Raw genomic sequence first — 288,358 nt, 5'->3', positions numbered from 1 at the left:
CACAGCCAAAATGTAATAGTTGTATACTGGATAGCTTCATTCTTCCTAAAGAAACCCATTACGCATGATGCTCATGATTATCGAAAGGTGCTAAGAAACTGCTGCTGTTATTGATTTTTGTTATTGAGTTGGAGGTGCGCAATAATTCTGAAAACTAGACCCTGGCTCTAGGGTGTGCATTACCCAAAACTGAAATACAGACACTTCTGAATACAGCTCCCTTCAAAAAAAAAAAAAAAAACCATCCTACCTCACCCTGTCAAATTACATGTTTTGCAGAAATGTTTTGGTTTCCCTGAAAGTGTCATCAGGAAGTGTTCTCAGGTGCACAACAGAATTTCAGATGAAACAAGATGATCAACTAATAGGTTGGTATTTAGGACACTTGCCTGACAAGCAGGATACTCAGGTCCGAGTTGCTGCTCCAAATCTGGATTTGCCTATGGGTCTTCCTTATTCCAGGTAAGTGTCCAAACAATCTGCTAGAGGTCAGGTTGCATGGTATCTCCCTTTTCATCATCCTATCACCTGAGAACTTTGGAAAAGTCTCATTTTTGTTCCACGTTGGAAAAAATTTCAAAACTGTGAAGTTGTTGTGAAACAGAACAGTGGATTCCTAGCCAGAAGTAATTCAGAAGCTGCTGTGCCAGCTGTTCAATGGCCTACAGCAAAAATATTTTCTACCAGTGGTTGAGAAGTGGAAGTGAAAACGAATACTGCATCCAGTTATTCATTATGTAACGGCAAAAACTGTGAGGTCACATTACCACTCCCTTGACACACCAGTTATTTAGGGATCAAAAGGCATCCGCATTATAACTGGCCCAAATTCTGATCCCTTTGAAGTCAACAAGAGGTCTGGCACGGACTTCAAGTGGGCTCAGGATTTAGCTTGGATTATGCAACTCAGTGTAAGCACACCACAGACTGATTTGAGTTTTCACCCTTATTTATGAGTGCCTGCAATACTGCCTCAATATGATGCATGTGAAAACCTGGGCAATTAATTCATACTTACATTACATCTACATCTGTAGCAAGGACTTTGAGAAAGCTGTGCTAAACAATGAAAATATGAGCAAAGATGAGGTATGTGGCAACATACTTGTATTTAAAATCACTGATGCACTGTTCCTATTTCTTTTCCTGTAATCCCTCAGGACTGTCAGGTATTCAAGCTGCAGTTAAATCATCAAAAAACTACTCAGCCACATTAAAAACAAAACTGTGTGAACATGGAAAAGTTTGGGCTCACTTTAGGTTCCAGTTCAGTGCCTTGGAGTTTGGCTCCAACTACAACCATGACTACAAATCTTTTTTCACCAGCTTCAGCACTGACACCTTTGCTTTATTACAGTGCTGGCAAAAGTGTAGCTCAATCATCCTCCTACAGCATTTTCACTATGCAATGAAGTTATAGTCATAAAGGGATGGGTCACATGGTAGATATGATGTCATTATCTGGCACCTCTGTGAATGATCATAAAACACCAAAAACACTGCATTTCAATCCCAAGCTTCCTGTCCTCTTCCCTCCGGGAAGGGAGAATGCTGGTTTGTTCATAATGTTTTGTCACGGATGTCCTGTGGCTAGTTAGGTAAATGGCCAAGATAGTTTTTAATGGACTGTGGAAAGATCCATATATGAAGTGGTTCCTCAAAGAGATACAAACACAAATGAAGGCCAGTAAGAGGGTTGTTGCTATAATTTATTGCTCCACTTTGAAAAACTGTACAGGAAACTGGACAACATTGTAATCTGTAAACCAAATTATTCATTTTCTGCACAAACATATTAAACCCAACTGCCCAGTTGGAGCACCCAAATATGTGAAGCAGACATTTAGTTCTTCCATTTTTTATCATTATCGAAGCCAAGACCTGTAAAATTTTGAGTCTACACTGAAGAAAAAGTTTTGAATAATTCAAATTATTTCTGTTAAGAATGTATAATTGCTCTTTATGCAAGCATAAAATATTTTTGATCTTAAAACAGTAATGCTTTAGTTCTACGTTGGTGTTCATTTTGTAAAAGATATAGTCAATGCTGATATTACGATTCTTTATCAAATGGGCACTTCAAACACAAAAGACAAGCAGGTAAAAGTGGCTTTAATTCAGGTCAGAATTTGTTCCCTTGTTGTTTTAGTCAGAGCAAGTTCTGGCCTGATGCAGGAGAAATGGTCAGATTCAAAAATTCATGCCACTAAAAATCTGCTATGCCAATGGCTGATGCTAAACTAAGATATAAAGAATCCTAGCTTTCATTTTTCCATGATGTTAGAACCTGAATTACACTAATTTAAACCAGAGAAAGCCATGCTAGTCTATATACTATAGAAACAAAAAAGCAGTAATGTAGCACTTTAAAGACGAACAAAATAATTTATTAGGTGATGAGCTTTCATGGGACAGACTACTTCTTGAGACCATTGCCGTACCAGAACAGACTCAATATTTAAGACATAGGGAACCAAAAATAGTAATCGAGGTTGACAAATCAGAAAAGAAATTATCAAGGTGAGCAAATCAGAGAGTAGTGGGGTGGGGGTCAAGAATTAGATTAAGCCAATTATGCAAAAGAGCCCCTATAATGACCCAGAAAATTCACATCCTGGTTCAAACCACATGTTAATGTGTCAAATTGGAACAGAAAAGAGAGTTCAGCAGCCTCTCTTTCCAAAGTAGTGTGAAAATTCCTCTTCAGTAAGATGCAAACTCTTACGTCATTAACAGGATGGCCCACTCCATTAAAATGTTGGCTGACCAGTTTGTGGATCAGGAGTGTTTTTATGTCTGTTTTGTGCCCATTAACTCTTTGTCTAAGAGAGTTTGAAGTCTGTCCAATATACAAAGCATCTGGGCATTGTTGGCAGATGGTGGTATATATGATGTTAGTTGAGGAACATGAGAATGTGCCCTTGATTCTGTGACTAACCTGGTTAGGTCCAGTGATGGCATTTCCAGAGAAGATATGTGGACAAAGCTGGCAGCGGGCTTTGTTGCAAGGAAAAGTCCCAGGACTGGTGTTTCTGTGGTGTAGACTGTGGCTGTTGGTGAGAATCCTCATAAGGTTGGGAGCTTGTCTGTAGGAGAGAGCAGGCCTGTCACCTAGGGCCTTCTGGAGTGTGGCATCCTGATTAAGGATAGGTTGTAAGTCTTTAATAATGTGTTGCAGTGGTTTGAGTTGGGGGCTGTAGGTAATGACCAGTGGTGTTCTGTTCTTGGCTTTTTGAGTAGCTGGTCTCTGGGTATTCGTCTGGCCCTGTCAATTTTTTTTTTTTTATTTCTCCTGATGGGTAATTCAGGTTTATGAATATTTGGTAAAGATCTTGTAGGTTTTGGTCTCTGTCAGTAGGATCAGAGCAAATGAGATTGTACCTAAGGGCTTGACTGTAAACAATGGATCTAGTTATGTGTGCAGGATGGAAGCTAGAAGCGTGTAGGTAAGTATAGTGAACAGTGGGTTTCCAGTGGAGTGTGGTACCAATCAGGCCATCCTTGATTTGTACTGTAGTGTCCAGGAAATGTATCTCTTCTACTGAGTAATCGAGGCATAAGTTGATGGTGGGGTGCAGATTGTTAAAGTCTCTGTGGAATTTCTTCTAGAGTCTCTATAGCATTGGTCCAAATCATAAAGATGTCATCAATGTATCTTAAGTAGAGGAGGGGTAATAGGGGACGAGAGCTGAGGAATCGTTGTTCCAGGTCAGCCATAGATATATTAGCATATTGTGGGGCCATGCGGGTGCCCATAGCAGTTCCACTAATCTGGAGGTATAAATTGTCCCCAAATCGGAAATAATTGTGGGTGAGAACAAAGTTACAGAGGTCAGAGACCAGATTGGCAGTGGTGACATCAGGAATGGTATTCCTGATCGCTTGTAATCCGTCTTCGTGTGGAATATTAGTGTACAGAGCCTCTACATCCATGGTGGCAAAGATGATGTTGTCAGGAACTTTTCCAATGTTTTGTAATTTCCTCAGGAAGTCAGCGGTATCTCAGAGATAGCTGGGAGTGTTGGTGGCATAGGGTTTGAGGAGAGTCCACATAACTGGATAGTCCAGTGGTAGGGGTGCCAATACCCGTAATGATAGGTTGTCCAGGGTTCCCAGGTTTGTGGATTTTGGAAAGTAAATAGAATAATCCAGGATGGGGCTCAGATAGTGTGTCTAAGTGAATAAGGTCCCAAGTACCAGAAGGGAGTTCCTTAAGTCGTTGTAATTTCTTTTGGAATTCCAAAGTGGGATCAGAGGAGAGAGATCTGTAAAATGTGGTGTTGGAGAGTTGTCTGGCTGCCTCCTGTTCATAGTCTGACTTATTCATGATGACAACAGCACCCCCTTTGTTAGCTGGTTTGATTATAATGTCTGGGTTATTTTTGAGACCCTAGACAGCATAGTGTTCAGCATAGTTGAGATTGTGTCTCATTTGGCATTGTTTGCATATAATGTCAGCCTGAACATGGTTGCAGAAGCATTGTACGTAGAAATCCAGACTTTCACTACGACTGTCAGGGGGAGTCCACATAGAATTCTTCTTCTTTTGGTGTAGGTGGGGGCGGGGATTTGAGAGAGTCAGACTGTTGTTCATAGTTGTGTTGGAAGAATTCCTTTAGATGGAGGTAGCCTGGAGTGGGCCATTCTGTTAAAGACTTAAGAGTTTGCATCTTACTGAAGAGGAATTTTCACACTGGTATGGCTATGGTCTGAAGAAGTGGGTCTGTCCCACAAAAGCTCATCACCTAATAAATTACTTTGTTCATCTTTAAAGTGCTACTTTACTGCTTTTTTGTTTCAATTTAACCCAGTAATTTGATGGAGGGCTTTTGTATCTTTCTCTTGTGAAGATAACCCAGAATTTGTACAACTACTAACAGGCAAGTAAAGTTGAAAGTTTGTTGTTGTTTTTTTTAACCTAAAGAGCGTCTTTTTTATCTCTTCAGAACATATTGCATTAATAAGATCTAAAAAATGGAGTTTCTTAACAGGGCAGAACAATCTGAATTAACCACTGCACACTACCTAAGACAGTTTATTTGGACAGTTCCTCATCCACAACTCTTCTGTGTATTAAACTGGTTGGTTGGGAAGCTCCTTGAATTCTGATAATTTTCTTCACAAAATTTTTTTTCTGCACAGAAGAGGTCACTGCTAAACCTCAATGGGCGTGTGGAGCTGGGTATAGCAAGGAGCTAGGAATGTGAGAGCTTTCTCTAATTTATGTTTGAGGTATTACTCCAGGCCGTGGTGTCCAGCCAGTTCTGAAGCAGTAGCCATTATGGCAAACTAGCCACTTTATTCTGAAAATATATTTATTGTTCAAGCCAACTAGCCACACTCAACCAGCCAAACAGCTAGTGGCTAGCATGTTGGACACAAGGGCAGTGCCTCCCATTATGGTAGTCAGCTTACAAACCCATGAAAAGAAGTGGTCTCTGCACTGAAGAGCTAACACATTTAAGATCTAATACTAGCAGCTAGTGAGCTGATTGAAACTTAACTGGAAAAGGAACTTAAATGTGACCACATGATGTAATGAGCTGTTGTTAGTTTCTTAAGCTACCAACAGACTGACTGTAGCACCATAAGGCTACGTCTACGCAATAGTCTAAACTTGAAATAAGCTTATTGCAAGTGTACACAAATCCCTCACTCTACAAGCACAGTTGGTTCCCAACTTTGTGCTCGTAGGCGAAAACTTGTAAGAGGGACACTAAATTCTCATTAAAATACACGCAAAAGTCTCTGATTGGTTCCTAGAGCTGGACGAAGGAGAGGCAGCAGGTGGTGCTGCTTTTGAAAGGTAAGTGAACCTTGGGTTTGGGGGTTGGAAAAGGTTAAAAGCTGGGGGCAGTTTATTGCCATGAGTGGAAGGGACAGTTAAAACCTGGTAGCTGGTTGGGTCCTTGAGGTGGATGGGGGGTTCAGGTTGCTGAAGGTTGTGTGTGTGGTCCAGCAGGGGCATAGGGTCAGGCTGTGGAAGGTTAGGTCTTCCGGGCTGGTGGGGAGGGGAGGCGGGGGGGTCAGGCTGCCATGGGGCCGGTCTGCGTGGCCGGTGGGGGGGTTAAGGCTGCCTTGGGTTGGAGCCAAGAGGCCAGCACAGGAGTCAGGGTGCTGCAGGGCCAATCTGCAGGACCGGAGGAGGGTGAGGCTGCCACGGGGCTGGCGGAGGTTGGGGCGGACAGGCTGCCGCAGGGCTGGTGGAGGGGCAGGGTGGGGTCAAGCTGCCACAGGGCTGGGGCGGGGAGGTTAAGGCTGCCACAGGGCCAGTCTGCGGGCTGCCATGGGGGTTAAGGCTGTCACAGGTTCGGGCTGTGGGGTGGGAGTAAAGCTTGTATTAGCAGGGGGAGTTCACTCATAGAGTGAACACAGGTAAGTAAACATGTCCCTTGTTTAAGCGAGTACTTGCTAGTAAAGTACTTGTTTAACAAGGGATGTGTGTAGTTTGAAATCAACTATTTTGGCAATTGGGGCTATCTATACAGCACCAACTATCAAAATAAAGCGCTATTTCAAGGCATCCCTTACTCCTCCTGCAACAATGACTACAGAGATGCCAAAATAGCATGCCCATTATTTCGGAAAAATATTTTGAAATTAAGGAGCATAAGCTTTCATGGGCAAAGACCCGCTTCATCAGATGCATGAAGCGGGTCTTTGCCCACAAAAGCTTATGCTCCAAAATATCTGTTAGTCTGTAAGGTGCCACAGGACTTCTTGTTGTTTTTGAAGATACAGACTAACACAGCTACCTCTCTGATACTTGAAATTATGGGTGTATTCCAAAGGCACAAAGTAGCTATTTCAGGCTAGTCACCCATGTAGACATGGCCTAAATGTAGAATGTCCCCTGTGTTAACTTGCACAAGGTGAGGATCAGGGTAACACAAAATTGAGCTTAGTTTCCAAAATATTCAGACAAGACTCCAGAACAAAGCTGAATGGGTGGCTAGGCCAACAAAAGAGTTCTCAGAACACAGAGGTGTACACTATTCAAGCAGAGAAAGGTGTTGCAAAGAGAAATGAGAGAAGAAAAGAAACAAAACTTCAGGGCAACAGACAGGAGACAGGGAAGATATTTAATATGTTGGATAGAGATCAAAGAAAAAGATTAATAGTATTCATGGGTTTTCTGGCCAAACAGCATTTTCTGATAATCCAAACATCTCAACAGAACAAAATTAATATAGTGAATATTTTCAAAGAAAAATGAAAACTTGTCCTTTTGCTAAGGTCAAAGTGCTTCATTTCAATGAACTCATAGCATGACAGATTAACTTAATATAATATAATATAATATAATATAATATAATATAAATTCAAAACAAAATTTAAGTTCTTGTTTTTATTTTCCACCTACCCCAGTTTTCTACTTTGCCTGAAGCAAAAAAATAAAAGGGAGAAAACATGAAAAAGCCTTCAAAACTGTACAATTTAGAAAAACAAACAAAATTTAAAGTTTAAAGTTAAATAAAATTAAACAATCCCTTCCTATTTATTTTGGTTAAATTTGTGGACAAAAAGAAAATGGAAAAAAAATGGGTATACTCTTTGTTGTTTCATTTAAAATCTTTCATGAAATAGCCTTTCCATTATCCAGCCAGTCCTCTTACAGACCTAAGCAATCTAGGACACAAGAAGAACAAAATTGCCTCGTCTTCTGTTCAGAGACATCACATTTTCTTTAAAATCTATTGTTTAAAGCTGCAGTGTAAGGATGTCTAATTCTTAACAATCATTATGTGCAGGGGCCACATTGAAACATAACTGTAGCTCCCATTCTTTTATCATCTCCACCCCAAACCCTCATATCTTGGAATCTTTGTCATGAATGTCAACATACTACTCATACTTAGGCTAGGCTCTTGCTCAAATACCTAGCTGAATCAAGTGTTCTTGTCATAACACTGGATGGGACAGTGATAGTTTTGGGGCGTTGGCTGGCATTCCTTCCCTATTCTTGCTGGTCTTTGGACAGCTTAGAAGATGGCATGGTGGGAAGTCTTCATTCTCCTGTTCCAACCAAAACCAAACCAAGCCAAAAAACATCCACCACAAGTTCAAATCCTTTCTATAAATAAGATTTGTCATTGTATTTGTCTTTTGGCATGAGAGACAGAATCTCTGCTGCAGGACCCGTGGCTAGAGCAGAAATTTTAATATTTTAAATGTCCTATAATGATAGCTCACTGTAATTCTTCTAAGTACAAGAAATGTGTATTGGATTACATTATGCAGAAACCTTAATAGGAAATAGGAGATTTCCATGCTTGGGAAGTGACAAACATATTTTTAGCAACACAAAACTTACAAACCTTTTCCTTATAAAATAATAGTCCGAGTGTGTAAAATATACTGCGGTGGGAGAGAGAGGGTGTGGCAACAAAGATAAAAATCATACCAAAAGTAAAACATACTCAGCAGGATTTAGGAATTTTTCACGATCTATGATACTCACCCAAGGTGGTCTAAATCTCCATGTCATTTCATTACATGTACAGACACTCCTACTCGCCTTGATCCAAAACCCATTGAAATGAAAGGGAATCTACCCGTTGCCTTTCATGGGCTTCTGGTCAGGCACAATAAGTCAAAAGCAGATTTTCATGTTTTCTTCTCTCTCTTCTCTTGTGATGCTGCTGTCTCTGCTCATTTTCTAAACATTTTCAGTCACCATGGTTAGCATTCTGCTCACTCAGGAACTCAAGAGTATGAGTACAGGTTGAACCTCTGTAATTCAGCAATCTCTTGCCCAGCAACATCCATAATCTGGCATGAGTTTAGTTAGCTGGATGAACACTTGGGTGTGGCCAAGTTTCCCGTGATCCCATAATGTTTGTTTACAGCCACCAGTCCTGGTTCTCAGTGTTCTGTGCTGTTGTTTAGCTCTAGTTTACCCCTAAATGTCTTTGGAGAGCCCACTAAGCCATGAAAGTGTTAGTAATTCTGCTAGACAATATTGACCTTCTGTGGTTCAGCAAATTCTCCTGTTTAGCACCAGTCAGGTCCCAAGGGTGCTGAACTAGAGAGATTCAACCTGTATTCATGAATTTAAAAAAAGAAGCTCAATTCTACTCTGTCTGCCTGCTTTTGCCAGGTTAACGTTCCTCATCCTTTCCCCAATCAGACTTCACATTTACCTACCCAGTGTCAAGTTTGTAAATGTTTCTTAACTAACAAGACCTGAAAGTATGACTGTAATCACAATCCAGACAGCTGCATGTTTTCTTTTACCCAATAAACATATAAACATTGCAACTCTCAAAATGTCATTCCCTGTGTCTCGTTATCTAAGGATATTCTCATTGTGAGGGCTAAGAGGTCATCCAAAACTAAGACCAAATCTCCATATCAAAATACTACAAGAACCAAAAGCAGACAAAGTACAACAATATTTTAAATTTGCGCATTAGTAAAGTGCTGAGAATCACAAGTCCTATTCCTCTGTTCCAGGATTCCTATTTAAAATCCTCTTTTGTTGGATGGCTGTCAACAAGTATCCTGAACCTGAAATTCATCTTTAAAGGACAACTCAGTAACTTCATTTAACCCATTGACAGGATATTATTTGGTCAGTTATGCTAATCTCCTTGCAGTTCTAAAATTACAGCATTGATTCACAGAAACCTGGTAAACGTAACGGAAAGAAAGTGTGATGAATTCACACCTGTATAGCAGATGACTAAGTTATAAAGCGATTAAGCAGAAACAAGCATTTATTCCATCTTGTTTTGCTTTTGCATCATACTCCTTTATACATCTGCTAGAAAATCTTTAGGGCCAGAATCTCACTAATCATGCTGATTTACAGCAGGGTAACTAGTTTAAAATATAGCAGTGATGATTATTAACTTCAAATAACACCTTTAAACTCCAGGCTATTCTATCATAAAACTTTCCCCTTGTATTTGTTTCAAATGAGTTCTACTATGAAAATCACTGTAGTAGCTGATATTTAAACTACAGCCCAATGCAAATTGTGCTTGGGAGTGTAAGTATTAAGATGAATTCTATATTGTTTAATTGAGACTGAATCAGGTTTACAGCCTTGAGGCAGGTTGTGAATCCCATAAAGCATTGTTTAAGGGACCTGGTTAGTGTTCTGTACACCTGCTTAATGTTTCTTTCCTCCATGGTCACAAATGTCAAACTGGTCAGTAACGCACTGGGGTTTGAATGACAGCCATGCACTAGTGTGGCAGTTATGTTTTTTCACTACCAAATTGGACCATAAATGATGAAAAAGAGGTCAGAAAGGAAGTATGGAAGCATACAAATTTGAAAGGAAAAACTGCTAATAGCCATAAACCCAGCACAATCAAAGGACTGGCAAGTCACTGTGAATTACCTGCTCCATGAATTATTGATCTAACTGCATTATGATATGGAATTTTCTAACTCCTTTCATCTGTGGTACCATGTTTTTAACAAGTGCCAGATCAAAAGCAAGGCTTTGCCAACCAATTTTTTTAATAAAAAAAAAAATCCATTGAGTTACGTTAAAATCCCTTATTGTTAATTCTTTTACATGCAGAATTCCTTGTTTATTGATAAGCACCATAGTTAACAATCTATGCAAAGTTGAGCAAAATCAAATGGGTTGCTTTTGCACCCCAGATAAAGAATACACACATGTAAATGCTGATGGCTTGAGATATTTGCAGAAACAGTAAGATACAAAATAAACATTGGATTGATGTAACTTCTCTTCCATTCTAAGTCACCAAAAGTATTTGTTCAGAGAGTATATACTGGTGGAGCTAGTCATTGTGCAAAGGAATATAGGACAGTATATATTTAACAACAGGTGCAAGATTAAAGGTTATTGATTGCTATGAGTATTCTGTGTGTGCAGAATTTGGCCCATAACTTCAATATCATAACAAATATTGCTGTTAAACTAAAAGCAGAAAATATTATCTAAAGCACTCAATATTAGAAGAAATTCTCATCACCAACCAAACTCTTGAATAATCTGGTTTTGTAGATTTGCGAAAAACATGCAAGCTTTGTTATTGCATCAATACTTTTGCAAAAATTCAATGAAGGTTTTTGCAGCCACATCACCATTTTCCTTTTAAAAAGCAAGTTAATTTCTATTTGGGACAAGTTTGTGATTGTGCTCAGAGATGAAATTGTAAGCTCATTTTGATGTAGTGACAGAAGAAACATCTGTAGTGACAGTGAACATCTCTATCATAGAAAAAAGTAGCTTGAAATAAATACATAGTTTGAAATGTAGTTGTTAAAATCATGCTTCTGAAAGTTTGTAAATGCTCTAAACAACCCCAAAGCAAAGATCATGTGAAATTAACAGCTAGAATACTATTAATTTTACCTGAACATCCAACAGAAAGACAAATTTAACTTTCCATCTGAAAGATAGTGATCCAAGTTCCTCCCTGGCTTATTGTCTATATAACAAAACTGGGCTTGGAATGAGATGTTTGAGACACTTAGGCTACGTCTACACTACAGGGGGTTTTTGTTGTCAAAACTCATGGAGCATCTACACACAAAGGCCACATCTACATGGAGCTGTACTCCAGGCAGCTCCATGCTAGTGAACGCTCTCACAATTGAAAACGGCTGCTCATTAGCATACTCATATAGCTAATTAGAATAGCCATATGTGATTTCACTCTCAGCAGTAAAGAGGCCATGTGGATGTATATCTGCTGGCTAACACACACACACACCCCCGGTCACCAGTCCCGTATCCATGAAGTTTTCTTATTGGCATGGAGCTGCTGGGAGTAGAGCTCCATGTGGCTGTGGCCAAATTGTGTTTTGCTGACCATCTGTCAACAAAACTCGGCACTTCTGCCAATAGCATTCTGCCTCTCCAGGATGAGGAATAACACCTTTGTGAACAGTTTCTGTTGACTCAAAAGCTATGTAGACCTTCCACTGGCAGCCCTTTGTGCTGAGCTTCAGGTTGGCCTTTCTGTCGAGATACCGGCTGGCCAGTCTGGCCTGTCTTTTGACAGAGTAAATTGCTCTTCCATTCTGCTTTCATGCATGGATGTGATCTTTTGACAGAAGTTTTGTCAGAAGATCTCTTCCAACAGTAACTTCTGCTGACAGATCATTGTAGTGTAGACGTAGCCTGAAAGTAGCTGGGTTCTCTGGAAAACAGCCTGTGTTTCTGCCAAGTTGGAGGAACAGCTACCACTCTAAAGTTCAGTTTCTCATGAACCACCAGGGTAGAAATGAATGCTAGGGACCATTGAAAAGTGAGGAATTCATGGATTACTGGTTCTGGTGGTTCCTGAGATAGCAAACCGTGAAAACCAAATCATGCATCACTTCACCTTGTTCATTCCCACTTCAAATCCAATCTGATTTTACCAGCCATTTTCTGGGGAACTATTAAAGCTAAAAAAAGTGATGAACACTGTTTCAAAGCACGTACTTGCAGTTTTCAAACAGAATGAAGAATTAACCTTTGCGTTCGAAAGATAAATATTGGCTATCAGAACTGAGAGAGGAGAGAAAGATTTTAATTGGAAAAATGAACTTTTAAAATATGAACATGATGGAATTTGTTATGTATGATTCAATGGTGTGCTAACATGATAAGATGTTTACACTTTAATTTTCCAGAGAAGCCACAACCATGCAATGAAGTCAGAAAATGATTTTACTTACAAAAAAAGGAAGTGAACTCCTCTTAAGTTCATTGCAAAATCATAAAGTTTTAGAAAAAGTTCAGAAAAGAGCTACAGAACAACCTAAGTTTTAAAAAATATATCACATAGTGAGAAACTTAAGAAGCTTGATGTAGTTAGCATATTTAAGAGAAGGCTGAGATCACTGCCTACAATACTCACATGGAGAAGCAATTTCTAGAAAACAGCTCTTTCATCTAACAAAAAAAAAAAGCCTAATAGAACACAAAACTTAGAAACTACAGCTTGACAAACTCAGCTAAAAAATAAGACATATTTTTCATCAAGGGTAATTATCCCCTACAACAATTTACCAAGGAGCATAGTAGATTCTACATCATTTGAATGCTACAAACAGTATTCCTTTCTAAAAGGAAACTATTGCTCAGCCAGGTGCTGTAAACCTGATACACTGCAGAAGTTGCTAGGCAAGTTCTTGATGGCCTCATTGTGCAAGTCAGACGAGGTCATGATGCTCCCCTCTACCCTTAGAATCTATTAATCTATAAGTACCGCAACTATCAGGGTAGCAACCATCTGGGGTTGGTGTAATACTGAAGAGTGCTTATCATTTGGTTTTGGCACTGATTGGGTTTTAAACCTAGGGGCTGTGTCTACACTGAGCCCTAGTGCCCCCAGTTTGATGCAAATAAGTAGTCTTGAAAAATGCAAAATGACGGTCATTTGCATGTTTGTGCAGATAATGTACATAATCATAGATCTAATTTGCATATCATGGCAGAAATCTTGCTGGGGGTGTGGGCGGGGAGGAGAGGGTGTCTGCTGGCAAAAAAAAAAACCTTTGTTGGCAACCCTTATATCTGAAAAAAATCAGGTACAAACAGCTGCTGACGGGGGGGGGGGGGGGGGGGTTTGCCAGCAGAATCCCTGTCTACTCCTCTTGATTTGTGCCATGATATGCAAATTAGTTGCATAAATATGTATATTAGCTGCATGTATATTCAAATAAGCTGCCTTTTTGCATTTTTCAAGACTGCTTATTGGCATCAAACTGTTGGCACTGGGGCTCAGTGTAGACACAGCCAACGTGTCTAACTTTTTGTAAATGTATTGTGATTTTGCATAACAAACATTCAGTTACAAATAGCTTTCTTTCCATGCACGTTCGGTTGCAGAGAGTAAGATGTTTTCAGTGTGACTGGTCAAAGAGTGCACTAATCAACATGGGAAAGGACACCAACATTGGGACCTACATTATTCTTTCTGTATTTGTTTATATTGCATGTTAATTCTGCAAAAGCATAATGCTTTGATGTCCAAAAATACTTCCTGGCTTTGTGAACTTATTCCTAAGTATAGATCCTAAATACAGTGCTTATGAACCAGCATCCATCTACATCCACACAGACTGGAGGTACAATCATCCCAGCGGCCACAGGCCCTGCCGCTACCACCCCTCTGCAGTCAGTACCACCAACTACTGCCAGTCAATGAAAAGCAGGAAGATTTTTGACCAATGGCCACAGCATATTGCATAGCTTCATGGCCATCTTGTGAGTGGCTAGTTGGGACGAGAGGATGGAGGCAGGAAGGAAAAACAGAAAGAAGGATGAAAGCAGAGACTTGTAAAAAGAAGAGAGGGGAAGGAGGTCATAAAAAATGTGGACGGGAAGGGGACAGATAAACATAAGGGCCATATCTACACTAGCCAAAAACTCTGAAATGGCCATGCAAATGCAAATGGCCATTTCGAAGTTTACTAATGAAGCGCTGAAATACATATTCAGTGCCTCATTACCATGCAGGCAGCTGCGGCACTTCGAAATTGATGCGGCTCATCCAGATGTGGCTCCTTTTCAAAAGGATCCCGGCTACTTCGAAGTCCCCTTATTCCCATCTGCTCGTAGATGGATCTATGTGTAGACATAGATGGATCTATGTGTAGATCTATGTGTAGACATAGCCAAGGTGAAATAGAAAACCCCAGTGTAGAAGGAGGGGGGAAAAAAAACCAGACAGAACACCGCAAAGTGCCCTTTGCACTATAGCTGTGTCTATACTAGAAAGTTTTGTTTACAGAAGAGGCCTTCTGTCAACAAAGCTAGGGAGTGTCCACACTACAAATGCATCTGTCCAGAACCTGTTGACAGAACACATTTTTCCCAGCAGAGTTCTTTCTTTAAAGTTTGAGGCACAGAACCTCTGTACACAGGTTCTGTAGAAAGAAAAATAGTGTAGATACTCCGGGGGTGGTGGGGGCAGCTCTGTCGACGGAGAGGGCTTTTAGTTCACCTGGCAGCGCTGTTTGCAGAGCTTCCAGTTGGCTGTTCTGTTGACAAAAGCCTGGGCAGTCTAGCCACTCTCTGTCAACAAAGGGCGTAAACAAGGGGCGCCCCTATTAGGTGTGGACATGTTCTGTAGACAGAAGTTCTGTTGGCAAAACTCTGTTGAAAGTGACTTCTGTAGACATCTTCCTGGCGCCCTGCTATTTGTGAGTCCATTGATGGCTGACCTGCCCAAGTCTGGAGCTGCAGGTATTTATCACAGAATGGGCAGGTGTTGGTAGCTGTTAAAAGGGGCAGGGCAGTTTTTGCCGCTCTTTTCTGCTTCTTCACCAATCTTTGTCTGTGCTGCAGTGGAACCTATCAAATTGTGTCAATCCCTTATGAATTACCTCTCTCCACTGAGGATGGTCCTGGGCAAGTTTCTCCCAAGTGTTGACACTAATGGTGCACTTTTTTATGTGTGTCTTTGCCATGTCGCTAAATTGCTTCCTCTGGCCCCCAGTGTTCCTCCATACTGTCAAGTTTCCCCTTACGACTCAGCTGGCCCTGGGTAGCCAACTTGCCCGGAAAGCTACCTGGGCAGGTTAAGACCTCCTGCGTATCGGGTCCCAGAGAACCTATAACGAGACTTTGGCAAGCCCCACCCCGTCCCCCAAGGTGAGGGAAAGTTCAGGCTTTGCACGTGGGTTCCACCCAATTCCCCTGGAAGGCAGAAGCCAGCACGGAAGTTAAAGTGAAGCAAATCAACAATTTATTAAAGGTCATCAATTGAAACAATAAAATTACAGCCTAAACTATACACAACTATATCTAGACTTATGTTAAGCACTATGACTAAACACTTACAAATATTAACAAATCCATGGAGCTGTCCTGTATTGATATCTTTATTTATCCGGAAGGCAAAGTAGTAAGTTAATAAGAGAAGATAATAGTTTTCCTTTTTTCAAAGGTGGGACGAGGCTGCTAATCCTCGTCCACAACCTGGGGCCAGGTCGCTACACTGGCCCAATTTATTAGGAAAAGGAAAGAGGTTAAAGGTATTTCAAATCCCTATCGGCTTCCTTAAAGGTGGGGCACGGTCGCTACTTCTTGCTCACAACAGCTGCGTCTACACGTGCACGCTACTTCGAAGTAGCGGCACCAACTTCGAAATAGCGCCCGTCACGGCTACACGCGTCGGGCGCTATTTCGAAGTTAACTTCGACGTTAGGCGGCGAGACGTCGAAGTCGCTAACCTCATGAGGGGATCGGAATAGCGCCCTACTTCGACGTTCAACGTCGAAGTAGGGACCGTGTAGACGATCCGCATCCCGCAACGTCGAAATTGCCGGGTCCTCCATGGCGGCCATCAGCTGGGGGGTTGAGAGATGCTCTCTCTCCAGCCCCTGCGGGGCTCTATGGTCACCGTGGGCAGCAGCCCTTAGCCCAGGGCTTCTGGCTGCTGCTGCGGCAGCTGGGGATCCATGCTGCAGGCACAGGGTCTGCAACCAGTTGTCGGCTCTGTGTGTCTTGTGTTGTTTAGTGCAACTGTGTCTGGGAGGGGCCCTTTAAGGGAGTGGCTTGCTGTTGAGTCCGCCCTGTGACCCTGTCTGCAGCTGTGCCTGGCACCCTTATTTTGATGTGTGCTACTTTGGCGTGTAGACGTACCCTCGCAGCGCCTATTTCGATGTGGTGCCGCACAACATCGAAGTTCAACGTCGACGTTGCCAGCCCTGGAGGACGTGTAGACGTTATTCATCAAAATAGCCTATTTCGATGTTGCTACATCAAAATAAGCTATTTCGATGTTGGCTTCACGTGTAGACGTAGCCAACCTGGAGCTGGGTCGCTACGCCAACCCAAAATGGAAGGTACCTTGGAGGCCACTGGGGTCACTCCTAAGGTCCAACCTATAGCCTGGGAGGATATTGCCCTCTCTTCAGGCTGTGCTGGAAGCAGGGAGGCCAATAAATGGCTAATGCCAGACAAGTCTGGTCACAAAGAAAAGGTACAGGTAGGTATGGGTAAAGGAGAAAATGCCTTCACTGTAATAATATAATCATTGTATAGCAATGAGTTAAAAATACAGGTTTGAACTTTGAATACTTAACTTCTCAAAACTACTGATACTAATTATTTGAGGTAACTAATTTGAACTAATAACTACAGGTTATTAATTAAGTGTACAAATTGGATTGTTTGTATATGGGTATTCAGGCCCGGCCCTGGGAGTTGGGCCCCCGGGCACTGCCCTCCCCTTGGCCCAGAAGAGATCATGGCAGGGGAATGACCCCTGCCTCCCTGTAAGGGGTCCCGGTACCCAAATGGTGTATGTCCCTTTAAGGCTATGTCTACACGTGAAGCCTACATCGAAGTAGCCTATTTCGATGTGGCGACATCGAAATAGGCTATTTCAATGAATAACATCTACACGTCCTCCAGGGCTGGCAACGTCGATGTTCAACATCGACATTGCGCAGCACCACATCGAAATAGGCGCAGCGAGGGAACGTCTACACGCCACAGTAGCACACATCGAAATAAGGGTGCCAGGCACAGCTGCAGACAGGGTCACACGGCGGACTCAACAGCCAGCTGCTCCCTTAAAGGGCCCCTCCCAGACACACTTGCACTAAACACCACAAGATCCACAGAGCCGACAACGAGTTGCAGACCCTGTGCATGCAGCATGAATCCCCCGCTGCAGCAGCAGCAGCCAGAAGCCCTGGGCTAAAGGCTGCTGCACACGGTGACCATAGAGCCCCGCACGGGCTGGAGAGACAGCGTCTCTCAACCCCCCAGCTGATGGCTGCCATGGAGGACCCCACAATTTCGACGTTGCGGGACGCGGATCGTCTACACGTTCCCTACTTTGACGTTGAACGTCGAAGTAGGGCGCTATTCCGATCCCCTCATGAGGTTAGCGACTTCGACGTCTCACCGCCTAACGTCGAAGTTAACTTCGAAATAGCGCCCGACGCGTGTAGCCGCGACGGGCGCTATTTCGAAGTTAGTGCCGCTACTTCGAAGTAGCATGCACATGTAGACACAGCTTAAATGTGTGGAAAATGCCAATATTAGTGATGCGGCTCCGGGCTACACCATGGGCCTAGTGGGAATTTTATATGTTTTTGTAGTTGAATCTGGTGCTTGTCAAATCCAGTAGTGAAGTCTTGTCAAAAGTGAGTTGTTGTCTGCAAAGGCAGCACGGGCGATGGTGTGGCAGGAACACTGATGACGATGGCAGACCCCAGGTTATGCCGCCAGGTACGCAGTACCCCCCACCAAAGTGGAGGGCCAGTTTGCCACCTGGCAGTTTGGCCGAAGGGTCTGCTTGTCACTCCTAGATGCAAACGCGCTGCTTGTGGGCACTGAGGCGCTGATGCTGGAGAGCGCCACTTCTGGGCCGCTGGGGCCGTGCAGTTAGGTCAGATGCTGCAGTGATTTTAGTCAGCTCTGTCCAGCACTGCCAGGTGCAGAAAGTGCTGCTATGGTTTCCGCTCTTTCTTCTGCTTAAGCCTGACCTCAGGGTTCAGCGGACGCAACAGAGCTGCCATGCTCCCCTGTGCCGGGTCACAGAGTCCTTGTCTGTGTCCCCAAGGGCCACAGGACTGCTGGCAAGCCCTGCTTTTATCCTCTGTCCTCATACATAATTCATAAGGTCATTATCATACAAAGATTCTATGTACTTGCTTTCAACCAGGTCCTCTGTGTCGCCGAAGGTGCTGGAAAAACTTACCTTGGGCCAATCAGAGGCTTGAAATTTAAACCTGAGATCATGAATAATTCATGAGTTCAGGTTACCAGGGAAACCAACTGACTCAGAGTGACCACTGGGGGGGGCTGCTAAATGGCAGCCTATGAGACTTTGGAGTTTTCATGTGCCTGCATTGATGTTTTACAGCCAAAGGCTTGTTTCTCCCTGGCCCACGGGGACGGTAATGCCCAAGGGATGAAAAAATCCCTGACACATACTTCCTTCAACTCTAAAAACAGAATCTGTTTTGGGAGGCACTGATCAGACATCCAAACCATATGACCAGTCCAACAATGTTGTTGGTAAATAATGGCTGCAATGCTGGTCATGTTTGAGTCTTCCGGGACACATGCACCTATCCTCTCAAGAGACATTTAGGATTGTCCTGTGGCAGTGTTGATGGTATTGTTCAAGTGCATTCAAACGATGTTTGTATGTTGTCTAGGTTTCACATGTGTACAGTAGCATCGGAACAACCACTGCACAATATACAAGGAGCTTTGTCTTGGCACAGATGTCCCAGTTCTCAAAGACCTTTGTCTCAGGAGGGTAAAAGCAGAACTTACACAGCTCAGATGACGATGGATGTCCATGTCAAGGTACTCTCCTAAAGTGTAGCTCAATGGTGACTGGTGAATGGTGATGGGAGCAGGATTGTGAAATCTGGAAGTTTTTAGTCATGGGCCAGCACATAGGCAGTGATGTATGTATCAGTTGTTCTGTTTCAATGCCCGAGTGGTAGAATGGTCCAGCTGCTGCATCCATGACTGAGCAGCCCTATTTAGGATCCACTCTGCTCTCCCCACATGTGCGGGGACTAGGAAAGGTTCCCTAAATATAATCCACCTCAACCCCTCCTGACTGGAAAACTGCATCCAGTAGATTTGCCTCTATGTGGTAAAAAATCAAATGATAAACTTTGGAACATGGAATTATTCAAACTCTAATGGACACCCCAGACAGTTTGTGACCTGAATAACACACGTCAATTATCACCCACAAGCTGACACAATTCAACTTCAATATAGCTGCCCTGGCAGAACTGCATAGACCAGAAGAAAGACAGCTAATTGGAGAAGATGGGGGATACACCTTTTTTCTGGAAAGGAATCCCAAACAAAGAAAAACAAATTTATGGAGTAGGATTTGCCATCAAGAACAAACTGACAAAGATCCTTTCTGAAGTCTATGTCAACATCAGTAAGTGCTTCACGACTCCCTGCTTGAAGCTTGCCATAAGCCAACAGGCAGTCTTCCTGAATGCATATGTACCAACTCTAGATTTGGAAGATGATGGGAAGGAGAAGTTTGACACCCAGTTGGACACAGTCTTGAAAGACGTTCCCAAAGTATCCAAGATTATTCTCTTGGAGGGTTTCAATGCCAGGGTCAGAACAGACATGGGCCATTGGGAAACAAGGAACTCCAGTGGAATGCTCTTCCTTATGAAATGTGCGAAATATGAGCTTGTCATCACAAACATTCTCTTGCACCAGAAAAACAAATTTAAAACCTCATGGCAACGTCCTTGATCGAAGCACCGGCACTTCATAGACTACATGACCGTCCGCACTCAGAACTGGCATGATGTCCTTCTCACATGTGCAAAGAACTCTACAAGGAATAAAACCAAAGCATCCTATTGCCTCCATGATTACAGACTCTAGAGTTTATCCAGAAACAACTCCCACATTCTCAGTGCCCATTTTTTGGGGAGGTTGGATCTGGATCTAAGCTTTGGATCTGGTCCTGTTCTAATTGCCTCAGCCAAGACCACGGATGTAAATACAACCCCAACAGGCCTCCGTTGTCTGCAGGTGAAGCTAAATTTGGGACATCTGCAGCTTATGACTTGAGACTCTACCATACAAACTAAAAAACAGCTAGCTACCAGCTAAGGCTGTAGAGCAGACTCATTCTCTCTATTCTCGTGGTGCCACTAACTGGAAAAGTACACCACCCCCTGAAGGCATGAGGGTTACATAAACATCCTCACAACTGCCTATGACAGGAACCCTGGATGCCCTACTTACTTCTGGTTCACCAACAGGGCCTCTCTGTGTCACTCAGCCAATCTTATCTCATATATCACATATCACATGTGTAATTGATACATCCACCATACCATGTCAAACATTCTGAACTGTGCATGTTTTTGTAACAATTTATCAACATGAATTTCATCAAATGGTTTTAAAAATGTAACAACCTTTCCTAGTTTTTTGCTTTGCTCTTTATCTTTGCTTGCCATTCTATGTCCTTTTTTTGTCTGTTGAGCCATTCCTGTCTGCCTTTTGCATGATCTCTTTCCCCATGGTTAATTTTTCTTTTCCATGCCTCTCTTTCCTGTAAATCTCAGGAACATACTTTGTCAGACAAAATATTTTAGTTCAGATTTCACAATAAATCCCAGGTAGCCTCACCTTTCTATCAGAAAACTTGGATGGGGGGTGGCAGTGGTAAATATTTTTAAAATAGTCTAAAATTCAGGAAACAATCCATTTTTAAACTATTTTAAAGTTTCCCAAGGGAAATCCCACAACCAAATTCACAAATGATAGTGATACATGCACACATATGTCACTGTCTATTTTGGCTCGGATAGCTCTGTGCCTGAACTTGTAACATGTGTGACTCTTCTTAGAAAGAAGTATAAATTCTCACATACAAATGATTTTGCTAGAATTGCTTGCACAGTCAGGAATCAGAAGTAACTTCTTATGAGACTTATCAGACCAACTGAAAATAAAAGCTCCCTCATTTCCTTTGTTTTATTAATTTTATTTTTTAGTCTCTCCCCCATCTTCATTTTTATTTCCAAGGTCTTTCACCTAGTTCAGCATTGCTCAGTGAGGAGTCACAGGGTACCTCTATAAAAGGGAAGTTTCATTTCTGTCTTGGGTAGTTGTAGTCATGCAAAGTTAGATTAAGTAAAAATATAGAGTAGCCATGGTGGCACAAGTTAGCTGACTGAAAATGCACCTAGTATCCTGGGCAGGATCATATTCCATGGCTAGCATAGGCTACAACTACACTTCAGGTTTTTTCATATCTAGCTATGGCCATAAAGTTAGTGCACAAAGGTCTATGCAAACCAGATTTTACATCTCCAGATCAAATGTAGCCATAAACTCTGCCTCTATGGGTAAGGTTAATAGACAGCAGGTTTAAAAAGGAAGTTTTTCTTCACACGGGACATAATCAACTTTTGGAACTCCTTGCCAGAGGATGTTGGGAAGACCAGGATTTTATCAGGGTCCAAAAAAGAACTAGATACATTTGTGGAGGTTAGGTCTATCAATACTTATTATCTAGGATGGGTAGCAATGGTGTCCTTAGCCTCTGTTGGAGGAAATGGATGACAGGAGAGGGATCACTCAATGATTACCTGTTCTGTTCACTCCCTCTGGGGCATAAGTTGTGGGCCACTCTCAGAAGACAGGATTCTGAGCTAGATGGACCTTTGGTCTGACCCAATACAGCTATTCTAATGTTCTTCTTATGTAAGATCAGAAGACCACACTGGGTCTGCATATCCTGCATATCAGGCCACTAAATCCCATCCAGGTAACTCTGTATTGAGCTCAAATAACCTGAATTAGACTGGACTGCAGCCCTTGGGACACTAAATGGGCATGTGGCACAGGCGGAGCATGGGCCAGCATTTTCTGCGCTCAATTTAACTATAATATTTATGTTATAACATTGAAACTCTGGGCCAAACTCTGTGCTCAAGTTCACGTGCTGGATACACTCAGAAATCAATAGTGTTTAATCTTGCACCTGTTGTTAACACATTGTTAAGTATTGATTGTCTTCGCAGCCTTACACAATGGCTAGTACTACCAGCATATATTTATTTATAAAGCTCTTTGGGTGACTTGGAGTCCCGGTCACACTATGCTGTCATTTTGTGAATCAAAATGGTAGGTTCCTGGTGTTTTTGTGGTGTAGGCTGTGTGGACATGGCACTTGGGACAGCAATATGGCCATTTGCACAATCCAGCTGTGCAAGCATCCATCTAAAGGGCTTTTATAAAGAAGACCATTATCCATGGGCATCAGCCTCATCAATACAGCATCCTCTTTGGTCAAGCTGCTGGGAGACTGCAGTGGCTTGCAAGTCCCTTAGGACAGGGCCCATAGTTTTTTTTTACAGTAACAGAGAGATAGTCAAGGCAGTCCAGGAGCACTTTAAAGACTCACAATAATTTATTAGGTGGTGAGCTTTCATGGGACAGACCCACTTGAAGTGGGTCTGTCCCATGAAAGCTCACCAGTTTCAGTTAGGTCATCCTAAGTACCCTGCTGGCATTTAAAGATAAAGAATCTTTGTTCACTATCATTTCTGTGCTGGGTCTTCCTAAGGCCTGGCCTCATTTGCTTAACAGTGAACACTTCTAATTTATGGGGAGAGGCACAATGGACTAATTTTTACACAGACTGCCTGCTTCAGTCTCCAACACTGAGTCTAGTGTTGAAGTTACATGCAAAGATACATGCACCCAAGAAATGTGCTTGCAATATGACAGGACTTTCTGTGATTATGGCTTCACCAGGGCTTTGGTCCAAAATGGAGAAAGCAGCATTTTGGCCTATATAACTTGCTGCTAGTTAGCAAAAGCTTAATAAAATTAAATGAGCCTTGGAAATGCTTCACAAGGAATACACAACAGAACCAGCACCAGAAAGGAGAACTTTAGCAATTCAAGAGAACTGAGTTCATCTCGGACTAAGCTCGAAAGGCATCATTTGCATTCCATCAGCTGCCGCACTGTATGAGTCTTCTTGGCCTGTGCAATTGGAGAGACTTGGATCAGCTGCGATCGATATGGTGAACATAATTGTTGGGGACACTAAGGGCTTGTGTACACTACCTCCCTACTTCAAAGGGAGGATGGTAAGTAGGGTGTTAGGAGTTTATTAATGAAGTGCTGTTGTGAATAGGCAGCACTTCATTAAGCAAATTTCCCCCTGCGGCAACTTCAAAGCTTGCGTCTAGCTGCAGAGCACCTGCCGGTACTTCGAATTTTGAGGAGTAAAGGGACTTGGAAGTTGCCCCTGCACTTTGAAGTACCGGCGGGTGCGCTGCAGCTAGACACAAGCCAGCACTTCAAAGTTTAAAACTTCAAAGTTGCCATGGGGGGAAATGTGTTTAATGAAGTGCTGCCTATGCACAGCAGCACTTCGTTAATAAACTTCCAACACCCTACTTACCATCCTCCCTTCAAAGTAGGGAGGTAGTGTAGACACAGCCTAAGTCAAACAAGCTCAAACACTTCTCTACAGCAATACAATGAAGTGACCGATTGAACCCATAGCAGCAGATCAAACATATTCGTAGGAGGAGCATCTAAAAACATGGATGCTTTTGCTTTTTGAGTTGATGTGAGCACTCAGAATCATGATGTGCTTTTCTTGGCATTGTTCAATACACAAGGGAGGAAACAATTCTTCTGAAACATGAGACAGAATTAGGAATGTTCCCTGTGCTACATACAAAAGCAAAACATGAAGTGTGATTGCATGGTGGGCTTCTACATACATGCAGCTCCATCGACTGATGGCCATAAAGCAGATCTAAGTGCCTTGAAGTTGCTTCATCAATTTTGTGCATACACTGCATGATCCACAGAGAGGAACTGGCATCTTTAGCTCATTGAGGTTTGCAGGCAGTCTCATCTATGTGAACTATATAAAACCTCGGCTGCTTCATACAATCATGACATTGCCTTTCCACCCTGAAACTCAAGAGGAAAAGTTCTGGGATGAGCTGCTGAACTGAGAGATGAGCTCATGCCTATGCAGTGAACAGCAAAGAATGCAAATTCATTGATTTCCTATGGGACTACCAGCATATAAGCCACCTTGCATAGGTGCCCACTCTGGGGATGTTCTGGGGTGCTTGGCACCCACCAGTCACAGCTGTTCAGCGGTACTCTGCCCAAATAGCTGGTTGGTGGGGCCATTGATCAATTGTTTGGCAGCTGGGGGAGGGCAGAGAGCAGTGAGGTGAGGTCTTTGACGAAGAGGCAGAGTGGGGGTGGTGCCTCTGGGGGAGAGGTGGAACATCCCCAGGGAAAAATACAAGTTATCACCTATGCCTTCTTCCCTATGTCAGACATATTCAGGCAACTGAATTAATTAATTACAAGTCTGCAAGGAAAGACGAGCCACATCCTTTAGCAGACTGATCAAATAACAGCCTTCATGCAGCAAACTGTTTTTCTGGAAGAATAGTCTATTGAAGACAATCTCTAAAACCTTCCCACAGCCTTGCAAATTCCTGGCTGACAAAGAGGTTAGTCAGCCTCCCACACAGGTGATCTCAGCCAGCTGGAGGAACAGTTTTCAGCCTCCTTTCTCCACAACTTGGATATGATAAAGTATGATTGGGTGCAAAATCCCTTTAAATACCATGGATTGGCCAGCATCTGAGATCAAGCAGCTCATCAAAATTTCCTGCCATCAATTCTCACAAGAAATATCCTCTCCCTGAGAGTTCAGATTCGCAATAAAGAATGAGTAACCTTCAGCCTTGAAACTGATGGAACCCGCACTTGTGGGAAACTGGACCCAACATGCTTTGCCCACCAAGTCTTAGTATCAATCTACTGTTGATGTCACTTAAGAGATTAGATGTGCACTGGACTTCTGAGAAGCTGTGTTGCAACACACAAGCCCAAGGTCACATTGGAGGGTGTTTAACAACATAATGAGTAAATTCCTTTGTCACTATGTTGCTTTGTTGCTAACTCTCAGTCATAGGAAACAGTATATCTCAAAATGGGGTCACACAGGCTGAAAGTTTGGGATCTCCTGAATTAGATCTGACCAAGATCCACCAACTGATCACCTGAGAATATGGAGATGTTATTTCTCAATTGCCACGCAAAGATGATTGAGATTCTAAGCTGCTGGAATTCTGGTTATGTACAAAGACCAAGGAAATTGTTACATCTTTGTACAAATCCACTTCTAACCCCTCGTCTTATTATAAACTCTTTTCTTCTATACTAATTGTAAAGAAGATACAGAGAAGAACTCTCAACGTGAAAATCCCTGGTATTCCTTTATTCACATAGATGCTTAACAGGAAAATATGGACACTCCTAGAATAAAAATATGCAATTGGCTAGACTCAAAAAATAAATCCACCTGTCAAAAGATGATTCCAGCTAGAACTGCTCAGGAGAATTAATTTACCACCCATACTGCAGAATACCGAAGAATCTAAGATGAACCATCCAAAGTGCCCTAGCCATGACCTTCTAGTCCTAGCACTCCCTTTGGCAGACTCCCTCTTCACCCTGCTCAGCTACCATTTGATAGCTCCCATGAACTCAGTCCTCCCCAAGAGGTCACATGACTATGGCCTCTTCAGTTCAATTCCACATACGCAAGCACAATTTAAAATATAACATCAGGAAGTTTTGATCAGCCAGAAGAGTTAGACATCTGCTGGATGGTTTAACATTTCTTTTGCTGAAGACATAGATGTCAAACAGTAGACATAAGGCAAAATTCTGACCTCTGCCGTGTAGTAAGTCTAGAGTAACTTAATTTACCGTAACAGAGTTAATCTATATTTACTAGTCCAACTGAGGTCAGAATTTGGTCCACATCATGCAGTGTACCAGACAGCACACTCTAATTAAGAGCACCCTGAGCAGATAACCAAAAGAAATTTAGCATGGCCCTTTAATCACTATCAACAGAAAATCCAAGTGTCTTCTCCATGTGTTTCTGGAAATTGGCGTGCATTTGCAAATTCATTTTGCTGTGTGGTGATGGACCAAATTGTATACAGCTCTGTACTCTGCAGACACACACAGGAAAAAAATAAAAACAGTGAAATTAATATGCCTTGCATTGAAACTTACAAAGTGTTTTTATATTGCCAGTGTCACATATTTGATTTGTGGAAACGAATATATTATCCATGTTTTTCTAGCACAAAACATTATATTCCTCCTGAGACCAGACTTAAAAGTGCTTTTAAAAAGGAGATGCAATAATCAGTCTTGAAACTTTCACTTTAAATTTGAAACAGAACCTGGAATAAGTCTTCTGGGATATTCCTACATACTAAAGAATGTGCACCTGCTGTTACCTAAACCAACCAATGAATGGCACCATTGCCTCATAGAAATGCAATAGAAGTACCTTAATTTTTTCTTAGCTATAGAAAACTAATAGAAGTCTAATATTGCACCAGATTTCAAATCAAAACCACACACATTCTTCCATTTCTTTCCTGAAGAAAATTCATGGATGACAGTAATGACAACTCTCAGCTATCTCACTTTCCTAGGGATGTCAGACATTTTAGTTTCAAAGTTCTGCACGTATCTGATGTCCCCTTGTGCTTCTTGTGTAAACAGTTTAGAACTACAAGCACAGAATCATGCAGCAGGGATTACAGAAAGTGTCACACAAAAGGAAGATTTCTTAAAAGGATGGATTTATCAACATTTTAAATTTCCTGTATGATTTTCTCATATCTCTCATTTTTGTCCTTTTTCACACATTGGGCCTTAGCAGAATGAAGCTGCGTCTACACGTGCACGCTACTTCGAAGTAGCGGCAGTAACTTCGAAATAGCGCCCGTCACGTCTACACGTGTTGGGCGCTATTTCGAAGTTGAAATCGACGTTAGGCGGCGAGACGTCGAAGTCGCTAACCCCATGAGGGGATGGGAATAGCGCCCTACTTCGACGTTCAACATCGAAGTAGGGACGTGTAGACGATCCGCGTCCCGCAACATCGAAATAGCGGGGTCCTCCATGGCGGCCATCAGCTGGGGGGTTGAGAGATACTCTCTCTCCAGCCCTTGCGGGGCTCTGTGGTCACCGTGGGCAGCAGCCCTTAGCCCAGGGCTTCTGGCTGCTGCTGCTGCAGCTGGGGGTCCGTGCTGCATATACAGGGTCTGCAACTAGTTGTTGGCTCTGTGTATCTTGCACTGTTTAATGAAAGTGTGTCTGGGAGGGGCCCTTTAAGGGAGCGACTTGCTGTTGAGTCCGCCCCGTGACCCTGTCTGCAGCTGTGCCTGGCTCCCTTATTTCGATGTGTGCTACTTTGGCGTGTAGACGTTCCCTCGCTGTGCCTATTTCGATGTTGGGCTGAGCAACGTCGAAGTTGAACATCGACGTTGCCAGCCCTGGAGGACGTGTAGACGTTATTCATCGAAATAGCCTATTTCGATGTCGCAACATCGAAATAAGCTATTTCGAAGTTGGGTGCACGTGTAGACGTAGCCTGAGAGAGACAGTGATGGCTGAGTACAATGAAGAAAGAAGAGTTACTCAGCAGTACTACAGGTTCTTCGTTTTCCCATTGTATGTTGCCACTTACATTCGTATCTCATACCTCCCCAACCCTGGAGACCTTTTAGAACCTTCTAGCAAAGCAATCTCCACTGGGGCCAAATAAGTAACTATTCACAGCACTGGACCTTTAGAACATTCACATCATGGTTTCTTAAAGTTTTTGAGACCATGGAACAGCAAACAATAATATTTTTATGTGGAACAGCTATGAAAACATTCTTTAAAAAATGCTGGCAGACCCCCAAAACACCCCAAAACAGCAATATATACAGCAAAAAACAAAATTAAGTATTTGAATCAGGTAGCTTAACAATGAAGAAGTTACACTGTATCCAATTCTAACAACAGAAGATACAGTCAGTGTAAGATATCAGTAAAGTATCAGATGCTCACGGCACACCTCCAAGTTGTTCATGGAACACCAATGATTCGTGGAACATAGGTTAAGAAACCTGGTCTACAATATCTGATGGTCCTAAAGAGAGTTCAACTCTGGGAAGAGAAAAAACAGACAGGTAGTGTGAAAATGCAGAGTGAGAACTCCCAAACAAGCACCACAACAAGAACACAAAACATTCACCTGGGTCCTTGAGCTCATCAGAACCAGATGAAGGGGAGGGAAGAAGAGGGGGAGGACATGCACCCAGAGCTCCTTCACCACACTTACCTACCAAAGAGTGACTGCTTTTAGAAGCTTGTCTCATACAAGCCTTCCTCTGCAGAACGACAGTGTTTCTGCAATGTGTCACAGCAAGGGCTCAGATAACAGAAACCCAAACCTGCGTGCACCCTCTTACTCCAGTGATCTCATTATGACACAAATTTGCTCATCGGTTTGGACAATCAGGCCCTAAGGGAGGCTGACTAGTTTCAGTGACATATGCATCATCACCGTTAAACAAGCAACCATCATAATTCTATGGTATTTAATTTCAGTGCAGTGTTTCCTATAGAAGTAGCAGAGGTAGGAATGGCCAGCGTGTGGTCAGTTTTCCTTGTAGGCTCTGAGCCAGCAAAGGATGCAATTGGGTATTTAACTTTAAGCATGTTTTTAACCCCAGTTTGGTAAAACATGCTTCAAAGTTTGTCCACACCCAATGACAAGTGCCAGTAAAGTAGGGTTAAAATGATAGAAGAGTGACAACAGAAATGTCTAGCTTCATTTTGATCTGCAATCTCTCGTCCTAATTAATGATCTTGCTAAAGGAATAGTGTTGCCCCAGACTTCTATTAGCTCAAGCTCTATATAAGATAGATGAACTCACTTTTGGTTATGCTTAATTTAGAGGCACAATAAAGTGATTAAGAGCTCAATGGGCTTGATTCTGTTATCGTTTGAAGTGGTGCACACCTAAACCAACTCCCTTAGCCACACCAGATTTGCACCGTCTTGGATGAGAATTAGAATTTAGTCCCAGATTTACAAATTCAGTTTTCATATATCTGTTCTGCTATAGCTGAACTCAAATTATGTTTACAAGTATCATTATTGCATTCATATAACAAAATTCTGGATCATCTGTTGGTTTTAATTGTTTATCTTAACTATTATGATATTTCTTTCCTTAATCAAAATCCCAATAGACTATTTTTGCAGTCACCTTCATAAATAATTTGAATGTGCAAATCAAGAGATTGTGCAGATTAAAAAGTAAAGCAAATTCCCACTACACAGATATGTGTGTCTCACAAACATCACAAAGCTGAGAGATTTGGTTTAGAGAAGTAAGTTTATTGCATAGTATATTATCAAAACGTTCCACCTTTGGTGTCTTTGTGTAGATATAGATTATAGGTGAATCTGGCAGTAATGCTTATTATTGGCCCCATATTTTCCACTATCAAACTGTGTTTTCAGTTGCTTGTAGCTCAACTGTTTGGGCTGAAATTTTGGGAGTTATCTTCCAGCTGAATGTTTTGGGAAAATTTCAGTCAGAACAGTGTAGCTGTTTCTAAGACTGCATCTACACAGAGCTATGCTGCCAGCAGCATGATCCAGTGGAGCGATCTTGAAAATGCAAATAGTTGTTGATTTGCATATTCAAATGAATGATTTGCATAGTCACGTGAGATAGCCCTGTTGGCAGAAAACAAGCTGTGTAGACCTGGTTCTGTGACGAAACCCCCCTTTGTTGGCAGTCCCTTATGCCCGATTTTTTTCCGGCTCCATCTAGACACAGCCTAAGAGTAATGCAAGAAAAAGATCCATTATTCTGCCCATGTTAAAAAGAAATCATGTGACCTTTCTTTGAAAAGTTTCTTTCTAGAATTCATGTGCTTTGAAGCAGGAGCTTGACATTTTGCAAGTGGCTGGACTTTGGTCAGGGATCTGCCTATTGCTGCCCTCATGAAAATCTGCCTAGATTATGAGCCCTTTGTGGTGGGGGGAGGGTTGGAAATCAACTTGCACATGCCGAGCAGACCCTTAGGTTCTAAGCAGCTAAATTTCCTGGATATTTCATCCCCACCAGACATGCTTCATGCTGAAATGCAGCACCTAAGCTGGAAGCAAGGACAATATGTCTTATCATCATCGTCATCAACAACTTTGGGCTCAGTGCCCATTGGTGCCCAATGCCTCCCTCACTATTTCCATCCATCTTTCCCTCTTCAGCGCAGAGTGGCTTAGTTTCTTAACACTAGCTCTGCACCAATCTATTATATCATCTACCCATTCTCTGTGGGATCTGCCTCTTCTAGTTTAACTGTCCATTATGCCGAATACCAGGGTTTTGATTTTTCATTCATCATTCCTTCTGTAGATATGCCTGAATAGCTGTAACTTCTGTTGTATAACCTTCTGCAGTAGGTTCTCTTTCAGCTGTATCTTCCTATATAATTCCCTGTTGGTGACCTTCTGCATCCATCCTATTCACAGGATCCTTCTATAACAACTCCTCTTGAACACCAATATCCTTCTCTTCAAATCTTTCATTATCACCCATGACTCACATCCATATAACATGCTGCTGAATTCACACATTTTCAAGATGCTCAGCATCACCCCTAAGCTAATCGCTTTGCTTTTCCAGATTTTATCTATTGCCTTCAAACTCTCTCTTGCTTTTGCTATTCCAGTCACTATTTCCTTCTTACAGTCTAGATCATAAGTTATATTGCTCCCCAGATATGTGAACTTCTCTACATTCTCTAGTTCGGTCCCATCTACACTGATTTTCCTTCCTATTTCTTTATCTCCAAATACCATTGTTTTTGTTTTATCAATGTTCATAGTCAGTCCATCCCACTTCTCTTCCTTGTTTAGCACCTGCACCGTTCTCTCTAGCTCCTTTTCATCTTCTTCAGCTACAACTATATTATCCGCAAACCTCAAGTTACTGATTCTCATCCCGTGCACAGCTATCCCTTCTACATCTTCCTCGATCTTGTCCACCACTCTCTGTAGATGTGTGATGAAGATACTTGGTATACTTGGTGATATTGGATCTCCTTGTCTCGTACCTCTATTCGTTCTAAACCAACTTCCCAACTCTCAGCACATTCTCATTGCTGCTTCCACATTGTCATCAATACCCTTGAGTAACTGTATCAGTCTGCAATCCACTCAGTACAACCCCAACACCACCCGAGTCACTTTCTGATCCATACTGTCAAATGTCTTCCGAAAATTGACAAAGCAATTGTAGATATTCTTTCATTGAGCTTTCTCCGCTATCAGTCTTAATGCCAATATCTGTGGCATGGTATTTCTATCTTTCCTGAAGCCTTCTTGCATGTCCACTACATGCTCTTCTATCTATGATCTCAGTCTCTCCATCAGTATCATCATCAGCACCTTGCCTGGGTGACTTATTAGGGCAATCATTCTGTAGTTCTTGCACTGCAATGCACTTCCTATGCCTTGTGCTCTCAGTGAGCACATGCTTACTTACTGGATTCAGGCAGCATGGATTCAGCCGATCAGGAGACAAAAGCCAGAGTCAGAGGACAACAAGGACAGGGAGAGGTCAAGATGCAGGAGCATTGGAAATGAGACTGGGATTGGCTGGTGAAAAAAGACTAGGTCTGGAACTGAGGGAAATGAGGACTGACAGGAAAGGAAAGTAGGGCTATCATTTGGTGGGGGATGACTCCTGCAGGATGGGCAAGGAGTCAGAGTGAAAGGCCAAAAGCGACCTTTAAATTGCCTAGTCCTACCTGCTGTATATCACAGGCCATTGCCCCCTCCCAGCTTCTGCACACAAAACACAGTGACCAAAATAAGACTGGGAAAAGGAGCCCCAACAAGGGAAGAGATAGGAAAGAGGCAAGGACAGGTTGGAGAGGGTGAGGCAGAAGGATCACTCTCAGTGGAAAGAGTAGAATAATCATCCAAGTACTCTGCCCTCTTCAGGGAACCTAAACTACCTGAGTCTCTCCATTCTTCTGTTCTGAGCACATATCTGAAATCCACTGACTAAAAGCCTCCCATCTCTTTCTCATGCTGGTCCATCAGAGGATGACAACCTACTATGGGTGTAAGATACTCTTATCAGTTCAAGTGGCAGAGATCTGGGCTGTGGATGTAAAGATTCTGATCCTGCTAAAGATCCATGTGAACTCCAATGTAATGTCACATGAGGAATTTGTAGGGGGGTTTCAGTGTGCTTTTTTTGAAAGATCTATGAAATTATGCACCAAAAAGCCTACTAAAAAGACCACGGCTAAGGTCACAAAGTCAAGTACTAAAAACTAAATAGCACCAGAACTAAAGTACATTGTCCAGTACAATCAGTCCTATGCTTTATATGAGGATTAAATTCATTAACAAAAATATTCAAGACACTAGAAAAAGCCATGTCACCAGAATCACTAAGGATCATTTCATAAACCTGGATAATAATATATGAGATGCAGGCAGCATGAGATGCTCCTAGAAAAAGACAGAAGTAATGCAGGAGATGAGCAGTATTTCTCTTTTCCATTATCTGCACATCCCTTAAAAGAAAATGAACGCACTTTGGTGCATTTATATTCCTATGAAGCAAATTGTGTCTCCTACCATAAGAATGTTTAACATTTTACATTGTGGAAGAGAAGCATTCACTTTCCTACCCTTCACTATTCATAACATTTTGACTGTCTAGACACTTGCAGCACTTTTGCTAACCAACAAGTAAAGACTAATATGAAGCTGCGCTTGTGAAGTTGGTGCTTCCATTTTATTGTTTCTGAAGGCAGAGAGGCACGGAACTGTACAAATTCGAATTTTGAGGCCATATGGTTTTATTGGTTTATGTGCTTTATCCAATCATAGAATCATAGAATCATAGAACACTAGGACTGGAAGGGGCCTTGAGAGGCCATCGAGTCTAGTCCCCTGCCCCGACGGCAGGACCGACCACTATCTACACCATCCCTGATAGACATCTATCTAATCTGTTCTTAAATATCTCCAGCGAGGGAGATTCCACAAACTCCCTTGGCAACCTATTCCAGTACTTGACCACCCTGACAGTTAGGAACTTTTTCCTAATGTCCAACCTAAACTTCCCTTGCTGCAGCTTAAGTCCATTGCCTCTTGTTCTCTCCTCAGAGGCCAAGAAGAACAAGTTTTCTCCCTCCTCCTTATGACACCCTTTAAGATATCTGAAAACCGCTATCATGTCCCCCCTCAATCTTCTTTTTTCCAAGCTAAACAAGTCCAGTTCTTTCAGCCTTTCTTCATAAGTCATGTTCTCCAGACCTTTTATCATTCTAGTTGCTCTTCTCTGGACCTTCTCTAATTTCTCCACATCTTTCTTGAATTGGGGTGCCCAGAACTGGACACAATATTCCAGCTGAGGCCTAACCAGCGCAGAGTAGAGCGGTAGAATGATTTTTCGTGTCTTGTTCACAACACACCTGCTAGTGCATCCCAGAATCACGTTTGCTTTTTTTGCAACAGCATCACACTGTTGACTCAGATTTAACTTGTGATCTACTAGAACCCCTAGATCCCTTTCTGCTGTACTCCTTCCTAGACAGTCTTTTCCCATTCTGTATGTGTGAAACAGATTATTCCTTCCTAAATGCAGCACCTTACATTTATCTTTATTAAACTTCATCCTGTTTACTTCAGACCATTTCTCCAATTTATCTAGATCATTCTGAATTATGACCTTATCCTCCAAGGTAGTTGCAACCCCTCCCAGCTTGGTATCATCTGCAAACTTAATAAGCGTACTTTCTATGCCAATATCCAAATCATTAATGAAGATATTGAACAGAACTGGTCCCAAAACAGACCCCTGCGGAACCCCACTTGTTATGCTTTTCCAGCTGGATTGAGCACCATTAACAACTACTCTCTGGGTGCGATTAGCCAGCCAGTTATGCACCCACCTTATTGCAGCCCCATTTAAGTTGGACTTGCCTAGTTTGTCGATAAGAATATTATGCGAGACCGTATCAAATGCTTTACTAAAGTCTAGGTATACCACATCCACTGCTTCTCCCTTATCTGCGAGTCTCGTTATCGTGTCAAAAAAAGCTATCAGGTTGGTTTGACATGATTTGTTTTTTACAAAACCATGCTGGCTGTTCCCTATCACTTTACTACCTTCCATGTGCTTGCAGATGATCCAAGTGTTTGCAGATGAACAAGCAAGGAACAAAACAAAGACTGTCCCTCGATAGAAACTACTCCCCCAAATTGAGATAAAACGCAACCAGCAAACATAAAGGCAGAAAGGCGAGGCAACAATAATTCACTCTTCTTTAGGAAGTCTGGCACTTTAGCGTTGAATGAGCGCAGAATGAGCTGCAGGGGAAAACAAAACTGGAGACTATGGAAAGTGGGAGATGAGATCATCCTTCAACAACAGTGCTTCAGATTCATAGACATTTGTAGATTCATGAGGTGAGAATGAACAGCACGGAGGACTGTAAAATCCATTTGTAGCTTTTCAATTTGTTAACATATACTCACACTCTGTCTACCTCTTAGAAGGGAGTCTAAGAGTTGCCCTGGTGAAAAGGGACCTGAGCAAAGTAACAGCTCTTAAAACATTTCTTCAAAAGAGTGTGACAATAGTTTGCATCCAGACAGTTTCTTTCATAGCAAGCTACACCAGGGTAGATAAAAGTTACATCCACTTTTTAAGTTGCCACCAGTGTATTATTTGTACAGCCAGATCCTGCAATGGTCCCATGAGTATCGATATTTACATGTAACGCCTATCAAAGAGAATGGAATTAAGTGGATGAGTAACTATTTGGAGGACTAAGATACCTTCTTCCCCCAGATAGCTTCTGCACATGAGAAGGGTGTTGTACATTTGTGACTGTTTCACTTACATATAGGTAAACGTTTTTTTTTCACACAAACAAAATAAACAAAGGCCTGTGTCAAGATATCGGTACAGAACATTAAACTTTGAAGGCGCTTGAGAGCCAAACTTGGTCACAGATCCAACTTTTACAAATGCACTCCAAGTTTGTGATAGGCTGAACCTAATCCCCCATCCAGAAATCCCCAAGTGTTTAAAATATGGCAGTGAATTTTGCTGTTTGAACCATCCCCAAATAAAAGCAGTACAGGATAGTTTATTACTAGACTGTGCAGCACTCACCTCATAAAAAATCCATGCTCACACAAATGAACACAAAGAATTTTAATAATGACAAATGATTTTGGATGCTTTAGTTTCTGAAAGCCCAATTTGCAACACCTTCATAGAATGAATTCTGTATGTTTTGTGAAAATCACGCGCCTTCATAATGTCTTGGGCATCATCCAGGCCCAGTGTCTTTTCTAACCACAAGCTACTTGGAGATCTTCTCCTGGTCAAACACCTCAGCTACATCTACACTACAGCAACCTTTAAGAGAAGTTCTTCCAGAAGATCTCTTCGGAAAAAAACTTTCTTTTGAAAGAGCACATTCACACACAAAAAGAGGAGATAAAATAAAATAGTCCACACAGCCCCCATTCTTTCGAAAGAGCTGGCCAGGGATCGAAAAATCTAGTGCCATGAGGAGTGCTCGTTAGAAAAAAGGGCCCCTGGGGTGTCTATACACATTTTTTTCTGTAAGAAGAGAGCTGCCAGTAAAAAGCGCTGCATTCTTTTGATTTCAGCTGAAAAGAGCATATTTCGTGTGTAGACGCTCCATGAGTTCTTTTGAAAAAGGCATGTTTTTTTTGAAAGAACTCACTAGTGTGGATGCAGTCCTCATGATTTATTTCACCTTGTTCTCCCCCTCATCCTGGCAGACTTGTGCAGCTCTGTTTACAATTGCATACGCCCCTACTTCATCCAGCAAAGGATGGCAGAGAGAGAGGCACAGGCACCAAGTCTTTTCTTACTCATGCTTTCCCTCCCTTACTGGAGTAGCTTCTATCTCCAGGTGACAATGTTGGCCCTCCTTATATAGTTCACCAATTCTCCACCTGCACAAATCATACTTAGTGAGTGGAGATTGTCCCCACAATTCTGTTTTGGAATAAAGGTCCTCACGCTATGGGTACCTGACACCGGTGGTCTCTCCCCAGGCTCCTGCTGACTTTGAGTTCCTAATTCCCTAGCCCTATGAACTGTGCCTGAGTTTTTTCCCCTTTGTGCACCATCCTTATTTTCCTTCACCTCCCTCTCAGCCTTTTAGGATTATTTCCTTACAACTTGGTTTGGATTTGCTTGTTCAATCGTATCCAAACCTTCTACTTTGCTTTCCTTACTCTCCCACTCAGTACCTTGGGGAATTATCTTTTCTTATTTCTCATTTTGGCTGGTGTTCAATTGTCTCGAGGCATCTACCTCAGGTTTCTCCCTTCCTTTCCCCTTTTTCCTCACAGGAACCCCAGCCCAAAAAAAAGCCTAGTTTTCTGAATGGGAAGGGTCACTTGTTGGTGCCCAATCCAACAGGGTAGGCTAGCCTATCCATTCTCTTTACCTGAGGGATTCTAAGTGAACCTCCTTTTGGCTTCCAGTGCTTTTATCCCCATAGACATACTCTGATTTCAAAACTGCTCCTGGAATCATCCAGTGGGGATTTATCAACCCGCACTCTGCTAGACAATAACCTGAGACTATGTCTACCAAGCCCCTTTGACTCTTTCTCTCTACTGTCCACAAGTCCTGGCCCAACAACAGAATTCAGCAAAACTCAACTCCATATAAAGACAGTTTGTTTTTTCTGTGACCCTGCCACCCACACTGGTAACAGGTAAGGGTAAAAGTTCTATGTTGGAGCTCTGCTTCCCTCTTCTTTTCTGTGCCCTGCTACAATCCCCAGTCTTCTTCCCCAGTCAGCTGTCCTGAATGGTCAACCCTATTTCCGGGGAAGGCACACTTTCATGAATTCCTCTGTCAGCTTAACAGCTCCATCTCAATTACTTGGCTGACTTCACCTACCTATATGTTACATGCACTTGGAGAGAAACTGCTGCAGAGTCAAAGTGTTCATAATCTTCCCCAGTTGGGGTGTCCAGGCTCAACCACTGGGTGCCCAAATCTGTTGAATTTGGGGCAAACATCCAGGGCTGCAAACTCCTATGACGTCTCATGGCTCAGAACTTCTGTCCATACTTTTCAGTGGACTGAATCATCTGATCCAGGATAGCCACCTCAGTCTTGTGTCTATCCATTATTCAGAGTCAAAAGGGCCACTTTGGCTTAGCCAGTCAAATGGCCACAGTGCCAAGGTTCCTCTGTCCCAGGCTGCCGTTTTAGCCACCTTGTCAAAGGTAGCCAGGAATGCATCAGGGTCCTGGGTCCAATTACCCTTCTCCGCCACAAGACTTATCCTGCTTTGTGGTAGCTGCTCCTGAATAGCTGTCTGTGCTCACATGAATCTCTTCAGTCCCTTTTTCTGAGCTGCTTGCTGGTCCAGGTGGTACGGCTGCTGGAAATTTTGCAGTCTTCTTGCTGTCTCACCAAGAATTGCAGGATCTACTTCACAGTCAAGGTCCCCCAAACTCTTGCATCAGCTGTGATCCCACAGAAGCCCACATGTGCAGCTTGCTTACATTTGTTCTTCCAGTCACCCTTCTGATCCATACCCTATAATTATTTACAGTTTCTGTTTCTCCTCAGTCTTACGAAGAGAAAACATTTGTTTCCTCCACCCATACATTTGGTGGGAGACCAATACAACAGCACACAGACAATCCAGGAAGTTTTTGGAGAATGTTGGGGATAACTTCCTGGTACAAGTGCTGAAGGAACCAAACAGGGGCTGTGCACAGCTTCACATGCTGCTTACAAACTGGGAAGAAATAGTAGGGGAAATAAAAGTGGGTGGCAACCTGGACTGCAGCGATCATGAGATGGTAGATTTCAGGATTCTGACAAAAGGATGAAAGGTGAGCAGTAAAATACAGACCCTCAAGTTCAGAAGAGCAGACTTTGCCTCCCTTAAAGAACTGATGGGCAGGATCCACTGGGAAGCTAATATGAAGGGGAAAGAAGTTCAGGAGAACTGGCAGTATTTTAAAAACGTCTTATTGAAGGCACAGGAACAAACCATCCTGATACACGGTAAGAAAAGCAAATATAGTAGGCTACCAGCTTGGCTTACAAGGGAAATCTTTGGTGAGCTTAAACTCTAAAAGGATGCATATAAGAAGTGGAAACTTGGACAGATGACTAAGGAGGAGCATAAATATATAGCTGGAGAATGCCGAGGGATAATCTGGAAAGTGAAAGCACAACTGGAATTGCAACTAGCAAGGAATGTGAAGGGCAACAAGAAGGATTTCTACAGGCATGTTAACAATAAGAGGGTTATCAGTGAGGGGTGTGGGGCCATTACTGTATGAGGGAGATAATCTCATGACAGATGATGTGGGAAAGGCTGAACTACTAAAAGCTTTTTTTGCCTCAGTCTTCACAGACTAGTTCAGCTCCCTGACTACAGCACTAGGCAATGCAGTACAGGAAGGAGGTGGGCAGCCCTTGGTGGAGAAAGAATGTATTAAGAGCTATTTAGAAAAGCTAGATGCACACAAATCCATGGGTCCAGATTTAATGAATCCAAGGATATTGAGGGAATTAGCAGATGTCATTGCAGAGCCTTTGGCTGTTATCTTTGAAAACTCATGGAGATCGGGAGAGGTCCCAGATGACTGGAAAAAGGCAAATGTAGTGTACATGTTTAAAAAAGAAAAAGACATTCCAGGGAACGATAAACTGGTCAGTCTTACCTCAGTCCCTAGAAAAATCATGGAGGGGATCCTCAAGGAATCCATTTTGGAGCACTTGGAAGAGGGGAAAGTGATCGAGAGTAGTCAACATGGATTCGCCAAGGGCAAGTCATGCCTTACCAATCTGATTAGCTTTTAAAGTGAGGTAACTGGATCTGTGAACATGGGGAAGTCAATGGATGTGATATAACTCGACTTTAGCAAAGCTTTTGATATAGTCTCCCACAACATTCTTGCCCATAAATTAAGGAAGTATGGATTGGATTCATGGACTGTAAGATGGATACAAAGCTGTCTTGATGGACGGGCCCAACAGGTGGTGGTCAATGGTTCAATGTCTGGCTGGTGATCAGTTTCAAGGAACCAAAATGATCGGTTTTAGGGCAAATACTATTTAATATCTTTATTAATGACCTGGATGAGGGGATGCATTGCACCCTCAGCAAATTTGCAGATGACACTTAAGTAGGGAGTCAGGCAGATACACTGGAGGGTAAGGATAGGGTCCAAAATGACCTAGACAATTTGAAGGATTGGGCCAAAGGAAATCTGATGAGGCTCAACAAGGAAAAGTGGAGAGTGCTGCTCTTGGGATTGAAGAATTGTTACAGGCTGGAGACCAACCGTCTAAATAGCAGTGCAGCAGAAAAGGACCTGGAGATTATAGTGGATGAGAGGCTGGATATGAGTCAACAGTGTGCCCTTGTAGCCAAGAAGGCTAATGGCATATTGAGGTACATTAGGAGAAGCATTTCCAGCAGATCTAGAGAAGTTATTATTCCACTCTACTCAGCAATGGTAAGGCCAGATCTGGAGTTTTGCATTCATTTCTGGGCCCCTTCCAGTATAGAAAGTATGTGGACACATTGCACAGGGTTCAGCAGAGGGCAATGAAAATGATTAAGGGTCTGGAGCAAATGACTTATGAGGAAAGGCTGAGAGGTTTGGGCCTATTTATTTTACGGAAGAGAAAACTGAGGGGCGATTTGATAGCAGTCTTTAGCTTCCTGAAAGGGGGCTCTAAAGAGGATGGAGAGAGACTGTTCTCTGTAGTGACAGATGGCAGAACAAGGAACAATGGTCTGAAGTTACAGAGGGAGAAGTGTAGATTGAACATTAGGAAACACTATTTCACCAGCAGGGTGGTGAAGCACTGGAATATATTATTGAGAAAGGTGGTGAAATTTCCCTCCCTAGAGGTGTTTAAGTTCTAGCTTGACATAGTCATGGCAGGGATGATTTAGTTGGGGTTGATCCTGTGTTAGGCAGGGGGCTGGACCAGATGACCTAGAATTCTATGATCCTATGAAAGAGAAGAGATCACTGTACCCAGAGATTGTTACTGGTTCAGGCTCCAACTCTACTATTGCCTGCATTTCTTTCCTTTTACTTTCTGGGCTAGTGGATTGATTAGCCTTGTAATGTCTGCCAACTGATTCCCTATCTCTCCATTTGGCACAGCCTTGTCCCTGTGGTTACTCTAGGGTGATTTAATTGGTGATCCAGTAATCAGGGAGCTGTTGCTGGCCAGCTCTCTGTCACAGGGAAATATCCAAAAAACAAAATATCCAGAATCACTAGTTGCTTTTGAAAATCTTCATCTAAGACAATATTTAGATACAATCAAAGCTAACGGGCCAGAACTCAGCTGTTCTTACATGAAGAAAAACGCAAAGTAGAGATGGAGGAAATCCAAAAGCAGATTTTATTCTTCTTTCTCAGACAGTAACTCTTTCCCTTCATTTTTTTAAAGTGGCTAATATGTCTCTCCCCATGTTTTAAGATATTGGGCTAATTTTGGAGGCAGTGTTAATTAAAACTGAGCTAGAATTTGGGTCAATATTCCAAAAAAGTATTTTAGGCTCTCCAGAAATAATGTAATACCATAGTCATCGTCTTTCCTTTCAACAAATAAATTGATTAAATACTGCCTCCAGAAATACAGGTCTTTTTCAGTGACTATTTTGTAACTCATTGTCTCTGTGATACATCTGTGTAAGATGGAATGTCAGGGCTTTTCTTTGCCTGCAGGAGTCATGCTCTACCAAGGAAGATTATTTGCAGAACCATGAACTTATCTTCATAGCAACTGCAGAAACCTGATGTTTGTACTGAGAAGTCATGTATTGGGATAAGGGTTAGTTTGTTTCTAATTTGAAAGGGACCCTAAATATACTTTTATAAAGCACAATTTGCTTTTACCTCTTGGCATTATGCCTACAACTGTTTTTAAAATCATGCAAGGAAGCAATTTCTCTTAACCAACATAGTTCAGACATGTTTTCTATGTTAATTATACTGTAGGGTCTGACATTTCAATGACAGTCCTTCATTTTAATCAGCTGAGAGATGGGTCTTTAACTTGCTCAAAGCAGGTACACCCTTCCCTCCCCTGCCCCCACACACAAAGTTAATGTAATAAACCCGGAAATTATAAATATAGCCATCAGTCACTTCCCCAGAGATTTTGGATGCTGACTTTCACAATGAGCTCTCGCTTATAGTAATGAAATGCTGGCATTCTACACAGCAATTATCACTAAATTATAATTACAATAATGGATGTGCTAGTCACTCTAACAAGACCACTATCCTGAAAACAATCACCTAAAAGGACACAAGGTAATTTTTGCTTTGACACACTGAAAATGCTCAGTGAAAAATATGCCTGCCACTAATATATATTTTGGGGGAATTACCAGAAGAGTGCTTGTTAACCCAATAACCACCAAATGCTTGTTGTGCCATGAATACTTCTGCTGCCTGAGCCTGTAGCTAGCTGCCTGGTGCTCAGTTGCATAAAGACTTTTCAATAATATTTTTGGAAGTAAATTTCCACACATGAAGAAAGCTGTCATAAAATGTATCCTGACAAAACTATCCATACGCAGTGCATTTTAATAAATATTCCAGTCAGTGCAGGAAGGACCAGAGTAATCAGTTTTAGTCTAGCCCATTTCACTTTGCAACATATAACCTTTATATTTAGGATGCCTATGTCTCACAGAGCTGGCCATTTAAATGTAGCCATTCTTCTACAAAAGAATTTTACCACAGGATTACAGAGGGTGACATCGGAATTGGAATTCATTTGCAAATTTGACACATTTAAATTAGACCTTAGCAGAGATCTTAACTATTTTATGCATTACAAGGGCAATTTTCCCACCTTTGATGTTCTCAGGAATGGGACACAACCTCCTCAATTTTAATTTGCTTTATTTGCTTCAGCTGCTGGTCCTACTAGTGATGGGTAACCCCTGCCCCTTTCTCCCCCTCCTTCCTTTACTTTCTCTCCATCCCTGCTATATAAACCCTGGATTCTAAGTATCTGCTCCAGTCATCTGAGGATGTGGGTCTTAACCCTGAAAGCTCATACATTTGTTAGTCTTTAAGACACTACAGCACTGCTTTGTATTAGAATGTTCAGGTGTAATTCCATTTTCCCTACTCTTACACACATTCTAATTTTGTTGACATTTATGTACTAGGGGCTCAGTTCAAAATGAAGAGACTATTCCAGACTCCTTGGCTATGCTATGGCAGATTCAATGGTGGATTTAAGTACTTAACTACATCCCAATTTGCCTGTGGCCCCCTGTGCGCATTATTAAACAGTGTGCCAGGCTATGCCACATGTACCTTCCACCTACAAGGCTTCTCATCCAGCAGTTACTGAGAAATTAAACTAGAGAATTACATCATGTTCAGAGGCTGTCCTGAATTTTTGCTCCATGGTGCAAGCCAAGATGACAGCCAGCTGTGAGGGAGAAAAAGAGATATCACAAGTATATTTAAATTAGACCAGAGAAAGGACAAGGCAATAGGGCTATTCTCAAACCATTCCAGGCATAAATAGCCTTCTTCTAGATCTTCGCATCTATTGACAGTATTTCTCTTTTCTGTTAGACCAGTTTTAAGCGGGTGTAACTCCTTTGACTTCAAATGTATTACATCTGTTTTATACCAGTATGAGGCTAGATGAGACTCAGAGAGTCTGAAGATTGTAACATAAGGCAAACAACCCTTCAACAGATGGGGAAATGACCCCTTGTCAAGAAGCAACATTTGGTACTAAAAAAAATATTTTGTATTTGGGACACTAAACCTAGACCTTGTTCTGTGGCTGCCCAGAGGAATTCCCGGAGTTTAAAAAGTGGATGCACTGCTCTGGATCATCCATTAAACTGTCTGTTAAATCAGGTATAATGCTAAACAGACTAAGGGGATCTTATCATTCAGATTAATGCAACCCAGACTCATGATCCTCCAAAAGTGTCTTCTGTAGGCTGGCCAATCTGGATGATAAATAAATGTATTTGCTATAAGCCAAATTCGAGAGCAGTTGACACACACAGGCTGTGTCTCGACTAGCCCTGAACTTCGAAGGGGGCATGGTAATTAGGGTGTTGGGAGATTACTAATGATGTGCTGCAGTGCATATGCAGGACTTCATTCGTCAAAACCTCCCCCGCAGCAACTTCAAAGTGCAAAATTTCGAAGTGCCGGCTTGCGTGTAGCCGCAGGTCAGCCGCAGGTACTTCGAAGTGCCCACACTACATCGAAGTCACTTTGCTCCCCAAAATCCCTCACACTTTGAAGCTGCCATGGGGGAGATTTTGACTAACGAAGTGCTGCATATGCACCACAGCACTTCATTAGTAACCTCCCGACACCCTAATTACCATGTCCCCTTCGGAGTTCAGGGCTAGTCTGGACACAGCCAGACAGAAGTTCATGGCTCTTTCTGCTGGATTGAGCTACATTGGAAGTATGTAATCAAATGGATGCCAACAATAAAAAACCAAGGAAAACTGCATGAATTTATACCTCCCAAATAATATCTTAGCAACATGATAAAAAGCTCTTGAGAGGTTGACCACTGTTTGGTGACCATTTTTAGAAATAGGTGTGGCTGCTAAGTAATCACCATCTATGCCTGTCAATGAACATCTCAGCAACTAATTCTGTGATTGCCTGAAAATAAAATCACAACTTCTGTTTGCTACCTGAATCAATTAACGGAGTCAGAGTTTAAGGCCAGGAGTGGCCACCAGATCAACTACTCTGTCCTCCTGTATATCACAGACCACCAACATCACCCAAAACCCAGCACCCAAATCCAACTACTGAGGGTGGCTCAAAATATTTTAGCTCTTGGGAGACTAGCCAACAACATCACTTTTATTGGCACTAAGTTAACACATGTAACACTGACAGATCTGGGTTGCTAGCCCCAGGAATAGAACCTGCAAGCATAGGGTTGAAAGCCCTGCACTCTACCACTTGAGCTAAAGGCTAGCTGCCACTCAGCTGAGGCTGTAGAGCAGACACTTCACTCATCCCAGATGAGGTCTCAGTGCATCTGGGTACTACACAAATGTTTAGCAAACCTATAAGTATATTTTAAACGTTGGGATGAATGACGCTTTGCACAAAAAGTCTGGAAAATCTTCTCTTAGCTGCAAGATATTGCAGACTTAGGGCAATGCCTACACTGCACTCAGATCTGCGGCTACATAAGTAAATATGTCTGAGCTAGTGTTGACCTAATTAGCTCAAATAACTGTAGCTGTGAAGCCAAGGCAGCATAGACAGAAGGCTGGGCTCAGGCCTGCTGATGAGGGAGGAGGAAGGTAAAAGGAAAAAATTGCTTTGGGGCCCAGAGATTCAAAAGGACCTGGGTCTCCCAGACACTGTTGCTACTGTGGTAGAAGCAACCCTTACTGGGAGCACTGGGCCCTTTAAATAGCCAGTAGAACACCATGCCACGTGCTCCTAGTAGCTGTGACGGCTATCTGTAGAGACAGGGTGTGGCTTGGTCCACTCCAGGTGGTACTGAGGGCTGGCTGCCCCAAGTCCTGCCCCTTCTGCCTGAGGCCAGGCCTCTTCTGGAAGCATGGAGCTGGGACCCTCCTCACCTTGTCCTGGAATCTGGCAATTCTGCCATCCCCCAGCATGTGTTAGCTGTTTAAATAGCCAGTCATCTTATACAGCCCAAGCCATGGCCAGAGGTGTCATGGTTTAATGCTTTTGTTATCCAAGGCAAATCAGTACTGATGAGGGTATGTCTCCATGTGCTGCACACACACCTGTGACTGTCATGTGGAGATAACTTAACAGAGTATGACCTCTGGCACATCTAGGCCAATTGATATTTTAGACAAAAGAAAGAGACAAATAAATTAACTGATGTACATGCCACAATGTGGATACCTTCCCCTCCAAAGCAGCCAACAACCTTACAATTGAAATAAAAAAAAAACTTTTTAAATTTTAAGTTTTGCTCTATCTTCATCTTTACGGGCTCCATAGTTGCATAGTAGATAAAAACCTGAAATATCTATCTGGAACGCATTACTACAAGTAAGGGTTGGTGTTACTCCATTACAAAGGTCATTCAAGAATAGAAAAAATGACAGTTTTAGTTATTTATTTTAGTTTGTAAATAAACTGATTTACTTGTAACATCTCAGAAAATTCATTCTGGACTCTAGAAACACATCTACACTAGAGGTTTTTGTAGATTTGTTGACAAAACTCACAGAGCATCTTACCTATAAAACGAGTATTATTGACAGAAAATGTTAACAAAAAAGCCATGTAGATGCTCTGGGGGAGGGGAGACCTTTTGTCAATGGAGCAGATTGAAAGATTGATACACTTTTATGTGTAGACGTGATCTGTCAACAGAAGTGTGTCAGAACATCTCTTCCAACAGTAACTTCTGTCCTGACTCTCCTAGTGAACATGTAGCCCAGTAGTATGTACCATAATCTTGGGGAGGAAACTCTGTATGCTTCATATTTAATGACAGGCTGAATAACTGCTTTGTGTACCAAACTGATCTCAGCCCTAACTCTTCAACCAGCATTCATATAGCCCTGATGCATCATTCAGGGCTTCTATTAGACTTACCTGCTCAACCCTTCAGTGACCTGTGCATAAGCCTGATAAGCTTAATGTAACATGGGAACACATTTCACAGTGTTTGGCTCAACTGCATGTGGTAGGTTACCATACTAACATTTTCATCAGGCTTATTTTATGTTTTCTGTGAAGAATAGAGTGGGGTGAAAGATTGCACCCAATGTTAATTGCTTCTCTTCCTTCCCAGTGTTTTAGAAAGATGTCCAGGTGTGGAAAGGTAGTGTAGCTTATAGTAAGTGAGAATTTATGCCTTTGAAATTTATATAGTTTCTGTGGTACTCTATATCTCACTGTCAAAGTGATCCCCTAGAAATTGGAAGTGACAGAAAATGCTGCAAGTATTGAGACAGAAAGAAAAATTTTACCCCCTTTTATAGCTAACAAAAAAACAAAAAACAAACAAGAAAGTCCAATCCAAACTAAACATGACCATAAGCAGCAACTACCCCCCTGTGGATATTCACTGCTAAGGACATCCATCAAACAAGCAACAGTGAAGTATGAGAACAGACTGTTTTTATGACACGTCCTTTCCTGGCACCAAAAGTAAGAAGTCTTCATCAGATTGGGAAACTATTTGTTTTACACTGCAGCTAAAATAGTTAAATGGAGTTTAAAGTGATAGGTCAAGAAGGAAAAGAAGAAAAGGCCCCTGTGTGTGTGATTTGTGGGCTTAGCATAGTGAGGGGTAAACATAAAGGCCATTTGTCAACCAGCATGTGGAATCACTTACATGAGATCCAGTCATGTATTTGAAATGGGAAGCACTATCCTCACACTTTCTGAATTACACTCAAATAGCAAAAGCATGCACAGGGAGGATATAAACAGACAGCAGCACAAACTCAACCTGCTCCTCTTTCATCAACTCCTATACTTACACCTACATCCCCAGCAGAATGCAATGGTTCCAGAGTTACACAGCTACACCAGAGAGTCAGGAGTCAGACGAAGAAACACCTATCCCTGTACTACTGTTGTTTCAGAGTCAGGAAGCAGCAAGTTCCATTTTCCCAGTTGCTAAAAAACAGACTGACCTCTCATGATGATGGAAGTGACAGCCAAAAATTCACAAACTATTTTCCTTTGGCTGACAATTTTGTTTCCAGACATCTTCTGCAGTGATGGACCAGACAGTATTTCTGGTCTGAACTCATTTCAGCAGCAGTAAGTTCCCACTCATGTAGGAGAGGTTAGAAAAATTAAATGCAGTCTTTCACCAGTAGTTGAAAGGTGATTTGTTGCTGACAACAAGAGAATTAATATAGATACTTCATAGCTGCCCTTAAATAGGATACTCTCAGAAACAGATATCCAAGGTTCTCACAGAAGGAGGATTCAGTTTCAAACAGGAAAAACATGATACAAGAATATGTCTAAGAAGAAAACAAAAAGAAAGGTGAATTCTCTCTGTTACTTATTTAATGTAGACCCAGCCATATAGTGGCAAACATATAATTTTTGTTTTTTAATAATGCTCTCTCTTTAGACTCTTTGGCTGTGTCTACACTTGCATTCTTCTTTTGAAAGAGGCACGCAAATGAGGGAAATAAAAAATGCAAATGAGGTTCAGATTTACGTATCCAGTGCCTCATCTGCATATGATTTCAAAATAGCTTCTTTCAAAAGAAGAAAAGCAGTGTAGACGCGGCCCTTTTTTTATGGGAAGAAGGGTTCTTTCAAAGATGGGGATTACTTTCAAAAAAGCTGCATCTACAGTGCTTTTGTTCTTTCGAAAGACACTCTTTCAAAAGAGGAATAGGCAAACAGGGAGCCAGATTCATATATCTGCACCTCATTTGAATTTTCAATTTCCCTCATTTGCATGCCTCTTTTGAAAGATGAATGCAAGTGTAGACACAGCCTTCCTCTTACAGACTTAGGGATTGTTAGCTAACTGTGCCCCATTATAATCATTGGCTTCAGCGTGTATTCTGTCCTCCCATCTAATAAAGTACCTACAGTTTCTACTGGATAACTAAATTGTTTCTTCAGCTCAAATATTAGAGGATGTTCTTTTTTAGTGGTCAGAGTCCAGGACTCAATCTCCACTGATGACCATGACGGGGACCACTGTGGATCATCTATACAGTGTGTACCGTTTATAAGCATAGTGTTCTGTAAGGCATGCATGCTCTCTGGATGGCTAAAAGTGTAATTTTTCACTAACCGTCTCATGGTTGAAACTCACAATGTATCATAGGTGGTGAAACTAGTGGTGCTGCTGCACCCCCTGGCTTGAAGTGGTTTCCATCATGCTCAGGGTTTATCATTTGATTCAATGACTGTCAGCACCTCCATCTATACTGATTGTTCCAGCACCCCTCCAACATATTCTAATACCCTACAAGTACAGCAAGCCTCATTTGTCCACATTATAATCTAGGTACTCAGTCAACTCAATCAGAAACAAAGAAGATGCAGACTTCCTACAAAACCCCTGAAAGAGGATGCCATGTCCTACGAATTAGGATATTTCATTTAAAGCACATGCTATGACAAATATATACCATCACATAAGATCTATTAAACATGACACCCCCAGTTTTGGGATGCCAATGATGCAATGCAAGGAAAAGAAATTAAATGGGTTGCTTGTTTCTTGAGAGTTGTAGATGAGTCTACAAGAGAGCCCCAGGCATTATTAATTTATACCAAGAGCCTGCAGCTTTACCACAGTGGAACTATTCTAAAGCAAAGTTACAAGCCAAGAAACAGTGTCTATAAAACCCATGGTGTTTCTAGCAGAAATACACCTGTCATTTGGATGTATGTTTGAAGCCCGAGTGCTACTTTACTACCATACTACCACACTGCCTGACCCTATTATTTACAATCTTTGCCTTGACTGATGGATTTTGTTTTAATCTCTCATATGAGGTCAGGAAATGTTGTGCTAATAAATCAGGGAACTAAACAAAAGCAGCTAGAAGTGTTTGGTTTTTTGAGAAGTACACTGCAGCCAATTCGTGTTTGCATCAGAACAACTCAATTAAAATCTATGGCCACCATTTCAAATGGTTCAATACACTCTGTGAACAGTTTTGTTGAATTAGCACATAGCTACTCTCTTCTTAGACTTCCATTGCATTGCTTTGCTGGCATTACCCCACCACGGTACAATTAAGTTGTGGGGGGTGACACTTTTCTTGTGATTTTAAGTGGCCAGCACAATTTTGGCTGCTGCAAAATGAAAAACTGTGGGTGTTTATGTTATTCAGCTCCTCCAGTGATTAATTTTTTTTTCTTGTATGGTAAGATGTTATTGTCCTTGTTTTCTCTGTGCTCAGCCTCTCTTCTCACACTGCACATCAATGCTAACACTGATGGTAATTTTTGTGATGTGGGTTAGGAACTAGACAGCTTCCACACAGCACACAGGCCTCTGACCAAGACTCAGTTAGTAATGACTTTTGGCTGCTGTTCATCTCCACGGGTGATGTAGAGATGAAATAGCCCTTGAATCATCAAATCCCCCTTCATTAAAAGATTTTAATCTAATTTTCAAAAACCATGTGTATCTTTCCCAATACAAATTCAGAGTTAGACACTCCTAGCTCTAAGGACAGGCTCCTGCAATCTCACTAGCAATGCAATAAACAAAAAGTCAGCCCTTTGTAGGAACCTCGAGTCCTGTTTAAATATTAATATCAAGTACTCTTTTGTTACCTATCCAAATACCAGTAAAAAAAAGGGAGATCAACAAAAATTTAAAACAATAAGCAAATTAAAAACACAATTACACCACTCATTTGTATAAAAAGCACTTGCTTTAATTTATCCAAATAATAGCAGTGAGGTAGTCTTAATTGCTGAATGGTTTTTAAACAGTGTCCGTTAATTGTCTTGATTCCAGGTACGCATACATGAGGGCAAATTCCTCTCTAGTGCTATTTCACTCATACTGATGGGATTCCATCAGGGATGTATTTGTCCCTTGCTGTTCTCTTTTGGATCAGTTTTACAGCTGGACAGAGGAGGTCATAAAATGATATATGGTTCATCGCTGTGTATCTTCAAAGTGCTCTGCAAATGTTAGTCTTCTCAGCCTCAGTGTATGGCGGGTATATACTATAGTACTAACACTATGTTACAGCTGAGGCTGGGAGATTAAGTGAATTACTCAAGGTCACAGGGGAAAGTCAGTTTTAAGTTAGCTGTGTGCATATATAGCTCACTGCTTCTAACCCTATTGTGACAGGGCATGTGCCACTCCTACTTTTTAGCATTATGGAAGGTTGTTCAGCCGCAATCGGTTGGCTGAACACATGCTGCACTTTGTTTTTTTAGTCACCCTTTGCCCGCACCTTTACCTGTCTATGCAGCAAAGCTATGCACCCCATCATTTGTACCCTTCTGCCAGGACCATTAAGGAGAAGAGGGCTCCCTTCCTGAAAATTGCTCTTCCTCTGAACTCAGCTAGCACTGTTCCTCTCCCTTGTGCTATCCCAGACTGTTATCCTGCTATCCTGTTCAGCAAATTACGTTTCATTCCCGAGTGGGGGAAGCTAATTAGCATCTGAGTGATCAGATGGCAGGTGCATCCTGTTAACTTCTGCACTCCATCATACCCATTCATTAAAAATGGATTTGTAATCCTCACATCCCCTTAGTGAAGCAGGATGCCCATTTTATGGACGGGTAGTGGAGACAAGGGGTAAACTATGCGGAACTAAATCATACAGAGTCATATTGAACCTATTGAACCTAGGTCTCCTTTGGCCAACTTCAGTACCATCCTGCTGGCTCCAAGTAGAGCTAAAAAGGCACTGACTAAAAGTCCCTTGCTTGTTTCTTACATCTGGCCCTCTAGCTGGTAGTCTCCAGAGAGTTGGCAGGTAGCAGGGCGCTGACTCTGCTACTTGCTTCCAACTACAGAAAAAAAGCTAAAAATAGTCATTTCAGGCAGGATTTTTTTCATAGAAGCAATTGTTGGTGCTTCCATTGCAGATGGGAGAAGTAGATTGTGTAGTTATGAATAGGGGGGAGACAGCTAACAAGACAAGCTCTCTATCAGTTTGTGCTCCATACTGTGATGCAGTTTAAGAACCTACAGCTTTTTCACAGGATGTTCCTAGTCATGGACTTTGTTACATTCATGACATACAAAAAAACAAGATGAATAAGATCATGAAACACTTCTCCCAGCCACCTGCAGGGTAACACCACTTTGTTTCTTAGATTCCAGAAGCTCAACGTACAAGAACCACAAAGCAGTCTCAACCTTGACCTTGCTCTAGACATCTCTCTGCAGAAAGGCTGCTGAAGAAACAGATTGTATCTGCTTACTTCCCTGCTGAGCTGCCTAGCCAGCAAGCAGAATCAAGAAACTCCTTACACCTAAAGCAATAGCTTGTTATTTCAACAGTTCTAAACACACCATCGTTTTCAGTATTAGTCCTTATAGGACCTAGGCTGTTGTACAACTTCAGAAATATAGCCACAATGATTAATCCTTCTTACCTGTTGAAGAGAATAAGGAGGGGCAAGAACGCATTTCCCTGCTCGGAGACCATCTGCTATTGTCCAGTGCTTCTGGAATCTTATTTTAACTGGTACTGGAGTGTTTCTAGACAGATCAAAAGGTTAAGGTGATAGAACTGGATGGTGACCTGAAACCAGTTCTTTTAAAGAGACTATAAATGTCATTCCTCAGAAATCTCATACAACATAACTCATAACACACAGCTATCATCCAGATGTTGATGTCAGGGGACAATTGGTGGATTAGATCATTTTATTAAGTGGATAATACCAATCTCTACTCAAACTGTGTTTTGTTGACAACACGTTGCAATAGGCTTGAGTAACCAAAAAATTTTGAGTAACCAGAAATTCTGAGCACCAACACAAATTGCTTCATAGCCTCTACTGGTTTCCTCAACATGATTCCCACCAAATTTACTATAAAGGGAAATATTTACAAGCTGGGAGGTGGGAGACACCTGGGTGGAATTAAATTTATAACAGGAATAAGATCCTAGGCTAAAGTGAAAATCTTTTATCCAGAAAGTCCAAACGATAAGACATTAAAAGAAACTGTACTCAGGAGATTTCTCTCATGAGTATTATAGTAAAGCAAGGAAACAGCATCAATAATGCCAACTGGCAATAAAACAGAAAGACAACGAATGGTAGAGTATTAGAGATTGATTTCTAAAAAAAAATCATTTACAAGCAGCAATGTTAGGTGAGAGTCTCACACCTGCTCTATCCCCTCTATACGTGTATAAAGACCAGAACAGTTGAAAAGAGGCTCTAAAAGTTCCAGACCTGACTAGGAGAGGCATGACAGAGGGAGCTCCAGACTGTCCTTCCAAGAACCCTCTTAGAAACCCAACATCAGGTATATAGCAGGGGTAGAACTGCAGTACCTAGCTCTGTGAAAATTCTGTGTAATGCAGTGGCCCAGAGAGCAGGCAACAATGAGACATGTTTCCAGAGCTGTATAAATTAATCTGGGTGCTGCTTCAGCCCATGGAGCATGTCCAAATTAGGATGGTGCAAAAGTGGATTAAAACAGCATTACTTTGTTGAGTGCATTTCACCAAATCAAGACTTTGGCAAGGTTACTTTGCTTGCTACTGTTAGCAAAACCAAATTTGAATAAAGAGCTGGGAAAATCTTTGGCTGTATATTGTAGATAGCTGGATACATTGATAATATGAAGGGACTGTAGAAAGAAGCTTGTGTGGAAAATAAAAATATTTAAAGGTCATTTTACAAGCACTCTAGTGATGTAAACAAGTAGTGGGACTATATGATGTGAAAAGAGAATGTTTAAAATATCACTTTAAAAGCTGTGAGTACTTTTTTTTCCCAAGGCAAGTATTGTTGCCCTGTGTTGGAACAATGATTTTCCTGGAAAAATGGAAGTACAGTATGGCTTAGATTGTTACAGTGGTAGCAGCCCCTCTTTTAGCGCATTTGTAGAAAGATGCAGAATTAGGTTGAGCTGCTTAATCATATTTCAGCATCACAGGTAGATCTTTGAGACAACCTCGATGTGTCAAAGTTATTTGAAATAACAGCTGTTATGTCAAAATAACTTTGCAAGCATCTACACTACATGCACAATAGCAAACACATTATTTCAAATTTCGTAAACCTCATTGCAGGAGGCATAATGCCTATTTCAAAATAGCATTTTAAGAGTGGTAATTATAGATGAACGTGAGGTAAACAAAAGATCCAGGTCAGTGGTTGGAGGCTGGAAATCGCTCAATAGGCTGATAAAGGAGTTGTTTTTAAGACATAAAGAAGTCAATAGAAGCTTTTCCACTGACTTCAGCGGGCTTTGGATCAGACCCTAAAATAGTAGCCTATGATATTTATGGAAACAATGGGAGATAGGGTTGTTATCTGTTTATTAATAATGAGCCCAGAAGCTACAATTAGGATCAAGACCCTGTTGCGCTACCTACTATATAAATACATATAAAGACATGCTTCACACACTGAAGAACACAATTTAAAAAAGAAAAGTAAGAACAGCTTTAGCTTTGATTGGTGGTGACAAATAGGCTTTACCCTTTACTGTCAGCCCCTTTTAATCAAATGCCTTCTTAAACTCCCCCTTTTAACTAGATACATTACACAGTGTTGGCATTACTGTTTCAGATAAGCCAGAGAAGCCTATCATACTGAAGACCAGAGGCAGGCAAGTAACATGTGCTGACAGGTTACCAAAAGAAAATAATTATCACATGCACAATATTGTTCAGCTAGTGAAAGTAACCCAGTGTTATCAAGGACAGTTTGTGCAGTGTTAGTATGACATATAATCCCAGAGAACAATACCATATTATACACTTCATGTACACAGCATGAGGAAAACTTCTTTATAACCATCTGATCCAAGTTTACTATTAGAGTGGCAATCCTTTTCTCCAGAGTTATATTATCGTGTAAATATTATGTAGCCACAGTTAGGTATGATGTGTTCTGGCACTTAGCTGCTCCGGAATTTTTCTATTCATTTTGTAGGACAGGGTTTTGCATGTATTTAACAATAACATCACCTTTTTGATTTCTGTAGCAGCTGAGATAGTATCTCAGGCAAAGACCTATAGGATTAAAATAAAAATAGCAAAGGGTTCAAATGACATCATGTTTTATGCACTCAAGACGTGACCACAAATAACCTACAATAACCTTTAAAATTAGTTTTTTCCTGACTTCATAAAACAATATTTTATTTGGCAGGCCCTTGCTGGCAAGCACTTTGAACAGTTCTATTTGTTTTCTGTAACCAGGAAGACACAAGTAGTGTTTTCACATAAGCTTCCTTCTATACTGTGGTTTTGCCATTTTCTGCCTCTTTATTACTGCCTGCTGCTGTTAAATATTTTTCTTTGGGATGTTTATTAAGAACAAGGCTCTGAATAAAAACACCCATCCATATAACAGTATCAGTGGGTTACTCCCACTGTAATACTGTGGTTCTGAAAAGACACAAAAGAGATACTATGCTCTACAGTGATTAACTTGCTTTATTCTGAAGGCATGTAACAACATACAGAAACATACAACATACATGTATATTATGAGAATCTGGAGGAAATAGGGACAAATGCTCTTTGATGCATTAACCCAAACCAATTCTTTGAATCATAGACTCCTAGGTCTGGAAGAGACCTCAGGAGGCCATCTAGTCCAGCCCCCTGCCTAAAGCAGGATCAACCCCATCTAAATCATCCCAGCTAGAACTTTGTCAAGCTGGGACTTAAAAACCTCTAGGGAGGGAGATTCCACAACCGCTCTAGGTAACCTATTCCAGTGCTTCACTATCCTCCTGGTGAAATCTTTTTTCCTAATGTCCAACCTAGTCCTCCCCCTCTGTAACTTGAGATCATTGCTCCTTGTTCTGCCATCCATCATAATCCAGCATAATTTACAATACTATATACATTGGAGAAAAAGTCACTGTACCGAAACACAAAATAAATAGGAGGAGATGATTTAAAGAAAATTAGGATTGTCACAAATAACAAGCCCCATAATTAATTTCTGGTACATTTCAATATATAATTTGTGGTTGTTCTTATAATGAGAACCAGCAATGGACAGCTGTGTGCTTGACAGCCCCTCCTGTTCAGCAATGTGTGTGCATGCCTCTGCACAAGGATGCTGAGTTTTGTTATTGTGAACGCCACTATGCTGAGACTGAGGGGAAAATTACAATTAGCTCAGGGGATGTCTCACTGTCACAAGTGCTCTGGCTATTTTATTCTTTAAATTTCAGACACCATATTTTTATTCACTACATATTGAGATATCAAATAATTAACATTTTCCAATACAAACACCATAATACAATAGACCGTCGCTTTGTGTGAACTCAACATATATATTAATGCAAGTTGAGTCTGGAGGACCATACTGTCTTTTACTCTGCGTCGCCATTTACCCCTGCACTGCCAGCTGGCTAAGGGGCTCCTTAGGAGGCAGCTTCTTCCTTGTGGCTGCCTGGCACTGCAACACCGGGAGCGGAGAGGGGCAAGCATGGCTGGAGATGCCCAGGACCCAGCCACACCATGGATGGAGATACCCAGGGCTCCAGTGCTGCGGCTGGAGCTGTCACCGCCTGAGCAGCCCCGGGGCCACAAGGGGGAAGCAGGGGCGCCATGGCTGCTCCACAAGGCTGGAGACTGGAGCAGGAGACAACCTGCCCCACCCTACCCCTAATCCGGCCACCCCCTGCCTGCAGGGGGAGCTGTACCTGCCGGCTGGAGAAGAGGCTCCAGCTGCCCACTTCCCCCAGCTAGGGAAGTTCCAGGGGTCTCCTCAACCCCTACCCCACCCCAATTTAAGTGAAATTTCATTTACATGGAGGTTGTCCAGGACGCAACCTCCATGTAAAGTGGGGGTTTACTGTACAGAAAACATTTCCTCCAGATCATTATAGTTATGAAAAAGGGGGCTATATTTAACAAGGAGTATCAAATCCATCCATTTAATAAGGATGAAAATCTCAGCTACTGTACACAGGTCTGACTTCCTTGTAATTTCTCTTTCTTATGTACAGTATTCAGCTTGAGTGAAAAAAGAAAATTCTAATAATTAAACTTGCTCTGTTGACCTTACCAAAATTAACTGGTTATGTAACAAAGTAGCTGTCCATGTAAAAACAGGAAGTCAGCTTTCCCCAAGTAACTCTTATTCACCATGAGAAAAACAGCTGGTGCTCTCCATTAACATGCAAGTCTGTGGGGCATGGATAAAAGGATGTATATTTCTGATATCCTTTCTTTTAAATGGATGGTTTTTTCCAGTGGAAGTCTTCCAGCCCTCCATTCCTGAGAGGGTAGGGCCCCAAGATCCTTTGGTCAAATTGGTTGGAATTATATTAATGTGAGGAGAAGGCTGTGAGAATGAATAAAGAAGCCACACCGGTGTAACATGAATAACACCCCCACCCAAAAAAAAAGAAAAATAAAAAAGGAAGCATATGCTTTTTCCAACTAAGAAGGATTAATAAGAAAAATATTCCCTTACAAACAACAATATCCACCATTTCAGAATCGGAGCTTTTGTTTCACAGTTTTTCAGTAGTTATGCTACATTTCCCGTGGTCCACTGCTGGGATTTTTTTCTTTTTTCTTTTGCTACGCATGCTCGCACATCTGCTCCACATGTGTGATCAGCAACTGGATTTTCTGAGCTGAACGTCCTGTTAAATGGACAGAGTGGGCAGACAGGTCCTTTGAGAGTAGAGAATCTGCCTCTGGTGGGTTGCCGGCAAATGCAACGGTGTAATAAAGAAAAGAAATCTGCTTATTCAAACTGCTCTGAAATGAACTGTGTCCTCTTCTAAAATACCATATGGTTATGATCCCTGGAGGCATAGTCCATAACACCTAGGTCTGGCAGACTATGTTTGATGGCTGTAAATGTCTCTGCAGTCAGACTGTGGAGAAGGCAAGATAATTAAGGAGAATGAGACGTGAAACAATTGCTTCCTCATACCCTTTAACCAAGTAAAATCCCTTTTTTACAGATGGGAAGAGAGATCATTTTGTTGTAATTGACAAACACTCCTTCTGCTATTATATAAAACACTATCTCAGATATGAAGTACAAAATAATAACTTGGGGCCCAGTCCTCAGTGGGTGTAAATTGGCCTAGTAATACCAAACTCGGTGGAGTGGCCAAAGAGCTGGCTTTGTGCTTTAGTTTAAGCAGCTGGTGGAGAGGCACTGTAGTAAATTGTGTAGAGAAGACTGAAGTGTACAGTAAACCCTCAGGTTAATGTGACTCCCACCCCTAACCCAGCCCCCGCCATGGCTGCTGCTTGGTTTCTATGTCCCAGCTGCTTGTGGGACCCAGGAGACTGACCATCACTGGCTGGTCACTCCACTCACTCCACTTCCACTCCTGCAAGCCCAGGGCAGTGGAGAAACAGGAGGTAGCCTGGTTCCCATCTCCCTTCGACTTGCGCAAAAATTTGAGTCATGCAGGAGTTGCAGGAATGCAACCCCTGTGCAACTCGAGGGTTTACTGTACTGTATAGTACATATACCAGGCAAAAGACAGGTTCCTTAATCAAACTGCACCAATGACTGCTGGCAGATATACAAAAGAACAAGAGAAATTAATAGATGCTTCTCAATTTTAGCCATTATGACCTATAAGTAGCATAACCTCATGTGATCCATTAGCTATGCTAAAGAGTCTGTGCAGAAGAATAAAATTATTTTATGGTGTTGAATTGAAAATATAAAATTATGTAAAGCAGCCTACATTTGTGAACTGGCCTGCTGCCACTATGGCACAGAAGTGGAAGGTGAACAGCTAGTTTTATGAACAAAAACCGGAGCAGTCATATCAGCAGTTTAATTTAATTCATCTCAGTAGCTGTTCATTGCAGCTATAAATACAGTAGTTAGCTCTAGAGAAATACAGCCCTTTAATTTTCTTTTTAAACTTTCAAAAATATTTTTAATTGAGGACAGTTAGTTTGGACAAGTACAAATCATACCGTTTTCTGAGACAGAACTTTGTGGGACCCCCACTTTTGGAAAGTGCCTAGTATTTTTCAGTGCCACTAAAATAAATATTAATGACTGTGGTGATGATGATCAGGGCCTGATGAAATGCATCCTAGAATCCTCAAGGAGCTGATAGAAGAGGTAGCTGAGCCGTTAGCTCTCATTTTTGGAAAGTCATGGGAGACAGGGGAGATTCCAGAAGACTGGAAGAAGGCAAATATAGTGCCCATCTACAAAAAGGGGAATAAGAACAACCCAGGAAATTACAGGCCAGTCAGCTTAACTTCTGTGCCAGGAAAGGTAATGGAGCAGGTAGTTAAGGAAGTCATCTGCAAGCACTTGGAAGGTAGTAAAGTGATAGGGAACAGCCAGCATGGTTTTGTAAAAAACAAATCATGTCAAACCAACCTGATAGCTTTTTTTGACACGATAACGAGACTTGTAGATAAGGGAGAAGGAGTGGATGTGGTATACCTAGACTTTAGTAAAGCATTTGATACGGTCTCGCATAATATTCTTATCGACAAACTAGGCAAGTCCAACTTAAATGGGGCTGCAATAAGGTGGGTGCATAACTGGCTGGCTAATCGTACCCAGAGAGTAGTTGTTAATGGTGCTCAATCCTGCTGGAAAAGCATAACAAGTGGGGTTCCGCAGGGGTCTGTTTTGGGACCAGTTCTGTTCAATATCTTCATTAATGATTTGGATATTGGCATAGAAAGTACGCTTATTAAGTTTGCAGATGATACCAAGCTAGGAGGGGTTGCAACTACCTTGGAGGATAGGGTCAAAATTCAGAATGATCTAGATAAATTGGAGAAATGGTCTGAAGTAAAGAGGATGAAATTTAATAAAGATAAATGTAAGGTGCTGCACTTAGGAAGGAATAATCTGTTTCACACATACAGAATGGGAAAAGACTGTCTAGGAAGGAGTACAGCAGAAAGGGATCTAGGGGTTCTAGTAGATCACAAGTTAAATCTGAGTCAACAGTGTGATGCTGTTGCAAAAAAGGCAAACATGATTCTGGGATGCAATAGCAGGTGTGTTGTGAACAAGACACGAAAAATCATTCTACCGCTCTACTCTGCACTGGTTAGGCCTCAGCTGGAATATTGTGTCCAGTTCTGGGCACCCCAATTCAAGAAAGATGTGGAGAAATTAGAGAAGGTCCAGAGAAGACCAACTAGAATGATAACAGTTCTGGAGAACATGACTTATGAAGAAAGGCTGAAAGAATTGGACTTGTTTAGCTTGGAAAAAAGAAGATTGAGGGGGGACATGATAGCGGTTTTCAGATATCTTAAAGGGTGTCATAAGGAGGAGGGAGAAAACTTGTTCTTCTTGGCCTCTGAGGAGAGAACAAGAGGCAATGGACTTAAGCTGCAGCAAGGGAAATTTAGGTTGGACATTAGGAAAAAGTTCCTAACTGTCAGGGTGGTCAAGTACTGGAATAAGTTGCCAAGGGAGGTTGTAGAATCTCCCTCGCTGGAGATATTTAAGAACAGATTAGATAGATGTCTATCAGGGATGGTGTAGATAGTGGTCGGTCCTGCCGTCGGGGCAGGGGACTGGACTCGATGGCCTCTCGAGGCCCCTTCCAGTCCTAGTGTTCTATGATTCTATGATGGGGATAACCAAGCACTTCAGTCCACTTGCATTCTGCATATAAACATGGTTCCATTAAACTTTGAAACCGACCTGCAATTTTACAAATCCAAAATTACCATAAAAGTTATTCTCACAATAGTAACAACACACTGAGTGATGTACCTGTATACAAAGCACTTTGCAGAGATCACCTGGTTGAGACTGATAACAGCCCTGTGTGGAAGCTATTTATGTAAGTAATAATTGCAGCTGTCTAGACGATGATGGCAACTGTCAAGGCTCTGAAATTTGTTTTCATTCATTCCACTATTTTCACAAAATGGTAATGTGCCAACATGTACTTTCTGGATCAAAAATTGAAGCTTTCTGACTCTCTGACTTATCCCACACCAAAAAATCTTTGGTGATGAACTTCCCAGAGACAAATTAGGAATCAATATTAAAGCTGAGATAAGAACGCAGGAACGTGCAGATCATAGTTCTACACTCAGGGCATTTGATTTTGATTTTCAAAGTAATTTGAATTCCTCAGAACTTTCCATAAAGCTTTTCAGTACTGGGACTTTTTGATGCATTCTTAGCATAAGGCACTGATAAGGTTCTTGATCCAAAAAACAATGAAGTCAGTTGGTGTGTTCCCACTGTTTTCAGTGGACTTAAATCAGGCCCAAGATGAGGCTGGATCGAACTGCAGATTCATACCAGTGGAATAATGGTCACCTGCATTAGCTGAGAATGATGTGTCTGCCTTGAGAGTCCATTCAGTAGATAAATTGGGTGCAATAAATAGCTAGCTAATGTGAGAGACAGAGGGAATGTGAGACACTCTGGACAGAAAGTTTTCAATCTTGGCTGAGTCAGTGTTCTGTAAGTAACAATGTAATAACCAGGGATGAGCTAAGCAGTTCAGACCTGACTCAACTCACATCTTGAACCTAACCTGCCTCAGTGGAGGGTTTTCATTATTTTACAGTTCTCATGCTTGCATTTCTACCTCTGCTCAGCCCTCTCACCAGGTGGGGTTGCTCATTATATTTCTGATACTGCAGGAATACTTGTTCTCTTATTCCTAAGCACCAGCGTTAATCATGCGGCTATACCGAAAGAAGAACAGGAGATGCCTGATAGGGATTTAATCAGGCCACAACTTTATTATCAGATGTCCGGGACTACCCAGCAGATAACAGTGTACAGTACAGGTAACCCCTTGTTTATTACATAACTACTGAAGGGGCTTCCACCAGCTGCCCTTCTTTTCTACCGGGGCCCCTCCAGCGAATCACGGCTGGGATCTTACTATGCACCCCTGTGCCCCCCCCCCCCCACATTAGGAGGGATGAGAAGAGTTAAGAAAGGGAGGTTGGCCCACTGCCATTACAACTATAGGAACCCCACACCCCATATTATTCCATTCCTTTAACTGGCACCTCCTCTAAAGTCCTTTACCAGGCCATTTATTTGATCGTTGGATGCCTTCTCTAGAGAGTACCTGCACTGGATATCTGCCCCACGCTTTCAAAATGAGTTGTGACATATGGCCTACGACCCCTTTTTGTGCTCACCATAATGGGCCATCCCACACACCCTCTGGTGTGAAGACAAGCCCCCCCCACCAACTGCACTAAAGTCAGTATGGTCCTGAGGGGGGAAAAATCCTTCCCTGCCCCCCCTAAAAAGGAGCAACTAGCACAATGCCCACTGATAATCCTCTTCAAGGGGAGGGAAAGTGAAATTCTCCTGCTTGCTGCATGGAGAAAGAGGTTTCCCACACTGAGGTTGCACTTATAAAGCCTCCTGCCCTTACATTCCCAGGGGGTGAGTCAATGCTCCAAAGACGACCATCACCCACCTCTTTGCAGCAATTTCTGACCTCGCTCTCCTCCCTACTACCACCATCACACGCACAAAACACCAGTGCCTTCTTCCTGCAAGCCTGGACAATGACATCCTGGCTTTCAGTGCAGGGAGGTCAGTGGCATGCACTGGATGCCTGCTGCTATGGAGACACTGCAGGTCCAAACACTCAACGTCCACAATAGTGTCTGTTCAGAGCTTCCTCCTCCGAGTCCTGTCATAGCCTAAGAAAGGGTAAAGGAGGATTTGAGAAGGAAAAAGAGGGTGTTAGAGCATGTTGTTAATTAGGATAGAAATGTTATTTGGATTCCCTGATTTAGCAAACCATACCTGGGTCTAGGCAGATGATTATATCAGCCCACAAGACCATGATATATCCCTTCATGATACTGTTTTTTATCAAGATTGGAAAAAAAACACAGACCCAATGAAAATCAAGTAATCCCTTCCACAGCATGATTCGGGTCAGCTGCTTAAGGCTAAATATTTTCACTCCTAAAAATCAGCTTCATCTCTTCCATCCATGAGTCGGGTGACTTAATGCCCATTAAAAGTGATGGACATCCTTCCACTGGGCTAATGGAAACTTCAGCATGATAATTTTATGTGTAATTGAATTACTTGAATTTTTTATCTCTTTTCAAATGCATTTAATAACCCCTTTCATCTTTAACGTAGCACACCTTAGCAAACTTGTTAATAAAATGTTACCCTCATTTCAGAAATGAGAAAACAGACTGAGAAGTTAAACTGACAGGGCAAGGTAATGGCAGAGCCAGGAACAAAATCCACGTCTCTTGTCTCTTAGTCTGCACACTGCAGGATCACGTGTGACAGACCACAGACCACAGCAGGTTCTTGTAGCCTCAGGGAGGGCATGAACATGGGCAGTTGGGTCTATGCTTTTATGTTCCTCAGGGACTAAAGCCCAGCAAGGATGTGCCTGCAGCACCAGGTCAATCCAACACCTGGGGCTAATTAAGCACCTGCAGCCAATCAAGGCCTGTGGAGCCCTTTACAAGGCTTCCCCTCAGGTAAGAAGGGGGAAGGAGAAATGGGGTGGACCAGGAAGGAGGAAAGTTCTGCGAAGGAGAGCCCTGCAAGACAGAAGGAACTGGGGAAAGAGTCTGGGGAAGTGGCTCTGGGAGGAAGCTGTTGCCCTTTTGGTTGAGGGAGACGGCCCCTCCAGCTGCTGCTGCCCAGGGTCCCTGGGCCAGAACCTGGTTCAAGTAGGGGGGGACCAGTTCTCTCCCCCCCCAGTCCCCACTGCCCCACACTCCACAGAACTGCTCAGAAGGAGCAGGGGGAGCCTCAACATCCCTGTCGGGATTCCCCACACTTATGACTGTGCCTGTGATGACTACGGCTCAGTAGGCTGTGCCTCGCCCTGAGGCAAAGCAAACAGGGGCACAGTGAGCCTCTGAGGCATTACTTGAACTGCCCCAAAGTGCAGGACTCATGAGGAATTGGTCAGGACTTTGTCACACATGCTTGTAGAGGCAGGACCTGGCTACAAACAGCTTTAGAAAGGGAAATGGGAAGGGGCAAGAGACAAGCCTGACTAAGTTTCTTAAATAGAGCCCTGTGCGGACAGAAAATTTATATCAGCATAAGCATCTGCGTCTGTGAAGATGAGCCACGGATATCCCCTTTTACACCCACGAATGCAGATACCCAGAGATATAAAGCCGATACCACAAATTTGCAGGGTACCAGTTACAAAATTTATATCTGTATCCATATCTGCAAAAATGATCTGCAGCGATCCACGGATGATGCAGAAAGCTACAAGTACAAAGCAGATGTACGCTGCGTTTCAGGGCTCTACTCTTAACTGCTCAGCAAATTAGGTACAAGATAATACCTTGACAGGCCTGGGTAGTGAAGGCTTCTGTTTATCCCGCCCATAGAAAACATCCAGCAAAGGAACAAACAGAGTAAGATTTTCCACACTGCTCAGTCAATGTGACTCAGCCTTAACCTGAGGGACTTCTACTTTAAGAAAGTTCAATCTCTGTGACCTTCCAGATCCTGGCCTCTGCACATTTGTTCTTGTCTCTGTGGAACCCCCTCCCCCACGTCCCTTTTGTGATTCAACATCTGGCTTTATGTGACTTAGGCTATTGTTATTGTTTTGAACAGGTCTGGGGAAGCTGCATGTTTTATTGCTCACCTGAAACCTGGTTTTAACAGTTAACATTTTAAAGAATAAGTTAACACATTTGTTTTTTCAAACTATATATAGCAAGAGAGACAGAGAGAATAGAAACATATAAATACAATATATGTATTTAACAGATATCAGGCTGAAGATCCAATATTCCTCTGGTTTTACAAGCCAGCTTTTACTAATTTATAATGTAGGCTGTAGGGCAGACTGTTTCTCAGGGAATGCAGAAGGACTTTTGCTTTCTCGGATATTAGTAGAAGCAGTCAGAGCTTTAGCGACAGTTTGCTTTTCCTGTAAGCAGTAAGTACATTCATGCTTTGCTCTTTTACACCAGTTAAATCTGGAGAAATTACACGGTCTTCAACACAGTCAAGTCTAATTATTCCCTGGAGCAGCTGAGATTAAAACCTGACCTTACTTTTTTTTTTTAATGTTGCCATTTCTGTTTAAGAAGTTAAAGCAATCCAGTTATAACAGCTCAAAACTAGAATGAGATCTTTACACGGTATCATGGAAGAAGCTGATAAAGAAGCTGATTTAAAAAAGCTGCCTGGTGCTCCTGTACCAGGCTACATATAGCTGTGGATAAAAGGATGTTAAAGAATGTTGGCTTTTGGGGTTTTCATTTGTCAGTCTGAAAAATGGGGATAACTGTGCTACATTATTTCTTCGGGTTGTTGTCACCATTGATAAAAATTTGCAAAGTATTTTGAGATTACCAGATGAAAATGGTCACAATTGCAATTGACAATTAAATGTTTTATTATGTGTTTCTTTGAAACAATGCTAACAGTTTGCAATGGAAATTTTCAATCTCTGAGTCTCAGAAAAGTCAGAATAACTAGAAACCAGAGAACTATCTGGCTAAAATATATGAAATTTGAGAAAATTGTCTGAACAGTGTTCGGTGTCTTGAGAAATGGCTGGAGAACAAGAACCTTACTTTCTATCAACATTTTTTATTTCAGAGCGAAAGCCGTGCTAGTCTATATACTATTGAAACAAAAAAGCAGTCAAGTATCACTTTAAAGCCAAACAAAATAATTTATTAGGTGATGAGCTTTCGTGGGACAGACTCACTTCTTCAGACCATAGCCAGACCAGAACAGACTCAATATTTAAGGCACAAAGAACCAAAAACAGTAATCAAGGTGGACAAATTAGAACTCCCCTTCTGCCCCTCTACTCTCTGATTTGCTCACCTTGATCATTTTTTTTCTGATTTGTCCACCTTGATTACTGTGTTTGGTTCTCTGTGCCTTAAATATTGAATCTGTTCTGGTATGGCTATGGTCTGAAGAAGTGGGTCTGTCCCACAAAAGCTCACCTAATAAATTATTTGGTTTGTCTTTAAAGGGCTACTTGACTGCTTTTTTGTTTTGATTTTTATTTCAATTTCTCTATAATCTGAGGCAACAACCACACTACAGCAGTCCTTCGAAAGAAGTTCTTCCAGAAGATCTCTTCTGAAAAAAACTTCTTTCAAAAGAGCATGTCCACACGTGGAAAAGTGGATCGAAAAAATTGATCTGCTCTTTTGACACAGAGCATCTACACAGCCCCCACTCTTTCAAAAGAACGGGCCACGTGTTGAAAAATCCAGCACCCGGAGGACTGCTCGTTCAAAAAAGGGCTTCCGTGGAGACTACACATTTTTTTTTCCTTTTTTTTCAGAAAAAGGCACTTTTCCTTATCTGGGAGAGGAAGAGGGCCACTGGACAAACTGCTGCATTCTTCTGATTTAATATCGAAATGATGCATTTTGTGTGAAACTGCTCCATGGAATTTTTCGAAAGAACCCTGGCTTTTTGGAAGAAAACTCACTAGTGTAGATGTAGCCTGATATAAAAAGAGCATTTTCAGCATTACATGCCTAAAAGTAGGTAATGTTTATAGCCTTGGACATCATGAAGACATTTAGGTATCCAAAATTAGGAATTTTATATATATTTAAGGATAAATTTATTAAAATTGGGTTCCCTCTGAATTTGAAGAAGGAATGATTTATTATTTATTGTTTTTTTTTAAAATACGAATAACAGTCCACTTAAGACAAGGTACTACAATGGGTGTAATGAACAATAGAGGGCAAGAGCTTGAGGAATAAGGGCAACAATGACCATTTCATGGTTCAAAGACATTACTTCTAAACTCTATATATGCATGCGTGCGCACACACACTTGTAACTATGCTGTGTGTGTGATTGGAATGGCAGAGTGAAAAGGGGCATTGCAGGCCTCTGTTACAGTTCCATAATTCTCTCGCTGGCCCTGTCAGTGTTTGGAAGCTGGTAACAGTTACCAAAGGACCAGTTACCAGCTGCAGATGTGTGGGACTGGGTGCCAGAGGCCTATCTTGGCTCTACACTGCTAGGCACTCACCTATGCCAGGTGAGTCCCCAGCAGGGAAGATGCGGCACATTTCTGTTTCCTTTTATGCAGCTTGAGTGGCAAAAAGAGAAAGCTGAGGTAAAGAGAAAAGGCCCAGAAACTATGAAATAAATCTATATCAACAATCCCTGCTGGCGTTCTAGTTAGTCACTGACCTCTGACACTCCTTGTTTACATAGTATTACCATGAACTACATTTCAAAAAACCCATCTGCTTAAAAATTGGCTGAACAGCAAATAAACAGCCTCTTTCTTACAGACTTTGAATTGCATGCAGCTACCGTATCAAACCCGGAATCTGCTGCCAGCTAAAACCTTTAGATAAGAATGCTGTTGTTAAAACAACATAATTGGCCCAATTTTTAGAGGTAAGTACCTACACTGGTGGTCCAGATTCTTCACTTGATTAGGCACGACCATGCTTAATTTTCGCCGCTATACAGTTTTATTATGCCATAACGTGTTCAATACCATATGTTCCTTGCTCTCAGGTTTGATCTCATTAACAAATTTATAGATTGTATAAGTCTATCATGTTGCTAAATTATTTGACAGTTAGAAAATGTACATTAGAAATATAAGTGGTGAAGAAAAGACTTGCACTGTAAAACGTCCCTGGAGTGCAGGGCTTGTCAATGACTAGATTCTTATTGCAAAGCCCCATTTCAAGATACATCATTTATAATGTTATACTCCCTCTGCTGGACAAGCTAGAAACTAAAGCAGGCTTGGAAATGGAAACAGTTGTTGTAGGGCTTGTGTACACAAGCTGCCTACTTTGAAGGTAGGATGGTAATTAGGGTGTTGGGAGTTTATTAATGAAGTGCTGCGGTGCATAGGCAGCACTTCATTAAGCAAACTCCCCCCGCGGCAACTTCGAAGTGTTAAACTTCGAAGTACCGGCTCATGTCTTGCCGCGGCTCACCCGCTGGTACTTCAAAGTGCTTGGGGTAATTTTGAGGAATAAAGGGACTTTAAAGTACCCTGGGCACTTGGAAGTACCAGTGGGTTAGCTGCGGCTTGACGCGAGCCGGCACTTTGAAGTTTAACGCTTTGAAGTTGCTGTGGGGGGCAGGAGGAATTTGCTTAATGAAGTGCTGCATATGCAGTGCAGCACTTCATTAATAAACTCCCAACACCCTAATTACCATCCTTCCTTCGAAGTAGGGCGCTGGTACAGACAAGCCTGCAGAGATTCCTCATCCTTAGCTTTTATTTTCTTTTTAAACTGAGCAAGGTTGTGCACTAATATTTTTTTTAAAAATTATAAAAAAAGTATACACTGGAATCTTAAATATATATATATATATATATATATATATATATATATATATATATATATTTGTTACTGGAATCTTATATATATCTTTCAACCAAGAAGTCTACATTATAATCTCTCTCTCACTTTCTCTCATTTTTCTCTTCTTCATAGTACCAAATGTTCCCTCTTTTCAGACAGCTTCCTGCTTCAGTGATCCAGCCAGACCATTCCTGGAAGCAGAGTCCTTCATGTTCTGGGTGCCTATTTTCTGAGATGCCCTTTCCTCCAGGCACTTCATGATCATTTCTGGAATCTCCTGATTTCCTCCTCCTTCACTCCCCTAAAAGCCAAATTCACAAAGGGACTTAGGAGCCTAACTGTCACTTTAGGCACCTAAGTCCAACATTTAGGCAGCCCTGGGACTCATAACCCCTTCTTGCCACTCCACTTTATCTGCTGCCTAACTCAAAACACAGACACCTGAATTTTCTAGGTACTGTTTCCACTACCAAAGCTCCCTAGATGGTTACATTTCTGCTATGGGCATGTACACTGCCACCTATATCCTCATAGCACAGAGCAGCTCAGTGCTATCGCCTGATTACACTGAGGCAGGATTCACAGACTAAGCATCCCTCACCTATTTTACTGGCTGGGTCCAATCTGATAGGCCTGTTCTGGGCATGCCTAATCCACTGAACACCCAGCAGATGAGCAGCCCTGTGATTAGAACACTCACCCAGCCAGTGGGAGGACCAGGTTCAAATCCCATGCCCACCCCCAAATTGGAGCAGGGATTTGAATCTGGGTCTCTCAGCACTGGGCCCAACAGTCTCTCTGGTCTAATGATTATTTATACACTGGGGTTCCAGCAGAAGAGAAGTGACACCGTCCAATCCCAGAATAAAGTAGAAGAGGTCAAATCCTTGCTCCAAATCAGGCAAAGTGATTTGAACTTGTCACCCACATCCCATGTGAGGGCTCCGATTGGCAGGTACTGTAAGGCGGAGGGGTTCTTTCTCAGTTTAATGAAAGGCGGCTGACTTACTTTAAATGCCTATCTATTTTTGAGGGATGGGGCTTTGGACACACTGCTTCCTTGGAATTTCCTAACAGCTAATTAAGAAGTCTCCTCACTCTGCTTGCTGCCTTCTTCGAAACTTCAGTCTCCTAACTCTCCTGATGCACTGCGTGGGGAGGCTGGCTGCCTAACCAGACTGTGGACTTTATCAGGTAACAGGGTGCCAAGCAGTTGGATGTCGCACCACCTAAGCTATCCTTATGAATCTAGCCTTAACTTTCTACCCCATCCCAGTGAAGGGCAGAGAACTAGAGAGTAAGTCACAGCCTGAGCATCTACTGCCTGAGCTAACACACTCAGCTCTTCTAACTCAGCCACTATCAGACACAACCACCTCAATCTGTAATCCTATGGCTAATCTACACAGGCAGCCTCTGTTGACAAAACTGGGCTTTTTTAACAAAACTCACTGAGCATCTACACAGTTCAAGAGCTCTGTTGAGACTGGGGACAAAACTCAGCTGTTCAGCTGACAGTGTTATACCTCTCCATGATCAGGTGTAGACCCTCTGTCAACAGAGAGGGCTTCTGGTTCCCTGGGAAGCCCTGTTTGCAGAGCTTCCAGTCAGCTCTTCTGTCTGTTCTCCATTGACAGAGAGGCCTGGTCTTTCGAGCTGATTTTATGTGTAGACGCGATCTGTCAGCGGAGGTACCGCTGAGGTTTCTTTGTTGACAGTGACCTCTGTTGGCAGAGGCTGTCCTGGCCCAAGTGGGTTACACACAAAGTGGCAGGGATTGTTCCAGTCTAGAGTTGGTGAGGTGGAGCAGCAGAGGGCGGGGTGTGGAGCAGCGTGTGTGTGTGTGTGTGTGTGTGTGTGTGTGTGTGTGTGTGTGTGTGTGTGTGTGTGTGTGTGTGTGTGTGTGTGTGTGCGCGCGCAGTTAATCAGCATTTGCTGACTACTGAAACTTTATCCCTTAAATTATGGTATGTTTCTAATCCAGTGAGTTTTCTTGACTACTGGTTTCTTTTTGACACATCTCAGAGTGGAAAAGAACATTCATACATATTACTTTGAACAAAATGTTCTCAGTTTTACATACACATTGTACCTGCTCTTTGCCTTTGTCTTCAAAGGCTATCACAATTTAGCCCCTGCTCACTTTTCTTCTCTAACCTTTTATGCTTCCCCATATGTTCTGCCCAAGCCATCCAATTGTCAGACATACTTGTACAGTACAAACTGGAAGTCTCTTTTTCCTTGAAGAATGTTATCAAGAAAATATACCTGCCAACAGCAATGGAGATAGTATGAATATTGACTGTAGGCCTGTCCAAGAGTTATGCTTTCAGTTCACTACATGTTCTTAGTGCAGAACACAATTCTGAGCATGCCTCCATTAACCTACTACACTGTAGTCAGGTAAAAGACACCAATGGATAATTTACTGCACAAAAGCAAAATCCATACTGGAAAATATTCAGCTAAGACTTCAAGGAGTTTCTGAAATACACAATTGCACTTAACATACTGGTGTGCTATAGCACAGAGGTGTGTAAGACAAAATGAACCTATTAAGTGTTGATGTAGTTCCATTTGAAATAGTTAACATGCCCAAGGACCCTTTTAGAGTGTGGCAGCAGGGTCTACACAGGGCAGTTTGAGCTCTTTACTACTTACAGCACCCTGGTGCACACTGTGGCATAGATAAACCCTACCCATAGAAATGACCTTCAGCAGAGCTAAAATGAAAGTCCAGGATGTCTGGTGTACCATGCTTCTATACCTCATCAGTGGAAAAACTGCACCTGATTGGCTCCTGCAGACAACCCAAACCAATATTTATGTAGAGGGAGAGTATAGGAATATAGCTATGGTGCTGGCCAAGGAATTGGGACACCTTAGTTCTGGTCACAGTGCAGTCACTGACTTGCTGTGTGATTCTGGTGAAGTCACTGCCTTTTCTTACAGGTCTGCTTCCACCTCCACCCTGTGCCTCTCATGTCTATTTAAACTATCAGCTCTTTTGGGCAAAGACAACCTCTTACTCTGGCAGAGTGGGCCAGATCTTGGTTAGCACTGCCACAATACAAAAAAGATTAATAATTATAAATAATTTTATTTATCTTAAAATTATTTGTAATAAATAGTGCCTAGAATCCCCAACAGCCTATCTTGTCAAGGGAACACAGAAAATCTCTATCTGAGTGAGTTTCAAATGCTAGTCTCTGGAGTTACAATCCAGTACCTTTCACTAAAACCCTGTTTCTTCCATGTTGCCTCACCTGCATGGAATTCCTTTTCCAACCCGATCTGCATGTCTCTACCATCTCTGGCATGGTACAAACAACCTGAAAAATCTATGATCAAGATTTTACAGTCTCAGGTCTTAATCCAGCAAAGCAAACAGTCAACAGAGACTACTCACATGTTTAAATTTTTGCTGGATCAGGTCTTGATATAATTTTCATAGTCCCATTCATTATTGTCATCTATTATTCTACTGCCAAGGAACCATTTTGATTTTTAATCCATGCCTTGCTTAGCTGCGTGAATGAATGACTGAAGAACTTTCTCTTAATTCAGTGGTTTTCAAACGTTAGTAAACCATTTTGATTAATTTTTTTCACAGATCCCCAATTTTCCCCAGGGGTGCTCAACCACTGCTCAGCCCAGGGTCCTGCCCCCACTCCAACCTTTCCTCTAAGGCCCCCACTTCATCCCTTTCTCTCCCTTAAGTGTTCCCCATCCCCACTCCTCCCTGTCCTTCCCAGTGCTTCTTGCTTGCCACTCAGCAGATGGACCACAGAATGAAGAAGCAAAACAGAGAAGTTGACGAGCAGGGCTAGCAGCCCTGGAAATTACTCATGGACTCCCTGATGTAAATTTGCAGACCCCCCCCATATAAGAATAGATGTCTAAATTCACACACAAGCAATTTAGATTATACTAATTTAATTATTAACTTAATGACACTTTTCATTTGTGTAAATCTGAGCAATAATGATTGAATCTCACACACATTTCTAAAGCTGATTATTAGTAAAATGTAATTTATAATAGCAGGTCTACCAGAGACCTGCTTATTTTAAACAGTCTGGACAGTCACCTAAATTGAAGATCTCCAATTTCACTCATTCAGCTTTGAATACTGAATGCATATGTTAACTAGTGCACAGATAATTCCATGAAAAAAGTTGGCTATGCCATCAGTCTATGCAATAATGTGTGCTTGTATTTCAGTGCTCTGGACTACTCCTATGAAAAGTGCTACATGACTGCTTTTGTTTTTGTTTCTATGAATTAGATTACATATGATACAACCTTATTGGCTGGGTCTACACAGACCTGTAGCGCCAGCAGCTTCATGGAAATAAGCAGTCTTGCAATTGCAAATGGATGCTTATTAACACAGTCGTGTGGCTCATTAGCATAGCCATGTGAGATCTCCCTGCTGGCACAGGCTGTTGCTGGCAGCAAACAGGCTATGCAGATGTGCCTCTGCTAGCAAAACCCCTCTCTGTTGCTAGTCTCTTATGCCTGAATTTGTCTCATGTGCTGGCCAGTTTCCCGGGTCCCACAAGTGGCAGGGAGAGGGGAACCAGGATGCCCACTGGTTCCCGGCTCCTCACCACTCTGGGAGCCAGGAAACTGACCAGCCCTAGCTGCAGCCTGGTTCCCATCTCCCCCGACAACTTGATGGAAAATTTGAGTTACACAGGGGTTGCAGGAATGCAACTCTTGCATAACTCAAGGGTTTACTGTACTCCCCTTATGGACTGGTATTTACCCTAGGTAAAATGTATTAGTGGGAAAAATTGCAGATCTTAATTTGCTTGCAGTCATAAAAATAGAGTTAACTGCAGAGGGCATGAAAGAGCTACTGAGCTACAGAGCTACTGAGTTACTCTAAAATATTTTTTCAAAGTGTAGCAGCTTCTACGATAAAATTTAAATAAGCCTGATTTCTTCTGAACTGTTTGCCTAACATTCTACATTTGCAAGTGCACTTCTAAGGAACAATATCCAATCTGCTTTTCGGTGTTTTGTTGGGGAAACTCTCTCCCTCTCTCTACATGTGACTTCAAAGAACAAGATATATCAGATTTCCCAGACATTAGGGTAAATTCTTAATGATAATCCTTTTAGACAATTCAAATTTATTTTGTTGCATAAAGCTGAGCCTAATAAATATTTCCCTTTGTGGAAAATCTTTCTTTGTGATGTACAGTTGTGCTATTTTGATATCAACTGACATTAACTGATTTCTCATTTAATGTCAATTTGAAAATCACCAGTTTCTTGTGTTACATAGCATGGACTGCACTCAACTGCATGCAGCACTGGGCATTGCAAACTGAGATTTGAAAGGCTCTCTGCTGTTCAGAAACCTTTCAGTGAACTCAGGCTCAGCTTCAAGAAAATCCGGGCAGATTTTTCCATGAAATGAGACTTACTTAAGGTGCGGGCTGTAAACCAAGCAGAACTCTACAGTTTCAACCTACAATCAGGCTGAACTTTGGCCAAGCTTTTGGATTTGTTCAAACCTGAAAAAAAAAAAAAAAAAGAAACTCGAGGTTTGTACTGACAGAAATTGAAAAAAAAGTGTGAATGAACCCTGGGAACTGCAGCGGAACTGGCTCAAAGACTATACATGTCAGCCAAGATAATCCATTATATCCTAGCCAATAGATATTGCATTTACATTGCCCACCCACATGGACTATTTGATTAACATGCCTGACAGCTTGTTACTACCCAATGGGCTAATAATATCCCTGACTATACTTTTCAGCACTCTCTGTAATCTATAGTTTACAGTAATGATCGTACTTTTCCTTTTTATATTGAGTTCCTGTGAATGAAGCTGGATTGACAACTCCAGATGAATGCCTTCTGTATTTTTCAGTTTTGCCACACTGTTCAAACTTTTCTCACCAGTCACCACAGTCAGAGAGTTGTGCCATGAGGAAAAAAGACTGGGAACCAGTGACACTTGGGATCAAAGTGATGATTTAAAATATTTGCCAAAGAGGGCTGCCCTAGAGATGCTCATCAGAGCTACTGACCTTTTGAATATTTTAGCAAAAAAAATTACTAGAAATTCATAAGACACCACCACCAGGTGGGGCTTTGCCGCCACTGTATTTTTTCTTCCTTGGAGCAGAAAGCGCTGCAGTATTGTGAAGTTTTGACCAAACCCTGCACCTTGAGTTTCTGTGTGATTGCCTGCACAAAGACACACATGACAGATGTGGAATTAAACAAGGAATGCTGAGGTTTTTTTAAACAATAAGAGACTGGCTTTTCTGTTGTGTACTGAGGACATTTTGATCCTTTTGTTTAAATATCCATCATCAGTGTTCTTTTTTTTTTTTTTTTTTGTTTAAAAAGAAAAAAAGAGGAGCCGGCACACAACACCCCGACCCCCACTCCTTGCCGGCCAATCCAGCAGCTGGGGCTGCCAAGGTGCCAGTACTTAGTACTGGCACAAAAAAAGCACTGCCCATCATAATAAGACTTCTTTGATCTGGTATTAAACAACCACTCCCAAAACGGTTTACAGGCATTTTCCTTCCTCCCCTTCCCCCTTGCCATATTAGAATACAGTTCAGTCTTTGAGCCTTTCTAGACAGACCATTTTCATAAAAGACTTGTACATGGAATGGATGATTTCATTGCCTATGCTAGAAATGCTGCACATGTAGCCAAGGGCCTGGAGCTCAGTGAATGTACATGAATTAGCTGCTTCTTTACTTATGCACAGAAGCCACTCTGAAGGTCTGCATCAGAACAATATTAACTGTCCTCCCCAACAAATGGTGAAGTACGTGGGTACTGCATAAACATATACCTTAAAATGTTGCATAAGTGAAAACAGCCTAAATGAAGCAGGGTGGTTTCATGTAATGTTAACAGAACATGACAGAAGGGAGCACATGCTATACATACTGGACACAGACTGTCTTTTCATTGATTTCAGTGGGTCTTCAATCAGGCCCTAGATGGAGTTTTGCTGTGAAAAGGTGTTCCCAGTTTATTGCCTCCAAAGGTCTGGGAGGAGGGACAGCTCAGTGAGCAAGGCATTGGCCTCGTAAACCCAGGGTCATCAGTTTAATCTTTGAGGTGGGCCTTCTAAGGGGCTGGGAAGATTAGATTTGAAGGCGGGGAAGAAGTCAGGGATGGGAATAGGTCCTGCTATGAACACAGGAGACTGGATTCAATGACCTCTCTAGGTCCCTTCCAGCTCTACAAGATGTGTACATCTTTAGGACTGTGTCTACACTACCAATGAATTTCAATGGTAGGGGCTATTATGCAGAGTATCTACACACATTTTGCATAACTTTGAAGTCCTTATTCCATTCCCAGCAATGGAGCAATGCCCTATGTGAAAGTTTAACTTGGAAATAGGATGTGCGTAGATGCAGATCTACACACCAATAGCCCCTATTTCGAAATAAGAGACCAGGAAACAATGCAGACAGGGATCGTATGGCCGACAAGCCCTACTTCGAAATAATGGCTCCATCATGGCAGCAGCCGTTCAGGAGCCCAGAGATGCTCTGCCCAGCTCAGGTGGGGCTCTATGGTCATGCCAGCTGCATGTCAGGAAACAGCTCGCCAGCATCCCCCCAGGCAGGAAGCTGAGAACATGGCAGAAGCAGGGAGACCATGAGCTCCCTGCTGCATGACTCCTTCTCAATACTGGAACTGTGCCACACACTCCCAGCTGGCAATGGCTTCCAGCCAGGAGCCCTGTGACCCCCCCAGAGCCCACCAGCGAATCTACTGAGGATTCGCAGCAGCTGGGCAAGTGGCAGCAAAGGAGGGGCCCCTCCTGGACAGAGTCCAAACTGCAGACCTGCCTGCTTTGAACTGGCCTGATGGCTCATAGCCAGTGCGAACTCCAGCTCTGCAAACCCAGAGAGTGCAATGTCCAGGTCCCTGACGTTGATGACCTGCATGGGGAAGAAAGACACGGCCATGAATGCCAAGCTGGGTGATCTCTTTTCCCCCACCCTGGCAGGGCCCCCTTCCCCATCCCCCCCTTGCCCAGTAGCTCCCTCCCCAAGGGGGGTCTGTGGTCTGAGCTCGGCTTACCTCAAGCAGGACTGCCCTGATGGTAGTCTTGTCCACCCCAAACTGATGGCTGATGGACTGGTGGCTGTCTGGGGTGACCAGCTTCCAGAGTGCTATTGCCACCCTCTTCTGCACAGGAAGCACAGGCTGCAGTCTCATGTCATGGTGCTGGAGGACTGGGGTGAGCCAGTGGCAGAGCTCCTTTAACGTCTACCTGGTCATGCGAAAGTTTCTCAGCCACTGCTCCTTGTCCCAGTACCCCAGCACGAGCTGCTCCCACCATTCCATGCTGGTAGAGAAGGCCCATTGGTGCCAGATCACTGGGGGCCAGAGGCAATGCAACAGAGCCCAGCCCAGAGCCTGCAAGATGGAGCCAGTGTAACCAGCCCTGCCATGCTGCTGGAACACAGCAGCAAGCACCATGGCCAGCAGGCTGGCCACAGTGGAGAGAAGATCCCCCTGGGGAGCAGCTGGTGAGGAATCTTGTCCCTGGCTAGCTCTGTTCCCTACCACATAGTCTGCCCTGCTGTGTGCAGCCTGGCAGCCCTGAGCACATTCAGGGTGGGGGGTGTTGGGAGGGGTCCTTTAAGGGAGCAGCTGGCTGTGAGCCCAGAAGGGCTTGTCGGCCATACGATCCCTGTCTGCATTGTTTCCTGGCCTCTTATTTCGAAATAGGGGCTATTGGTGTGTAGATGCTTCCTTTCGAAGTACCAGGACAATATTTTGAAATAAAGTTGATGCTTTGTGTGTGTGGACACACAACTTCGAAGTCTGTTATTTTGAAGTTGGACTTTGAAATACGCAACTTTGAAGTTACTGTGCAGTGTAGACATGCCCCATGTCCACACAACAGCCCTATTTCAAAATAAGATCTTATTTGAAACTAACACAATCACATGCAAAATGCAGTTTGAAATAGCATCCAGCTCTTTCTGAAGAGCATTTCCAGGTCCATAGTGCTATTTCAAAATAGTGCCATTGGAGCCCATATGGCATTATTCTTCAGTGAATTAGGTTAGCCACAATCAAAATAATGTACCCAGTATTTTGAATTTATTTCAAAATAGCACGTGTGGCATTTAGACAATGCCAAAGTTATTTCAAAATAACTGTTATTTCGAGATAACATGGCCGTGTAGACATAGCCCAAGTGACTCCAATCAAACCTGATGTTTATATATGAAGGTTTTTCCAGATACCAGACTCCTGGAAGTTCTCCCTGATGTCTGAAATTCAAGATGGGTTTGTTACCCACACAAATTTCTTTATCCCTCCCACACTTCAGGCACACACACACCTTTACCCAATCCATAGGGCTCAAGGCATGACCCTGTTAATTTAATCTCCTACCCTTACCAAATTCCTAGGCCTCAGGGTGTAATTCCCTGAGGGTATGTAATTCCCTGAGGGATCTGTGCCATTGAGAAAGCCTTACACAGTAATATTCTTATTCTCTATTTATTTACAATTACCAAGAAAGCAGAATACATGTTAACCACACAGTGTCATGCTCACCAATCCTAATATGGCAGGCAGACTTCCCCTGTTGCGACAAAGTCACTCTCTGAATGCTGGTTGCTGCACCTCATGGTCTGGCAGTGCTGGACTTGGGGAGTGAGTCCTCCCAGGTTCTTCCCTTAAGGTGTTCCTTCCTCCATCCTTTTCTATCCTTCTTCCTCCTGCTTTCTTTCCCCGCTGTTTTCCTTCTTGTACCCCATTTTAAGTAGTGAAACTTGTCATGCTTAGCTATACATTAACCAATTTCAGTATAACCAATCATAACCAACTGTAACAGAATTACCTAGCCAATCAAATCACACCACCTAATTGATTTACACCTAGCAAAATTAATTATACAGAAGTTGGAAACAATTACAAACCAGAAGTCAGAGAGAAAACAGCAGAAAAGTGAAGACAGTCATCACAGAATGGTGATTCCACATCCTCAGCTATTGATAACTCATTGCTTGCTAGACAAAATATTGTTAACTAAGTTTTCTTTACCCATCTTGAGATCTGCTTTCTTTATCTGGAGACAATGGGTGCATTAGGATGTGGTCTCCCTCTTAATAACCCGATGTAACACTATTGTAACGAGATTTTAGATGAAATGTGATTATGTGACTTGTAGCTCTACAATTAATGGCTGTTGCTCCTCATTCTGGCTGTAGAGGAAGGCCATTTCAATATGGCTATAGAAAAAAAATATATTGGTTATACTGTTACAGGTTTCTGTGAGCTGGCTGGTTATTTGCCTAACTTTATTAACCCAATTGTGCTTATTTTGGCCTATTGGTCTTCCAGTGCCATGGAAGAGGAAGAGATGAAGTGGTGCAAAGAAGGGTCAAGTACCAGAGAAATAAAATTAACTACTAGGAAAGGGGAAACATGCCAGCTGCAGTCCGTGGCTCTACTGACCTGGATGTAGGTAATTACATATAATCTTCTGCATAGTTAGCTACAATTTATACTGTAAAAACCAGACACAATTTTGCATTTAAAGACGTTCCCCCTTCAACTCCTGCCACTGGGAGGAACTTTCCTGTATCTCTATCTCATTGCTTCTCATGCATAGCCATACGCACCTAATCCTTTTCATGCTTTTTTCCATCTTCTTTTATTTCTCCCTCTAACACTGGTATTTAACTCTGTGAAGCACTTTGATACCAAGAGTCTCTGACAGATGATATATACACACATCTCAAAAAACTGGAAGATATCTCAAGAGGTCATTGAGTTCAGTCTCCTGACCTGTTGGCAGGACCAAGCACCATCCTTTTTTTTTTTAAATCTCTTGGCCCCAGATCCCTAAATGACCCCCTCAAGGATTGAACTCACAACCCCAGTATATAACATAAACTTGTGTTGTACGATTTATCGTGACCCTGAGAAGCAGAAAGTACAGCTAGAAGGCTAACAGGCCAGACTGTCAACATGGCGGGGGGGACCCTCAGAAATCACCCCAGCTGGCAATGATCAATATGATGCACACACACAATCACCCAGAAGGGGACGTGCCCCGCCCGCACAAAAGAATGTCCTGTACTCCTAAATTGTTTATCTCTTGTCTTACAAGTGCAAACTAAGTAGAAATGCCCTTGTAACAAACTGGCGTCACAAAGACAGACCAGTATGATCTGGCACCATAGATAAGAAAGAGAATACATAACCCAAAAGGGGTATAAAAGATGGGTCCAGCAGAACTCTAACTTTGAGTGCATTTCCACCAACTACCTGCCGGTCAGGTCAGGTGATTGCCTCCCGAGGTCCACAACTGGGGACGCCCAACCTCGTATTCTTCTTTCCGCGGAATTGAGTGACCGATCCGGCTTGGCTACGCTGGTATCGAGAGACGCAGAGAGGGTAAGATACACCCATGCTAGGTCTCTGACTTTTTTTGTGCACAGCTAAAGAATTAGAGCTCTGTAACTAGATGTCATTGTGCCAAGATATCATTGTGTTAGATGGTAACAGATATCTTTGTATTGGATTGTAACGTAACTTGTTAACACCTGTACTTTGCTAGCATATAAGAAGTAAACAATAGCCTTTTGTAACCTCACGCTTATAACTGTAGCTTAATAAACTTGTAACTAGTTAAGCTCTGAGCCTGACCCTGCTGTTAACCCTTTTGTCACTGCAACACAGCCAGCACAACAAAAGAACTTTAACCGTTTGGTTACTACAGCCTGGCCGTGGGTGAGAGTGCTAGGAGCTGCCTGCTCTAACAGTAAAAAACTGGGTTGCTTAGGACCCAGGGGAGTACCTCACCACACATTACCTGGCCACCGGCTAACAATTGTCCACACAAATACCCATGCACAAGGACTGTACTGACTGCAACTTGAAATCAGGTATAGTCAGGGATCATTTCTATAGTTGATATCAGATAGTTACACATCAAATTGGCTGCAGTTGCAGGAACAAATCACTTAAAAAATAGAGCTACAATAAGTGATTATTTGGACTTAACACAAATTGCAAAAACAAATGAACACACAAACAAAAACAATCCGAGAGATCAAATAAATGTGCTTGCAGTGAAGTTTTCTTGTGAGGTATCTCATTCTTGCTATATTTAGTTTCACTGCACCAAAACTGATATCTAAGTAACAGATTGACAGTGGAGACTTTTGCATCATAGCAAATACTAACTTCTTAGCATTTCATTACTAACACTAACAGGGGCACTTAAATATTTTATTCTGTTTATAAATTTCACCATCTCTCCAAGTTTAAGTGAATAGTCAGAGTTAATTGTGACTGCTATAAGTGATTCTTGAAAAAAATTAGAGGAAATGCATTTGAATAGCTTCCTTTCACTACCAAGGCTGTGTCTACACTACCACCCTCTTTCGAAGGGAGGATGGCAATTAGGGTGTTGGGAGTTTATTAATGAAGTGCTGCGGTGCATACGCAGCACTTCATTAAGCAAATTCCCCCCTGCGGCAACTTTGAAGTTTTACTATACTCCTCAAAGTAAAGGGACTTTGAAGTTGCCCGGCACTTAGAAGTACCAGCGGGTGAGTTTAAAACTTCAAAGTTGCCGTGGGGGGGAATTTGCTTAATGAAGTGCTGCATGTGCACCGCACCACTTCATTAATAAACTCCCAACACTCTAATTACCATCCTCCCTTCGAAGGAGGGTGGTAGTGTAGACAAGCCCCAAGTGAGACAGAAAATCTTCTATTTAATGAACCATATATTCAAATTCCTAAATACTAAAGATCCCAATAAGGCATTATAAAAAAATCAGAGTCAAGTACGGGGAGTGCTTTCCTTGTAAAAAGGAGCATAGCACAATCAGGTAGGTGTCTTTAAAAGAGTGAGCCAACAAAATCACTCTAAACTCCTATATGAATTGCCGCAACAAAATTTATTTTACATCTGTTTATCCCTTCATTGAGCCAAATGCTAGTTCTACTGAATTTAGTGGAAGTTTTATTAATCAGCTGAATTCATCTGTATGCACTTTAGATATGTGTTCAAGCCATCTAGATTCAGAACTTTCTACTTCTAATTGAAACAGATATGGTATCCTTTATCACAGATAAAATACGACGATGTGACTTATTCAAATTACTTGTTTAAAAATGTTTTTCATTAAGAGGTGACGTATGGTAGGAGACCACAAAATAACAGCAGGGAACCTCCAGTGATTTTTGAAACTTCTGTTTGCATAACCACATAAAAAAGTCTATTGTCATGTGACTGTTAGTATGTCCAATGCTGAATATGCCCACAATTTACAGGTTTCTGGATGCAGAGTTTTGTTGTTCAGCCTATTTTATGGAGAGGGGTAAGAAAGCAAACAGCAGAATGGGAGTTTTTGCCATTGATTTCATTAGGGCTAGCATTTCACCCAATATCTGGATGTTCCTTTATTATATCATCTTCTGTGCTTTTCATTTGTGTAATTTTTTTCAGGGAAACAACCATGTGTAATTTTCAAGCCAGGTTGTCTGGAAATATAATGAAGATCAGGGTAGACATATTTTTATCAAATAACCTAGCAGGCATCAAGTTTTTAGTTTATTTTCAGTTGTTGTGACAATCAGGTTTATTATATGATTATTCCATCAACTTTGTGATCATTGAAATAATTACTAGGGTCAGATTCTGAAACCTTTATTCACATTAAATAGTGTTTTACCCAAGAAATATCATTGATGATTACTTGAGGGGTATGATGAGTGGAAGAGGCAGAATCTGAGCCTTTATTATTGTATTGTCTGTGTGTAGATATTCAAACCCATATGGGTTGTGACTGATTCACTAGTTCAAAGTCAGAATATGTGTGTACATATGCCAATTTTTTTTTCATTTGTGTGACTAGTTATGGGCTGCTATGTGTAGATAAAAAACAAATAAACCAGTTTCTTAATTTCACCTTACCTATTTATTTATACTTCAGAAATTAATATTCATGAAAAAGGCACCACTGAGATTAGGTTTGGACACTCAATAGCATTAATTCTATTCCGTTTCATTAATTTCTATAGAAGCTTACTGTATTTCCATCTATCTCAATAGCTTTTGTAAATTTTACCTTCTCCATGTTATTTCATGGACTGCCTATGGATTGTTTATAAAGAAACAATAGCGATAATATTAATAGCACATCAGGGAAACTTGTTATTTTATCCTGGATTTCAGTCTAAATAAACATTAAATATATATTGAGAACTTGAAATGTAATCTACATTTCTTTTTTAAAGTACTGCTCCCAAATAGCCTACAGAAAATCATTTTTCATGAAAGGAGTTAATTGCATGAGAAATTTTCAATTGTATCAAAACCTGCCTAAAATAAATAATTAGGTAAAATTGCAACCAAATAAAAGTGAAATTGAGACAACTGACAATTTTTATAAGCCAGTTTGCTTACTCCAGTAATTGAATTTAAACATAATGGCTAAAATTATTGCAAATGTAGAATATAAATGATTTTTTTTCTTTGCTTGCTTATTAGCCCTGGAGAAATATCTAGTATATTTTGTGAAACAGCCTTTCTATATCTTCAAGTAAAGAAGCAGAAAAATAAGAACGAAGACCCTAAGAATCTATGGCTATGTCTACATGACAAGTATCTGTCATCAGAAATCACTGTCAGAAGGGATTTTCTGGCAAAACTGTCAACAGTTCACATTTACATATAAAAGCAAATTGAAAGAGTGAAACACTGTGTCAACAGAGAGCAGCCAGACTGCCCAGCTTTCTCATGACAGAACAGCTGACCAGAAGCTCTGCAAACAAGGCTGCCCAATGAACTGGAAGCCCTGCCTGTCGAGAAAAGGGCCCTGTGTCTACACGGCTGTTTTGTTGGCAGAACACCGTCAAGAGAGGCGATATACCTGAATCGGGAGAGGCATAATGGTGCCGGCGGATGTGCCAGCTTTGACAACCAACTGTTGATACAGCACATTTTGTGTGTAGATGCTCTGCGTTTTTTTCCCGATAAAACCCAAGTTTTGCTAGGAAAAGCCTCTCGTGTAGATGTAGCCTATGTGTTTGCAATCTAACTAATAACTTACCTCTCACCTTTTGAAAGCCTGAGAGGTGGATTACTTCATCAAACTCAATCTACTGGTGTCGGACAAGAGAGAATTCAAAAAGTTTAATACAATATAGTAAATAATAATTATAAGCTCTTGAGTTTTTTTCAATTGTCTGACTAGACTATATAGAAATTCTCTAGCTATACATGGATACTAACAAAATTGTATTTGTTGTACAGTGTCAAAGAAGGACAAAATGGTTCATATGCGAGACACATGTACTGTAGTTCATCCAATGTCTCGGAATACCCATTAACAGAATGAACTCAAAGCAGATTCATACTAAGACCTTGTCTAATGCACCAGATTACTGGAGCACCTAAGCCTCAGAAGACGGTGCTTAGGAATACATACACGGCTAAGCTTCTCTTGCACCAGATTTACTGCAAGGGCAGTTGGCAGTGGTTATATTTTGATTTTATTTTGCCCTTGCAGGGAGGGAGTCATTCGGGTGGCAAAGGGAGCCACTGCCCCTTTACCTAGTAATACAAAAGGGCCAGACCTCCAGGCTGCCATTGCTGCTACTGCATCAGCAGCAGTGCCCAGAGCCCAAAGCCCTTTAGACAGCTGCTGGAGCACCAAGCAATGCCCTCTGAGAGGCTCTTACAATGCCTGGGAAGGCAGGAGCATTGCGTGTTGCATGCTGGATGGCAATGAGGGCTGGGAGTGAGGGCGGGGGTGCACTATGGACTGGGCAGTTCTGAGGGCTAGCTGCTCCCAGCCAAGCCTGTCCCCTTCAGCCTGAGTCCCTGCCCCTTCTGGTGTGTGGAGCAGGCACCCTGCCTCTCCTTGTCCAGTGATCTGGTGAGGCTGTTGGCCTCTCTGTATGTTGCCAGGGGCACTAAAGAAAGGTACATTTTAAACTAGTGGAACTCTTGAAAACATTCAGCACAGATAACTGAACTTCTTAATTTTTCTTAATTAATTCTTAGTCCTTTCCAAGCCATCTTCTTTTAAATGTCAAAACACCCTTCTTTGCCCTACTAGTTCTAGTACTGTGTTCCAGGTGATGGTGTAACAAACACACATATCAAACAGAAAATCAGAGAGACACCAAAACTGCTCAAATTCTTATGCAGATAGTCTTTCTTCAGTCTTATTACTCAAACACCATGGGTGTGTCTACACGGGCACAAATCTTCGAAACAGCCATATTTCGAAGATTACTAATGAGTCATTAGCATTAGGATGCTTCCAGCCGCGACGCTTCGAAAGCACGCGGCTTGGTGCAGCTATACGGGGGTCCTTTTCCAAAGGACCGCCCACTTTTCGAAATCCCCTTATCCCACCCACTGATCAGAATAAGGAGATTTTGAAAGGTGTGGGGTCCTTTCGAAAAGGACCCTCCTGTAGCTGCACCGAGCCGCACGCTTTCAAAAGCAGCACTTTTGAAGCACCGCAGCCGCAAGTCAATTCAGTGCCTCATTAGTAATCTTCGAAATATGGCTATTTCGAAGATTTTTGCCCATGTAGACACAACCCATCAGAATCAATAATCTTTCAAGCTTTAAAAATAGTTAGTTGCACCACCTTGAATTCCTAATTCTGCATTTCCACGACAGGCTATTATATCTGATTTAGTGTGCACAAACATGTTTTTAAAAAGTATCCTTCAATCTCTGGACAATGAGCACCAGATCCTAAAAACACTATTAGGGAACTTTCATTAAAGTCAAATTGACTATGCCAGGGTTGTCAAACATGTGGCCCATGGGCCAGAATTTGGCCCATGGAGCCTTTTCATCCAGCCCACAGAGCTGCCTCACCTGTGGCAGCCGGCTTTGCAAATGCAGGCGTGAAGGAGACTCTGTGTTAACCATGCCAGAAAAAGCCAGGGAAAAAGCAGCAGCAGCCACTGGGATCATGACTGCTCTACAGCAGCCCCAACCTCTGCAGTACAGCACGAAACTGCAGCTGGTGAGCAAGGAGCAGTTGTATGGAGGGGCTGCAGCTCGCCAGCCCCTGCCAGCACACGCTCCAGCTGGTGCTACAGCTGGGCGAGGAGGCTACGCAGGTGGGTGAGTGGGCGGGGCACTGTCATGGCAGAACAGGGGTGCATTGCTCCTGACAGGGGCAACTCAGGGAAGAGCTCATCCTCCCCATCCCCCCAAGGTGTGCATGTGCGGTGAAGCCTGGCTGGGTTTGCGCAGCTGCTGCATGTAGCTCGTGTCACGCTGCAGTGTTCCCAGCCTGCCAGGATGTCTCTCTTGCTCAGGGGAGCCAACCCTGGGGCAGTCAGGCCTAGCCCCTTGCTCCCCTCACAGGTCTCCTGCCTGGAGGACCGCCCAATTTGCAGACGGGACAAGGGGGGTGTGGCAATTCTGCCCCCACCTCCCCCTGGATGTCACGCTCCGGGCCAGGGCAGAAGTTTCTTCCTGTCTCGTCAGTTGTGTTGCCTGCTGTGCACCCAGCGCCTTTGCTACCCAGGGGCTGTACAGGGACCCCAGGGAAGAGAGTTGGGCTTAGCAGCTATCAAGATGCAGAACATGGTCAGCTTTGGAAGCTGTACCTTGTCATTGGGGTCTTTTGTTGTGCCTGCAGTGCAAGTAGTTCATAACAGTGCTATTTGGGGGCGAGTGAAGAAGCAATGTTTGCTAGACAGGCTGTAGCTGGACAGGAGCTAGACTTCTACTTTTTGCAGAGCACCAAACCTGTGGAAGGAAGGAGGTAAAAGTGATGTGAAGAAGTGGGTCTGTCCCACAAAAGCTCATCAACAAATAAATCATTTTGTTAGTCTTTAAAGTGCTACATTTCTGCTGCTTTGTTTTGCTGGAGTACAGACTAACATGCCTACCTCTCTGTTAGTATTCTAGGACAGTGTTTCTGAAACTTTTGAAGACAGTGGAACACCAAACAAGAATGCTTTTATGCACAACACCAATAAAAATTTTCTTAAAAAACTTTTTGTCAGAAAGCAATGAAGCTGCAATATTGTATCTGCTGAGGATGTTGAATGGATGTCATTACCTTAGAATAATAAAATATCAATTTATGCTGCATTTTTCTGTTTTGAATGAGTATGCTATTTTGTGTTTGGCCCCCCGGAACATGTAAAAAATTGCTATGTGGCCCCCAATGCAAAAAGGCTGAACACCCCTGGACTATGCCTTGTATTAGACTCTAAACACAATAGAAAGAGCAGGATCAATCCCCCATTATTGTGTAAAGAGCACCAGTTATGCTTTAGATCATATATCTTATCTAGTTGAAGAGAAATTTGTGCATATCAAGTACTTTGTATGCGAAAGGACTGAATAGCACCACCTGGTTGTAGTTATAACACTTCAAGGTATAATGCCTGGCGCACTTCACAATACCTGTTTAATTTAGACATGCAGCTCAACTTGCGGTCAGACTTACATTTTATGTTGGCAAAAGATCCTTATAGCAAACTTTGTAAGTCCAGTGATTTTGTCAAAGAGTAAAATGTTACAAGAACCTTGGTAAACACATAATGAAAAAGAAATATCTCTGATAGCCACAGATAATTTTGATATTCATGCTGCCAACACTTGACCAATCAGCTCAGGATTTCTGTCCTTTATTAATGTGGAGATAATGGCAGCAGCAGAATTTATTGTGTCTTGAATCTTTGGATCATCCTGGAAGACAAAGGAACATTCTGTGAGCAATTATTGAAAAAGGTAATCGCACTTAACGTGCTTTTTAAAATATGCACAATCACCTTCTGACTTCTGAGAAAACTTCAAAATGCATTGTATTTACCAATACAAAAACCTTCCAAAAATGTTGATTGTTTGTGAAAGAAAATGCCATACTAATGTCAGTTGTCCAATCTATACCACAAAAAATGTAGACAGAAAAAGAACATAAACAAATGGAAATGGATGTATTTACATTGTTTCAGGTTAATGATGAAAAATTTGCATTTGAAGATTTGTAAATCTGTATTTATTTATTCCACATATGCCACGTAAATAACCAAAAACGTGTTTACTTTCAGCTTATAGAAATGTTTAAATTTTAAGCATAACTAACATGTTCCAACATTAAGAAATAAATTGTGCATCAGCACTGGATGGACTTAATTACTTATGGAGAGCAAAAGTCTACGTACATTCCGCAGTCTTAGGCGACATCCACACTACAAGATAAATTCAGATTTAAGGCAGCTGGCTTGATTATACCAAATTATTGTCTTCACTGTAAATATCAACAGCCCGATTTAGGGAACACTAATATTGATATCATTATACTGTTGGAACCTAGTGGGTGTAGCATCAAGTCCGAATTTAATAGCTTGAATGAAGGCTAGTGTGGAAATGCCACGTCTTTGAATTGAATTCATTAGCCTCCAAAGGCTGACTGGGCTGCTGCACCTGGCTCCCAGCTCCCTACTACTCATGGGAGCCAGGTGCAGCAGTGCTGGTCAAGCTGTGGGGAGCCAGGAACCAGGCAACAGGGTGAGTACTGCCAGTGGTGGGGATGCAGCAGGGCCCGGGGGGAGGGAGCAGAACACAGGGCTGAGGGAACTGTAGGATAGGTTCCCACAATGCACTGCTGCAATAGTTGATGTTGGGTCACTCTAGGGTGGCAGCACTAACTCGACTTTTTGCGAACTTTGTGGGAAGTGAGGATATTCAAAATGGAATTTACTTATCCCAGCGTCATAAAACTGAATTTAATGAAACTGAATTTATCTGGTAGCGTAGACATAGCCTTCGTGTCAAACATTACATGTAAGGATGGCAAAAGAAATAACAGTAATTCTTTTACATTTGCTGTGTTAATAGAGGCTTGATAGATATCTCAGTTGTCTCATTAAATGAGTCCTTTATTAGTTGCTGCTTTCGCTCTTCAAGTCTTAAAACACAAGTACATTTTCACAATTACACAACAAAATTAGGTTCACAATATCACAGCAGGGCTCTCACTTCATTTGAGTTCGTTGTTACACCTCTCTGACTGACTGATGACACCCCACCCCTTATATGCCCAAAAAAGCATGACTGACTACATTCTAGAATTCTGGAGGAAAATGCAGTTCTCTGAAAGTCTGGAAAGTTCCATGAGATTCTGCAAACATGCAGAATATTCTAATAGGTTAGTGAAAAATAAATCCACACATGGAATATCTGAAATGTGTTACTTCAAAAATTCTGTTTTCCCCTTTGGCGCTAACAACAAAAACAGCACCTTGAGCTTGGCGCCCCTCAAGCCCAGCATCAGAGGTGGTCAGCTAGGTCTCTTATCCCATGTCCACCTTGCTGGTAGCAGTGGAACAAAAACTAGCTTTCCAAAGAGGAATCAGAAAAGAAGACACTGAGCCAATGATTACAGATGGTATGTTTAAGAAACCTGGGTTAATCGATATAGGGACATTAAATGAAGGTAAAAAGAGAATCAAGTGCTGGTTTTTTAAAGAGAGAAGCTACTACATGCGGGTGGGGAGGCAGAATGGGTATACAATCCGAGAGTTAGAAGTTAAGAGTAAGAGGCCTCAAGAGTCTAACTGGGAGTGAACTGAAAATGGATGTTGGGCAGTGGAGAAGTGCACCATCTTCTGTTCATTTGTAAGAAAATTATGAAAACCAGGCCAGAGGGGGAAGTTGGAAGAACTGGAAGAAAGGGCAGAGAAGGAATGCTGGGGACTGTAGTTTTAAGACATTAAGGGGATCAAGCTGACCTGGTGCACACTGGCTCTTCACTGACGTGAATATTTTAGTGGTGACAAAGTCATGATCATTTGCACTGTGGGTTACATACTTTGACATTTGAGAGAATGCGGTAAGGTCTGCAGAAATCCTTACTTGAATAACAGGGGTATCTGAAAAAGCTACAGAACCACAGCATATTCCAGATAATAACAGAGATAGCCATGTTAGTCTGTATTCTATCAAAACAAAAAAGCAGTCATGTAGCACTTTAAAGACTAACAAAATAATTTATTAGGTGATGAGACTCCGAAGTGGGTCTGTCCCACAAAAGCTCATCACCTAATAAATTATTTTGTTAGTCTTTAAAATGCTACATGATTCCTTTTTTGTTTTGATATCCCAGATAAGTCAATTTATCTGCTGCTTATCTGAGATGTGCAATTCACAGTTCATACGCAAGCCTTTAGTAATTAGTTTGGAAATATGAATGACTGGGTAAGACTAGAATTTTGTCCCAAAGACCTACTTTTGAAAACAGTTGTGTATACAAGTAAACAGTAGATATAGTAAATATTTTATGTATTTTTGATATTTAGGAGGATTAGTCAATGTCACTTACTAGTAGCCTGCAAAATTCTCAGTGGAAAAATAATCACAGTCATTTAGAACATGCATGTTTAATGTTCACTTACAGTTAAATCCTACGTTGCTTACTCAGACAAACCCCCAGTTACACAGGGAATTTCTGGATAAACAAAGAGTGCGGAACTGAAACCTTGGACCTCAATTCTCTGTTGTCGTTTATCTTGTGTGGACACATGCATACCTGTGGAAAGTGGTGTCAGATGATCCCACTCTGTTTGTTGTTCACTTTGCATAGGTGTAAATGATTGCCTCAGGTGAAAGGATTAAGACCCATAGGGCCAAATGCTATGTCTACACTAGAGGGTTTTGTTGACATATCTGAAGTTGGCCAAAGTGGTATACTTTTTTTTTCTTTTTTTGAAAAAGAAGAAAAAATTACACCTGACCATGACTGCACTTAATGTTTCAGCTCATAAATCTTCCACATCCTCTGTTAGTTACTGGATTCCATACACATTCCTTTGTTGTAATAAATTATTTTAATTTTTAAACATGAAAGGAAGTGAGAGAAGGAAATTTATCTTTCACTATTTTAAAGCCAGGACTTAAAGTGACATTGGAAGGTTCAATTTGACTGAAAAAATAGTTTTAATAGAGTATTTTATCAAACTTAAAGCCAAGTGAAAGGCTTTAATGATTATTTTCATATTTCAAGGGAAAGATTTGGTAAAGACGACCCTTTGGGGTATCTGCAACCCACACACTGTTGCAATGTGCTGAGTAGAGGAAACTGAAATGAGAACTTGATTAGAAATTGAGTAGTCTATTTTTCTGTGTTCAGGAAGAAAGAAATCTAAAATCTAAACAGCATAAATAACTAAAAGTAATATTTTGAGAGGAGCTAGTAAGTGAACATATGAAATCCCATAGGTATAACTTGAAAACTCCTGTTTCTGACATTCTTGGAACTGGTGCTGAATAAAATGGGTAGTGCATCCAGGCAGGACTCAGTAAGGAAACCAGGATGAATCTCATCCACCACATCTAATCCTATTGTACACACAGTGCCCCAAACATCCCTTGTCTTCAGTGGTACAGTACAGAATATTTCAAAAATCTTATCACTGATTGCTGAAGGCCAAATGATCAAGTAGAGCTAAGTCTTCTCAAGTCTAGTTGCTTGAGATGTTTAGACACAACGTAAACTGTGATGCAGAATAGGATGTAAGGAGCAGAATGCTCAATAGAAATCTTTTATGCAGCACTCAGTAGTTATTTCACATTACTGCCCACAAACTGTTGAGTTCAGCACATTTAGAGAAGATGTACTGCAGTATCCCACTCACTTGAGGCTTATACATTAAGCAAGACCAGTTCTTTTATTTAACAGAAACCTCCAATGTCTGATTCACAGGCAGAAATATCATTATGGATTAATATAATTGTCTTTCCCCAGGCTCAGCTGGCATGACCCAAAAACCTTTTCTTAGCCACTCTCTACTCATTTTATCCATTTGAGCTAAGTGAGTCTCTTGTAAAAACCCTCTCTTGAACATTAATAAAAGGATTTCCTATTGCTGAAGTGGGTGATTATACCCATGCATTTATACCAAGAACAAAACTTGTACCACTTCAAGTACATTGAAAAAGAAAGTGCTTAGGACCAACACCAACTTTATAAATCATAAACCCATATAACAAAAATTTGATTCCAAAATAAAATTCCCACTTTCTGTCCATTATTAAATAAAAAACAAGTAAAAAATGCTGAATGCAGCAGTATTATATAATGATTGTCATTTGCATTTGTAATATACAGGATGCAGGGCTATTAGATTTAAGAGGTTTTCCAATCTACAGAAGGAGGCTGGGGAGGGATACAGGAGCAGATTTAAAGCAGTATTTGGAATATTCAATAAGTTATTTTACCTCTCCACATTTATTTAAATAAACTGGCAGAGTATTAGAAAATGTATCCACATTCTCTCCACCATTCACTCCCTTCCTTTACAATACTTAGGAATTTTTTTCAACTAGAACCACTCCCTGGTCTGCAAACATTTCAAATGAATATTAATTAACTTAATTTCAACCATTGCTTATGGAATTTATTTCACACCGATAAGACTGAGGACTAAGCCTACTATCTCCCCTGGACAATATCTGAGCAGGTACCCTCCCTGTCTCTTAAATCCACAGACCTATAATGATGACACAATAAATTTGCTGTGCACCATTTATTTGGCACCATATTTAAATGAAACATATTGTGAATTTACTTTCTCATTAATATATTTTTTCAGCATATACACAGAACTCTGGTACTATCATTAGTTATTAGTTTGATAGGTAACTTAAAGACATAACCTTCTGTCCCAGAGATGAGGATGTTCTAATGGACGTGAGTTTCAGTATTAGTATGTATCCATGCGATGCCCTCCTCTAGAAACAGTGACTTTTGGAGGGTAAGTTTTCAATGGAAATTTTGGCAGGGAGTGTATTTATGTCATGTATCGCGTGGAGTAAGGGCATCAGCATGAGCCCAGCATGGCCAACAGCTGCTGCAGGCACTAGGTGACAATGGGGAAGGCCTTGGCTCATTGCCCCGGTACGGGCAGAGTCAAGGGTGGAAGGGGTGAGACCTAAGACAGTCAGACTCAGTTGCCGCCTGGACTGCCCAGTCTCTCACAGCTGAGCACAGCCATGGAACAGTGTTGCCATGGCACTTCAAATGCTCCAGCTGCTGCCGCCATCAAAACTGCAGCAGTACTGGCCAGACCTATGGGCCTCTTTGAAATGCCAGGCCCTGGGGTAACTGCTCCCTTATCTCTCCCTCCCATGTCAGTGAGCCTGGGCTTCTGATACACAACAAGCCCATAGGTGTAATTGTGCCATAAATAAATACATAAATAAATAATGGAAGCAGAGTGAATGCATAAAAATATATTTGTGTTTTTGCCTGAGGAATAAGTGCCAGGAACAATGAGGCTATGTCTACGCTACCAGATGAATTTGTTTTTTATTATATTTGATTATATAATGCTGGGTTTTATAAATTCAGTTTTGAGTATCCTCACTCCCACGAAGTCCACACAAAGTCGAGTTAGTGCTGCCACGCCAGAATGGCCAAACATCGACTGTTGCATCAGTGTATTGTGGGAACTTATCCCACAGTTCCCTCAGCCCTGCATTCTGTGACCTCCCCCAGGCCTGCTGCACCCCTACTGCTGGCACCACTCACCCTGCTGCCTGGTTCTTGGGTCCTTGCAGCTTGGGGGAGCCAGGAAACTGACCAGTGCTGCTGCACCTGGCTCGGCAGGAGCCAGAAGCCAGGCACAGGAGGGAGCCAAGTGCTGCGCTGGTCAGTTTCCTGGCTCCCACAAGTGGCAGGCAACCAGTAGCCAGGTGCAGCAGCACCCACAGTTTCTCAGCTTCCCACCACCTGCAGGAGCCAGGAAACTGACCAGGGCTGCTGTGCTGGTCAGTTTCCCAGCTCCCATGAATGGCAGACAGCCAGGAGCCAGGTGCAACACCACCAATCAGTCTCTGGAAGCTAATGAATTTGATTCAAAGACATGCACTTCCATAGTAGCCTTTATTCGAACTGTTAAATTTAAACTTGATGCTACACCCACCCGGTTCTGACCATATTATGATATCAATATTAGTTTTCTCTAAGCTGAGCTAATGGTATTTACATCAAAGACAGTAACTTGGTACAATTGAGCAAACCGCCTTAAATTAGAACTTATCTAGTAGTTTAGATGTAGCCTGAGAGAGCAATCGTGTTAACACTCTTTTTAAAGATAAATTTGTTCATGGAAAACCTGTTATTCAAAGCACCGTAGCATAATGGAGACAGCATGTGCCACCTAGATGCAAGGTAGTCCTAGGTTGTATATGGCATTCCTGCAATCTTAAGGACAAAGGGACAAATTCTGACCTCACTGTTTTAGTAATAAATGATGTAAAGGAGATGGAGGAGGGCCTGTATGTATTCCCACAGCACATGAGCAGCACATGGAGCGTCCCTTATGCTGCATCCCCAGTAGTCCTCATTGTAAGGGCTCATAGAGGCCTGTCAGAGGCAGGAAGAGGGAGTGGTTAAAAGATGCTGCATTTTGGCAATTATGGGCTGCAACAACAAGGTGCGAACTCATAAGGCTGTTTTAACTTGTGCTAGAGGCCACACCAGGTCCCAGAATAGCCCAGAATTTGGGTGCCTTTAAACCACCTCTGAGGCCACACTCCCATGGGCAGCAACTGCTGGGCAGCCCCAACTGAGAAACTCAGTACAGAATCTAGCCCTACATGCTTTCCTTTCTCTCATATTTGTTTTTCTTTTAGATGAACAGAACACCATTTTGTTAAACAAGTCATTTTTTGGTGTGAGGTTTTCAAACTTTAACCACAGATGTACAAGCTCATGATGAAACATTCATTATGGGGGATTCACAAAGTGATTTTTTCCTGCTCAACATATGCAGCAAAAGACATTGGAATATTATAACCAGGTGCTTCAATGCATGCAGGTAATGTCTGCTTTGGTTAGCTGGAAAGCCACCAACTTTTGAACCAAATGATACTTTAAAAACTAGTAGCAAAAATAAAACTAAGAAGGACAATAATTCCATTTACTGGTTCTTGAAAGCTTCCAGGGTTGATAAAACAAGAGAACATATCGTGCAACCCCAAAGGTTCAGTACGACTTATCCTTTAGGACTACCCTGCCTGCATTCTCTTCACATCTCTCTGTTTTTTGTAAAAATGTAATGGTAATTACTTAAAAACAATTCTGTGGAAAGAAAGAAAGAAAGAAAGAAAGAAAAAGAAAGAAAGAAAGAAAACACACCTTCCACAACAAGCACAACCACAACAAAGAAGTGTCTTATAAAGCACGGACTCATAATGACATTCTTTGTGGTTAAGACACAGGAGTATTTGGGGCTTTCGTTCCCCATTTACTATCCTCAGGTCTACACACCTGGTTTTACCAACTGTGCTACCGGTGATTCCAGGAATCACTGTTAATTCATTTTCCTGCATCCAGTAACATTATCTTATGCTTTAATTGGCAGACAATTCTTCCAGATGTATGTGAATAGTATAAAAGAACTGGCAAAAACCAGTTGTTTAACAGAGGTGGTCATCCAATAAAGTTGGAAGAATATTGTGTACTGTACATTTGAGGATTCTTTGAGGTGAAGTCTCAGTATAGGATATTGTCTCTTAAGGATTGTGTATTATTATGACGTACAAAGGTATTATTGTAATGCATACAGGATACATGCCAAATCAGGGTCCCTCTGTGCTAGGCACTATGGAAACATATTGCAAACATTTTAGGGGCAAGAATTGTTTCTTATTATCAAAATAGGCAGGATAAGGGTTTAAAAAGGGAATAACACAGAAGCAGAGCAGTCAATTTCCTTTCATCATAAGGTATATTTTCTCAGTGGTGCTCCAAATCTTTAAACTCTGAGCCTGGGACAAAGCCTACAAAATCAATAGTCTTTCCACTGATTCCAGCAGATGTTGGATCAGGCCCATAGATTGATAAATTCATACGGGATTTCAATATATGGTAATGTTGCCTGATGCATGTAAGTGTCCTAGACCTTTTGTTGACCAACTGTGATAAGTCTGTAAATGATTTCAGTGGTTGGGATGTTATGTTTTGTGGGAGGCCAGGAATGCCTAGCAGACCCACCACATACATGCATTCAGAGAAACCTGCTACTCATTACCGGCCTCTTACTACACATACATATCCCAGTCATCCAGATAATTTTTTACTACTACAGTACAACTGGTCTCATCAGAAGCCGGAGTTACTGTATGACTCATGTAAGGAAGTTCTTGACAGATTGAATTAGCCGCACAGCAAAATCTGTTTAACACAAATCTAGGAATTTCTTTTTCAGGTAAAACTATGTGTAAAGTACATCAGAGATCAGCACTACTTGATGACTGTAGCTTTCCCTACCAGACAGACAGAGAGACAGACAGTGGAACATAGAAAGGAGAAAGTGGGAAGGGGAGAGAGAGAGAGAGCGAGCAAGCAAGAGGGTAGGTGCATACAGCAAAATTATTTCAAAATAGCAGCCACTATTTTGGAATAAACATCCTAGTGTGTACACAACGAAACAGTATTTTGAAATAATTGCATTCTACAAGGAATAGCACCTCCTTCTACATAGCTATTTCAAAATAGGTGCTATTAAGATAGGGCATAGAGTCTGTTTTGAAATAAGCCATAGTGGCTGTGTCTACACTAGCCCAAAACTTCAAAATGCAAATGGCCATTTTGAAGTTTACTAATGAAGCGCTGAAATACCTATTCAGTGCCTCATTAACATGCCAGCAGCTGCGGCACTGCGAAATTGACGCAGCTCACCGCCGCGCAGCTCGTCCAGATGGGGGCTCCTTTTGAAAAGGACCCCGCCAACTTTGAAATCCCCTTATTTCTGCTGTTAGGAATAAGGGGATTTAGAAGTTGGCAGGGTCCTTTCGAAAATGAGCCCCGTCTGGACAAGCTGCGCCGCGGTGAGCCACCTTAATTTCACAGTGCTGTGGCTGCTGGCATTCTAATGAGGTGCTGAATATGTATTTCAGTGCTTCATTAGTAAACTTTGAAATGGCCATTTGCATGGCCATTTCGAAGTTTTGGGCTAGTGTAGACATAGCCAGTGTGTCCAGTGGCTCTATTTCAAAATAGGCTCTATTGTGTGTAGATGCTGTATTTCAAAACAGCTAAGTGCTATTTCAAAATGATTTTTGTGTGCAGCAGTGTTAGTTTGCAATAAACTAATTTGGAAAGGGCATGGTAATGAGTGGAGCGGAAGATGTAAATGAAAAATGGATTAAAATATCTCATGCTTCATTAGCATTCCCACAAGATCTTGCTTCAGGAGGATACCTTTCTGGAAGCAAAAGCTGCTGAGTAGACAGGGATCCTTTGGAAGGAAACAGGGGTCCTTCTGAAGGTAATCAGCCTTTTGGAAGACCCTTCTTCTGCAAACGTTTCTGCATCTCTTTCTCAGAGTCACAGCTTTCAGGATAGGGCCATTCTTTGTTTCTACTTGTATACCTTAAGCTATACAGGTTGAACCTCTTTAATTCGGCATCCTCAGAACCTGACCAGTGCTGGATGAGAGAATTTGCTGAACCACAGGAGATCAATATTGTCTAGCACATTACCAACATGTCCACAGCTTACTGGGCTCTTGGAAGACATTTGGGGTAAATTACAGCTAAATAAAAGCACAGAACACTGAGAACGAGAACTGGTGGCTGGAAACATACTTCATGGGACCACGGGAAACTTGGCCACACCCATGATAGATGGTCATCCAGCTGGATTAGGGCTGTTGTAGGACGAGAGTTCTGGATTAGAGAGGTTCAACCTGTATTGCTCATTTTTGCCCAATTTACCAAGCAATCCAGATCACTCTAAATTAGTGTGACCTGTCCTTTTCATTATTTACCACTCCCCCAAAACTTTTGTATCATCTGCACATGAAAAATTCAGTGATGATTTATTTTTCCTTCTAGGTCATTGATAAAAATGTTAAATAGGGTAGGGCCAAGAACCAATCCCTGCAAACCGCATTGAAAACAGACCCACTAGATGATGAGCCCGGGTTTACAGTTGTATTTGAGACTATCAAGTAAGCCAGTTTTAATACATTTAATGTGTGCCATGTTGGCTTCACATTGGTATACGTTTTAATCACAAGATTGTGTAGTGTCAAGTCAAATGCCTTACAGATATTTAACTATGTTACATCAACAGTATTACCTTTATGCCGCATACTTATAATCCCGTTTTCTGGTTATTTACTTTAGAATCACAGTGTCCAATACGTTCGCTACTCGCCACGTGGCAAATAGGACACTGCATCATGGCAAATGCATGTATACCTAACTCACGAGAAATAATAATTCTTCCAATTCATCACACGTGCTCAAGATGATTAGCATAGCCAGCAGGGAACCCCTGCAGGCACTGATGTCACCCCCACTGAAAGGGAGCACTGCAGGATGGGGGTTTTGTATCATGCCCTCTAACGTGTGGGAGAAGCACCAATTTCTGTGTGCTACTCATAAGGAACAGCTGGAGCCAGGCCACACTCAGCCAGGCTGGGGGGCGGTGGTTGTTACAGGTTATGCAGGGTTCGAAGCCTTGCCGTAGTTAGCCTTTCTTTGCTGCAATGAGTTGAGTTGCCACACTTGTGTCTGTGATTATAACTTCATATCACAGTTTCGTGTGAATTCAAAGGCCAGAAGGCATTTATTTTTCTAATAATATTTAATAAAATTTTGTATAATATAATGTGGCGACTATGGAAAGACAACAACCAAGCTATGAATTCCTATTGAACACCACTGCTTTAGAAGATTCTTTATACAGGTCGGTAATTAGGAAATCTATAACAACAGGAAAATTAAATTTTTAGATCAATTTGTGAGAAAAACATATTTGGAAGAATGTATGCAAGTATATCAATATAACATCTAAAGAAGATGAATACTGCAGTAGTCTTCTAATAAAATTGGAGTAGAATTGTATTTGCCACTTAGGATTCCTTAGGAATCATGGCCCTAATGTAGGAGGGCACCTACAGAAAAGCAGGTCAAACCAGCTGATCAAAATGGTCCCTTCTAGCTTTATAATCTGTGAAGGAAAGGGCATGTTCAATTTAATACAAAAAAACAAATTGTAGAAACTGTGACTATGTCAATTTGATTTTTCACTTTTATTTTCATAAAAAACTGAATATGGGTGTTTTCTTGTCAGTTTCAAGAAAATCTGACCAAATTTAAATTACTAAAACAAAAAATACAGAGCACGAAATGCATTAGGTTTCATGGATGATGGACTTTGGCATAAAAAGGTACAAGAACTGTTTTATACTGAAAAATGGACACACATTTTGTGATCTTCATGTTAGCAGCAGTATGCTCAAAGGTGAACAACATTTTATAATTATTACAGTAACGAAATGGAAAGATCTCTGCTGAGAGTGAGTAATGCATTAAAATCTCCTGTGAGGCACTGAAAAACAGCGCAGAGGAAATGTTAGCATTTTTTCCATTCCCTCAACCTAATGCAAACTTCTTTGGTTTCCTGAATGTACTGGTTTCATAAAGAATAATCTAAATGATAAAACAGAACCCCTTCCCTTCCAAAAACAGAAAGGAAAAAAAGGCTACAAAACTTGTATTCATTTTAATTTACTTATTCCTGATTAATTATTTAAATCTTCATTAAATACATCACCTATCAGCTGTGAGTAATTCAAAATGCTAGCATAAGGTTGCAATAAACACTTAATTGATTGGAAATGTTCCCCGGGATTATAAGTAATTGTTTAAGATGGTTCATGGGAAATGCTGTACAATATGTAACAAAACAAAATGAAAAAAAAATTCTCCTATGAGGACAATAATAAACTGAACACAAGCAATTCTGAGGGGCAAATAACGTGTGTGCATCCTTTGGGCTATTTTTTATGTTGCCCTATGCTGTGATGCCCAATCACTTGGGGCAAAAATAGCAGTGTAGTAGCTTGAGGGCCAGATTCCAATCTCAGTTAGAGCAGTGTAAACCAAAATAAACCAACAGGAGGGTTTCTGTATATGAACTTTCAGAAAAGAGGACCCCCCCTGAGAAGGAGTGTACCTGTATCAGTATCTATCAACTCATGTTGTATTAATGCATTATATATTTTATGTATGTATGTAACAGAATTATTCTGGTATTACACTGATATAACTGAAAATGGATCTGACCCCAAGACCTCAGTTATACACACGTTTAGTGTACACTACAGTATGTGTCCTAATTTCTTGTGGTGCAGATTGCTCTCTATGGTGACAAGATTAAGGTCTGGAGTAGCCCAAGATCTATCGAATGCTTGTTTGCAGAGAACAATGAGATGTGAGCAGGAGCAGCAATGGGTACATTCTACACTGCAGTTGAAAGTAAGCCTTCCAGCATAGATGGATGGGTTTGTGACACTGGTGTTTGAGGTCGTGAGCTATAAACAGAGGCAGATGTTGCAGCTCAGGCTTTCAAGCCCCACCGGATTCCCTGGGTCTGAGGTCAGGTGGCTAGCCTGAATCTCCTCCAGAGCCGCAATCTCCACATATTCCTTTTGCTCAAGTGAAGCTAGTGTGAGTTTATCTACCCGGACTGGGCGATTCACTCCCAGCTGCAGGGTAGCTGCAAGGTGCCCTAGTCAGATAGCTTCAATGAGAGTTCAGTGCATCCAGTACCTTGCCAGAAAGTTCTCTGCACTCTGCAGTATCAGGCCCAATATAAAAAGAGACAGTCTCCCGCAAAAGCCATAAAACCTCCACCCTTTAATTTCATTTTGAAGTCAATGGAACTACTTTGACTCATGCCACCCAACTCGCATCTTAATAAAATTAAACATCTAGCCAAGTAACTTTATCTTTCAAAATCCCACTTTAATGATAATATCAAGCCATAAAACACCATATGTGTATTTTATATTTTGAAAAAGTATGAAAAATAAGCTCCAGTTACCAGTATTTATAGCACGATAAAATATCTGATTATAGCCATATTTGTAGTCTCTAATACCATCACATAAGCTAGCAATCAAGGGATGAAAGAGGAATAAAAGAGGCACATGTCAGATTTGGTTTAGGTTACTGTTTCTGTGTCCTCTTACACTTTGTCCTACAATCATTCTTTCCCATCCCACCAACAGGAACAGATAAGGACATACAGTATTACAGCCCCACCTACTGGAAAGCAAGCAGACAAAAGATCTGAGACAATAAAGGCAAAGTCAAGAGCTGTGTGTAGGGGCTCAGGATGGCCTACTTTCCAGGAGAATGAGAAAACTTTTAGCAGGGTGAAGAACTCAACAGTGCTGAGAAATGGGGAACGAAGACGTAAAGTTGTAAGGTGGTACTTCTCCACAAGGGGAAAGAAGTAGGGATGTTGAATGGAAGAAGGGAGAACTACAATGAAAGGAATTAACAGTAATTTCCCTGTCTATGCCTCTCTAATACCAATAGGATGTTCTTTTTTAAAATTACTAATATTACGATAGCGCTGAGAGGCTCTGATTGTGCTCTGGGCTCCAACGTGGCAGACAATGTACAAACAGATACAGATATGATCCCTACCCCAAACAAGCTTACATCTCAAGGGCTATGTCTACACGTGCAGCCGACATCGAAATAGTCTATTTCGATGAATAACGTCTACACGTCCTCCAGGGCCAGCAACGTCGATGTTCAACTTCGACGTTGCTCAGCCCAACATCGAAATAGGCGCAGCAAGGGAACGTCTACACGTCAAAGTAGCACACATCGAAATAGGGATGCCAGGCACAGCTGCAGACAGGGTCACAGGGCGGACTCAACAGCAAGCCGCTCCCTTAAAGGGCCCCTCCCAGACACAGTTGCACTAAACAACACAAGATACACAGAGCTGACAACTGGTTGCAGACCCTGTGCCTGCAGCATAGATCCCCAGCTGCCGCAGAAGCAGCCAGAAGCCCTGGGCTAAGGGCTGCTGCCCACGGTGACCATAGAGCCCCGCAGGGGCTGGAGAGAGAGCATCTCTCAACCCCCCAGCTGATGGCCGCCATGGAGGACCCGGCAATTTCGACGTTGCGGGACGCGGATCGTCTACACGGTCCCTACTTCGACGTTGAACGTCGAAGTAGGGCGCTATTCCTATCTCCTCATGAGGTTAGCGACTTCGACGTCTCGCCGCCTAACGTCGAAGTTAACTTCGAAATAGCGCCCGACACGTGTAGACGCAACGGGCGCTATTTCGAAGTTGGTGCTGCTACTTCGAAGTAGCGTGCACGTGTAGACGCAGCTAAGATGTGCATTAGATGTACATAGCAGGAAGAGGCCTGACTTTGCTGTGAAACCTGAATAACTCTGTGACCAGAGGAGGTATTCACCAGTGTGGAGGAATGATTACACTGTGGCCTTATACACTTTGGAAGTGGAAGTCTGAGCTCTCTGGCTCAGTGACATGTGACCATCCATGAATTCTGGCACTAACTTTCTCATAGCAAGAAACAGTCCTTTAGTCATCTGGCAATAATGTTTTGGTTATTTATTTTTAAGACCAGATTTGTTGATGAGTCATCTTTTCAATATATTCAGGCAAGAGAGGGAAGTCTGTATTTGCCAGAAAGAACTGAAGATTCAGGGTATGGCTGTGTCTAAGGGTTCACAAAATTGCAATTGGTCAATATTTACATATTCATGCAGCTCATTTGCATATTCACATCAGCGAACCGGCCGTTTTCTATTAATATGCAAATAAGTTGTGTGACTATGCAAATGAGTATCAGTTTCCAATTTTGTGAGCCCTCAGTTGCATCAGTCTGCCTGCAGCCTGACTGAATCTAGACACAGCCTATGTGTATGTATTTCTATCTTCCATCTGCTGACATCACAGCTAAAAAGGTCCACTTCTCAGGGCTGTGTTTTGTGGGGAATGTCTTCTAGGGGTTTGAATAGGAAACCTGTCAGCATTTGCAAAAATGAGAAATGGTTCTCACTGAGGGATCACTGGATGATGTCAGACTCTCAAACTAAATGAATGAGCTCTGTAGGAAACTAACAGCACTGCGCCTAGTATGATTCCTAATAGCCCTCTTCTACAGTTACCTTAACAGATATGTGATTGTTACATAACATTCTTGGATCCCTCTTCAATGTTCTGTGCTAAAGTATTCGAGATTGACAGTGCATGCTCCCTTATAGTATCTCTGACTTAAACGTCACATGGATCTTATGCAGACAAATATGCAATATCCAGGTATAATAGCTGTTTTCAAATTAAGTGATTAAAATAGTATGTCTGATATTCTTAGATTTAAAAGGTCAAAAGCTCCCTTTTGAGCATAATAAACTTTATTATCTTAAGGAGAAAGATATCCTTATTTTTATATTCATGTTCTCATCTAGACTGCATTCAGTCAGATAAATACGGATGTCCCTAATTTTCTCAAATAAAATTTACTTTGCTAAGACAGATAGTTCCTATCTTTCTGTCAGCTAATATCAATCATCAATCCAAGCTCATTAACACAATAATCTGTTCCTGTACAAACACCCACACTCAAATTGAAATTAATATCAAAAGATAAAATGCTTGTAAACTATCCAGAACTTTTATTAAAGCCTTTTTGAAATGACAAATTGAAAGAAAAGCAAATGAAAAACTAATTATGCAAATTAAAAGAAGAAATAACTAATTTTGTTTTAATGGCTTAAAGATGGATTTAACTGTTCTCTTCAATTACAGTATTTTCATGAAAATGAAAACAGATGCACAATTCCTGATCTATGAAGACATCCACAACTCTTTATTAATGTTAATATCCAATACTAACCAACACCTTCAGATATATCTTAAGCGTTTTACTAAAAGCAGAAAAAATGCCTACCCCTTAGAAGTCTCGGTGTTGCATAGTGTTTAATTGCTGTTGAACCATTACCAGTCTTCTTTCAAATAGCTTCAAAATCCCAGTCACTTTCCTATGGATACTTGTAGCTTTAAATGTACCCAAAGACCAATTCAGTTTTTCCTAGTACTTTCCCGGAACTACAATTCCAGTAAGGAAATGATTTTTTTGAAAAATCAAAACACATTTATCATAGTATGTTTAAAACAAGTTCTACTATACGTGTGACATTCACTCCAGCACAGAGTGCCTCAGAGTACTTAAATCTCATGTTAGCATTTGGCCTGATGCAAAGTCATTTGAAATCAATGAGCATCAAAGACTTACATTGACTTGAATAGGCCTTGGCTCAGAACCTCTGTGAGCAACTCTACAGCCTTGTCTACACTACCACCTTCCTTCAAAGGAAGGATGGTAATTAGGGTGTTGGGAGTTTACTAATGAAGTGCTGCCGTGCATAGGCAGCACTTCATTAAGCAAATTCCCCCCCACGGCAACTCCAAAGTTTTAAACTTCGAAGTACTGGCGCGCATCTAGCTGCGGCGCACCCGCCGGTATTTCAAAGTGCCGGAGCAACTCTGAAGTCCCCTTACTCTCAAAATTTACCCCTTAGTCCTCAAAAAGTAAGGGGACTTTGAAGTTGCCCCAGCACTTTGAAGTACTGGTGGATGCGAGGCGGCTAGATGCATGCTGGTACTTTGAAGTTTAAAACTTCGGAGTTGCCGTGGGGGGGAATTTGCTGAATGAAGTGCTGCCTATGCACGGCAGCACTTCATTAGTAAATTCCCAACACCCTAATTACCATCCTTCTTTCGAAGGAAGGTGGTAGCGTAGGCACAGCCTATGTGAATTGTAGAAGGTCACTCCATTCCAGCCTCCAAGGCCACTGGAGGTATTCTTATACGGATCTAATGGCTCCAACTCTGGTCATAAAAGAGACAATATTCTAACCCATAATCAGAAAAAATTGCTTGCAAGAGGTTGCATTTTTGCTCTACAACCTGAGTGCAGGTTGGTGGGGGTAACTTCCCCCTCATATTCATCTCCCTTTCCACAGTTTCCCACACAATGTTCTGTTATTAGCCTTTGTTCACGGGGTGAGCTGAACTTCAAATGAACACAGTAGTCCCTCGAGTTATGCAAGGGTTGTGTTCCCATGCACCCTTGCACAACTTGAATTTCACATAAGTCAGCGGGGGGGCTGGGAGGGGAGGCCTTTTTGCCCCAGTGGAATGCACGTTCTGTAACCAGGGAAGCAGCAGGAGCACCTGGAACTACTTTTGAAAGGTAAGACCTGGGGTTGGCGGGGGGGGGACAGTTGGGGAGGGTTAAGCCCAGCGGTGGATTAAGGCTGTGAGAGGGGGTGGCAGGATGGTGAGCCAGGGACATGTGGCCCTTTCAGGGGTTGAGCCAGAGCCGTGCACAAGAGTGGTGAGCCACAGCCACAGGCGGTGAGAATGAACTGGGGCTGTGCGGGGGCTGGGGGGGAGAGCTGGAGCTGGGTGTGGGGTGAGCTGGAGCCGGGCACAGGGAGGGATGAGCCTGAGCCGTGTGGAGTGGGGGTGAACCGGGGCCAGCAGGGGTTGAACCGGGGCAACACAGGGCTGAGGGGGTTGAGCTGGGGCCGGGGGAGTCAGATTTTAGCAAATCAAAAAAATCAACAATTTTTGATTCAAGTCAAATGGAATATTTCGTTCAATTGACAGTGAACTTCTTTGATTTATTTCCAGGCACTTTTTAACATAAAAGCAAAGGAAATGAAGGGTTAGATTCACAGAATGATAGGAGGAGGAAATAGTGGTGAATAATCAATGAGCCAGAGAAAGCAAGTAAGAATGACTCTTTAACCAGGTGATTCAGGCACTCCCTGGAAGGTGAGAAGATCCAAGTTAATGTCCTTGCTCCACTGACTTATTTTTTATACCCTGTGGAATAGTTTCAGCAGAAAAGATTGGGAAAGACCCACAACACGGTGTCTCTTAGCCTAGTGGTGAGGGTACACTCCTGGACTTAGAGTAGACTCATGTTCCAATCCCTATGCCAAGGTAGGCAGGATGGGAAATAAACTGGGTCTCCCAGTGGCGAGTACTCTAACCACTGGTTCAAGATCGGAAAGGGAGTCAGTGGCACCACCTCTCCCTCCCGCTTCAGATATCCTAAATACCCCCTGGGTCCCCCAAAAATCCAATTTGGCCAAAACTATTTAGCAAATTAATGTTAAATTTACAAATAATTTCACATTGACTGGAATTGACTTTTTTCCGAAAATAAATTGTCTGAGAAATGTCTCACATCTGGGCAATTTCACACAGTTTGGCATTTCAGGGCGATGACGCATCTGGCTTTTAGGCTAATTTTCACAGCAACAGAAGTTGCTATTTATTTATTTATGTCTACTTCCGGATTTAAGTGTTGGCTAAGGATGAATATTCTTGTTCTACAGTTTAAAGGCCTCCTCTGACCTATTTTTTTATATTTACTCTCATTTGTGCTACTTCTAAATTTAACTTTAAGCTTATACTTTCAGAATTACTTGTCACTAGAGTTCAAACTGTGATGGGATGAGGGTTTATGCACATACCCTCTTCCAGGATTGTGGGAGAAGCACTCAAGAAAGATTTGTGTCCACAAATCTAATGGTTTGCCCAATGTCTAAAGGCCTTTAATTGAGCAGCACAGATGACAGCTCTTGTGGTGAACCAGTGTTTCACACTGGGTAACACTTTTCTCCTGACTGTGAAGAGTTCTAGTTTCTTATGCTTCAGTTTTACTTCTATAGTTACAGAGCAAATACTTAAATATTACTTTATAACATATGATACGGACACTATAAACTAGATTAACACATGTAATAACTAACACACATTTGACAAAGTAAAAATACATTCCTATAACACTACTGTCCATTTTAACATTACTAATACACAGGTGAGTTTGACTAGAGTTTGTGATTGTTCAGTGAGGTCTAAGAGCCTTGGAATGAGTTAGCACCTGTTCTCCTAGCACGATGCATACCTTCTCCTTATACGTTGACTATTGAGGTCTTCTTTTCTATGGTCTCCTCATGGCTTACCCTTTAGCATGTGCACATTACTACTGAATGCCTTTTCATATGTACAAAGATGTTCATAATCATCATCAAACAGTTCCTTGTTGAAGTTCCCCATTGCCTTCAAGAAACACTGACCACTTTTTAATTTAAACCATCGGTGGACTTCTTCCCATCTATAGGTGGGATTTGTAAAAACAACTTGCTGTCTCTCTACCTCTCCTTGCTCATCTATCAATCCTTTCCAAGTGCTTCAACACTGTCTGGTTACTACTGATGCAAAATACTCTCTGTATTTTTCTGCCTTGACTCTCTGTCTCATTTCAAACATTAGCTAAAAAAGCAGCTTTTCTTTCTTGCCTTTGCCTCACTTACTCCTCTTGTTATTTATTACTGTAATTTCAATAGTGAGCTCCACAATGCATTTTTATACATGATACTACACAAATTAAACTTCTACTGTAAAAATATTTCCTTTCTTCCACTCCCTGAAGGTTTTGGAGGCTTTCTGAAACTGAGACCTCACCCTTTCCCAGACTCATTAACAATCCACTAGCAATGTGCGTCCCAAAGTACCACAGCTGGTATCTCCCTCATAAATGGGGAACTTTTAGTTCTTGTTTGCCTTCAAAAAAGCTGAACCACACATTTTCCAGGATTCTTATTTGTTGTAAATAAGCAAAGTAATGTCCTTCAAATAGCAAGGGAAGTAATTCTTACTGGCAATGCTGATACAGTGTATCATTCAAGATACTAGCAATCTGACTCCCACCTTTGATCTTTAATCTGTCAATTTTTTTTTAATTTCTTATGTTCACAAATATATACAAAATAATAATAGCTGGAATTTGTTCAAATAACTTTGGATTTCCATGCTGCTGAAGCACATAAACATATATATTGTTCTGGAGTTGTTTTATTACCAGTCCATTAATCCTATGGAGCAAATTATAGCATTAAACATTTTATTTCACCACAATGAAAAATAAATATGGGGTTCCGCCAGCTAAATAATAGGTCTGAGATTTACATTCATGCATCATAAACTGCAATTAGCAACAATATAAGTAAAATTGTCATTGTCCTTAAAATAAAAATAAATTAAAAGTGACACCAAAACACAAACAACAAAGAGACATTTACTAACTAAATGCACCCTAGAATACTCAAGGAGCTGATAAGGAGGTATCTGAGCCTTTATCTATCATCTTTGGAAAATCATGGGAGACAGGAGAGATTCCAGAAGACTGGAAAAGGGCAAATATAGTGCCCATCTATAAAAAGGGGAATAAGAATAACCCAGGAAACTACAGGCCAGTCAGCTTAAATTCAGTGCCAGGAAAGATAATGGAGCAGGTAATTAAATAAATCATCTGCAAGCACTTGGAAGGTGGTAAGGTAATAGGAAACAGTCAGCATGGGTATGTAAAGAATAAATCTTATCAAACTAATCTGATAGCTTTCTTTGATAGGATAACGAGCCTTATGGGTAGGGGAGAAGTGGTAGATGTGGTATACCTAGACTTTAGTAAAGCATTTGATATGGTCTCTCAAGATATTCTTGTCAAAAAACTAGGCACATACAATTTAGATGAGGCTACTATAAGGTGGGTGCATAACTGGCTGGATAACTGTACCCAGAGCGTAGTTCTTAATGGTTCTCAATCCTGCTGGAAACATATAACAAGGGGGGTTCTGCAGGGATCTGTGTTAGGACTGGTTCGGTTCAATGTCTTCATCAATGATTTAGATATTGGCATAGAAAGCATGCTTATTACGTTTGCAGATGATACCAAGTTGGGAGGGGTTGCAACTGCTTTGGAGGATAGGGTCATAATTCAAAATGATCTGGATAAATTGGAGAAATGGTCTGAGGTAAACAGGATGAAGTTTAATAAGGACAGATGCAAAGTGCTCCACTTGGGAAGGAACAATCAGTTTCACACATACACAATGGGGAGAGGCTGTCTAGGAATGACTACAGCAGAAAGGGATCTAGGGATTATAGCGGACCACAACCTAAATATGAGTCAACAGTGTGATGCTGTTGCAAAAAAAGCAAACATGATTCTGGGATGCATTAACAGGTGTGTTGTGAACAAGACACGAGAAGTCATTCTTCCGCTCTACTCTGCGCTGGTTAGGCCTCAGCTGGAGTATTGTGTCCAGTTCTGGGCACCGCAGTTCAAAAAAGATGTGGAGAAATTACAGAGGGTCCAGAAAAGAGCGACAAGAATGATTAAAGGTCTAGAGAATGTGACCTATGAAAAAAGGTTGAAAGAATTGGGCTTGTTTAGTTTGGAAAAGAGAAGATTGAGGGGAGACATGATAGCGGTTTTCAGGTTTCTAAAAGGGAGTCATAAGGAGGAAGGAGAGAACTTGTTCTTCTTGCCCTCTGAGGATAGAACAAGAGGCAACGGACTTAAACTGCAGCAAGGGAGGTTTAGGTTGGACTTTAGGAAAAAGTTCCTAACTGTCAGGGCAGTCAAACAGTGGAATAAATTGCCAAGGGAGGTTGTGGAATCTCCATCGCTGGAGATATTTAAGAACAGGTTAGATAGATGTCTATCAGGGATGGTTTAGATAGTACTTGGTCCTGCCATTGGGGCAGGGGACTGGACCTGATGGCCTCTCAAGGTCCCTTGAAGTCCTAGTGTTCTGTGATTCTAAATTAATTGCAAAGAGACATTTACTAAAATAAATGTATCTTCAAAGGCAAAATCCTCTTTTCTTATGCATTGTTAGTTTAATAAAATACATGTCATCTTACTGGAACTCTCTTTGGAAGCTTTTAAACAGTGTTTTAATCAGTTTTGTTTGTTTGTTTTGTTTGTTTGTTTTAAGAAAAAGCTTTATTTCTACAGCTATTTTTGTCATGGGGTAAGTGGAAGTGAAAGTCAACAACAGTTGTGTATTTCAGATTCTGAGCCTACAAACATTCGGCATTCCAGAAACAATTCCATCAAAAGAAACAATACCTTCATATGGATTTATTTGATAGTGGTTCTGAGAGAAATTTCACAGACAGGTGCATCAATGATCAACGGTTTTGAAGTCCTGATATAGGCATGTAATACACAATGTAGGCCACTAATTCTATTACTATCTACTGTGTTAATAATACAAAATACTAAAATTCACACTTACAGAATAGATAGCATTTAGCCTTAATACATCATGACAAGATCTATATTTCAAGGCAATTAGAACTTGCCTCAGGTAGTATTATAAGGCATGAGACCTAGTGAATTTAACCACCAAAGAACTGAGGAATGTCTTGAACAGAAGTGTCAGGATTGTAGTACCATTATAAAATACGAAACAAACATAAAAGATGGAAAACAGGTCTATATATTTACAAACTATCATATATCTGGGAATGAAGAGCTATGAAATTATTTTATTACAGTTGAAGTCTATCACATCAGTTTCTGCTTCTTAATCTAATCGAGACACAAAAACATAATTTCAGACAGAAACCTATGTAAAGTATGTTAAGGTTTCTTAACCAACATTATGAAGTTCAGATATGGTAAGATTCTTCCAAAATATGTTGCAATGCTTATGTTTTCATTGGGGCTCCATCTACACAGACAATTTCTGGGGACAGAACAGCCCTTTTATTGTCAAAACTCACTGAGTGTCTACACAGCTAAAGCACTCTGTCAAGAGTTTGTCAACAAAACTCAGCTGTTCAGTGGGCAGCACTAGCCCTGCTCCTGATCAGGTATAAAGCCTCTGTTGTGTCTGTGTAGAGAGCTCTGTTGACAGAGGGGGCTTCCGGTTCCCCAGGCAGCCCTTTTTGCAGAGCCTCTGGGTCAGCTGTTCTGTTGAGAGAGGGCTGGGCAGCTGTCAACAGAGAGGATTGCTCTTTCAATCTCCTTTATGTGTAGATGCTATCTGTTGACAGAGACACTGTCAAGGTTTCTCTGTCGACAGTGACTTCTGCTGACAGAGGATGCCCACGTAGATGTAGCCTGGGTGCTTAAGGGTGATTTGTCTGCCTTCCCTCAGAATTTTCTGGTATGTGTAAACTTTATGCTTGTAATATTCTTGCCAACAGGCTTTTGTGTGTTTATGTGTGCTCTGAACAACTGAAAATTAAAAACTTACAATGTTAAAAAAATATTAATTTATGTCAAAAGGGTAACATATCATCTGAGTTCATATAAAAAGGCTCAAAATTCATGAACTCTATATGTACACATAAGACTAAACATTGAATTCCTTGCATTTGATGGAGTTTTTATTATGTGGATTGTGTGCTGAACTTTATGCTTTGTAACTGTAATATATGTAGTATTATTTATAAGACTAAGTTTATTCTGAATTTTGTTCCTCCTTTTATTCAAAAATATAATTCACAGGATGAAAACAGATTATGTTCTTCATCAGGTGAAATAAAACTAAATTAAAACAATGACATTAAAGGGTAAACTTGAGGAGACAGAAAAAAGAACCTAGTAACCCACCAGTCAATCATGTAACAAATCAGTTTCAATATGAAAAGCCACAAACATTTCTGACTTCAGTTATATCATGAATAATTCTGTAAGTTCAGAATTCTTGGATATGAAGAAGTGGGTCTGTCCCACAAAAGCTCATCACCAAATAAATTATTCTGTTAGTCTTTAAAGTGCTACAGGACTGCTTTTTTTCCACTGGAACATGCCAGCCATGTTAAATTTTTAATCACACATCCTTTGTCTGGAGCTGAAAGGATCTGAATAGCTCAAAGTCAGGAAGTAGGGAAAGAGAGAAGCAGCTAAGAACCAACAACAATCTGGTTAGAACAATCTTGGTGCTGGTCTGATTTGCACCATCGGACAACAACCTCTTATTGACCACATATCAGACAGGAACCACCACAATGCAGTTCTCTGAATCTACTCCTTGTCCTTCCCCCGCTAAGCTAGAAGGATTTAGATAAGAAAGCCTAGGGGCCATCTTTGGTAGCGCAATGCCACTAAGGAACCCACCACACCAAGAAAAGTCAAACAGGGCACAAGTGGATGGTTTTTGCTTCCTTTTCCCTACCTGTGCAGCACAGGTAGAACAAATGGTGCAGGAAATCTGCCCCAGAATACTGACTCTTTCAACTCACAGCAAAGGTATCTAATCTTTCTAGTTTATTCTATATACAAAGCCATGCCTTAAATGAACGACCAAGAGGTTGGGAGAGAAGAAAGACTGGAGCATGGCCAGAGACTGAGTTGTCTAATCGTTGACCCACAAGTTAACTGTTCCTGATTCATCTTTCTTTCCTCTGTTTTTCTTTTATGTTGCTTGTCTTTGTCCACGTATTCAAGGTTGTAACCGTCATAGCTAGTTTTAAACTGAGGTTGATTCAATTCTAGTTACATTGTGAAAGGCAGAATATTTGGGTATTCAGGTGAGGTTTTAACACCAGAATGAGCTGTGAACATGGTAAATGAAAAAAGCACCATTTGCTTCATGTTATGAAATAAAATACTGACAGCCAACATGGTTAGACTCATATGCCATCTATCCATTACAAAACCAGCTAATGAAAGAACTGCACATAAAATAGAAGCTAAATTCACTGACAAGATTATTCAAAAGTCAGCTGGCAAGTATATACAGGACTAAGTCCCTATGCCAGAGGATTCTACTACCACTTTGCTTGGAAAAACATGTACTATTACATCAACCACAGAGCCTGTGCATTCTTATTATAAGGGGATGCTGCAGTAATATCGTATCTTCATTTGACAGCCTTCCTGAGTATAACATGGGGAGCTTCTTTTTATCCTTTGTAATGGCAAAGTAAAAAGCCATACAAAAATGGATTGATAACTTAAGATTGGCCTAGACTTAAAAGTTGTATCAGTATATCCATTTTAGGTAGAAATGTGGGGAAAAAAAACAAACCAGCCCTTAGTAGCACAGCTATGACAGCAAATCTCCCAATATAGATATAGTTACATGGATGGAAGAGCCCCTCTGTTAATGTATCTAATTTCATTCATGGAGGTAGAACTAACATATCAAAAGAAAAAATCCTCTATTAGTATAGCCTGTCTACACTAAAGGAGTGTGTACTAACCCAGCTCTGCTGGCACAGGCTCCACAGTGTAGACATAATCTGTAGCTGCCGATTTAAGCAAGGACTGAATCCTGTCTGTTGAGAAAGCCAAAACAATAAACAGATAAAACTTTATGCCAGTTAAAGAGTTGACAAGGAAAATGTGTTGGGGATACAGACTATCCATGTAGTTTGGGGGAAAACAAGTAAGTTTTAATGGTGCTCAAGGAGAAAATGCATGCTCTAATGTAATTAAACAGGAAAAGCGATAGGACCTGATGGTTTTAAATATTTCAGAGACTTCCCCTTTTTCCAAATCCATTTTTTGTATTAATTTGCATATCTCTGCACCATTTTGTAGGCATGGAACTCTTTTTGTGCATTTTTAAAAGAAAAAGTGAGAGTATCGTTTGAGTGAAAATAGATTGTTTATGTAAAAAAGAGGTACATCATTCTCCTGCACCATTACTGGAGTGCTTCACCTGAAACCTACCCTTCATGTCTCAGTTTCCATTCACTTCCATTAAAACATCTGTTATACCAGTCAAGTGATGTGTCATGAACTGCCCTGTGCTCTGAAAACTATATGAACCTATCATTTTCACACTATTATTGGTAATTATGTGAACAGTAATAAATTCAAACAACTCTGCAGAAGCTAATGTGGTTCTCAGCAGAGCACAAATATTATACAGTTGTGAATAATGTGAGTGGAGACAGTAAGGAGAGGTTCAGGTTCTGTGAGAAAGGACTCCAGATTGGGGCAGAGGTGTGGAGTGCAGGATGGGGTACAGAGTCCCAGCTGCATTTAGCTTTCCTCCCTTAATTGCTGGAGACCAAGTGGCCTTTAATTTCTCTATAGATATATGTTTATTTGTACATTCAAAAGTAGTATTAAATATTATATTATTGAAGAAATAGCTTCAGAACATTAAACTTTCATTCTTTTCTGCTCCTGGAGAATGTTCAGGCCTTAATTAAAGAGCTGAGTTTGAAACTTTTTCATATTTGAGTCATATTTTCATTTGTTAAATGCTTTAATTTAATATTTGCGGGACAAACAGTATCATATTACACAGCACATCACAAAAATGCCATACAACTGAAATAAGAGAGTTACTTAATTCATGGAAGGTAAACAGGAAAGCAGTAAATGAATGGCACTGTATGTTGTACACCTGGAAACTACCAGACATGTTTACCGGAAAATTCATTTTAACATAATAAACAATAAAACTCTGAGCAAAGTTTGTGTTGCACTAACAGTAACCATATGTGTATATTCTAGCCACAAGGCCCACCTGTCTCGCCCACTCAATGAAGGAAAGACTATATTGTTATTGAGCAAATGCAGTCTTGCTCAGTCTCTACCCATATCCCTTAACAAAGCATCTTTAACTCAATAGGACACTTCCACTTTGCCTCAGATCTTGTACTCAAATCCCACATGCCAGTTTACACAATGAATTTCAAGAACTGATGGAAGAAAACATAAATTGTTCTGCAGCTGCTAAGTTCATCATATCCCTTCCATACTGTCCTACAGTGATTCTCCATTGTCCATATCTGAACAACTTTCAATATAAAGAAAGTGGACCATCTTCTTTCCATCCCTCAGTCTCATGCTACTTGATTTTTAAAATGTTTAATGTTGTGAACATTTGTTCTTCAAGGACTAGCTTGAGAGCTTCTGCTATTCTATATTCCATTTTGTGTCAGATGGGTCATTTTGCCCAAAGATTTAAAATTATTATTATTATTATTATTAAACTAATAATTAGCAATTGCCTTTAATAATAATATTATTGCTGAAAAATAATTTCCCTGCTTAAAGTTCTGAGATATGGAATTTTAGTCATTTAGCGGCTAGTAAAAAAACAAACAAATGACAGAGTAGCAATATTCATTTTCAATCAATGTATTATGTTAATATATGAACACTTTTTCCTTTGTAGGGCATTTTTTCCTTTATAGATTTATTTTATTATTGAAAAAAATGAACTAATGTCCACAATACATGAAATGTATCTGTTGAAAGAGCTTATGCTTCAGGTAATTTTCTTGAAGAAATCTGCTTTTTACTTTAAACTACTTTTACTAATTTTTGCCAGTTAACAATATACAAATTGTGTTGCTTATAGTACAAAATCAAGAAAATATTCTCATATATTAGAAAGTGTTTGTTTTTTACCACCTGCAGAATGATAAAAGTAACAAGTGGACGCTTATTACGAAAGCAAATAAGTAGTTGAGGAGGTCCTGAGCTCATCAGCAGAATCTATTTTCTAATAATAATTATAAAATGATCCTATTTATTCAATTTTGCATATTTTATATGAGCTCTATACACCTTTTCAATTTATTGTACAGAGACTTTGTGTCCTGGCATACGCAGTGGATAATAGATACTTACCTTTATTTATCAGGCTGGATTCTGCTGTCTCTGTTTCCCCCATCCTTTAATTTTAGCCTTTTAAAACATATTTTATTGCAATTTTCTACCTTAATCCTGTTCTTGTAATTTCTCTGCTGTATCATGAGGATCACAGCACAACTGGCAAATATTTACCTGACCACAACTGCTACTAGAGCAGTGCTGAGGACAGAATGCTAATGCGCCAAGATACTGTATATTATGGTCATTCTCTAATAGGTGAGACATCCATTGAACAGCTGTATAATGGGGACAGACTGTGTCAGCCCACTATATTGCTGCACTTTTTGTGTTTGTACCCTCACTGTTCTAAACGACAGGGTAACTGCGTAATTGTTTACAGAACATTCTACCACCCAGCACACCCTTTTGTGATTCTGTATGAAAAACTACAAAATTTGATGTTAGCCACTTGTGTCAGGAGCCCTGATGATGAAAGGAGAACTTTAAGTAGCCAGTTGGCATCCTTTCAGTAGCACTTGCCTGGGCTCAGTCTTCAACCAGACCAGCAGGGGCCATCACAGTACCCTCACCCAGTGTGACTAAGTTCTGGATTTTGTCTCCTGGGCTCAGTCTGCCTCCTCTGCTCTGCCCATGGTCATGCTGCTCTTCTAGACAGCCAAACACTGACTCTTTTCTCTTTGAGCTCCAGGCAGCAACTGGCTGCTCTGCCTTTATTAATTCTCTTTACTTGGCCTTTCTGACCTCTGATTGGTTGCAATGGCAGCTCCTCTGATTGGATGTTCCACAGCAGTCATTGGCTGCCTGGAAAACATCTCCTTCTTTCTAAGAGACAGCTACAGCAGAGCTATAAGACCTCTAGCAGGGGGACCTTCAGAAGTAGTCCATCCCATAACTAGCTGTACACAGGTGTAAGTGAGAGTAGAATGAGGCCCAATGTCTCAAGTTCACAGGAGCACCTATAAGTTTGTTAAATTTATGAGCAATGTTATAATAATGGCAGTACATGTTACTTTCAGCCAGGGTAGACAGTCAGTAGAGATGTTCAGTGTCCTTTCCAGGGCATAATGTCTAAGTGTAGTGAGACTACATCAAAATCTTTTATCCTGAGAGATTGCAAAAATATTTAAAAGGCATCTACTAAGCAGTCATTTAAAAATGGCTGTTGAAGTATATTATTTTTACATTTGAAGTGGTCTTAAAATAACAAGTGGACCAGTCTGTTACCTTGGTAACCGTAACAGGATATAAACACAAACAATAAAAAAAACAGAAAAGAACACTAAGAATTCTGAGCACTAGGATTAAAAATTTGGTTTTATGATACTGTAAGTAGACTCTTGCTATTTAATAGGGACTGGGATGTTATCTCATGTATACTGTGATAAAGTACCTTACATTAATTAAGTAAATTGCCATTACTTTGATTAAGAGAAAGGTGATTTTAACACTAATGATAATATTTAGCATTTACGTATTGCTTTTTCATCTTCAGACTATCAAAGAACAGGGAGGTGGAAAGGGGTAATTAGGTAATGGAATCTGTTCCCTGCCAGTGGAGGACAGTTCTCTAAAATGATTTTTTTTTAGTGCTGCAAAGAATCTAGTCTTTGGCAAGACTGTTTCCACAGTCTAACTGCTCTCAGTATCAAAGTTCTGTTCTGGCATTCACCTTGAATTTCTCCTCCCCTGCCTCCATGCAGTTAGTTGTTACAAAAACCCTGTGCAGTGATACTATCTATTATACAGTGGTCCCACGAGTTACACAAGGGTTGCATACCCACACACCCTTGCATAGCTCAGATTTTGCACAAGTTGGGGGCCAGCTTTTTCCCTGGCAGAAAGCACATTCTGCAGCCAGGGAAGCAGCAGGAGTACCTGGTGCTCCTTTTGGTGGTGGGTTGGGGCAGTGGTGGGAGGGGCTGGGGGGGTCAAGCCCAGAGTGGGTTAGAGCTGCAGGGGTGAAGTTGAGCCACAGACACATGTGGGGGGGAGGGGGCTGAACCAGAGCCATACACAGGGGTGGTGAGCTGGGCAGGGGGGCGGGGGTTGAGCCAGGGCTTGGGGGAGCAGGATTTTGAGTTCTGCTTAACTCGCATTAATGAGAGTTAAGCACAACTTGAAATTGGACATTTCGAGGGTTTATTGTATATTTTATAGTTTGTCTGTCAGTCTGTCTGTCCATCTGTTCAAGAACTCCTAAACCATAAGAGGTAGGACCACCACGTTTAGTGTACAATTTCCTCTCATCATTATTTGAAAGCAAGGTAAGGGTTTGGTTGTGCCAGGAGAGAGGGATGTGCCTGAAATGGGATTGCTCCTCATAAAACCATACAGAAAAGACAATCACCAAGAAGGTACAAGGGTCTGGCTGGGAGAACCCCACCCCATGTCAAGGACTGTGCCAGCCCTAAGCCTCCCACCCGCCAGGTGCCCTTTATGCGGGGGGGTGAAGTTCCCACTCCCCCACACCCCGATTCATATGGGAACATTGCTGCCTGTTCCCCCTCCTCAGGGAGTGAAGAGAAAGTGCACTATTTGCTGCAATCCTCATTCTGGCTGGGGAGTGTAGGGGGCAGAGAAACCTGGACTACCCCACGTAGGGGACATGCACCCCTTCCCTGGCTGTTCCTGCTAGACTTTCAGCAGCCATGGAGAGGCATTTCACAGCTGGCTACAGGCCGCTGCAGTGAAAGAGGGCTGGGGTAGTCCTCTCTCCCTGATGCAGCCTACAGACTGAATATCTTATCCCCAGCCCCATCCCAGAGCAATGATTTAAATGAAGCATGTACATATTCATTTGTTTTTCTAAAAACAAAAAATTACTTGAGTTAAGGATCTGAGAAATACCAGATAAATCTTCTAGTACTCATATATTTACAGGTGAAACTGAAGCACAGAGTTTAAATGATAAGATCATGGATACACCAGTGGTATCATGGTTAAACTTGGATTATTTAACTCCTGGTTCTCTACTATAAACCACGTTTTTCTCTCTGATCAACAAAATATATATCATAGCCTTCCTGGGGCGTACCACTTCATCTAGTCTAACACTATCTTAGGTACAGAACTTGCTTGGGCCTTCTAGACCTCTCTGCAATTAAACGGCGTGACTTTCCTTATTACCTGAAAGCTTTCTACCATTGGTGATTTAAATAATCAAATAATTCTTGTTGTTTATATTGTAAATAATTTGATTCAAAAACGATTTCATCAACTTAGCCGTGGAAATAATTAACTGAAGTGCATTGTATGCAAACTGGTGAAAAGGGCTTTCATGCAGATGAAATTTTACAGTAATTTTAAGGTTATCCAGTAGTAGATTTTAATATTAAAATAATATAAAATATATTTAAAACATTGAGGCCAACAAGATGTTTGAATGTCAGAAGAAATGCAACTACTTAAAGGTGAAGATTTAAAGCTGGTAAGCAAAGGAAAGAGAGAGAGTAATTTCAAGGAACCCAAGATGTAGCATCACCATCAACGTCATAGGCATGAAGAGTTTGTTAAGGCAAATATCCTGGGTACATGATAATGAAGACACCCACAAATCAGCAAACACCAGCAACAAAAGATTTGGACAGTATCTCTTTTAAATGAAATTAAATTAGGTAGCCCAGAAGATGGAACTCCTAGCAGCTCCTAAAATGTGGAAGATGACACATCTTCTGAGTTGCAGTTCAAATAGGAATGTGGCCAACTTTGCCCCTTCACTGCAGTGTTAGTTCAAGTTATAACTCAAGTGTTGTCCTTAACCCCATCCCAGTAAAGTGACATTTTAAACATGAGTTAGGTAGCCCATCAGGGGATAGAGCCAGTTCGGGCACTGGAGAATCTTTGCTACTACTACCAAAACTCTATGTTGCTACTAAAAGCACAGTGCTGCTCCGTGTTTCGTAGTATGACCTGTATTAGTTGAACTGTTCTGAGAAGACTTAATTAGAGTGTAGAATATTCAAACAAACAGTGCAATGAAGATAAATTCTAAGGCCAAATCCTGAGCATGAGGGGAACAGCCAGGATTTGCCAATGACAGTCTGCTTTTGTGAAACAGTGAATAACACTTACTAAATTAAAATTCAGGGCAGCATCTTCTTCAATGTCTTGTAATATCAAGCAGTATCTATAAACTAAGAGGCTCCCTCTCTCTTGATCAATATAATATACAGTGCTAAATTGGTGAAGAGACACTAGCTCCGTGATACAGTTTAAAATATAGAAGTTCAGTGTCTAAAGTCCACATCAATTAAAATAGTTGACAAAAGTCTTAACCAATTACCATTATATGGTCACACATTTTGCTCTTCTAATCTTGGAACAAATTGGTTAGTGCATCTGTCTGCTACTAAAGACGTAAAATTCAGAAAAGTCTCTTTTAATGCACTGCTGGCTGAAATATACTTGCGCGGAGTACAAATTATTAATTTTCAAAAATATCAAAGCTGATTTTATACCAAAATTATAACGACTTAGCACCCATGATAGCTGGAGGAAGAGAAGTTACTCACCTGTGTAGTAACGATGGTTCTTCGAGATGTGTCCCCATGGGTGCTCCACAGTAGGTGTCGGGCTCACCCCGGCGCCACAGATGAGAAAATATTTAGCAGTCTCTGTCGGGTCGTGCATGCGCCAATGCGCGCTGGTCCTTTGTGTGCCTTCAGTCACATGTACAATCCAGTCCCCGCCAGTTCCTTGACCAACCGCCCCGGATGCTTCTGAAAAACACGAAAAACAGAGCTCCAAAGTGGGGAGGATGGGCGGGTAGTGGAGCACCCATGGGGACACATCTCGAAGAACCATCGTTACTACACAGGTGAGTAACTTCTCTTTCTTCTTCGCGTGGTCCCCGTGGGTGCTCCACAGTAGGTGACTACCCAGCAGTGACCCCAATTACGGAGGTGGGTGTCCGCTTATATGCAGCTTGCCCTTGATAGGACTGCTGTTGATGGCTACGTCTACACGTGCACCCAACTTCGAAATAGCTTATTTCGATGTTGCGACATCGAAATAGGCTATTTCGATGAATAACGTCTACATGTCCTCCAGGGCTGGCAACGTCGATGTTCAACTTCGACGTTGCTCAGCCCAACATCGAAATAGGCACAGCGAGGGAACGTCTACACGCCAAAGTAGCACACATCGAAATAAGGGAGCCAGGCACAGCTGCAGACAGGGTCACGGGGCGGACTCAACAGCAAGTCGCTCCCTTAAAGGGCCCCTCCCAGACACACTTTCATTAAACAGTGCAAGATACACAGAGCCAACAACTAGTTGCAGACCCTGTATATGCAGCACGGACCCCCAGCTGCAGCAGCAGCAGCCAGAAGCCCTGGGCTAAGGGCTGCTGCCCACGGTGACCACAGAGCCCCGCAAGGGCTGGAGAGAGAGTATCTCTCAACCCCCCAGCTGATGGCCGCCATGGAGGACCCCGCTATTTCGATGTTGCGGGACGCGGATCGTCTACACGTCCCTACTTCGATGTTGAACATCGAAGTAGGGCGCTATTCCCATCCCCTCATGGGGTTAGCGACTTCGACGTCTCGCCGCCTAACGTCGATTTCAACTTCGAAATAGCGCCCAACACGTGTAGACGTGACGGGCGCTATTTCGAAGTTACTGCCGCTACTTCGAAGTAGCGTGCACGTGTAGACGCAGCTGATAGGTGTGTATCCTCATCAAACACCCGCTGCATGGCATAATGCTTGGCAAAGGTGTCGTAAGATGACCAAGTCGCTGCTCTGCAGATGTCTTTTAACACGATGCCTTTGAAGAAGGCCGTCGACGCTGCCATTGCTCTGGTGGAGTGAGCCCTGGGTGGAACTAGCAGAGGGGTCTTACTGAGCTCATAACACAGTCTTATGCAGGATACGATGTGATTTGAAATTCTTTGTGAGGATAGGCCTTCCCCTTTCGACCTGGGTGCGAGAGACACCAGGAGTCTGTCCATTTTCCGGAAGGGCTTAGTTCTGTCTATGTAAAAGGCCAACGCCCTCCTTACATATAGCAGGTGCAGCCACGCCTCTTTGCTAGAATTGTGAGGCTTAGGATAAAATGAGGGCAATACTATTGGTTCATTAATCTCTGCTGTGATGATTTGACTATCACGGAATTTGGCTGGGGGTGGCTAAACAGGAATTCCATGCCCTTGGCTGGAACAAAGTATTTCTTATCCGCCCTCTTATTTGTGGGAGGGGTAGAGGCTGGAGTCTGCCATATGTTGGTGGCTGATTCCATTATCACTTCATCTAGTGGGATAGCGATCTTAGATGAAGCCGGGGGTCTTAAATTTTTCAGGAGTTTATGATGTTTCTCCTGCACCTCCGCTATGTGAATGTCCTGTGTTTGTGCAACTCTCTTGAATAGTTCTTGGAATTGCCTAAGGTCGTCCGGGGGGGAAATATCCCCAGAGACAATCCCCTCATCTGGGAAGGAGGAAGAGGCGTCGCTATGATATACCTCCTCTAATTCCTCCGATTCCTGGGCTTGTTCATATGCTTGCCCTTTTGAGGATTCAGAGGAGAGGTCCAGGGCCTGTGGACCAACGTCTGCCTGGGAAGGCTGGGTTCTTCTCATGGAGTGAGACTGTGTGAAGGGGTGTTGGCGAGGTGTGGGTGGGAATCTACCCCTGGACTTGGACCCCCTGTGCCGGTGTTCAGTATGGTAGGGACAGCCATAACAGCAGGGGCAACGGCCCGGTGATGGGGATCTGGACCATGATCAGAAAACGTATGCATGGGGTCTAGACGAGCGTGACCTCCGTGATGACGTTGAGAGTGGAGGAGATGCTCTGTGATAGTATTCATAGGGGTCCCTACTGGAGATTGGTGAAGGTTGTCTGAGCCGGGGGGATGGTGGTTGAAGGAACAGGGATGGAGGCCTGAAGCAGGCCATTGGAGTTGCTGCCTGATGTATTTCTGGGGGGGAGCTAGGTGATAACAGCAACGCGGTGGCCTCCAGGGATGGGCTGCGGTGCTGTGTTTTGGCCTTTACTTTTCCCTGTCCCTGAGAAGCAGGCGCCACCCCCTCCCGTGCCGGGGACCTTGGCGCCGTTGTGGGTGCCACGCTCGGTGCCCCTGTGCACGGCGCCACACGGGTAGCTTCCTCCAGCACCGTTGGGTCCCATGCCGGGTACTCCTGCTCCGGTGCCGTCAGTGACACAGGGCTCGGTGCCGTGGGAGTTAATGCCGCCAATTCCGGTGCCTGTGGCGCCCCTGGTGCTGACTGCTTAATGGTCAGAGGCCCCGGTGCAGCTGTGTGTGCTACAGTCGTCCCGCTTTGAGCAGCCCGCAGGTCAGAGCCATGTGCTCCGCTCGTCCTGCTCGCAGGTGTTTCCGGTAAGGATCGAGCTGGAGAAAGCTTCCTTTTCTTTTGTACAGAGGAGGTTAGGGAAGCCGCCTTCCTCTTGTGCGACCCTGAGGGCCCCTCTTTATGGGGCTTCTCCGATGGTTCAGGCTGGAGGGCCTTATCAAATAAAATCATTTTCAGCCTCATTTCCCTGTCCTTTCTGGCTCTGGCCGTGAGCTTGGAGCAGTGAGGACACTTTTGTGGAACGTGGGTCTCCCCGAGGCAACGAATGCACTCGCTATGCCCATCTGAGGCAGGCATGGCCTCGTGGCATGATGCACATTTCTTAAACCCCAGCAAGGACATCTCGGCCTGGGCATTTAAGTCCTTGAATGTTAATAGGGCACTTAATAGCTAATGAGTCCTGGAAAAAAGATAACGTTCGCGGCTTTTAAGATAGCAACCACTTAAGGCGGCCACCTCCGTTCTTCTCTCTCTCTTTTTTTTTTAAACTATACCTACATTTAACAAAACAACTTTAACAATGTTAACTAAACTGTCAAAGTAATAACTATTAACAAGATTAACAAAATTAAAAGATAGTTTTATCTTTCTCAGGCGTTGGAGCTGGAGTGGAATCCATCTGCAGCCGTTAGCGGTTGAGAAGGAATTGGCGGGGACCGGATCATGCATGTAACCGAAGGCACGCAAAGGACCGGCGTGCATCAGCGCATGCGCGACCCGATGGAGACTGCTAAAAATTTTCTGATCTGCGGCACCGGGGCGAGCCCGACAGCTACTGTGGAGCACCCACGGGGACCACTCGAAGAAGAACATAAATTCTTAATAGCCTTTGAAACTATGATATGTGTATCATACACAAAACCAAAATGTTTCCAGAGCTGATACTGAATGACGAGCTGTATTAAAAACACAATTGACTGAAAAAGCAATAAATATCAACTGTGAAAATGAATGTTGAAGATTGACACTTTAAATAAAGGTTTCTCACCGATTTTACTACACAACCACAAAGAGGTTTGATAAAGATGAAAACACTGCCCAAGCTTCATTACTTTACATATTATTTTTTAAAAAAGTTAAGTATTTGAAATGGGAGGTGTTTTCTGATCATATAAATTGCACATTCAAGCATGAAATGTAATTACATTTTTAAAAATATATTGATCAAGAATAATTCAAGAAAATTTTAATATTAAAGTATCTTTTGTTTCTTTTAAAATAGCAGCCACCTCACACTTCCTGGTAAACAAGAAAAGGGTCACAATTTATTAATAGCTTTTAACATATTTAAAGATTTCTGACATCTTCACTCATTTTTCCTAATAAGATTTAGTATAGCACAAAGTATAGCAAGTATTTAGTGTAGCACAAATAAGATTTCTGTTAACTTGCATAGTATCAGGTAGGTTATTACTCCAAGTAGACTTAGATGATACCTCCTATCTTATCCTCATCATATCTTTCCACATGGTCTGTTATAAATGCCATCACCCAGGGAATCCAGACACATTAGAGAATAGTGATACTAAGGACTGAATAGATATGGTAATTACTATGCCAGCAATGTTCTTTACAGTACTATAATTAAAATATGTGAATACCAATAGTAAGATTAAGGGTGAAAATGTTGTACAGTTGTATCCAGAGGATATTTTCCAATTATGTACACCATTACTAGATACAAAAATTATTTGATCAAGCATGTGATGATAGATAGATAGATAGATAGGTGGATAGGTAGATAGATCCCCTGGCTGGGGTTGCTGGTTGGACTCCACACCCCAACTGTCTCCCGGCCATAGGGCAGCGGGGTCCCCCCGCCCCTGGCCAGGGGATGAGTACTGTCACCTCTTTTTCTACAAACAAAGCATTGGATAGACAGACAGACAGACTGAAATCCTGGTACCACTGAAAGAGGCCAGGATTACATCCCTAAAATCTGACACAGTTAAGCATGTAGGCCAGCGAGTTACTTGCAAACTTAATGACTACTTGGTGATGAAAGTCAGTTATATTTACCCAAAACAACACTAAACTTACATTATTGTCCATAAAAACTAGAAGTCCTGTGGCATCTTAAAGACTAACAGATTTATTGGAGCATAAGCTTTCGTAGGCAAAGACCCGCTTTGTCAGATGCATGGAGTGGAAGTTCCAGAGTCAGGTGTAAATACACAGGCAATGGGTGAACAACACATTACTATGTATGTACAGTACAAAAAAGCCTCCTCTGGCTCAGTTATTTTCAGATTTAAGAATCTTATTTTCTTAAATAAGAACAAGAATGGACATACTGAGAATGTAAATATATCTAAAGGTACAAACAAAAATCCAAAAGATTATTCCTGTTTATAAAGATCAATTATTACCATATGGCAAACCACAAAATGCTATTTACTACCCTCAGTTTTATGTCCCTAACTGAAGGAAATTCTAGCAGGACTAAAGGATGGAAAGAACAATCAGTTTCACACATACAGAATAGGAAGAGACTGTATAGGAATGACTACCGCAGAAAGGGATCTAGGGGTTATAGTGGACCACAAGTTAAATATGAGTTAACAGTGTGATGCTGTTGCAACAAAAGCAAACATGATTCTGGGATGCATTAATAGATGAAGTCATTCTTTTGCTCTACTCTGCGCTGGTTAGGCCTCAGCTGGAGTATTGTGTCCAGTTCTGGGCACCACATTTCAAGAAAGATGTGTAGAAATTGGAAAGTGTCCTGCAAAGAGCAACAAGAATGATCAAAGGCCTAGAGAACATGACCTATGAAGAAAGGCTGAAAGAATTTGGCTTTTTTCATACGCAAAAAAGAAGATTTAAGGGGGGGCATGATTGCAGTTTTCAGGTATCTTAAAGGGAGTCATAAGGAGGAGGGAGAAAATTTGTTCGTCTTCACCTCTGAGGATAGAACAAGAAGCAATGGGCTTAAACTACAGCAAGGGAGGTTTAGGTTGGACACTGGGAAAAAGTTCCTAACTGTCAGGGCGGTCAAACACTGGAATAAATTGCCTAGGGAGGTTGTGAAATCTCCATCTCTGGAGATATTTAAGAACAGGTTAGATAAATGTCCATCAGGGACGGTCTAGACAGTACTTGGTCCTGCCATGAGGGCAGGGGGCTGGACTCTATGACCTCTCAAGGTCCCTTCCAGTCCTAGCATTCTATGATTCTATGAAAATCAGGAAGGAGTAAAGACAGCAAGGGCAGATGAGTTGCACCTAAAGGTGCAAAATATGCGGTGATGATAATTCAGATATATTTGTGGGGGGGAGGTGGTTACAAAAGTTCTAGATCAGAATGTAAATGTGCAATAAAAACAGCTACCAAAGCTCTCTGCTGCTCCACCACCCAACAAGACATAGAATACACCCCTCACCTCCAGTAGGGACATGGTCCCTTCAGAGCTTCCCCACCACAGTGGGGAGGCAGCAACGGATGCAGACCACTATCTGATCTGGTGGGAGCAGGACTGAAAACAAGAGAAAGGAGAATGAAGATTCATGCACCTACTGAGTCAGAGTTGGGGTTGGGATGTCTGAGGTCTCTGAACCGCCTCCTCTCTGATGCCACTGCCCAGCCTGCTCACCCTTCCCCAGACTGGAGTGAGGGCTCCCTGTGCTATTACCTGCCTGGGCGGGAGGAGAGACACAACTGGTGCCAGAAGCGAGACTTCATAGCTCTCTCTGCTAATGTTGCTGTTTGGGTGCGGGGAGAAACAACAGAATGGTGGGGGTGTGGGGAGGTCACTGAGTCATACCACCCAGACCCACAGCAGAACCCCACCCATTCGAGAACATTCACAGAGATCACATTTGGATGGGCCTGGGTGCTACTTATGCTTTGAGCAAGTGCGAAATCCTTGGAGGCGGGGAGGGGGGACTTCTACTAATTGGCATCATTGCAGTGGAGGAGAATGTAGGATCTCATTAATGACAATTAACTGTTCCTAGAATTCAAGTGACTTGTCTGGTGGCTTCAAAAAAAAGGTGTCATTTCAGTTTTAGAAAACAGGAGAAAGAGGAAAAAAAGAGAGAGTGAGCGAGAGACCCTGTAAACTATGAACCATGTTAATCTAATATAAAACTCAAACTATTTTTGTCGCTGCCCCTTCAGAGAGCCTTTCTGAGGCTTTCACCATTTAATACCGTTTCCCCCCAACCCTTGTTTTCTTATATATCACATCCTGGCTTCCTTGTCTTCTTAGGGGACTCTGACAATCTCCGATGATCTCTGGCATCATTAGCAACTACTTTGATTTATATGCTTAGTAGCCCTAACTGAGTATCCCAGTGGATCTAGGAGCAGTAAGACCCAATTTTGGGACTGCTACTAAGCTGCTATTAAGTGGTTTCACCTTTAATTGACATTTTTAATTTCTTAATTTTGAAACACTGTAACTGTACAGAATAATCATAGCTGAAAAGTGAGAGGGGTTCATTTTTAGAACACAAATGTATCATATTTCTTCTGTGAAATACAAATTCCAAGCCCACAATAACCCTCTATGTGTATATGCATACACAAGCATGCCTGGGAATGTCTTGTGTCAATATAAAAATTAGAAACTTGGCCAATACATTTATAATTATCACCGGGCTAAAATCAGGCCCTGTTGCTTGTTACTATAATTATATTAATAAAAGAGCTGCTGAATGATGAAGAAATATGATATTTATGCTTGAGGGATTAAAAAAATCATCACTCATTTACAGTCTACCAGCAGAGAAATCCATTATTTTATCACAGATACTAGAGTTACTAAAATATATTGTAAATATAGGTAAAACAATGCCCCAGTAAATTAAGCAGGGGATATTCAAACATAACTACAAGGCTCAGTCCTCAGAAACCTCACATCTCATTTTAAAATCATGTCTTTAATCTTACTTAGCTCCATATGTCCCTAGAGTGCATATTAAAAAGGAGGCCAATTTTGCTGCTACCAAATTGGAATTCATCATCAAATTTTAATTCAGATCCTTTAGATGTTCTAAAAATATGCATAAAAATGTAATGGGTGTTTTAATCTATATTTATGAACTGATTCATGAAATAGATAGTTTCCAAATTCTGCCGATGAGGTTAGACTACATAGGTTGCATAGAATCCAATTTATGTGTGTGTGTGTGTGTGTATATATACACATATACATATATATATAAAATTTCCAAAGATAGTATCCATATTTATTTTTTTAAGATTGTTTAATTTTATTTATATTTTCATGGTTGAGGGAAATTAGGTGGGGAGGATCAGAAAATGGCTAGAGGTCAGGTAATTTTTATTGACAGTAGACACAGATTCAAATATTTTAAAAAATTAAAGCTTTATAATTATTAAAACAAACTGGGAGCATCAAGTACCAAATATATGTGAAGTAAGCATCCTTAAATGAAATTCTAGTAAGTTTTTAAGCAGCATTTTTCTTATTTTTGCTATCTGCAAATGTTCCGTTATAAATGGAAATGTTTTTCCATAGTTTTTGTGTGTGTGGCGAAATGGAAATTTACCCATAAAAATCCAGTCTTTCCAAGATGATCTTGTATAGCCCTTTTGACCAGGAGAGCCAAAATGGACACAAAGACCCACTGAGAAAATGAAAGACTATCTTTCCCACACTCAATGGTAAAGTTACAGGAATGGTCAGCAGTTAATTGAATACATTCCTCCACAATGATAATGATTAATAAGCATGAAGAAATACTGTTTATTCAGATTGCATCAAAAATACTACATTAAAGAATGGTAGATATGCAGAGCCTAAGATCAAAAGGTAGGAAATGCAGAATTAAGACTGCCCGTGCAACCTTAATTTGGGCCCCTTGTGCACTTGCTCTATGATTCGATCTGCAAATACCTATTCACCTACTTTATTCCCTACTCACTGGCTTTATTCACTGAATGAGTAGTTTATTGACCATTTCTTTTTATTCACTTTCAGTGTACAACCTTTAATCCAAGCCATGCACTGAACACAGATCTATTCATTTCCCCTGAGTGTTTTTGTGATGCTCTCATTATAATATCAGCATGCTCCACAAACATTAATGAATGTACCCTGAAAATAATCCAGTGACACTGAGCTTTATATTTTATACCTGAAGAACCGAGGCACATGGAGATTTTAGCCAAAATACTGAAATACTGAAAAGTGTCCACTAATTATAGTTTCTATAGCAAAGGGTTGTGGCCTTCCACAGAGTATCACAATCCGAAAGAACCCAATGCTCTCTCTCTCCTGCCAAGAATTGGAAAAGCCTCTGCCACTACGCCAAAAGCAGAAGGGTGGGGCCTCCACAGGAACAGAAAGCATAGGAGACAGTCCCTGTAGCTCAGTTAGGGGTCAGCCACTGCGTCACAGCCATGCTCTGGCCAGGAAACTGCCTCCTACCCCAGGAAAAATGAGGGCTGGCTGGAGACCCATAGTCCCCTGCAAAAAACCTGCAGTGAGGGACCTCTAGCATGCAGAGGCAGACGCTTGGGACCTTGGACAGCCCTATGTGCCTGAAGCTGATGAGCTATTGGGACCACCTGCTGCCAGGTACCCTGAAGACATCACTGACAACCAATGGATGCATTTATGAGCATGGAGAGTTTAGGAAAGAGCCCAAGGGGGTCAGACTACTGTCTAACTGCAGGTGTCCCTGAGCTGTAGCGTTGCGATGGGATCTCTGTCGACCCATCAACAGACATCTCTGCCACAGATAGGCCTTCGGGCTGAGGCATGGTGAGGTGAAATGAGCCTGTGCCCCTCTCCCCCATCATGCACCACTGTGGTGGCAGTACTCCTCCTTCACCAGCTATGAGTGAGCAAAACTCCATGTTGCCACACCCTACACCAGAGTGGGCCAGAAAATGGTGGCAGTTTACCAGAGTTAGCCACCGACACTGTGTTTCTCACACTCAGCCCCTCAGAAAATGAGATACAATTAGTATCAAGTGTGAACGTTTTGGCTGAAGTGATTTGCTCAGCATCACAAAGGAACTCTGACAGAGGAAGGAGTAAAGTCCAATACTCCACGGCAACATTCAAGTCCCTTCGTAATGAGACAATTCTCCCTCTTCCTGCAAAGTCCTGCCCACACACCTACACATCATTTACTACACACCTTCCAACTTCTACAACAACTGAAGCAGGGATCCTATGGACATGAGAAATGATTGCAGGGGAGGTCCTGCTAAGCCTCTCCCAAAACTGTGCTAGAGCTTGCTTTGAGGTGATTACACACACACAATCTGGTCACACACCGGAGCTGCGAGAGGGCAAAGCAAGCTCAGTGCAGACACAATCATGGTAAGATAGAACTGCAGTGCCAACTCCACCAAGCCTGTACTGAGCATGTCTGAACTGCGCTGTTCCCTAATCTTGTTTCTGATCTTTTTTCCCTGAAACTTTTGAGGGGAGAGGGGGAGGAGTCAACCTGAGGCAGGTGCCTTGCATCACAAATTCTGCCGAAGTTATAAGCCACTGAAAGCAAGAAACGATCAACAGTAATTTTAGCTGATGCTTCCCACTCCACCTACAATAGGGCTAGATTTGGACTTTGGCCAAACTAAAGTCAATGGTGAAGCTGCCGTTGACTGCAGAGGGGCTAGGTTTCATCCCTTATGACTACTTCTGTATAAGGAGTGGTAGGTTTGCTGCCACAGAACGGAGACCAGGGAACAATCTGTGACTCAGTAAAGTATTCCTGGTTTTTCCAAGCCGCAGTTTTCTTCCTGCCTTGCCAGTTCAGCTGACCATGTATTTATGGGAAAGTGAGCTACAGGTGTGCAAACAAAGTGCCATGCACTCACTGCCCACCTCCAATCTCTTCCTGTCTATGGATCTGATTTTTCCTTCTATACTTGTAGGATACACAACTGCAGGGGACCAGGCCACCTTCTCCCATGTGTTACTTCAGTGGTCTAAGTTATAATCTTGCCTTTAAAGAGTAGTAAATAATAATATAAGAAATGGATTCTGATCAGTTGTCATGGTATAAAAAAAAAAGGCAAAGCAAAAATACCTGCTTAGTCAGTAAAAAAAGCCACCCAGGTAGTCATTGAACAGAAGCACATTGCATACTACAGGAAATTCTACTGTCATCTGCCTGAAGCTACACAAATGAGAACATTCCTTTTGTATGTGTAATGCCACTTTAATATCTTTCTGTAATATTCTTCCTTATCTGTCTTCCTAAAGGTATAATTTGTTGATCTGCCAAAGCGGCTGATTACAGCTTCAAAAGTATATCTGAAAGTTTTCTATGGCTTTTTCGCAACAGAACCTAATCTTATGTAGTAGACAAAAATATTTTTACAACTAGTGAAGCAACATAGTATTACGAGTGTGCAAAGAACTAATTCTTCCACTCTACTTTATGCTGATTAGGCCTCAGCTGGAGTATTCTGTCCAGACCCAGGCACTATATTTCAGAAAAGACTTGGACAAATTGGAGGAAGTTCACAGAAAAGTAACAAAAACAATTAAAGGTATAGAAAACAATGAGGGAAGACGGAAAAAACGGGGTGGATTTAGTCTGGTGAAAACTGAGGGCTGGGGGACACAACAACATTTTTTGGAACACATAAAAGGTTGTTACAAGGAAGAGGGAGAAAAATTCCTCTCTTTAACCTCTGAGGACAGGACAAGAAGCAATGGAATTAAATTACAGCACAGGGTGGTTTAGGTTGGATGGTAGGAAAAAAGAAGTTACTCACCTGTGTAGTAACAACGGTTCTTCGAGATGTGTCCCCATGGGTGCTTCACAGTAGGTGTTGGGCTTGCCCCGGCGCCGTAGATAGGAAATTTCCAGCAGTCTCCATCAGGTCGCGCATGCGCCAATGCGTGTCAGTCCTTCGCACGCTTACAGTCACGTGCGCAATCCGCTCCCCGCCAGTTCCTGATCAACCGCTCCGGATGCTTCTGAAAAACACAAAACAGAGCTCCGAAGTGGGGAGGAACGGGTGGGTAGTGGGGCACCCACAGGGACACATCTCGAAGAACCATCGTTACTACACAGGTGAGTAACTTCTCTTTCTTCTTCGAGTGGTCCCCGTGGGTGCTCCACAGTAGGTGACTACCCAGCAGTGACCCCCAAAAAAGGAGGTGGGTACCCGATTTATGTGCAGCTTGCCCTTGAAAAGACTGCTGTCGACAGGCATGTATCCTCGTCAAACACCCAGTGCATGGCACAGTGCTTGGCAAAGGTGTCGTAGGATGACCAAGTCGCCGCTCTGCAGATGTCTCTCAGCGCGATTCCCTTGAAGAAGGCCGTCGACGCAGCCATCGCTCTAGTGGAGTGAGCCCTGGGCGGAACTGGCAGAGGAGCCTTGCGAAGCTCATAGCACAGTCTTATGCAGGATACGATGTGGTTTGAAATCCTTTGTGAAGACAGGCCTTCCCCTTTCGACCTGGGTGCGAGGGACACCAGGAGTCTGTCCGTTTTCCAGAAAGGCTTAGTCCTATCTATGTAAAAGGCCAACACCCTCCTCACATCTAATAAGTGCAGCCGTGCCTCTTTGCTGGAGTTGTGAGGCTTAGGATAAAACGAGGGTAATACTATTGGTTTGTTAATGTGGAACTCTGAAGAGACCTTTGGAACGAAGGCTGGGTGTAATCGTAAGACCACCGCTTCCTTTGAGAACACTGCAAGGCAGTGTGGCCATTATTGCTGCAAGTTCGCTCACCCGATGGGCTGACGTAATCGCAACGAGGAAGGCTGTCTTCATGGTAAGTAACCAGAGGGGAACCGTGGCCAATGGTTCGAAGGGCGGTCCCGACAGCGTGTGGAGGACCAAGTCCAAACTCCATGACGGCGGTAGCGGTTTCCAAGGGGGATACAGGTTTGTTAACCCCTTTAGGAAACACGTGACAACAGGATGGGCGAATATGGTTGGCCCTTCCTCTTCGTGTGGAAAAGCTGATGTAGCCACGAGATGGACCTTTAGTGAGGATAAGGAGAGTCCCTCTCGTTTGAGCTCTAGCAAGTAGTCCAGAATTACAGTTATAGGGATGTCCAGAGGAGCTAACTGCTTGGAAGAGCACCAGGAGGTAAATCGTGTCCACTTGTGCTCGTAAGTCCTTCTGGTGGCGGTCACTCCAGAACTTGCTTCACTCCTTCTGAACATGTGCTCTCTAAGGCGCTGAGCCATGGATTAGCTACACCTGTAGGCGGAGTCCCTGAGGATGTGGATGCACTATTGACCCCTGAGCCTGCGTGAGAAGGTCCGGTACTGCCGGTAGGGGAAACGGCCGGCGGCACGCCATGCGTAGAAGCAGCAGGAACCACTGCTGCCAGTCCCAGGTTGGGACTATGAGTATCATGTGTGCTCTGTCCCTTGTGGCTTTTTCCAAAACCTTGTGTATGAGTGTTGTGGGAGGGAACGCATAGAGTAGAGGGCCCTTCCATGGAATCATGAAGGCGTCCTCCAAGGATCCCTGCCCTATGCCCGCTCTGGAGCAATACTGGGGACATTTCTTGTTGTTGTGAGTGTCAAACAAATCGATTTGGGGAAACCCCCATTTGCGAAACACTCGGCGGAGCAGGTCGGGACAGATCTGCCACTCGTGCGTGAGCGCAAAGCGTCTGCTGAGTTGGTCCGCCTTTACGTTGTGGACACCCGGTAAGTATGAGGCTTTTAGGGTTATATTGTTGGCAATGCACCAGTTCCACAACTGGACAGCCTCCGCACAGAGCGCACGAGATCTGGCTCCTCCTTGTCGGCTGAAATAAAACATGGTGGAGGAGTTGTCGGTATTTATCCCGACTACTTTGCCATGCAGGTAATTTCGAAAATGCCTGCACGCATTGAACACTGCTCTGAGCTCTAGTATGTTTACATGCAGTGTCTTTTCCACAGGAGACCATAACCCCTGAGTAACTTCATTGCCGATGTGCGCTCCCCATCCCGTATGGGATGCATCTGTCGTGAGAAAAATGGTAATTTGTGGTTGGTGGAAAGGCACCCCTACTAGTAGGTTCTTGGGGTCTGCCCACCATGCCAGTGACCTTTGCACCTCCATTGTGGGTGATACTGCCCTGTGAACGGTATGGGCTATTGGTTTGTAAACGCTCGCCAACCAATGCTGCAGGCCTCGCATATGCAGCCTGGCATTTTGTACCACAAACGTGGTGGTCGCCATGTGCCCCAACAGTTGTACACATGTTAGGATTGGAACAATGGGGCTGTACATTATTACTTGTACCAGGGATTTGATGGCGCGAAAACGGGAATCGGGCAGGTATACCCTTGATGTAACAGAGTCTATTCACGCCCCTATAAATTCTATATTTTGCGTGGGCTCGGTCTTTGACTTCGAGAGGTTGATGATGAGGCCCAGCGAGGCAAATGTGTTTGTGGTAATGTGTATCATTCACAAGACCTCTGCTTTGGAGGTTCCTTTCAGCAGGCAGTCGTCTAGGTATGGAAATATGAAGATGCCTTGTCTGTGTATGTACGCTGATACTATCGCCCGGGTTTTGGTAAAAACTCTGGGTGCCGAAGACAGACCGAATGGAAGAACTCTGTATTGGAAATGTTCTCTGCCTACTGTGAATCGGAGAAAATGTCTGTATGCCAGATGAACTGCTATATGAAAATACGTGTCCTGTAAGTTGAGGGCTGCAAACCAGTCTCCATTGTCCAGTGCCATGATTATGGAAGCAATTGTAGTCATTTTGAAACACTGCTTGCGCAAATACCGGTTGAGGGCCCGTAAATCCAGGATTGGCCTCAAGCCTCCTGTCGTCTTCTCTGTGAGGAAGTACCAGGAGTAGAAGCCTTTCCCCCGGAATTGTTCCGGTACTCTCTCCACTGCCCCTATGAACATGAGGTGGTCCACTTCCTGTTTTAACTTTGTGTGGTGAGAGGGATCCTTGAAAAAGGACCTGGTGGGAGGTTTCAGTGGTGGCAATGACTGAAAAGGGATCGTGTACCCTGTGGCTATAATCTCCATTACCCATCTGTCTGTGGTGATGTTTTGCCATTGAGAGTAGAACGATTTGAGCCGATGGTGAAACATGTGTTGAGATTGGCACTGAGAGACGGTCTTGGTCTTGCAGTCCTCGACATACCTGTCAAACCTGCTGTCTCATGGTTTGCCCAGAGGGGCTGCGGCCCTGCTGGGGCCGATGTCTAGGGGCCCTGTACTGCTGTGGCTGTTGTGGCACCCCTGGTCGTACCCCCGTTGATATTGAGTATGCTGTTGCTGATAAGCGTAATGCCTTTGTTGAGAGTAAAACTTCTTCCTCCTGTACGGGGGGGTGTATATACCCAGGGTCCTAAGTGTAGCTCTCGAGTCCTTGCTGAGTGTAGGATCGCATCGGTTGAGTTTGCAAATAACTTCTGTCTATCAAAGGGAAGATCTGCGATTTTTACTTTCAGATCCCTGGGAATCCCAGACGTCTGGAGCCACGATTCCCTACGCATTACTACGCATTACTACCGCAGTGGCTGTGGAACGAGCCGCTGTGTCCGCTATGTCCAAGGCAATCTGAACTCCTGCTCGTGAAGCTGCATAGCCCTCCTGGATGATCGCTTTGAGGACCGGCTTCTTATCCTCCGGAAGGAAATCCACGAGGGGGGTAAGTCTGGAATAATTGTCGAAATTATGGTTCGACAAGTGAGCAGCGTAATTCACCATTCGCAGCAGTAAGGTAGATGAAGAGTAAACCTTTCTGCTGAGTAGGTCTAATTTCTTTATGTCCTTGTCTGATCCCCCTGACCTATATTGGGATGTTTTGGCTCTGTGCTGCAACGATTCAACCACTAGTGAATTCGGTTGTGGGTGACTGAACAGAAACTCCATGCCCTTCACTGGAACAAAATACTTCTTATCCGCCCTCTTATTTGTAGGAGGGATGGAGGCCGGAGTCTGCCACATGTTGGTGGCCAACTCCATAATCGCTTCATCTAATGGGATGGCGATTTTGGATGAAGCTGGGTGTCTCAGGTTTATGGTGTTTCTCTTGCACCTCTGCCACTTGAATGTCCTGTGTTTGAGCCACCCTTTTGAACAATTCTTGAAACTGTTTAAGGTCGTCCGGGGGAGAGATATCTCCAGGAACAACTGCTTCATCTGGAGAGGACGAGGAGGCATCGCTATGATACATTTCCTCTAAGTCCTCAGGTTCCTGACTCTGTTTACATGTTTGTTCCTTTGAGGTTTCCGGGTGGGGTTCTAGGTCCTTTGAACCACTCTGACTGGGAAAGGTGTGATGTTCCCCCAGGGTAAGACTGTGTGCTGTGATGTTGACGAGGCGTTGACGGGGATCTACCCCACGATCCAGATCCCCTGTGCCGATGTCCCATGTGGTAAGAGCGGCCATAACAATAGGGGCAAGGGCCCAGTGATGGGGACCTGGACCATGACCGGAAAGTGTAGATGTGATGTGTAGAAGGGCGTGATCGTCGAGATGACGTTGACAAAGGCGGGGATCCTCTGTGATAGTATTCATAGGGATCCCTGCTGGAGGCTGGTGAAAAATGTCTAAGCCCGGCGGATGGTGGCTGAAGGAATGGAGATGGAAGTCTAAGGCAGGCTGTTGGAGTTGCTGCCCGGTGAATCTCTGGGGGAGAGCGAGGTGACAATGGCAGCGCAATGATCTCCAGGGAAGGACTGCGGTGCCGGGTCTTGGTCTTCACTTTCCCCTGTTCGGGCGCCGCCAGTGTTCCCATCGGTGCTGGGGACCTCGGCACCGTAGTCGGTGCCGTGCTCGGTTCTGCTGCCCGCGGTGCCGCGCTCGGTTCCGCTGCCCGCAGTGCCGTGCAGGTAGCTCCTCCAGCACCATTGGGCCCCGTGCCAGGTGCCCTCGCTCCGGTGCCGTCGGTGCCGCAAGGCTCGGTGCCGTGGAAGCCAGTGCCACCATTTCCGGTGCCTGCAGGGCCCTCGGTGCTGCCTCCTTAACAGCCGGAGGCCCCTGCGCGGGTACATGTGCCGCGGCCTTCCCGCTATGAAAGGCCAGCGGACTCGGGCCCCATGTTCCGCTCATCCCGCTCACAGAAGAGACTGGCAGGGATCGAGCTGGTGAAAGCTTTTTCTTCTTCTGCACAGAGGAGGTTAGGGAAGCTGCCTTCCTCTTGTGCGAGCCCGAAGAGCCCTCCTTATGAGGTTTCTCCGATGTACCAGGCTGGAGGGCCTTATCAAACAGAAACATTTTTAGGCTCATTTCCCTGTCCTTTCAAGCTCTAGCTGTAAGCTTAGAGCAATGAGGGCATTTCTGGGGGACATGGGCTTCCCCGAGGCACCGAATGCATTTGCTAGGTCCATCTGAGGGAGGCATGGCCTCCCGGCATGAGTCACATTTCTTAAAACCGGGTGAGGACATTGTTTGAGCTTTAAAGTCTTTAAGAGCTAACAGGGCACTTAGCAGTTATTCAGTCCAGTAGCAGATAACAGTTAGCAGATAACGTTCGCGGCCTTCAGATAGCGGATCCGCCCAAGGCGGCCGCCTCCGTCCTTTTCCTTACTCTCTTTCTTTTTTAAACTATATACACTTTAACATAAACAACTATAATAACTAGGCATCAACTAATAACTATTAACAATAAGTAAAACAAGGTTTATCTGTTTCAGGCGTTGAAGCCGGAGTAGATTCTGTCTGCAGCCGTTGGCGGTTGAGAAGGAACTGGCGGGGACCGGATCGCGCACGTCACCGTAAGCGCGTGAAGGACCAACGCGCATCGGCACATGCGCGACCCGACAGAGACTGCTGGAAATTTCGGATCTGCGGCACCAGGGTGAGCCCGACACCTACTGTGGAGCACCTACAGGGACCACTCAAAGAAGAACCTTCCTTTCTGGGTAGTTAAGCACTGGAATAAATTTCTTAGGGAAGCTGTACAATCTCTGTCATGGTGGAGTGAGCAACCTTTCCAAGGCAGAGTGCTGACATTTGTCCTTTTGACCTCTGCATATAGTCCGAGTGCCAGTGACGCTTTTTGAAATCACTAATAGTCCTACTTACAATTGGCAGAGTAGCCTTCTTGTGACCCCTGCACTCCTGTGGACAAGGAAGTCCCAGCTCTGTACACATGCTTTGGCAGTAGGGGGGACCATGCTCTGGCCCAGCATTCCAGTCCCATGCTCCAGTGGGTGGGGGGGGCCACTCTCCAGCTGGGGTTGGGGTAGTGACAGCCTCACCCTCCAGCCGGGGTCTCGGCCACAGCCTATGTTCCAGGGGTAAAGGGTGGCCCCATGCTCTGCGAGGGGGTCTGGCTACAGCCCCATACTCCAGCTGGGAAGCTGGCCCTGGTTCCATGCTCTGGCAAGGTGGGGCCCCTTGGTACCACACTCTGGTACTGTGCTATGGCTCTGGCCCCACACCTCAGCTGGGATTCCAGAGCAAGAGCTCTGACCTTGGCCCCTTGGCAGAGGCTCTGCAGTGGGGGCTCCAACCCCAGTACCACACCGTGGCTGGGGCTCCAGCCCCCAGCCTGTGCTCCCAGCCCCTCTAATGCTACATGGGGGCGAGGGGTGGGGCTACGCTCCTGCCACAAGCTACTCCAAATCAGCTCACATGCCAGAACTGGCACTCATGCCTGGGGCTGACAACCCCTAATCTATGCTTTAGTGGTAAAAGTTAATTTAGAGCCTATTGTTTTATTTGTGCAGTTGGGTTTGTTCTCCCATGTGCATGATCTTACATTTATCAGCACTGAATCTCATCTGTCATTGTGTTGCTCACTCACTTTGTCTTCAGACAGCTTTGTACTTAGCTATTCTGAGTAATTTAGTATCATCTCCATCCTTTGTCTCCTCATTATTTTCTCTGTTTTATAGACCACTTATGAATGTGCTGAACAGCACAGGTTCCATTACACTACCTAGGGAGACCCCACACTTTACCTCTCTTATGTGAATTCATTCTTTTTTTTACCGTTTTCTAAAGCATCTTATTTCACATTAGCAAACTAATCCAGACTAGTGTAGGTATTATAGCAATGCAAACACAGGAAACGAGGAATTTCCTTCTGTCCTTTTCAAGCCTCATTCTTTGTTTGCTTAAGACAAACTAAAATCTCATTTCTTATTTTCATTACTTATTTTATTTGCAGTGTGACCCAGGTATTCATATTACTGTCTCCTCTTAAGATTATGCAGCACAATAGCTCTACAAACAGGAAGATTGTATATTTACTCTTTTTATTAAAAGGAACTAGTTGTCATCCATAGCTTGTCAACTGTTCAAAAAGGGCTGTCAGTTTGAACAAATTAATATGTAATTTATAGAAACAGAAGCTTTCTTAAGTGTACAGAGAAAGCATTTGTTCTACGTAGCTGTTAGACATTGCCTTAAGTTACATTTTTTTTTAATTCCATTTGGAAAACAGCACTATAGGTTTCGCAAGCTCTGGGACATTTTCAATACTGATTTTACACAATGATGCAATACAAAACCACAACGTCTTCCATAAAACAGATAAACAAATAATAAGCCCTTAATAATTACTCTGTCCACAAGCCAGCAGTGACCTTGGCTCAGGTGTCTTCAATATTGCACACATACACACACACACTAAAAGAAAAAACACAAGGTCCTTAGAGAACAACAAGAAGTCCTGTGGCACCTTATAAACTAAGACTAACACGGCTACCCCTCTGATACTTGTCAAGGTCCTTGGAGTAACCCAAGACCTGATTTTACAAATCTTCACCTCTGTGTGTCATCATAGTTAATTCACTGATTCCATTGGGACCACTTACGAGATTATGGGCTTATCAGACTGGTCCCCAACACTGTCATTCTCTCCTCTCTTCCTTCTCTAGCCTGGCATCCCCTGGTCTAAAAACATCTGTGGCGCAGCAGGTCCAGATACTTGCAGCTGGTTTGGCTGATGGGCCAAGAGTGGAGCCCAGCCAGAGGCCTGACTTCCCCTGGTCTGGCAAAGTCCCTCATTCCAGACCACTCAGATCCTCAGGGTGCCAGACAGGGAGGTACAGCTTGTATTTCCATGCCAACACGAAATACAAGTATGGGAAAATATACATTTTCCTGAGCTATTTTTTCCTGATTTCTAATCAGCCTTCATAACATTCATAAACCTTCCCACTATGACACATTAATCCTCTTGAGATGTGCTCTTAAATAATTTTACCATCACCACAAAAAGGAGATGGAGTATAATTTGCATGACTTTAGTCATTCTGAAGTTATTTACACTCAAGCTTTTCATTATGAACTACATCTATTAATATTATCATGTCAACAGAATCTTCACACTGGCTATTGATAAATTTAATTAACTGAACTTGGAGCACTAAAACAGATATTCATAATTCCCGATAGCTATTTGAAGGTGTTTGTACTTACTTAAGCTTTGTATTTTAATCTCACTGAGGAAGTATTACATGTCAAAATCATTTTCATTGTCCCATCTACCTCTGATAAACTGAAACAATAATTGTTCCATCGAGCACCTCAGAGTCTTTGGCTCTTTTAATGGTTAGCTCTAAAAATCTATAAAAAGAAAAGCAGTGCTATTTAAAATTTAAAATGTTCCCTCTGCTTCAATTGTTTCTTGCAGAAGCAGTGGGGCAGTCTCCTCAATGAATATTCAGCCAACTGAGGAGTGATGGTAACAACTCCAAAAAGAATCCTGCTGTTATAAACTGAGAAATAGAGAGTCTGGCCTAGGAGTCAGAACATGAGTCATCTGCAGTGGGCAGAGCAGACACCCAGGTTAGGGAATGATACCAATGATTAACACCAGGGTCAACTACCAATTATCAGAGCCAGGGGTCAAGCCAGAGTCAGAACCAGTAAACAAAATCGAGAATCAGAGCAGAGGTCAGATACCAAATACCAGAGTCAAGGTTCAAGCAAGAGCCAGAATCAGAAGTCAAAGATAAAGGTTGGAGCCAGGACTGGTAAATGATTATTGGAGATAACAGGATCTGGAGAAGAGGCATCAATCAAACACAAAGGAGGAGCAAGATGGAGCCAGGAGCCAAGAATGAAGCAGTAAACAGGAACATGGTGCAAGAAGTGGGCATGGACAGGGTCAGATGCACCCAAAACCAAAAATCTTTTTCTGCTCTGACAACTTCCTGTGCCTCCCTCTGGCTCAAACCGAGTAGTCCACTAAGCAGTGGAGCTGGGCAATGCTCCAGTCTGGGCTCTTGTGGGCACTGCTGTGGCCAAAGTTACAATTCTACAAGCTTCTCCATCCACTAAATTTCAGCAGATATGGATGAAACCAGCAGCTCTCAGCAGTTGTCTAGATGAGTGTTTCTTAAACTATGTTCTGTGGAACACTGGTGTTCCATGAACAACTAGCAAGTGTGCTGCAAGCATTTGGAAAAATACACTGATGGGATATATTTTCTGTTACTAAAACCAGACAGAATGTTACTTCTTCATTGCTAAGATACCCGATTAAATTATTTCATTTTGTTTTTTGCTATATATGCTTGCTAGCCGATGGTCGGGGTGAGATACCACGTGTGCCCTCCCTTCATCCAAGTCTTTAACTGCTAGCACAGACAGTCCCTTCACAGCAGGCAGCCAGGGGTGGCTGACGGATGCCCCAAGGTTTTAACACCCAAGCCTTTAACTGCTAGGACAAAGTCCCTTCGCAGCGGGCAGCCAGGGAGGCTGACGGGTGCCCCAAGGATTGTACTGAGAGCCTCCTTCACCTGAGTCTTTAACTGCTAGGACAAAGTACCTTCGCAGAGGGCAGCCAGGGAGGCTGACGGGTGCCCCAAGAGTCTGCTCCATGGAGGGAGCACGACTCAGCACTCAGCTCTCAGTACGCCTCACCAGTGACCAGGCTAAAACAGCTGAAAAGCAGCTGAGTTCTTTGTTTTGTGTTCGGTTTGCACAGTAACAGGAAGAGTCAGGTTAAAAACTTAACCAGTTACTTATTTATTGACCAAGGAACTTAACCCTTATGGTTACAAGATTACAAGGTTTATACTTCCCTTCTTTAGTTACCAATAGCTAGCATATAACAATTCATAGATCTGTTACTGAATGTGCACAAAAGCAAAAGCAATACACTTAACAGGTCTTATTCTCACCCCTGCATTACCCAATGTGGTTTGACCAGCATTTTCACTCAATCCCTCGGGAAGAAGCAATACGAGGAAAGGGCGTCCCCTGGGGCCTCGGGAGGCAAAGACCCTCCTGACTGGCAGGTAGAGGTAATTGGAGCTCAGTTAGAGGGGGCTGCCAGGCCCTACTTTATACCCATTGGGTCACGTACGTGCTTCCTTGTCTCAAAAGATGCCAATTGAATTAGATCGTCTCGTGACACTAGTTCTCACAGGGAGTTCAAGGATCTAGTTCACACCTGTGAGATAGAGATAATTTTAGGGCATTCTTTCTTTATGGGCCGGAGGTTTCCTCATCTGGGACACTTGTGTAGGCGGATCAACTGATGGTACTAGCCAAGGGCAGCCTGAGGCCCCGGCTGTCTGTTAGCCAATTTGTCTCTTGTCTGGTTTCAGCCCATTTAGGGTCGTTATGTTGCCGTTTGCTCAGGCGCATCAAAAGACTGTGCCCGAGATAAGCACATCTGCGCTCCTGGGCATTCCAGGGCTGAGCTGTTTCTTTTAATCCTGTGGTGCTCTGAAGAACCAAGGAGAGACAAGATGGAGTAGAGCAAAAAGCGGGGAACTCTGTCTGGCTACAATGCTGCTGTTTGGTGTTCCAGGGTCTCAAAAAGTTTAAGAAACACTGGTCTAGATCTAGACAACTCTACAATACTTCATCTAGAACACTGTTTCCCAAATGGTATTCTGAGGAACCCTGGGGTTCCACAAAGTGAACATTAGGGTTCCATGAGAAAATCTCTGTGGTTCCCGCCCTGCTGCTGCTGAAACAGTAGAACTAAACTTAATTGGTTTAACATCCAGAAAGGCAGTGAGAGGAATCTGGTTCTTAAACCAAGTGAATTTAGTTCCACTATTTCAATGATGGCAGGGCAGAGAGCCCCTCACTTGCTCAGTGACCCTCCATTGGCTGTGGCTCAGCTCACCTCCTGCCAGCAGAACACCTCCATGCCTGCCTTCCTTCCACTGGGTGCACATGGTTGCCCCACATAGGCTTCCCAGCCAGAGCCACAGATGGGTTAGTCCCAGATGCAGGTTTGAGGCTGAGAAGGGTTAAGCCTGGGAATGCAGGGGTAAAACTTGGGGACAGGGTAGTGGATTTGAGGGCTGAGGCGAGAAAGTCTGGAGATCGGGTGGGTTTGGGAGCTAAATGGATAAAGCCTGGGAATGGGGTTCCACAAAATTCTTTTGAGTTTAAAAGGGTTCTGTGGCCAAACAAAATTGGGAAACACTGATGTAGAACATGGTTTGGCAATCTTTGGTTCTCAGTTAGCACATCCCTGCAACCTGTGCTGCTTCCTGCAGTTCCCATAGACAGGGAACAACAAATTGCAGCCACTAGGAGCTGAGGAGGGCTGTGCCTGCAGATCTTCAGTGTCAGCAAAATATATTGCAGCCAACCAGCAGATTATCCTGATGGGATCTACAGCCAAAGATTCCTGACCCCAATCTAGGATAGTGGCTATGGCCCAATTCTGAGTAGTACCTTACTTTGTGAGTAGTTCAATTTATTTTAATTACACTATTTGCAGTGTCACATCAGATTCATAGATATCCTTGAGAATGGAGGATTTGGATTACGAAGGTAAAACTGAATATGACCATAAGTGAATGTGTGTTGCAGGGGGAAGTACAGGGTAGGTCATGTAGATAATCTTAATGTCTTCAGTAGAGATACAGAGCCAACCCTATTTATTCAAGAAGTAAAATTTCACAAAGGTTATACTCTGGGAAATGAGCTATTTGTTATTGCTGACAAACTGTACCAAAAACACAGTCTGTTAATTTTTTCTGTTTTATTTTACTTAGCATTTAAAATAAAAATAATTAATAAGCTTTATGTAAAATTAAAAGGATTTATTTTGCCTAATAAGTACATTTTTTATCAATCCATTATATTTATTTAGAGCATTTTTATCTGTTAAATTTAAGCCAAATTGGACCCTCAGTTTCTGACCCTCATACAAGAATCTCACTTAACTTTGTCAGTGAGATTCAGGAGATAAAATCATTATACAAAAAAAGGATAAAGATGCATATTTATCTACCGAAACATTGAGAAAGAGGACAAGGCATTATAAAGAATGGATCACAACAGAAACTCTGAGAAAAGTGAAGGAACAAAAGGACAGAAAACAACAACAGTCAACAACAGCAAAACAAGAGCAGCCAAGGTGGAAGCTCCGAGAGAGTATTCAGAAGCCAACAAAGAAGTTAAAAAGGCTGTAAAATGGGACAAGACGAACTTTTTGCAAACCTTGCACAATAAGTGGAACAAGCTGCAGGACACATAAACCTGAAAGAGCTCTACAACATCACAAATAAACTAGCTGGGTCATGGCATACAGTGGGTCAGCCAGTACAGGATAAGGAGGGGTGTGAGAAGCTCCACAGATGGAAGGAACATTCTGAAGAGCTACTAAACTGCCCTGCCCACACGGAACCTCCCGAGTTACCACTTTCAAATATACCACTGCAACTTAACAGCACCAGACCTACAAAAGAAGAAATCAGAAAAGCCATTGCCCATCTGAAAAGTGAAAAAGCACCTGGTCCAGACAACCTCCCCCTAGAAGCAATCAAGGCAGGTAGTGAGACATCAGTCAACCTGATGTATAATCTATTTGGGAAAATTTGGTAAGCTGAAGAGATCCCACAAGACTGGAAACATGGCTACCTTATCAAGCTCCCAGAGAAAGGCAACTTGCAGGAACTGGAGGGACATCATGTTACTGTGAATTCCAGGAAAAGTGTTCAATAGGATTCTTTTGGAGAGAATGAAGACAAATTGGTATGTCTATCAGGGAAGAAAAGGCTGGTTTCCAAAGTGAGAGATCCTGTACCGACCAAATAGCAACTCTCAGAGGGATCATAAAACAGTCACTTGAGTGGAACTTGCCCCTGTACGTAACCTTCATAGACTTTGAAAAAGCCTTTGACAGTGTTTATAGAGACACTTTGCGGAAAGTGCTGCAACATCACGGCATCCTGTCCAAAATTAACAAATCTACCTGTTTAATGTATGAACCCTCGAAATGCCAAATTGTTCTTAATGGTGTCTTGACAGAATCCTTCAGCATACTGTCAGGAGCGCGATAAGGGTGCCTATTGCCTCCTTTCCTGTTCTTGATCACAATGGACTAGATTATGAACAGGCAACAGGACATCAACAAGACATTCAGTGAACTCTTTTCAAACAGCTAGAGGAATTGATTTTGCAAATGATGTCACTCTCCCTTCACATCAACATGAAAGCATGAAAGAAAAGGTCACAACATTAGACAAAACTGCTTCAATGACTGGACTGAGCATTAATAAGGGAAAGACCAAGACAATGAGGATCAACCAGTCCAACAACACCACCATCACCCTGGAAGAGGATAACATGGAAGATGTGGAGTAGCTCACCTATTTGGGGAGTATTATGGGCATAGATGGAGGAACAGATAAGGATATCAATGCCCGGATAGGGAAAGCAACAGCTGCATTCAAGACTCTCCGTTGCATATGGAGCTCACAAATCACATCTGTCAAGACAAAACTGCACATCTTCAATGCAAATGTGAAGAGTGTGCTCTTGTAAGGATGTGAGACCTAGCATACTAAAAAGTCTTCAAATCACAAGCTACAGACATTTATAAAGAGATGCCTAAAGTACATCCTTCACATCAAATGGCAAGACTTTGTCACAAATGAGGAGCTTTGGAATGGAGCAGGACAAGAACCAACTGACATTGAAATCAAGAAAAGAAAGTGGGGATGGCTAGGCCGCACTCACAGAAAATCGTCATCCAACATAGTTCGTCATGCTCTCACATGGAACCCTCAAGGAAAACGCAAAAAAGGAAGTCCATGGACAATGTGGAGGTCTACTGAGACTGAAGGACAACAACTGGGATACTCCTGGAGCTAGCCAGAAGTTTTGTCCCAAGACATAGTGAAGTGGAGGAAACTTGTAGATGACCTATGCTCCATGCAGAGTACAAAGGTAAAATAGTCGTAATAGTACTAGTAAATCTTTGAGTTGTGGGGCAAGTCATTTGCTTCTTTGCTGGCTGATTTCAGTTTCCCAGAAAAGAGCCTGCCTAGTATCTATAGTCAAAGGATAGTCATCTCTCACACTAATTTAACCAATGTAAACAGCATATCAACTGTACTTCTGTACTTCTGGGGTGAATTCTACACCAAAAATAATCCTTAAGTGAAAAATTCTGCAAAATTCTGCATGCATGTCAAAGTAACATTGTATAATCACATCAAGTTTCAATTATTCGGCAGTTTATTTCAAAACATGTATCAGAAAGTACGTCTGTAATGACACAGACAAAAAACATTGAAGGATTTTTTTTTTTGACAAATAGCTTCTTTGCTAACCACACTAACACAGAACTTTGACTAATTCATTTAAACTACAATACAGAAATGTATTCCTTGCACCCCTCAGAAGCCTTGAGGGAATCCAGAATAATGGAGGAGATGAATGGGAGGGTTGTTGGAAGTGGGTAGAAGTAAGGAACAGGGTTTTGTTATGTTGTTGTTTTTTTGAGGGGAAGGGAGAGATGGTTGAGAAAGAGATGCTGTGCAGGCACATGCATATGCATGGAAAACTGAATAAGTAACAAAGCCAAAGGCAAAAGGTCTGCCAAAAAATGAATATGAACGTTGTTGCCAATACCACACAGGTTGAATCAAACTCAAATGTAAACAATTTACGATTTCTTTTTCATAAAAAAAAAGACATTCTCCTTGTGGAAACTTCAAAGATCAAAACACAATCACAGTTAAAAATGAAGTATATTTATTTAGCACATTGCAAAGTAATGAATCTGAGCGTTTTTAAGAGGATGACTTCTCTGAACCAGTGAGATATTACATTGCAGGGAAAAATATATAGTAAGCTCTATTTTAAAAGGAAGGATAGAAGTGGCCAAAGCAAATACCAGTTCATAAGAATGTTTTAAAAATCAATATAATTAGTTCCAAATATGAATGTTGGAAATTTTATAAATGACCATGAAACAGTTCAATATGTTTTTTTTAATCCAAGCATCTGGAAGGAAATACGTTAAACAATTTTTTTTCACATTGAAAATGTACTAACCAATATTTTTTCTTCTATAAAATGTACACTGAAGTTCCTGAACGCTGAAGTAATTTTAAATTTAATAGTTTGTTGCAATTACAGCAATACCTATTTTGTAGGTAGTCTGTCGTGTCCAAAGATGACATCTTGAGCTTGCTCAGGCTCATCGATTGTGGACTCGCTTGTGGCTGAGGAGTCCAAACTTTGAACGCCATGGGGATTCACAGTGGGGGCAAGGGAATTGTGCTGGCTCTGTTGGTGGGGCTGCTGCTGCTGCTTGCTTCCTCTCATGAGCATCAATGAGGCGTACGCGTCGCTGCTCTTCAAAGTTGTCATACGCGTGTTGTACGAGAGCAAGCCAGCTTGTTCAGTCTTTTGCATGCTGCTGTAGCTGATCTGGTTTTCAAACAGCATGAGCAATGTTAGCCTTCACGCAGTCTTTATACCTCTTGTGAGACCTACGTTGATTCCTTTTGCCCTGGGAGAGTTCACCATAGAGGAGCTGCTTCGGGATTCTTGGCTCCTCCATTTGTATGATGTGCCCTGTCCAGTGAAGCTGGGCTTTCAGAAGCATGGCTTCGATGATCGTGGTCCCTGCTCTGTCCAGGTCTTCCAGTTTCATAACTCTGTCCTGCCATCAAATGTTCAGTATTGACCTCAGGCTGCGTGTGTGAAAGTGCTCCGGCAGTTTTATATGTTTTCTTTACAAGGTCCAGGTTTCACAGCCATACAGGAGACTGGTCAGGACTACAGCCCTGTACACTTTAAGTTTAGTGGACTGTCGGATATTGTGCTGATTCAACACTTGTGCTTTCAGACGTCCTAGTGCCCGGCTGGCCTGGCAGATTCTGGCATTGATTTTTTTGTCAAGGGAACCACCATTGGCTGTCACACTGCCAAGGTACTTGAACTCCTCTGTTGTTTTTAACTCCGTTCCTTCCATAAAGATTGAAGCGGGGAGAACAGCAGATCCTGGAGCAGGTTGAAACAGTACTTCCGTCTTTCCTAGGCTGATGGTCAAACCAAAGAGGTGAGTGACATCAGCAAACTTGTTGATGATGAGCTGCAGATCAGATTCCTTGTATGCCATAAGTGCACAGTTGTCAGCAAAAAGGGCTTCAAGGATGAGCCTCTCAAGCATCTTGGTTTTAGCATTCAGGCAACAAAGGTCAAAAAGTGACCCATCAAGTCTGTACTTTATGTAGACTCCATGGTCCAGATCCCTAACTGCGTGGCTGAGGATGCATGTGAAAAAGAGGTTGAATAACACTGGGGCCAGCACGCACCCTTGCTTCACACCATTGGATATCTCAAATGGATCTGAGGACTCGCCATTTGAAAGGACAAAGCCAGTCATGTCATTGTGGAACAGGTGTATGAGGTTAACAAATCTTCTTGGGCAGCCAAGTTTTGACAGGATAATCCACAGGGCTTCTCTGTTGACGGTGTCAAATGCCTTGGTCAGATCTATAAAGACAGCATACAGATCCAAGTTCGGCTCTGTGCACTTTTCCTGGACTTGACGAACAGCAAAGATCATGTCAATGGTGCTGCGGCCTGGGTGAAAACCACACTGTGCCTCTAGTAGGTTCTCCTCTGAGATGCTGGTGATCAGACGGTTGAGAATGACTCGAGCCAAGACCTTCCCAGCAGTACGGAGAAGGGAGATGCCCCAGTAATTTCCACAGTCAGATTTGTTGCCCTGGTTCTTGAAGAGCAAGATGACCGTGGCATCCTTAAAGTCTTTGGGCATGTCTTCTTCTTCCCAGATGCTGATCAAGATGTTGCGAAAGGCTTCAAGTGACACTGGTCCTGCTGCTTTGAAAATTTCAGCAGGGATACCGTCCATCCCAGGGGCTTTGCCAGAGCTGGTCTGGCTGATTGCCTTTTTGACTTCATCCATTGTAGGGGGCAGATCAAGACTGTCTATTGTGGGTTTCTGAGGGACCTGGTCTAGGGCCACAGGGTCGACAATGGAGGGTCTGTTGAGAAGGTTGCTGAAGTGCTCTCTCCACATATTGTTGATGCTGTTCTTCTCCCTCAGAAGGGTCATGCCATCTGCAGACAGGAGAGGTGTACTACTTGGCTTTGAAGGTCCATATATAGCTTTGATAGCACTGAAGAACATCTTGGAGTTCTTGGTCTCAGCGTAGTATTGGACTTCACCAGCTTTACTTTCCCACCACTCATCTTGCATTTTGCGAAGTGCCGTTTGTGTCTGGCTCTGACGGCGTTTGAAATGATCACATTTGGAGATTGAGGACTGTTCGTTTTGCCACAGCAGAAATTAGTTCTGTTTTTCCTCTAACATCGTCATGATGGGTTCATCATTTTCATAAAACCAGTCTTCGTGAACTCTCTTTTCCCAGCCCTAGTGTTGACTTGGCTGACTCCATCACCAGGCTTTTGAACTGGTCCCACTTTTGTGTTGGGTCTCCAGTCAGAGGTCCATGGGATGTCAGCACTTCATCAAGGCAGGCTGCAAATTTCTCACGATGACCAGTATGTTGCAACCTCCCAATGTTGAAGGAGGGCCTGACAACCTTGAGCTTCTTGCAGTGCAGTGGTGTGATGTGCAGCATAAGGACTGATCTGACGAGTCTATGATCAGTCCAGCACTCAGCTCCCCCCATAGCCCTGATGATGTTAACATCTCGAATATCCTGCCTGCGACTGATGACATAGTCAATCAGGTGCCAATGTTTTGATCTCGGGTGCATCCATGTGGTCTTGTATTTATCGGCTTGCCTGAAGAGAGCATTGGTAGTCGTCAGGTCGTTTTCTGCACACAAGCTCAGCAGAAGGGGGCCATTGACATTCATGTTACCAACACCATGATGCCCCGGCACCCCTTTCCAGATCCTACAGTCCTTGCCGACCCTGGCATTGAAGTCACCCCACAGGAGAAACTTGTCACTAGGAGGAGTTGCTTTCACAAGATGGTCAAGGTTCTCATAGAAACTTTCTTTTGCTTCGTCGCTGCTAGTCAGTGTGGGGGGTGTAAGCGCTGATGACTGTAATGTGGCAAGAGGGTTGAGGGGGAAGCAGAGCTTGATCAGATGCTCACTGATGCAAGTTGGTAGGTCAGAAAGCTGGTGCAGAAGTGATGTCTTGATGGCTAGTCCCACTCCGTGGATTCTGTCTTCATTTTCTGGCCTGCCTTTCCAAAAGAAGGTGTAACCTCCTTTTGGTTTGCAGATGGATCCTTCCTCTGCCAGCCTGGTCTCACTCAGGGCGGGTATGTCAATGTTATAATGTGTCAGTTCTCTTGCTATGAGGGCCATGCTTCTCTCAGGCCTCATAGCATTCTCCCTGTCCCAGAGGGTATGAACGTTCCATGCTGCAAATATCATCTTCCTTTTCACTATTTACCTATTTTATATCTAACAATATAGCATGGCTGTCTAAATTACAGCAGAGCATACCTCCCTGCTTTGGGACAGCATCACTGCTCAGCATCTCCAAAATGCTACAAGCTGCCACACCCTTCCCACCCACTGGGAAGGCCCTCTATGCCACAGCTTTCCAGGGAGTCTCCTAAGTACTATCTGACACTCATCTTCAGTTTGTAGAGGAAGGAGTTGACAAAAACCAGGGGTAACAGCTACAGTGTAAACATGATGGTCACTTTCCTCTCTGCAGGAGCTTCAAGAGCTAGCATAGACAGAGTGGCTTTACATGTTTCCAACACACAGTTTGGCAGCTTTGTCCCTGTCTATTTACATAAGCTCTGCAGTTAAATAGAGAAAATGAGACGACAAAACTTCTCATGATAACAACAGGAATGTGTATCACAGAAGAGGTTACATGGCACAATATAAACTTTTAAAACATATTTAATAAATTTAGTGTTTTGGTAAAATGAAGTTAATGACAAATTATTACTAATTGTGCCTGAAAAAAAATCAGGATTGCATAAGCATGCCACAGAAAGTTGGCACAGAAATTTAACTGAATCTAAAAGAAAACAGAAGAATTCCCCTAAAAGTTCAATTTAAGATATTAAAGCTAGGTCCCAAGACGTTCTGTTGAGAGTAAATCAACAGAATACAGCACTTTTGTCGATAGCCATATCCCACTCTCCGTGAGCCTAACACCTCTGTCAATAGACATCTATCGACATAGAGACAGCCTGGATGCTCTGGGGGGCCCTCTGTTCACAGACAGGGCTTCCTGCACACTGGGTAGCCCTGTCTGCTGTGCTTCTGGTTGGCCGTTTGCCTACAGAGCAGCCAGACTCACCACCTGCTCTCTGTAGACAGAGTGGATTAGTATTGCAATCCACTTGTCAATTTAGTCGCAATCTGTTGACAGATATCTTCCGACAAATCCGCAAATACCTGTGGGTATGCATGTTTGTGGATATGGATTGGCTGTGGATACAAATTTCATATCTAGAACTCTGCAAATTTGTGGATATCTGCTTTATACATGCAGGTATCCGCATCGACCCACGCGGATACAGATATCTGAGATGCACTTTGTTGTCACAGATGTGGATACAAATTTTGTATCTAGAGCCCTGCAAATCCAGGCATATGCTCTTTACATGCACATCCTTGGATATAGATATCCATGGATCATTTTTGCAGATGCAGAAGCAGGTAATTTTGTAGCATGAAGGACTCTCAGCATAATTATAACAGACACATCTTTCCAGCTTGCCATCTTTGTGTTCTGTATTTTCCTTTCTTCTGTTCATGCTGGTATTACAGCTCTAAAAGGTTTTTTCCACAATTCTTTTTCACATATCACAAGATTTAGAATAATGCAGGCAATAAAAAAAATCTAGGTAGCATGACCTTGTTCATCTTTCATGACTAAGAAAGCAGGTTTATAAACTGGATAGTCACAACATTATTTTTATGACAAGCGTATGTACCTTGATCATTGAGACTGGCAAGCTAATGGGAGAATGACTGCCCCACCCTTAAAATGTGGGGAGGGGTGTTTTTCCAGGCTTGTCAGAGAAGGTAGTGATGCTTTATGGGGGGCATGTGAGCAAGGTCAGAAAGTGCTGCAAAACAACGGGCTGTCCCGGGAGGCGAGCAGAACTGACTCAATCCCTTGGGATATAAGAATGGAAGGCTTTAAAGGTGAAAGAGCACATGTTGGAAATCCCTTTCTCCACGCAACAGGCCAGGCAGCATCCACCCTCCCTCCCCTCGAGGAGTAGATTATCATGTGGGTTTGAACCTGCTGTGGGCACTGTGCTAGTCATGTTTTCTTTGGGGGCTAGGAAGATTTTCTTTTTCCTTACCACCATATTGGCTTCAGCGGAGTGGGGTTTTTTTTCATCTTCCCCACAGTGGGTGACACAGAAGGCCTATTACGAGGAGAACAAAAGAGCCGTGTCTACACGTGCACGCTACTTCGAAGTAGCGGCACTAACTTCAAAATAGCGCCCGTCACGGCTACACATGTTGGGCGCTATTTCAATGTTAACATCGACATTAGGCGGCGAGACGTCGAAGCCGCTAACCCCATGAGGGGATGGGAATAGCGCCCTACTTCGAAGTTGAACGTCGAAGTAGGGCACGTGTAGACGATCCGCGTCCTGCAACATCGAAATCGCGGGGTCCGTCATGGTGGCCATCAGCTGAGGGGTTGAGAGACACGCTCTCTCCAGCCCCTGCAGGGCTCTATGGTCACTGTGTGCAGCAGCCCTTAGCCCAGGGCTTCTGGCTGCTGCTGCAGCAGCTGGGGATCCTTGCTGCATGCACAGGGTCTGCAACCAGTTGTCGGCTCTGTGGATCTTGTGTTGTTTAGTGCAACTGTGTCTGGGAGGGGCCCTTTAAGGGAGCGGCTTGCTGTTGAGTCCGCTCTGTGACCCTGTCTGCAGCTGTGCCTTGCACCCTTATTTCGATGTGTGCTACTTTGGCGTGTAGACGTTCCCTTGCAGCGCCTATTTCGATGTGGTGCTGCGCAACGTCGATGTTGAACGTCGACGTTGCCAGCCCTGGAGGACGTGTAGACATTATTCATCGAAATAGCCTATTTCGATGTTGCTACATCAAAATAAGCTACTTCGATGTAGGCTTCACATGTAGACGTAGCTAAGGTGAGGTAGGCCATATGTCACAACTTATTTGGTAACTTCATCCGGTGCATGTACTTCATAGGGAAGGCATCCAGTGACCACATAAATGGCCTGGTAAAGGACTTCAAAAGGAGGTGCTGGTTAAAGGAATGGAATGAGTTAGGAATTAATTATATATCAGGTGTCTCCTGTCCTTCTTCTGGTAAACCTGGAGAATTTTCAATTGACAATTGAAAGTTTAATCGTTGAAACAAGTAAAGAAAGGTCATATGTACAGTCATAAAATAGCAATCTCTTCATTTTCTATGTAGCTTGCTTAATTTGTGGAAATACTGAGAGTGTAAATTAATTGTGCAATTCTCTGACCTTTCCAAGACAAAAATGAAAATGGATAATTTTTAGAGAAAACCTAAAAGGTTGCCAATTATTTCTGTCACAAGCACACTGGAAAGTTTGTGGGATGCTTCATCTGTGCACTTGTTTTCCTTTATTAAGATTCCATTGTTCCAATGAACCAGCTAATTTACTGTCTGCTGTGTAAGGTTTACAGATGTGCAGAGAGAGTTCTCGACAGATACAATAATTAATGCCCAGAAGCAAACAGAAACAATGCATAACTAGCAGGGTGATAGGCAAGCTGATCTAAAGCCAGATCTTATAATTCCTATTATTCTGCAGCAGTACAGACATTTAGCTGTGTATCCTTCCTTGACGCACAGCAGTATTCACTCATTAGTGCAAAACTGAGTTCCAGAATTGCTCAAAAAAAAAAAAAGAATCCTGAGTCAGACCCTGAGCATAATGAGAGGTGCCCCAAAAATCATGAGGTTTATTTTTAAAAAGAACACTGTGTAGCTTGGTGTGTGCCTTTGTGTTTTAAATCATCCCCCTCACTCCTGCAAGTGTATGTACATGTGACAATTAGTGTCACTGACTCTCTCAAATGCATATCAAGTGATTATGGTCCCTGCTGCAGGAGCTCTCACCTCCACATTCCCCTGCCAAATCAAGCCTGTCCCCACAGCTTCCACACCACACCACGTTCACCTGCCCCCACATCAGTGCTGTCCTCCCAGCCTCATCTCTGCTCCTGTAGGACCAGTAGTTCTTACCTCTCTTTGCCCCATTGCAGGCTGGGTATTGCAAGACAGGAGAAGGAAGGTGGGTGGACTTGTCTTGTAGTTCACAGGAGGAAGCAGGTATAATGCCATCCTAAGCTGCTGGGCGCTTTAGCTTTCTCCTTCTCTGATAATGTTGCTGGCTTCTGAAGGCAGGGAACAGAGCTTTGCCTGTTTGCTGCAGCAGCTCTGAATGGCTGCTCTTCCTCTGTAAGGCCCCACAGGTCTAAACCTAGGCCTACAGAGTCACCAGGGATCTGGCAATTCATTCTGCCACCCAGTGGAAGCTCTAATTAGCTTACACTCCACTGTCCACAAGCTGGTGCGGACATAGACCAAGGGAAGTCCTACTTCAGTTTTCCCTCAAATCTTTTCCAGATGTGCAAAATATTTTATGAGCACCAAGGCATGTGAGAATGTGCACCATCAATAGAAACAAAAAACCTGGATGTGGGAGCTATGCTAATCTGCTGGGTTGCATTTGAATCTCTCCTGAGTGACTGCACAAGTGTACAGCTTACAGGGAACACTGCTGACAGCCAGCAACCTCATGGCTCCTGACAGGTTAATATAGGGCAGAGAAGCAAAGGGCCATTCCAAGAAGTTTCCAGGCAACTATGTGGATTTCTTGTAGATGCCATGACCATTCCTACTTCTTGTTCAGACGTTGGCTTCATTTGGATTTGACCTCCTGATTTGGACCCTGACCTGACTCACACTTTGCCCCTTGGTATCATGCCTGACCTGCAACCTGATCATGCACTATTCCCAGTTTGACCTGGCTCTGACCCTTGGTCCCAACTGCTCTTGTTAGGACATCCCCTGACATCCCCAGGAAGTGGTAAAAAGAGGAAAGCCAGTCAGAGGCTGTTTTCCCCATGACAGGGCTGAAATTCAGGAGAGGGCTAGAACTCACACCCCTTGCAAAAAAAGTAGGTGTTACACACATTCTGAGGCAGACCAAAGAGGACTCAGAGTCCTTGAGAGTGACCTCCACGTCTGTATCTTTTGGGTCCTTGGGAGAGAATCCTCCTTACGAAGAAATGACCATACCCCTGCTAGAAATACTACAGTAGCATCCAACTGTGGTACCTCAGTGACAGAGGCCTGTATCTTTATCAAACCTAAGATCTTTTTCATTCATGCGCTTGGCCTAATCAGGCTTGTTCCATTCATCCCTGACCATGTCCATAAAAGCAGGCTGCAAAGGAATTCCAGTCTCAAGGAAGGAGTGAAATTTACCCTGAAGCTTGCTCTCAAGAACCTCTTCAGATTAGATCTGAATTGTGGAAACAGCCTTTCTGCAAATGGCCTCATATTTGTCTGGTGAAAAGGAAACTTGTTTTCCCTCACAGTTCTGCTTGGATTCAGAGTTCGACAGCTCAATTTCCTCTGCGGAGATGAAAGAGGAGCCAGAGGGCTCATGCTGCCAAGATTTTCTGCATTTTTTTCTTCTCCTGCCCCACTCCCCAACACTTCTTTATTCCTTTGCTCTTCTTGCATGCCTTGCAGGTGTAGGGGCTCTTCTGTGGCTTTGAAGACTTTTGCAGCTTACCTTCTATAGAGTCTGAACTCCTCTGGAAATTCCTTTCTCCAGTGCCTCCCCGTTCTGGGTCCCATTTCCATCAGGGTGGGACATATGATCAGAGCCCTACTGTTCAACTGGAAATGAATGGTGTCTCTTTAAGAGCCCTGAAGCACTTCCCAAAGCACTCATCACCCACTTTAAGACTGGGGGTGGCAGGAATTTTTGGTCCCACAAACCCTTCTCTTAGTTCATTGGAGACTGACCCCCGAGTTGGGTGGCTAGTGTCCTTTTCTTTAGAGCCTTTCTCTGCTCTGTTCTTCCTGGTCCATTTTTACAATGGTGGTGTCATGGCTGTCTTGGTGAGTACCTGAACCCATCTCCCTCTATCACTTGTAGCTCTGAGACCCAGGCCTCCTGACAGAAGGGTGGAGGAGAAGGGAGCAGTTACCACAGGGCCCAGTGCTCCAAAGGGGTCCACAGCTACTTTGGCAGCCACAGCTTTGAAGTGCGGTGGCAACACCTTGCCCCTGGGCCCGCAGTGGCTGTTTGCTCCGCTTCCGAGACCTAAAGCAGTTTATATCAGCTGGTTGGGTGCAGGCTGGACACAACTTCCAGTGAGCCTGGGAAGGCTGCCTGACAAATGGAGCACTCCTTGAATTTGATCTGATACTTTCTTGGCTGCTGAGCCATGACTGAACAGGAGCAGGGAAGCTAGTGGAGCAGTGGTGCAATGGAGACTTAAGCAATCAGGTTGCTTAAGACCTACCCAGTGGAGAAGCAAGATGCCTGAAAGAGAGAAACTGATCACCATAAAGAGTGATAAATAAAGGTAGGAATTTTAAAAAGCAGGAAGAGCGCTACATTGGGCTTTGAGGATTACTGGCCATGTCCCTGCACTACACCATGAAAACTGAAAACTCCTCTAAATCTAGCTCCATGAGCTCAGAACAGTGGAATCATCTCACTAACTCCTTTTCCTGCTCTAACATGTTTTTCTGCAGGTGGGGAATATTTAACCCCACCTGTGGAAAAACATGTATAAAGTTAACAAAATTATTAATTAACAATATGATTTTTAAAAACTTGAAGGGAAAAAAGGTTGAATTCAACATGATATTGTGTATTTCAGTAAACAAGATTTAGGTTGTATTTGCTCATGTTCCACAAGATTGTATCTTGGAAAATACGTTTTTTGGTAAGCAGTTAAGGAAAAAATTCTATTTAGCTACTCAGAACATAAACAAGAGTTGTGGCTAGATGAATCCAACCTTTGTATCAATATTATTATTTTAGAATTTCATGCATAGTTTTATATTAATAGTGGTCACCCTTTGTTTACAACTCAGCACATGCTCTTTTTGAATGACTGACACAATATTTATACTATAATACACAGATCATTTGTACCAGTTATAGAGGCTTTTAGTTTCCACATGTTCTGAGTAACTCCTTAGAAACCTTTTGTTCATAAAAAGATGACTTTCTAGTAGATCTAAAACACTGTCAATGCTACTTTATAATTCATGAACAAATACTCTGCTTAATAGCTGCAAGGTATATTTCATCCAACCAAAATCCTGGTTCAGCAACTGTTCAACTCTCTGGAGTTTAAGTCAATTCAGATACTTTGCAGTTGTTTTGATCTTTGCCTTTAGCAGACAAACTTACAACTATTCTTAACTTTAAAAAGATATACTTGGTATGCTCAGATCCCATATTTGATCCATCTATGTATAAGAAAGGACACTCTCCAATAAATATCAGATATATTTTCTAAAAGGAAACTATACACTGCACTTGAAGGATGATGGGCTGGCTAAAAGATCCATATCAGCCTTATTAATATTTTTAGTGAGTAATGCCATCCTGGATTCTTCTAAACTACATTTCAGCAGTTACATGGGCATTTCCTGACCCAGTGATGCCAAAGTCTATTCTAGAAGAAGCACTGCTTTGATGAGAATAGGAGGAATTTACAAAGATTTCTGACATATGTTCTCCCTTCACTCTACACCGTTCCCATTAAAAGAGTGCTCCTACAACAAACCAGCCTACAGTTTCTCTGCAAGCCATCTACACTCCGTCGGTGCAACCACATTTTCCATAAGCCAGACAGCCACAAGAGAAACTACATAGGTGCAGGTTCACACCACATGTGACCCAAAAATCTCTCCACCTGATTCCAGGACACTCAGCTACATAGCAAGGGTATACAGTAAACTCTTTCATATCTGGCAATCTATCATCCAGAACTCTCAAAATATGCGGCATTTAACCATAAGTAAATTTTAGTTACAGTTTCCATAAGTACAGGATAGTGGAAGTACATACAAATAAATACAGCAAATACAGTATAAGTTTACAGTATACAATACTACTGCTTTTGGTAAAGTACTCTGCATATGTTTTTGTTGCATATATTTTTAATATCTAATGTTGTTTTTCTTCAGTGTTATGCATTGCTAGGCAAAGAATAAATAGACATAAATCAGACATCAGGAACAGTAACATACAAACACCTGTAGGAGAACACTTCAATCTCCCTGGACACTCAGTAACAGATTTAGAAGTAGCAGTCTTACAACAAAAATCTTCAAAAATAAAACTCCAAAGAAAAACTTCAGATCTGCAATTCATTTGCAAATTTGACGCCATCAACTAAGGATTGAACAGAGACTGGGAGTGGTTAGCCCATTACAAGAGCAGTTTTTCCACTCTTGAGCTACATCTACACGTGAAGCCTACATTGAAGTAGCTTATTTCGATGTAGCGACATCGAAATTTCGATGAATAACGTCTACACGTCCTCCAGGGCTGGCAACGTCGACGTTCAACATCGACGTTGCGCAGCACCACATCGAAATAGGCGCTGCGAGGGAACGTCTACACGCCAAAGTAGCACACATCGAAATAAGGGTGCCAGGCACAGCTGCAGACAGGATCACAGGGCGGACTCAACAGCAAGCCGCTCCCTTAAAGGGCCCCTCCCAGACACAGTTGCACTAAACAACACAAGATCCACAGAGCTGACAACTGGTTGCAGACCCTGTGCATGCAGCAAGGATCCCCAGCTGCAGCAGCAGCAGCCAGAAGCCCTGGGCTAAGGGCTGCTGCACACGGTGACCATAGAGCCCTGCAGGGGCTGGAGAGAGAGCGTCTCTCAACCCCTCAGCTGATGGCCACCATGGCGGACCCCGCTATTTCAATGTTGCAGGACGCGGATTGTCTACAAGTGCCCTACTTCGACATTCAACTTCGAAGTAGGGCACTATTCCCATCCCCTCATGGGGTTAGCGGCTTCGATGTCTCGCCACCTAACGTCGATGTTAACATTGAAATAGCGCCCAACACGTGTAGCCGTGACGGGCGCTATTTCGAAGTTAGTGCCGCTACTTCGAAGTAGCGTGCACGTGTAGACACGGCTTTGATGTTCAGGCTTCCACATTAGCTACTGATAATGGGTCACATCCTCCCCGACTGAACTGACTTGATTTCTCCTCTCTTGGGCTGTGCCTCAATGTGCTGCTTCTTCTGGAAGCAAAACGCTAATGAGCTAACCAGAAGATGCTAATGAGGCACGGATGCAAATTTTCTGCACCTCATTAGCATACTGGCATGTGGTTTGGAGTCCAGAAGAAGGAGCTTCCAGAATATCCCTGCAGGCCACACACCTGCATGTGTACTTCAGAGTCTGGAAGAGCTTCTTCCAGACACCGAACCATGTGCCGATATGCTAATGAGGCACAGAAAATTTGCATCCGCGCCTCATTAGCATCTTCTGGTTAGCTCATTAGTGTGCTGCTTCCAGAAGAAGCGGCATGTGGAGACACAACCTTGATGTTCAGAACTCCACATGAACTGCTGATAATGGTTCACATCCTCCATGACTGAACAGACTTTGTCAACTCTGGCCCTCCCCTTGACTGAGACCCCCTCTTTAAACCCTCCACTGAAACCCCCCAGTCCCACTCATGCATCTGATGAAGCAGATCTTTGCCCACGAAAGCCTATGCTCCAAAATATCTGTTAGTCTATATTGAACAAGGACTTTTTGTTGTTTTTGAAGATACAGACTAACTCGGCTACCCCTCTGATAATTGCTAGGTATACTTCTCTATTATCCAGAATATTTGACTATCTGGCAACCTCCCAGTCCCAGGGCTGCCAGATATGAAAGAGTTTACTGTATAATGGGAAATTTCACACAGTGATGAACTGATATTGCTGTGCTAAGTACAACGTAGCCTTTGCTAAGTGAGGAAGAGGGATCTGAAAGCAAAAAATATACAGCCAATACTCTCACCTTTCCACACTCCATATAATTGCATAAACAAATACATATATCAAAACCCTAAACAACCCATGATAGAAAAGATGATACAGTAGACCCCTGACTTACGTGGGGGTTGCATTATCACAACCCCCGCTTAAGTCTAATTTTCTGCCCAACTTGGGAAGTCAGGAAAATGATGAGGGCACCAGCCCCGGTCAATTTCCTCACTCCAGTGAGTGGAGGGGAGCCAGGAGCCAGGCTGCCTCCTGGTCCCCGGCTCCCCTCCACTTGCAGGAACCAGAAAACAGACCAGAACCAGTGCTGGTCAATTTCTTGGCTCACACAGTGAGGTGGGGTGCCAGGAACCAGGCAGATCCCTGGCTCCCAGCTCCCCTCCACTGATGGGAGCTGGGAAACTGACCAGCATCAGTGGTTCTGCCACCTGGTTCCCACCACTCTGGGAGCCAGGCACGGCTTCTCCCAGCTGGGGAAAGCCGGGGAGAAGCCACCCTGCTGTGGCTGCCAACCCAGCTTTCCCCTGCTAGAAGCCACACTGGGCAGACAGCTGCAGTGGTGCAGCTTCTCTCAACTGGGGGAAGTTTCCCCCTTGCTTCCCTCAGTCGGGAGAAGCTGTGCCGAGCAGACAGCTTCAGCGGCGCAGCTTCTCCCGTGGTGGCACGGCTGTCTGTCCACCCGGCTTCCCCAAGCTGGGGGAGCTGGACGGGCAGACAGCTGCAGAGTGGCTTTGAGTTGTGCTTAATTCACGTTAATGCAAGTTAAGCGTAACTCGAACTTGCACATCTCAGGAGTTTCCTGTACTGCTAGACACATCAGAAAGATAAGAGAAGAACTAAAGGAAGATAAATTCAGAAAAGCAAAGGTAAACTATCCTTAACAATGCATGTATTGCTTAGAGATTTCAGTACATGATATACATTTTCATACATTAATATGATATCCTTCCTACATAAAAGCTAGAAAGGGAAGAATTAAGGCTTGAAGTAAAACTACATGTCTTGCCCCTCAATAGTTACATTTATTTAAAATCAGTCAGGAAGAATTTAGGGAGGAGGCACAAGCAACTATATGACTGTCCAAGCTAGTATATTACACTGCAATTTATAAACTTCTTAAAATGATACACTGTTTTGGCGCTGCAGGACCCACTATGATCACTCATGTGAATGTACATTAAATTAGTTCAAAATTTGCTTATGTAATAAGCAGTAACAGACCAATACATTAGGATTAATGATCTGAGACTTTATTCGAGCAGCAAGTTTATGTAAATTCTTTTAACACCTAGACAGAGAAGCTCTTACAGACTTATCTTGACCATATAGCTTCCATGCACCAAAATTTCTGGAGAGAAAAAAAAAATCACTCTAAGCTTACACCTTGCATTTAAGTTGTGCAAGTAGAACAGCTCATTTACAATAGATGAGTCAGTGCACACACATATCAAAAGGCAAGATTTCATCTTTGAGCATCTGCTAAATAGCTTCAACTTCTAAGTTTAAAAAGTAATGCACAGTCATCACTTTCTAAGCCAGCATTTCTCAAACTGAGGTCCAGAGATCTCTGGACTCCAGTGGGTCTGTAAACCCTGCTGATCAACTCCTCCATCTCCCTCCTTCAACTCCACCCCTTCTCTACCAGTGCCTCCGGCACTTGGGGGCAACAAATATTTACCAGTGTGTAGGAGGCACCATGAGGGTGTGGGAGAAGGAATGGGGTGCATGGGGTGTGTGTCAGAAAGTGGTGGGGGAGAGGAAAGACAGGTGGAACTGAAGTCGGAAGAGGTAAGGTGGGGGTGTGCCTTGGGGGAAGGGATGGAGTGAGGTAGGGTCTGGGGCTGAGCAAGGGTGGAGCTTGGGGATCTGTGAAAAACGTTAAATGAAAATGGGAATCCTTGGGTTGCTAAAGTTTGATAATCACTGATCTAAGTCAAATAATTTATAGGATCTAATTTTTATCTGCCAACATATATAAAGATATGCTGTCATATTACATTTTGAAAACCTGTGTCATTTTGAAAGCTATGAGCAAAAGGTGTTTGAAGCAACTAAATTACTTTATTTGTGGCTGTATAATTTAATAAGGGCCATCTTGACTTTTCACCCAAAGTTCGTTTCACAAAAACTTTTGATTTTCATCTCAGACTTTGAATTTTAAGTTTGATCTTAGAAGGACCTTATAACCTTTAAATATACATCTGAATAAAAAGCATTCCTCTATACAGTGGTTTATAATATGAGTGAACAAAAGGAGAATTACTGATTTAGAACACTATTCCTATAATAGCATTAATAAGTCTTTAAATATAAGCGACCTGATTTTCAAAGTTACTAAGGCTATGGCTACACTAGAAGCAGCTGTCAACAGAAGTTACTGTCGACGGGGAAATCTCGACGGAACCTCTGTCAACAGATTGCATCTACACACAACCTGCTCTGTCGACAGAGAACTGCCAGACTGCACTGCCCTCTGGTGCCAGAATGCGGAATGGAGAGGGCTGTCCGGCAACCGCAAGTCCTCTCTGTCAACAGAAGTGTCTACACAGCACTTTTGCTGATTTGCTCACCTTGATAATTTTTTTTCCGATTTGTCAACCTTGATTACTATTTTTGGTTCTCTATGTCCAGAGATTGTTATGCCTCACATTTTTGAGGGATAACACTGTCGAGGAAAATGCAGAGTTCTGTCGAGACTCTGTCAACAGAATGCTTTAAGCGTGTAGACGCTCCCTGAATTATGTCAACAGAAGGCCCCTTCTATCAACAAAACTCTCTAGTGTAGACCCAGCTTAAGTGTCCAAAACTCTGACTCTCATTAAAACCAGCAGGATTTTTGAAACCTCAGCACTTTTGGAAAACAGACTAAAATTGTATGAACTAGTTGTGATTAATCAGCCACATATAATTCTAAATAACTACCATAGTCCAAAAATTCAGTGAGAAACACATTTATTCCAATTATTTAAACATCAGTTGAATATTTTAATATTTAATACAATTAACTGGTGGCTCTATGAAGATATAAACTGTCTGCACAACCAGTGAAAATTACATATGCACTAATGACAAAGTGGGCCATCTGTTAATGACTTAAAAGTTTGCGTGTTACTGAAGAGGAAATTTCACAACACTCTTGAAAGATAGGCTGCTGAACTTTCTTTTATATTCAGATTCAATGCATTAACACGTGGTTTGAACTGGGGTGGGAATTTTCTGGGACACTATAGGGGCTCATTTGCATACTTGGCTTAATCTAATTCTTGACTCCCCCCGCCCCCCCAACCCTATATTCTCTGATTTGCTCACCTTGATAAATTTTTTTCTGATTTATCCACCTCGATTCCTGTTTTTGGTTCTCTGTGCCTTAAATATTGAGTCTGTTCTGGTATGGCTATGGTCTGAAGAAGTGGGTCTGTCCCACGAAAGCTCACCTCATAAATTATTTTGTTACTCTTTAAAGTGCTACTTGACTGTTTTTTTTTGTTTTAATGACAAGTAGTTTGCTGTATTTTCTAAGCAGAATATATCCTCAAATAAAAGGTTACTTTTAAACAGCTTTTAGAAGTATAAAGATGCTCTTATGCCAGCTCATTTGGCCCACTGTCTTGGCAAGTCACTGCTACTGGAATATAGCTATTGTCTGTTTCACCAGTTATTCGACATACCCTTTTTGTTACTTGAATACCAAACATTGTTTTCAAAGAGGAATGGAAAGTACTTGAAAAATCAATTTGGATTACAAATACTTCTAATATCTTCCATTTTAAAAAGCTACAAATACCAAGTTTTAAAGGTGAAAAACAGGAAAAGAAAGGCTTACACATGTTCACAATTTTTATACTATTTATCATTTTTTCCATCTAGTCAAATCACTCACATTTTTGCTTGTAACCAGAGGCTCTACCGAATATTGAGCATGAACAGGCAAGAATCTTTTCAACAAAAATTTACCTTGTCATATTTATTTCCCTTTGATTTTTTTTAAATGAAGATTCTTATCCTTAATCACGTAGTTTACAAAAGTGGATAATTTGCAGGTATAAAGAGAATTACATACCTTTTCATAACGGATGAGAAGACCATAAACTAAAATATTTTTCTTTTTCACTTCCCTTGCAAATTCCTTTATCCCCGCCAACTCTTCCATTCCACTGCTGAAAGACATATTTTCTGAAACATTGAAATGGACCTGCAAAGAAGCACAAAAAACCAAAGCATTACTACATTATATTACAAACTACATTCCACTAGACCTCCAGCATTTTTAATAGTTAAATTAATATAATATGGCAAAAAAATTTTTTAATAAACTTATATTAATGTCATGGTCCATAACTTAAATATTTACTCTCAGGAAAACTGTTAAGTTCAAAATTTAGGAAAACCAATATTTGGCAAAAATGATCAGAACATAACAACCTCTCTATGTTTAGGGGCTTTTTAATTAAAAATAACTTTCATGCAATTGTTTAGCACCAAGGGATTCACAGTTCAAATCTTCCTCTGCAGAAATTAGAGAGGAGCATGAATGGTTTCCTTTAATATCTTTTAGTTCTTCAGCATGGAATCACATTCTTGAGAATATTTGTTTTGCTTTTTCTCTCTCTGGGACCTCGCATTTTGTAAGTTGCATTCTGTACTAAGTTGAACTTCAGCAATGTAAAGAAAAGTGACTGTTTTGACAACAATCCAATTATTTCAACAATTTTGATCTTTACCTCTTCACAAAGTTTCTATAAAAGACTGAAAAACAAGATTTTAATGTGGATATTTATTCATACAATATTTTTCATATGATGCCATATAGCTATATGCTACTGAACAGTTAAAATGAGTCTCATAAAATACAAAATGAAAAAGCTTTGTAGAATATTTAAGTCCCTAAAATCTCAATGGGATCTTGTGTTTTTAAAATACTTTGATTTGAGATTGAGTTTTGTAATTATCATTCCTTCCTTCTCTTCCTGATAGAGGCAACAGCTAGTGAACCATGCTCTGATAACACTTGTGCCTTTCTTCTGTTCTACTGCAAGCCTTATGGAACCTTCATCTCTGCTTCAAAAATTTACTATATGCATCTACATCAATGTCCATTAGTTAATATGATACGTTTAAGAAAAGCTAAAATAATTAATATTTTAATAAACTGAATTCGCAACTAGAACACATCTTACACTAAATTCTGATTCTATGATTCTAAAGTGAAAAATGATTAAGAATATTATTTTGAAAGAAGGATGTCACATACTCTACCTGCCACCAGAGAAAGAATTATAATAGTAATCTTAGCTGCAGCATTTGATACTGGCAGAGGCTATAATTCATAGATAGCGAAAATTCAGGAATGCACTACAGGTTTAACCTCTCTCATCTGGCACCCTCAGGACCCTACCAGTGCCAAAAGAGAGAATTCACCAGACAACAGGAGGTCAATATTTTCTAGCATGTTGCCAACACTTCCACTGCTTACTGGGTTCTTTGAAGACATTTAGGGTTAAATTACAGCTAAATAACAGTACAGAACACTGAGAGCCAGGACTGGTGTTGCAAACAAACTTTATAGGCCCATGGGAAACTTGGCCACACTCATGCTAAGTGATCATTTGGCTAACAGAAATCATACTGGATTACAGAGCTTGCTGGACAAGAGTTCCAGATTGGGAGGCTCGACCTGTAACACATTATCATTTATAATACATTACATTTATCCAGTGAAATATACACATACAATTTTATATAGAGTTTAGAGCAGCTGTATCAGAGAGGGAATAGAGATACTGAGACAAAAGCTGGAGGTTAGCTATTCAGCAGAAAGCTCATGTTTGGTTGGTGTAGGAGAGGTGCAAAAACTGTGTAAAGTTCACCTTTGTGTGCCCCTTATGTCTACTCTAACCCCATTCTTCCCTCCCTATTATACCGCGTTCTAGCAGACAAATCAGTGTTCACCTATGCTTTTTACAAGAGGCTCTGATGAGCCAAAAAAGCTCAGGTGTCAGTATGATACAGTGACATCCTGACTACACCTTGCTATGCTATGAGTAGGGAGGGAAAGTGATGTAGGAGCGCCTAGGCTGGCTGTATGCCACTAAAGGATCACCCTGCATTGTGGTGATCCTTTCCTCACAGGTTATTCTGGTGTTTGGTGCAATGAAGCTGCAATGCACCAGAGAATGTGGCCCATTACATTCACAGTCAAGCAAGTTAAACACTGAAAAAAATTAAAAAGTTATACACAACAGATTCTACCAGTGATCTGATTTGTTATGTAATCAGAGAAAATGTTCTGAAGTAAGTGCAGAGTCAGACGCCATGGCTTTTTACTTATACAAAAAGGAACTAAAAAGCTAGTCAGAGGTGAAGAAAAAATACTTAATACAGTTTTTTCTATTTACATTAAAGGATAATGCTGCTTCCATCCCTTCCTGGCTGCACAGCAAGGAATAAGTTTACTTCGGGACTCATAAAGAGAAATGTTTACCAGTCAACCAGTATCTAAAAACACTTTGATGACCAAATGTGCCAATATACTCATAATACTTTAAGTTTTAACATTCATTTATCTGAGATTTGTAAGTATCTACGTTTATATTAAAAGAGCAAGATCATACAGAACATTTTCCTAACAATTCATTCTGGCTCTGTCTGTTAAATTTATTTATTTTTACAAATAAAATATCAAACTGAGAAAATTCCATTATAGTTGCCATTATTTAGGACTACACCCAATACTGAGTAATTAAACACTGATGAAAGAAATTTCTATCCCCCAGCTACACCATCTGTAGTGAATTTTAGGAATCGGAAGTTTAAAGGACTTAAATAGTTCCCAGTGATTAATATGAGACAATGATTTGTTTAGCTAATTCTTTATTCATTAAAACATTTTCCAGACCCTTTTCCCATTTTCTATTTGTTATATTTCTGAAAATTATGTGGAAGATCCATAAACTCAGAATATGAATAAGGAACAACAGGAATTCTAGACAACGAATTCTATACAAACTCTTTTGTAACATAACACAAGGTCTATTTATTCTTAAGGTATTGATCTACCCTTAAGAGAGACTATATGTATATCAGAAATTTTCCATACACAGACAATTTTGTGTCAGGATATTTAGACTATACTGGGAGAATAAGCTGACAGATTAATCAAATCTCCCAGATTTAAAACATACATATGCTAAACAGAACATATTACATATATCTTATTTTTCTTAGAAAGTATTAACAGTTTAACAATTTCAGACTGAGAGGCAAGGTAGAGAAACAGGGTTTCTGCAAAGATGGTACTATACCTCATTCAGATGTCAGGCTCTGTGTAGTTTGAGGGCATAACACTGACAGAATTTTATTTCAGTGAGCTCGTTAGGAATTCATGTTTTCATATATTTTTCTTGATATTTTGACATGAGTCCTCTATGTTTTATTATTACTAGTATCAATCATTAGCCCCATCATTTTACACCCAACACAAGAAAGCACTGAGTACATATCCTGTAACACACAACTGCTATAATACCTAATGCAAAAGGTCTTAAACTTATAAGCTGTGTCTACACCAGAGAGTTTTGTCGACAGAAGGGGCCCTCTGTTGATATAACTCAGAGAGCTTGTATACACATAGAGTTCTGTCGACAGTCTTGACAAAACTGTATTTGTCTCAACAATGTTATCCCTATAAAATTTAAGGAATAATGCTCTGTTGACAAGAGTTCTGTTGACAGAAGTGCAATGTAGACGCTTCTGTTGACAGAGAGGGTCCTCCATGGCGTCAGCCAGCTGGGGCCAGGAGGTGCTCTGTCCACCACAATCAGGGTTCTATGGTGTGTGGTCCTCCAGCTGCCCTTAAAGGCACAGGGGACCCAGGAAGCCCCATTCCAGGAAGCAGACAGCATGGAAACCCAGTCTCCATGCTGTCCACACTACACCACAACACCAACACCACGAAGCAGCAGCTGGAGAAATGGCCCAGGCTCCCAGAGACCCCCTGGATCCTCCAGGGACCCCTCCGCCACCACAAGGAGTGGAAGTGACCATCCCAGGTCAAGAAGCAGCAGGCACCCTCCTGGTCTGGGGCAGAAATAAAAGACCTGCTGGCCCTGGGGGGCAACGAGGCCATGCTTCTTGACAATGTAGTCAGGTGACACTATGCCCTGGACTACACTCACATCGCCAAGGCCCTGATGGACCATGGCCACCCTGACTGCACTTTTGAACAAGTGTGGGCAAAGGTGAAAGAGCTTCACCAGGACTATATGAAGATCTGGGAAGCGAGGCGGTGGTCAAGGGAAGCCATATCCTCATGTCTCTTCTACAAGGAGCTCCACCATCTCCTGGGGGTGACAATGACTCCTCCTGTGAGGGAACACTTCACACTGGCAAGGTGGACCCCACATCCCCGAGTGAGCCAGACCCGCTGTATTGTGGAGTGTACAGAACATGCCCACCATCTGTGGGATATTCTGCACCCCCATGTCCAGCCGCACTAGCAGGCATCTGAACTGACCCTTCAAACATCTGAAGGCCTGCTCAATCATCAGCAGGGCCCAACTGAGACAAGCACTGAATAGCTCCTGGGAGGCTTCCAAATGGCTGGTGCATGGCCATGTGAGCCAGGGCAGAAGGGGGTATGCTGCAGCTGCCACGATGCAGCACAGCATGATGGTGTCTCCCACGGGCATCTCCCGTTGGGACACATAGGTGCCCTCCTCTATCCTCTGGCAGAGGTTCCAGCTCCTAAAAACCCGTGCATCATGGGCCCTGTCCGACCAGCCAGTGTACACGTCAGTGAAGTATCCTCATTGTTCCACCAGAGCCTGCATGACGACAGAGTGGTACCCCTTGTGGTTCATGAACTGTCCTGCACTGTGGTCCGGGGCATGGATGAGAATGTTTGTGCCACTTAGCACACCAATGCAGTTCGGGAATCCCAGGGTCGCAAAGCCAGCCATGGCTGCCTCCACACCCCCAAGCTAGACGACACTCCACAGCAGGATGTGGTTGATGGCCCTGATGACCTGAAAGTGGCGGAGACCAAGCACACACATGAGGGGCTGAGGGAGCTGGCCTCCCATGCCACAGGGCCATCCAAAATTCTGGACCCAACGCCAGTCATCCCATTCGCCCAGCACGACACAGTCCTGCCAGTCGGCGTTTGTCACGTACTGCCATACCAGCCCGATGGTCAGGAAGGGCGAGATGGAGGGAGGCACTACTGCGCTGGGCTCAGGGCCCCTAGTGGTGGGGGGCATGCAGGCCTCCAGAACATTTAAGTGACCACTGCGGCCAGCATGAGAAGGAGAAGCTGCAGCCCCTCCAGAGTCCAGGGCATGTCTGGGCTCTGGTCCTGGTCCATGGCTCAGTGCTTGGAGCAAGGGACTGCCTCAAGCATTGTGCTGTCACTGTTCCTATCTGTGTCATCCTTCATGGGGCTGCACAGGCTCGGGGCTGCAGGGAGCGGCTTTTGGGGTGGGGAGGAGATCTCACTAAACTGAGTGACTTGTCAACAAGATGGCAGATGAAATTCAATGTTAAATGCAAAGTAACACATGCTGCAAAATATAATCCTCATACAAAACAATGGTGCCTAAACTAGCTATCACCCATTAAGAAAGGGATCTTGGGGTCATTTACAGTGGTCTGAAAGCAGTATGTTTCTAGAATACTGAAAATTTATTAAAACCCTTCTCACTGTACCTTTATCATCTAGAATTCATTCTCCACCATGAAAAGATTTAAAAATTATCTCCAGTCATCAATGAGATAGATACAACCTAATAAGTAGCTGTCCTTATTGTGCACCAAGTATCAGAGAGATAGCCGTGTTCATCTGTATCTGCAAAAACAATGAGACGTCCTGTGGCACCTTATAGACTAACAGAACATAAACTTTTTGGAACATAAGCTTCCATGGGCAAAGACTTGCCCCACTTCCCCTCCCCGCACACATACCAAAAACCTCTCCAAAAGCACCCACCAGCAAACACAAAACAAGTCAGCATCTATACATTAATCTGCTTGTTGGCAAGTACCTTACTTGAAGAATGATATTTAAAGTAACAGTCACTTGTGATACATAACTGCTATCAAAAGCTTTACATACAATACAGCAGCTTAATCCTTTGCACTTGATAGCACTGGTGACACCCCTTCTTCTACTCTCAGCAAGGCATAAAACTACTACAGACAACTATGCGTAGCTGTTCAACAGAAGCTAAGGCTTGCAGAGCGGCTCAGCGGCACAAAAAATTCTTGTCTCTCATTTTGTGTGGCTATGAATCCCTCTGCCCCTTGTATGAAAGCAGCCGCCAGCTCAAATTCTGAAGATATCCTCAGCTCCAGCAGCAAATGAGCCATGTAACCAGAATGTAACTAACATACAGTTTTATAACATATAAGCCGTGTCTACATGTGCACGCTACTTCGAAGTAGCGGCACTAACTTCGAAATAGCGCCTGTCACGGCTACACGCGTCAGGCGCTATTTCGAAGTTAACTTCGACGTTAGGCGGCGAGACGTCGAAGTCGCTATCCTCATCAGGAGATGGGGATAGTTCCCTACTTCAACGTTCAACGTCGAAGTAGGGACCGTGTAGTTGTTGCGCGTCCCGCAACTTCGAAATTGCGGGGTCCTCCATGGCGGCCATCAGCTGAGGGGTTGAGAGACGCTCTCTCCAGCCCCTCAGCTCACTGGTGGCTGCGTGGAGCGGCCCCTTAAAGGTCCCCTCCCCCTCCCTTCCTGTGCAGGAAGCTGAGGGAATGTGCAGGCAGCAGCTCAGAAACGCGGCCAGCCTGCACGTCCCTCAGCAGCCACAGGAGGCACAGGACCCCCCATGGCTGCCCGGCAGCCCCCCCAATGCCCCCAGGGGACCCCCCCCAAGGGGAGCCAGGGCAGCCAGCCCAGCCAGGTGGGCAGCCAGGCTGGCAAGCGGCAGCGGGGCCCCTCCTGGATGGAGGCCGAGCTGTGGGACCTGCTGGGACTCTGGAGCGAGGAGGAGGTGCTCCAGGTAATGGGGAGCAAGAGGCGGAACACTGATGCATTCGCTCGGCTGGCCGAGGGCCTGGCCACCCGGGGTCACCCTGCCAGCACTCCTGATCACATCAGGAGTAAGGTGAAGGAGCTGTGGCAGGGTTATGCCCGGGCCCGGGATGTGGCCGGGCAATCTGGGGCCACCCCCGTCACTTGCCCCTTTTACAGGGAGCTCAGGGACAACCTGGGCCCCCGGCACACCTCCTCCCCTCCGGCCACCCTTGATACTTCGGCTGACGAGCCCCAGCAGGCCCTTCAGCCGGAGTCTGCCCCGGAAGTAAGCCCCGCACCCCGGGGGCCCCCCCCGGAGCCCACCCCTGGGCCATCGCGGCAGGAGGAAGAGGAGGAGGAGGAGGGGGGCTCCTCCTCCACAGAATCCGGGCTGCAGATCCTCCTCCTGCCATCCCGGAGCAGCAGGTGGGCCTCCGCCCCCCCGGGGATCTCCAGACCTTGGGAGTGGACCGACAGGTATGTACCCCCCCTCTGGTGTACACCCCTGGACTTGAGGGGCAGGGGTAATACATATGTGTCCAGGGCCCCCCACATGCTCACATGGCCATGGCCCCAAGGACAGCAGGGCCATGTCCCTCACAGCAGTGCATCAGCCCCTGCCCACCCCCACCCCGCACGACAGTGCCATGCCCCATCCCCGGGGCAGGGGGGAGCGGAACCTCGAGGGGCCCCCGGGAGGAGGGGGTGGGACACCCCGCAGCAGCAGCAGCAGCAGCAGCATGTGATGGAGTGGGGGAAGTGCAAAAGGGAGACTCAGGCTAGATATGAGCAACAAGAGCCGAATAGCTCCCAGGGGCAAAGGATGATCCTGGGGCTACAGCTGGCAGGTGACACCTCTGCCCTGAACAAAGAGGAGGGAGGAGCCGAGCTGGCTTTGAATCGGGGGGGGGCCCCCCGCAGGTAGAGGCTAGGGGAAGGGAGAGCTGGAAGGCAGCCAGTCTGAGGAGGGGGAAAGCTACATCCCAGAGGGGCACCCCTTGGGGTCTTCTCCCCAGGACGGGTTGGAAGGACTGTCTCTTCCGACAGCTGGTGCTGTCACTCCTGGGAGAAACTGGGCATCTGTGGCGTAAGAAACCTCTCCTGTCAGACCCTGCGGAGCGAAGTGAGAGTCGCTCCCACCAGGGGACGGGGTGCAGTGCAGGGGGACCCCTGAACCCCATCCATCACAGCAGCATCTCCCGAGGACGGGGATGGGGAACCTGCAGCACAGGGCTGGGGGGACAAAGGCCACGGCTCGGGGCCCACACTAATGCCTGTCTCCATTCTTCTTCCCCCCTTCCTCTCCTGTGTCCCGCAGCTGCACCATCGGAAGGACCGGAAGAGAGCGCCAGCGAGGCATCAGTGGTCCCGGAGACCCCTCCAGGGCCATCGCTTCAGGCAAGCCCCTCGGCCGAGGACCGACCGGCCCCACGGCGGGCTAGACGGCGGACCCCGCACCACCACCAGCCGACGGCGACGGACCCCCAGCTGCTGGCCATCCACCGTCGGCAGCTGGAGGTGGCGGAGCAGCGCCTGCAGGTGGAGCAACGCCGCCTCGAACTGCAGGAACGGGCGCTGGCCTGGCGCCAAGAGGCATGGGGGGCCTACACGGACACTTTCAACCGCCTTGTGGACTACCTGGCCCCCCATGCCGCGCCGGCCGCCGCAGCACCCGCCCTGACTGCTCCACCCGCCACACCACCTGCTGCTCCGCTCGTCGCCGTCCCGTCCGACGTCGCCTCGCCATCCACCAGCGAGGGCCGGACCGCCGAGGGACCCCTGGAGCCAGCTGAGACTCGCTGGACATATCTTCCGGTGTGCCCCGCCCCCAGCCAGCCCCGGACAGGGCTGCGGCTGAGGCGGGGCTCCCGGCCGCCCACCCCCAGTGCCGGACTTTAGGAGTGTGGGGCCCAGGACGTGTTCCGCCCCCCCCCCCCCCCCCCCCGTATACAGTTGATTTTTAAAAAAGGACAATGATGGACAGTTTTAGTTCTCTTTTTTTGTGCCCCCCTTTGCCCCGTCTCCCCCATGTAAATAGTTCTCCCCTTTATCATCCCTGGTTTTCTTTTTAGTGAACAAACTTTTTTATTACTATTGTTTTATTTGTACACATTTCTTTTGTTACACACATCTTGTATATAGTTTGTTCTTGTTTAAATTATAGTTCCAAAAAAACAAAGTTCTCAAAGAAAAACCAGTTAAATTTTAGCCACAAGTGCGTGCTGTCTTTTGTCCAGGAAAAGTGTGGGGGGGGGTGCAGTTGGGTGCTCCGTGGTGTGGGCGTAGGGGCAGGGAGTGTGGTGGAGGAAGCGGGGGGCGGTGGCGGGCCTTGCAGAGTTCACGCCGCGGCCTCATTATCAAAGTGGGCCCGCAGGGCCTCCCGGACCCGGGTCCCTTCGGGGTCCACCTGCCGACTGGGGGCAGCGGGTGGCTGCACATCGGCCCTGCCGGCCTCCACAGCCCAGCCCTGAAAAAAGGCCTCCCCCTTGCTTTCCACCAGATTGTGTAGGGCGCAGCAGGCACCCACAATCTGGGGGATGTTGGTGGGCCCCGCATCCAGGCGGGTGAGGAGACATCTCCAGCGCCCTTTGAGGCGGCCAAAGGAGCGCTCCACCACCTGGCACGCATGGTTCAGGCGCTGGTTGAAGTGCTCCTGGCTGGCAGACAGATGGCCCGTGTACGGGTACATGAGCCAGGGCTGGAGGGGGTATGCCGCATCTGCGATGATGCAGAGGGTGGTGTCCCCCAGAGGGATCTCCCACTGGGGGACGTAGGTCCCCGCCTCCAGCCGGCGGCACAGGCCCGAGTTCCGGAACACCCGGGCGTCGTGGGTGCTACCAGGCCAGCCCACATAAATGTCCTGGAACTGGCCCCGGCTGTCCACCAAGGCCTGCAGGACCACTGAGTGGTAGCCCTTGCGCTTGATGTAGCGTCCTCCACTGTGTTGCGGGGCGCGCATGGGGATGTGAGTCCCATCCAGAGCCCCGAAGCAATTGGGGAAGCCCAGCGTGGCAAAGCCGGCAATGGTGGCATCTGGGTCCCCCAGCCTCACAAGCCTGTGCAGGAGCATGGCGTTGATGGCACGTACAACCTGCAGGGAAAGCACATGGGACAGCACCAATGAGGGGTGAGCTGGGTGTGCGGGGCCCTGCCCTGCCCTGCCCTCCCCTGCCCGGTCCCCCCTCCCCTGCCCTGCCCTCCTCTGCCCTGCCCTGCCCGGGCCCCCCTGCCCTGCCCTTCCCTCCCCTGCCCTCCTCTGCCCTTCCCCCCTCCCCCCGTGGGTCCTCTTACCTCCATGAGGACAGCCCCGACGGTGGCCTTGCCGACACCAAACTGCTGGCCCACGGATTGGTAGCTGTCTGGAGTGGCCAGCTTCCAGACAGCGATGCCAACTCGTTTCTCCACAGGGAGGGCACGCCGCATGGCGGTGTCCTGGTGTCTGAGTGCGGGGGTGAGCCACTGGCACAGCTCCATAAATGTCTGCTGGCTCATCCTGAAGTTCCTGAGCCAGCGGTCGTCATCCCACTCCTCAAGCACCAGCCGCTCCCACCAGTCGGTGCTGGTGGGGTAGCTCCAGAGGCGGCAACGTGTGAGGCGGGGCGGGGGGGTGGTTCGGGGTGCTGAACGGTTGGGGCTTGAGTCCTGCTCCCCTGCAGGCTGCTCCTCCTCCTCCGGTGTGGCAAGGAGGGCGAGCCCTGCTCCTGCCAGGAGGGCTGGATGGACCTCTGGCTGCTGCTGCTGCTGGGGGTCCATGACTGCGTTGCCCGAGGTCTGTGTGCCTATGGCTCTTCAGACCGCGTGCTGTGCAGGCTGCGTGTGTCTGGGAGGGGTCCTTTAAGGGAGCGGCTAGCTGTTGCCCCGGAAGCGCTAGTCCGCCCTGTGACCCTGTCTGCAGCTGTGCCTAGCATCCCTATTTCGATGTGTGCTACTTTGGCATGTAGACGTTCCCTCGCAGCGCCTATTTCAATATGGTGCTGCGCAACGTCGACGTTGAACATCGACGTTGCCAGACCTGGAGGATGTGTAGACGTTATTCATCGAAATAGCCTATTTCGATGTTGCTACATCGAAATAAGCTACTTCGATGTAGCGTTCACATGTAGACGTAGCTATAGAAAGACTGATACTTAATGAGAGTTTACCAAGAGTTGAATCTATTCGGTCTGCAATTCTGAAACATTAGTGACCCAAGGATCCCTTTTTCATTTAAAATTTTTCACAGACCCACAAGCTTCTCCTCATTCAGCCCCAGACTCCAATGCGACTCCACCCTTTCTCCCAAACACATCCCTGCTCCACCTCTTCTAATCCTGGTCCCTCCTCTTTTCATCAGCCTCCCCAGGGGCATCCATCCCTGCTCCTCCTCCAATCTCCCTGTACCTCCTGCACACTGATGAATAGCTGCTTCTCAGTGAGCAAGAGGCACTGGGAGACAGCAGACAGAGTTGATGGAGAGAGGGGAGGAGCTGATCAGCAGAGCCGGTGGATCACCCATAGTGACACCAAGAGATCTCAGGGTGCCAGTTTCAGAAATGTTGTACCGGCTCTTAAAGAGATCCAGGAAGACAAATAAAATTTTGTAAATTATATTGTACATCATTTTTTCCTATTTTCTAGTAAAACGTGACAGAAAAGTATCATAATTTTAATATTTTGATAAAACTACATAATATAATTATAAATGCCGGCTCTACTCTCTGACAGAATTCTAGGCAATCTGCCGCAGCGCCTGAAAAAATGCGCCATAATAAAGCAATGACAGCTAAAAATACTACTAGGACTAGAAACCACAAAACCTTACAGAAAATAAAGTAAATTTTCACTAATGCCATGTCTTTTATCTGCCTCACCTTAGTTCATGGCAGTATTAAGTACATTAAACTCTTTTTTAACCACTATTTGATTAACCAGCACACTCGAATAACTGGTATGACTCACAGCCAGGCAGATCTGGTCAGAGGACACTGGGTGGGAGTGCAGAGAAGCGGTGTCAGGGCTGGGGTTTGTGAACAGTGAGGGAGAGCAATGCCCTACCCCCACCCAAGTGGGGTAGTTCTCTCAGTGCCTCCCTGTGTCCCCCTGTGCTGCATCTGTGTGCAACCAGCAGGGTCCTCTGCTCTCCCACGCAGAATGAGTACTCTTGATTATCCAGAATGTTTGACTATCCAGCAACCTGCTGGTCCCATGGATGACCGATATCAAAGAGTTTACTGTACATACACTTCCCATACCTTGGAAGTCATCTTTCTGCTAAAGTCGACATTGATGTGGCAATCCAGCATCATCCGAGCCGCGCAAGCTCTACTTTCCCGCACCTGAGACAAAGGGTCTTTGAGGACCAGGACATCTATCCCAAGAAATGCTCCTTGTATACCATGCAGTGGTTCTTCCAACACTACTATATGCATGTGAAACCTGGACAACAAACAAGTGCCATTTGAAGGCACTTAATATCATCAATGCTGCCTCAGGAGAAACCTAACTATCTCTTGGGAGGATAGGTGCACAAACATTAGCGTCCTGAAAGAGTCGAACATGACCAGTATTGAAGCCACTATCATTCATCAACAACTTTGTTGGAGTGGTCACATGGTTCGGATGTCTGATCAGAGCCTCCCAAAATAGCTTTTGTTGTCCAAACTGGAGGAAGAACAGAGGAGCATTGGGGGCCAGCAGAAGCAATATAAGGACATGCTGAAGGCACACAAGAAAATGTACATCATCGGTGTCAACACTTGGGAGAACCTTCCCCAAGACCGTCACCATATGGAGAACAGTACTCTGTGCGGCGGTGGTGCAATTTCAGGGGTCCTGCCACAGTGAAGACAAGGAGAGGAGGAGGAGGAGGAGAAGAAAAGAGCATCAAAAATTGCCCTGCGCCCCTCCAACAGCTACTAACACCTGCCTCTTCTGTGATAAGATCTGCAGCTCCAGAACTGGGCTGATCAGCCATCAATGGACTCACAAATAAGAGGGTGACATGAAGGCATCCTACTTATTATCGAGTGACCACCAAAAAGAAAAAAAGAATAATCTAAGTTACAGCTCACCATTTAAGAATACTTAAAATCTAAGGATACTTCACATGACATATTTTATGCATTCTACAGATTCTAAGAAAAAGAACATTTTATATTTCATAAGAGGTTTATTACATTAAACTTATATGTTAACTTACCGAAATGAGAACAACCGGATGTAAGACAGAAATACTTGCATGTTCAAGTATATCCACTAGTTCTTGGATTTCTTGAAAGTGAGATCTTTTATCCTAAATAAAAGTAAATTTTAAAGTCACTAACAGAAAATAAAGCAAAAGCTAATTAACAAAATGCGGTGAAAGGGTCTTCTATCCACTGGAAAGGGAGATATGCACTTAATATTCCTCTTCTATTCTCCGATGCTTCTGACTGGTAAAATTATAGCTATATACATCCTGGTGTCATGAATACTATTATGAACATTTCTCAGGCATGTAAGTGATAAAAATTTGAATGTAAACATGGTTCAAATTAAGCTCTTCTTGCTCAAGTATGGGATCCTAGGCCACTGGTTTAGTGGAATGGATTTGTCCAAGCCAATAGGTACCAGCACAGGTCATGTAATGACCGCTGAGTTGGATGATGGCCACAATATTCAGAACCAGCCTCATTCCATGTAAGTCAATCTCAGTCACTACATTCTCTGTGGAAGCATGCACTAGAGGGACTCTCAAACTGTATTCCAGTAATAGCTTCAGTCTGAGTATTCTGGTTTTGAGACTGTACAATGGTAATTAAATAAATACACTCTCAGCTCTACAACCCTTTAAATTCATTTGTTTCAACTGGTGATTTATAAGAATTCTTTGTCCCACCTATGCAAGAACTCTCTAGCTGGTATACAAGGTACTTGTGACTGGACTGAGTGTAACAATGGGGGTAGGAAGGGCTCATATTCAGCTACTAGTGTTTCAACTATCTATGACTCTTGAAATATAAGGGAATTTCTGGGCCTGTCACACTAGAAATACAAGCCTCAGAAGTGGAGTCCCCATGATTTTACTATTATTCAAACATATTACCCACAAAAACTTGTTGTGAATTGTTTATTTTAAAAATCAATAGCTATCTTAAATGTGACATGCATAATCAGCATATTGTCCATAATACTCACATTTATGCAAATAAAATTGTAGCACTGTCCTAAGATGCTTTGTAGACTATGATCATTTTTGCATAGAAACACTGATATACTTTTAACCTGCTGAAAAACAAACAGATACTGTGTCATCACACAAATTCAGAATAATATTGCTACTTTTAAAGCCGCCATCACTGTGGTGTCTATGACCACTCAAAAACACTCCCTCCTACAGCTTACAAGAGAGGGCACAGCCAGATTTGGTGAGGCAATTAAAAGCCAGGGCACTCTGTCAGTTGAATAACACTTGGACAAAAAAGCGTATTCTTCAAATCTTTATCATCAAAGCCAGATTCGTGTTTAAGTGGTATTGCTGGGAAAGAGCTATTCTAGAGACATATATTAGCTATTGAGAATGTCCTGTCTCCAGTCTCTGTAAATTTTAGCCTTCAAATATTAAGGTTCACTGTTGCTGATGGACTGATGCAGAACTGAAGGAGTCAGAGGCTAGAATTTTTTTTATTTTTATTTTCAGGTTAAGGACTTACCTACATACAATGATAAATTATTTGAATTTCTCCTGAGGACCATACTTTCACTAAATACTTTAAAATAGTCTCCAATGCATCTGATGAACTGGGTTTTACCCACCAAAGCTTATGCCCAAATAAATCTGTTAATGTGTAAAGTGCCACAGGACTCTTCATTTTTTTAAAGAGTCTGTAACTGTATAATGGATAATAAATAATGATTTCTGCATAGTACTAGTTAAGAAGCGTTCTCACTCTAAGAAAAATGGCTCCAATAGAAAATGGACTTCTTGGCTGCTTTACCGTAGAAGCTGGATTGTCCAGCTTCCCAGGGGAGCAGGAGTTGCTGGATAATCAAGTTTTCTGGATAGTCAAGCAGGGCCGACAGTCCCACTCAGCTGACGGGGGGAGGGGGGTCCAGCCAGGAAGCTGTCCTTGCTCAGCTGATCCCAGCCAGTGGGGGGAGGGTGGGGTGGGTAGGGGAGATCTGCCCTACTGCAGGCCCTGGCAAGGAAGGTAGCTCCACAGCAGCAGACCCCAGCAGGGCAGGCAGTCCTGGGTCAGCCACCCCGAGCGCCGGTTAACAGAGTGTGCCAAGTTTCTGAGTGCTGGATAACACAGCTTTTACTGGACATATCAGAGGGGTAAATATTGACTAACATAAGACCTCAATTTGGAATACATAAAAGGTCAGTTGGAAATAGCTTCATGATGATTCTTGTTTTGCTGGAAACCTACTCATGGGCTGTGTGTACACGTGCCATTTCTTCCGGAAGTAGTGAGATGTCCAGAAGATGCTAATGAGGCATGAATGTAAAATTCTCCTGCCTCATTAGCATATGGACATGTGATTTGGGGTCCGGGCAGACACACAGCCTGTGGGGATCTTCTGGAAGGAAACCCTCCTTCCGGAAGCCCCTTCTTTTCCTTCCAGAAGATCCCCGCAGACCACGCATCTGCATGTGTATTTTGGAGTCCAGAAAAGCTTCTTCTGGACTCCAAATCACGAGCCCATAAGCTAATGAGGCATGGGAAATTCACATCCTTGCCTCATTAGCATCTTCTGGATGGCTCATTATCATGCCTTTTCCAGAAGAAGTGGCATGTGTGGACACAGCCATAGACTTTAAAGTCAGAAGAGACCATCACCCTCTAGTCTGACCTCCAGCATACCGCAGGCCACAGAATCTCACCCACCCACTCATGTAGCAAACCTATAACTTGCTGAGTTACTAAAATCCTCAAATCATGGTTTAAAGACTTCAAGTTACAGGGATTCCATCATTTACATGACTTTAAACCTGCAAATGATCTGTGTCCCATTCTGGGAAGGAAACTTCCCTCAGGTTAGATTGGCAGAAATCCTGGGTTGTTTTTTTTTTCCACCTGACTGTTTAGAAAATAATTTATAAAGTAGGACATTTTAAACACTTATCTTCCAATAGCTTCCTAATATTTAAAGAAAAAGTCCTCTACCATTACATAAACTCAAAAGAAGTTAACTTGTGACATTTTTAATATTGCACCACATCCTAGTAGAAAATCTTCATGGTATTCAGTGTCAGTTTGTTTGATGCACCACATATTATGGCATGCTGATCATCTGAACTTTCCTTATGTTTTCTGGAGAAGACCACGCATGGTTCCAAAATGCTGTGCCCTGTGGAATGAGCATAACATTTGTACCGATGAAATCAGTTTCCCATGTAATCCATCGATGCAGTTCTACCTCACTATACCTTTTCCTTACAAGTACAGTAACTAGTATGTTCAGTATAAAATTCTGAAAGCTCTAAGTCAGACTTTTATTACTCCTTGTTTTCATTCTATGGCATTCCAGGCTTCTTGCCTGATCACTCCATATTCCTGAAAAATAGTGGGTGAACACTGCACTGGGGAATGAAACCATGGTGATATCAATCGTCATCGCATCATAAGCTTGACCTGGAGAAAGTCCAGTCACGACGTCAAGAGCACTGAGGAGTCCACCGAGGATGGTGCAAGCCACTGTGCCAGAGCTCTGATTCCCTTTGAAGGATGTATTGCTGACGGATCTGATGTTGGCGCTGACAGTGCCACAGCCAAGTCCTGTTGAGATGGGAACTGCAATATCATGGCAATAAAGCCCCTGGAAGGCTCAACGGTGTTAGGAGTGGAAGGAGAGTCCAATTCCGCTGACAAGTCCTCTTGACCAGGGGAGACAAAGAGCAGTGAACTTGATGAGCCCCTGACAGCTCCTGTACTGAATTTCCTGTTTTTTTCTTTCATGAGCATCACCAAGTTAAGCAACGGGTCTTTTCCCTGGAGCAGCAGCCAGCTGCTGACCTTTCAGCTCAGTCAAACGCTAACCCATATGCTTCACAATAGGACACTGATGAAATAACATCTGAAATATCATGTCTAGTTTTGACAATCATGCTTGAAAAAAAGCTATTTGAAAAATTGGATCAGGTTCAGATAAGAGTCACAAGAATTATTTATAAATTGAAAAATATACCTTAAAATGGGACTTAGAACATCAATCTATTTAGCTTATCAAAAAAAGGGGTTAATGGGTTACTTGATTAAATATAAACACTTATATGAAAAGAAATTATCTGATCGAAAAGCATGTGTCAGCCAAGCAGACTGGCTAGAAACGGATAGAAACTGAGTTGGACGTTCAAAGCAGAAAAGGATTTTTAACACTAGGTAATTGACCATCAGAACAAATTACTGAGAGATGTGGAAGATTCATCTCTGAAATACATATATCAATACTGGACTCCCTTGTAAAAGATATGATGAAATTAGTTCACCCACAAGTTGCTGAGCTACCAACAGAAGCAGGAATCTAAGGCTGCATCTACACTACAAGATTAAGTCAAATTTAATTCAGTTAGCTCAATTTTACCACGTGACTGTATTCACTGTAAAGACTGTTAGTTTGATTTTGGGTGCAGTAATCTCAAGATTATAAAATCGCAGTTACCTGATGGGTATAGCGTCAAGCTCAAATTCAGACGTTCAATTAAAGGCAAGTGTGGAAGCGCACGCCTTAAAAGTGAATGTATTAGCTGCTGCTGTGGGGAAGTCCCCCCAGCAGTTAAGATACTGGGGACTTTGCTGCCGCTGGGGAAAGACCACCTTTCCCCCCCACCAGCAAGTAAAGGGCTTGCTGTTGCCGCCAGGGAAGGAACAGCTCAACTGGTCATCCACTGACCCCTTCCCCCTTGACCCATACCTGGGCTCGCTGCTGCTGTCTGGGAAAAGTCTCCCTTGGTGGCTAAAGGGCTTGTTGCCACCGCCAGGGAAAAGTCTCCCCCTAGTGGCTAAGGGGAGGCTGACGCTGCTGGGGGAGGATGACTTCAACTGGTCATCCACTGAGCATCCCCCCTTGGCCCACACCAGGGCTTGCTGCCACTAGCGGAAAACCAGAAATTCTTTTTTTCCTGCACTTTTCTATCCTCTTGTATCTAACTTTAAAAAGCAGTCCAGGAACCTGCATTAAGACTCTCCCTAACATTAGTATAGTATATAGAGAAACCAAAAATTCCTTCTTCCTACATTCTTCTCAGTGTAAGAAAGTTTCTGGGCCCTGGAATTATTTTCAGGGATCACATTTCTGCAAAGATGGGAGGTGGGATACTCACTGGATGGCCAGCTGAGAATACAGTCACTGCACCCATGTTGGCAATATAATGTAGTGGGAAACCAAAAATTCTTTCTTCTAATTTTGGGTGTCTTCTGCATTATTTCCAGTAATTGACATATTTTCAGGGATCAGGAAGGGAATAATGAAAATACAATAGGGGGAACATGATGTCATGACCAGGGAGCACACCCAGAATGCTACAGGAATGAGGGAACCATGGGATAGCTTCCCACAATTCACTACTGCAACAGTCGATGTTAGCCAATGTATGTGTGTGGCAGCAATGACTCAACTTTGTGGGGAGCATGGTGTGAAGTAGATGGTCAAAACTGAACTTGTAAAATTCCAGAATTAGAAAACTGATATAAATAAATTTGAATGTATCTCATAGTGTAGACATAGCCTAAGTGTCTGTCACTGACTCTTAGATTTCCAATTCAGCAGCATATAAGAAATTCTGGTTTCAGCTCAGTCGAATGGTACCCTTCCTTATACTTGGCACAGATTTTCTGTCTATTTTATGTGCCAGCATTTTAACTTATTTTGTTTTAAATTCTGAAATATGTGAGCTGATATTTTTGAAAACTGTCAGCTAAGCTTTAGTAACACTTGGTCTATGTCTACAATACAGAGAGCCTTTGAAATAAGTTCTTCCAGAAGATATCTTCTGAAAAAACTCCTTTAGAAAAGTGCGTCCACACACAAAAAAGTGGATCAAAAGATTGAGCCACTCTTTTGATAGAGAGCGTCCTCGCAGCTCTTGGTCTTTTGAAAGAATGGGCCAGGGGTTAAAAAATCCAGCACCATGAGGACTCCTCTTTTGAAAGAAGGTCCCTGCAGAGCATCTACACATGCTTTCTTTCGAAAGAAGTTCTTCTTGAAATGGGAGTGGAAGAGCACTTTCAAAAGGAGTGCCCATTCTTTCAATTTACTTGCAAAAGAATGCTGCTTGTGTGTAGATGCTCCAGGGGATCTTTCGAAAGAGCCCCCTTCTTTCAAAAGAACATGCAAGTGTAGACTTAGGCTTGGTGAGTAAACAACATGCGGAAATAACACGATGAATACAGTATGCTTATGTGACTAAATGGATGGAAATAAGAGGTCTTGCCAAATGATTGCTTTATTTAGGAGCACTTAGCTTTCAGTTTTTGAAAATTATTACAAATGGCCAATTCTGATTCATGTATAAAATAGAAATTTTAAACTATCTCGATATTTCGTTCATAAAATGAATGCATTGAATTGAAAGCACTATTTTTACAGAAAACACATTTTTTCTAATTACTTTCCCTCCTACATTACAGTTTGAATTTGCTTCAATTTCTGTTTAATAATAGAACGTGAATACACATGCATCAGGGATCCATAAAAACAAATTGAAATATTAAAGTTTAACTTTATTAAATATATACATAGTTGGTACCATTCATCATCATCATCATCATCAATAACCATGGGCTCAGCGCCCGTTGGTGTCTGATGCCTCTCTCACTATTTCCTTCCATCTTTCCCTGTCCAGTGCAGAGTAGCTTAGTTTCTGTAGACTAGCTCCGCACCAATCTACTGTATCATCTATCCATTCCCTGTGGGGTCTGCCTCTTCTATGCAAAACATCCATTATGCCGAATACCAGGGTATTGATTTTTCATTTGCCATTCATTCTGCAAATATGCCCAAATAGTTGTAGCTTCCATTTTCTAACCTTCTGCAGCTTTTGCTCCTCTAACCATTTCTCCTTATCCTTTCTGGCTGCTTTCCTTAACTCATTGCATTTCACCCTACATTGCTGTTCTGCCCTCTCAGAGACATCTCTTCTGATCTTCAATGCTCCCTTCTCTTGAACCAACTTCAATGTCTCCTGGCTAATCCACTTCTTACTGATCTTTTCTTCTTCTGGAACAGTCTGCTCAATTGCCTCTTCTATCACGATGGCCATCCCTGCGACTCTCTTATGTAGGTCTTTCTCTGTGGTGATCTGCTTAATTTTCTCTTCAAGCATTGCTCTGTATGCATTCCCTGTTTCTTTGTCACATAGTCTCGCCACATCTCTTCTTTTTTTAAACTGTGTCTTACGTTTTATTTTGAGTTTTATCTTGATGTTTGCAATCACTAGACTGTGCTCTGAGTCTATATCAGCTCCTGGGAAAGTTCAGCACTGCTGTACTGACGTTATCCATCTTCTTCTTATCAAAATCACATCTACCATATTGTTGGACTTCCCATCATTCGATTGCCACATCCACTTCCTACAGTCCTTTTGTTGGAATCTTGTGCGGCAGATCTCCATCTCATGCTCTGTAGCAAACTTCAGTAGTTTCTCACCTTGTTCGTTTCTTTCTCCATATCCAAACCTTCCCATGACTCTCTCCCAACCTTCGTTATCTGTTCAAACCTTCGCATTCCAACCACCTCCGATGATCAACACACCTTTCTTTGGTATCTCCTCCATTGTCTTTGTCAAGTCTTTATAGAATAACCCAATCTCTTCCTCCGTACTGTCTGACGTGGGTACATACACCTGAACGACTGAGATGTTGAAGGGTTTTGCTTTGAATCTCGCTACCATCATTCTTGCACTCACCAGTCTGTATCCTAACAATGGTCTTCTAGCTGTTTTGCTAAGAAGCAATCCAACTCCCGCTTCACGCTTCATTTTGTTTCCTGACCAAATGACTTCGCAACCACATATCTCTCCTGATCCCGTCCAATGCATCTCTGCCAGTTCAAGTATATCGCATCAGTATCTCTCCATCTCCTTCCAAAGCAGCTCTAATTTTCTACTTGCTCACAGTGTTCAGACATTCCATGTTCCAGTTGATAGCATATGTGTTAGTTGTAACTTTCTTTTGGTAGCCAACTTATTGACCCAACCCCCAATTGCTCGATTGGTATCGCAGACCTTGTTTATCCGGGCGATGTCCAAGCCGGCATCTTTTATCATTTAGTCGTACTGGCATCAGATTTAATTTGTATTATTGATTGACGGTCAGAGCATTGACACACATCTGACCAAACCTCCTCCTTCATCCAGGCTTGGGACTGGCATGGAGCTCATAGAGGCTTCATGGCGGAGTTTAGTACCATTCCAGCAGTCTAAATAGAGCTGTGAATAATGCAATAGCCCTTCACCCCTGAAAGGTTCATTTGTGAACCTGCCCTTTATCCCAAATGACATGAATTTCGTAGCTTTAGTATAGTCCCTTTCAGATGTTTATTTATTTACAAAATTATTAACCAACTTAGCCAGATTCATCAAAATTGGAAGTCTTTTGATAGAGAGGCCCAGCACTGAGAAACCAGGGGTGCATAATTTTCAAGCACAGAGAGGGACGCGTCTTGAATTACATTATAAATGTACTTGCTTAAACAAGGCAATGGATATATTAACAATCAAAATGTATAGGCTGTTGACCTCTTTTACAATAATAGATATGAATGTAATGAAAAGTATCTTTTGGTTTAGTAACAATGTTAATTCAGTACCTGCATATTTTATGGTAAAATTCTTGTTAAAAATCTTTGTGGAAGGTGTTACTATGATATAAGATGAGGCACTTGTTGAAAATCTGTCAAATATTTTTGTGTGCATTTCACTGACATAATTTTTCAGGGTTTTTTTTTTTTTCCCTAAAGATATTGGCTTTCAGAATCTATCATCACATACTGTCTTCTAGAAAGCAAACTGTTGTATTTCTTTTTAGTGACAGGTCCCAGAGGTGCGATACCGCGAAGGATGAAAGACAAAGACAAACATAGACAGCAGGGGGCCAACAGCTCTATAGTCTGAAGGTCCTAAGTTTATTATTCTCACAGCTTTTATAACCAAGTGAGAGCACATTATTATGAGAAAAGCAATCAGCTACAATACAACTGGCTCAGCACTTCTATCTCTAAAAAAGCCATATCAATCCTCCCAGTCCTTGAACATGAACTCTCGAAAACACCTAATTAAAGCAACACAGCTCCTTGTGGTTTGCCTACAAGAGAGCAGGTGTTTCGTTTGCAAAACATGTTATGTTGCTCTAGATGCCAAGAGCCCAGCCGGGCCTGGGAGACGTGGCGGGGAGAAGGCAAAACTCCTTCAGCAAACTAATTGAATAATCAGAGAACTCCATCTGATGATAAAGTAGCCAATGGTTCTTTAGACTTTGCTTTCAGAAGTGAGCAAAAATCCTAAATGAATCCTAAACTGTTTGCTACTATGGGCTAGAATGGCAAAGCTGCCGTAGACAAATAAAGATGTATTTCTAAAGTAATGAGTGCCAATAAAACACTTTTCTAAGTTTTGGCAAGACACATACTTGAAAGAGGAAGCAGAAAAGCTGACTGGTTACCTCTTCCCATTTAAATTACTCTAATGACACAGAGGGCCTTGGATGCTGTCTTTAAGACTATGGTGAAATTACGCCAATTTCCATAAGAGTTGATGGCAACACATATACACACATTATACACTAGTACTTACATTTACTTGGTTTTTCAGAGTTTCATGAAGAAGAAAACCTAATTGCACAGAATCTTCTTTCATATCAGTGGTAACACAAACTTGTTGTGATAGCTTGTCTGTAATCAAGAGAAAACAAGAAATGAATGTTTCATGTAAAGCTTGTATCAAACAAAATTATTAATATGCTGACCCGTACCTTCAATTTCTTCAACTGCTGTTTTTAATACACCTTTTTCAAGAGCTGAAAATCTCATTTTAAGAGGCCTTGGTACAAGGCAAGTCAGAACCATTAATATAAATCAGAACATCAAATTAGCAGTTTATTCCCTATTTTCTATTTCTGCAGAATTTTGTAAAAATCACACACACACATTTGGTTTGACCTAAAGATCACTGGAATCAATGGGAAGATTCCTAATTGACTTCAATGGGTTTTGAATGAACCCAACATACTTACATTTAGTGACTGTAAAGAGAGTATAATAGTTTCCTAATATACTGATTACACACAAGTTTATTTCCTCTCCAGCAATGCTGCAAAGGATTTACTACAAAATGAGCAAGAAGCAAATTGGGCAAAGGTGCAGACAGATAAAGGAAGTCCAGAACCAAACATCCAGCTCCATGTTGGTGTTTGCTCAATTAATATTAAAACTGAATTAACTGCAAAAAACTCTAAAGAAGATGTGGAAGAGTGGTGCTGTACATTGTAGTATTTACAATAACACAAAAGCACAATTTGACAGTGGAGAAAATGGTGATGATGATCTTTGGATTAGGCTATAAAGAAAGAAAAATAAATTAGAAAGAACTAGAACCAGAGGAAAATGAGAGTGAAATACACATGGCTCAATTCTCAGTCCACTGGAAACCATGGCACACCACCATTATGGGAGGATTCATATCCAACAGATTTGTTGGAAAGAAAGTGAAGTCAAACCTGCATCAAAGCTGACTTCTACACAATAATGAACAGTTTTATTATGTAAAATGTGGAATCTGCAATTACAGAAACCATCCTGAATTTACGTTTTGTCCATAGAAAGGAACTGCTTGAGAATGGTAAGGAAGTTTAAAACCAGAAACCATGCTAGTGGCTTGGTCCTGCGGTGAGGGCAAAGGACTGGATTTGATGACCTCTTGAGGTCCCTTCCAGTTCTAGTATTCTATAAATCACTCCAATTTAGCACAGTGCAAGGAATGAAGCAGTACAAGATATGTGTACATGAATGGAGCAATTCAGCGGTAGCACATTTAAAAAATGAAGTTTTAAGAAATTAAATTTAAATTAAATTTTAATGAGTAAGGTCAAATTACAGCAATTGTGAAAATCTACATTTGGAATAAGGCCATGGAATCCTAAAAGGCAGCAGAATTAAGACACAACAGAAAATTTCTCCCAAAGAAGAGTCCGCAATCAAGTAGCATCCAATGTAACTTCACAAGAGGCAGCTCAAAGATCTCAATTTAAAAAAACAAAACAAAACAAAACAAAACTCCTTCCAAAAAAAGACAGTTGCCTATCTCCATGACTGTTGCTTTCTGAGCTGTGCTGCTCATATCCATTCAACATAAGTGTGCGTGTTCTGCTCATGCACCACTGCCAGAATATTTCTTTCAGAACTATCCATAAGGGACTGGCTCCAGCGCCTCCTTGAGCGGTGCAAATATACAATGCTAAAAAGGACACCGGCAGATCTCCTCCACCCCAGTTCCTTCTTTCTGGAAACTCCAACAGTGGGGAAGGCAGGTAGGATGTTGAATGGACATGAGCAACACCTGTCAAAGAATACCAGTTACGGAAACAGATAACCATCTTTTCCGCTTCGAGAGCTTGCTCATGTCTACTTTACATAGCTGACTGCAAGCAGTATATTGGTGGTGGGAAGGAGATTAAGGACACATCAATTGCAACCCAGCTCTGCCAAACCCAGCATCCTCCCAGGCAACTGTGTGATCACACAGTGGGTTGTAAATGTACGAACACGTTGCAGCCTTGCAGATGTCCTGTATCAGCATATGAGCAAGGAAAGCTGCCAAGAAATCCTGTGCCCTGGTCAAATCTGCCCAGAGTAGCCGTGGCAGCTGGATTCCTGCTAATTCACATCACATCTGGATGCCAGAGGTTATCCAGTTTACTCTGTGTGGACATCAAGAGCCTCTTCATCCTCTTGGCATATGTGATGAATAGCTGTAATGATCAATTAAATGGCTTTGTCTGGTCTAAGTAAAGGATAAGTGCCCTCCTTATATCTGGGGTGTGGAGGCACCTCTCCTGGTTGGCCTCGTGTGGTGTAGGACAGTGGACTATGAGGACTATGTCTTGATCCATGCAGAGCATGGAGACTAACTTGAACAGGAAGGCCAGGAGTTGCCGGAGCGGCACCTTATCGTACATGAAGACACTATATGGCATACAGTTCAGAGACTCCTCTAGCCACCAGGAAAGCTACCTTCCCAAGACAGGTGCAAAAGGAAACATGAGACCATGAGCTCAGAGGAAAGTCCCAACAGATGAGTCATGAAGACTTTGCACATGATACACACTCTCCTGAGCTCCTTAACATTATTATGGCAGGATGACAACTCTGGAAACCTAGCATTTTTAAAGATAATGGCAAATGGCTCTGTAATTAGATCAGCCAGCTGCTCAATACGCTGGGATGCATGTGATCCAGCCCCATGGATGTGTGTGTGTCCATATTTTCTAAATAGTTCTCAATCTGTTTTTTCTCTACTAAGGGCTGCCCGCTTTCTTCCTATACTATGCTGCCACATGCCAACCTTGTCTGGGAAGACAGGCAAAAAAAACATTGAGTACCTCAACGTCTTTACGTCGTCTATCACTAGGTTACCTCCCTCATTCAGCAGGGGTCCCACACCTTCCCCACACCTTTCATATGGCTAATATGCCTGTAGAAACCTTTTTTGTTACCTTTCACATCCCTTGCTGGCTGCAACACTTTGGCCTTCCTGGATACACTCCTGCATGTTCAGGCAATATATTTATACTCTTCAAGACATCTGTCCAAGTTTCCACTTCTTGTAAGCTTCCTTTTTTCATTCAAGCTCATCATCAATTTCATCATCGATTTCTCTGCTAAGTCAAGCTGGTTGCCTACCTTTTTTTTTTTTTTAAACTGCACATTGGGGTGGTACATTCTTGTGCCTTTAATAAGGTTTCTTTAAAATACAACCAACTCTTCTGGGCTCCTTCCTACCTCATGTTAGCATCCCAGAAGACCCCGCTAATCAGTTCCCTGAGGGAGTCAAAGTCTGCTTTTCTGAAGTTTAGGGTCTCTATTTTGCTGTTTTCCGTTCTTCCTTTGGTCAGGATCCTGAACTTGACCATCTCATGATCACTGCTGCCCAGGTTGCCACGCACATCTACTTGCCCTCCAATTCACCCCTGTTTGTGAGCTGCAGGTTGAGCTTAGCTTGGCCCCTGGTTGGTTCCTTCCGCACGTGTTGTCCTTAACATTCTCCAAAAGCTTCCTGGATTATTCATGTACCGCTGTATTGGTCTCCCAGTAGGTGTCAAGGTAACTGAAGACACCTATAAGAACCAGGGCCCATGATCTAGCAACTTCTATCAGTTGTCTGAAGAAAGCCTTTTCTATGTCTTCCACCTGTCGTACCATGTAGGTACACGCTGCCATGTGACTGAGGAGATGCAGACATGCCCTGGCTCTGGTGAGTGGTGAGGTGGAGCCTTGTGTGATGAGGTCTGTCAGGCAGTGAAACCTGTCCAGTAGCAGCAATGCTATAACTCATGTTGAGTCAAACAATGTGCTGATAAATTCTGTCCTCTGAACTGGCACTAATGTCAATTTTGTGTTGTTTATTAACAGGCTGAAGAGATGACATATAGAAGCAGATATATGTCCCTGCAGATTCTGGAGCTGGAGCTGCCTGTGATAAGTCAGATGTCCAGTTATGAATAAATCTGAACTCCTTGGCACAGGAGGTAGGCTGTTATCCCTGACAGACATTTGGTAACACCCAAGGGTTTACTGTCACAAGGCTGAACAGGAGGACCACAAACTGATAGTGGGTGGCACCTAAACTGCAAGAATTGTCACTCAAAAATTGTAATATGAAAAAATGTATCCAAGAGGTAACGGGTGGTGTACCAATCTCCCAGATCCCAGGAGGGAATGGTGAGGGTCAGGAAGACTCTGTGGATCTTGAATTTCACAAGGTAACACTTCAAATCTTGCATGTCCAGAACTGAACAAAGCCTGTCCTTAGCCTGGGAAATTAAAAAATTAACAGGAATAAAACCCATAACCCTGTAATGGGGTGGGATCTCACCCACTGCACCTATCCACAGCAACCCTTTGACGTCTTCCATGACTAGACTTCTGTGGAAGAGACCCAGAAGAGGGACACGAGGGAGAATGGGCAGGAGGAGTGAAGGACAGTTGGATGGTATAGCCCTGATGCAACATAGTAAGGACCCAATGTGACCCCACAATAATGGACCCAAAATAATGGACCCAAGCATAACGACAGAAAGGGCGCAAGTGGCGGAAAAACAGAAGGGGGGTGGATCTGGGAAACTGAGAGGTATGTCGTTCTTGGACACACCCTGAAAAGGGGCATTTGGATGTGGGCTTCAACTGGATGAATCCTGCTTGGGCTGCAGGCTGGGGCTGCTTACTCAACCTCCTCGTGAAGCCTCTGAATTTTCTCTGAGCCAATCCATGAAGGGAATGGGAAGCCTGGGGCTGGGACAACTGCAGACTGAACTTCCTACACACAGACCAAGAACACATAAGCCAAGAGTCTTTAGGGTTGTGCACGAGTCTTTCAACCCATGTAACTTGGTGTCCATCTATTCAGCAAATAAGGCTTTCCTGTGGAAGGGAAAATCTTGAATTAAATACTGAGCTTCTGTGGAGAGACCCGAAAGGAGCGGCCTAAATACCGTCTGCATAGACACCAAGGCAGCTGCCATACTGTAGCTAGAGAGGAGTTAAAAAGTAGGCTGGAGGGAACCCATGTAAACTGAGTCAATCAGAAAGAGGCTTAAAGAGATCCAATCAAAGGGCAGTTTGCTGAAGCAGCCCTGTTATAAGGAGCTGCTCAGCAGAGCAGAAGCCAATTGGGTCCTGACCAGTAAAGGGACGGACTGGTTCCACAGAAGCAGGACTTTGTGGGGAGCAGAGATGGGCAGGCTCAGGGGAGCTGAACAGAAGCTCCCGCCTGATACCTGCCTGGTGGTATGCCGTGATACAAGGGCCAAGAAAATGGAAGGGTCAGAAGGAAGTGGCCCAAGGAATCAGAGCAATTAAGGGAAGTGAAGGAGGGCAGGACATGGCTGCCACCAGAGGGTCCCTAGGTCGGAACCCAGAGTAGTGGGCAGGCCAGGGTCTCCCCTTCCCTCCTGCATTACACCTTGCTATCAAAACTATGGCCTATACAGACTGTGGCTTGCTCCTGAGACAAGAGGCTAGACTTTGGGGCTGCAGTTTGCCACAGTGCCAGGTGTGCCACTGAGGACTGCTGATGCCCTCAGAAATGGGTGAGAACTGAGTGGTGAGTATTGCTGGAGGGCAGTGTCTTTAAGAGGATGCCACAGTTCAAGGAGCAATGAGGGTCCACAGAGAGACGTTGGAGATAGTGGAGCAAAGAGCAGAGCGACAATGGGCCAGAAGGTGGTACTCTCCCAGAAACTGAGCTAATTCCCGGGGCGACCAACAGGAGGTGCCGCTGTGGTGATTCAAATCCCGCTACAAGATATAGCAATATCCTGAATATACTTCAGAGACCTTACTGAGTTAAGTTCCTCAGTATCTCTGAATTCCAATGCATTAAGATAACAGTCTGTTTTTTTATGGGCATGGATTGTATGTAAACTCTTGAAGGGAAGATGTGACAGGTGCAAGACCTGGGGGTTGAGAAGACTATATAGAATAGAGTGTTAGGTCACAATGGACTTTTGGAACAAAAACTGTTGGATTTTCCTGGGAAATACCTAAGGAGAAGAGAGTGCTTATTCTCCACCTCTGATTATGCTGCAAAAACTCAGTCTTCTGAAGCTACATCCTCAGGGGTAGACTTCTGCCCACTGATCACCAATTACATGAAGCCGATATCAAATACTCAAGCTGTATGAAGGAAAGACTGAATTATAGCTGGTTGTTCTGATTCTGAGACAATTGTGAATTTGTAATTACAAGAAACCCCCAGCTTTTTAGCATGCACATACCTTCTTTCATTGTTTAATGTTTTTTTTTGTAACACTTGCACGTGAAAAGTAAATGTGCTTGCTCATAAAGGGCTGTATAGTAACTGATAACTGCAGGCAATATACTTGGCACTGCCTTTGGGGAAAAAAATGCTAAGTGCAGATGCTGGCCTTTTAGGCAGTCTAGCTTGCTAGAGATATGGCGAAATAGGCAGGAAAAACCCTGATCAGGAAAGAGACCAACACTGGCCTCAGTCCAAAAGAGGTAATAACTCTGAGACAGAAGCCTAAAAGTGCATGCCTTTGGTGGATCATGGAGAAGCAACACAGGTGTTGCTACCCTAAACTACAGTTCAGAGGTGACATTAAAAATGCAAAAAAAAAAAAAATAAAGCACTATGATTCACTTGTCTACAATATATTAGGAGTGAAATTGAATCAAGCAGACGGAAAATGTTATAAAAATGCAAAATTCACTCAAAATAAATGACAGCTCCACTCCCACATTCTTCAAACAGCAACTGTCAGTACAATCAGAATTCACACAAATACGCCTGCATTTATACAGGAGTGTTTATACATCTTAAGAATGACAATTTCCCTTTCTTGCAAAGATGTCATGACAGGGCTATGAATTAAAAGAGTTTTGTTTGTATTTCCCAAATCCTGACAAATCTGAGCTGCAAACTTCCTAGTTTCACTACCATGGACATATCAACATTAAGAAAATGTATTGATCATTATGCTAATCCAGCATTTAAGATTATTCAGTGTTCAATTAATTTTGGGGAAAACAGAATTTTATACATATTTATTTTTTATACTTGCTGTGAAAATATATGCAATCTTTCATTTCACTAAAAATTATGCTTTGAGCAAATTGAAAGAACATCTTTTGAAGTGTTGAAGAAAGTATGAAAAAAGATGGAAATGATAGCCTTCAGACTAAGGTATCTGGAGTCTGAAAACTTAAAAAGGAGGAAATATTAAATAATCTACAATGGCAAGAAATCTACAAAGGTAAAAAATTCTAGGTTAAAACTAAACCTTCATTATGAACTCACAGAATTCTTCTGATCAGATTATTCAGTGACATCCTGTATCATATCCTTTCTAGAAACATACCCAATCTTTTAAATTAACTGTGCATGTGTGTATACACACACACACACACACACACACACACACACAACATGGTCCTCTCTCATTTGACTAATGAGTAAGTCAAGTGTAAAATTAAAACTGGTAAAAACTAGGTACATTCTAGCAAACCTACAGACACAAATTGTCTAAGTTTTTCGTTGTTGTTTTCTTATCTGGAAAATATCTTTTACAATGACAACAGTATGTCAAAAAAGCACAACATATTTAATCACACAAACACATGCACATGCCACATGCACACACACATTTCCTTTTGTAAAGTATTTTCATGACATGGCCCCCTCAGGCCATCATTTAAAAGTTTGCCCTCTTCAAGCATATATAAGTCGACCTTTGTTCCACACTCATTTCTACAATGGATTTAACAGAATGTCTATGCTGAGGCTGAAACACATCAACTTAATTTCATAAGCTGTGTCTACACGTGCACGCTACTTCGAAGTTAACTTCGACGTTAGGCGGCGAGACGTCGAAGTCGCTAACCTCATGAGGGGATCGGAATAGCGCCCTACTTCGACGTTCAACGTCGAAGTAGGGACCGTGTAGACGATCCGCGTCCCGCAACGTCGAAATTGCCGGGTCCTCCATGGCGGCCATCAGCTGGGGGGTTGAGAGATGCTCTCTCTCCAGCCCCTGCGGGGCTCTATGGTCACCGTGGGCAGCAGCCCTTAGCCCAGGGCTTCTGGCTGCTGCTGCGGCAGCTGGGGATCCATGCTGCAGGCACAGGGTCTGCAACCAGTTGTCAGCTCTGTGTATCTTGTGTTGTTTAGTGCAACTGTGTCTGGGGGGGGCCCTTTAAGGGAGCGGCTTGCTGTTGAGTCCGCCCTGTGATCCTGTCTGCAGCTGTGCCTGGAACCCTTATTTCGATGTGTGCTACTTTGGCGTGTAGACGTACCCTCGCAGCGCCTATTTTGATGTGGTACCGCGCAACGTCGAAGTTGAACATCGACGTTGCCAGCCCTGGAGGACGTGTAGACGTTATTCATCGAAATATCCTATTTCGATGTCGCCACATCGAAATAGGCTACTTCGATGTAGGCTTCACGTGTAGACGTAGCCATAGAGTTCTACTGTCTCTTACCACAGTAAAGCAGGCCAGAGTGGATGAACTACTCTGGAAATCTGGTATAATTCATCCTTGCAGAACTTCTAAAGTATCACTCTCTCACAGAAGAAGAGTTTTTATCTGTGCATATAGGAGCACGAGGAAATGACTGCCATTAGAAGTTCATTCTGTGTGTATAAACTATCCTCAAAGCTCCATAGTTCTTCACAGAATACAAGAAACCAAATTTATGATTGCCCACTTGAACAAACAGATAACCCTACGCACACAAAAACAACTGTCAAGTTTGACACTGCACATACTATCATTAACATATAAAGAAGGCAGGGAGCAACATTTGTGATAGCAGAGAAGAAAGAGTTTGCTCCTATTCAGCTCTGTTTATTAAGGACACAGAGTGGAAACCTATGATTGGTTAGGATCTGGCCTGCCTTCCTGGTCCTGACTCATCATCCAGTGTCTTCTAAATAAAATAAATATATGGAGATACACATCTCATAGGACTGGAAGGGACCTCAGGAGGTCATCAAGTGCAGTCCCCTATGCTCTTGGCAGGACAAACACCATCCCCCGCTTTTTTTTTTCAGTCTATTTCCCCCAGATCCGTAAAAGGCCCCCTCAAGGACTGAGCTCACAACACTGGGTTTAGCAGGCCAATGTTTGAAACACTGAGCTATATCCCTTTTCACATATGGTCACCGTATACAGTAAACTCCTTCATTTCTGGAATGCTATCATCCAGAACTCTCAACTACAACTGACGTTTTAACCATAAGTAAACTTGAGTTACATTTTCAGCAAGTATAGTATAGTGAAAGTAAATACAGATCAATACAGCAAATACAGTATAAGCTTACAGCATACAATCCTATTGTTGTTGGTAAATAAAGTACTCTACATACTTTTGTGTTTGTTTCTTAATAGCTAACCTTGGTTTTGGTTAGTGTTATGCATTGCAAGGTATACCTCTCTATTATCCAGAATATTTGAATATCTGGCAACCTCCCAGTCCCGGGGCTGCCAGATATGAAAAATTTTCCTGTAACATGGAATATAACACTTAGTTCCTGATTTTCATAAACTGTGGCTGGAGGTCTGTCCCTACATTCATACATGCCTAGTTTTAGTATTTGTACGCACACACGCACCCATGCACCCCTCTCATGGATAAGCAGCTTTCTATCCAGCCAAATATGAATGAAAAATGCTCAATCTGTTTGTGCTCACTGGTAAGGAAGCATGCAAAAATAGTTACAGAAGGAGGGCTCTGTTTATTAAAAAAAAGGGGCTCTAAATCACAAAATTCTTCTTGGGAAGCTACTTTTAAGCTGACATGTTTGAACTAGAGTTCAAAGATACATACCCCAGGGGTACAAGTAATAATCAAGATTTTTTCAGGATATTTTGTATTATCCAGCTCTCTTTTCTAAATGAGTCAGCCTGACTACAAGATGAGGTTTCCTTACTCATAGGCTATTAAAAAACAGACATGTCACCTTGTCTGCATACTTTACAAGTTCATACCTGCTGAATTAAAGAAAAGCATTAATTTTACTGTTTATGAAATGAATGATGCTGGCATTTTGTGACTTAAAGGAAGTGAGAAAATAAATATGTTTTAATAAAATCATGTCAGAAGATAGTGACTCATGAAGCTATCTATATGTTGCACTTTACTGTTCTGACTATGAATACGATATTTGTGTTTTTCTTACCTACATCAGAGTTCAGTTTAGCAGGCTGGAATTTATCTATCATCAAGTCTCATTTAGCCAGAAGCTGAAAAGCTAGTTATGCTCCTCTGAAGCATTTGGGACTTGTTAGCCTTTTTTTGCAGAGGTAGAGTTACATTTGTAATGTGGACGACTAAGGAATAGTCAGTCACCTAATTACTGTCAGATGATGAATTGTGACTTCTTTCGCACACTATTCTACAGCCAAGTACTTATCTTTACAACAACTTTTCTTCTATTTAATTGTATTAAATAACAATTAGACAATTAATCAAAGGAAAATTATAGAAATGCAAGAGTATCCTGCAATAAAATAACAAAACAAGTCATTGTTCAGAAAGTCCATGAGCCCATCATTGGAAAAGTGTAGTGAAAGGAAAACTATTCCTTGGCCAAGCTATGTACAGCCACAAGTACAAATTTGACATTTTGGCTCATATAGAATAAACTCTTTAAAGATTTGTTTATCAAAGATCATAACTCAAAGCAAAAAGATACCATCTGTAATCAGAAAGTGAAGTCTTTTCCAAATCATTTTCAGCAGAGCACATACCTTTCCCATAACTTAAATGGATTTCCTTCCTGCCTAACTGGGCTAAAAGAAAAGCATTAGCATTGTCTCAAGGTCAATGATGATGTCTGTGACAAAGTGCACTGCAGGTGACAGGCCTGTTCTTTCCTATAGACAACCTCCCAACCTTATGAGGATTCTCACTAGCAACCACAGGCTATACCACAATAATACTAATCCTGGAACTTTTCCTTGCAACAAGCTCCGTTGCCAACTTTGTCCACATATCTATTCTGGAAATAACATCACTGGACCTAACTATGTTAATTACAGAATCATGGACATATTCTCCTGTTCCTCAACTAGTATCATACATGCCATCATATTCTAACAATGCCCACACACCACGTATGTAGGACAGACTGCAAACACTCCTCAACGAAGAATGAATGGCCATAGAACAGACATCAGAAGTCTTCAAACACACAAACCTGTCAGCCAGCACTTCAATGGAAAGGGCCATTCTGGTAAAGACCCGAAAGTCTGTGTTCTACTGAAAAGGGACTTTAACAACTGTCTGCAGAGGCAATGCTCAGAACTAGCATTCATATTCAAATTCAACACATTAACACATGATTTGAACAGGGACAGCAATTACCTGGCCCATTTTAAGGACTCTTTTACATACTTTGATGTTCTAGCTAACTCTTAACTCCCCCTCCGCCCACTGCTGTCCCTGTGCTCTTCTGATTTGCCAACCTTGATAACAATTTTTCTGATTTGATAACAATATTTGGATCTCTGTGCTTTATATATTGAGTTTATTCTGGTAAGGCTATGATCCGAAGAAGTGGGTCTGTCCCATGAAAGCTCATCAGCTAATAAATTATTTTGATAGTCTTTAAAGTGCTACATGACTGCTTTTTTGTTTTTATAGAACTTTTAGTGTGTGATAACAGGGTCCCAGTCCACGTGGCTGGTGTTTGTGCAGTAGGCCAAAGAGCTGTAGGGCTTGTCTACACTAGTCCCCTCCTTTAAAGAGGACAGGTAAACGAGCCTGAGCAAAGAATAGCAATGAGGTGCTGCACTGCACTGCACTTTAAAACGCCAGCAAGCAGTGTAGCCACGGGCACTTCTAAGTACCCACGCAACTTCAAAGTGCCCTTACTCACAAACGTTTATTGACCTTTTGACCTCTATGTATGGTCCAAGTGTGGGTGATACTTTTTAAAGTCACTAATAGTCCTACTTATAACAGCTTCATTAATAACTATACTAAGATGCAGAGCTTTACCATTTAGGTGGTGGCCGGCAACGTTAAATGGTCTTTTGTTAATCCACAGGTGGCACGGCTATGAGTATGCTCCTCACTGTGCATTAACTTACTATACCAGGGTCAGCGACCCCCAGCACAAATGCCAAGAGTGGCACATGAGCCGATTTTCGTCAACGTGTGGTAGGTTGCTCAGCCCCTCTTCCCCCATGCAGCGGGGAGGTTACTCAAAGCCTTGCCACCTGTGGATTAACAAAAGACCATTTAATGTTACCAACCACCACCTTAACAGTAATGTGCTGCATCTTAGTATATTTATCAATGAAGCTGCTGTAAGTAGGACTATTAGTGACTCTAAAAGGTATCACCCGCACTTGGACCATACATCAAAACAAAAAAGCAGTCAAGTAACACTTTAAAGACTAACAAAATAATTTATTAAGTGAGCTTTTGTAGGACAGACCCACTTCTTCAGACCATAGCCATACCAGAACAGACTCAATATTTAAGGCACAAAGAACCAAAAACAGGAATCAAAGTTGACAAATCAGAATAAAATTATCAAGGTGAGCAAATCAGAGAGCAGAGGGGAGCCGGGGAGGGGAAGTCAAGAATTAGATTAAGCCAAGTATGCCAAAGAGCTCCTATAGGCTACGTCTACACGTGAAGCCAACATCGAAATAGCTTATTTCGATGTAGCAACATCGAAATAGGCTATTTCGATGAATAACGTCTACACGTCCTCCAGGGCTGGCAACGTCGATGTTCAACTTCGACGTTGCGCGGCACCACATCGAAATAGGCGCTGCGAGGGTACATCTACACGCCAAAGTAGCACACATCGAAATAAGGGTGCCAGGCACAGCTGCAGACAGGATCACAGGGCGGACTCAACAGCAAGCCGCTCCCTTAAAGGGCCCCTCCCAGACACAGTTGCACTAAACAACACAAGATACACAGAGCTGACAACTGGTTGCAGACCCTGTGCCTGCAGCATGGATCCCCAGCTGCCGCAGCAGCAGCCAGAAGCCCTGGGCTAAGGGCTGCTGCCCACGGTGACCATAGAGCCCCGCAGGGGCTGGAGAGAGAGCATCTCTCAACCCCCCAGCTGATGGCCGCCATGGAGGACCCGGCAATTTCGACGTTGCGGGACGCGGATCGTCTACACGGTCCCTACTTCGACGTTGAACGTCGAAGTAGGGCGCTATTCCGATCCCCTCATGAGGTTAGCGACTTCGACGTCTCGCTGCCTAACGTCGAAGTTAACTTCGAAATAGCACCCGACGCGTGTAGCCGCGACGGGCGCTATTTCGAAGTTAGTGCCGCTACTTCGAAGTAGCGTGCACGTGTAGACACAGCTATAATGTCCCAGAAATTTTGCATCCCGGTTCAAACCACGTGTTAATGTGTCAAATCTGAACATGAAAGAGAGTTCAGCAGCTTCTCTTGCTACTGAAGAAGACTGAAAATTCTAGAAGTCAAAAGGTCAAATTTCTGCAATCTGCTCAACTCGACTACATCAGTATAGCCCATTGACTTCAATCAAGTTACGATGATAAAGACAAGCTGGGGATCTGATCTACATAATCTGGAGTGAACAGGGAAGGCAAGACATACCCCTGAATCTGCAGACCACAGCTTATTGGAAATATTAGCTGTGTCCACTTCTCTGGCACTCAGAACTGCATTGAATGGAATGGTATCAGACCAGATCCAAATACATATCCAATTATGGCAGTCTTGTCTGCTACGAAGAGATCCTACTCTACTGCTTGCACAGAGAGAAGCTTCCTATGTTCTCTCATCCCAACCCCTGTCATTACACTCCAATGAAGTGCAGGATAGGACCGAAGCTTAATGAGTTACACTAATCATAGAAATGCATTGAAATTTAGGGCTGTGAGGGATCTTGAGAAGTCAGAAAGTCATGTTGCTCATTATTTATATAGTTATAATGTATATATATCGTGGCAGGGCCAGGGTGAAGGAAGCCCAAACAACCAGAAGGGCCTGCAGGGCAATCACGGGCAGCTGGGTGGGAGATAGCTCTACCTAACTAAAGCCAGCTGGCCCCAATGACTGGGCCAATAAGAGGCCTTTAAAACCCTTCACAGGGGGAAGGGCAGAGGGAGAGTGAGAGGTGAGCAGAGAGATGCAAGGAGAGGAGCAGAGAGAGAACAGGTTTGAGAGGAGCAGAGGAGAGCAGCAGGAACACCAGAGATCACAGAGGGAGAGTTGGAGCCTGTACAAGATCAAGAGTGAGGACCTGTGACTGCTACAGCCTGGAGAAGGTACCAGGGGGAATCGTCTGGGGAAGCGGCCCAGGGAGGAGAGTTGCGGTGCCAAGAGCCAAGAGCTAAGGGCTAAGCTCCTCCCACTGGCAGCTGCACAGGGTCCCTTGGCTGGAACCTGGCACCAGTGGGCAGGGGCCAGGTTCCCCCCAGACCACCCCTCGCCCCAGCGAGGGCAACAGGGCCCCTAAGGGGTCCTAATGGACTGACCAGAGGTCAGAGGCCCAGGAATTGGACTCACTTTGTCACAATATATATATATGCCTGTGTGTATTATCCATATTTGTAAATATTAAAGAATATTTAGACTATGAAAATATCTTTAGAAGTGAAAATGTTGTAAAAAGATATAGTAATTTACTATACTAACATGATAGTTAATTTATGACTTTTGTTTTGAATAATCACAAAGATCATTTTAAAAAATAACACTTCAGCATATATTTTTGTACATTTAGTGGAACATACTTTTCCAAAATATGATTAAATAGTACAAACTGCCCTGCTTGACTCTTCTGTGATTATTGTATGTTCTTCTCTTTCTTACTACTAATACTTAAATGGAAACTGACTACAGGTTGAACCTCTTTATTTAGGCCCCTTCATCACCTGACTAGTGCCGAACCAGAGAATTTGCCAAACAATGGGAAGTCAATATTGCCTAGCGGCATTACCAACACTTGCACTGCTCACTGGGCTCTCAGAAGACATTTAGGGCTAAATTAGAGATAAATAAAAGCACAGAGCTCTGGAGCCAGGACTGGTGGCTGTAAACAAACTTTCTGGGACCACAGGAAACTTAGCCAGATGTCCATTTGTCATGAGTGTGACCAACTACAATCATACTGGACCACAGATATTGCCGGACCAGAGAAGTCCAACCTGTAGTACCATTTAATGCAAAATCCAAGTTTTTTTAAATAGAATAACTTTCACAGTCTAAGTCCATTAGGAATAGTTTCACAACGTTTGTTTAAAATTGTGTTGTTTTTAGAAAACAAATAATGTATGTTTTATGGGTAAAATATTGCTACATGTATTTATTAGTGCATAAGAACTCTATTGTGAAATTAAGTAGAATCTGAGACCAGGAAGAAAGACCAGACGATGTAACTAGATGATACTAATCTTAATTCTTATATTTCACGCCTATATATTATGTTTGTGCTTATACTATATATACAGAGATAGAAAGTAATAAAAACGACGTGGTCCAAGCTAACAGAAATGCAAAAATTAACCATTAATGCTGGAAAGTAAATATAATTTTTTTCCAGTTTGAATAATATAGGTCCCACTCCCACGAGCCCTTATGACTTCAAAGTGAGTTCTCACATGCTTGCAGTTAAGAATATGTGTGTTTGCAAGATCGAAACAAAAAACTGAGGCAATAAACTGGTAACAGAACAATAGTTAAGGATTATATAATGAATCATTTGATCCTCAGATGGCATAAAGTAGTAGAATTCAGCTGTGCCAATTTATGCCAGCTGAAAATCTGGCCACAGAAAGATGCTGCAAGCCCTCTATGATAGGAATTCACATTAAATTCAATAGAGTGCATACAATACAAAGCTCATGATTTTCACCTTAACATAGTTCGTTTTGATACTGAATTTTTAAACATCCACTTATCAAAGCACCGTTGTACTTTTGTCACTCAGACTCGTTGAGCCAACCCAAGGCTGCTCTATGTGCGCAGACTGACATAAAATTATGGAAGTAGTTAGAAATGCCAGAAGAAACATAGCTGAATTAGATTTACATAAATAATACAAACAGTCCAAAACCGTACAGTAGACCCTGGACTTAACGTGGCTGTCAGCTGTCACCCCTGACAGGAGCTGTAAAACCGCTCCTGTCAGGGACAATAAGCGTCCAGCTGCTGCTCCTGACAGGAGCGGTTTCCGTGCTCCTGTCAGTGGCAGCAGCCACGAATCAGGCTGCACTGGTCAGTTTTCCAGTTCCCCTGAGTGGCAGACAGCCTGGAGCCCAGCGCTGGCTCCCGACTACTCAAGAGTAGCCTGAGTAACCTGAGATTTGCGCAACTTGAGCGCATGTATCTCGGCGTTCTACTGTACTTAATTTGCTGTACTGACTATATCTTGCCTACAGTGCCAATATTTAGTTTTTAAAAACTCACCATACCCAAGTCTCTGCATTATGTTTTTCTCCTTTTCCATCATCCTACACTACTTCTCCCTTATCTACCCCATCTATACCAAATGTTTAATGGCAATTTATCCAATAACTCATCTTGATTTTTACTGCCTTTAACATAATTTAAAGTGAACTATAGTCTTTTTTTTTTATTGCACATGTAGGGCAGGCAGGTTGCACTGCCTCAGTAGGACTGCTTATATGAATTAGAGCTAATAATTTGTGGGTTTTCAGGATCTACCAACGTTTTGGATTTTTCAAAGTTTTTAAAATAGTCAAAATATGATACTATTGAATTATAAAAGCTAGCATTAATTTTTGCTCAGCAATTTTTGTGATGTTTTATAATTCCTGTACATGTTTAATATATATACAAAAAACATACTATATTACTATACTGTGCCATAAATAAAAGCCACTATTTCACCCTGCCTCCATGGTCTTTACTTTCCATATTCCTGTATTGGGCATATTTGTATTTTCTTTAAGACATATGACTATCTCACAGGTTGTCAGAATATGAATGATTATCCTTTACTTTATAAATAAGATCCACATAAAGTAGATTTTACATATAACTGCTTATGTAGGAAATGAGAATATAGTATCTTCACATGTAAAGGGCATTCATCTTGTGTAGCTAGTTTCCCTTGTAATTGGAGCAGATGTGTACTAAATGTTTTCACCCATCAATACAATTTTCATACATGTATCATTTGTAATTCTATTGTATTCTCATTGTTACCCTGTTTTTACTGAAGCCAACATAAAACACCCTTTCCACTTATCAGTGTTAACTGTCCCTGTGTCTACACGAGCCACTTCATTTCGGAAGGGGCATGTTAATGAGCAGCTTCGAAAGATGTTTATGAAGTGCTGTCATGAATATGCAGCACCTCATTAGCATAATGGCATCCACAGTGATTCGAAAGTGTGGCTTTCGAATTGCGCACTGCCTGTGGAGACGGGGACCTTATGAAAGGACACCCCCCTAGTTTTCAAAAGCCCCTTCTGCCTAACACCATATAGGAAGAAGGGGCTTTCGAAAAATGGGGGGTCCTTTCGGAAGGTCCCTGTCTCCACAGGTGGCGCGCGATCTGAAAGCTGCACTTTCGAATCGCCGCAGCCACCATTATACTAATGAGGTGCTGCATATTCATGGCAGTGCCTCATTAGTATCTTTCGAACCCACTCATTAACATGCCCCTTCTGAAAGGAAGGGCTTATGTAGACCCAGCCAGTATGTTTGAAAGTCCTGAAAGGAGGGCCTGCACAGTGGTGACCCAGGGTATTCCTTACTAGCTGCATAAGTGTATAACATTTTGCTGCATAAATATACAAGGTTTTGCTGCCATAGTAACATATAATAGGTCCATGCTGGGTATCATAGGATCAATAAATTATTGTTACTACTGATTATTATCTGTAAAAAAATAAAAACATAAGGTTAGCATTTTTAAAAGAGCTAACCATAGTAGTTGTTTGGCTATTCTTTCTTCTGGTCATAGACTTAAAACAGTGTCATACTAAATTCTGGGTTTGATCTGAAAATCATATTAACTGATGGTCATTAAGACAAACACATACCCTTAATAACTGATTCAGCAGCATACAGATCCCGCTTGTAGGTCACCTAAAGGACAGATAAACCTCATTAGACTTAACAGAGCAGGAAGGAATATAAAACAAATAAAATAATGCCCCAAAGGCAATTTTTTACATTCGAAGTACCATAAACAAATGATGTAGTCAATTCCTTAATTACAGTAAACACCACTGGCAAGTGTAAGAACAAAAGTTATGAAAGCCAAAGAATCACACTCTGTTATTAAATATTTAGAACTGTTTAGAGCTAATTTAAAACTATCCTTATGAGCCATAACAAGTATGTTATCCTCAAGATATTTCACTATGGTTTCATGCTGGGATTTTCATAAGATAGCCTGGGTGGTAGTATGGCTAGAAAGGACCAGATAGTTATAGTAGATCGCAAACTAAATACGAGTCAACTATGTACAAGGAAGGTGTGAAAAGAGTAATACCATTCTGGGGTATATTAACAGTAATATTGTATGTAAGACGTGGGTGGTTATTGTCCTGCTCTGGTGAGGCTGCAGTACTGCAGCCAGTTAAGGGCACCACACTTCAGGAAAGATCTGGACAAAAGTGTGGACAAACTGGAGTCCAGAGGAAAGCAGAAAAGATGATAAAAGGTTTGGAAAAGCTAACCTATGAGAAAAGATATGCCAAATGTGTCATTGGACCAAGGTCTTAACAGCAATCTCAACTTTCTTATGTGTTACAAGGGCAATTTCCTCATCTTTGATATTTGCAGGAATGAGACACATCCTACTTACTTTGCTTCATCAACTGGTCCTACTAATGCCAGGTAACCCTTTTTTCACCCCCCTTCCCTCCCTGCTACATAAACCCTGGATTCTATTTCTTTTTTCTCCTTCAATCATCTGAAGAAGTGGATCTTACTCACGACAGCTCATGACCTAATAAACGTTAGTCTCTAAAGTGCTAACTGACTGCTTGGTATTTGTGAAGCTACAGACTAACACAACTACCCCTCAAGAAACTGGGCATGGTTAGTCTTGAGAAAAGATGAATAAGAGGCAACATGATAACAGCATGATAATCAAATATTCTCCATGTTTGCTGAAGGTAGGGAAGAAGTAATTGGCTAGACATTAGGAAAAACTTTCCAGCTATAAGGATAACTAAGTAGTGGAATAGTTTATTAAAGAGAAGTTACTCACCGTAGTAATGATGGTTCTTCGAGATGTGTCCCCGTGGGTGCTCCACAATAGGTGTCGGGCTCGCCCGGCGCCGCAGATCGGAATTCTTCCAGCAGTTTCTCCTAGATCGCGCATGCACCGGCGCGCACCGCTCCCTTGCGCGTCCCCGGCCACGTGCACGATCCAGGCCACGCCGGTTCCTTGACCAACCGCCTCGGATGCTCCTGAAAGACACTAGACAGAGATCTGAAGCGGGGAGGATGGGCGGGTGGTGGAGCACCCACGCGGACACATCTCGAAGAACCATCGTTACTACAGGTGAGTAACTTCTCTTTCTTCATCGAGTGTCCCCGTCGGTGCTCCACAATAGGTGACTACCCAGCAGTAACCCAAGAAAGGAGGTGGGTAATCGGTTTATGTGCAGCTTGCCCCCGAAAGGACTGCTGTCAAGAGGTGGGTATCCTCTTGGAATACCCGATGTAGGGCATAATGCTTGGCAAAGGTGTCATAGGATGACCAGGTCACCGCTCTACAGATGTCCTTCAACGCAATGCCCTTAAAGAAGGCTGTTGACGCCGCCACCGCCCTGGTGGAGTGAGCCCTTGGGGGGGCCAGCAAAGGAGTCTTTCGAAGCTCGTAGCACATTTTTATGCAGGACACAATGTGCTTTGAGATTCTCTGAAGAGAGACCTTCTCCTTTTGACCTGGGAGCGAGAGAGACTAGAAGCCTGTCCGTTTTCCAGAAGGACTTAGTTCTGTCTATGAAGAGGGCCAACGCCCTCCTCACATCCAGGAGATGCAGGCATGCCTCCTTGGTGGAGCTGTGAGGCTTCGAGTAAAACGAGGGTAGAATTATTGGTTCGTTAAGATGGAATTCTGAAGAAACTTTTGGCACAAAGGCTGGGTGCAGCCATAAGGTTACCACCTCCTTTGAGAATACTGTGCAGGGCGGCGTTGCCATAACTGCTGAAAGCTCACTCACCCTGCGAGCTGACATAATTGCAAGGAGGAGGGTTGTCTTTATCGTAAGGAGACGTAGGGAAACTGTGGCTAACGGTTCAAAAGGTGGACCCGTGAGCGTGCTGAGCACCAGGTCCAGGTTCCACGATGGCGGAAGCGGTTTCCGAGGGGGGTACAGGTTTACTAACCCCTTTAAGAACCTGGTAACGATAGGATGGGCAAATACCGTGGGCCCCTCCTCTGTATGCCGAAAGGCTGATATAGCAGCAAGGTGGACTTTTAGCGAGGATAAGGAAAGTCCGCCCCTCTTGAGGTCCAACAAGTATTCAAGTATTACTGGTATAGGAACGTCAAGGGGAGCTAACTGCTTGGCGAAACACCAGGCAGTGAATCGAGTCCATTTCTGCTTACAAGTCTTCCTGGTGGAGGTCGTTAGGCTACTTTCCAGGATTTGTTGTACTCCCTCCGTGCATATACTTTCTAAGGAGCTGAGCCATGGATTAGCCATGCTTGTAGGCGCAGGTTCTGAGGGTTCGGGTGCACTATGGACCCCTGGGCCTGCATAAGTAGGTCCGGCGCCACTGGTAGGGGGAGCGGTGGGCGGTCCAACATGCGCAGAATCAAGGGAAACCATTGCTGCCGATCCCACGTTGGGACTACTGGTATCATGCGAGCTCTCTCCCTTCTGGCTTTCTGCAAGACCTTCTGGATAAGCGCTGTGGGGGGCAACGCATAAAGTAGGGGGCCCTTCCACGGAATCATGAATGCATCCCCCAGGAACCCCCGCCCCACTCCTGCCCTGGAGCAGTACTGGGGACACTTCTTGTTGTGCTGTGTGGCAAACAGATCGATCTGGGGAAACCCCCATGTATGAAAGATCGGTGTTAGCAGATCGGCGCGGATCTGCCATTCGTGCGTGAGTGTGAAGCGCCTGCTCAGCTGATCTGCTTTCACGTTGTGAGCGCCCGGCAAGTACGAGGCTTTCAACGTAATGTTGTTGGCAATGCACCAGTTCCACAGTCAGACTGCTTCCGCACATAGGGCCCGGGATCGGGCTGCTCCTTGCCGATTTATGTAAAACATAGTGGAGGTATTGTCTGTATTGATCCTGACTACTTTGCCACATATGTGGTCTCAGAAATGCTTGCAGGCATTGAACACTGCTCTGAGCTCCAGCATGTTTATGTGCAGTGACTGTTCCGCAGGGGACCATAGCCCTTGCGTCACCTTGTCGCCGATGTGCGCTCCCCATCCTATGTGGGAGGCGTCGGTAGTAAGAAAAATAGAAATTTGTGGTTGGTGAAAGGGTACCCCTGCTAGCAAGTTCTTGGGGTTTACCCACCACGCCAGGGATCTGCGCACCTCTGTCATGGGCGACACTACCCTGTGAACAGTGTGGGATGCCGGTTTGTAGACGCTCGCCAGCCAATGCTGGAGGCTTTGCATGTGCAATCTGCCATTCTGTACCACAAATGTTGCTGCCGCCATATGGCCCAGCAGCTGTAAGCACGTTAAGACCGGCACCGTGGGGCTGTATGTAATGACTTGCACCAGCAAACTGATGGCGCGAAAGCGGGCGTCGGGTAGGTACACCCTTGCTGTGATAGAGTTTATGCGTGCCCCTATGAACTCTATGTCCTGTGTGGGGTCAGTCTTTGACTTGGCGAGATTGATGATTAGGCCCAGAGAAGAAAACGTGTCCGCTGCGACGCGTATCATGCGTAGGACCTCTGCCTTCGAGGCCCCTTTCAGTAGGCAGTCATCCAGGTATGGAAATATGAATACCCCCTGTCTGTGCAGGTAGGCTGACACCACTGCCAAGGTTTTGGTAAAGACTCTGGGGGCCGAGGAGAGGCCGAACGGAAGAACCCTGTACTGGAAGTGTTCCTTGCTGACCATGAAGCAGAGGAAGCGCCTGTGTGCCGGGTGGATCGTTATATGAAAATAAGCATCTTGTAAGTCGAGGGCTGCAAACCAATCTCCATCGTCCAGTGCTGTGAGTATGGAGGCGACTGTAATCATCCGAAACCGTTGCTTGCGCAAGTAGCAGTTGAGGCCCCAAAGATCTAAGATGGGCCTCCAGCCTCCTGTTTTCTTCTCTGTGAGGAAGTAGCGTGAATAAAACCCTTTCCCCTGGAATTGTTCTGGCACTCTTTCCACCTCCCCATGAACATAAGGTGGTCCACCTCCTGTTTGAGCCTCGCCTTGTGGGCAGCGTCCCGGAGGTAGGGCCTGGAGGGAGACTTCGTCGGTGGGAGCGACTGGAAGGGGATCGCGTAACCCTTGGCTATGATCTCCAGCACCCATTTGTCTGCAGTGATCTTTTGCCATTGGGAGTGAAACGGTCTGAGGTGATGATGGAACATGAGATGAGAGTGGCATTGTGCGATACTAGTGATAGTGCAGCCCTCGACATGCCTGTCAAACTTGTTGCCTTTGGGCCTGTCCCGAGGGTGTACGGCTTTGTTGGGAACATCGCCTGGGAGTTCTGTACTGTTGCTGCTGTTGATGTCGCCCTTGGTCGTAGCCCCGTTGATACTGCGCATGCTGTGGTTGGTACGGGTAGCGTCTTTGCTGAGGGTAATATTTTTTCTTCCTATATGGAGGGTTATAAATACCCAGGGTTCTAAGTGTAGCTCTCGAGTCCTTACTGGAGTGGAGGACTGAGTCGGTTGAGTCTGCAAACAACTTTTGCGTATCAAAGAGAAGATCCACGATCTTCGCCTGTAGATCCCTCGGGATGCCCGATGTCTGGAGCCAGGATTCTCTAGGCATGACCACTGCTGTACCCATTGAGCATGCCGCCGTATCTGCCACATCCAGGGCGATCTGGACTCCCGTCCTCGAAGCTGCATAGCCCTCTTGCACAATTACCTTTAACACCGGCTTCTTATCTTCCGGAAGTGAATCCATGAGAGAAGTAAGCCTGGAGTAATTATCGAAGTTATGGTTCACTAGGTGTGCCGTATAATTTGCCATTCTCAATGGCATGGTGGAAGAGGAATATACCTTCCTGCCAAAGAGCTCTAGCTTCTTGGCATCTTTGTCCAATCCCCACGATTTGTACTGAGAAGTCTTTGACCTCTGCTGGGACGATTAGACTACCAGTGAGTTCGGTTGTGGGTGACTGAAGAGGAACTCCATGCTCTTTGCCAGGACGAAGTACTTCTTATCCGCTCTTTTGGTCATAGGCGGAACAGAGGCCGGAGTCTGCCATATGATAGTGGCTGACTCCATAATGGCTTCGTCCAGCGGGATACCAATTTTGGATGAAGCCGGGGGTCTCAAATTTTTCAGGAGTTTGTGATGTTTCTCCTGCACTTCTGCCGTTTGAATGCCTTGCCACCCTTTTAAACAGCTCCTGAAGCTGTTTAAGGTCATCCGGGGGAGCGACATCCCCGGGGGCCATGGCCTCATCTGGGGAGGATAAGGAGGAACCGCTTGGGTAAACCTCCCTCGAACTCTCAGGTTCCTGCGGCCGATGGTATACCTGCTCGCTGGAGGATTGCGAAGGAAAGTCTCGGGGTTCTAAAATTAACTCCCCTTGAGATAACTGAGTTTCCATCCTCGCCCGGGAGTGTCCACAGGGGTATTGGCTGGCCGGGGGGGACGTGCCCCTGGGTGTAGGCCTGGGGTGTCTGTGTCCAGCATGATAGGAACGACCATGGCAGCACGGGCACAGGTCCGGGGATGGAGACCTGGACCACTCTCGGGGTGTGTACCCCCGATGTCTAGGAGAGCGAGACCTCTGCGATGACACAGATAGCGGTGACACTGGTTTGTGATAGTACTCCAGTGGATCCAATCCCAGAAAGGGTGAACGTGGCCCAAGCCATGGTGACATTGGTTGGAGGAACAGCGAAGGAGGTTCTGGATAGGCCGGTGGAGACCCTGGCCTTCTGGGCAGCGTGTGTAGCACAGGGGGAGAGCTTGTTGTTAGCAGCAGTGCAGCCCTGTACGGAGAAGGGCTGCGGTGCCGGGTTTTTGCTCTTGCCTTTCCCCTCCCCTGCGGGGCTGGCACCACCCCCTTCCGCGCTGGGGATCTTGGCCCCGCTGTCGGCGCCGCGCTCTGCCCGCTCAGCTACAGTGCCGCACAGATAACGTCCTCCAGTGCCTGCAGGCTCCGTGCCTGCTGGCCCTGCACCGTTGGTGCCGTGGAGGTCGGTGCCGCCTGTGGCAGTGCCGCCGGTTCCTGCGCTGGCCTGGCCGCCACTCTAGGTGCTGCGCGTGCCGGCTGTTTTGTAATCGGAGGCTCAGCCTCTGCCACGTGCGCTGCCGCGGTGCCGCTTGCCTGAGTATGCGGCTGGGGGCTGTGTGCTCCGCCCGTCCTGCTCGCTGAGACCGCCAGCAGGGATCGAGCTGGGGAGAGCTTCCTCCGTTTTTGCTGCCTTTCTTTTGTGGAACCCAGAGGGCCCTTCTGATTGCCTCTCTGGCACGTCTGGCTGGAGGGCCTTATCAAACAAGAGCATTTTAAGATGCATTTCTCTGTCTTTCCTTGCCCTGGCTGTGAGCTTAGCACAATGGGAACACTTCTGGGTAACATGTGATTCCCCCAGGCATCGGATGCATTCACTATGCCCATCGGAGGCATAGCTTCACGGCAGGACTCACACTTTTTAAAGCCTGAAGAAGCCATCTCGGTGAGTCTTTTACTGTTAATAGGGTACTTAGCACCTTATCCGTGCCTGTTTACCCGAATCGCGGACCCCGGCCTGCAGGGCAGCGGGTGGCCTACTGGCCTTCATGTCCACTCTTCTTCTCCGCTCCTCTCTTTCTCCTCTTTTTTATTTTTTTGTTTTTAATATTCTCTTTGTCCTCTCTCTCTTTTTTTTTTTTTTTCTGAAAAAAAGAAACAACAATTTACACGTAGAAACACTGTCTAATCTGACTCTGGCCGTAGCCTGAGCGGATTCCGTCTGCAGCCGATGGCGGTTGAGAAGGAACTGGTGGGGACCGGATCGCGCACGTGGCCGGGGACACACAAGGGAGCGGCGCGCGCCGGTGCATGCGCAATCCAGGAGAAACTGCTGGAAGAATTCCAATCTGCGGCGCCAGGCGAGCCTGACACCAATTGTGGAGCACCCACAGGGACACTCGATGAAGAAGGGAAGTTGTCAAATCTCCATCACTGGATGTTTTAAGAACAGGTTAGATAAACACCTGTCAGGGACAGTCTCAGTTTACTTGGTCTTTCTTTGCTACAGAGGGCTAAGCTTGATAACCTCTCAAGGCACATTCCAGTCATACATTTCTGTGATTCTATGACAGTGATCTTTTTCCCATAAAACCATGTTGATTGCCATTCATCATATTATCCACCTTTAATTCTGTATTAATAGAGTCCCCTATTTGCCATTGTTTATTTTGTTCAGAACTAATGTAAGGATAATTAATCTATAATTACCTGGGTTATCCTTTTCCCCTTTTTTAAACACTAATACAATATTTGCTTTCTTCCAGTTCTCTGGAACTTCCTCAGTGAACCAAGACTTATTGACAAAAACAATATTAATGCTCCAGAGATATTCTCAGCCAGCTCTGTTAAAACTGTCAGATGTAAGCAATCCAGATGTGATTTAAACATATCTAGCTATAGTAGCTGCAGTTTAGTATCCTCAGTTGTTGTTTGAGTGAAAAGTATGTTATCATCTGATACATATACATTATCTGGCTTTTTACCAAATGCAGAACAGAAATGGTATTGGACAGTTTTGCCTTTTCTGAACTATTATTGATAAATTTGCCTTTTCCACATAATAAAAACAGCATTATTGCAAATATTCTTTGTGTTCGTATTGTTTTTAAAAACTCATTCTTATTTCCTTTAACTCTGTTGGCTATGGATTTTCCTTGTGTCCTTTGTTTTCCTTATTAACTTTTTACAGTTCCTAGCTTCTGATTTATAGGACTTCCTATCAACTTTCCCTTCCTTACATTTACATATAATTTACATATTCATATAATTTTTTACAGTTGCCTTCACTTCCCTTTAAGCCAGGATGGTTTTAAAAAAGGCATGGTAGTCTTCCATGATTGCTGATTTGTGACCTTTTGGGCATGTAGTAAATGGTTCCTAAGCTATTTCCAGTATCATTAACATTTTTCTGATTAAATTTTTCCCTTCTGCTGATTTGGCTCACAATGTTTTCAGATCCATTAATGACTCATACTCCAAAAATGAGTGTCACAAACTTTGAAAATGAAATTAATAGTACATAAAGCATTCATAGAACAAAAGTAGCAAAAAGTAGTGCTCAGATTTAAAAGTGTTGATAAGAGTAGTTATTAAACAGAAGCAATCACGAGGTAATTAAAAGGAACAGCACTCTACGAATGTACAAATCACCTTTTCTGTGATCACATCAGGTCTAGCCATACTTAATGGGATGAAGACAGCATTCCAAATAATCAGAAGGTGATGGCAGGATGGCACAACTGCTCTGTAGCAATATCAGAAAAGAAATCTTCAGAGTGCTTTTTTAAGCCAGTACTTGCCGGTACTGAGTACCACCACCTTGGCAGCTCCAGTAATGGGATTGGCTGGGGGGGGATGGGGGAAGCTGGCTGACCTCTCTCTATTAGTATCAGCTCTCCTATCATTTGTTTAGTGTAGGAGCCTTTGGGTGAGTACCTTGAGATTGGACCACACTACTACAAATGTCTCTAAAAGAACTGAAATATGGAAAAAGACAATTTCTCTGAGACAGAATCCAAAGATACTGGAGATTATGAAAAAACAAAGGTGTTTGGAAGCAATATCAGTCGATGGATTGTGGCTTCCAAATGACCAAGAAACATCTATAAAAAGGTGTGGAACAGACCAAAAGGCAGCAGATAGTCTATTCCAGATACTCTGGAAGTTCAAGAACCTGTTGAAACATCATTATTGTGTCAGTTCTCCTTCTTGAGGGTGGAGTTCTCTTCCTCTGACTGAAATGAAAACACTGATGTTGATCCATCTGGAGACATATCAGCTCTTGGCATGTGTAATATAACTCACTACAGCACCAAACGATATCACAGAAAAGCCAGCAACAATACATTAGACATTCACTGTCTGTAAGTGGCTAAATGTAGGGGAATTAGTGATATCTACAAATTTTACAAAAAGGACTGAATGAACAGTCAGGGCCATATTCTGTCACTCTTACAGTGAGCAGTAGTACCTTACTTAACAAGTAATTCCACCAGAACCTCAGGACATTATTCAAAGAATAAGGTATTGTTCAATAAAAGCATGGCAGAATAGGAGGAATAGTAAGAAAACAGACAGGAGAGAATTTGTGTTTCTGAAAAAAAGTTCTCCCTAAAATTACTTGCTTTTGTTTTATGCAGCCAATGCACAAGGAATTGTTTAAATGTTGGTAATTTGTAGGTAAATTTTATGTACTAAAAATGGTAGAGTTGTACAAGTAGCGTTCAAGGTTTAACAAGCCATAGTTTTCTCTAAGACTTACTACCCTTATTAGAATTAATATTGGGTGGAAACTTACTGTCCATGATGGATAATGTGTTTTGAACTGGTGACAGATCTAGCAATGAATCCTAAAATCATAAAGACTGCTGAAAAATTACACAACACAAAAATACAATAGCTACTAAAAGAGAAGAAAAGACTCGAGAAATAATATCTGTAAGCTGCTGGGACACAGATTTCGGCTTCTGAATATACATCAATCTAGCCAACAGCAAGGATCTGTAGTCATCCTCAGACTTGGTAAACAATGGATTTCACAGTAAAATAAGTGAAGAGATCACAATCAAAATAGCTTTAGATTTTGCTGAACGCAATGCAGGGCATTCTTGATATACACACACCAATAAAACCTAGATATCAGAGCAGGAGAAAAATAATTTGAGGTGCTAAAAGAAAATGGAGAAACTTGAAAAAAGAGTATAAAATGACCAAAAACACCAAAGTAATAATTATGTTACTATGAAGATAGTTTTGGAAGAAATCAGGAGACAACAGCATAAGAATCATTGGGGTATCAACAAACAACAAAATATCCCCACTAAGTCTGTGGAGTGGTTTCTAACAAGTCGATCAACTTGGCTACTAAAAGGCCCTTACAAAACACAGGATTCAAGGTGGTGACTCAGAACAATAGGTAAACCACTCCACTGCCGCATTTAAGATGACATCTTGCTCTCCAGTTTCTCAGACTTTACTTTTTAACTAAATCCTTAAACATCACATTGCCAGGAAACCTCCAAAAAGCAACCCAGGCAGAAGCAAAGCAGTGACATCTGCCAAAGACTGAAGGAAGCCTAAAACATTATCACCAAAGACACAATTTGCTCCTCTTCTATTGAAGGAGATATGAGTGAAATCGATGCACAATAAGAATGCAAAGATCAGAATTATTAACCATGTTGCTGCTGACCTAAGCATGTATGAAATCACAAATCCCTATCATATTATGACTATATGTGAATGACCTCTGTGTTTGATACTATACATGGATGAAGTCCTGTGGCATCTTATAAACTAACCGATATTTTGGAGCTTAAGCTTTCGTGGGCAAAGACCCGCATCATAAGATGCAGCAGGTCTTTGCACACAAAAGCTTATGGTCCAAAATATCTGTTAGAGTATACGGTGCCACAGGACTTCTTGTTGTTTTTGAAGATACAGACTAACATGGGTACCTCTGTGATACTATACACAGATGGTTTGCTTGGGAAATTTCCCCTGTCAAAATGAAGTCAAGCCCAGGAGCTTAGAAGAGCTCTGTAGGACATATGAGCACTGTCGGTGGGGAACCAAGCTTAAGTCCAAACCATGTATGAACATTAACTGCATCTGTTCAAATTGAAAAAAAACTGAGGATTGCCAATTGTTCGTACATCTATTGCCTTTTTAGTACTTTGTAGCAGCAAAGGTTTCTCTTTGCCACATGTACTTTGCTTGTCTCTACTGCTGCTCAGTGAAAGAAAAAAAAAATAAAGAACATGAATATTGCTCTTACCTTCCAGAGGTCAGGTGGGCCTTCAATAAGTTTGGCATTTGTTTTACAGTATTTTAGAGCCAAGTGCAGACATTCTGTCCCATAATCCAGGTCATAATCACTACACTGTAGTAATTAAAAACAAGAAACATTTGGGTTTTTTATTGTATTTAAGTGTACAATTACCATATTAATAGTCTCAGTGACAAAATATTTTTCTAGTTTTAATGACATTTGGTGTTCCTTACAATTCTATCCACAGTGCTGGCACCTTAATAGTCATGTAGATCAGCACTGGCGAGCCTTGGCAAAACCCCATGCCAGGACACCTTTCTTCTCCCCTCAACCCTCTAAAGCAGCTGAGCTCATCTAATTACTGAGGACTTGAAAGGCAAGAATACTAGTGCTTGAAAGCAAAATTAAGGGATGGGTTCTCTCCCGAGCCCAGCTACACTCATCTCAAATCATGAACTGTGGTCTGTGTCTCACTCAATCTCGGGCTGTCCTGGCCTTGATGTAAGTTAAGCAGCCCTTATGCTGCTCTACACTTGCTAAAAGACCACGAACCAGCTCAGAATTACATTAGAATGCTGCACCTTTCATCTCCCAGCACAGAGATATAAAGAGTAAGGATGGCATAGGAAACTGCACTGCAGGCAAAACTCCCAACTGGCTAGATTATGTTCTATTTGTACTGCTCAGGCAACACAAAGAATCCAGACCTAGAACCGAGAATCCAGTACATCTCCTATATACAAATTTCACTGTTAAATTTTTCTTCCTTGCCTTTGGTGGGGACTGTAAAATTGCAGGCTCTGGTTAGAGAAGTTGTTTGTCATGTTCCGTTTTAAAAAAACATTGTTAATGTAAAGCGTTCTAAATTCTGCTGCAGGGTACCACTCAGCATAAGCTGAAAATGCTCCAAAATAATCAGAAGCTATCTAAAAATAAGAGTTCATATTGAGCCCAGGGAAAAACATGCAGGATTATTTTTTCTTCTTCCAAGATCTGAGTAATTAAAATATGGTAGGATTACACAATGAATTGTGGCAAACAGCAGTTTAGAAGCGGAAAAACAAACTAGAACATTTAAACACAACAGTAAGGGGTGGGCGGCTGAATCTGAACTACTTGTATCTGTAAACCTCAGCACTGCCATATACATACTATAAGCAGGGAGTATGAAATTGAGAATTTTACAGGGCAAAACAGAAAGTAATCTGGTACAATTATTCCACCCTTCCTTTCCTTTTCTTTCTTTTTCAATTTAGAAAAGAAAAAAAAACAACAATGCCTAAACATGTCAGCTGTGACAAATAACAAGTTAGTCTTCAAGGTGCTACAGGACTTCTTGTTATATGGGAAGCTACAGACTAACAGGGCTACCCCTCTGAGTCTATGTCAACTGTGAGCTTCTTTAAAGTTTGTTAGACTGATTATGGAAGACAGTAGCAACAACGCACAGTACCCTTGGATTGCCTTATTAAGTTTAAGTGTAAAGGGAATGGCTACACTTAGAAAGCTGAAGAGGCACAGCTGCAGCGGCTACACTGTACACAAGCACTACAGCAATGGGGAGGGGGGATTCCCATTGCTGTAGTTAATCCATATCCCCAAGAGGCTGTAGCTAGATTGATGGAAGGATTCTTTCATCATCCTAACAGTGTCTACACTGGGGGCTAAGTCAGCCTAGCTATGTCTGTCAGGGGTATGGATATTTCAGACCCCTCCAACGCATAACCAGACAAATGTAAGTTCCCACTGCAGAACAGCCTTCTGATAAATAACTTGGTGAAAGGGTCTCTCAGTCCCTGTCCACCTCTTGTAAGGTACTTTGTGAAATGCCTCAAGGAATATATCAGAGTAGTGCTACTATTATAAAGAAAATGGAACAGAATGAAATTCTATCACTTGGTATACTATTTAAATGAATAATAATAATAATAATAATAATAATAATAATAATGGTTTTCCAATCAGTCATCCTGCAACCAGCAGCAAAAGCTTTTTATACCCCATTTTTAAAAAAAAAAAGAGATGAATTTTAGCAGCAGACTTCCATAACTATTTTAAGATCTTTCGGTAATAAAATAAAACAGAAGATAAAATAAGGAAAAATACACCTAAGAAGAAAAGGAACTTGTTTCAGGAAAATAATCAGATAATCATAACAGCAGCAATGAAAAAAGTTGCACAATGTTATTTAAATGGCACAGAGGCTGTTATATGTGGGGGTCCCTCTGCCTACAAGATGCTCTGATTTTAACTGGGAGGATCCTTTGTCCTGCAATCTGGCTTTAGAGACTACAACTCCCATGATGCCTTGGGAAGGAAAAAGAAGAAAAGTGTGGCTTTTTGCCCAGGCACAGGGAGAAAATAGTGCTCTCCTTGTTTTGGGGAGTTAGGGTTGATGCTGCAGGCACACTGAGGCCTGTGACTGAACAGAGCACAAGGTGTGGAGCTTTTTCCAAGCCTGGAACTGCTTTGGGAAGCTACAGCCTGCCAATGAGAAGCCCTGCAGAGAGAGGACTGTAATTATCTGTGCCTGTTAAAATTCTTCAGGGGCTAGCTCCAGTGTCAGAGGGGCTGATCAGCTTGTTGTCCTTCCTGGAATGACACACAGAACCTCCACCAAGCTGTTTGCAATCCAGTGGAATACCTGCAAGTGCACCAACACGAGCGAGTATCTGCAACTCTGATACCTGAAAAGTGTATAGTCGGGGCGGGATAATACTAAAACATATATTTCACTTACACTTGTACTCCATCACATGATTTACCACTCTATTCACTACCTATTGTATAAACATAAAACAGGGTTTGATTTTGGTTTTACAATAGACTCGTTTTGCCAGTCTATGGGGATGATGACGGGGGAACAAAAGGGAAATTAAAGCAACATATCAGTTCAAATCTATTTTTAATGTGCTGCTTTTGGAAGTTTTGCTACTTTGATAAATTCAGATAATAAGAATCAGCCTTAATCAGGAAATGTTTATGATTCATAAAAACAGGATATTTATAATCAAAATTGTCAGTTAACCATGCATCCCAAACACCAATATTCTAATTCTTACATGTTTCTTGCCCTGAATTCTCATAGCCTCAAAATGATAGGCTGAGCAGATAGATTATAACACAGGTTCAGTTTGATCAAAACTTTTCACATAATGCCTGTCAATACACAGTTGGTCATAACAATCATGGGTACTAAGCTTGATAAAATTATTGGCAGAGTTTAAATTTTGAAGCAGAAATTTGTGATGTTGGAAACGCATCTGTAAACTCTGGCACCAAATACATCCGCAACAGAAAGAAACCAGATGGGTTTGACGATGTCAATTATCAAGAAGAAAAACAGTTATTTAAAGAAGCTTTGTGGCTATTGGATAATCAGGAAAGTAAAACATAATCTTAAAGGTTTTCAGAATGGTTTGAAGATGATCCCGCCTTATATTTGTACTTTATCATGTTCTATGTTTAGATACATAAGCTGCTCAGCAACAGTGAACAGACTAAAGTTTACAAAGTTGTGCAAGTTCTTTATTGTGTTTTGGAGCATATTCATAGTCCTGTAATGATTCATTCTCAGATGCTTTGCAACAGATTTCGCTGTGGAACACAAAAGTCTGGTCTCCATGCTAGCAATTTGCAAATTCTGTTTAATCCATATAACCAAGTTAAATGAAATCATGTTTGCAACAATTATATGGCATCCGCCCTATTACTCTAGAAGCCTAGTGAGATGTGCTTTGCAAGATCAGACAAGAAGGGTACTGTAGTATTACAGAGTTGCTGGCATTATCTATATCAACATAGAACATACAACATGTTCAGATAGGGTGTAAGGGGCTGAGTAGGATTGAGACCTTAGCATTTGCATTTGTAACCTGTATAGACTGTACTAAATTTGGAGTTTTTAATGTACTTTTTTATTTTGGACTTATTTGAAAACAGTGTTGCCGCTTAAAAAATGAGCTGCATTGAAATTCCCTAACACAAAAACTAGGAAACTGGGTTTCTCCACAACGGAATCTGTACCTTGCCATCTTCCTCCTCTGCCTTTTTTTATCTGCTGAAAACCATGAAGTTGAATTTTAACAGTTCTAGAGAGAAAAGCTGTGTGTGTATTCCTATAGTAATGTTAATAGCCATTGAGCCTTTTGGTCCTTATCACTAATTTTGACTGTATTTATGAGATAACATTCCGTGGGTATCTAGTATGAGAAAGTTTCTTACATTTACAATATCTGAAATTGTCAGCAGTTTACTGTTTTGTTATCCTTTATGTACTGATACAAATAAATATGGTTTTGCGGTTGAAATGCAAGTTAGCTGCAGGCAAGGCTTTAGGCTGCGATTTTCGTTCTTGAAGGTAAGTACGAGGAGACAGAAGGGACTATGGACGATGTCCTGAAAGACCTGGTGAACAAGGAAATATGTGACTCTGCTACACATAGGATCCCAGTGAAAAAGCACCCCCCCATCTCCCCCCCCCCCCCGGGATAACTCTAAATTGTGGCTGGAACTAGAACGCTAGGTTGGTGGGTTACATTGGACCCCAATCCTTCCTTCCAGTATCCTCCCATACTCTGGTACTACATTCCTGACTTTAAGCCCACGCTCCCTGCACGCCACGTTAACGCTTATGTGGAGCAAAATACAGCTGTAATCACTGATTTTATTGATTTCTGATGAACCACTATTATGCATTTGAAAGAAGCTATAAAAGAGATTATCACTGTGCCCCTGTGACTACTTTTCTCAGACCGTAACCTCCATGGTGGGGATAAAACTGTAGTACAAACCCCACAGTTGTCTACCAAAAGTTAGAAACAAGCTGTGTGTTGCAGTATTTTTTTAAACTATGTTCAGCAGCACACTGGTGTTCCAGGAACAACTCACAGGTGTGCCACAAGCCTTTGGAAAAATATACTGATGGTATATATTTTATGTTATTAAAACCAGATACTATATTACTTCTTCATTGCTATGATACCTGATTAGATTACAGTGAGGTCTCAGAGTAAGCAAACTCAGAGTACGTGACCCCACTCTTATGTGTCTGACCCTGATTCCTATTGTAAACCCTGTTGTGCAATTTCCAGTTGCACTTAACTCGATCCCCCCGCCCTGGCTCAACCCCACTGGCTCTGCACCGCCAGGCTCAGCCCTCCTCCCCAGCTCTGCTCACCACCTGAACATAGCTCCTGCTCACCCCCCACCCCTGCTTCTGGCTCCAGCTCACCACCCCTCAGGCGGGACTCCAACTCAACCTCCCAGGTCCCCGTTCAACACCCCCTGCCGGCTCACCGCCCACACGTGGCTGTGGCTCACCCGCCACCCCCACCCCTCTCTCTGGCTCATCACCCCTAGCGCGTGGCTTGGTTCACCCCCCATTCCCCACCCCAGTTTAAGCCCTCTGCATGGCTCCATCAAACCCCTCGCATACGGCCCCATTTCCATACTCCTGCCCCAGTTTAAATCCCCTGCGCGCGGCTCTGATTCAACCCCCACAGCTTCCCAGGCACAGCCCCAATTCAACCCCTCTGCTGGCTCACCAACCATGCCCAGCTCTGGCTCCAGCTCAACCCCCTGCCGCAGCCCAGCTCACCGTCCATGTGTGGCTCTAGCTCACCTGCCACCCCCACCTCTGGCTCTGGCTCACCACCCCTCACGCGTGGCTCCAGTTCACCCTCCACTCCCCGCCCCGGTTTAAACTCCCCCACACAGCTCCAATTCACCCCCCAAGCCCCAGTTCACCACCCCTCCACCGTCTCACCACCCACACCTGGTTCTGGCTCCAGTTCAACCTCCAGCCGCATCCTAGCTCGCTGCCTGAGTAGGGCTCTGACTCACCATCCCGTACACAGCTCCAGCTTAACAGCACCCCTCTCCCCCCTGCAGCCCTAACTCATCCCAGCCTTGTCCCCCCCACCTCCCATGGCCCCAACCCACCGCCAGGCTTAACTCTCCCCAACTGCCACCCCACCCCAGGACTTACTTTTCTGCTGCTTCCCCAGCTGCAGAACATGGGTTCTGCCAAGGAAAAAGCCAGACCCCCAGCTTGCGTGAAATGTGCGTTACGCGAGGGTGCATGGAATGGAACCCTCGTGTACTCTGAGACCTTACTGTACTACATTTTGTTTTTGCTGTATGGTTTTTGTCTTTGTTTTTTCATTTGTTTTTGTTTTTTGGTCTGATAACAGTTTTTTAAAGAAAAATTTCACAGGTATTCTGCATAAAAAATATTATGGTTTGCTGTTCCGTGGTCTCAAAAAGTTTAAGAAACACCAGTCTATTGTATACGGAATGATTACACATTTTCAATGTTTCTCTCATTCCCTTCACTTCATTCTCACTGGCCGTGTCGACACTACCAAGATCTTCCAAAGGAGCCAGGACTCTTTCAAAAGAGCCCAAGGATTTTGAGCCCACATTTTGACCCCACCTTTGCCCTGCTGGATGCCAGCTTGGCCACCCAGGAGCACCCCCACCCCACAGTTAGGAGCAGGTATGGTCAAAAGTGAAGGACATGCAGCAGGCCTACTTCTGGGCCAGGGACATGGCTGGCTGCTCAGGGTCAGGAGCCGTCAGCTGTCGCTACTCTTAGGAGCTTGACAGCCTCCTTGTAGCCAAGGACGCTGCCCTGCACCCACAGTGCTGGACACCACGGCACTGGACACCACGGTGCCTGAGTCAGAGCCAAAGTCGGAGGAGCAACCCAGACCCTCCACCTGGACCACACTCCCAGAGCCAGAGCACAAGCAGATCTTGGAGGAGGAGGGATCCAGTGATGGGACACTGGTAATCACCATCCCTTCAGGTTCCTTGAGCCAGGCACCCTCAACCAGGGCCTCCCTGGATCTTCCTGAGGGACCCTCTGGTAGATACACAGCACATTGCACACCCTGGGTTATGGGGAGTTGGCACCCACCTCTGTCACAGCTGGCAGTGAGCCAGCCACATGATTGCCAGCCCCAGTCTGGACACAATCCAAAAGGCAACATCTCCTGGCCTGTGGAAATGACCGCAGGTCACACTCAGCGCCAGCTCCCATGGACAGCACCATAAGCCAATCTGCTTTTTGTGCATGGACACACTCTTTTGAAGACAATCTTTTAGAGAATATCTTCTGGAAGATCTTCTTTTGCAAGAGCATGGTAGTGTAGACACAGCCACCGTCTCCTTACAAACAGAAGCCAAGCAGAATGGGTACGGATGGAATGGAATGGAGGTTGAAAACGCTGATTATCTGAGGAAAAGGTAGTTCTTTCTCCATTAGATTATTATAAAACTGTTATGGTCTCTGTCCCTGGTGTCTGGCCTGTCCCTGAACTAGGTCACGCTACTCACACTGAGAGAAATAAAGGTGGGAGAAGAATCTGCTTTGGCAATTGCATAAACATGATGGCTACATCTACACTAGAGAGAAACTTCGAAATGGCCATGCAAATGGCCATTTCCAAGTTTACTAATGAAGCACTGAAATACATATTCAACACCTCATTAGCACGCTGGCGGCCGCGGCACTTCAAAATTGACATGGCTCGCCGCCACACAGCTTGTCTAGATGGGGCTCCTGTTCAAAAGGACCCCGGCTACTTCGAAGTCCCCTTATTCCTATGAGCAGATGGGAATAAGGGGACTTCAAAGTAGCCGGGTCCTTCCGAAAAGGAGCCCCATCTGGATAAGCCACGCGGCGGCGAGTATGTCAATTTCGAAGCGCCACGACCGCCCACGTGCTAATGAGGCACTGAATATGTATTTCAGTGCTTCATTAGTAAACTTCAAAATGGCCATTTGCATGGCCATTTCGAAGTTTCTGGTTAGTGTAGACACGGCCGATGCGTGTCAAAGGAGAGGCAAGAGCTTATGATGCTGGTCTCAAGCTTCAAGTAATGAAAGGAAGTTGTCATGTCTCTTTTCCTGAGCACTGAGCCAATGTAAGGACAGCCCTGAGACAGGAAACTCCATGTGCTAGCCGAGAAAATAATTAACTTCCAGGCAAAGCACCTTCCAGTCCTGTAGGCATATTTCATGAACCTTCAAGTGTGGCAGATTCAGCCGGGTCTCCAAGTTCAATAGCTGATTGAGCCTCAAATGGTTTCTAATTCTGGGCATCACATTTCAGGAAAGATGTGGGCAAACCAAAGAAAGTCCAGAGAAGAGCAAAAAAATGATTAAAGATCTGGAAAACATGGCCTATGATAGAAGATTGGAAAAAAAATGGATTTGTTTAGTCTGGAGAAGACAGAGAGGACATGATAGGGTGAAGTACATAACAGATTATAAGGAAGAGGGTGAAAAATTATTCTCCTTAACTTCTGTGGATTGATCTTAAATTGTTGAAAGGAAGGTTTAGGTTACGTATTGGTGGCTAAGCACCAAAATAAATTCCACAAGGAGCCTGTGAAATTTCCATCACTGGAGATTTGTAAGAGGAGGTTAGACAAAAACCTGCTAGAGATAGATAATACTTAGTAGTGCCATTAGTACAGGAGAATGGACTAGATGATCTCTCAAGTTCCCTTCCAGTCCTATGATTCTATGATTACCCATCCACTGTCTAATATTAAACAGTGTTAAATGAGGTCTGGGATTTGGTATATCAGGAGTCCCCAGACTTAACGACACAATTCATTCCTCAGAAGTGCATTCCAAAAGACAGTGTGGGTGGCAGCCATAATAGTGAGTAGTTCCTAATGCCTCTTTAACAACCCACAAAGGGAATGGTGGGTGGAATAGTTCATTCCCTCATTATTTTGTCCATCAGTTAGGACTAATTTCTGACACACCAATTTTGGTTCACTGATTTCTGGTCCCATACTTCTCTTGTGTGCCAAGCATGATTTTAACTAAGTTACTGAATTATATTAGTAGGCATTTTTGTGTGGACTAATTTAGCCTGTCTCCCTTTTACACTTTTTCCATTAACATTTTTGTATACATCATTGTGGCATCTCATGAATTTTCAGGTATGACATACAGTTGAGCTCACAATTAGAACATACTCGTTGGCCCAGTTATCACAACAGTTCCTGTAACCCTCCACACATGGAAAGATTGGCATGCAGTGTAATACAGAGACTATATGTATTCTGAAGAGAGAATTCCCTGAAAGTTTTCTCCTACCGAGCCTCCAGATAGGTGACTCCCTGACTAGCTAAGGAGTGACAGAAGATACAGAGTTTACAGAATGTCACCATCTATCCCTGACCTAATGAAAAAAGGGTTTAAGGTTGAAGTAGGCTCAGGAGACTAGATCCTAACATAAGGCTACGACAGACAAAGGACATTTGGAGAACACTCTTAGAACTGAGAGACACTCTAGACAATAGAAATAGAGAGCTTGCTTTAGGATTCTTTTCAGAGAACGGAACACAATTCTATGCTATGCTTCAGAGTAGTCTGCGGGTGGAGGGGGTGAATACATTTGTCTTTTTGTCAAAAATAAATAAATAAATAAATTTGGCCTTAACCTAGTTACTACGTTCTCTGCAAAGGAAGTGGTCCATATGACTCAACCAAGATAAAAGAATACACCAGGTCTCCATCTTGCTTAAGGATGTCACTACACCTAAGTTATCTTTATGGAAGTCTGGATGGCTACTGCATAGATAAAGTGAGACCCCCCCTGACTCCTGAATACCCAGAGTATCCTCAGAACACCTCTACAATAAAACACCTATTCTATATCTTCCCAGCCCAAGTTATTTCTGTACTGTAGAGAGGAAAAGAAATGGGTGTGGCTTTGCTGCTCAAGAGCTGCCACATGATGCTGAGTGGCTACAGCAGTCTAACACGGCAAAGGGTGGTAATGGGCACCACAAAGCAGTAGAACTCAGTGTGGCTGCAGATTGCGCTGAGGAGGCTTTCTCTAGATTGACTGACATAACAAAAGTCAGAATGCAAACTGACTGGCATAAGATTTGAATCTGGATATAAATTTTGAGGAGTAAGGGGACTTCGAAGTTGCCTCAGCACTTTGAAGTACTGGCGGGTGAGCCGCGGCTAGACGTGTGCCGGTACTTCAAAGTTTAAAACTTCGAAGTTGCTACGGGGGGGAATTTGCTTAATGAAGTGCTGCCTATGAACAGCAGCACTTCATTAGTAAACTCCCAACACCCTAATTACCATGCTTCCTTTGAAGGAAGGTGGTAGTGTAGACAAATCCACTGAGTAATTAAAGAAGTTCAATCTGTTCAGATTTGTCTAAGAAAGGTTTAAGAGGTGACTTGATCACTATCTACAAGTGTCTAAATGGGGAATAGATTTCTGAAAATAGAGGATTCTTAAATTAAGCATCAAAGGCATAACAAGAGGCAACAGTTGAAAGCTGACACCAGACCAACTCAAATGAGGAAGAGGTGCACCTTTTTAACAGGGAGGATAATTTGCCTTTGGAACAATTTTTCCAGGGAGGCATTCAGTGAAATTCTCTTGCCTGTAATATGTAGGAGGACATATCAGGTGATCAAAATAGGCCCTTTTGGTCTTAAAATCTATGAATTTTTTAAGTGATGGATTTTAATTACTGATCTAAAAGCTCATTGTTCTGGGATCTTCACAGAATGGAATTTGGATGGACGGAGGGTTCCTGCAGGAACTGATGGGATTCAGTGGCTAGCATTATTTCCTTAGTACAAGAAATAAATGGTTATGAAAGGCGCTATTCAAAGTACAGTCTACATGTGACTTGTCGGAAGAAATCACACATTACTTGTGAAAAGACTGTATGTCTTCCTAAATTATCACCCAGCAAGTTCCACTTGAATACAGCATTTCTCTTCAAGTCCTGACCCAGACAAAGTGTCCTATTAAGCAGCTGCAAAGTTTCAGACAAGATGTGGCATCTTTTCAGTGGAGAGCAATACTGTCATTGTATAAAGAGATAATATATGAGATCGTACAGTGTTTTGGGATCCCACAAGATGAGGAGTACCATAAAATATGAGTAATTATTCCATTAAAAATTATTTTATTTTTTCTGGTAAAAGAGTCATACAACATCACTGAAAAATTCCCCAACTAATCTTAATTAATTTCCACCACAGAATTCACATAATATCCTGAATCCACTACTATGCCAAATAACTAATCAAGTACAGAATTTTCTAAAATAATGAAGGTCATTCAACAGACCACCAATCTTGCTTCAGATTTTAACTAAATTAAAACATTATTGAACTAACATCAGATTAAAATATACTTCTTAAAAGAGGATTAATAAGGCTGTTGGTTTCCGGGTGGGAAAAGTCCTATTATACAACAATGCAGAACAAAGAGAAAAGCTATGTGGGTAAAAAATGTCAGTGGAGGCAACTGTAAAATCTCTTAGGAAAGTACCAAAAATACATACTAAAAGTTAGATTTATTATCAAGTCCACTGATGGGATTTATTTGTGCAGGACTCAGCATGTATCAGACTAGGACTGGATGGAGAAAGGTAACTCTGTTTTGTGGAGGATTTAGATTGTTGAAAATCTGGTTTCATTCCGATTTGGAATGAAAAACAAAAATTCCAGTGTTCTCCATATAAAGGAATGGAAGCTGAGGCAGTCCAAACAGAGAAGAGTGCGTGGGCAGCATTAAGTACATGAAGATGGTGCTAAGTCCTGCCATGAAGGCAGGAGACTGGACTTGATGACCTCTTGAGATGCCTTCCAATTCTAGTATTCTATGATTCTATGAAAAAACAATAAAACCCTGAACACCAACAAAGAGAATAAGAAAGTGCTTTTGGATAAATCAGCAAGCCTATTTCAAGTGAGAGAATGAGCCCCAAAACAGACCAAACTATGTTTTCTTGTCAAACTATCATATCTGAAGTCATAGCTGCCCATGGACAACTGAACACAGAACTAAAAATTAATAACAGCTTAGATATAAGTGATCATGTCTTCATCATATTTACAAAGTGCAAGTAAAAGAAAGCCCAAACCAATAATATATACTTCACACTATAATAGGTCACTCATAACTCGCTTTGCGGATGCATATATGGAATCTGGCCTCACAATCAGCTTAAAGAAGACCCAGGTGATGGGCCAAAATGTGGGTAACGAGCCATCTATCAATGTGCTAGACTATGAACTGGAAGTCATCCATGAGTTCGTGTACCTAGGCTCGACGATCTCGGACAACTTGTCACTTGATAGCGAGATCAACAAGCGCATTGGAAAAGCCGCCCCAACTTTCTCCAGGCTGACGAAGAGAGTATGGGCTAACAATAAGCTCACTGTACTCACCAAGGTGCAGGTCTACACAGCCTGTGTTTTGAGCACGCTGCTGTATGCCAGTGAAACAGGACTTTGCGCTCAAAACAAGAGCAGCGGCTCAACACATTCCACATGTGCTGCCTTAGGCGCATACTCGGTATATCATGGCAGGACAAGGTCCCCAATAGCGCAGTGCTTGAGAGGACAGGCACCGCCTCCATTGTCACCCTTCTCAAACAGAGGCATATGCCCTGGCTGGGCCATGTCTCATGCATGACAGACGGCCGAATACCGAAGGACCTCCTCTTTGGCGAACTGGCGTCTGAAAAGAAGCCAAAAGGGCGACCTAAATTGCGCTACAAGGACATGTGCAAGCATGACCTCAGCACTCTCTCTATCAGTGTGAACACCTGGCATTTGCTTGCCTCAGACAGGCATGCCTGGAAACAGGGAGTGAAGAAAGCCTTTGTTATGTATGAAACTACCTTGGTGAAGGAAGCGGAAGACAGGAGAGCCCTCAGAAAGATCCGTGCCCGTGATACCAGAGCGACATCTGTCTACTGCTGCTCACAGTGCAGAAAGGTCTGCCACTCCTGGATTGGATTGCACAGCCACAGAAGACGCTGCTCGAATCACTCCAACTGGGGCACAAACCCATGATCCCTTGGGATCGAAGGATGCTTACTACTATAATAGCACAAATTTCACACAAAGCTGAAAACAAACATGAGCCAAATCAACTGGGAGGAAGAACTTAATCAGAAAAAATGAAAATGATACTTGGGAATCATTTAAGAACACCTTACTAGATGCCCCCAAAAAACTACAATAGTGGAAGAAGGTTGTTCTAGTTAAAATAAAACTTGGGCCACAGGGTAGTGAAGACACCTGTAAAACAGTAACATAAAACAACAAATGAAAGAAAGGGGAAGTTCTTACTAAGGAACAGAAATCAGAAGATAAGTATTGTAGAAATTTGATTAGGTAAGCCAAGGGACAAAAGGAGAAACTTATGGCCAGAAGAGTTAAAAACATTTAATAGGATTTTTTTTAAAAAATATATTAGGAACAAAAGAAATCCACTACTTATCCATCATTATATGGGAACTGTGTAATTATCAAGAATAATTCAGAAAAGGCAGAATTATCTAATAAATTCATCTGTTCTCTATTGTGGGGGAGGGAGCAGATTATATAGTTCCATTATATGATGATTGTAACACTCTTTCTATCCCACCAGTATCCTTGGAGGATTTTGAACAGAAGCTGCTACAGGCAGACATTTTTAAAACAGATATCTTGCATCCAAGAGTTTTATATGAGGTAGTTGAGGAGCTCACAGAAAAAATAATGTTGATTTTCAATAAGTTTTGGAGCACTGAAAAAGTTCCAGAAGACTGGAAAAAAAGCTAATGTTCTGACAGTTTTTAAAAGGGATGATCCACGCAAGTACAGATCTGGCAGTCTGACCTCACTCCCAGGCAATATACTGCAGCAGCCATTGTGAGACTTGAATAATAAATAACTTAAATAAGGGTAATGTAATTAATGAAAATCAACATGGGTTTATGGAAAAGATTCCTGAAACCAACCTATTATATATTTGGATAAGATTACAAAAATCTAGGAACTAATCAGAATTTTCTTCCCATCTGTCACGTTGGTTTTATGTTTAGATTATACACAGCAAAATTCAAAATTGTTCAGTGAGCCACATTCCCCAACTTTACATTATCATGCCACTAAATATTATAATCTACACAGATACACAGGTTGTAAGTGTAGGTTGGAAATTAGGAAAAAACTATTTCACTAGGAGGATGGAAGTACTGGAATGTGTTACCAAGAGAGGTGGTGAAATCTCAATCCCTGGAGGTTTTAAAGTCCCAGATTGATAAAGTCCTGGCTGGAACTATTCAGATAGGGTTAATCCTACTTTAGGCAGGGGGCTCGACTTGACCTCCTGAGCTCTCTTCCAGCCCTTGAATTCTATGATTCACGTTTGTAGAATATCCAATGACGCTAAATGTTTTTGCAAATTCATATGAACCCACGCTCTTTTACTGTATTACTAAATGTCAGAATTTTGTTTTAGAGATAAAGAGCATGTCCATATTCTAAAAGGACCTTTGAGACAAGAAGGATTAAAATCCATCACTTTATTAATGTAAGAGGAAAAAAGCGTTACACACATAAATAACTTACTGGGATGCTTCAAGAACCTGAAAAGCAGACAGCAACTTAACAGATAAATATAAGTACAGAACTAAAATTAGGTTTTTCAAACATAAGAGTACAACTACTGATTACATGTTGTAGGCAGCTGGAAGTAGTCTGCACTGAAGACTCCACGGTAGAAGAAGTCCAGCAGTCCAGCCACTCTCTGCTGACAGAGCGATCCGCTTTCATGTGTGGCCACAATCTGTCGACAGAAGTTTTGATGGAAGATATCTTCTGATAGTAACTTCTGTTGACAGATCACTGTAGTGTAGACGTAGCCCAAGAGTCTTCAGGAAGGCCACAAGTAACTACAAAATGTCAACATACAAAGAAGTAGGTTTCCCCATTACCCATGGCCTCACTTCTGTCACATTCCACACCCTTAAAGACCAAGCCTGGATGTTACTGCCTCCCCTCCAGACAGCTACATTAAAAACAAATGCTTACTACGCCTGTGTCCTCAGTGTTTCCTTCCAGTCAAGTTTAAATATATTCAGTTCCTTTTGATAGTACTACCTAAATGCTATGAACATGTAGTGGTCCTGTAGCCACTCCAGCAAGGAGAGGATCATAGGGAAGCCAGAAGAGGCTTGTGCAACTCTGGCTCATCAAGGCAGGGAGCAGTCAGACAATCAGGGCTAGGCTGTACCCTTTGAACGACTGCCAGGGCTGAGTGGAGCAGACGCTTGCATCACTAGGGAATGGGATCAGTGCTGAGTGTTTGTACCCTGTACATTTAAAGGGGAACACTGACAGTGCCCTTCTGAGGGCAGCAAGGGGGTCCCAGACCAAGGCCAGAGTGCTGGGAAGATCCCATGCCAGCTCTGTCAGATGAGATCTAACTGCTACCTCCGTCAAGAGAAGTTTATGGCAACAGTCCGTTCTTTTTCAATTCTTGTCCAGAAACGCTGGCAAATGGGACACTTACCTGTTTGATATCCTCATCCCAAGCACTTCAAACAGGAATCATGTGGCTTGCCTCTGGGCGTAGACTTCCGCAGCACATGCAGGATTTAAACCCCAGTGACTGTGGCATGTGATCCAGTGTTTCAAGGTCTTCAGCTCCAGGTGGGGTCCCTGAAACCTGAGTCCTGCAGCACACAGCTGAAGCCCTCAGGTTTTGGGTTTGCCCTGGACAGCGGGGCTCAGGCTTCAGCCCCAGACTCCTGCAAGTCTAAGCCAGCCCCAGCAACCCATTCAAAGGGGATTGTGACCCTCCTTCCCTGGAGGGCACAAACCACATTTGAGAATAGCATGTGAATAGTTATAATGGGATTATGACAACCTATGTGGCCTTGGAGTTTAACTGTGTTAAGAAGAAACTTTTAATTAAGTATGACTTGAAAATTTGTCCTCTGTGGTTTTTAAGTTGAAGTGTTTGAATCAGCCCTATCATTGTGGGGAACAGGTACAGTCATTTCCTGCTGAACTGATTCCCATTTCTTCCGACGAAGCCCTAGGTGCTCAAATCTGAGCAGGGGTTGCTCTGAACAGATGTCACTTCCTTGTTAAGTATCCACTGAATACTTGCTGCACCGCAGGAAAGGGATAAGAGTACTTCTAGTGGCTCCATTGCCAATCTTCCTGTTGGGACTCAGGGAACACAGGATAGCTGACTAGCTCTGCCTAAGCCTGAGAAGTTTCTAGCCAAGGATGGCTCTCCTCCTCGAAGCCAGACAGTTAAGGGGAAAGGCTCCAAAGGAAAATATGCAAATATGCCCCAGAGCACTGATTATAACTAGGGCTGTCATTTAATCTCAGTTAACTCAAGTGATTAACTCAAAAAATTAATCACAATTCAAAATTAATCATGATTAATTGCATTTTAATCACAGTGTTAAACAACAGAATACCAATGGAAATTTATTAAACATATTGGATGTTTTTCTACATTTTCAAATATATTGAGTTCAATGCCAGCACATATACCAAACGTACAGTGCTCACTTTATATTATATAATTGAAGATACACATCTCCTAGAACTGGAAGGGACCTCCGGAGGTCATCTAGTACAGTCTCCTGCCCTCTTAGCAGGACCAAGCACCATCTCTGACACCTATTTTGCCCCAATCCCTAAATGGCCTCCTCAAGGATTGAGCTCACAACCCCAGGTTTACAGACCACTGCTCAAACCACTGAGCTATCATTTCATTACGAATATCTGCTCTATAAAAATGACAAATAAAAGGAACAGCATTTTTAGTTTTACATCATACAAGTAAAGTAGTGCAATCTCCTTATTGTGAAAGTGCAAATCACAAATATATGGTTATATATAAATTACAAATTTTAGGCTATGGCTACACATAGTTACTATTTCGGGATACAAATGTATTCCAGTTCTGGTACCCATCATCACATGAGCGGCAGTGGAAATTTTGAAATAGCCACTTACTTTGAACTTTGGTGCCATGTGGATGGTACCAGGCTCAAAATAAGTTAACTCAAAATAAATTATGCAATTTGTGCAATGCAAATTGCATAAGTTATTTTAAGTTACGGTGTGTACAGTATAGTTACAGTGTATCCATAGCCTTAGAGTCTCCAAGTCCATTCAGTCCTAATTCTTGCTCAGCCAATTGTCAAGAGAAATAAGTATTTTTTTACACTCACAGGAAATAATCATGCCTGCTTTTCATTTGCAATTTCACCTGAAAGTGAGAAGTGGCAACCACATGGCAGTTTTGTAGCTGGCATCACAGGTTATCTACATGCCAGATATATTAAACATTTGCACGCCTCTTCATGCTTCTGCCACCATTCCCAAGGACATGCTTCCATGCTAATGACACTCATTAAAAAAAACAGAGCATTCATGAAATTTGTGACTAAACAGTTTGGAGGAGCTTTATATGTTGTCTGCTGTTTTACCCTCATTCTGCCATACATTTCATGGTACAGAAGTCTCAGATGATGACCCAGCATATGTTGCTTAAGAACTCTTTCACTGAAGATTGACAAAAAATGCAACGAATGAACCAATATATGTCCTCTGGAATGGTGGTTGAAGCATGAAGGGATATACGAATCTTTAGTGCACCTGGTACGCAAATATCTCATGACACCAGCTACAACAGTGCCACGTGAATGTCTCGTCTCACTTTCAGGTGACTGTAAACAAGAAGCAGGCAGCATTATCTCCTGCAAACATAAATAAAAGTGTTTGTCTGAGCAATGGGGTGAACTAGACGTAGGATTGTGTGGACTTGTAGGTTCTGAAGTTTTACATTGCTTTATTTTTAGTATCATTTTATGTATGTAAGATTTTGTACTTAATTCTACATTTGTAAAGTCAGCCTTCACGACAGAGATTTATTGCAGTACTTACAGTAGGTGAACTGAAAAACATTTTTTTTACAATGCAAATATTGGTAATAAAAATACGTATAATGGGAGCACAGTATACTTTGTATTATGTGTGGTAACTGTAATTAAAATATTGAAAAACGTAGAAAGCATTCAACATATTTAAATAAATGGTTTGCTATTATTGTTTAACAGCATGATTGTGTGATTAATTGCAAATATTTTTTTAAATCTCTTGAGATCTCTAACATCTCTGACTATAATCTTCTGACATTTCAGAAATATGTTTTGCCCAGATGCTCAAAAATGTGGACACCACTGACACAGCTGTTTGTATTTTCATAATTTTAAAGAGGAATTTTTACAGTATTTTTCCTAGGAGACTAAGCAGCTCTTTTTTCAATCATTTGCATTCCTCTAGTAAAAATAAAAAAGACTAAATGTCTTCTTTCTTTGAGTTGTGGGTGCAGACACGTATTCCGTGACACACCCTCCGTCTGTATTAGCGTCTCTACTCTTGATATTCAGTGGAAAGGAATTGATGGGGTGAAGGTCACTGGAGAACTGCTGCAGGAGGAGCTAAGATCCACAGGGCACAAGTGACGTCCCTACAAATACTGCTAAGAAAACTTTTCCAGTTTCAGTGAGCATTAGAAGGGAAGTAAAACAGCCTCTTAATGAGATAAACATGTTACAAGCTGAGAGAAGATGCAAATACCTCTCTGGACAGAACAGTAATAGAAAAATGGATCTAGCTGACTAAAAAGAGATTGTGTGTGCAGAAGTGCAATGTACAATATCAGACCAAACAAAGAAAATAGTGCACATATATTCAACTGGGAAATCTGGGATGCAGTAAAGGTGAAAAAGGTCTTCACCTGGTCCCTGGTGTTTTGTCATAAAGGTCACCACTGTGTTTTCTACCTAGAGTAAAAGCATAGTCTGGTACACAGATCACAAAACAAGTCAGAAGAGCTGGACTCTATTTTCAGTTTTGCCATCTGACCTGCTGTGCAATCCTGGACAAGACATTTGACTTCTTTCTGCTTCTCTTCCTCCCTTTGTAATATGTTATAATTATAATTATGTTCTTTATGAAATTTGTACCACTTCATGTTTGCAAAGCACTTTTAGCTATTTCTTCTACATTTCTAGTCCCTATTAAAAGCTCTTCTACAGTCAGATTTTACAATCTTCATGGTAGCAGCTATCTTTTTGTTGTCTGTTTGTATAGTGCCAAGAACAAAGAGGTCCCTGATACTTGACTGGGGTGCTTAGAAGCTACTGCAGTACAAATAAATAATAACACCACTACCAACTGCAACCACAAATATTTAAGACATTTTAGTAAAGTGTATTCCTTTCCAGAGCTCCAATGCACACAGCATTTGTGAATATCACCTAATCCCTTCAGATGATCAGTGAGGGACCATAGCACTGGTTCCTCAGTGCCCATTTTGGAGTTTTGCTTCTGCAAGGGGAGAGAAGTACACACTCCTGGTGAAAACTTTCCCCATACTCAGGGAAACACAGGTATTACTAATATGGCCGGCCACTGAACAATGCAGTGGAGGGAAACCAAAGCTCCTTTGCAACCTTCCAAGATCTCTACTATACCTGCTTGTGGTAACCACAACCTAGTCCTACAGAATTTTTGAGACATATGACCTTGTAATTAAACCTAGTGACACAAGACAGTCCTGGGGGGAGGGGTCGCACACTGGTGTGCTGCGAACCGACACTTAGTGTGCCTCACAGCCATGCGCCGGGAGTGCCATCCACCGCTCTGCACACGCGCCTCACCGCTTTGTGGAAGAACTGCATGGCAGCAGTGGCGGCTCTAAGGTGACAGCAGTGGTGGTGACAGCTTTGGTGAGTTGCAGGCATTAAGTTAGAGTGGGGGCTGCGGATACCTGGATCTCGGGGAGAGGCAGGGGACTGGGGTATAGTAAGGAGCTGAGGGTGCCTTGGCTCTGGAGGAGGGGGAGGGCATTGAGTTAGAGCCGGGAGGGGCTGGGGGTGCCTGACTCTGGGGGAGTGGGTGGGGATTGGGTTATATATATTGGCTGTGTTGCAAACTTACAGGAAGTGCTGAAGTGTGTCACAAGGTGATAGAGGTTGCTGAGCACTGCTGTAGACCATCTGCATTGCAGAACCCACGGTAACTGGACTTAAGGTATGTCGACTCCTGCTACTTTATTCGCATATCTGGAGTTGCGTAGCTTAAGTTGATTTTCTATTGTAATGTTAATGTAGCATAAGATTCAAAATATTTCACAGCATGGGTTGTTGTTCTTGTGAAAGATTTGTAATAGATTCTGCTTTCCAACCTTGGGATATCATGATTTACGCACTAGTGCGCTGAAATAACGCCGACCAAGTGATAAGTGAAGACACCTCACGCTCCCATGCACCTACCCTGGAGATCCCAGGCAACTCCCACAAGTTGATGTGTGATGAGGAAGTGAAGCCTTGAGATAAGGGTCTGGAGTGCTTACAGTAAGCTGGGGGTGTAGGGTGACATCAGTGAAAGCAAACATCAAAAGGGATAAGGGTAAAACACTTCAGCTATCACTACACTAGAGGGTTTTGCAGACAAAACCCACAGAGTGTCCACACTAAAAATGTGTTCTTCTTCGAGTGGTCCCCGTGGGTGCTCCACAATAGGTGTTGGGCTCGCCCGGCGCCACAGATCGGAATTCTTCCAGAAGTTTCTCCTGGATCGCACATGAGCCGGTGCGCGCCGCTCCCCCGAGCGCCCCCAGCTGCGTGCGCGATCCGGTCCCCGCCAGTTCCTTTTCAACCGCCATCGGCTGCAGATGGAATCTCCTCAGGCTAAGGCCAGAGTCAGATAAGATAGCTGGTTTTTGTGTAATTTGTCGTTTTTTGTCACTTAAAAAAAAAAAAACCAAGGACAAGGAGAATATCAGCAAAAAAAAAAAAAAGAGAGAGAGAGGAGTGAAGGAGAGAGGAGCAGACGAGAAGGCCACTTAGGCCACTCGCCGCCCCACAGGCCGGTGATCACTATTGGGGCGAAAAGGCACTGATTACGCGCTAAGTACCCTATTAACAGTAAAGGACTCACGGCGATGGCCTCCTCAGGCTTTAAAAAGTGTGAGTCATGCCGTGAAGCTATGCCAGCCTCCGATGGGCATAGTGAATGCATCCGCAGCTTGGGGGAATCACACGTTACCCAGAAGTGTTCTCACTGTGCTAAGCTCACAGCCAGGGCCAGGAAAGACAGAGAGATGAGGCTTAAAATGCTATTCTTTGACAAGGCTCTCCAGCCGGAGTTGCCAGAGAAGCCTCACCCAGAAGGGCCCTCTGGGTTGCATGAGAGGAAGGCAGCCTCTCTGACCCCCTCGGTGCAGAAAAGGAGGGAACTCTCCCTGGCTCGATCCTTGACGGCGAGTTCAGCGAGCAGGACAAGCGGCGCACAGAGCCCCCAGCTGCAAGCTCAGGGAAGCGGTGGCGCGGCAGTGCACGTGGCAGAGGCTGAGCCTCCGATTACACAACAGCCGGCACGCAGGGCGCCGAGAGTGCCAGCGAGGCAAGCGCCAGAATCGGCGGCACCGCCACAGGCGGCACCAGCCCCCGTGGCACCAACGGCGCAGGGGCACCCGGCACAGAGCCTATAGGTGCTGGAGGAAACTACCCGCGCAGCACCACAGCTGACTGTGCCGAGCGCGGCACCGACAGCAGGGCCAAGATCCCCGGCACGGGAGGGGGCGGTACCAACCCTGCAAGGGAGAGGCAAGGCAAAAAAAAGCAAAACTCCAGCACCGCAGTCCATCTCCAGTCAGGGCTGCGCTGCCCTATCACCTAGCCCTCCCCCCGAGATACACACGCCGCACCGACAGGCTGTGACTCCACCGGCTTATCTGCAACCTCCCTCTCCATTCTTCCAACCAATTTCACCGTGGCTTGGCCCACCTTCACCATTTCTGGGCATGGATCCCCTGCAGTACTATCACAAACCAGTTTCACCTCTATCTGTGTCGTCACGGAGGTCCCGCTCTCCCAGACATCTTGGGTACACTCTCCGCTCGTGGCCCAGGTCTCCACCACCGGGCCCTTGCCCATGCTGCTATGGTCGTCTGCATCATGCTGAACACAGACACCGCAGGCCTAGATCCAAGGGCAGGTCCTCCCCTGCTGCTCAATACCCCCGTGTACACTCTCGCTCTGGGACGGAAACACAGTTGTCTCAGGGGGAGTGAGGTCCAGAACCCCGAGACTTTCCTTCACAATCCTCCAGGGAGCAAGTATATCATCGACCGCAGGAGCCTGAGGTTTTCAGGGAGGTTTACCCCAGTGGTTCCTCCTCATCCTCCCCAGATGAGGCCACGGCCCCCAGGGATGTCTCCCCCCCAGATGACCTTAAACAATTCCAGGAACTGTTCAAGAGAGTAGCTTTCACGCAAGACATTCAAATGGCAGAGGTGCAGGAGAAACATCATGAACTCCTCAAAAATTTGAGACTCCCGGCTTCATCCAAAATTGCTATCCCGCTAGACGAAGCCATTATGGAGTCAGCCACTACCATATGGCAGACTCTGGCCTCTATTCCGCCTACAAACAAGAGAGCAGATAAGAAGTACTTAGTCCCAGCCAAGGGCATGGAGTTCCTCTTTAGTCACCCACAACCAAATTCTTTGGTGGTCGAATTGTCACAGCAGAGGTCAAAGGCGTCTCAGTACAAATCGGGGGGATGGGATAAAGGTGCTAAGCAGCTAGAGCTGTTTGGCAGGAAGGCATATTCCTCCTCTACCCTATCATTGAGAATGGCAAATTACGCTGGACGTGGCGGACACAGCGGCACGTTCAACAGCTACAGCAGTGGTCATGCGTAGGGAGTCCTGGCTCCAGACGTCTGGTATCCCCAGGAACCCCCAGGTGAAGATCGTGGATCTTCCCTTTGATACACAAAAGCTGCTTAAGGACTCAACCGACTCGGTCCTCCACTCCAGCAAGGACTCGAGAGCCACATTTAGAACCTTGGGCATTTATACTCCCCCATACAGGAGGAAGAAATTTTATCCTCAGCAAAGATGCTACGCTTACCAACCACAGCATGCTCAATATCAAAGAGGCTGCGACCACGGGCGCCATCAATAGCAGAAGCAGTACAGAGCTCTCAGGCGACATTCCCAACAAAGCCGTACGCCCTCAGGACAGGCCCAAAGACAACAAGTTTGACGGGTATGTCGGGGGCTGCACTATCAATACGATCGCTCAATGCCACTCTCATCTCATGTTCCATCATCGCCTCAAACCGCTCCACTCCCAATGGCAAAAGATCACCACAGGCAAATGGGTGCTAGAGCTTATAGCCACGGCTTACACAATCCCCTTCCAGTCACTTCCACTGACGAAGCCTCCTGCCAGGCCTCATCTCAGAGACGCTGCCCACGAGGCAAGGCTCAAGCAGGAGGTGGATCACGTTCTGTTCATAGGGGCGGTGGAAAGAGTGCCAGAGCAATTCCAGGGGAAAGGTTTTTATTCACGCTACTTCCTAACAGAGAAGAAAACAGGAGGCTGGAGGCTCATCTTGGATCTACAGGGCCTCAACTGTTACTTGCGCAAGCAACGTTTTTCGGATGATCACAGTTGCCTCTATACTCACAGCACTGGACGATGGAGACTGGTTGCAGCCCTCGACTTACCAGATGCTTACTTTCATATAACAATCCACCCAGCACACAGACGCTTCCTCCGCTTCACAGTCAGCAGGGAACACTTCCAGTACAGGGTTCTTCCGTTCGGCCTTTCCTCGGCTCCCGGAGTTTTTGCCAAAACCCTGGCAGTGGTATCAGCCTACCTGCACAGACAGGGGGTGTTTATTTTCCCATGTCTGGACGACTGCCTGCTGAAAGGGGCCTCGAAGGCAGAGGTCTTATGCATGATACGCGTCACAGCGAACACGTTTTCTTCGCTGGGCCTAGTTATCAATCTCGCAAAGTCAAAGACCGAACCCACACAAGATATAAAGTTCATAGGGGCACGCATAAACTCTATCACAGCAAGGCTACGTCTACACGTGCACCCAACTTCGAAATAGCTTATTTCGATGTTGCGACATCGAAATAGGCTATTTCGATGAATAACGTCTACACGTCCTCCAGGGCTGGCAACGTCGATGTTCGACTTCGACGTTGCTCAGCCCAACATCGAAATAGGCACAGCGAGGGAACGTCTACACGCCAAAGTAGCACACATCGAAATAAGGGAGCCAGGCACAGCTGCAGACAGGGTCACGGGGCGGACTCAACAGCAAGTCGCTCCCTTAAAGGGCCCCTCCCAGACACACTTTCATTAAACAGTGCAAGATACACAGAGCCAACAACTAGTTGCAGACCCTGTATATGCAGCACGGACCCCCAGCTGCAGCAGCAGCAGCCAGAAGCCCTGGGCTAAGGGCTGCTGCCCACGGTGACCACAGAGCCCCGCAAGGGCTGGAGAGAGAGTATCTCTCAACCCCCCAGCTGATGGCCGCCATGGAGGACCCCGCTATTTCGATGTTGCGGGACGCGGATCGTCTACACGTCCCTACTTCGATGTTGAACGTCGAAGTAGGGCGCTATTCCCATCCGCTCATGGGGTTAGCGACTTCGACGTCTCGCCGCCTAACGTCGATTTCAACTTCGAAATAGCGCCCAACACGTGTAGACGTGACGGGCGCTATTTCGAAGTTACTGCCGCTACTTCGAAGTAGCGTGCACGTGTAGACGCAGCCCAAGAGTATACCTGCCCGACGCCCGCTTCTGCGCCATCAGTTCACTGGTGCAAGTCATGACATACAGCCCCACGGTGCCAGTCCTAATGTGCCTACAGCTGTTGGGCCACATGGCAGCAGCGACGTTTGTGATACAGAATGCCAGGTTACACATGCGAAGCCTGCAGCATTGGCTGGCGAGTGTTTACAAACCGGCATCTCATACTGTCCACAGGGGAGTGTCGCCCACGACAGAGGTGCGCAGATCCCTAGCATGGTGGGAAAATCCCAAGAATCTGCTAGTGGGGGTGCCTTTTTCACCAACCACAAATTTCTATTTTTCTTACTACCGACGCCTCCCACATAGGATGGGGAGTGCACATCGGCAACAAGGTAACGCAAGGGCTATGGTCCCCTGCGGAACAGACACTGCACATAACCATACTGGGGCTCAGAGCAGTGTTCAATGCCTGCAAACATTCTCGAGATTACCTGCATGGCAAAGTAGTCGGGATCAATACCAACAATACCTCCACTATGTTTTACATCAATCGACAAGGAGGAGCATGATCCCGTGGTCTATGTGCGGAAGCAGTCCGTTTGTGGAACTGGTGCATCGCCAATAACATAACATTGAAAGCCTCGTACTTGCCGGGCGCTCACAACGCGAAAGCAGATCAGCTGAGCAGGCGTTTTGCACTCAGGCACGAATGGCAGATCCGCTCCGATCTGCTACGGCGCATTTTTCGTACATGTGGGTTTCCCCAGATCGATCTGTTTGCCACCCAGTACAACAAGAAGTGTCCCCAGTACTGCCCCAGGGCAGGAGTGGGGTGGGGGTCCCTGGGGGGACGCATTCATGATTTCATGGAGGGGCCCTCTACCTTACGCGTTTCCCCCCACAGTGCTTATCCACAAGGTTCTGCAGAAAGCCAGAAAGGAATGAGCTCGCATGATACTCATAGTCCCAACTTGGGATCAGCAGCAATGGTTTCCCTTGCTTCTGCGCATGTCGGACCGCCCACCGCTTCCTCTACTGGTGGCGCCAGACTTACTCACACAGGCTCAGGGGTCCATAGTGCACCCGCACCCTCAGGGTCTGCGTCTACAAGCATGGTTAATCCATGGCTCAGCTCCTTAGAGAGCATGTGTACGGAGGGAGTACAACAAGTCCTGGAATGTAGCCGAAGGACCTCCACCAGGAGGACTTACAAGCAGAATGGACTCGATTTACAGCCTGGTGTTCCGCCAAGCAGTTAGCTCCCCTTGACGTTCCTATACCTGTAATATTAGAATACTTATTGGACCTCAAAAGAGGCGGGTCTTCTCTATCCTCACTAAAGGTCCACCTTGCTGCTATATCAGCCTTTCGGCATATGGAGGAAGGGCCCACTGTATTCGCCCATCCTATCGTCAGAGGGTTCTTGAAGGGGTTGGTAAGCCTGTACCCCCCTCGGAAACCGCTTCCACCATCGTGGAGTCTGGACTTGGTGCTCAGCACACTATCGGGTCCACCTTTCAAACCATTAGCCACAGTTCCCGTCTGTCTCCTTACGATGAAAACGACCTTCCTCCCTGCAATTACATCAGCCCGCAGGGTGAGCGAGCTCGCAGAAGCGATGGCAACACCGCCCTGCACAGTATTCTCAAAGGAGGCGGTAGCCTTAAGGCTGCACCCCGCCTTTGTTCCAAAAGTTTCTTCGGAGTTCCATCTTAACGAGCCAATAGTTTTAGCCTCGTTTTACCTGAAGCCTCACAGCTCCAGCAAGGAGGCACGCCTGCATCTCCTGGATGTGAGGAGGGCGTTCGCCTTCTACACAGACAGAGCTAAGTCCTTCCGGAAAACGGACAGGCTTCTAGTCTCTCTCGCTCCCAGGTCAAAAGGAGAAGGTCTCTCTTCACAGAGCATCTCAAAGCACATTGTGTCCTGTATAAAATGTGCTATGAGCTTCAAAAGACCCCTTTGCTGGCCCCGCCTAGGGCTCACTCCACCAGGGCGGTGGCGGCGTCAACAGCCTTCTTCAAGGGCATCGCGTTAAAAGACATCTGTAGGGCCGCGACCTGGTCATCCTACGACACCTTCACCAAGCATTATGCTCTACGTCGGGTATTCGAAGAGGATACCCGTCTGTCGACAGCAGTCCTCTCGGGGGCAAGCTGCACATGAATCGATTACCCACCTCCTTACTTGGGTTACTGCTGGGTAGTCACCTATTGTGGAGCACCCACAGGGACCACTTGAAGAAGAAAGAGAAGTTACTCACCTGTAGTAACGATGGTTCTTCGAGATGTGTCCCCGTGGGTGCTCCACCACCCGCCCATCCTCCCCACTTCAGATCTCTGTCTTGTGTTTTTCAGGAGCATTTGAGGCGGTTGGTCAAGGAACTGGCAGGGACCGGATCGCGCACGCAGCTGGGGGCGCGCGGGGGAGCAGCGCGCGCCGGCGCATGCGCGATCCAGGAGAAACTGCAGGAAGAATTCCGATCTGCGGCGCCGGGCGAGCCCGACACCTATTGTGGAGCACCCACGGGGACACATCTCAAAGAACCATCATTACTACAGGCAAGTAACTTCTCTTTCTCTCAACAAAACTTGGCACTTTCGTGGACAGCCTTCTGCCTCTCCTCCACGAGGCAGAACACCTTTCTTGACAGAATCTGTTGAAAAAAAGCCATGTGGACACTCCGTGTGGTGGGCCTCTGTCGACAGATAAGGCTCCTGGAGCACAAGGCAGCCCTGTCTGCCGTGCTTCTGGTTGGATGTTCTGCTGAGAGATCAGCTGGTCAGTCTGGCCACTCTCTGTCAACAGAGCGGATCGATAGGGTGATCAGCTTTTGTGTGTGGCCTCAACCTGTCATCAGAAGTTTTGCCAGCAGATATCTTTCGACAGTAACTTTTGTCAACCAATCACTGTACTGTAGAGGTAGCCTGAAGGTTTCATTGGAATCTCCTGCTCCAAATGTTTCAGTTCAATAAAATGCTGGTAAAGCAATGCATTTAATCAATCAAAAGTTAAAACCAAGATTTAATTCACATATGTACCATGGTCAGCCATTAATCAACGTATCTGGTGAATCTGATAATTTACTATAAGGCATAGAATATTTTATAGTTTCACATAATTTAATCTACATTTAAAAATTAGTATTTTCTAATATTTTAGAATACCACTCTGTCCATTATTACACAATGCACTCACTCACAGGATTGCCTCCACAAAGTCCCACCAATTACCACTTATTAATTCAAAGTCAGGCTTGTATCATTAATTTTAACAGGTTTAATGATATATAAATGCACAAAGGAAGAGAGATTCACTGGTAAAACACATGAACGACTAAATTCTCTTTTATAATTCCATTGACTATACAGGATTTCCACAAGCAGAGAATATGGTTTATAATATATAAAATATATATTTCATCATGTACCATTAGGCACAGTTAATTATTTTCTTTGTCACCTAAACCCAGGAATCATATTAATCTGGCAGTCTGATAACAGCATAATTTGAACAAATGTTAAGAAAGATGAATATGCATATATACTACTATAAAACACTGTCATTAAGAGACTACGCTGAAATGATTTACATGCAGTGTCATGTAATCTGGGATATATATAAATTTAACCTATAATTTCAGAAAAAAAAACAAGGAGAAATATTTTCCTTTAACGTGCATTGATGAGAGGAGTAAGTTTCTGTTTTGAAAAGTCCAAATTCTTACCTGACAATATGCTTCATAGATTATATCAAATATGAAAGCCTGAGGCATTTCACTTGCTCTGTAACGGGCACGTTCTAGTGAATGGTCTAAGGAACCATCTGCAGAAGAAGCAACAACAGTAGAGACGAGAGGACGTACTGCTCCTGCTGCCTAGGAACGAAAAAAAAAAATCTTCACTATATACTTGATGTTTATCTTAGCTAATTTCCACACAGAAAACAAGCCAAAACAAATTTAACATATTAATCTCTATACCAGTGTTTCCCAAACTGTGTTCCCTGGAACACTGGTTTTCCATGCGATGTGAATAGATAGGTGTTCTGTGAAAATATTTTGATGGTAGAAATATTTTTCCTTCTAAAATATTAAATAAAAATTATGCATGTATCAAAAATAAGGTATTTGAATAGTATTTAGATTGTAGGTATATTAATAACACATTCATAATAGTATAGTTATTATGCAACTCAGTCCAAAACACACATGGAAAAAAACTATAAAATGTTACTTATTTTTCTTTTGCAATAGTTTTCTGAAAAATAAAAAAAAATTATAAAAAAATGTAAAAAATATTTTTCCATACTCAATTTATTTTGCATCTCTTTTTTTTTTTAATATTCTTTAACCTTTAAAGAAGGACGGTCCTTTCTAAACAATATTGTTCTTTCTATTTTTGGACAAATGAACTACACCAACCACCCTCCTTTCAGCTGTTATAATTGGGTTTTCTTTTGGGTTTATACTAAATTTTTAATAATTATAGGGTTGCTAACCATCCTGTCAAAAGGCCATTACTGGTTCATTCAGATACATTTTCCTGGGTTTTTTCTTCTTTGTGAAATCAAAGACATCTTTAAAAAACATACCTATTTTATATCATCTTCTGAGCACTACATGCGGAAATTTTTCAGTATGAAACAACCCTGCCCCAGCCCCAAACCAGCTTGTATGTTTTCCTTCAATATACTCCAAGCCGAAAAGTGTTCCATGGCTAAATTAGCTTGGGAAATGCTGCTCTATTCACCCTAAGCAGTGCTGCCAGGTTTTAAACTCTTCGGCTGTGTCTACTCTTGCATTCCTCTTTTGAAACAGATATGCAAATGAGGTACATTGAAAATGCAAATGAGTTGTGAATTTGCATATCTGGCACCTCATTTGCATATTCTTATTTCAAAATAGCTTCTTTCGAAAGAAGAAAACCAGAGTTGACACTGCTCTTTCGAAAGTAAACCCCACCTTCAAAAGAATCCTTCTTCCCTTTTTTTATAGGAAGAAGGATTCTGTCAAAGATGGGGTTTACTTTCAAAAGGGCAGTGTCTGCAATGCTTTCTTTTTTCAAAAGAAGCTATTTTGAAATAAGAGTATGCAAATGAGGTGTCATATATGCAAATTTGTACGTCATTTGCATTTTCAATGTACCTCAATTGCATACCTCTTTTGACAGAGGAATGCAAGTGTAGACACAGCCTTCTTGAGGTATACTGAGCATCCACAATTCCCAGAGAAGAGCTGTTGCAGAGATAAAGAGATGGAGCAAATTCTTATTACAATATTACTACTACTATTACTATTATTATAGTAATAGTGGTATTTGTCTTAATCTCCTTTGCTCGCACTTGTGCAAGAATGTCTCAGTTTTACTTCAGATGGAACCTCACAGGGGCATCAAATATGAAAATACAACACCAAAGCAGGTTTTAGTTTATTTTAGAAGAAATCAATTATTATTTCTGCTTTACCCTTCTCTCCCACATCACCTAAAAATAAAGCAGGGAGGTGACAGCAAGTAAAGTTTGATAAACTTTGTTCAATAAATTGAGCCTTTTATGACTTATCATGAAAAATTACTTAATTCATGCTTTTATGTGCATGGAAGAAAGACACACAATTAAGATAAATCCCCACTACTCAAGAACTATTAACCTGTACATAAGATTACAAGTGGCAGCTCAAAGGGAGGGGCTGAACCAGAGAATCCAAATGACAGACAAAGTATTTGAACAATTTCCTTGCATGAAGAGCTTCCCTTCTTTATGAGAACAGGGAAGACAGGGCCCACACAGTTATGGCTAGAGAAAATAAAAGGCAGTTTCCTCACATCCCAGGGCAGAATATGGCACCAGAATATCAATAAGTAAGCTATTTTCATTCTTCATAAATTAAAAGAGGAAAGACCATCTTTGCGGGCAGGCTTGCAAACCTAGTGAGGAGGGCTTTAAACTAGGTTTGTTGGGGGAAGGTGACACAAGCCCTGAGGTAAGGGGGGAAGGAGGAGAGAACAATCAAGTGGGTTTCCTGGGTGAAGAGGAGAAAGTGGGGCAATCGGCCCCTTCTCTAAGATGCTTGTACACTAATGCCAGAAGCCTGGGGAACAAACAGGAAGAATTAGAGGCCCTGCCACAGTCACACAAGTATGAGGTGGTTGGAATAACAGAGACTTGGTGGGACGATTCGCATAACTGGAGCACGGTCATGGAAGGTTATAAATTGTTTAGGAAGGACAGACGGGAGAAAAGGAGGAGGAGTTGCACTCCATGTGAGGGAGCAGTATGATTGCTCAGAGCTCCAGTATGAGGAAGGAGAAAATCCAGTTGAGTGTGTTTGGGTTAAGCTTAGAGGCGGAAGTAACAGAGGTGATGTTGTAGTTGGTGTCTGTTATAGACCGCCAGATCAGGGAGAGGAGATAGATGAGGCTTTCTTCAGGCAGCTTAGTGAAGCTTCCAAATCACAGGCCCTGGTTCTCATGGGAGATTTTAATCATCCGGTCATTTGTTGGGAGACCAATACATCAGCACACAGACAATCCAGGAAGTTTTTGGAGAATGTTGGGGATAACTTCTTGGTACAAGTGCTGAAGGAACCAACCAGGGGCCGTGCGCAACTTGACCTGCTGCTCACAAACAGGGAAGAACTAGTACAAGAAATAGAAGTGGGAGGGAACCTGGGCTGCAGACACCATGAGATCGTAGATTTCAGGATCCGGACAAAAGGAAGAAGGGTGAGCAGTAACATACAGACCCTTGATTTCCGAAAAGCAGACTCTGACTCTCTGAGAGACCGGATGCACAGGATCCCTTGGGAAATGAAGATGAAGGGGAAAAGAGTTGAAGAGAACTGGCACCATTTTAAAGAAGTCTTACTGAAGGCATAGGAACAAACAATCCCGCTGCGTAGTATGAAATGCAAACATTGTAGGCAACCAGCTTGGCTTAACAGGGAAATCCTTAGTCATCTTAAATTCAAAAAGGATGCATACAAGAAATGGAAACATGGACAGTTGACTAAGGAAGAGTATAAACATACGGCTGGAGAACGCTAGGCAGTAATCAGGAAAGTGAAAGCACAACTGGAACTGCAGCTGGCAAGGGATGAGATAAATTCAATAAATCCAGTTAGCTCGATTTTGCCATGTGACTGTATTCACTGTAAAGACCATTAGCTCGATTTAGGGAGCAGTAATCTCGAGGTTACAACATTGCAGTTACCTGACAGGTATACCGTCAAGCTTGAATTCAGAAGTTCGATTATATGAAAGTGTGGAAGCACCACATCTTTAAAGTGAATTTATTAGCCTCCAGAGGTGTCCTGTATGTCACCCACAATGACGCTCTCAGTGCTCCACTCTGGCTGCTGCTCTCCAGTAACAGGAAGAGCCTGAATTTCCAAGTGGGAGCAGGGAGCCTTTAGCTGTGTGCCCATGATAATATGACAGCATGAGAAATGGCTTCTTTCTGTCTATGCTATTAGTGCTGTGAGCACACCTACCCATTCAAATAGCCCCTGCAGGGAGTTTGCGGCTCCGTCTTTACATTTGCTATTTTTTTTCTATGCTGCCTGGAGCCAGCCACTGTCTTGCTGATCCACGTGTCAACAAGGCTGCGCTGGGGGTCGTGCTTGCATAATATGCTGACACTTCTCAGTGGTTTACATTTGTTTGCAAAACCCCTTCGCTCCCCCACAGGTGCCACACAGTCTGGGTCTGGCACTCAGCCACACCATGGGGGTAGTCCCCAACCCAACCCAGTAAAAGGATGTGCCTGCCATATGGTGCTGACAATGCTGCCAGTCACGCATTTAGGGCTCCAAGGGCAGGAAAGATATTCTGGGCTTTGCTGCCGCTGTGGGGAAGTCTCCCTTGGCAGTTAAGATACTGGGGGCATTGCTGCTGCCATGGGAAAGTACCACCTCAACTGGTCCCCCACCTACTGACTCCCCCACCTTCACCCTTATCGGGCCTTGCTGTCACCAGGAAAAAGTCTCCCCCAGCAGCTAAGGGACTTGCTATCGCCAGGGCAGGAACAACTGCTTCAACTGGTCCTCCACTGACCCACCACCACCCCACTTGGCCCATACCGGGGCTTGGGGTTGCCAGGGAAAAGGTCTCCCCTGGCAGCTAAAGGGCTTGCTGCCATGGGGAAGGACCACTTCAACTGGCCCCTTACTGCACCCTCCCCTTTGCCCATACCGTTGCTTGCTGCCGCCGGGGTAAGGTCTCCCCTGGCAGCTAAGGGGCTTGCTGCTGCTGCCACGGGGGAATAGTTTTCTTCCTATGGCTAAGGGACTTGCTGCTGCCAGGGAAGGACCACATCAAGTGGGCCCCCACTACACCACCCCCTCGCCCATACCGGGGGACTTGCTGATGCTGGGGGGAAACCAAAAGTTCTTTTTCCTGCACTTTTCTATCCTCTGTCTTCCCACTGAGAATACAGTCTGGGCCCCTGCAGTATTTTCAGGGATCACATGCATGCAATGATGGGAGGAGGTATACTCATTGGATGGCCAGTTGTTGTACCTATATGGGCAATGTAATGGCATGGGAAACCAAAAATTCTTTTTTCCTAGGCATTTCTGTCATCTTTCTTCTCACTTTACAAAACAGTTCAGGCCCATGCTTTATTATCAGGGAGATGATGGGAGGTGGGATACTCAGGGGATGGAACACACTCATCACACGGAAGCCTTATAGTGCACTGGAAAGCCAAATACCCTTTTCAATACCAACATAATGAACAGGGAAACCAAAAACTCTTTCTTCCTACATCTTTTATCCTCTTTCGTCTCACTTTCAAATACAGTCCTGGCCCCTGTATTACTTTTGGGGATCACACGAATGCAATCGTGGCAGGTGGGATATTTAGCGGATGGCCAGTTGAGAACACAGTTCATTGCACGGGAAAGCCAAAGACTTTCCCCAACACCAATACAGTGAATGGGGAAACCAAATATTCTTTTTTCCTACACTTTCCTATCCTCTTCCTTCTCAGCTTAAAAAACAGTCCGGGCCCCTGCATTCATTTCAGGTATCACAAGCATGCAATAATGGGACAAGTGGATGGCCAGCTGGGAATACAGTCGCTGCATCCATGTTGGCAATGTAAAGTTGGGAGAAACCCAAAAATTCTTTCTTCTAATTTTGAGGGTCTCTGCATTATTTCCAGGGATCGAAATATTTTCAGGATCGGGAGAATGAGGAAAATGCAATGGGGGAAGATGACATCAAGATCAGTGAGCATACCCAGAATGCTACAGGGATGAGGGAACGGTGGGAGAGCTTCCCGCAATGCACAACTGTAACAGTCAATGCTAGCCAATTTGTGTGTGGCAGCAATGACTCGACTTTGTGGGGAGCACAGTGGAAGTGAGGATGGTCAAAATATCAATTTAAATTCCAGAATTAGAAAATCGATATAAATAAACTCAATTTTATCTCGCAGTGTAGACACAGCCTCTGACAATGTTTAGGGGTAAATTAAAACTAAATACCAGCACAGAACACGGAGAGCCAGGACTGGTGGCTGTAAACAAACGTTATGGGATTGTGGGAAACTTGGCCGCACTGATAAGTGGTCATCTGGCTAAATAAAGTCATGCCAGATTACGAATGTTGCCCAGTGAGAGTGTGCCAACTAAAGAGGTTCAACCTGTAATAGGAGCAGCTGTAAAAGATGTACAGACTAAGAGCAGCTTCACATCTCTGTTTCATCTAACTCAGATGGTGAATCAAAGCAATCAACCCCAACATTGGAGCCCATTTAAGGCTTAGTCTATGCAAAATTGCTCCACCGGTAGAGAGAAGAAAGAAACTAAAAATGATGGTAGTAACCACATAAGCACCTCTGATTTGCTACTTGAGTTACCAATTTGGGGCTATTTGGCCAGGCTGCTTAGGTAGTAGGCTTGCCCAAGAGCACTTTAAGTAAATAAATAATATGAAAATAGTATAACTTTACTTTTGGTGAGAAACCTTGATACATTTTTCCAGGTCTTTTAGTAGTCTAAATGTGTAGCCATAAATAGGCAGCTACTGGTTTTAAAATGGAAAGCAATCTTATGCCAGTATGTTTTCAATACAGAGTCATTAACTCAAACTCATTCTCCCCTCACATCCAAGAGAGCCTCAATTTGTTAACCTTTCAAATATTACTTTCTTAATCTTTTTCATAAAGGCAGGGTTTGAGCTTTGTGGTGGTTAGTTATAAATATTATTAAGTATGTCAAGTACTATGTTCTAATTGAGCTGATTTGTATAAGATGGTTGCTTAATCTTCTTTAGCTTTTATTTATTTATTTATTTGTTTGTTTATTTTTATGTACTTCAAATACTTGCTAAAGCACTGAGAGCAGAAGTCAGCAACCTACAGATCCAGAGCCACATGCAGCTCTTTAAGGACTTCTTTGTGGCTCCTGCTACTTTAATTACAATGTTTAAAAAAAAAAAAAAAAAACCTTCCTGATTATTTTTGATAAATGGTGAACATCTAAAAGCCCAAAAATGAACAACTCATACCTAAATATCAAATGATATGTGATCTTGAAACACTGGATAACTCCCCCAATGTCCTCCAGAGAGAGAAGGTTGAGGAGTGAAAGTCAGGACAACAGTGGTACAAACATACATGTAAAATGTGAGGAAATATAATATGTAAAAAGTTTGTGAATGTCATGCAGTGAACATATATCACATTACAAATCATTGTGAGTGCGCTGTTCTTAAAATAGGGGTAACAAAAAGTATGGTTGGATGTTATTTATTAAGGACCATCTCATACTTACATGCATTGCGGCTCTTGAATTATTGAGTCTTTTGCCAAATTGGAAAAAATGGCTCTTCTTGCTATTTTGGTTGCCAACCCCTGACTTAGAGGTACCAGGGCAGACACTTGAAAGTAATGTAAATAAATAAATTTCACACAAGTAGAATCATTTGTATTAGTTATCACTGAGAAATGTTCCTTGGTAAAAGCATTAGTTTTAAAAAATCAAGCTTGCCCCTTCAATCTTTCTGAGTCATTTAGCTGAAATAATTCTAAATGTGCAGAGCACCAGCAATTTCTATTGATTTCAGTGGGGGGTAGGGGAGCATTCAATCTCTTTCAGTAGCAAGCCCTATTTGTCTTCATAACTGTGCATCTGCTGACTAAACAAAAGTTCAATTTGTCTTGTGCACCCATAACTTATTTGAAATTTGCACTAAGACAAAACACTTATGGACACATCTTAATGCCCATATGGTTTTTGCTCAACCAGAGTATGAGTAAAAACAGAGGACATTAGCACACCTACAACAATCAAAGATTCCATGGTGATTTAAAGGAGGGCAGGGAAAGATATGCATATCACATAGTCCAATGTAAACAAGGTACTGCAAATATTCTCTTTGATTCATATTATCTCCTTCCATTAAAGAACCAGGCTGTATGCCTGTCGCACTTGAATGTTGTTATACTGCAAGCTGGAGCAGCCGATCACTTATAATGGTTATTCAACTAATAAATAATTATATGCATGGATTTCATATTACCTTCAAATGTTATTCAATTCATGAACCAAATTAACACAGGCTATGTGTTCCCAGCATCAATTTCAAAGAGTGGGCCTCAATCTTAGAGGAACCTCAGACTGCTGTAGTTCTGCAGCAGTATCAGCATTTTTGATACATTTGTTTTTCTGGGATCTCCTTTCCAAGAAAATACACACTTCTGGCTAGCTATCCTTTTCCAGAGTTGCTCCAAACTTTGCACTATGTTTCTGAGGTTCCCTTCATATAAATTGTCCTATTATATTCTTATTAGAAACAATATTTCCATTCTCAAGCAGCATAAATGGAATTCTGATCAAGCCGGTGTACTCTATGAGAGCTACATGCTAAAGCTTAAAAGACTTTACGCATTAGCACAATCAATTTAAACTCTCAAAACTTAAAGCAAATACAAGGTTTTTGCTCTCTTGAGCAGTAATAATACCGTATATTAAGAAAGTGAAACAAAAGAAAGAAATATGACACAGTGCAAGATAACTTACATTTGAATAAATGCATATATTGAATATATATATATATATGATTAAAAAATCAATCCACCCCAACAGCCTGGTCTGCTTACCTCTCTGAGTATCTACTTTAAATAAGTATTAATTTATTTGGATGTATACTACCAAATTTTCTTTTGAACAGAGACAGAGAGAGACCCACCATCCATCCCAGACTGAATGTGCTCTCAACTCTGTACACATTAAATACAGGTTTCCAGACACAGCTGGTCTCATAACAATAGACTCACAGGAATAATCACAAGTTATGAACAAATAAAAGAAAGAAAACCTCCCAAAAACCAAAACAAAAATGGAACATATAAACCACCAGAGTCCCCACCAATATCCTACCTCCAGAATCTTTCCCTTTTTCATAGAGTAAAAATGGAATCTTACAGCCATCTTGAAACTTAACAAATCTGAGGCTATGTTTACACTTAAAGCGATCTGTCAACGGAAGTTTCTGTTGGAAGATATCTTCTGACAAAACTTTCTGTTGGCAGATCATGGACCGACTGTCAAGCGGATTGAAAGAGTGATCTGCTTTGTCAACAAAGAGTGGCCAAACTGCTCAGACACTCTCTTGACAAAATGGTCAACCAAAAGCACAGCAGACAGGGCTGCCTAGTGTTCTGGAAGCCCTGTCTGCCGACAGAGGGCCACCGGAACGTCCAGAACTGCTTTCTGTTGACAGAATCTTTTTACAGAAACGTTCTGCTTCATGGGGGAGCAGTAGACAAAACTCTCTAGTGTAGATATAGCCTGAGTGAAATGAACCAAGGAAGGGGTGAATTTCTAAGGCCCTAACAGAAGCCTCCATGACAGTATGAAAGAAAAGAGGTTGTTAATGGGGCTCCAACTCAGGCAACCACATCTGCCATGCCCAGAATAAAGAATTCTGAGGTCATGTGCAAAATGCTTTAAAAAGGGTCACCCCCTTCAAAGCAACTCTGACCCACAGATATCCCACCCCACATTTACCTCAACAACTCTTCACCACCCACAAGTATCTTGACAACCAGAGTTGAAAAGAAGGGCATGCACCCCAGTGCACAGCTCAGGCAAGAGTTGGCAGGGATCCAGGTTGTGATAGAACAGTACCTGTAAGAAATGTGCAGGTACTTTCATCCTTGATGACAGCCCACACACAAAATCCGACACCCTGACATCCACCCTGCAGCCTCCAACATCTCAGCTGCACTGGCCACAGCCACCCTACCCTACTCAACCCCCAACTTCCTGGTCCCCAATCCCACCACCCCTATGCTTTCACAACTTACCAAGCAGCCCCCAACACCATGTTCTCCCTCAGCCCCTTATCTCCCACTCATTTCACAACAACTTGCCCAAGTCCTCTACCCCACCCTGGGGACCTTTCTGGCCACTCAGAGGCAATCTGCCCCCACTCCCCCAGTCACCCTAGCTCAGTCCAGTTCTTCACACGCATCTTAGCGTAGGGTGGCTCTTCCCACTCCTGGCTGCCCACCTCCATCTTCTCCTTTCACCCACCCTGCACTCCCTGTATATCTTTCAGATTTGGCTCACCCACCCCTCCATCCCAGACAGAAGGATGGCTGGGCCAAACAGGAGCGAATGGTATTGCAACCTGCTGCTAGGGGTCTCAGCGTTGTTGTGGTGGTGGCGGTGGTGGCACCACCAGTGGTCAAAGGGTCTCCTGAAGGGAGGGGGAGGGGCTGTGCAAGTGCACAGAGTAAACACTGTTCAATCTAAGCCTGGCAGTTGTCACAGCATGGCATCAGAATAGAAACAGTATTTGTGTCCCTTATTCTGCACATGGACCATAGATGCCCACGCAGAGTCCCACTGAAGTTCATCTACACAAATCAGCTTGTTGTATTGGGGCCTTACATGACTCACAGGCCATTCAAGCCCAGTAATTTGCAGCATCAGATGAGCACTCTTCAGGTTCTCTATTCTAACAATCCTCCTCTCCTTTTTCTTGCTAGCAATTATTTCCACTCTATTATCTAACTTCATATCTTCTAGTACTCAGTCTCCTGAAGCTAGACAAATTCAGAAATAAGGAGCACATTTTTAACAGGAAGAGTGATTAACCTTTGAAACAAATTTACCAATGGTTATAGTAGATTTGCCATCTGCATTTTAAAATCTGGACTGGATGTTTTGCTAAAAGATGTGACCTAAGCATTATTCTGGAGAAATCTGGTACTGTCTGTTATACAGCAGGCCAAACTAGATGCTCAAAAAGGTGCCTTCTAGCCTTGGAATCCATATATCTATGTTAATAGATAAGAGTTTCCGATTTCAATACAAAGAGTAGGTCTGATGTCAAAAGCATGTATATCAAGATTATGAATGATAATTTAACAATAGGAAAACTTTAACCACTTCTGCATTCCTTAGTGTTAACATATTAACATTCTAATCAGAACACAATGATTTATTTAATCAGAGAGTTTATTCTCTGCTCTGAATGGTGCTGCAGCATGAAAAGAGTTCTGCCTATCATCTTGCATTGCTATTCCTTAAAAAGAAAAAGAATCTTCTGTCTTTATACATACAGACCCAAAATTTAGCATTTTATTTAAATCACTATAAATGAGAGAATCTCTTTGAATTTTCACACTGAAATCAGTTGGGACAGTCAGACACAAGAAGACAAACACATTCATGGTGCAATATCACTGAAGTAAATGAAATTGTGTTGTGGGTGAATTCAGCCCAGTATGCCAGGTAAATTTTAAAAACTTGAATTTAGTAGAAATGAAAGTGACTTTATTTTAGTCATCAATGAATATAGGAGTCACATAAAATCGCTGTTTAAATAAACAGCTTAGACTAATGACTGAACATGAATGTAGACAGGCTAGATGTATATTCAGCAATTTACAAAGCTGTGGTAGTATTCTGATTAGGTGAAAGATTATTTGCAAATTAACAAATACTTCTGTCTCTTTGGGAGTTAGCCTAAATTATCTCCGGATATGAGCCAGCTGAAACCGCTCAAAATCACTGTGATTAATTTCTTCTTATCCAAATCTATCAAATTGTTTCCACATGTTAATACATGGAAAATATTCTTTTACACAAATCACATGAGTTGCAATGGTGGGCATTCACAGCTACACACACTTTCGAAAACAGAAATGAAAGCAATACTTGTGGATCTGTGCATGCCACAGGTAAAAACATGCACATCTACTGAGACATCTGCACGCAAGCTTATTATATCTGTAGTAATCGACGTGTTTCAGCCACATACGATAATTACTATTCCAGTTAGCGGGATGTCTTCAGTGAATGTCTGCTCACTCCACATTTATAGCACATCATCTTCAAAGCTAAGCCAACCATTGGCAATTATGAGATTAAAATATTTCAAATATTTAATGAAATATTCTTTTTAAACGCTGTGCATCTGTGAACCTGAAATAAAGAATGTATAAATGAACTATAACTAGTTTACAACTACCTTTTGAAGAACCCCTCTAACCATTTTCTTACACATGGCAAATTCAATGGGAACCCTAATGAAGGCATCCTTGCTCTTGTGCCATTGAAGTTCCATGTATCCCAGGATACAGATGAGGTTACGGAATTCGGTTCAGTTAGGGTTCTCCAGCCATTCTCCTCCAGGAAGTACATCAACTGCTGGGGCAACTACAACCCTAAAGCTGTAGCAGCTAATAAGAGACAGAAGAACAGCTGAGCAAATAACTGATTTTATGGTTTGCTGGCAGTTCCAAATTTTTGTTAACTGTTCCAGGTCAAACTGTTGAAGTGAAATATTTCATTCTGGATTTAATTAAACTTCAAGGGTTTAACATATTTTAATACAAATGAAGAACATTTCTGAACCTGTAATTTTGAATTTAAAAACTCTAAACATTTTGTTTCATAAACATCAAAATTAAACTTTCCTTTCCCTGGAAATTATTTTTATCCCACCCTTTTCTCTCAAACATCAACAACTCAATGAAACCAACCCAAATTAACAAAATACTTCATTGTCACTGAATATGCATTTTTCATGAAAAAGTGTTGGCTGAAAAGTTTTGCCTTGCTCTAAAGATTCCTTTCCCTACACAGAAGTCTAATGTCAGGTTAAGGACTTGGTGAGGAGACTGAAGGTTCGCTTTTAGTTTAAAAACAGAAGAAAAACCCCTTAATCTCCTCCTGTTAAATCTGTGAATTTCCAATTGAAACTTACTCTGATAATGTAGAGCAGAATATCAGTTATTCACATTAATGACTGAAAGGCCCACTGTTAATTTCAGAATTTGAGGAAACAATGTGCCATGTCCAATTCCAGTTTTATCTGATGTATGTGTATTGACCATATTTATCTATTAATCAGTATCAGAGGGGTAGCTGAGTTAGTCTGTATCTTCAAAAACAACACGAGTCCTGTGGCACCTTATAGACTAACAGATATTTTGGAGCATAAGCTTTTGTGGGCAAAGACCCACTTTGTCAGATTAATCTGGAACCTCAAGACTGGGCTGATATAAAACCTGATATGAAACTGGGTTTAAGACATTGTGTGTGCCAAGAAAGCCATTCAACATACTCTTTAGTCAGACAAACAGAGTGTCCACTAGACCACATGCAAAGAGTTCGGAACAGTAGGGGAATGGTATGGTAAAATTTACTCGATTTCCTTACTGTCTGTTTACCCAGGTGGGTAAGAACAATGGTGGAACTCACTGAAACTGGACACATGTTAATCTTAAACTAATATCAGAAAGGAAGAAGTTATAATTGTGTTTATTCCTAACTGCAGAAGAGGGCTGTTTAATCAGAAACTTAATATACACTTAGATCCAATACTAACCATCTCACACTGTTGTATATTGAAAGGACTTCAAAAAGACAGGATGGTTTAAACAAATATAATGTAAATTTAGGACACCATGACTCTTCTAATGAGGTCACCTTTATCAGGCCTTATACTGAACTGAGTAACTGGGGAAGGGACACATATATCAAGAGATGTCAGAGCCCAAATTAGTTCTAACATGATGGGAGTTCAGAAACTGCTGATCCTGGATTGAGGTCATCTGGATTTCCTTAGCTTTCATTGTGTATGTAGTTATATATTAAATGCATAAAAATAAAAACTAATATTTCCTTTGCTCTGGTTCATTCTAAAATACACTGGATTCTGAATGTTTAAGCTGAGAAAAGTACTAAGGAGTGTGAAGATGGTGAGTGGTGAATTCACTAGAGCCATGCAATGTTTCTTTTTAAAAGGGGCTCAGTCAACTTGATGTTAATTTGAATGTTTGCACTGAATAGCTCTGATGAATTGTTATTGAACTTACTTGAATACAAGAAATTTTACTAGATATTCTGTATTCTCCAGAGGAAAATATGGTCAATCTATGCTACATGGGAGATTACACACAGGCTGGGTCTACACTACAGAGTTCTGTCAACAGAAGTTACTTCTGGGATGTACTTTCTGACAGAACCTCTGTCTACAGAACACATCCACATCTAACAGAGGCTCCACTGGTCGATGCCCTCTGTCGAGGGAGAGTGGCCAGACTGCACAGCCCTATGTCAAAAGAACAGCCAACCTGAAGCTCTGCACACAGGGCTGTCTGGTGAACTGGAAGCCCTCACTGTTGACAGAGGTGCCCCCCGCCCCCCAGAGTGTCTACACTAATATTTTGTCAACAGAATCTGCCGACAAAGGCGTTATGCCTCATATGGGAGTGACTTAACTCTCCCAAGAAAATGGCTGCATTCTTTTGACAGTTTCTCAACAGAATACATTTGTAATATGGACGCTCCCTAAGTTTTGTCGACAAAACCTGAGTTTTGTTGACAAAACTCTGTAGTGTAAACACAGCCACAATGTATCCAGTATAGTGAAGCTATCATGAGGTATTACACAAAGTAGTGAACATCACAAACTAAATAACGGGCAGAAATGATTACACATTGGTTCGACCTATGCACCCATACAATGGTGTAAAACTCCACTGTGTCCCATCATGGCCTCCTCACTGGGTACAGAAGAGTAAAGAGGAACTGTGCAACACAGTATTCCCAGAGGTAGAAGAGAAAGGGTATGGCCCGGACACCATCTCTCAAATGCTCTGGCAAGCACAGATGACCCAACTCAGCGAAGTAGTAATCTCTTACTGATATGGTCAGACTAATGTCTCCAAGAGCAAAGTGGCAGAAAGGAAGGAACCGAGCCATATGCACTGAAAACGTGTAAGTGCAGGGCTTGGACAATTTACTGTTACTCAAAAGAATAACCCTACTAGCACGGATTGAAAGCTCTCTCTGAGGCCGCTCCATTTTTTTCCTATAGGTCACATTGCCTCAATTTAAAAGAGTAAAACAGTTTTGTGTTTTTCTTTTGTGGTGTGTGCACAAGATATTAGAGAATCAATTTGTAACATACTGTTCATCTACTTTCCATTTTATAAATGTTAAAAGGATATAAATTTCTTCTAAGTCTGACTGAATAGCAAGAAAAGTCAAAAACATTGTTCAACAACTTTACCACTAATTGTCTAATAAATTATAGGCTGACTAGCATTTTACCAGCTATAGCCATAAAAAAAGCGATTCGTGTGGCACATAAATTGCTATATGGCATCTGGCTTCAAGGAGTCAGAGGAGAGAAGCAATGGTGCTTTGTACTTCTCCATCTGCATGGCAGGGTAGCTCCTTTCATGCATATGTGAAGTTCTGGGAGAGGAGAAAGGGCGGAGGTTGCTCCATAGCAACTGAGGTGGTGCTCAGAAGCATTGTTCTTCTCCTGTAAGAAGAACTGTAAGAATGAATCTCTTTGCACTTTGGGCCTGACAGAAAACCAGCTGGGGTTAATGTAGAGTCTTTCGCTGATTTCAGTGTGCTTTGAAAGACCTTACAATGTATGCAGTAGAAGCTCCCACACATCTGGGCTACTTGAGTGACATATGAGTAGGCTCCCTACACAAATACTGAGACACAATTTTCTCAACCACCTGTACATAAAGCAACCACTGTCATCAACATTTTGTTAAGCACATAATTTCCCCCCAAACAGTATTTTCTTCAGTGCATCAAAGTGGCCACTACTGAAAACTCATCCCTCAGAATACATTTTTCCTCCAATCCATTCAATTTCTTCTCTGACACATTCTTCTTATCTTCAGGCTCTTGCTAATTATGAAATTAATGATTTTTTCTTTGAAGACTATTGAAAACTACAATTATTCATTAAATAAACTAGAGTCCACCTTCCAATTCTGAAAATGAAGCTTCTTCTTTGAGTTGAAAAGAGGGATAAAAATCAGGTTAATAATTAAATCTGGTTGCAAATTTAACTACAGAGGGACAAAGAGAGACTCTTTGTCACCATAATAAATTTTTTCCAAAAATAGATCTGACAGGTTTTTTCCTTTTATTTTAATTGTGAATATTTTTGTGATACTGTTCCAAATGTTGGCAATGACATATTGCTAGGGGCTATGGATTAATGCCTTCTTCAGTTTCCACCATTCCCAGGTTTACTGGAAATGCAGAATTTGTTTCTAGAAACATATAATTTTACTTATAAATTGGCCCCAAATAACATAAATATATTCAATTGGTTACAAAGCTACATAATAAAGGAATTGTTTCAGAGAATTAATTTATTAAGGCATAATTCATTCGTTTTGGACAAGCTGCACATTTTGAATCCTACAGGCAAATAACAAACTGATTAGTAAATGCAATAAAGTAATTTATTTGCCTGACAAGTAGAATTAACGAGTGCAATCCCCTACTTGATCAACTGCCATTTTAAGCACATTAAAACTTCATACAATTACGCTATCTATATGGTATGTAGATGAACAACAGTGTAGTATTATCCTCTCCTAATTGCCATAGAGATTTGATGTTTCTGCCAGATTCTGTATCAGAAAAGCTTCACAAATAATGGAAAAGGAAATAATTATGTTGTGTAATGAAACACTGAAGAATTGACTCCTGTAGATATGGTCAGAACATGATTACAGGAGAACAGGAGAGGGTGACTTCTGATATTCTGAAACTACAAGAGTCAATTTTGAGATGGAGAGCCCTTGACTACCCAGTGATTTTCTCAAAAGGCAGGTTAACTGTTAAATAAAGATAACTTCTCTCCTCAAAAATTAAGGCAGTTTGCCAACTTATATGCTGCAGAGATGCTCCTGCACTAATAGGTTGCAAATGAAACCAAGCACTTCTCGGGTCGAGTTCTCAGCTGGCATGACTTGACTCAGTTCAGTGAAGCTATGCCAGTCAAGACACTAACTCTCTTATGATTTCTTCCTGTCCAGGAGGGATATTTTTAAAAACATTCAGAAGTTAAATACATGAATGTAGTTGTTCAAAACAGCTCCTCTTCCTTGCTGTTCCAAAGACAACACAGTACAGCCAATGAGCAATTAATAAATATCTACAATAGATTTTATATCCATTAGAAAAGAAAAGCTATGTCAGACATGAAAAACAGATGATTACATGTACAAGTCCAAAGTAGTACCAATCTGGGGATCTAACTGAAAGCAGTTACCTACTGTCAGTAAATGATCAGACAAACACAGAGGTATTGCCTGATGAAGAAAATGTTTATAAAGGTTGCCTTTGTTTATTGAATCCAACCTATCTGGAAAAATTATGCAGCTAGATACAGTAGTCCCTTGAGTTATGTTAGGGCTGCATTCCCACGCACCCTCACGTAATTCGAACATCATGTACCGCGGGGTCAGCTTTATTCCCCAGCAGAACACACATTCTGCAGCTGGAGAAACAGCAGGAGCACCTGGAGCTCCTTCTGAAAGGTAAGTCTTGGGCTGGGGGGCAGTTGGGGAGTGTTAAGCCTGGCAGTGGGTCAGAGCCATGGGATGGGGAGTTGAGCCAGGGCCGCACAGCCCTACAGGCGGGTAAGCTGGAGACAAGACAACATAAAGGAAGGAAAACAATAGAAATAATGGTTTCTATAGCAAGCATTGACTGGCACTTAATGATGAGCTGGGTTTAGGGCATGAAGCTGATCATTAACTGTTATCTAACCTGTCAGCTGTTTATTGCATAATTATTCCCATCACTATAAGATCATAAATTTGTTACATCCACACAAAGCAACAAAAACAGTTCTATGAGATGTAATGTAATAGGAACAGTAAGTTTGCTACTTTGTTAAGGAACTCACTATGACAGATGAGATGGAAAAGTACAATTTCAAAGGTCTTTGTTATGCCACAAAAATAATACTTTCTAAAGAATGCATCACTAAAATATCTAAGTCTTGGTCAACAGAATTTTGCATACTAAAAGCCAGCAGGATCAAGTATAACTTCTCAGGCTGGTAACATCCTACCTACTAGTTTAATTCCATCTTAGTTATATATCATTACAGCAGATAAGGCCCTTATCCCGCAAGTATGTTCTTCTGAGCTGATCTGTTTACATGACTGGGCCTGCACTTAAAATGTATGGTACTATGCTGAGACATTAATACTGTTCCTGTTTCACTTTGTATCCATGAAAGAGCTTTACAAAGTTGAATTGCTGTGCTGTACATACCCCATGTTCTTTAGCAGCCAAAACCACTTTAAGAAGAATATCTTCCTCAACAAACGGCCGTACGGCATCATGGATAATCACGACTTCTGGTTTCTGGAGTGGACAGCTGGAAAGCTTGCTCTCTAGAAAGATTTTCAGTCCATTGAAAATTGACCTGTGGCGAGTCAATCCACCTTCTACAATCGTTATTCGTTTGTGGCAATATTTTTCAATGATAGACTTCATTGTTTCAATATTCTCTAGAGAGACCACCACCACAATATCTGATATCCAGTTTATTCTGTAAGAAATTGGAGAGAAGCATAAATATGATTTGCATACATTCTTATATAAAATTTCAAGCACCTGCATTAGAACAAAAAATTAGTAACTTCTTTTAAGAAGAAATTCAATTATTGGTAAAAATACCATCATAATGAAGCTCTTCCTGACATTTTTAAGTGGCAATACTAGTTTGCTACTTTCATGTTCTGATAATGAAAAAAGAGCCTTATGAGTGGACCTCTCCATCCAAGTTGAGCCCCAATGAAATGAATGGGATTCAGTGCAAGGGTCCAGCCACACACAAGTTGCAGGGCTGACAAGTAAAATGTCAGATACACCAGCTAGAAATCAACTTGTGAACCCTCCTGGACAACTAATTAAACCCAGTCTCATTGTAGGTCCCAATGATCTATCACTTATGTTTCAAATGTGTTTGCACTCTGACCAACAGATAGAACTTTGCTGCTCTTAACGTCAATCTTGGGTCAGTTGGTACACAAAATTTTGGACTATTCCAAGTTCTACTGTGTGTGAGAGCCAGTGTGAAAGTAAATTAATTTCTTCCTAGTATGGGGACATGAAGCGCATACCAGCTAAGGGGGACAATGTGATCTCCCCATGTGTTGCTCCACGTGCTTCTGCCCCACTGATCACCCTGTGTCCCCATGTTCTTCTCCTCTTCATCCTGCATTATCTGTGGGAAGGAGAAGCTGGAGGTGGTACAGCAGTCTGGGGACCTGTCAGCATTCTGCTTTTTCCCAGTGGAATGCTGCCCCTCCCAGTGAGGAAAGGAGATGAACCCCTAGCCCTGGTCCTTATGCTTCCATGGAGCTGACCTCCTTTGGCTGTGTACAGCAGCAGCCCTGCTGCGGGACAGGGCTGGGAGTTCTGTTCCTTTCCCTGCTGAGAGAGGCAGCTCCTTGAGCTGCCACAGCACTCCCAGCCCTGCCCTTCTGCTTGACTGCTGCTGTAAAGAACCAGAAGAAATGCACAAAACAGATCCGTGGAAGCCTAGTGGGTGGGGCTAGGGAAAGGAATTCCATACTGCTCCCAGCTCCCCTGCCAAGCCCTATTCTCCAGATAGGCAGCTCTTTGAAGGGGCAGAGGGAAGGGTTACGGTGTCTTTCTGATACCCTGTACCAGCTATAAATAGCTTGCTGGTATGGCAGACTGGACATTACCAGTCATTTTCTTACCGGTACAGTGCACCGGACAATACTGGCTGCAAGATCATAAAACTGAATGAAAATCAGACAGCAATGAAGCCCTGGACAGATGATGCAAAGTGAATAACTGTCAAGGTATAGATGGACAGTAATACGGAAGCTACTATGTGAGTCAAAAATGGTGGTAGAACTGAGATGTTAAAACACTGTTTATTGTAGTACTGTACCACTAGTCTAGAAATAGTGATATACAGTATACACACACACACATACACCTTTTTCTGAAACTACTTTCAAAAAATCTAAACATTTACATCCTACAGCAGTGTTTTAACCAGGAAGACAATAATCTGATTATTCTTGAGAGCATCACTATTTAAGTAAACTTTCTGGGGGGCTGTTCCAAGTGTACTGTCCCCAAAAACTCCACTGTGATGTGCAGAAAAAGCATTCCTAGATTAAATTAAATACAATTATAAAATTAACAGTGATTCACCATCCTGTTAAACAACAATGAAAAATAATTTATTTAAATATTTGTGGATGTTGTCCACATGTTAAATATATTGATTCAATGACAGCACAGAATATAAAGCGTACAATGCTTTTATTGTATGTTTATTTTTATTAAGAATACTTGAACTGTAAAAAATAAAGATATTTTTTCAATGTATCTAATATAAGCATTGGAGTATAATGTCTTCATCACAGAATCACAGAATGGTAGGACTGGAACGGACCTCAGGTGGTCATCAACTCCAGTCCCCTGCATTCAAGAGCTATCTAAGGAGCTCTGACTATGTTTCTCTCCCCAACCTCAGGCCTTGTCCCTTCTTTTATCATGAAAGATGATCTTACAAATGTAGAATTAGCCACAAAAAATGCATTAAACTAAAAGCATGTAAAACGTTAGCACCTATAAGTTCTCTCAGTCCATCTTGTTCAGTCAATCACTCAGACAAACAAGCTTATTTACCTTTGCAGAAGATAATACTGCCCCCTTGTTTACAATGTAACCTGAAAATGAAAACAGGCAATCACTTGGCATAGTTGTAACCTGGCTTGCAAGATACTTACATGCCAGACACACTACAGAGTAGGTCCCTTCAAGTTTTGACCATCATTTGAGAACACGTGTCCATGCTGATAACGGGTTCTCCTCAATAACACTCTAAAGCAGCATGGACCAACACATTTCTTTTCATTACCTGAGTCAGGTGCAACCAACAGAATGTTGATCGTCTTCATGTGTGTGCATGTGTGTGTGTGTGTGGTTCTGTATTTCCACATAGGATTACAGTAGACCCTCAATCTGTGCAAGAGTTATGTTCCTGAAAACCAGGAGTAATTCGAAATTTGCGCAAATGGAGGAGGTCGGGGCCACCAGCTCAGCACCAGCAGCCGCTGCTGTAGCCGAGAGCAGGTGATCCCCCTGTTAAGGGGAAGACAGCTGGCAGAGCACTTTGCTCAGCTAGCTCGGCCCTGGGGTGCCGCCGCTGAGGAGGTGGAGGGGCGGGGTTCCCCTTGTTAACAGGGATCCCCATGTTAAAAGGCTGCTGGCTGGCTGGCCAGGTCAGCCACAGCAGCCACTGCTGCCGGGGTGGAGGGGGGAAGGCAGTGATCCCTCTGTGAAGATGCTGTCACAGGGAGGGTTCAGGGAGGGGCCCTGTTAACAGGGATCCCTCCCCCATTAAAAGGCTGCTGACTGGTAGAGCAAAGCTCCCCCAGCTCAGCCAGAGGCAGCCGCCACTGCCCCACAGGCAAAGGGGAAGGGGATCCCCTTGTCAAAAGGGAAACAGATCTTCCCCTGAGTGCCGTCACCGGGGGAGGATTGGGGGAGCCCCTTGTTAACAGGCGTCCACCCATAAAAAGGCTGCAGGCTGGTGGAGCAAAGCTCCCCCAGCTCAGCCAAAGGCTGCAGCTGTCGACACACAGGCGAGGGGTGAGGAGATCCCCGTCAAAGGGGAACAGAGCTGGTGCAGCCAACAGTTCCCCTGAGTGCCATTGTTGGGGGAGGGGAGAAATCAGGGTCAGACTCCCTCAGCCCCCCGACCCACCCCCCAGACAGCATTCGGGGAAGATCTGTTTTCCTTTGACAGGGACATCTCCTCCCCCATCACCTGTGTGGTGGCAGCTGTGGCCTGTGCCTCAGCTGGGGGAGCTCCACCAGCCAGCAGCCTTTAAAGCGGGGGGATGCCTGTTAACAAGTGGACCCCAAGCCCCCAACCCACCCCCACTTTTGACAGGGGGATCTCCTTCTCCCTTGCCTGTGCACAAGCAGCTGGCTCTGGCTGGAGCTTCCAGGGCCCCCCTCCAATCACGCTAACATCAGACGCACATATCAAATGCACGTATCTTGAGGGTTTACTCTATTGTTCTTGTGAGTCTTCTGAAAGCATGCTCCACACCTTATCCCTCTCAGATTTCAGAAGACATGTCAGATTTTTAAACCTTGAGTCAAGTACTATAGCTATCTTTAGAAATCTCTCATTGGTACCTTCTCTATGTTTTGTCAAATCTGTAATGATATTCTTAAAACAAACAACATATGCTGGGTCATAATTTGAGATGGCTGTAACATGAAATGTATGGCAGACTGAAGGAAAAGTACAATTTTCCACCAAGGAGTCCAGTCACAATTAACACATTTTTAAATGTGCATCATCAGCATAAAAGCATGTCTTCCGTGATGGTGGCAAAGCATCAAAGGGCATATAAATCTTTAGCATATCTGGCATGTGGATACCTCATAATAGCCGTGTCTACACGTGCATGCTACTTCGAAGTAGCGGCACTAACTTCGAAATAGCGCCCATCACGGCTACATGCGCCGGGCGCTATTTCGAAGTTAACTTCGATGTTAGGCGGCGAGACGTCGAAGTCGCTAACCCCATGAGGGGATAGGAATAGCGCCCTACTTCAACGTTCAATGTCGAAGTAGGGACTGTGTAGTCGTTGCGCGTCCCGCAACTTCGAAATAGCAGGGTCCGCCATGGCGGCCATCAGCTGAGGGGTTGAGAGATGCTCTCTCTCCAGCCCCTGAGGGGCTCTATGGTCACCGTGGGCAGCAGCCCTTAGCCCAGGGCTTCTGGCTGCTGCTGCGGCAGCTGGGGATCCATGCTGCAGGCACAGGGTCTGCAACCAGTTGTCGGCTCTGTGTATCTTGTGTTGTTTAGTGCAACTGTGTCTGGGAGGGGCCCTTTAAGGGAGCGGCTTGCTGTTGAATCCGCCCTGTGACCCTGTCTGCAGCTGTGCCTGGCACCCTTATTTCGATGTGTGCTACTTTGGCGTGTAGACGTTCCCTCGCAGCGCCTATTTCGATATGGTGCCGCGCAACGTCGAAGTTGAACATCGACGTTGCCAGCCCTGGAGGACGTGTAGACGTTACTCATCGAAATAGCCTATTTCGATGTTGCTACATGCTTTTATGCTGATGATGCACATTTAAATATCGAAATAAGCTATTTCTATGTTGGCTTCACGTGTAGACGTAGCCAATGTCAGCTACAAAAGTGCGATGCAAATGCCTGTTCTTACTTTCTAGTGACATTGTAAATAAGAAGTAGGATGTTTTCTCTCCTATAAATGTAAACTAACTTGTTAGTCTTAGTGATGGGCTGAACAAGAAGTAGGACTCAGTGCACACTGAGGGTCCAAAATTTTACATTATTTTGTTTTTGAGTGCAGTTATAACAACAAAACCCTCTACATTTGTAAACCTCACTTTCACAATAAAGAAATTGTTCTACATTACTTGTAGGAGATGAATTGAAAGGTATTACCTTTTATCATTCTTACAATCCATATCTGACTGGCTATGTCTACACTGGGGCAAAACTTCAGGAGGATAGGAATAAGGGGATTTTGATGTTTGTAGGATCCTTTTGAAACACATGTAGACAAGCTGCGTGCCTCATTAGTATTCTCTGATTTGGCCATTTGCTTGGCCATTTCGAAGTTTTGCCCCAGTGTAGACACGGCCACTGTGTCCTTCAATCCCCTATTACCTGACTGACCCCCAACCTCACTTACGTTACTGCAGCTCTCTAGACCAAGAGGGAGACTTCAACTCCACTGAATCTCACTGTAGCACCCTCTAAATAGATTTTTAGAATTTGTATGAGGCCTGTTGGTGCCCCCCAACCTCAACTGACACTTCATTACTTCTTCCTAGAGAGGCTGAGGGTTTTACGGGGTGGGGGTTTGAAATGGCAGTTGGGTAGAGGGGTCTGGGGAGATGGAGCACAGGGACAGGGGGTTTAGGAATCTCAAGGATCAATCTGTGTATTGCGAGGTTCCGAGTGAGCAGGGCTGGGCCGAAATGACAGACACTGGAGTTGGGGGTGTCTCTTTAGGGTGCAGTGACTTCAGGGCTGGGAATCTCTCATGGTGTTGGGATGCAGTGACAGTCAACAGGATTGGGGTTCACACATTGAATCCCTGGGGCCTGTTCCATGGGTGCTACCTGTACCCTCTTTTCTATTCCCACTGTTCTGCTGCTCCTCACCTCAGGCCCAGCTCTGATTCTGAACATGCTCGGTACCCAACAAGGGAGGGCTCATGCTGCCATTGCTCTCCCCACCTTCTATGCAATAAAAATCCCAAGGGTCCCCAGAGCAGCTACATATGTCATTTCCCAGGATCCTTCAGCCCAGGCTGTTCTGCTCACACAGTTAGACACCTCTTGGTGCATGACCAAAGGATTGGCAGGACTATGAGTGGGCAGTGCCTGCATATAGGGGAGTAGAGCAGAGTCCTGGTAGCTGATACAGGCCCAGCAGCTCTGAACCCCTGAGCAACTCCTACCACCCCAGCTTTAAAATTTGTTCCTGAGATCTACAAACTTTCCTCAAGATGTCACCCTCCAACACACACACACAAACACACTCTCTAGCTCAGCCCTGCTTAGTCTGAGTTAACATATCCTGTAAAATCCAGGACAGGGGAACAGAAAGGTAGACTCACTAGGCCAAATATAAGTATTTACTTCTAAATTTGCAGATTATCTACAATGACTTAAGTATTAGCATGCTAGAACTATGGAAACAGTATTAATGTTTCTCATGATGATTTTTAAAAAATAGTTTTGGCTTAAAACAAAGAAATAATTAGGAACTCAATTATTAGAATCCTGCAACTTGAAAATATTTTCCTTATATTTTATGAACTTGATTTACTATAAAAAAAAGAAAAACCCTCCGCAACTCTATAGTATTAAATCTGTACAAATATTGTTACAAAACCTTCAATCATGTGACATCTTGGTTTCAAGTGTCATTTCATGCATGTCAGCCACCCCAGGTTCATAAACCTTCAAGTATCAGAGGGGTAGCTGTGTTAGTCTGGAGCTGTAACAGCAACTAAGGGTCCTGTGGAACCTTACAGACTAACAGAAAAGTTTTGAGCATGAGCTTTCGTGAGCACAGACTCACTTCATGAGATTTCCAAGACCAGCATCTGATGAAGTGAGTGCTCACGAAAGCTCATGCTCAAAACTTTTCTGTTAGTCTATAAAGTGCAACAGGACCCTTCATTGCTGTTACAAACCTTCAAGTGTACTTCAGTGCAGTCATGCATCTAGCTACAAAAATATTGATCTGCTGAATGACTTTGACTCAAAACTACAGGATGAACCTCTCTCATCTGGACTTTCTCATCCGGCAACATCCATAATCCAGCATGATTTTAGTTAACCAAATGACCACTCAGCATGGGTTTGGCTAAGTTTCCTGTGGCCCCATAAAGTTTGTTTCCAGCCACCAGTCCTAACTCCTGGTGTTCTGTTCTGTTATTTAGCTGTAATGTACCCCTAAATGTCTTTTAAGAGCCCAGTAATCAGTGAAAATGTTGGTAATGTGCTAGAGGAACATTGATCTCTTGTGGTCTGGAAAATTCTCTTGTCCAGCACTGGTTAAGTCCCGAGGGTGTCGGACAAGAGAGGTTCAACCAAAAATTGAACTCAACTCAATTCCTCTTTAAGGATGTTAAGTTAAAATTAAAGCACAACTTAGGGTGAAAGGCATTCTCATGTTAATAGAAACTAAAGAACAGATGCATGGTATCCCTTGCAAAACTGCAGAACTGCACACATTGTGAAATGGTGCAAAACTGACCACACTGCAGCTACCATATGCATATCCTGGGGAGGCAGAGAGAGTGCTATCAATTATCTTCTACACAATATAATATCAGAAGAAGTTCAGTAAAGACAATTGCACTTTATAGTCTGCCATATTTAAATACATATACAAACTAAACACACATACAAATTAAAACTGCATAATCTCCAAACAGTATAGATCTGAATCCTGGTTTGGAAAACAACTTCCAAATGAGTAACCAAGAGATTAAAATAATGGACCCCCAACTCTGATCATAGCAAAAATCAGGAGTAACTTCTCTGAAACCACTTCAAAACTGAAACCAATGAAGTGCAGAGGTTTTTATTTTTTGTTTTGTTTTGCATTGTTCTGTTTTCCGGGTTTTTTTGCGGGGGACGAGGCACAGTGGAGGGGGCCAGATTTTTTCTTGGTCACCTCTTAGTGGAGTTTAATAATTCCACTACAGATAGTAAGCCAGAGTCTAACGATTCTCTCTCAGCCTCCCTATAATAAAAGAACCCAGCATGCTCATCTGGGCCCAACGAGCCCTTCCCCTTCTCTCTGGCAGGGAAGCCAGCAGCCTACTGTCTGAGGCTTGCAGCCGCACCACCTGCGGCTGCTCAATATATACCAGTGGTTCCCAACCTTTTCAGTAAGTAGGCACAGTTCAATGAGATAAACAATTCCTTGGCACACTCACTTATTCTGGCTGAATCGATTGCTCATAAATGTCACGTTGACTTATGTTTACGATGATTACGGTCTTACTAGAGAGTTTTGCAGCATAGCAGTGCATACAACAAAACCATTTTTATTAAATAATTGAACTGATAAGTAACTGAAATTCAGTGGACCAGTGTACAACACAAAATTGAGTAAATAGCAACTGCCCAGGTTAGTCAGAAACCTGGGCCTGCCAGTGTGCACGTAGCCTTTTGATCCGGTTAGAAACTGATGAAAGCACCACCAGCAAATTTTGCTTCGCTGACAAGCTCTCCATCCTGTTGTTTCTTTCATATGCCAGTGTTAGAAATGCAACTTGCAGAGGTATGTTGTCAGAAACTGCAACCATGCAGCAATAGCAAGGTCAGAGATTGCCAGATATTCATGTACTGCAGTCAACCAAAACACATTCAAAGACACCTCTCCAAACTTTTGCTTCATTGTGCAATCCACCTGTAGCTCCACGTAGCCGGTGCAGGGTTGATCAATATGCCCCCCAGCAGCTGCTCTGCAAAACCTCTGTGAGGGGAAACTGACAATCCCAAGCCATCTGAGGGCTCAACCAACAAGGCTGCCTGATTCCCAGCTTGCACGGGATTGGTCAATTTCCCCTTGCAAAGGCTTTGTAAAACAGCTGAGGGAGGGACATTGATGACCCTGCACTAGCTGGGACTCAGGCAGCCTTCCTGATGGAGGCCCCAACTGGCACAGGGTCATCTAAGTGTGCTGAAATTTCATCAATTTCCTCCCTTGCCTCTGCAAAGAGCTGGGGGCAGGGGAAATTGATGAAATTTTCATGGCATTCTTTGACAGTTCTCGTGGCACACCAGTTGAAAACCATCAACATATGCCATGCTTGACAATCCGTTTAACCCTGTTTTCATAATAAATATAAGTATAGTGAAGGATAAAAATATAACTAGAAAGGACAAAAAAGATTTTGAAGAATAGCCACCCAAAGACTCAAAAAGTAATACAAAAAACAACATCAAAACCAGGAAGCCTGCTAAACAACAAGGAGCTGCCACTGGACAGATGCTAGAGGAGCATTCAATAATGGTAAGGCCATTGTGCAGAAATTAAATGTATTCTTTGCATCAGTCTTCATACCTGAGGATGTGAGGGAGATTCCCAAATCTGAGCCATTCTTTTTACGTGACAAATCTGAGGAACTGTCCTAGATTGACTTGTCATCAGAGGAGGTTTTAGAACAAATTGATAAATTAAACAGTAGTAAGTGAGGTGGCAAAATCTGCAGATTACATAAAACTACTCAAGATAGTTAAGTCCACTGGTGACTGCAAAAAGTTGTAAAAGAATCTTTCAAAACTGGGTGACTGAGCAACAACATGGTAGATGAAATTTCATGTGGATAAATGCAAAGTAATGCATACTGGAAAACATAATTCCAACTGTAAATATAAAATAATGACGTCTAATAACAGTTACAACTCCAGAGGGATCGCAGAGTCATTGGCCAGGTCTACACAGAGGGGTACTGACAGCAGCTTCACACTAATGAACAGTCTCGCAATTGCAAATGGCCGCTTATTAGCATAACTGCACAGCTTATTAACGTAACCGCATAAGATCTGGCTGCTGGCAGAAGCTGCTACTGGCAGTGAACAGGCTGTGTAGATGTGCCTCTACTGTCACAGGCCCCCCTCTGTTGCCAGCTCCTTATGCTTTGCCTTGCCTTGGCCCTCGACCATGATTCTAGCATCACCTTTGAGAGGGCCCCTAAATTCAGGAGCTTTGCCTGCCTTTACCCAAATTATCACCACAACCACAAAGTTAGGCCCTGCTCCGCCTGCAAGGTAGGCTGCCTATACGCTGGCAGGCTACAGTAGGTGACTAGAGGCCTCCAGGAACTAATAACAGTTGGGGCTGATTACGCAACTCATCAACCAGTACCTGTACCAATGCTCCCCTGGATTTTAGGGGTATAGGTATCCCATGTTACCAATCGCCCTTGTTGGTGGGATTTCAGTGCGTCTACCCCTGCCAGTTTCAGTGTTTTGGCTTTTGGTTCCAAAAGAGGCTTGGGGAAGGGAGTTGCTTTCCATGAGTATTACTCCTTGGCTTCCCACAAACACAGGGCTGACAGGTGGTCATGCTCTGGTTCCCCAAAAAAAGCAGAGCTGGTAGGTATCATTCAGAATTTGATCAAACTAATTACAACCATATTATTGTGCATTCAGCCACTATAAAATAATGGAATAGAACACCACATAACTATGGGTTAATTTAGAAACAGGCTTTCAGAACCATGGTCTACTGGCAGTTCTTGCTAATCAGTATGGGAATAGGGGAAGAATGAGAAAATAACTGAAAAATTTAAAAAATGTAGATGGACAGCCTTGAGACTAGATGTCTCTGACAGTAAAAGTTTATTTAAAGTTAGGAAAAGTGATATAGGGATCATTATGACCTATATGTTTCACAGAAGTTAGCTCTAAAACATTCAGATAATAGAATGTATTATGGAGCAGTCCTCCGAAGCCATCCTGAAAGAGACATTTTCCTGACATCTTTGGTCCCAGGCAGGGAGGTGTCTGACCAGCACTAACCTGTCTCAAAACCATCTCAAAATATAGGTAAATAGCTAGGATGTTCTAAACCTATTGCTTATGTCTGGTGTGCTTAAATCTAATAAACTGCTGTACTCATTTGCCTTACTCCTGGATCAGACAGAATTGCTGAGTTGCTGTTGATTTATTCCTCACTCTGCCTGAAGTGAAATACTTAAGTTGCCCCTTTGGGGGTTCTGACAATCCCAGGTAACATCACCGTCCAGAGAGACTCACACACATCTGTTCAAACTGGATTCTCCAATGGCCACCAAAGAAAGGACTTTAGACTAAATAATCTGAATTTAAACTGTCATAAATTCTTCCTTCATAATCCACTGTCCAAAGGGTTGTCCTGCTCTTTGGCAAAGGTGTGAAAGATTGGCCACTTATTGGAGCCCTTGTTGGAACTGCAGTAGTCTTCCATAAGCTTATTAGCAGACATCCATGTAGGATCTTCCACTGCTCCTAATTTTCTCTCTGTAATGGTTTAGAATAAACTTACTTACAACGAGCTGGGTAGTACCTTTATAACTACAGACTATCACACTGGCTATTGCCTCAGAGAAAAAAAAGGCAAAAGCAGACCTACTTAAGCAGTCTAACTTGCTAGGGCAGTAGCAGTAAAGTGGGGAACTGTGCAGCCTGGAAAAAGCCAGCAAAGAAAGAAAGATATGTGGTTATCTGTCCACAACAGGTGGTGGTGGTGGTGGTAATGAAGCCTAGAAGTGAGTTCTCTTGCTCAACCAGGGAGGGAAAATACAAGTTCAGTAGTTCTGAACTATAACAGGTGTTCTCAAGAAACTATTCTAATGCAAGAAAACACGGAGGTCTACCCATCAGAGTCTATATGAAGCCAAGTGTTAGGGCTTCTGGATTTATATCTCAGGTCTTTCCATTGGCTCGCTATGAGACCTATGACAAGTTCTCTAACTGCACTGCATCTCCACTTACACATCTAGAAAATGGGAACATTAGCAACATAAATCCTCACGTCTGTCATGAGAATTAAAAACTCAGAAAACTGCCTGTACTCTCAGGCTACATCTACACTACAGTGATCTGTCAAAAGAAGTTACTGTCGGAAGATATCTGCCAACAAAACTTCCATCGACAGATTGTAGCCTCACACAAAAGCGGATCACTCTCTTGATCCACTCTGACAACAAAGAGCAGCCAGACTGCCCGGCTGCTCTCTTGACAGAATGGCCAATCACAAGCACAGCAGATAGGCTGTCCGGTGACCAGAAGCCCTGTCTGTCAACAAATGGCCCACCGGAATGTCCATATGGCTTTCTATCAACAGATTCTGTTGAGAAAGGCATCCTGCCATGTGGGGAAGAGGCACAAGGTTGTTGACAAAAATGCTCAGTTCTGTCAACAAAACCCTCTAGCGCAGACATAGCCTCATTGTATAGCAACAGCACCTTACTCCACACACAATGGCAGTGAAATCAGTGGGGCTACACTGGCAAAGTAAGATATGTTTAACATCAAGACAGCAAGTAGGTCCCTAATTCGGTTTTAAAAACACAGACATTCAGTTAATATCTACCACTTCTGAAATAGTCTTGAAGAGATACTGATAGACGTCTGCCAACAAAATTTGGCATGTGAGATTTCAAGTCAATCAGAAATACATTAGAGGAAGCCAGAATACAACGTGAAGGATATAACTGACAAGCCGCAAAAGGAACACATTGGCCATGTCTACACTAGCCCAAACCTTCGAAATGGCCATGCAAATGGCCATTTCGAAGTTTACTAATGAAGCGCTGAAATACATATTCAGCACTTCATTAGCATGTGGGCACCCGCGGCACTTCAAAATTGACGCGGCTCGCCGGGGCGCAGCTCATCCCGAAGGGGCTCCTTTTCAAAAGAAGCCCGCCTCCTTCGAAGTCCCCTTATTCCTATGAGCAGATGGGAATAAGGGGACTTCAAAGTAGGAAGGGTCCTTTCGAAAAGGAGCCCCGTCAATTTCGAAGTGCCGCGGCCGCCCGCAAGCTAATGAAGCGCTGAATATGTATTTCAGCACTTCATTAGTAAACTTCAAAATGGCCATTTGCATTTGCATTTGCATGGCCATTTCGAAGTTTGGGGCTAGTGTAGACACAGCCATTGTAGCAGAATATTGGCAGGATGAAGCCTTTTGACACACCTGTTCACGTTTAAACTGAACAACTAGCTGGAGTTCAGCTTCCTAATCTTTAACAACAGAGATTTTTCTGAAAGACTGAAAAAGTATGGAAGGTTATACTTCCTCCTTTCTTGAACCAAAAGGTCTTGAAACATTGCAAAACACCTCCAAGAAAAGTGCTTTTATGTGTATACTTTGAATACTGAATTCTGAAGTCAAATGGGTGATCTAAATCAAATGAGAAAATAAGTGTGCAATTTTATATTTGGATAATATATAGCAGATATTGGTCCAATAACTACATTCTGTCATATTTTGGCTGAACAGTATATTGAACACCAATAAGATTGTTAGTCCAGAGTATGGTAATTGATGAATCAGCAGGAAGTACCTTTTTAATTAGTTTTACTGTGACTCTAATATTCAAACATTAATGACAGAAGAAATATTACAAAGAAGAAAATGGCACAAACTGCTGAAAGGTTATTTAGGGGTGGGGGCAGCATCTTCCCATCCTTGCCCACCTTTTTCTCTATTGGCTGCACTCCTCTCTCCAAAACAATTTCAGTATGCATTTGGTTTTATTTTGTTTCCTATATAAATGTAGGGAAACAGGTGGTAACTACCCACTGCATAGGCAGATATATAACAATTACACTTGAGAAGAGAGCCCTGCTGGCCTGTAGAGAAGTAATGAGGAAGATTTCAATTTCAGTTATATTTGAAGTCAACCATAACAGCTTCATTGAGTCTCTGCAAGCAGGAACAGGTCTGAAGAAAATAACACATATTAAAAAAACATCTCCAGGTTACTGGCTTTTTGATTCCTTTTTCCCTCATTTTGCAACTTTGTTGCTTTCACCAGAGGGGAACAAGAAGCTAAGGCAACTTTGTTATTAGTTGATAAATTGTTTTTTGTAAGAGAATTTTCAATCAGAAGGATTAAAATATTCAGAGTTGAGAGAGTACAGAAAGAGACATAGAGGCTGCATCTATGCTTGCTCTCCCCTCCTTTTGGGAGGGGCATGGTAATGACCAGAGCGGAGGATGCAAATGAGGCAGAAGAAGAAGGGTCTTCCTGAGGGGGGATTACCTTCAGAAGGACCCCCGTTTCTTTCCAGAGAAGCCCAGCAGCTTTTCCTTCCCAAAGGGGATCTTCCAGAAGTGAGCTCTCACAGGAATATGCAAATGAGGTGTGAGTTTTTTTAATGAGCCTCATTTGCATCTTCTGCTCTGCTAATTACCATGCCCCTTCTGGCAGCAGGGGGGAGGCAAGCGTAGATGCGGACATAGTGATTATTCAAATCCCTACATTCCTATTGAGCTATTAAAGAATGTCAGAGTACAAGGAATCACATTCATAGTTATTCAGCAGTTAAAGTATACCAGTCATGTAAGTCTACAAGACAAAAATGAACTGCGGAACTGAAAAAAAAGCTGCAGTTATGATTCAGATAATTACACAATGTCTCCATACACTGAGGCCTTATCTGTAGTAGAATTTAAATTATGATATTAGCATGTCAACTAATAAGTTTTAAAAGTCAAGAATGGATGAGGTAGTCTGTATTAAACATGCTAAACTGATCAAGAAGCTGAGCCTTTAACTTACCTAGTTTAATAGGTATTATAGGTAGCAGCTTGTCCACATTAAACTTTTAAAACATGTTAACTGGTATTAGCTACATGCATATTACCATCGCATCTTAAATCCTAGTTTTGGTTAAACCTGACTGCACTGTCTGTTTCAGCATATTGTTGCACCTAATAATTCCATTTGCCAATATACATGTATAGCATGCAACCTTTATTTTCCATCTGCTGTGCACAGATATCTCCAGCTAAGTCAAAGCCAAACACTCCCATAGCAGTGCAGCTTGGAAATAGTGCCATGTCAATGGGACTGTCTTAGGACTTTTTAAAAGGGTGCATTCTAGCCTGCAAGAATTCTAAGATACAAAAAGAAATAGCAGTACATTTCCCTTCTATTCTAAATGCCTATGCTTTTGTTAATCTATTCTGAATGAAAAAATCTGTGCTGACTCAGCTCAAATATGATTCTTTTTTAAATAACTGGAGGAAAAGTAAGGTATGCCTAACACAAAAAGGCTTTATTCATTTGGAGAGTGCAAGAGAAACTGATGCCCCTGAAGCTGGAATATATTATGATTTGTGATGCTATGCATAGCATGTGTAATTTTTTGAGCATAGTGATACGTGAGTATGCTGCTACAATTGTGGTAGACTGGTAGACTCCTATTGCAGATTTATGATTTGTGATTTATGAAGGGGTTGCGATGATCAAGAACTCCATAAAGAGTTAAGATGGGTTAATGAATAGTCTTATCTTGGACTTACTGGAAAAAAAAATCTGTAAAGCAGTGGCTGTCTAAGATGGAAAAGGTATCTCTTTTAATGTAGATGACACTGAATCAAGTTTCTCCAAGACAGTGTTCACAGTAAGCTGAGCACTTGGGTGGCTGCCCAGAGAAATTTAGGTGCTACTCAGCTGATTAGCAGAGCACCCACAGCTGCTCACAGCCAGCAGCGTGTGTTTCTACTGGTGGTGCACATTCACATGTTTTGGGATACATAAAATTTATTCTGCCCTGGAGAGAAAAAAAAAATAGACGGAACACTGTTCTCAGGCAAAACTGAATTTACATCAGAAAAGAACTGTGCCCCCTACATGTTTTCAGAAAATATTTTAAGATGTTTCCTCCCTCCCCGCCCCCATACCCTTCAACCCGGTCAAATAAAACACTGCTGTCAAGCCTTTGATGAAATACTACGGCCGTGTCTACACTAGCCCAAAACTTTGAAATGGCCATGCAAATGGCCATTTTGAAGTTTACTAATGAAGCGCTGAAATACATATTCAGCGCTTCATTAGCACGTGGGCGGCCACGGCACTTCGAAATTGACGTGGCTCGCCGCCGTGCGGCTCGTCCAGGCGGGGCTCCTTTTTGAAAGGGCCCCAGCTATTTCGAAGTCCCCTTATTCCTATCTGCTCATAGGAATAAGGGGACTTCGAAGTAGCCAGGGTCCTTTCAAAAAGGAGACCCGCCTGGACGAGCCGCGCAACCACGAGCGGCGTCAATTTCAAAGTGCCGTGGCTGCCCGCATGCTAATGAGGCGCTGAATATATATTTCATCGCTTCACTAGTTAACTTCGAAATGGCGATCTGCATGGCCATTTCTAAGTTTTGGGCTAGTGTAGACATAGCCTACATGAGGTACCTGATGATCAAGGTCAGTTTTCAAAACTGACTAGTGAATTCTGATGCCCAAATTGAGACACCATATAAAAGTCCTGCTTTTCAGAAGTTCTGAGCACTTGTCCTCTGGAAAAAAAATTAAGGATCTTTATGGTGTCTCAGGGAGGCATAAAAAACTGAGGCACCCAAAAATCACAATTACTTTTAATAATCTTCACTGAAGACTTAAAGAACAGAAAATTGCCTAGCTCCTCAGTAAATATCTGTTATCATTTCAGGAGCAGAAGAGGCAGTGTAAGTTATATGTCTGGCTAATGTGAAAATCACAAGTTATTATAGCAGCTAACTAGACTATGTGACAAGATATTATACAAGGTATTCTATCTGTCCCAGGATCATCGATAACAAACTGCAAATTGCTTATTCTTTCCAGGTTCAGTTATGGTAATGCTAGTATACACATGCAAGAAAAACAAGGGGGTTCCTTGAGCCCATTGGGCAGGTTACCCACATCCCCAGAGCAGGGCGATTTCCCTTTTCAATAGAGCTAGGCTCCCTCAGATTCTGCAGAAGTGGAAGTAACCTGCACCAGTGAAGAAACTGGCACAGTTTACTTACTGCTTGGAGCAAAGTGAAGCACTAAATTAGACCATGATTCTGAGTCCATCCAGGTGATCATCCTAAGCAAACTTTAGGGTAAATATCCAGATTTATTTTCAAATCTTTGGAGCTGCCTTTGTAATACCACTGTTGCTTAGCCAAGAACTGTGATTTCCCAGAGCTTCGTAGCAGCAAAATCAAGACTTTTCTGAGTATTTTATTTTCCTGAAAATATTTCCTTCCCAGTCCTCACTGCAATCTCTTGTCCATATTTCTTACATAACGACATTTTATTATTCCTTTTCTTTGCTGACTCCCAGGATATTTTGGCAGATATTTACAGAGATGAAAGAGAAGAGCTGTGACAAATGCTGAGTTAGATGTTTTACCCAGTTACTATACTGATTTGTTTTGTGACTGGCTGCTAGTGAACATTGTGCAGCAAAGAAAAATACAATATTCTTCCCCTGTCAAAAAGTACTGAGGTACAGAGAAGCAGAGTTTATTTCTGGCTGCATGGTGAGAGGAGATCCCAATTGTGTTGTTCTGCAAGTTTCTAGCAGCCCAGAGTGGTGGGAGAAGAGTGTGAGCTTTTTCAAAACCTCTCCCTCCAAAAACCTGAAGGTCTGTTTTTATGGAACTCATTATGAAAAGGTCTGTAGTATATGTCAGCTCCTGCCTCTCATATTTTAAACTATCCAAGATCCAGGCCTGTGCATTATGTTAACAGTTCAGACAATCACATGCCTAATATCCAGCACTCACATAAAATAGAAAAAATATTAACTGCTGTAGTGTCCCAATACTTGAATTATTTGCTTCAGCATCAACAAAGAAGAGCCACAGATGCAGTTTTGCATTACAGTAGCTATCAGTTTCCAATTCAGCCACTTTCATTAAATATAAGACAGTTCAAGTTTTCTATCGAGGCAGGCAGCGTATTACATGATGAACCTCTTAATCTGGCTGCTACTTGACATCTTGTCTGACAACATGCATCCTCTGGCAGAGCAGGAGCCAGAGCTGTGGCCAGCAGCCTGGCCAAGGCCCATGCCAGCCCTGCTGTAGCTTGGGGGTGAGGGGGGCAGTCCTCACCAGAGCATGTGGCTGGGCCCAGGACCAGAGCCCCTTTCACAGTGCAGGGCTGAAGTCCCCATCGGAGCATTGGGCTGGAGCCCCTGCCAGAGGCTCCTGCAGCAGCACAGACCTGGGGTTGTACCCCCAACCTGCTGGAGCTCTGTGGCACCTCCAGGAGCCAGAGCCCCATATTAGAAGACTTGGACCTCCCTGGTTCAGCAATTTCTGTTGTTCTGGACATGCAGGTCCAGACCAAGGAGGTGTAACCTGTACTGCATTTGTGTTGCCAGCGACAGGCACAAAGGAGGCCTTTAGTGATTTCTGATTGAGAGCACTGAATTCTCTCCACCTCCCAAAAATTGGAGAATGTGGTTTCTCACTCTCTCTCAGGGTGTCAGTCAATACTAACCCCATCTTTATTGCCAAAAGCTTGGGCTATGGGCAGCAAAGTAAACTCAAGAGAAGCACAATAGCAATAGTCAGAAGTGGCTTGCCCAGTTTTACTGGGTATGATTCCTATATATTTTGATATTGGAGAGAGACACTTGCTCTCCAGTATCTAGGTCTAACAATAACCTATACTGTTATAAAAATAAGGCCAAATTCACCATCACTAAGTGTATGCTGCTCATGCTCACTGCCTAAGGAGTTGCACTTGCTTATTCCAGCCCTCCGGCCTTTTTCATTCCTCCAAGAGTGTAACCGTAATTACAATTCTGAGCACAAGTGGGCTGGTGAGTTCTCAATCTGTTGGCAAACACGTCTATTTCGGACTAGGTATGCAGAGTTAGTCTACAGAAACTCAGTCGCTCTGCACTGGAAAAGGAAAGGTGGAAAGAAATAGTGAGGGAGGCATTGGACACCAACGGATGCTGAGCCCATGGTTGTTGATGATGATCATGGTGATGAAACAAGTGACCACACCTCCAGAGATATGAAGCAGAGGACAGAGAAGCTCAAAAGAAAACGGATTCATAAGAGGACAGCAAGAGTATGCCAGGGCTGGGGGGCACTGAGGGAGGGAAATCAGCAGGTTTAGTGTCCTGGAAGACAAAACGGGAGGCACGACACCTCAGAACAGTGCATGGCAGAACGAGGCACACTGATGCCAGAACACCCAGGGGACAGAGGCGCAGCAAATAAAGAGTGTGGGGAGAGCTGTAGCACTTCCCCACACCCAGGAGCCAGCTCCACTGCTCACCCCTCAACAGCTCCGCCAGCCTGGGGCTCTGCAACCCACCATCCCTGGGGTCCAGGTCACCAGCCCTGCAGGCTCTCCGGCTGCTCAGGCTCCTGCTGCCTGCCCAGGGCTCCGAGGGCCGGTGGCTAGGTTACCAACGCCCCTGGGCTGCCCACATGCCATTTGCGGCAATAGTGTCCGTTCGGGGAGCGTTAGCAATCCGCGGTGTGTCCCCAGCCCGGGGCTGCGAGAGGCATGAACAGGTGGGGGCGTGGGAGGAGCGCAGCTCAGTACCCCCCCCCCCCAAAAATAGCTCCAGCCGAAGGAGCGCTCTGGGGTGCGGAGGGCGCCAGCAGCTGCGGCGGGAATAGCGCAGAGCCCGAGGCAGGGCTGGAAGGAACAAGGAGGGGTTTAATTCCAGAGGGCGCGGGCCGGAGGCGGTAGGGAGGCACGCGGGCCTGGGCTTTGGGCGGCTCTTTACCTCTCCAACGCGCGCACCGTGTAGCTGATGAGCGGCCTGCCCAGCACAGCGCAGAACTGCTTCGGGGTGGCGCCCCCCAGGCGCTCCCCGCTCCCGCCCGCCGGCAGCACCGCGGCCACCGAGGCTCCGCCGCTCAGGAGAGGCCCTGGCTCCATGGCGGGCCTAGGGCCGGAGCGTCCGCCCGCAAACCTGCATCTGCAGCAGGAACCCCCAGCCCCGGGGCACGGCAGGGGCGCAAGGCCGCGGCGCAGCGGGCGGAGCAGGGCAAGCGGCAGATCCCCCGCCCACCCGCGTCGCTAATCTCCCCTGGTATGGCCGCGATCCAAAGAATCCACCGCCCCCCTTCTCGCCGCCTGGCCCTATTCCTCGCCCAGGCGGGGGCGGGGGTGGCGCGTCACTCGCCCCTGCCCTGTGGGGACCGGCTCCTTGCCCCGCCCGCAGATGAAACCTGTGGGGGATATTTCCCCCGCCCCCAGGGCGACCGAGATGGCTCCTGCAGTGCGCGTGCGCACTCCGCTTGCGCATGCTTTCGGGGGTCCTGTCTGTGGCGCTAGACTCCCGCACCCCTCTGCGCCGGCGCGCCCGCAGCTTCGAGCTCTGCACCCATTGAGAGCCACGCTGGCCTGGGGTGTCAGTTAGCACCGGGCTAGTGTAGCCCCCGGTGCAGGTCTCGGGCCTGGAGAGGCTGGTGCCCAGCATGAGTCCCTGAGTGTGCGTTGCACCCACAGAGGGGCCAGGTTGGGTCTGGGCCACAAGCAGCAGGAGAATTAGCCTCACCTAACTGGCATTAACCTGTCGTGGGGACTGATGCCCGAGAGACACTTGTCCCAGTACTCCGTGTGTTGCCAAGAGACACTGGTTTCCTGGGGGGAACAAAACTGTGGACCTGCAAGTCAGTTAGAAATACTCCAAAAGGAATGGGTGAGGGAGGCTCAGGGCAGTGGGCTGGGGATGTGGGGGTGCAGGAGTCAGGGCTGAGGTATGCGAGGAAATCAGGGTATGGGACTAAAGTGGGTAGAGGGTGCAGAAGTTAGGGCAAGGTGCTGGACATGGAGTTTCAGGGATCAGGGTTGGGCTGCATGAGGGGCTCAGGGTAGGGGGTTGCAGTGTGTGGGGGTGCAGAAATTAGGCTAGGGGGCTGGGGATGTTGGGGTCAGGTTTAAGGGTTGAGGCATGTGAGGGGCACAGAGCAAGGCAGTAGGGTTCATGAGGGGCTCAGGGCAAGATGTTGAGGGGGGTGTCGGGGACACAGAAGGCAGGCCAGGGAGCTGGGTTACTGTGGCATTAAACATGGCTGGAAGCAGGGAGCGTAGAACTCTGCTGCTGCCAGACAGGGTGTCTCCACATGCCAGCTGGTCAGTGCCATGTAAGACTCCTCTGTCGAAAAAGTGGTCCATGGCCCATCTACACGTTTGTTTTTCAAAAGAGTCTTTTGAAAGGGGACTGCTGTTCCTGATCCAGGACTGGAGGAGCATTTTTTCAAGGGGCACTGCATTCTTTTGATTTCCTTTTGGAAGGGCGTGTTTTGTGTGTAGATGCTCCACATGCTCATTGGAAAATGCCCCGTTTTCGATTTTCCTTTCAAAAGACCATGCTAGTGTAGATGCAGTTTAATTTTTGCGGTACTTGGAGGGTAGGGTGCCATGTGAGTGGGAAAGTGGGGACGACCCTGGGGCCGGGTTATTTTACCTGGCACTGGGGCCCAGACCACTGGAGCTCGGGCTAGATTGGAGGTGGGCTGCTACTACAGTCAGGACCACTGGGCCACCTCCAGTTTGGCCCCATCCCACGCCCTGCTAGACCCACCCTCTTTGTCACAGAGTACATGTAAAGTGCACATTTAGCTGCATGCCTCAGTCTAGCTGGGTACTAGATCTTATCCATCGCCTTCAAACTCGCTCTTGATTTCGCTATTCTAGTCGTTATTTCCTTCTTATAGTCTAGGTCATATGTTATGTTGCTCCCCAGATATGTGAACTTCTCTACATTTTATAGTTCAGTACTATCTACAGTGATCTTCCTTCCTATTTTCTTATCTCCAAATACCGTTGTTTTTGATTTATCGATGTTCATAATCAGCCCCACCTCACAGCAATGATTTAAATGAAGCACATGCATTTTCATTTTATTCTCCAAACAATATGAATTAATTGAGTAAAGGACCCGAGTAATGAAGGGTAAATCTTCTAGTGTATTATATTTTGCATGCCTAACAATACGGTAGGATATCAACATTCACAAAGGTTCCATGTTGGGAATTCTCGCGAATGTTGAATTTCACAAAATATGGCAGACCCTGGCTGCCAACGCTCCTGCAGTATTCCATAGGTTTGCGAATATTGAGACTCTACTGTATATGTTAGTGTCTGATTATGATTTTTGGCCACCAAACTAAACTGCAGTTTGGGTACTTAATTTTGGTTATTTGGCAATACAAATTCCATGTGTTTTAAGAAAGAATTAATCAATTAGAGAACATTAGAGAATATTAATTATTCTGGCACAAATAGAACTATGAACTGTGACATCTATACACAATGGAATGTTTTCATAACTACTTTAACTTCACTGTGGGTAAGTGTTGAATGACTTACAGCAAGTCCTGCCTATTGTGTTGCGTTTATGTTATGTTTCACCATTTAAATTGGTTTAAGTGGAGGTTGCGGAACAGTTTCTGTGCCTGGACAAGGCCAGTGGCGGAGGGCTGCTTGGGACACCCTGATGGGCCACCAGGGTGACATCACTGCAGTCCTGCGGGAGCACATGGGGCTCCTGACCTGCCTGTTCCATCCTGACGCACCCCGCTCCTGCCCCCCACACCAAGCATGCCCCTGTTTCTGCCCCTCCTGCTGAGCCTTCCCTGGCTCCTACCCGCCCCCCACCAACCCCACTCCCACTGGTCCCCCCATGGTCTTGCTGCAACGAGTCGTTGTTTAAAGACAACAGGACAGGTTTCCCCGCCTCGACCTAAACGTCTGTGTCGCACCAGGGAGGGGCCGAGCGCCTCCCAGTCCCAAGGACCCAGTTGCAGACCGCCCCAAGCCCAGTGAGCTGAGAGTGTGCTTACCCCTAGGAGTACTATTGGAGCTATGACCCCCCCTGAACCCACCTGGTGGGAGGGAGCCAGCAGAGAAGACTGAAACTCAAGGATGAGTTGCAAACTAACTAACTATTTATTAAACATGTAACAGGGTTAACAAACAAATATAATGAAGTAGTAACAAAGAACACCTTATATGATATGTAACAGTATATGTATATTTAACTTACAGCTAAGCTCGTCGCACTCATGGTGCTTTGTCAAAAAACTCCTCTTGAGTGAATGTAGTTTTTATTTTACCGCAAGGCAAAGTGGTTGATTAGTCAGATATGCTGGGAGAGGGAACTGAGGCAATAAAAGGAAAAGGAAAAAGGGGACACCCGGTGTCTGGACCTTCCTGCCAGTGCTACCAGATGGAGATAAGTGCCACCGCCTGCAATCCCTATGCAGGTTGGCCGCAGCGAGGAGACCGTGTATTAAAAGGCACCTTGATAATAGGGGATAAGTGAGGGGCCCAATAAAGGCTCCCTCTTATTAAAGGGATAAGAGAATGGGGATGAAGGGACTAGAGGACTAGGGAGGCGTCAGCCTTCACCCTGCCAAGCAATGTATATTTATATAAGGCTTATAATAAGCTAATCTCAGGCCTGTTGCTATAAATCATTAAACAATAGGAAACACTAACAATACTAATACTGAAATACTACCACTATAATTAAATGTGCCTATTGCCTGGGCAAAGGCCCGGCCTTGAAGGATCAGGCCCTCGGGTCTTGCGGGGCCTCGTCAGGCCACTCCGCAGTGCAAGGGGCGCGACCCCCTGCTCCCCCACTGGGGGCCCCGAAACCCAGACAATGGGGTTTATTTCTGTTTGATTTAGTAGATAGGGTTTGTTACGTGTCTTGAAGTCAGAGTGTTGGTCAAGTCCGGTAGATTAAGTCGTGTTTGATTGAGTTGTCCGGTCAGGTAAGTAGCCGCAGAGGTGGCGGAGGCGTCGATACCACAAGATGGCAGAAGCGGTGGGAGCGTTGGTGCCACCAGGCGGCGGACCCTGGGCTTTGCAGCCAGGTATGCAGTACCCTGCCAAAAAAGGCGGGGCCAGTTCACCACCTGGCCACTCCACCACAGGGTCCATTTGCTGCTCCCTCGACACAAGCACTGTGATGTGAAATCTTGCGCTTCAAGCCAATGGGGCCATAGGCAGCGTCAGGCAGCGCTGGCACCACGGCAGCAGGTGGGCACCGCCGGTGATTCCTCAGGAGCTCTTCGCAAAGGTCTTCGCCCTGTGGGCTAGCCTAAGGGTCCAGCGGACGCTGCCGGAGCAGCCACGCTCCCCTATGCAGTGCCGCTGTTATGACAGCAAGCTCCCAGGGCCAAAGAATGCAGGGCAATCCCTACTTTTATAAACAGTCCTCACGTATTATTCATGAGCTAATTTAAATATTCATGAGTCTCAGGTACAGTTTTCAATCAGGTCCAACCAGGTCTGGAAGCTTCCAGAAAGCTCGAAGTCCGCCCAATCGGGAGCCTTCATTTAAATAACTGCTTATGAATTATTCATGGAATTCAGGTTACCGGGGAAACCAACTGACTCAAAGTGACCGTTGGTGCTGCAACTAAATGGCAGCCTATGACAATTTAGATTTCTCGTGTGCCTGCACTGATTTTATGTGGCCAAAGGCTTGTATCCCCTGGCCCACGGGGATGATTATGCCCAGGGGATGGTAAAAATCCCTGACAGGTCTTACCTCCCTGTGATGCCTGCCTCTTTCCAGCCCCACCACAGACCCTGTACCAGGGTGGAAGGGGATCCCAGGGCTGACAGGACTCATGGTCTTCCATCTCCACCCTGGAGTAGCACCCCTCTAGGTTGAGGTGCCCCCTTGCTCAACCCCAATGTACATAGTTTGCCCTGCTCCTCGCTGTACATAGTGTTTGTATGCTGGTTGGACACATGACATGATTTGTAGTCTTCAATAAAGTTTTAGTTTTTGCACCACCCATGTTGCATGCTCTTTGTGGGGATTTGGTGGGGGAGTGTACATGGGGGGGGTCATGGTGGGGGGGATGAGGGATGTATGTGGAGGAGTGCCTGTGGGTAGGGTCTGCTCTGCCTTGGAGAAGCTCAGCAGCCGTCAGCGCATGTAGGCCAAGGGTGCTTGGGAGGGGCCCTTTAAGGGAGTGGCTAGCTGTAGGCCCCAGAAGGGCTTGTCAGCCATTCATCACCTTCCACAGCATTTCCTGCTCAACTCTTTCTTGTGCAGATGCTCTCTTTTGAAAGAGCTTGTTGGAAGAGTGGTCCGCTTCTTGTGGGTGGACACGATCTTTCAAAAAACGAGATTGAAGGAGCACTTTTTAAATATGTGGACACAGTCTTTTGAAAGACGCTTTTCCAGGGATTTTTTCCAGATGATCGCCTTTCAAAAGAGTGGTGTAGTGTAGAAGTAGCTTTGATGTTTGACCTAAAATTACAAACATTTTAAAGTCTGAACCTAAAGTAATGCATTATGATTTCAATTCCAATTGAAACTTTACATATTTATATCAAAATAAGGTATTTAAAATTTTATGTTATAAATTTCAAGACTAAATTGCTTTTAACTGAATTATTTTAAAATAAAACACTTTTTAATGTGGGTGATCTTTTTTAGCATGATGTAAGAGTTTGTTAGACCATTTTAAACATTCTTATTATTTGTGTTTTATTCCTAAAAAATGTTTATGGTTCTAAGCCAGATTTTCTGAGTACTGTTGCTTTTTCCCATTCAGTGTCCTAAAAATGTTGGTAAAAATCTCTCTTCTGCTTGGTACTGCCCTGACGCATAACACAACAGTAAATATACCGTGAAGTAAAGCAGTAGCGGGTTGATTAAATGGAGATGATTAAAACACTATAATCTTTTGTTAAAACCCTCCTAAAATGCTAGTCTACTACTAAGTTCTTTCTTTGACACGTTTCATATGTATCTTGTATATGTATCTTGTTTCATATGTATCTCATGTATCTTGACAACCCTTCACAAGCAAGTAAAATTTGTTCACAAGATTCTCTGCCAAGATTAGGGCAAGTGTTTGTTATAACATTCCAGTTTTTATTTACATAATTATTTTCCATATTTTTACATAAAAACTTTAATGATATAATCTATTCACAAAGTGGTCTAGAATCTCACTTAAAATTAACATTTGTTGGTATTTTTAATCTGTTCACATATTGCAGATATTGCTCCAAATCTGATCACCTCTACTTTATGCCCCTCTGGTAGCTGGGGACCCCAGGCAGCTGCGAACGAGCGGGAGTTCTTCTCACAGTTCCAAGGCACCGGTACTGGGTCCATTGGTGAAGTCCAAATTGCTTTGATTTCTGTGCTGCTTATATACACTTTTTTCCTGCCTTGCAATGCAGTTCCGTTAGGTCACTCATTACCATTGAAGGTATTTCCTTATTTGCTTACATGTGATTGTTACCGCAGGTTACACTAGATCACAACATGTTTGTTCCCTTCCCCTTATCCTTACCTACATATGCTCTGCTACAATGCCTCTGCTTATCTCAAGTGGTGGATATTCCTATGTCATGTCTGTGGTTCATGAGATATGCGGGAGTGTGTTGCCAAAACACCCCTAATCTGTTGTGTACAAAGTTCTTCCGCAATTCACCCCTACAAAGCATCTGCTAATGACAAAATTTCCCCCTCTTGCTTGATGAATGCTCCCCTACCCCATTTGGCTTGCCATTTGGATTCTTGTTCACTGCAGTGGAAAATCTTCTCCACTCTGTCCAAATAGATTAGGAAGTTTCTAAAATGTATTGACAAAAAAACGGACACTGTATTCTCAAAATGTTTAATATTCTATGTGCCAGAAGTGAAATGGAAGCAAGAGATACAAACACAGATGAAGGTCAGAAATATTTTTTCTATGTGCTTAGAATGAAAGACTATGGGGGCTGGATATCTCAGAGAACTCGTAAGAGGATACAGATCATTTCACACCAAGTTACTGGTTTGGTCTATCAGATCAATAGTGAATAAAGGTAATTATCTGATGGTTGTTCCATGGAGTCTGCATTAAATACATTCATAGGCCTAGATCTTGAAATATAGTAAGGCTCCTAATTTCCGTATATTTCAGCAGATGGTAGGAGTCCAAAAATACCTTTCAGGATCTAGGCTGTAGTGTGTAAAACTGTTAGGGTCAGGTAGCTGAAACACACCTCAGAAATTGGGGAGTGAGGTGGGGGGAAGGTGCTAAAGCATGTTATACACATTGAAACTTTTGGCAGACAACCGAAGGATGAAGAGGGATTGAAAATCTGAAGTATTGTTTGAAAAGGGCTGAAGCTCGGTGGCAGGGCAGAACACAGCTGCTGCCCGTGTTTTGTTTATTATCTTTAGGACTGTCATTCCGGTACTTTGTTAGCTCTAAAATAACATTTTAAAAGAGATTAAAAGGTTCACAGATCAGTGATGTATAAGACAAGCACTTTGCCCAAGGCACCTGTTAAAATGGTTGCAGTATAAAAGGAAACCCATACACATGCTTTGGTTTAAAGCATACCAAACAGATCTGCAACAGGTAAATACAGCCTCAGCTTGCTTCTGGCAGTAATCTCACTTTACCTGATGCCATTTCAGGTCTATGACAATTTAGTTGTAAGCAGCATGTTTCGTTGGATAGTATCTTTATAAGTCAAAGTAATCTGTGCCTTTTTGGCTAGTGGAGTGTGGTCCTTCCTGTATTCACTATAAAGTTCAGATGAACATTTTTGGCATTCTAAAGATGACTAAGGCACATTATTAATATAACATAGTCACTGAAGCAATACTGTCATAGTGTAATAAGAAATACCAATAATGCTTCCCACTTCTATGGAGTCTTTCATCCAAAAATGTACTAAGTTTTACGGATAGTTGAATTCCACAATGCCCTTATGGCTATGTCTACACGTGCCCCAAACTTCGAAATGGCCATGCAAATGGCCATTTCGAAGTTTACTAATGAAGCGCTGAAATGCATATTCAGCGCTTCATTAGCATGCGGGCGGCAGCGGCGCTTCGAAATTGACGCGCCTTGCCGCCGCGCGGTGCGTCCAGATGGGGCTCCTTTTCGAAAGGGCCCCGCCTACTTCGAAGTCCCCATGGGAATAAGGGGACTTCAAAGTAGGTGGCGTCCTTTCGAAAAGGAGCCCCGTCTGGACGCGCCACGCGGCGGCAAGGTGCGTCAATTTCGAAGCGCCGCTGCCGCCCGCATGCTAATGAAGCGCTGAATATGCATTTCAGCGCTTCATTAGTAAACTTCGAAATGGCCATTTGCATGGCCATTTCGAAGTTTGGGGCACGTGTAGACACGGCCTATAAGTTAGGTAAGTAGCAGTATCCCCAGTCATAAGAATCATGATACTTTTAAGAGCTTGTGAGTTTTATTCATAAGCATAAAACTAAACTATTATTAACTACAGGAAAAGAAAGCTAACAAGAATTAGAGTTTTCAAAATCCTAAGTACATCCAAAATCTCTGACGTGAAATTCAAGTGGTGCCTTGTCTCTGTGTTGCTCTGTGTCAGTGTAGCTCATGCCTCAAGTGACACCTCTCAGGCCAGAACTATAAATCATTTACATGGCACAGTTATTCCAAAAGAATGGCCTACTTTAACAAACCCATTATCTTTCTGCATGAATTTAAGGAAAACAGACCCCCTTTTTTAATCAACGGGTAGTTGCTCATGAACTTAAAGGGGAGTAGGAGTAGATTAAATTTAGTGGGTCTTTGGACATTTACTGAGAGAAAATAGAGTCAGAGCCTAAAGACTGGCTGTTTGTGTTGTGAGCCTCAGTGGCTGCTCAAAGCTACCTATAGACCTTCCTTGTAGTTGTTGGTCCAGTTCC

The 288,358-nt window shown here is 43.2% G+C and overlaps 1 protein-coding gene across 6 annotated transcripts; it reads right to left on the bottom strand.

The window, feature by feature from the left end:
* Nucleotides 1–56,563: 56,563 nt before the first annotated feature.
* On the bottom strand, nt 56,564–279,843 carry CRPPA (CDP-L-ribitol pyrophosphorylase A). 6 transcript variants are annotated; one of them, XR_012644052.1, is made up of 12 exons: nt 279,431–279,843; nt 259,911–260,190; nt 242,058–242,207; nt 213,887–213,991; nt 202,798–202,843; nt 184,838–184,935; nt 176,242–176,331; nt 175,265–175,357; nt 162,122–162,253; nt 85,839–86,080; nt 61,492–61,720; nt 56,564–56,949 (listed from the first exon to the last, which is right to left on the bottom strand). XR_012644052.1 is itself a non-coding variant. In XM_074984664.1 (11 exons), the coding sequence occupies exons 3-11, from the start codon at nt 260,133–260,135 to the stop codon at nt 85,976–85,978; spliced, it is 1,044 nt and encodes a 347-aa protein (XP_074840765.1). In that variant the 5' UTR covers nt 260,136–260,190; nt 262,317–262,357; nt 279,431–279,509; the 3' UTR covers nt 83,903–85,975. The 6 variants fall into 6 exon arrangements, 4 of the variants coding, with proteins under 4 accessions (XP_074840765.1, XP_074840761.1, XP_074840763.1 ...); XR_012644051.1 differs by lacking the exons at nt 56,564–56,949; nt 61,492–61,720 and adding an exon at nt 83,903–85,129; XM_074984664.1 differs by lacking the exons at nt 56,564–56,949; nt 61,492–61,720 and adding an exon at nt 262,317–262,357 and having other exon boundaries at nt 83,903–86,080; nt 279,431–279,509.
* Nucleotides 279,844–288,358: the final 8,515 nt, after the last annotated feature.

This window comes from Carettochelys insculpta, chromosome 2, assembly GCF_033958435.1.
Source record: "Carettochelys insculpta isolate YL-2023 chromosome 2, ASM3395843v1, whole genome shotgun sequence".
In the NCBI taxonomy this organism is placed as follows: domain Eukaryota; kingdom Metazoa; phylum Chordata; order Testudines; family Carettochelyidae; genus Carettochelys; species Carettochelys insculpta.
This window is presented reverse-complemented; position numbering and strand designations above follow the sequence as displayed.

Excerpts from the sequence above, each read along its gene's own strand:
- CRPPA (XM_074984660.1), bottom strand. The coding sequence starts at position 279,585 with ATGGAGCCAGGGCCTCTCCTGAGCGGCGGAGCCTCGGTGGCCGCGGTG. Across the intron at positions 242,208-259,910 it reads TGGCTGCTAAAGAACATGGG|GCAGCAGGAGCAGTACGTCC; the intron begins GTATGTACAGCA and ends TTTCGTTCCTAG. Across the intron at positions 213,992-242,057 it reads TCTATGAAGCATATTGTCAG|TGTAGTGATTATGACCTGGA; the intron begins GTAAGAATTTGG and ends TAATTACTACAG.